General features: G+C 45.7%; 6 protein-coding genes, 1 non-coding gene and 3 pseudogenes across 10 annotated transcripts in view; 6 read left to right on the top strand and 4 right to left on the bottom strand.

Moving 5' to 3' along the window:
* The first annotated feature begins 11,718 nt into the window (after positions 1-11,718).
* Positions 11,719-27,329, top strand: NATD1 (N-acetyltransferase domain containing 1). The gene is made up of 3 exons (XM_037492705.2): positions 11,719-11,824; positions 18,482-18,600; positions 20,699-27,329. Exons 1-3 carry the CDS (start codon positions 11,719-11,721, stop codon positions 20,813-20,815), a joined length of 342 nt encoding a protein of 113 aa, XP_037348602.1. The 3' UTR covers positions 20,816-27,329.
* A 9,227-nt stretch (positions 27,330-36,556) lies between these two features.
* LOC119231527 (mortality factor 4-like protein 1) lies at positions 36,557-37,185 on the top strand (annotated as a pseudogene).
* Positions 37,186-44,318: 7,133 nt separating this feature from the next.
* Positions 44,319-56,305, top strand: TMEM11 (transmembrane protein 11). 2 transcript variants are annotated; one of them, XM_037493064.1, is made up of 2 exons: positions 44,319-44,593; positions 55,409-56,305. In XM_037493064.1, exons 1-2 carry the CDS (start codon positions 44,532-44,534, stop codon positions 55,923-55,925), a joined length of 579 nt encoding a protein of 192 aa, XP_037348961.1. In that variant the 5' UTR covers positions 44,319-44,531; the 3' UTR covers positions 55,926-56,305. The 2 variants fall into 2 exon arrangements, with proteins under 2 accessions (XP_037348961.1, XP_037348962.1); XM_037493065.2 differs by lacking the exon at positions 44,319-44,593 and adding an exon at positions 47,314-47,603.
* Positions 56,306-59,519: 3,214 nt separating this feature from the next.
* On the bottom strand, positions 59,520-95,035 carry DHRS7B (dehydrogenase/reductase 7B). Its single transcript, XM_037491701.2, has 7 exons — positions 94,966-95,035; positions 74,540-74,718; positions 69,373-69,482; positions 66,889-67,105; positions 66,192-66,284; positions 62,727-62,879; positions 59,520-60,606 (listed from the first exon to the last, which is right to left on the bottom strand). Exons 1-7 carry the CDS (start codon positions 94,983-94,985, stop codon positions 60,401-60,403), a joined length of 978 nt encoding a protein of 325 aa, XP_037347598.1. The 5' UTR covers positions 94,986-95,035; the 3' UTR covers positions 59,520-60,400.
* A 4,263-nt stretch (positions 95,036-99,298) lies between these two features.
* LOC119232106 (60S ribosomal protein L36-like) lies at positions 99,299-99,833 on the top strand (annotated as a pseudogene).
* A 27,765-nt stretch (positions 99,834-127,598) lies between these two features.
* Positions 127,599-131,290, bottom strand: LOC119231526 (ADP/ATP translocase 2-like; annotated as a pseudogene).
* Positions 131,262-159,774, top strand: USP22 (ubiquitin specific peptidase 22). 2 transcript variants are annotated; one of them, XM_037495306.2, is made up of 13 exons: positions 131,262-131,459; positions 140,781-140,913; positions 141,767-141,880; positions 143,072-143,173; positions 144,274-144,443; positions 145,759-145,906; positions 148,441-148,546; positions 150,667-150,825; positions 153,501-153,627; positions 154,470-154,561; positions 155,374-155,436; positions 155,992-156,141; positions 156,892-159,774. In XM_037495306.2, the coding sequence occupies exons 1-13, from the start codon at positions 131,289-131,291 to the stop codon at positions 156,932-156,934; spliced, it is 1,578 nt and encodes a 525-aa protein (XP_037351203.1). In that variant the 5' UTR covers positions 131,262-131,288; the 3' UTR covers positions 156,935-159,774. The 2 variants fall into 2 exon arrangements, with proteins under 2 accessions (XP_037351203.1, XP_054544557.1); XM_054688582.1 differs by having other exon boundaries at positions 155,368-155,436.
* Positions 159,775-168,137: 8,363 nt separating this feature from the next.
* Positions 168,138-264,986, bottom strand: TNFRSF13B (TNF receptor superfamily member 13B). The gene is made up of 5 exons (XM_037493248.1): positions 264,981-264,986; positions 179,533-179,662; positions 177,156-177,401; positions 168,937-169,122; positions 168,138-168,394 (listed from the first exon to the last, which is right to left on the bottom strand). The coding sequence occupies exons 1-5, from the start codon at positions 264,984-264,986 to the stop codon at positions 168,138-168,140; spliced, it is 825 nt and encodes a 274-aa protein (XP_037349145.1).
* LOC119233122 (U6 spliceosomal RNA) lies at positions 188,523-188,626 on the bottom strand. Its single transcript, XR_005122274.1, has one exon. It is a non-coding gene; the product is annotated as a U6 spliceosomal RNA (small nuclear RNA).
* Positions 264,987-268,539: 3,553 nt separating the features above from the next.
* Positions 268,540-288,358, top strand: part of MPRIP (myosin phosphatase Rho interacting protein) — a 127,381-nt gene continuing 107,562 nt past the window's right edge. For both annotated transcript variants that reach the window (XM_037495344.2, XM_037495343.2), the window contains exon 1: positions 268,540-268,696. In XM_037495344.2, coding sequence (XP_037351241.1) covers positions 268,574-268,696 — 123 coding nt within the window. In that variant the 5' untranslated portion in view covers positions 268,540-268,573. The remainder of the gene's footprint in view (positions 268,697-288,358) is intronic.

The following is a 288,358-nucleotide window of genomic DNA, read 5'->3' as shown; positions in this document are numbered from 1 at the left end:
ATAATGAGCTTGGCAGAGAACGTGTTGAGTTGAGGAGTTTGATGGCTGCTTCATCTTTCTAGATGGAAAGTTAGCCCCACCTTTCCTAGGAAGCCTTCCCTGCTGCTCTGTGGAATTGCTGCTCTCAACTATGAGCTCCCACAACTTCTGTGCTGCCCTCATCACACTGGCTTGGAGTCCACAGATCCAGGTCTGATGCATCTTTGAGACTCCAGCCTCATCCAGGGCAACAGAAAGTCACCTCCAGTTGAAGGGCCTCTTGGCAGGGTAGACAGACCACAAGGAGTCAATATCCCCCAGAGTGTTGCCAAGAGCCTCTGGGATGGAATTCCAGCTTCTCCATTTACTAGTGTTTGACCCAAAGCAAGTAATAGAATTTCTTAATTGCTTTGAGCCTCAGTTTTCTCTTCTGTAAAGTGGGGGTTTTAATGTAACCCCTTTAAAGATTTAGGATAAGGATTGGGATGTGCCAGCAAATTGTCAGAGGTCAACAAGTCTTAGCTTGAAATTAGCCTTAGCTTCTGAGGTCACGGAGTAGGAAGAGGCCTAAGGATCAAGACCAACTCAGTGACTCTCCAGGGTCTTGGGCTGGACCTGTGGGTTCCACAGAATGATAAGCCCCTTCCGGGCTTCCCCCAAGGTATCCAATCTGACCCAGAAAGATACAGGGGATGTTGGGCGGTGTCTCCCAAGAGCTGGTTGGGCAGCCAGATTTAGAAAAGGGATTTATCACCCCACTTCCAGGTTGCTCAAGACAACTCTTAGTTAGTGGATTCAAAGATGGTTTTCCAGAGGAGGAAGAAATTTCAGTTTGAAATTTAAAAGGTGACAAAGTATAAAGTGAAAAGTGTGTCCACCTCTGTCGTTGGGCCACCTCAGCCACTCCCAGGACACAGCCCCTTGCTTATTCTTGCAAGGAAAAGGCCCTGTCTGCTCTTTTGTTTCTGTCCTGAACATCGCTTTGTGCCTTCCTGTTCCCCTTAGATCCCGCAGTTCCTTTCATCTCAGCATGTGAAACGCATCCCTGTCCCTTTGCAGCTGCATGGTGTCCACTGAATGACTCTCCCACAATTCACTTAACCTGCTGGGAGGCATTTGGGAGACTTCCAGCCTTTTGCATTTACAATGAACATCCTTGTGCAAACACCTTTTCCCACACAAGTGAGTGTATCTGTGGAAGAGGGTCCTAAAGGGACAAGTCTGGGCCAAGAAGCATCTCCTTTGACACAGAAAGGTTTAGTCACACTATCTTCCACGTGCCAAGACCATTTGTGTTCATAGGGAAGATTTTCATGGATAAGGTGATGGTGGGTAAAGAAGGTTGTCTGAGAAACAGCACTACACGGATAAGGAGCGAGATGCAGAATCATAAAGAACTTGAAGGGAAAAAGGATGGGGGGTGTCTTGGGCAAAATGGGGATGGCATGACTGGCTTCCAAAGCATCTGGAGATACACATATGCCATGCCTGGGGGCCCCCAGAACTGCTGGCCAAACATAAAACTAGCCCTACTTAGGTACAGAGTCCACGAGTTCAGTCTGGTCCAGCAGTCAGGCACTGAGACTGAGGAGACAGCACGCCTGGGTTTAAATCCGGCTCTGCCTCTAATTTATTGTGTGAGTCACTTGGTCATCTAAGCCTCAGTTCCCGATCTGTAAAATGGAACAATAATAGTTACTCCCTTGAGTGAGATCATTCATCTGGAGCCTGGTTTTGGGACCTACTAGTGTCTCAATAAAGTCACTGTTTACCTCTATTTGTTCTCTGTTTCCCTCTGATACGTGCCAAGTTGGGGGAATGTTTGCTGAGTAAGCGGTGCGATACTGCCACCGTGTCTCAATGCCACTCCTCCCAGTCTGCCACATCTCTCCAAGCCTCAGTGTCTTATCTGGCAAACAGGAATCAGATGCTTGGTGTGGGGTAAGGCTGGAACAAAGGGACATGTTTGCTGGCACAGAGCAGGAGTCAGGGAATTGTGGCTGAGATGGGGAGGGATGTGGCTTTGCCCCTCCAGCAGGGTGGAAAGGGCGAGGCCATCTCAACACTCCTCTGGGCCCCCTCCCCTCCAGGAGCAGCCCAGCCATGCAGCCTGAGCCAGCTGTTTGGTTTAGATAAATGAATGTTATAAACAACAAACAACACAGAGAAGTCCTAGGCTCTGGAGAGGCTGTTTCCCACAAGGGTACAAGCCTAGAAAGACTCAAGGAGTGGGTTTGGGGCACTGAGGAGCCTCTGTTGTCATGTGCCAGTGGGCATTCTGAGTGAATGGTGAGGCATACGGAGAAGACCTTGTTCTATTCACAAGATAGGACACACATTCGCAAAATAGAACAGTAAAATAACAGCAGTAATAAGAATAACAATGATAAGCGCACCCACTTATTGAGCATTTATGATGTTATTTAATCCTCAAAATAACTCTGGAGAAAATGTTTGCAAAACACATCTCTGATAAAGGACTTGGACCCGGAATATACAAAGAATTCTTACAACTCAAACATAAGAAAACAAACAACCCAATAAAAAAATGTGCAAAAGATCTGAAGAGACACCTCACCAAAGAAAACACACAAAGGCCAGCAAGCACAGGGAAGGAAGCTCAGTGCCATTAGTCATGAAGGGAGTGCAAATTAAAACCACAGTGAGGTCCCATTAGAATGGCTAAAATTCAAGAAACTGACAAGTATTAGCCAGCACAGGCAGAAACGTGAGTTCTAACACATTGCTGGTGGGAATGCAAAATGGAATGCCCACCTGGAAAGTAGTTTGGCAATTTCTTTTAGAAGTAAATACACACCTACCTGTGACCTAGCCATTCCACTCCCAAGATAAATAAATCTCTGCTTTTACACACCGAAAACAACGTATATGCAAATATTACAGCTGTTTATTCATTATCACTAAAACAGGGGAAGAATACAATTTCCATGAACTTTCAAATGGATAGGCAAATGATGTATATGCATGGGTGCAATACTACTCAACCACAAAATGGGGAGAACTACAGACAGAGCCAAAAACAGAAGTCTGTGCATTATGTTGAGCCCAAGAAGTGAGGCTAAAAAGGCAACATTCACTATGATTCCATTTGCAGGTCATTCTGGAAAAGGCAAAACTATGGTGACACATAACAGATCAGTAATCGCCAGGGACTTGGGAGCTTAGAAGGGGTGGGGTTAGTTGCAAAGGGGCATAAAGGAAATCTGGGGATAAAGGAAATGTTCTATATGATGCTTGTGTGTATTCAGCTTGTGATGCTGTGCACATTTATCAGAAATCATCAAACGTACACTTAAATGGATAATTTTTAATGTAAATTATGCCTTATTAAACCTGGGGGAGAAGGAAGGAGGAAGCCCATTCAATGAAGGAAAAAGCTCCCTGACCAGTTGGGGCTGTCCCTGCCATGTTACAGATGAGGAAACTGAAGCTCAAAGGGTGACGTGATGGGTTGAAGGCTTGTGGTAAACGCTGAGAAGAGGGGGTCATACAGAGACCTTTGGTGAGGTTGGAGGGGAAGAGCCACTAGTCGGCGCTGGGGCTGGAGAAAGAGCAATGTTGGCCTGGACGGGCGCAAAAGCTGGAGACGCTGAGACGGCAGGGGCTGCGAGAGCAGAGGGCCGGTGGACAACACCAATCATGTGGAGTTCAGCAGGTCAGGAGCCTTCTCATGCATCATCTTATTAACTCCTCCCCCAGATTGTGACTTGGAGAGGTTAGGTGAGTTCCCCTGGTCACGCAGCAAAGCCTGTGGTGGAGCCAGAACTGTAGACTCCAAAGCTGGTATTCTTGCTGTGTGTAGTGGAAAGCAGGAGGTCCTCAAGCTTCCCTCCCCAACTTGGTATGCCACTCGGTCAAGTCACTTCTTCCCCTTGAGCCTCAGTTTCTACATTAGCAAAATGAAGATACAACAGAACCACCCTCACAGGGCTCTCTCTGGCTGGAGAGAGAAGACAAAGGGACAGAAGCACTGACCACGCCTCATCCCTACCAGCCCAAGCCCCATTCTCACATTGGGGGAGGAAAATGAATCAAGACTACCAGTAAATCAGTTGCAAAAAAGGAAAAAAAAAAAAAAAGGACACTCCCTCATTCTTTCTGGGCCTGTTCCCCATCAGTGGGTGTGAATTAGACTAAGTGACAGGTGAGCAATCTCTAAGCTCACAAACATTTGTTTTACTCCCATGGTGGCTCCCCACCCACCCACACACCCCTTTACCTTAAATTTTTAATTTGGAAAAAATTCAAGCATATGGGAAGGTAAAGCCTGGGATGGCCAGTGTCCACCATGGGCCTGTGTGCTTCCTTCCTGCCCCTTTCCCGCATGTAGGTATGTGTCATTTTCTGAACAATTTGAGGGTAAGTTACTGACAGCATAAACCTTTGCTCCTAATCCTTCAGCATGCACTGCCTGAAAACAAGGATATTCTGCTACGTTATGATGAGCCCATCTAAGAAAAAAATCTAAAATTCCAGACATCTAATACACAGTCCATATTTAAGTTACCCCATTGTGCCCAAAGTGGCTGAATTATTGTTGTTGTTGTTGTTTTTCCCAAAGCAGGATCCAACCAAGAGTCTCATATACTTTTTGGTTTTCTCTCTTTTTTTTTTTTTAATTTTGAAGAAGTTTACATCTCCAGAACAATGACCAAAATTGTGCAATGATATGCACATGACCTTCACCTTGTTAACAGTTTGTCAATTCCACTCTCTCTCCCCAAACCATTTAAGAATTAGCAGCAGACAGTGAAATAAGCCAGAGGTTAAAGAAAAATATCGGGTGGTTCCACTTACAGGAGGAATGTAGGGGAACCAAATAAGGGACCAGGAAAAAAATTTTAATAATTAAAAACAAAATTAACAGGCAACTATTAATCAGAGACACACTGCAAGGGAGGGGAATGGAGAGGGACCAAAACAGGGGAGGGAATGTGTCCTTACACAAGGGACTATGGCAATGGTTCACGGGTGAATTGGTGGTGGGAATTTTCCAGGAACTACACCTGAGAGGAGAAAGTACGTGATGTACAAAAAGGAAGAATGATAGAAAATATATATAAAATTAAATTAAATTTTTTAAAAATTAGCAGCAGACCCAAAGAATTGTGTTTTGTTTTTTTTTTTTTTAAGATTGATTTATTTATTTATAAATAAATAAAGCACTGGGTACAGTCAGAAGCGCGGGAGGGTGAGAGAATTCACCAGAGCCAGAGCGGGGAGTAGAGCAGGCAGAAGGACCTAAGTACACTGCTGAGGGGAGCAGCGAGCGGCAGGAGAGGTCTGCGCGCCATGTGGGACCCTCCTCTGGTGGCCGGGGAGCAGCCGGGTATCGAACCGGCACTGCAGAGGCTGCGGGCAGCTTCGCAACCCAGCGCTCAACCGCTGTACCACCGGGGAGGCCCAAGAATTGTTTTTAAATCAGTTGCCATCATTTAAACATTGAAGACCTCATTTTACTATATGATTTCTGGTGCCTATTGAAAAACCAGAAGACCTAGCACCGGTCTCCCACATGTGACAGAGAGTGGGCTGGGGTGAGCAGCAGCTGCACCTTTGCACAGAGCAGAGTCCTCTCTTTGCCACCCTCTACACCTTTCCCTTATGTCTGACTCTCACACTGTCTCCCTCAATCATGTGACTTTCCTGAGTCCTGCTGGGGACTGTGCTTCCAACCATCTACTCCTGATAACCTATGAGGGCAAGCAGGTGTTCTCAGGAGGGTGCCATCCCAGCCTTGGGGAGGCAGCTATTGGTCAGGCTGGTTCCAGTGGCTTGTCCTCTGCTGGGATGTTAGACTCTGCACTTGGGCTCACCTGGGTTCTAATCCCAGCTCCACCACCTCCCAATGAGGAGAACTTCTGACAGTCGTGTGGCTCTCAAAACCCAGTCCCCTCATTTGTACGACCCCTGTTTCTGAGGGAGGGTGTGAGGGTTACATGAAACTGCAGAGAGAAAACTTAGCACAGCACTTGGTCCATAAGGAGCACTTGATGGATTTTGCTGTTGGTATAAGTTTTCCGAAATCATTGCATGGTTCAGCAAAAATATCTATACACGCATATTCATCTCAATGCAATGACAAGTTGGAAATTGACCTAAATGTCCAACAACAGGGAGCTGGTGAGATTATTATTATATCCATAAGATGGAAGAATCAGCAGCTGGGACAAAGATGCTATATTTAGAAATGACCCAAATAGCCATCAATACAGAACTGTGTCAAAGAGAATGGTGAGGGTCTTGTCATGTGTTAATGACATCATGTATATTCATCAACGGAAGACGACGCAGCTGTACAGAAGAGTGAGGACACCGTGATGTGCTGACATAGACAGAGTTCCAGGACATTCTGCTGGGTGACACGCTGAACTTTTTGGGTTATATGCTGACTTTTGGGTTAATGGGGAGAAGAAAGAAAAAAATTGTATTTACTTGGGTTTATGTGCGGAAAATTCATAAGAAAGTGTTCCCAGATCTGGGTGTGGAGGGAGAAAAGGGGAGACAGAAGACAGAGGCGTGAAGGGGTTGGTTCAGTGATGCCTGAATATATTTTGTTTTCATATTTGAATATATTACCTAATCAATAATTAAATTTAAAAATATTCTGAAAGAATGATTATGTGGTTTTCTACATATTAACAAAGGAAATTGCTCACAGTATCTTGTTAAATGGGGGAAAAAAGACTACAAAACAGTGATTATGATTTGATTACATTTTTGTTAGGAAAAACCGTCAATGTTGTAGAGACAAGTTTTGTCTGTCCTATTCACTCACCACTGTGTTCCCACAACCAGAACACATGGTAGCTCTTCAACAAACATTAAACAAGTGACTGAATGAATGACAATAAAAACAAGATGTCTAGGAAGACACAGTGCCAAACTGTGGACAGCAGTGGACTTGAGAAGTAGACTTGGGAGAAACTTTTGACTTCTTGATATTTTCCTGTTTATTCTGAAATTTGTAAATGAGCACCCTCGTGCTTCTAAACAAGAAGGAAGAACAGCAAAGGCACTAAAGGAAAAGAGAGGGCTCTGTCTTGGGCACGGGGGGAGGGGGGTGGGGGACGAGGTCCAGATGGGGTAAGAGGATAGCAGCTCACCAGGAAGAATGTTGGGCTGGTGCTAGGACACATATGCACCCACCCCACTCACACTCATTCCACACAGGCCTGGCAGAGCAGGGGTCCCAGGGGCAGAGTAGGGGGAGGCTGGGGCTGCAGGAACCGAAGGGAGTGAGGGTGAGCTCAGAGGGGTGAGGTCACACAGCTGGCCCAGGATGGAGAAGCCAGGCCAGCTCAAGCCTCAGGCTCCAACATCATCATTTTTGAAATTATTCATACCCTTTACTCTGTTTCAGAGATGAGGAAAATACTGCCCAGAGATAAAGAGTTAGACTTACGAGAGAAGCTCTAGAATAGACTGGTTCAAATTCTAAATCTGTCATTTAACTCTCCTGGGAGCTTTCCCCCATGGAGCTTCAGTTCCCCCAGTCATCCCCAATGGGGTGGCAGTGGCAATGTCAAACCCACAAGCTAGGTGCACAGGGTGGGCTCCCCGGATGGTGGTGGAGATTGATGTTGGCCTTTCAGTTTCTGAGGTCGAGCTCAGCTGCCTTCCTGGAGTCAGAAGCCCCTTAAGCCTCAGGGTATGTCACAGCACCAGCAAATGTCCATATTACCCCTGGGTCTACCCTATGGGGACCCTCCTTCTCCTGGGGACAGAACAGAGAGGGACTGGGTTTGATTCTGATTCTGCCACTTGTCAGCTATGTGGCCCACGGAAGTTAACCTCAAGATGGCTGACAGCAGCACCTTGCACACAGCATCTCTGTGAGAACCCAGGTGCTCGGGGCAACAAACACAAAGGTCTCCTTGCCTCTCAACCTTCTGCTCCATGGTCCACCTCTGACTGAGGGATTCCACTTCATGGAATCTTCCAGAAGCATGGAAAGGGATAGTCAGCTGGAATGCAAGGCACTTGGGAGGGTGGAGAAGGTAAGGTTCAGACTGACGGAAGTAGACATGGAAAGACCACATGCTGCCCAATTCCACTGATGTGAAACGCTAGAAAAGGCAAAACAACAGGGACAGAAAACAGGTCAGAGGTGGGGGGGGAGGGCAGAGGGGATATGAGGAGTGATGAAAATTTTACTACCCGGTTGTGGTGGTAGCTATATGAGGGTATATAGATGTTGAGTCTATAGGGGCCATTTTTTTTCAATGTTTATTTATGCATACAAGAACTGAGTTACAGGCCAGAGGTGTGGGGGGTGGAGGTGGGGGATGAGAGGATTCACCAAAGACAGAGAGGGGAACAGAACAGGCAGACTGACTGAAATACGCTGCTGAGGGGAGCAGCAGGCAAGACAGGAGAGGTCTGGCACCATGTGAGTAGCTCCCTGGCCTGCTGGGGATCGAACTTGTACTGCAGAGGCTTTGGATAGCTTCACAGTGCTGTGCTTAACTCCTTGAGCCACCAGGGAGGACCCAAAAGGAGTCATTTTTATACATAAATACTATCTAAAAACTTTTAAAATAAACCAAAACAGAAACCTCAGTCAGGATGGGTACTCTGGGTTTCATTTTATTATTCTGTTTATGGATTTATTTGAAATTTTCCAACATAAAAAAAAAAAAATTAAGATCATGTCTGATCTACTCCCAAACCTCCCATTGCTCTTTCCTGGCACAGAGTAAAAACTAAACAACTCGCTGTGGCCTTCGAGGCTCCTCCATCTGGCCTGCATGTTCCTCAACCTCACCCCCTCTCCCCAGGCTCACTGTGCCCAGTCACACTGCTCTCAGTGTGGTCTTTAAACCTCAAGTCTTTCATTAAAAAAAACCCAATGCATTGAGATCTGTTCTGGCCACCCGGTTTGAAACCTCTCTAAAAACATATCCACACCCTTCCCAGTTTAATCTCTCTCTGGGCACTTGACTTCATATAGTTATTTCTTTCTTTGCATATTGTCTCTTCCTATGTTAGAACGTAAGTTCCTGAAGGGCAAGGAGCTGGTCTGGTTTTTATTTTTCACAGCTGTGTTTCCCTGGAAGAAAGCTTGGCACACAGTAGGTGTTCAATAAATATTTCTAAATGAATTAATGATTGATTGAAGAAGTGATGTCATATGTATGTACGTGTGTATATATATGCACGAGTTAACAAGACCTGTTCTCCATGTGGCTCCTGAGACCCCAGATTTGGAGACTTTCAGCACTCAGGGCCCACCTACCTAAGACTGTTGAACCCAGCTCTGCTTTCTAACTCTAAGGATTATATATTCATTAAGCAACCCCTCCCCAAAGTCTACTCCATGACCAAAGATATAGTAAATCCGTTCAACTTGGCAAACATTAATTGCTCATTTTATTCTTTTATTGATCCACTGCCTTCCTTGTTCCACAAAGAATTTCTGCAAAGTTTAAAGACCTCAACAAACCAATAGATATTTAAAACTAAAGGAGAAAGAAGGGAGTCAAAAACAGGCAGGATCTTGGTCTCCTAAGCTGGACCTAGAGTACACTGTGTCCTCCCAAGGGCTTACTCAGAGCAGAATCTACCCTGGACCCAAGTTAACAGGGGAGAATCAATGAGGGCTTCCTGGAGGAGGTGATATTTGAGCAACAACACATACAAAGGCCCAGCAGTGGGAAACATAATTATGTGGGCATGTTATTTCTAAAAAAATTGTTCTGACCTACCGATCCCACTCAAGTGCTTTTTAGAGAAATATGTTCCTGAGACATACACAAGATCACATCTTTCTTGCTCAGATTGTAGCCAGACCTGACTCAGTAGAGGTCAAGGCCCCTCTGACCTCAGGATCCCTTTCTGTCCCCTTGTATATAATGACTCACTCCTCAGCTTTGTTTTGTTTCCAAACTCCCTGACACAACACACACTTGTCTGAAAAAAAAAAAATACACTAGGATATTCTCAATAAATATATCTAACAAAAAACTAATAATCAAACCATAAAAATGACTCCAAAAAAAAAAAATGAGAACTTAAACAGGAACTTCACAAAAGTAGATATCCAAGTGGCAAAGAGGCATATGAAAAGGCCAACATCATTAGTCACCAAGCAAATGTAAATTAAAATGAGCTAAGAGATCACTTCACACTCACTGGAATGGCTAAATTTGAAAAGACTGAAAAAACTGACACTACCAAATGAAACTTTCAAAATTGTTGGTTGGAGTATGAAATGATTCAGAGCATATTGAGAAAAGGTCTGGCAATTTCTCATAATACTCAAGATACCTACTATAAGATCCAGCAATCCATTCTTGGTAGCTCCCCAAGAGCTATAATCAGACACCAAAAGATACATAACTTATTCGTAATAATCAAAAGCCAAAACCACCCAAATGCCCATCAACAGGTAAGTGGATAAACTGTGGCATATGCACAGATGGAATACTACTAGCTAATGAAAGAGATACGTCCAACAACCCGGAGGAGTCTCACAGATATTATGCAGAACAAAAGAACGAAACACTTAAAATCACTTTCTATATGATTCTGTTAGTGCGAAGTTCTAAAAAATAAATTAGTCAATGTTGCCGGAAGTCCATGACAGGGGTTATCTCCAGGGGTGGGACTCTAATTAGAAGGGGGCCTTAGGAATCACCAGTGTTCTGTATCTTGATTTTGGTGACGGTCATGCTTACACCTTAATTAACAAACAAGTGAAATGAATCTATAGACAGGTGATTCAACATTCAGCTATGGATGGGTGGGAACACAGCTTCAGGTATGAGCAAGATGGGGGAGAGGGAGGGCTGATAAAGATCCTTTTCAAAAAAGAGGCATGGGCCCTGAGAGTCCTGTGTGTCCTTAAGTAAGTCCCTGCCTCTCTTGAGACTCAGTTTCCCCATCTGTGGAGGTGGCTCCAAGGATCCCCAAGTCCTCTTCCTGCACTTCTACCTCTTTAGCGAAGAGGTGGCATTTCACACCTGTCCCAAATAAGGCTTTTGGGATAATCTCTCCTTAGCAGCCCCAGCTGCACTAGACAGGTCCCAGCAAACCTTCCCCTCAGTGTATGATCTCACGAAGGTCTCCGGCATACCAAGATTTGCAAGATTTTTCACTGAGCACTTCCTGTAGCTTACCAGGGTTCTTTTTGTTGTTGTTGGTTTTGGGTTTTTTGTTTTTTGTTTTTTGTTTTTTGTTTTTTTTGCTCTGCAAAGATTAGGGACACAGCAAGTGCAATGGTGGTTGCAAGGAGATTAATTAGCATCACCTTCCATGGTCATTACTTCTTTTTGAGAAGGGGTCGGTGCGGGTGCCCCACAGTTGCTCGGCACAAACACTAGAGGGAACAGTGGCCGGGGCCCAACTGCCCCGTGCGTTGTTTTGTTTTGTTTGGCGCTGCGAGCGGAGCGCAGCCGGGGAGGCGCGCGGCCCCTTTAAGAGCCGAATGGAATGTATCAAAACAAAAAGGCCGCGCGCCCAGTGGCTGCGCGGGGCACGTGACCTCACAGCTGATTTCCTGGCCCCCCCCCCTCCTTTTTTTTGTTGCTGCCGCCGCCGCGGCAGCCGCTGAGTGTCAGTTTCTGCGCCGCCGCCTGCGGTCTCCGGGGTGCGGGCTCCCGGCCGCCCCCCGCCCCGCCGCCTGCGCCGCCGCCGCCGCGGGCCCACCCCCTCCGCGCGCCCGGCCCCGCCGCGCGGGCGCCGGCCTCGGGGCCCCGGGGCCGCTGCCCGGCGCAGATGGCGCACTCGGCGGCCGCCGTGCCCCTGGGCGCGCTGGAGCAGGGCTGCCCCATCCGCGTGGAGCACGACCGGCGGCGCCGCCAGTTCACCGTCCGGCTCAACGGTAACGCGGTGCCCGGCCCGCCCCCGTCTTTTGTCTGCGCGCAAGCGGGGCCCGCCGCGGCCGCCCCCTAGCTGGGCGCGCGCCCCTGGCCCGCCACCCGGGGGGCGTCGCGAGCGCGCGCCGCGGAGTGGCCGCCCGCGGCTTCCGTGCGCCCGGCGCGCGGGTGCTGGGCGAGGGCTGCGCTCGCCGACGAGCTGGGGGCGCGTCCGACTTGCGGGCTGGGCCCGGACGGGCTGCCCGGAAGAGGCGCGCCCAGGCCGGCGGGCGGGCGGGCGGCGGGCTGGGGGCCCGCGGGGAGGCGGAGCAGGGGCTGCTCTGGTCCGCTGCCGCCAGCCCCCGTCTCGGCCCCAGGGGACTCGCACCTGCTCGGGCCCAGCCCTTATCTGGTGTGCGGCACCCGCCGAGGGCTGCTGTTCGGGACCCTAGAGAGTGGGTCAGCCTTGACTTTCCCGGGGTTAAATGGCTTCTTGTTGCCCTTGGGAATCTTAGATTTCTGCACCGTGGCGGTTGGAAGAATCCTCTGGGCAGACCTAACCTAGGGCTGGCAGGGAGAGTTCTGTCCCTTTGGGAGAGTGGAGGGGGTTGGTGTCACCATCGGACCCCAGTGGCTCGCAGAGTTTGGTCAAGTTGCCTCATCTCTGGTGGCCTCAGAGTTTCCCCACCTCTACAATGGGAATGACGCCCGCACGTACCCCTTAGCTGTTTGTAAGGACGAGATGCTTCAACAAGAGTAAATAAAGGCTTAGAACACTGCCTGTAGTGAGCCCTGATAAACGTGCACTGGCCTTTTTTTAAACCTAAAAGCAAAGTCAAGGCTTCAGTTTCTGTTAAGAAAGTTTCCACCATTCTTAGTGGTTCAGTAACTGTTGACTATAGTTATTGAAATAGAATGAAATAGAAAATAGAATTTTAAAAATCGAGGACTATGCTCTCTTGTATCTTACCCGTTCTGCATGAATAAGTTTTTTCTTCCCACCTGGGTACCTGTGGAAGTGTCCCGTGCGAAAGGGCCCTGGGAGGCCACTGTGCCCATCTCTGAGAAAGGAAGGTGGGAAAAGGGAGAGGCCCACCTTACGTCAGGCAGTGAGTTGGGGCCAAGTTGGGATAGGATCCTGCCTGGTCTGACTCCCAAAGGTGGGCTTGTCCAACCTGCACTTGGCCACAGCCTGGAGGGCCCAGGACCTGGGGCATTGGTATTTCTAAGACTCTTATTTGGACTGTGCTGGGCATTGAGCCAGGCCCCACCACATCTTTGATAGAGCATCCCTGTGATGTGGGCATCGCCACCCCATATGACAGATGAGTATACTAAGGCTTGGACCACAAGGAAGGAGTGACTTACTCATTATGACCAAGTGTCAAACCTAGAACTCAAACATGCACCAGCTAACCCTCCACCAAGTTTCCTCTGTGTGGAAGCAAGTCCTGCCACTAATGTGCTCACAGACTAGGTCCAGTTGGCGATGACACTCAGACCATGGCCATACTCAGAGGCAGTGGCCTTGTGGCTTTTCAAATCCACTCTTCTAAAGTTCCAGAGAGGATGCTGCTTCCTTTTAGTGCTCAGGAGGCCCTTTAACCTGACAGAGAGAGAAAAAAAAAGGGAATGTCTGGGGTTTCCCTTCTGTTGCTCCCAAATGAGTATAGCCAAAGTACACCCTCTAGAGCTGACAGTGGTCAGTCATATTGCTATCATGCCCCCTTCCAGAACATACTGCCCAGATGACTGAAGTGAATGGGGATCCCCCAACCAAGTCCAAGGAGCAGCGGGTGGCCTCTAACTTCTCTCCACAGTAAGGGGGAGCTGTGCAGCCCAGGAGGCTGGTCTAGGTATGTTATGGTGGGCAAGAGGAATCCTCTGTGTCTGAGCTCAGCCCTGCCTCAATTCAGGACAGACATAGCCTGTCATGGCATTTCCTGAACTGCAAGGCCAACCCCAGAGACTGGCTCACTGTGCCCATTAAGGTGGCATTTAAATGAATACTGAACATGGGCTGAGAGGCCAAGTGGCCCCATAGATCCCATGCGGGAGTGTCCAGGACCAACCTATGACAGAGCTGGAATTGCAGCTGGGCTCATGAGCTGCTGGCAAACTCTGGTTCTAGGTAAGGAGAGAGGTTGTAGCAGCTGCTTTTGTTAAGTCCTTGTGTTCTAGGCAGGTCCAGTACACGTGAGGCTCTTTATCCTTATGGCATAAGGATGGGAGGGGGTAGGGTGAAACCATACTCCCCATTTTACCATTAAGGAAACTAAGGCACAGAGGAGTGACTGGCTCACCTTAGAGGTAGAAGAACTGGGATTCACCCCCCACAAGTCCTTAGTGAGCAACTACTATGTGCCAAGCATATTCTAGGCACTGGGGATCATGGAACTGATGCTCTGGAGCAGTATTGTGAAGTGTCCTAGAAAACAAGAGCCTGGTGAGAAATAAAGCAGAGCAGGGGACAGTGTCTGGAAAGAAGTGCTGCTTAGAATCAGACGTCACAGAGGGCCACCCAGAGAAGGTGGTGTTTAAGTGAATACTGAAAGGAGGCAAGAGAGCAGCTACCTTCCATGTGGAAGAAGCAGCGAGAGCCAAGGCCCTGTGATACGAATATCTCTGGAGCAGCAGGAAATAGGAGAAGGAAGGGAGGAGGATCACAGCATGAGGCCAACATGTGACTGGGGGGCAGGTGTTGCAGGATCCTGGGAGCCATTGTTAGGACTTCACTTGAATCTGAGTGAGGTAGGTACCTGGGAGGACCCTGAGCAGAGAATGGGTAGAATGTCCCAGACGCTCTTGGTGACTCATAGCACTGCCCTTGCCTTCTGCTGACCCTCAAAGGAGGTCCCTAGGGAAGAGACACTTGGACTTACCTTGAATATGAAGGAAGAGCCAACTCGGGTGAGAGAGGTACCCCGGTAAAAAGCCAGGGAGTTGAGTGAGTATCTGTGAAGAATGGTGAGGCCAGTGTGACCAGGCCAGGACCCTGACAGGACAGATGGAATTTGACTCACCTTCCATGCATGGCTGCAGAGATGTGGGCAGTGACCAGATTCTAGGCACATATGGAAGGTTAGGCCCCTGAATCTGCTGAAGGATCAGGTCAGCGTGTGAGGGAAAGATAAGATAGTGAGGACCCAATGGCTTGAGCTACAGGGGGTGGCCAATTTCTGGGGCTCTCCAGGCAGGTTTAGGGAGGGGAGAGGAGTTAGCACTAGGTGACGTCTGTGGGCCCCATGGGTGCTAGGTCATAGGCCAACATTCCAATATTGTCCACCTGCGGAGTCTCATTCCTCCTCAGGCCCTTATGGTGTGGCCTGACCAGTGAGGGGGGAGGGGTCCACTAATGTGCTCTTTCCCTCACACATAGACCACATCCCCCCTAGAAGATCCTCTCAAGTAAACTCCTCCTGTCTCCCACCCAGTCTACACACAGCCAAGCTGAGCACTTGTTTCTTGGAGTCTCCATCTCCCCACTGCTAATATGGCTCTGTCACAGGATTGTGTTGAGTATGGTGTGTGGAGAGCTCTGGCACAGTGACCCCACACGGCATGAATGGCAGCTGTTCTGTTCACCACCTCCTGCAGGTATCAGGCTGGCTCTGGAAAGGTCCGGTGCGAGGTACATCAGTAGCCCACAAGTCAGTCTTAAGCCCCTAGAATGTGTGTGACAAAGAAAATATAATAGTTGTTTTTTGGGACAGTTATTTCTTGGGTGCCTGCCTTGATTGGACACAGGAATATAGTAGTGACCGAGCCTGAGTACTCTAGGAGCTGATGAGGGGCAGAGTCCCCCAGGCCTTTCTAGGGTCTGCCTCATCCTTGGCCCACATGGCCGCTCCAGGAACATTGAATGAGGAAGCAGTTGACGATAGGAACACTAGCCAGCTCTGGGGGACTCAGGGCTCCCCCACCTCCCTGCTCTATAGGAATGGTGACAGAGCAAACACAAGTCTTTTTAGTGGCCTCAACGCCCTGTGTTATCTGGCTTCAGGAGCCCCTGATTGGCGTCCTACTGCTCTCTCCAACAGCCTCCTTGCAGTTCCTTGAAAATTCTGTCTCCGGGCCTTTGCACATGCTATACTGACTACCTAGACTCATCCCCTACATCTCTTTTTGGATCCTTACCTCCTTCAGCTCTTTCCTCCAGAGAGGTCCTCCCTCTGCACTCTCCTTTAAATGGCAGCCTGTGAACACTCTTCTCTCCACCCACATTGTTCTCCAAGTCATTGCCTTCCAATGCTACATTGTATATAATGATATTACAGTCATGCATCCATCAGTGACAGACTGCATCTACAGCGGTGGTCCCTACCTATAGTCTAGGTGGTGATCTATACTAGGTTTGTGTGATTGCACTATGATGTTCCTATCATCTCTCTCCCTCCTTGAGGGAGCATTTTATCCATTTTGTTCACTACTGCAGACCCAGCACCCAAAACTCTGCTGCATTGTTGGGCCCTCAGTGAGTGGGGGGAATTAAATGGCCAGGGCAGGCAGGCAGCGCCTTCAGTAACTGGTATCCAGGTCAGTCCCAAAATAGTCTCTGCTCTCCTGCTGCGGGTGAGCTGAATTAACCCAGCAGGTGCAGAAGCTGGGGAGCAGAGTCTCATGTGCTGCAGTTGGGGCAGGCAGCAGTGGAGGCCATAGCTGGGTGTGACGAAGGCAGTGAGTACAGTGGGCAGAGACTAGGATCAGGAGGAGGAGGTGCTAGAGGGCTTAGAGATAGTGCTGGGGGGCACCCTCAGCTGGGCCTGAAAAGAAATGGGCATGCCCAGCAGAGGGAAAAGGTAAGTAAGTGCCCAGGCAAAGGCTCAGGCAGGAGACAGGGCATGCTCAGGTGACGTAGGAAGCAAGACCTGAATTCTGGGTCTACCCCAGACTCCCTGTGTGACTTGGACCTCTGGATCTTAGTTTCCTTGTGTGGAAATGGGGAGATGAGTTGTAGCCCCCATCCTGGAGCTTCAGGGAGAATCAGAAAACCTCATGAGATTGGACTCTGTCACAGTGTGAGGTTTGCCATGAGACCCTGGCCTGTCAGTCTTCCCCTTGTGACCTGCACCGCAGGCCAGGAGCCCAGCAACATACAGAAGTAAATTATTAATGGTGCTTTAAAGTTAAAACACATGATACGTAATTTTCTTTTAGCTTTAAAGCTAAAACATGTGACATAAAAATTGCTTTTAATAATTAGGAAAAAACACTTAGCATTGACATGTCTTCTTTCAGTCTTTGCCCTCTGTCAGCTCTTCCCCTACTTTTACCTCAGCTGCCTCCTACTCCTTGATCACCCCTCAGTTTTCCTTCTTGGAGGAGTCTCTCCCCTTACTACCCCTGGCCAAATGACCCTATCTCTCCCCCCAACCCAGCTTATATATTTCCTTATTTATTTCACGTACAACTCCCTGAAATGATAAGCTTTGGGGTAGTCCTCAACCCCAAGTGGCTCCTCTCACTATGACTGAACCATCAGCAAATCCTGTTACACCTTCAGAACACCTTTGAGTCTGATGCCTTCTCATACCCCCACTGCGTCCACCCTGCACTGAGCCCCCGTTCTCACTCCCGCAGCAGCCCTGCTGGTTTCCTGCTGCTGACCCAGTCTGTGCTCATAGGAGGGGGTCCCATGAAATTATGAATCACATCTGTCCCTGTTCTGGCAACGACCCACCTGTGTCCCCCAGCTTGCAACTTAAAGGCTCTGCAGGACCTGCCCTGTCACCTCGCTACCATCATTTCTCTCACCCTCCTCCTTGCCCACTCCTGCCTCTGAACCTTTGCACTGGCTATTCCTCTGCTTGAGGCAGTTCCTCCAGATATCACTTGGCGAGCTCCCTCTCCTCCTTCCTGTCTCCATCTCTGCCCAGCACGCCCCGCTCCTCTCCCACCCGCTGCTGTGCATGTATACGTGCCTCTGTATCTTTTGTTTATTCTGCCTCCTCTCTAGTCAGTTCCACAAGGGCAGGTCTTTTTGGCTTGCTCGTTGCTCTGTTCCCAGCACAGAAACAGTGGCTAGGTCTCAGTAAACCTTTGTTGAATGGAACGGATGGACATGCGGTTGGACAGATGGATGAATGAAATGACTGTTTAGATGGACAGACAGATGAACAGACGGAGGGAGGGAGAACTAAACTGGTTGCAGGAACTTCAGGTAAATGTTTTTTCCGATGGGGAGTTTGGAGTGAACTGGGTGGCAGGTCTGAGGACATGACAACAATGACCAGTTTGGCCCTGCTTCCTGTGCCAAGTGTCAACGATGGACACTGGGCCACACCCTGGGAACTACTGTGTGGTGGCTCTGCTGGGTCCAGCAGCTGGGCTGCCCTTCATGCCTCTTCAGGCTTTGGTATAGTTGGGGACTTGCTGAGCCCTGCTCTGCACCCAGCACTCCCAGAAACGTACTCAGGTGGGGATGGACTGATAGTAACTGTGTGTTCTAGTGCTGCTCCAAGCCTCTTACAGAAATCACTTTATTTAATCCTCCAAGCACCCTTATAAGGTATGGTTGATCATAGTCCCACTTTTTGGATGAGGAAACAGGCACAGAGCTTTTATTCAGTTTCCACTTCCAGCAGCCCAGCTCCAAATGCCTGCCCTCATGTGGCCGGCCCTCTGCCTGGGTCAGGCTGCTAGAGTCTCCATGGCCTCACCTGTCCACCTCCCTCCCCACACAGGCTGTCACGACCGGGCTGTCCTGTTGTACGAGTACGTGGGCAAGCGGATTGTGGACCTGCAGCACACCGAGGTCCCCGACGCCTACCGCGGGCGCGGCATCGCCAAGCATCTCGCCAAGGTAGGGTGGGGAGGGGTGTGCCCTCCCACTCAGGAGACGTGGACCCTGAGGGCCCACCCTGGCCTTTTCTTGGCTAAAGTGCAGATGGGTGCCTGCCTGGAAAACACCTTGCTACTAGGCCCAAGTGGTTGCCCAGCAGCAAGGCTTCCTCCTTGGCTCCTCTCAGGCTGGTGCCGCATCCTGGCCCTGGGTTCTGCAGAGCTAAACCTCTAGGGCTCTCTGCACCTGCTGTGTGTCAGGACTTCTGGTAGCCAGGGCCTTGTGCCCACCTCACACATAGATATACTCAGTAAATCCTCACTGAATGAACGGATAAAATAATTGGTCTGTGCCCCAACCCCCATCCCCAGAGCATTTTAAATCCCTGGCTGCTTGGAGAGCAGGTTTGGGTTTAATGAGGGGAGTGACAGCCTACAGCAGAGAATGATCTGAGCAGAGAATTCCCCTGAGGCTGCCCTCTGTCTGTTATTCCTGCCCACCCCCACCCTGGCCTGTGTACTTTCTCTGCCCTCCCCTCTGGTTCCCTTGGTGCTTCCCTGGACCAGGGCAGGGGTTTGTGCCTGCCTGTGGGGAAGACCCTGTCTTGAAATAGCAGCTGCCCTCTTCTCCTGAGTGGGACCAGCCTGAGGGCTGGTCTGAGGCTGCCTGTGTTACTGGTGAGGAAATCCCGATAGTTACTGACTTGGGTAAACTGGGAGGTGGGCTGCTCCTTCCTCAACAGTGGTGTCTCCTGAGCCCCTGCTTCCCTAACCCCTACCTCCCCAGGGCATGAGGGTGCTCACTGTCTGGCCTTCGAACCAGTACCTTCTTGGCTTTTCAGTTTCTTTATCTGCAAAATGGGAGAATAGACTAGAACTTATCACAAGAAGTTCTCAGGTCATGAACCTTGGGCTTGATGGGGCCTCGGGTTGTTGAGGGACCCCGGAGATTCTTGACTTATGCCTAGGAGAAAATTTGTGTGGGAGTCAGAGTAGGTGAGTGAGAAATGACTCTCTCGTTGGGTACGCACACACTCCAGAAAAAGTGTAGGCAGATTCAAGAATCAGCCTTGATCTTAAGGTTACTGATAAAAATACTTGCTTAGCTTGAGGGGGCAGGAGCTCATAGTTGGGGTCTGGAACAGATTTTGACCAGTTTTGTTTAACAAGACCAACTGGGACCTAACATCCCATTGGTAAAGTAAGATAGAAGTTTTACAATCAAGGCGCCAGCATGAGATAAAGGATCTAAACTAGTAGGGTTTAGGTCATCTTGTTCTGGAATGTGCATAGGGTTTTTTTTTTTCCCCAGAGTTACTACATGGGGGTGGGGGGTTGCTGCAACCTCTGTGCTGAATTCCTGTTCAGTTGTGGACAATGAGGTAACAAAGCCAGGCTCAGGCATGCTGGAACATCAGAGGGGCTACCATGTCATGCATCAGATTGGCTGACCCCACGGAAAGTGTCCTCCACCAGGTGTCAGCAAACAGTAAACTCCAACTGCAAACAGCAACTCCAACAGGAAGTTCCCCAAACGACCCCCAGCTCTCTGGCTGCAGAGCTCCTTAGAGACAGTGAGAGTGCAGAAAGCCCTGGGGGGATTGCGGCAGCCCCAGAGTGAGCCTACAGGAGAAGGTTCCAGGAGAAGCCATCAAATGAGGTGTGGCATGAAAGATGGGTGGTTGAGAAAGAGAAGTTAAAGGTGGGCATCCTGTGGGCACTGTGAATGTGATTGGAAGGTAAGATAGGGTGGGAGTGTGGGAGAGGTAGGCCACGTGATAAGAGCAGGCTTCTCCCTACTTAGTCCTTTCCTAGTGCTCTCCCAGAACATCATGGCTTGCTCTTCTCAGCCACCTTTATGTGGTTTTGTGCAAGGAGGGACTCTGTAGCCAATCCTAACTAGCTCTCTTCCGTGTTCTATGGCCTAAGGCAATTTACCAAAGCTTTCTGCCTCCATTTCCCCAACTGAAATATGGGAGCGGTGAGAGCACCTCCCTCCATTGCAGACTGGGTAGAACATGAGGCAGCCAGCTCCTGTTGTCAGATGAAACAGCCCCAGAGGCATGGGGGAACCCCAGAGTGCTGGCACTAACTCCTCTTCTCTCTGCCCCTGCTGTCAGGCTGCGCTGGACTTTGTGGTAGAAGAAGACTTGAAGGCCCATCTCACGTGCTGGTATATCCAGAAGTACGTCAAGGAGAACCCCCTGCCACAGTACCTGGAGCGCCTTCAGCCGTAGCCCTGGCCTGCAGGGCGGTAGCCCTAGTCCAGACCTTTCCTCACGGCCGTGGCCCGGCCCTCTGCGTGCTCTCAGGAAACCTGGTCCCCACCGGGTATGGACTCAGAGTTATTTTTGTAAGAACGCTCATCTGTGGCCCCTGGAGGCAGCTGGCCAAGTATGGCCGGTGTCCAGCTACAGTGGTGAAGGCAACGCCAGGCGGCTACAGTCACAGCAGCTCCTGCTCTACTGAGAATGGCCCTGAGAGGGCCTTCAGCCAGGAGCAGAATGTGGTCTGGGTCCCACCTACTGTTCCCTGCTCTGTGAGTGGCAGGAGGGCTAATTTGGGGCCTGCTGGCCCCACCTCCTAGGTCTGCGTCTTTTCTGTGGATGAGGAGGTGTTCCTGAGCCGAGAGGAGCAATAAGAAACCTTGTGTGCCAACTTCCCAGGGGCATAGCGCCCAGTTGTGGCTGCCACCAGCACTGCCCCTTCTCTTCCTCCGACTCAAGGGCCCTGGCATGGGGGACCGGCTTTGAGAAGGGCAGCCCTCCTGACTTGCGAAACTGGGGTGGGACCCCTGCACACTGCATGAGCTCAGCTGCACACACAAGCACACACCACATGCACGCACAGGACACCAAGTGCAGGGCTGTGCACTGTCAAGAGGCTGATGGGGGAGCGCTGGGTGTTCTCTCCTTGTATCTGTTCCCTTAGCTCCTTGCCCCCTTGTCTTTCAGCTCTACAGGAAAACAAGGTCCCCATCCTTCATGGCTGTGCTTCCTCCCATTTGCCACCTTTGGCCCCCACTCACCCCCATCTGTCACAAGCCAGCTCCAGATCCCCCACTTCATAGTGACCTCCTGGCTGCCCTATGGGTGGGTTTTCTCAGCACCCTTTGGAGCTGGGATGGGAGGGATGCAAATGATCCTTAAAAACTCACCACCTGAGAGGGGGAAATATTTCTGCCAGGGGATTTCCTTTGCTGCCACAGAGCATTTTTCTCTTTGGTGGTGAGCTTGTGCTAGGCGCACCAGTTGCCTGCCTGCCTTCCCAGGGACACTCCCACCACAGCCTTCCTGGTAATGACCTGGGAGGGGTACTGACCACCCTTTGTTCTCTGGGGCTGACCTTTCTGGAGGCCCTTAGGGCTTCCTTTTGGGGGCTGGTTAGAGCTCAGGGTCCTGACCTGTACCCCTACCCTCTCCCCTCCATAGGGTCAAGTTCATTCTCCTCTTCCATGGGGCTGAATTGTTAGTTAACATCAAATTCCTGGGTGACGTGTCCCCTCCAGGCCTCTGACTGGGCTCAGGGACGTATGGGTGCTAGGGGCGCTGGTTGCCATGGTGACTCCTCCATTAACTGCTGTGCCCTGGCAGGCATTGGCCTGTGGATGCCTTTTCTACTCACCTCTTTGTTCCTGTCTCCATATTGAGGCCCTCCACCCCCCAGCCAACTGCTGCTCAGGGGCCCACCCCATACATTTCACAGATGCTGTCCCACTCTGTAGCAGGAACAAGATGCACACATGCAGGAGGCCTGGCAGTCTGCCCACTAGGGGTCCTTGAGCCCCCGTGTCACTGTCATTAGCATCCCTCACTCCCTTGTCCCAGCCCCACTCTTGCCTCCGGGAGTTCCTGAGACATCCAAAGGCACCCTTCCCCTCCTACCTTGCTCAGTTCTGATTGTGGAGGGCTAAAGAGGCCCCCTAGGCCTCCATTGTGCTGGGAATTATGGGCCAGGGAGAAATTGCTTGCAGGAAGTGGGTTCAATTGCTGGGTCCCCTCTGAGGCTGGAGGTGTACCATTCCTGGCACAGTTTTAAGAGTGGGTTGTAGGCCTGAGAGTGGACAGAAGGGCCAGCTCAGGGTCTGGGCCAGTCTTCCCCTCTACTGTCCAGGGCATCTGGGCTAGAACCCCCCATCTTCCTCCCTCTAGGACCACCCTGCCTCCCACATACAGGCTTCTCCACGGCCCAGCATAGACTCTGTCTTGAAAACTCAGTAGCTCAGTGAGCTGGTGCTATTCCCCTGAGGCCTACAGGGCAAATAACCAGGCTGAAGGAGGGCACTATCCTGCAGTGGCAACACACAGGACCCTAGGAGAGGCCTTCCAGGGCAAACAGGGCATTGAGGAGCAGAGAGCCAGGTTGCACCTGAAGGGAACGGGCCATCCCCACTGTCCCAGCCTAAACCTAAGATCCCATGAGCTGTATTCTACCAACTGGTGACCCCACACTCAGCCCAGCATACACATAAAACAGTACTTGAACCAAAAGATGTGCGGGATCTTGGGGGCCCCGTGTCACCCTAGGTCCAGGAACAACTAGTCCCAGTTCCTGCAGGTACGACCTGGACCGCCTCACCTCAGGTGGCCTTAAAATGCCACTGCACCCACTACAGGGGACTGGGCTGCTGTGTCTGGCCTGGCCCTCAGGCACAAGCAGAGCCTCATGGCAATAGTAGCCTCCTCTCCCAGACCAGGGCCCTGGGTTGGCTATAGATGCCCACCCTGGAGCTCCCAAATCACCTTGGGCCAGCCAACATGACTGACCTTCCGCCTGGTGCTAACCAGTCTGGTGTCGCAGCCTCACAGCCCTCCTTAGTCCTGGAATCCCCACCAGGCCTCCCCTCCCCGAGGATCACCCTAAAGGCCCATGCCCTCTTGCCACACCCACCCTGTGAGTTTCTCTCCTTGCTCAGTCACAATAGGTGGTCACTCGTGCCTTTCCTACTCAGGACCTGTTACAGATGGGGTCTGGGCCAGAACTGGTCTCTAGACCTGCTCCCTTTGTTACTTTTCAAACTCCAAAATACCGCATGACGTACATTTCAATAAAAGGTGTGACCTCAAGCACTAGCTGGACTGCCAGGGGAAGGGGCCAGTAGGCTGGTGCTGTCCCTGCACCGTCCCACCCCATAGCAATCTGATTGTTGGTGCCATTTTTTTAACTGATAAGGAAACTGAGGCACAGTGAGGTTCAGAGTCCACAGGTGTGAGGAACAAGGGAGGAGGCAAGTGTGGCAGGCACCCTCCTTTGTCCCTGGTATGCAGCCTGTTATTTACCATTAGCACAATCCAGTTTCAGGTAGAGAAAGTGAGACTCTGAGAGGGACCCGGGCTGGGCCGAGGTCTCAGAGTAAGACCGCTGTAGCCTCAGGATCTAGGGATTTTTCTGTTTGTGTCCATCCACATCTCCCCACACCATGGCTCCAGTAGGCTGCAGCCACGCTCCTTACACAGCTTCCCTCACCTTTGACGCGGCTGGATAGGCTACCAGGAAGCGGCTGTGATAGCATGTCATGTTGCGGAGGCAGCTGCCCTCAGACAAGCTCTCCCCTGTGAAAAGCCACTTCTTGGGATTTAGGGTCCAGGAGGAGGGAGGAAGGTGGGCCAATCTCTCCTGCTGTCCACGCAGGCCCAGGTGGTACCTGGCAGACAGGAGTGAGGGTGGCTTGCTCCTCAGCTGCACAGGGACTGGGAACTCCCGGGGATTTCTTTCTGCTGGAACCCTCTCCAGTGATTACAATACCCTGAACAAAGAGGAGGAGGTCATTGCTGTCACCAGGCCATTGATGGTCTAGTCCAGCCTGTCATCACAGCAGTCCCACGAGACCCCAGTTCTTAGGATTGTTTTACTGATCAAGACATAGGTTCAGTCAGGGAGTCACTGGACTACAGCCCATGTGGCTAGAAGACAAGGGCCGGGGCCCAGGCCCCACTCCTGCCCCTACCCTTGCCCTTTATGAGATGATGCCATGCTGTGTGCCATGAGGCCTTCTATCCTCTTGAGGGGACAGGTGGCCTCAGGGACCAAATCACAGATAACGCTTCACAACTCCCCTGCTCATTCGGAAGCCTGAAGTGGCTTCTGTCACTACGAGGTGTCTGGCAGACACAGATACACCAGCTGGATCATGATGGAAATGTTAACAGAGCACCTGACCCTATGCTCACGTCGTTCCTTCCTCAGTTCAGGATTCCACGCAGATGTCCCCTTTGCTATTCTCAGGGTCCTCCTCCTTCCAAATCAACACCCTAACTTTCATATCAGAAGTCCGGTGAGACTGTGAATTCATTTTGTAACTGCAACCTGCAAGGTCAAATTTAGGGTTACATTTTCAGTTGTACCAGTGGTCTCCTGGCTACAGAATATTAAAGAGATTCTGGCTGTCAAAGATGCTCTCTGGTTTTGTGCTTGCACCCCGGGCTCTGTCTATAGTTTTCTTTCTGCTGACTGCAGGGCTATTAGAGCAGCCAGCCCACATCTGTGTAACTATTTCTGCATCGCTGTGACCATGGGCAAAAGTTGATCAGTCCCCCAAGCTTTACCTTCAAGAGGCAACTCACCTCTGGCACTTAAAATAAGTGAGAGTTTAAGTTGTAGTTTTGCCACTGAGGGCCATGAACTCCCAGGCCCTCAGGTTCCCCCTAGCAAGGAGGTCGTTTCTGTGTCCCAGACCAGCTATGTCAAATAATCAGATTTCCAGGCTTGACCATTCCTGGGAGGCTACTTCTGCCAAGACTAGTCAGTGTAGAGTCAGGAAAATTTAAATTGTCCAGCATCTTCAAGTAGAGGGGATGTAATACAAGGGACTGATCACAAAACTGCTGGAAGGACAGAAAGAACAAAAGATTGGATGACCCAAATGTTAGTAACGTAGAAAGCTGCTATTAAACTAAGCTGGAGGAGCAGCAGAAAGTCGCCTAAGCCCTGGGGTGCTATTAGGACCTTGCTGCCTGAACCAAACCCAGGTGCGCATGCCCACTGGCTGGTGCTGCTGCCACCACTAAAAACACCCCCAAATTCACAAACTCCTTTACTGCCTCCTGGTCTCCTATCAATATCGGCATTGGCAGAAATTAATGGACAACTCACTAGTAAGGCCCTGGAAAATGGGCTGTGTGCTTGCAGGCATCTAGCTCCCTTGTGGCCTCAAGGTAGGGGCCAGGGATTAGGGGTGGGACCTGAATGCCAGCAGACAAATAGTTGGGATAAACTAATAAGGAACATTCTTGCCTTCTAGTTAGGGCCATTTGACGTGATACCAGTCCCTCTATACCAAATCCATTTTTGCCAAAGGCTGAGACATCAGAATGGCAGGTCCCCACTCCAAGGCAGTTAGAAATGGCAACTCATATTGGGGGTACTTTGTTATCGCCGATGCTGGTGTGTCATGGGCTGATTCCTTGCCTTGGGAGAAGCTTGTAGAAGGGTCAATGGGACACTTGCAGCCATGAATGGGAGTCCAGTGGCAGGTGTGACTGGGCAAGATTCAACAATCTTCTGGGTCAGGGAGCGGGCAGAGTTTTGTCAGAGGTCAGAGAATGACCCTCAAGAGTCTTATTTCTGACAGTTGTTCCAAGTTAGGAGGAGATACAGTGACAAAGTCCCGCGTTAGATGAGGAAAGGTGCTGGGACAGGACAAAACACCCCACACACACCTCCAGTCTTTCTGAAAAAGGAGTCAGGAGAAGGAATTTATTGGTGTTTTATCTACTCTCTCAGACAGAAAGATCAACAGACTAGGTCAGAAAACCAGGTCATCTGTTTAAATTTCCCAACAAGCTTATGAGAGAAGAATCCTCCTCCTTTCACACCTGTGAAAAGTGGTTTAGAAAGTCAGTGCTGGGTCTCCTTGGTGGCACAAGGGGTTAAGCACTGCACTATGAAGCAATCCGCAGCCTCTGCAGCAGGAGTTTGATCCCCCGCCAGCCAGGGAGCTACCCACAGGGCACAGCAGACCTCTCCTGTCTCGCTCGCTGCTCCCCTCAGCAGTGTATTTCAGTCGATCTGCCTGTTGTGCTCCCCACTCTGTCTCTGGTGAATCCTCTCACCCCCCACATCTCTGGCCTGTGCCCCAGCTCTTGTATGCATAAATAAATAAATCTTTTAAAAAAAAAGAAAGAAAGGCAGTGCCATTCTCATGTGGAGCACTCATTGTGTATGTGTTCAGTGAGGACACAAGAGTGATAAGGCAGGTGAGGCCATATCTTGATGTGATCCACAGTCCAGGGGTGGGGGAGAGCACACACACAGTAAGAAAGCTCTGTGCTCAGGCCACTGTCACACCCAAGCAACGTGCCAAACCTGGCACAAAGCCCCTGAAGCCTCTCTTAAAGCAGGGAATCTAGGCTGGAGCCCAAAGATGGGTGGGTTTTGTGAGAGGAGCAGCCTCAGGTCCTGAACAACCAGTCTTCATGGTCTCTGAACTCATATTATACTCCAGCCCCATACACTTTCCATACACTTCATACCTATGGAGCCACTTGCACGTCAGGGCCTTTGCACATGCTGTTCCCTTAACCAAAATACTCTCCTTCCTTCCCAACTCCAGACAGCCTTGGGGCTCCCTCCCTCACCACCTTTAGGTCTGTGCCCAATTTCTTAGAGAGGCCTTCTATCCCAGATCCCACCCTACTGTAAATTGCTTTTCCCATTCCTGAGTCCCTTACTTTGCTTTATGGTTTCCAATCTTTGCTTCCTTGTTATATTACATGTTTATCTTGCTTGTTATTTGTTGTCTGCATCTCTCTGCTAAAGTACAAGCTCCATGAAGAGTTTATTTTCTGGCTTGTTTGTTACAATATCCCTAGCATATCAGTCAGTACCTGGAATATCGATAATGTTCAGAATGTTTGTCAGATGGAAGGATGGAAGGATGGATGGATGGATGGATGGATGGATGGACATATGGGTGGATGAATGAATAGTGGTTGGATGGATGGATGGATAGATGGAAGGAACAGTGATGGTAAAAAGGGCTCCAGATAGACTAAACAATACAAGTAAATTCCTACCAGTGAGATAGCTAAAGGCTTCTTTTGAAGTTGCATTTGACTGGGAGAGCAAGAGTCAAGAAATGTACCTGGAGATGGTTGGGGTCAGACAATAGAAAACCTTGAGACGTGGTAGAAGTTGCCAGCAACTCAGTCCATTTCTACTTGTGGACACATAGCTGCACTTCCCAGCATCCTTTGTAGTGGTTGTGACCCTGGGTGTGAGTTCACACTGGTGAAATGTGTGTGTAAATGATGTGGGCTCCCTCCAGTTTCTCTCTTCTCCATTCCACTGCAGAATTCAGCCAATGGCAATGCTTTAGGGGTGCAAATCTTTCTATGGCCATAAAGAACATGGGTCCCTAAATCACTACCTGAAGAAAAGGCACCTACTAATAACATTTTGAACTATAAATGAGGAGAAAGTGGTTGGAAAGAGCTAGGTATTGAGTTGGTGTTCTCAGTTTATAGTGAGGTGTGATAAGAAAGAGACATATGCAAGCAACATAGAGTTTGCAAACAGAAGAAAGGTGTAGGGCCTCCCCTGGTGGCGCGGTGGTTGAGCGCTGGGTTGCAAAGCTGCCCGCAGGCTCTGCAGCGCCAGTTCGATCCCCGGCTGCTGGTGAGGGTCCCACAAAAAAAAAAAAAAACAGAAGAAAGTTGTAGTAAGATTTGAGACCTCAGTGTATGAAAGACCAAGTGCTCTGGCCCCCAAGTATCAAGAAATAAAACTGGAACAGCTTCTAGGTGACAAAGGCCCATAACTCTTTCTCAGTTTTACAGACAAAGGTCTCAGCCTGGTGGTGAAGATCAAAAGCTTGTTGCCTGGAATCAAAGCGAATTGTCTGAAATGCTTTGAAAATTAATGTCAGTAAATTTGTAACAGGAACCCCATGGTGCGAGCCACAGGCCATGACCAGCTTTACCATGGCCCTGGTACAAGTCCCGGAGCACGGCAGCCTCTCTGAGGTACTGCCTCGGCAGCTGCACACAGCAACTGACCGCAGGCCAGAGCCCCAAGGACTCTGGCAGCATAAACCTGGGCTGCACTGCAGCAGATGCCATGCTGCTCTGTAGGTGGCGGGGCATGGTGGCTGTTGGCACTGAGACACACTGCCTCAGTCCATCACCCAAGTTCGCTTCCTGCAGGAAGTTGCCAGGCTTCTCCTACTGGGGCTCTGGCAACTGTCACCCTGCTCCAGTGCAGACTAGCCCTGGGGCTTCAGAAGTGGAAGCAACCCCCAAGCACCACAGCTCCTGGTTCAAGGCTACTGGGAGAAGCAGTGGGAACCCCGGGGCAACTCCTGAGCTACAGCTCTCCAAAGCCACAGGGACAGAGGTCCTCAGAGCACCAGGCCAATGTGCTAGGCTGCCCTGCAGCTTCTAGGACCTGTGTCCCAGTGCTGCTGCAAGGTCCCCTGCACTGTTACACCCAGCTCTGGTGCAGTGTGCCTCCAGTCCCCTAAGGCCAGGTCCAAATGTGGCTCCTTAGAGCCCACCAGCCTACAAGTTTGCCCTGACCTCAGTGCAGGTCGGGTCTAAGGAGGCACCAGAGTTTTCCCTTCCGAATCTGGAGCCAGGATCATGAATGAACCAATCAGGTTCTAACTCAATGGAATAATCACTTTCAAGCTCTCGAGCTGCCATTCAAGACTTTGAGTTCATTATGCCAATCAAAATTGGAGCAAGTTGTTTGGTGCTTGACTGGCACCGAACAAGAAGATTGAAAAGCAGTCCAATAAGTCTTGTAAGGCAGGCCCTGAAGAGGATATAAGGCAGAGCAGGAGTCAGCTTTACTGATTCAGCAGCACACCTCCAAAGAAGATTCAGCAGATGACCTCCAAAGAGCAGGATTGAGCAGACAGCCTCTCAAGCATTTCAGCAGATGGCCTCTGAAGAAGCATTCAGCAGACTACCTCGCAGACTATGCAGACCTTCACAGATTTCACAGAACTTCACTGACTGTGAGACCTTTGCAGACTTCCAGACTTGTATAGATTCTAGACCTCAAAAACCTTTGTAGAGAGCCAACCACTACACTTTCCTCCGACCCTGCCTCCAACACTGTCTGCAAAGAGTACTGTTGGCTTAAGCCCAGTGACTCATAAGAAGAGCTGTTTGCTATTGGCTTATGTCAAGCTCACAAAGAGCTGTAACACTGATGTCTCTGACACTGCTCCTGGTGACCAGAGCTAAGCAGCACTATTGACCAATACAGATCAGTACTGCTAACCAGTGACCAGCACTCTGTGTCCAACCACCTTTGAGAGTGCTGTACTACTGATCATCCAGCACCACCTCCTTGTGCTGTTGAGTCTACCACTGTTCAGTCTGGCATCTGGTGTTGTTCAGCAGGCCTTCAGACAGTTAGTGCAGGTGTGCAGTGTCACCTCAGTGGCCCAACTGTGAGCACCTCTAGTTGCCACTGTGAGTCGGATCCTAGCCCAATGCTTACCTTGGGCCACCAAGTCCAGGCCCTCAGAACAGTGCCATCTTGCATGAGTAGTCTTTGTTTTAAACTACTGAACACTGTGGAAACCATCTGGGGTGAGACAACAGGCCACTTGTGGCCTTAGAAATGCTTCACTTTTCCCCAATCTCCAGTTTGTTAATAAACTCCACCATTACACAGTGAGCCTAAGTCTTGCAATTGTCAGCATACAGCAACAGAGAGGTGGGAATGAGGAAGCAAAGAAATAAAGCTAAAGAAATAAAAGCTATGTGAAAATGAACCTCGGGAGCGGTCACATGGGCCTTACCGAAGGATAACACCCTAAATTTTGGAGGCAATCACATGCTGAAGAAGCCATGAGCCTTTGGCCAGCCTACCATTGAGGAGGTAGGCTCCCCAAACCAGGCCTGTGGACAGGAAAGGGGCCCTCAGATGTGGCCACAGAGGAAACTGGGTGAAGAAGCCATGCCAGGGCAGGGACCTCTAGACCCTTCCCCTCATTTTTGGCCCTGTGCCCTCCCTGTTCTCTCCTGCCTGCTAAGAGCCACCGCTTGCCCCCCCACCCCCCAATTTATCCTGTCACCATTCCTCTGTTTCATTCAGGCTCACAAGGAAGCAGTACAGATTTTTACTTCCAGCTCATAGGCTGTTGCTGGTAGAGAACATGGTGCATCTCCAAAAGATCTCACAAGGAAATAGGGTTGGACTTGGGGGCTTGAGTGAAGAAAGGGGAACCACCACCTCTGTGTGATTATCAGAGGACAGACTATTACAGAGATTAGGTAATTCACTAAAAATCCATTTCCCGTCCTTCCTAAACACACAGCTGCACTTCCTAGCTTCCATTGTAGTTAATTACTGGCAGCAAAAGTGGATGGAAGCTTTGAGAGGTGGTCACCCCTTCCTGAGGCATTCATATGTTGTTGAGAGTTATGGGAAGCCATTGACAGGCTTTTAAGCAGGAAAACAGTATGCACATTTTTGTAGTTTTAAACAAATGATTATGGTTGGAGTGTGCAGAAAGGGTTAAAGGGTGAAGGCTGGGGCAGAAAGGAAGGTTAGGAGGTCATCCCAGATCCTAGGTGAGAGAAAATGGTGTCCTGGACAGTAAGGAAAGTGAAATGAGTAGGTTTAAGTCGTTTAAGTAACTTGTCCCAGAGTCCCACAGCTGACAAGTGGCAGGGTCAAGATTTGTACTCGGGTCCTTTAGGTGGTAGAAGAGCCTATGTGTTGAGATATATGTGTGTACTGTACACATGGCCCCTCAGGCTCCATCTCTACCACTGCCAGCCTGGGCCATGGTCCCCTCAATCATCACCTGACCTGGCCTCCCAACGGTTTTCTTGCCCTGTGAGCTACTCTCTACACACAGAAAGATTTTTCTAAAATTACATTCAGATCTTGTCTCTCTCCTACTCCAAACACCCCAATATCTTTCCCTTGTGCTAAGGATAAAAATCCAAGGGACCTGATGCAGCCCCTGATCAACCTGTGTCCCTCTAGTTCATCAGACTTCAAATGCATGGCCTTTGTTTTTCTTCTTCAAGTCTTTCAAACTTTAAGCTTCCTGCCTCAGGGCCTTTGAACATGCTGTTTCCTCTATCTGAAATCTTCCTTCTCCAGAAATTACCATAGTTCATTCTTCCTTGTCATTTAGGTCTGTTTTAGCTAGATACATGTTCACCTGCTAGAAAAACCCAACTTGCAGTAACATTTCATTTATCTTATGTATCATGAAGTCTGCCTGTTGCCAGGACTTAAACCCAGACCTCTTGTCTCAGAAGCCTGGATATTTCCCAGATGTCTGGGGCCTTCCTGGACCTTCTCTGTAAGGATTCCAGGAAGTTGTGAGCTGCAGCCAAACACATCAGCAAGTTCTAGGCATACAAACAAGGAGCCTGTGTTTTGAAGCTGGGACAGAGAGAAGAAAAACACCCCCTACACACACACACACACACACACACACACACACACACACACTGGGATTTATGGACTACTCCTTACTTAAAGTGTAAGGGAGTACCTCCTCAAAGGTAGGCTGGCCAATACGATGTTCCTGGTGGTGAAGAGTTTAAGGTTCAATGGCAGCTCCTCACCCAGTGGGGGTTGCCCTCTTTCTGAGAATCTTCTGGCCTTTGTGTGAGTGAACCAGCATGTCTTGTAACTCCTCTCACACACACAGGGCCTGGCACTGAGAATTAGAGGATCAATGATATTTAAGAAGAATTCAATAACCTTTTTGTTTTCATTGTATTTACTTTTTGCAGCTCTCTACATGTGACCAGATATAGTCATACAGAGTTTCCTTTTTAAATAAATATATTTCATGTTCAGAGAGTGGACCTATTTAAAGAGCAATATTGATAGTGGACTAAGGATCTGGCACAAATGGCAGGTTTAGGGGCAGCCATCCCAAGGCCACTGTAAGCTTCTTGTTTCCTGGGGGCCAGAGACTGGATCATGTACTCCCTGTCCAGGGCTCACCCTAAAACCAAGAGGTGCAGCCCCATAACCAGGGATGCCTGAGCCAGATGATCATGTGGCTAACTCTTCCCAAGGCATGTGTTTTTTGTGGACAGGTCACCCAGAAGAAACCCTGTTGGGCAAGCGTTCTGCTGAGGACACAGTTGTTTCCATGAATTAAGGGTGCTGAAACAGGTTCCCAAGTCTTCCCCTGCTAGAATTCTTCAAACATCGAAGAGACCAGCGACAGAACAAATAGCCCAAGACTGGGAAATAGGACACTATGCATTTCCCAGAGGGGCCAATGGAGGATGGTGCCCTGTGGACCAGGGGGCCAGCAGCTCACTCATGGGCATGCTCCCTCTGCAATGCCTACAGTCCTATACAAACTTTACTCTTACAGGTTATTGCACAAACAAGGCCGGCAGAGAGCAGGTGCTCGTAAGTGTTCACTGGAGGGAAAGCTATTGAATGATTAAATGATGGAGAAAACTACACTGTTTTTTCTTAATTAGAAAAAAGTTTTTAGGTACCAGATCAGATTCCTCCTAAACTCATTTTGATCTCTACATCCTTGGTTCTAGTTTTCCTGAATATGCACATCTACACACATACACACATGCATGTATGCATGCACGCACACAAGCAAATCGCCTTCTCATCTAGCCCCAGAATTGGGTGGAAAATCAATTTTGGATTGTACTTAGAACACTCCAGAACCAATGAGGAAGAGCATTTGCAAGATGTGGGGAGGGAAATATGGTTAATTAATTAGTATGGCCTCATCTCTAAACAGGAGTGTTACAATCAGTCCTCCCAAGCTTTTCCTGGGCTAGGGTTTCCCTCACCTGGCTCCATCTGCCCCTCTTGACTGCATTCCCCAGTCCCAGACTCCTCAGAAGACCCTCACTCTAGACATTTCTCTTTAGACCCCTCCCATCAACACTGGATGGTCAGGCCCTGGGTGGCCTCCACCTGCCCACTCCTGGCCCCCAATTCAGGCTACCGTGTATCCAAACTACAACATCAGGATGACCTTGCTCCTTGTCCTCCCCAGCATCTAAGGCAAACTTCCAGGGCATTTGGCCAGAGAGCTTTGAAGTGGGTGAGGAAGTCAGTCATCCCCAGATAGCAGCTGCAGAGGTGCAGAATTTATCTCCACACTGAGTCAAGCCTCTCTGAAGTTTTAGTTTATATTCCCCATCAGGAGACCTGCCTTGCAGACTCGATTGGTCCATTTTCAAAACCTATCTCTTTTCACTTTTAAAATTGTGGCTACTGGAAAATGCAAGTACATATGTGGGTCACATGATGTCTTCATCACCAGCGCTCAGCTAGCCTGGGGACTCTGAGGTGGTCAGCCTTCACTTCTGGGTCACCGCAGTGGACAGCTGGCAAGCTGTTTACAGACATGAGTGAGACTGGCTTGTGATTCTCTGTGACCTGCCATTTCCGTGGACAGGGCTGGAGAGAGGGACGAGTGAGAGGCCTGGAGCTCTACCTGACAGCAAGCAGGTGAGACCTGGTGGTTTCCTTGGCCAAGGCAGACGTTTCTAGGATTTCACTCTCATGGTCACTTTTTTTTAATTGAGGCAAAATTCACATAACAGAAAAATAACCATTTTAAAGAATTCACCTCAGTGGCAATCATTTGACCATTACCTCTTCCTAGTTCCAAACATTTTCCTCATCTCCAAAAGAACCCCAGTGCCTATTAGCTGTCACTGTCCCCCTCTCTCCTCAAGACCATTGGCAACTACTAATTTATTTTCTGTCTATGGATTTGCCAACTGTGGACATATAAATGGAATCATATATTATTTGTCCTTGTGTGACCAACTACTTTACTCAGCATAATGTTCTCAGGCTTCACGCCCACTGCGGTTTGTGTCAGAACCTACTTCCTTTTTAAGGACAAATGATATTCTGTTGTGCGGATGGATCATTGCAGGCACGCACGGATGGACATCTGGGCTGCTCCATCTTTTGGTGGGCATGAATGATGCCACTACGAATGCTGGTATAGGAGTGTTTGATTGAACACTATGGCCACATTTATGCCTTCTGCAAAGACCCCCATCATGAGGCACTTTTAATTCCATACTCTTCGATAGGTATACCTATTGATGGGGTTGCCTTGTCCTCCAAGCATCCAGCAGGGCAGAATTTAATATAGTGTCAGGCCTCACTCCCATGTCCTCCTGCCCAATCGAGAAATGGAACCAGCCCTAGCAGGGCCCATTCCTCTCTTTCCTGCTCCCTCAGTTGCCAGTACACCCTCTTCCCTTTGACTCCTTCACCTCTGATTGTCCACCAGCCTGCTACACCTCAACTCAGGGAACCCTGAATCAGTGTCCTGGTCCTAAGTCAATCTTCTCTCTGATCTTCAACTTCTTTTAGGCTGGTGATGATTATCACCGCAAGGCATGGGTGATGTAGTTTCACTTCATTTCATCGTCTCCTTCCAAACTGGGAAAGTGTCCCCACAAAATTCTTTTGTTGAAGTGCTGGGCTCCACTACCTCAAAATATGACTGTGTTTGGACATGGAACCTTTCAGAAGGTCCTAATCCACTCTGACATGTGTCCTCATAAGAATGGGATGGAGATATCAGGGATACACATACACAGGGGTACAACTATGTGGGGACACAGCAAGAAGGGGGGCACCTGCAAGCCAAGGAGAGAAATCTCAGGAGAAACCAGACCTGCTGACACCTGGTCTTGGACTTCCAGAACTATGAGAGAACACATTTCTGTTCTCTCTGCCCCTGAGTCTGTGGTGTTTTGTTATGGCAGCCCCAGCAAATGAATACAGAGCAAATATGTTTTCATGTCCTGTAAGTATTCTAAATCTCTCCATTTCTCTGGCCACCCTCCCCCTAGCAATTTGTCTGGTCGACAGCAGCAGCCCCCAGGGCTTGCCCTCCTGTGAGAGTTGCTCACTGTGCCCACAGTTTTGTCACTACTGCCACCACCACACACACACAGCACCACATAGCTCACCCCAAATATATCCAGCCTTCTCCTGGGACTTCCTGTTTCTCCAGCCTGTCCCCACTCAGACTTTGCACTGACTGTCACCTCCGCAAGCAACATCCCACCCTCATCCTCCCATACTAGCTCTGGTCATTCAGATATCAACTGAACTGTCATCTCCTGCTGTGGACAAATGGTGCCCCCACCCAGTTCAGAAACCCTAACTCCCAATGTGACACTATTTGGAGATTGGGCATTTAGGAAGTAACGGGGCAAAAGAGGCCATAAGGTCAGGGCTACGTAGAAAAGAAAGACATCTTCATTTCTTCTCTCTCTCTCCCTTTCTCCTTCCATCCTCCTCCCCCTCTCCCTGCATCCCCTCCCCCACTCAAGTGTCCCTGGAGGAAAGGCAGGAAGATGCCTTCTATGATTCAGTATTAGTACTCTCACCAGGAGCCAAGTCAGCTGACACTCTGATCTTGGACTGAAGGCCTCCAGAACTAAGAGAAATAAATGTCTGTGTTTATGCCACCCTCCACCCCCAGTCTGTGGCAGCCCAAGCTGACTAAGATACCTCCTCAGAGAAACCTGCCCTAAAGTAGTCCCTTCCCCACCATACTCCTAATTACTTGGCTGCATGGTCTGTTTGGCACTTATCTCAAATGATGGAATTTACACACCACCCTTTGACTAGACATCAGTTTCTGACAGCCCCTTCACTGGATCCCAGCACACCCCCTACCTGGGAGAGGGCTGGAAGGAAAAACTAGCAGGGCGTCCACTGTTGCCTGGTGAGGGGCCCCTAAAATGTTGTTAGAGAGGGACCTTGGAGGGGGAGCTAGACAGGACTGCAGCCATCCAGATGCACCCTCATTCCCCCCATCCGAGGTGCTCCCCCAGAACCATCTGTCCCCAGGGAAGGAGCGGGCGGTGAATTCACCTGCTTGGCTGAGGAAGCAGACCCAGGAGGGGGTCTCATTCTGGATACTGTTACACATTAAATCGATATGACTTCCCAGACACCTCCTGGCTATGGCCCTTTCTCAGATGTTCCCCATTTTGATGACGTGACAGAAACAGGGAGATCAGAAACAGCGAGAACTTCAAAAGCTAATCAGGAGCAATATGCAGAAGGGAAGATGAGAGGGGCCACCCCAGGAAAGAAGGTGTCTGCTCTGCAACAGAAAAATGTTGAACTGAAAATAAAAAAAGAACAAACGGACAACTCTTGCAAATGGAGATGATGGCAGTACCAGGGGCAACTCGGCCTCCTCAGCAGCAAAGGACCCTGAGCAGCTCCTACTGTTGAAAAATAAGGAAACATTCATGAGCAAAGTTGAAGTTAAAGTGAAAAACTCCTGAAGAACTAAAACCATAGCTTGCAAATGACTGGGACTTAATTACTCAGCCAAAGCAGCTCTTTTCTCTTCCTGCTGAGAAGGTGGATTCTATTCTAGAGGATTATGTAAATTACAAGAGCGAGAGATCTCCAGAAACACAGAAAATCTTGCAGCTCACCCGGGTGAGCCCATGTCCCAGGTATGTGAAGAGCCACAGCTGCTCAGGTTGTTTGGATAAGCTGGAGCCCCATGACCTGTACACTGCTGGTTGAGCAGAGCCTTGCTTTATTATGGAACTATCTTCCTGAGTTCCTCAAATACCAGGCAAGGAATTCTGAACCTCTCTGTTTAGTCCCAGCGATTATAAGTGGCCCCTCCTGAATGACAGGGGAAAGGGGTGTGACACAGCACTCACTCGTGCTGGGATCTCTGTAAACACAGTTTTGCTTTTAGTCCTTCCCGTATACTAATTATGTGCTTTGGAAATGTGTTTAACAGAATTGATGTTTTCTGTTAGATTTCAACAGAGAACATAAAAGAGGTCACAGATCCTTTTTTCTTTTTTGTTGTTTTCAAAGCTGTATTTAATGATGAGGAAGGGAGAGACATACTATAGTGGGTTGAAGCTGCTTTTGTATGCTGATGAGCTTATATGTTTGACACTATGCACTTGTATTTTTTTTAAGATTTATTTATTTATGCATACAAGAGCTGGGTACAGGCCAGAGATGTGGGGGTGAGAGGATTCACCAGAGACAGAGTGGGGAGCAGAACAGGCAGACTGACTGAAATGCACTGCTGAGGGGAGCAGCGGGCAAGACAGGAGAGGTCTACTGCACCATGTGGGTTGCTCCCTGGCCCACCGGGGATGGAACTAGAGCTGCAGAGGCTGCGGATTGCTTTAAAGTGCAGTGCTTAACCCCTTGCGCCACCAGGGAGGCCGCTATGCACTTTTATAATATGTATTAAGGCTATCTGATAAAATGCTCTGATTGCTGTGTAACTGAATTGAAACACTCACCCAGTTGTGCTCTCTTTTTTTTAATGGTGCTTAAAGCAAAGAGCCCCTTTGCAAGTCATCGATGCTGTTCCTTAGGCATTTCTCTTTGCTCACATTATTGAAGAATAGTGGCTCGTTATGGTTTTCTATTTGTGTTTAATGTGAGCTTTAACGTGATAGATGTACTGCATTGTACAATTATAATTTTCTGAAAATTCCATATTTAAGGAATTGTTTTTCAGAGGTTCAATAACGTTTTTCATGTTTAAAAAATAAATAAATAAAAGGGGACTTTGTCTGTGGAGGGGTGGATACCCAGGAGCTGTGGCTTCCAGCCAGCCCCACTATGAGCCCAGGTGGGGGACTTTGTTTGAATTTCTCCATTTGTGAAATCAAAATACAAATAGATGTCTCATCTACCTTGAGGGGGAGGACAGCAAGTGCTGTGAAGTGAGCCATGAAAAGGAGGTACTATTACTAGCCAACCACTGTTGCCTTGTTCGCCAGGCCCAAGCTTGGCCCCACTTGCCCAGAACCCTCATGATATTAAACTGAGATTCCTGTACCCTGGGAACACTAGTCACCCCTCCGCACCCTGCTGTGTCTGCTCCCAGCCCTGAATTAGGGACTGGCCAAGTGGGGCCTTGGCCAGGCAGGGGCCTTGGCCTTTTATTTCCCAGGGTTCTTTCTGAACTTGGCACGGAGTAGGTGCTCAGCAAGGTCTGGTGACAAGCAACACATCTGCACAAATCTCTGTGACTTCCAACTGGCTCGCTGAACTTACTGACTGCTGTCGCCCCTCTGAGGGGGAACACAAAGATAAATTAGGGGCCACCTGCCTTACCCGGACACATGCTGTACAACTGCAGACACCTTTCTGTCTTTCAGGTAACAGGTCTGTGCTTTGGGTGCCTGGAGGCAACCCCTGGCCTTTCCCATGTCTGAGGTGGGACAGTGATCACCTGGAGAATGATTTGAGGCTCCCCAGGGACATCCTGCTGAGACACAGCTACTTATAGTTTGGCTAATGACCAGGCTTTTGCATCACTGAGCCAGCTTTTGTCTCAGCAAGTGGACAACATCTGCTGATAGGGTTTAGGATGGGCTGATTTCAGCTACCTATGGCTGTGTAACAAGCCACATGAAAATACAGTGGCATAATATAACAGCCATTTTATCTGCTTCTGAGATCTGTGGTTCAGATGGGCACAGCAAGGAAAGCCTGTCTCTCCTGTCTCTGCTCCTTGACGCTGGGGCTGCAGCTGGAACACTTGGAAATCACACTGGCGAGGCTGTGGGCACTGGCACCTATGGCTGGTGGGAGTGGAGGGTGGTTCAGTAGTTTTCAAAAAGACAAGAGCTCACACCCTTTGACCCAGCAAGTTCTCTCCAGGTAATGGGGCCACAGTTTATGTGCACACGGGCTCTAGGAAGTTGTGCAAGCCTATTTATTGCAGCGTGCTTTGAAATAGTGTAAGCTTATTGGGAGAGCAGTTATTTATGGCAGATCCAAACACGGAATGCCATGTAGTGGTAAAACAAATCAGATGTGTGTTGACAGAGATCGCCAAAGTACAACTAAGTGAAAAACACACAGAGCAGTGTGTGCGGTTTGCACCCTTTGGGTAAAAGAAAACAGCTGTTTTAATACCCGTGTATGGGTTCTCTGTTAGCATACATAAGGAACGTTCCAGTGCCACCTCTGGAGGGTGCTGAGAACTAAGTAATGAAAAGACAGGGTAAGATAAACTTATTTTTACTGCATAGTTTTGTAAGTTGATGCAACTATACTACATATTCTGATTTAAAATTCAACTTTTAAAATGCTCATCTTTGAAGCTTTTAATAATAATTTCAAAGTTTCATCAGAAATAGTGTCCCAAAGATAAGTTTGGGGAAGATTTGCCTGTCTTGAATGCCTGCTATGTGTTATGAGGCATGAGAATGGGCTTGGTTTATTGAGCACATACTCAGCTAGGTCAGCCCTTCAAGGAAGCCCATGCATGCCCGGTATGTGCCTCCTTTATCCCACACTTGCCTTTCTAGACTCTTCTCTGTGGTCAAGATTAGAAGTCAGTCAACTGCATTTCCTAGACTCCCTGATTCTGCCCCTGGGGAGCCCTGGCAAGGGTTCAAGAGATGGAGAGAGGCAAGAACCATTCAAGTCCCTGGCTTCTGGTGGCACTTCAGGCTAGAGTGGCGGTAGCAGCTATGTACAGTAGTATCCCCAATCAATGTGGCTCCAGGCTCCTGCTTAAGTAGTAGGAATCTGAGTTTTTCTGGGAAATACTATTTTGCCTGTTGTTCCTCCAGCCTCAGGGACCAGAGCTCCCCCCTCCTAATACTAGTCTGTGGGTGTCCTATTGCCTGTCTGCTTCCCCTGCCCTTCCAACATCTCTGCAAAAGAAGGCCCTGTATTAAATTCCTTCTCTTTAAAATACCTCAGATGGTCTGCTTTTCCTAATTAGACACTGACTAATATAGGTAAAATGATTTCCATTTTAACAGTTGAGAAAACTGAAACTCAAGTAGAGGAAGTGACTTAACTAAGGCAAACCCAGCCCCTCTATTCAGCACCATGCCCCACCCACCCTGGTCCTGGCACTGGAACACACCGGCTCATTTAAACCCCAGAGTCTTCACATGCGTTATCTCTGTGCAGGGCTTTCTTTCTCTAGTTCTTCACATGCTCACTCTTTCTCTTCAAATGTCCTTCTCTTTCAAAGATGACCTCTTGAAAGAGCTTCTCTGACCACCTGTAATAACCAAGTCACTCATTACATCATCCTGTTTACCTTCTTCTTAGTGTTTACCACTCTCTGAAAATATTTACTGAGTTTTTTATCCCACTGGACTATAAAGCCCACAGGACCAGGCACAATGTTTGTCTTGCTAACTGCTGTGTCTCTGGCTTTTGAGACTGTCTGAAAGAATGATCAGAAAGTGTGGTAAAAGAAGTGGTAGGTTATTTTTGAGTACACGCTAACACCTGCTTTTCCCACTGGCTGCTTCTCTGCCAGTTCAGAAGTCTCAACAGAAGACTTTGTTTATTTTGCCTCTTAAAATCATGGGTATGGGACAGTCAGCTAAAAGCTCTTAGAGTGGTCGCCACTCTCACTGCATGGGGACACGCAGACATCCAAGGAATTCTAATCTCCACCATCAGGTTGTGCTGTCAGTAGGTGCTCAGTGACCACATGCTGAGTAAGTCAACTACCAAGGAATCTTCTAGGAGATGTCTGTGCACAGTGGTCAAGAGGTAACATTCTGTGGGGCTAGCTCAAGTCTGCAGATTGAAAGCAGTAGAGTCTGCTGAATTCATTCTCAGAGGAATCAAGAACCCCATTCACCTAATCCTAACATCTGTTGACCACAAAGGGAAGTTTATGGCACCGGTAAGATCTCTCTCTCTCTTCTTCCATTATCCAGGGAAGTGCAGCCATCAATGCTACCATCCATTTTCTAGGGAGGGCTTGGAGTCTGTGACGTGGCTGCTCTCCACGAATTGACAGACTATGGGCAAGATTACTCTTCAGCGGGTCCTAAAGAATGGGTGGGGGGACAACCTTTCAGTTGTCCTCAGCCCAAAAGAGCGAACACCCAGCTCCTCTGGCTTCTCCTTCCTCAATTTCCCTTCCTACTCTTTGGTCATAGCCACCATATTGTCTCTCTTTACTTGAAGCTCTGGTGTTCAGGCTCCATTGAGATTCGCCTCCCACAAATCGACGGACCCTGGCTGTGGCTACCCTACTGTGAGTTGTGAAGCACAGGAGTGATCTCTCAGATGCCCGTGGCCCAGAAGTGCACACACCTAGCTTTCTCTCTAGGCTCACTTATCTCTCTATAGAAGCCCCACTCCCTTTTCCCTTACCCTTGGAAAAGACACTAGCTCCCAATCCGATTCTTTTGTGTTCAAACCAGGTTTATTTAGGCTCTTAAAATCATGGGTATGGGACAGACAGCTGAAAGCCGTTAGAGTGGCTGCCAGTCTAGAAGGCTCCTGTGACAGGAAAAGCTGGTTTGCATCCCAGGTTACTTCTAGTCCCACCAGTTGGAAGACAAAGGGTGTGATACTATAGGAACTCATCTTAAGCATTTTAGCAGGAAACCTTGCTCTTTTGTCTCTTTTCTCTGTGTGGTGAACTGTCCACTTTTTTGGTTTCTCTGTGACCCTCATTCCTTGGTTTCCTCCACTGCTACAACCTCTGCCATCAGCCTAGAACCCTGAGGTGCGATTTCATTTGTTCCAGTTCCAGGAGAAATTAAAGCTGTAACTGAGGTCATTAAACTCCAATTTCTTCTCTGAGCAATAGTGGGACCAAACTTCCCACCCCTTGGAGTCTCCAGGAAACACTATCTATACCTACCTCCAGAACCAGCAGCATTAGCAAGTTGAGAGGCTAGCATTAGGGAGACCATATCCTAGGCCTCTTGGTAAAGAAAATTCTATACCCTGCTCTAGCCTGAAGCAGTTACAAAACATGAACTGCCTCCCTTCAGCTCCCACAAATGATTTTGGGCTGAATATGGCCAGGGGTGGGGGAGTGGAGTTGATGGAAGCTTAAGAGTAGAAAATTTAGGATGGACGTTTTCACAAGAGCAAAAACTAGAGATGGGAGTAGGGGCAATTAATTAGTCATTAAACTGGCTATGGAAGTTTCCAGGAATCAGAGGTGAGGTCAGAAAGGATTATCTGTCATTACAGAAAACCAATCCAACCTGACCTCAAAGCAATAAAATTCCACAAAGGAATGAATCCCCCCAAAGTACACTGTATGAGGATGCCCTTTGCTCTGGCAAAATGCAGACCTTGTTTTTAAGACCACCTGCCTGTGTCTATGCAGGTATCTCTTTTTTCTCTTTCCTCACCATGTGCTGCTGAAAAAAAAAAAAAAATTATCACTTTCTTAGGGTTGTTTTGACGATAAGGTGCAATCACTTTAAACATTTAAGTCAGAGCTTGCATGTCATAACTAACAGTTGTTGTATAAGCAGCCCCAGATCCAGAAGTGTGGGGCTATTCTAGAATATCTAGAAATCCTTAGTCACCACACTGGTCCAGAGAAAACAGACCTATCTATAGGTAGCAACTGGGAAACAAGATCATTGCTCAGAGGTCTCTAACATGTGTGTACATTGGCAATTGTAAGCAGGGTGGTATGACCCAATGGGAAAAGTAGATAATTTTAAGGGATCAGAGCGATCCAAGGTTTTGAACCATCAAAGGTGGTCTGGAGAGAAAGGCATTTTAGACAAAGCACAGACCGTCTAGAGACCCACAGTCCTTGGAATTTGCTAGCCTGGCAAGTTCCGAGCAAGAAAGGGAGGCAGGTGAAACTGGGAAGGTAGGCAACCTCCCAGCTATGGAGGGGCTTCTAGATTGTGTTAAGGAGTTTAAACTGCCTCCTGTAGGTAATAAGTGCCTATAGGAATGTTGAAGTATTTGAAACTTCTGGAGAATGAGCTGGCAGAAAATCTGAGGACTCAAGGAGTTACTTCTACACCTACCAGCTCTCCTCTGGTTTGAGAGTTCCCATTTCAATCATCAGGCTCGTTTCCGCCCTGTGCTTCTTTCCATCTCTGAATCTGGAGATTTTTGGCATGCGTTGCTTAAGTATTCATGCATCCAACTACTACGTCTAGCAACATCGTTTGTGGAAAGCATGTGCAGGACTAGAAGTTCAAAAACTGAAAATGACCCCCACAAATAACCCATAGGTCTGTGGGAGAAGTGTCTAGGCATGACAGTGTTGCCGCATCCATTGACTCTTCAAGGTGCATCGAGGCTGGGAAGCGGCAAGGCTCCCATCAGGTTGGAGGGTGCTCAAATATAACCTCAAAGACACTAACATATGAGACTGTGCACATCAGCGCTGCCAGGACAGGAGTGGGGTGTTTGGCAGGGTCTGAAGGGGGCCTAGTGGACCTATCTTTCTCTCTATCGCAGAACCCTACTCCCTTTATAGCAATGATCACATGCTGTAGTTCTTTGTTGCTTTCAGGCTCTCTCCTCCAACAGTCTGCAAGCAGGAACCTCAGCGTCGGGAACCGTATGTCTGGCGTCCCAAGTATTCTGGAGTCCAGAGAATTTTGGGGAATGGAGCGGGAGTAGCAATCGCCTCTAAGAAAGGCCCGACAGCGCCTCCCGCTCCCCCCCCCCCCACCCCGTGACCTTATTGGGCCGAGGCTGTGAAGGGCAGGTGGGGCCGCCTTCGCGGAGGGCTATGCCTCAGGGCCGGGTGAGAGGGCAACTGAGCTACCAGCGTGAGCAGGCCCGGAAAGCGACGTGCAGGAGGCTCAGAAAGCGTGGCAACCCCTCGGCGGCGGCGGGACGCCTTCGCGCGGCGCTCTGGGAGTTGTAGGCACTTTACTTTTCCCGCTCCTTCAGCTCCTTACTCTCGAACCCAAGGTCTTACAAGAGGATGGGAAAGACTGTAATTCTATGTTGGAACTTCGGAGATTTTCATTTCTAAAAAGTGTCCAGAATAAGACTCTTCCCCGGGTGTCCCCTTTACGCTCGGCCCCGTGTGAGGACTACATTTCCCAGGCGAGTCCGAGGAGGCGGGCTTCCGGAGCGCGATGCATTATGGGCATTGTAGTCCTTTAGGGCTCGATTACCTGTCACAGAGCTTTCCCGGGAGGCGAATTGGACTACATTTCCCTTCAGCCCGCCGGCTATCCCGAGGCCGCCTTGGCGCGAGACATTTGCGAGCAGAGTGTCTCCAAGATGGCCGCTTGGGGAAGGAGGCGTCTTGGCCCGGGCAGCAGTGGCGGCAGCGCCCGAGAGAGGTGAGATCCAGGGACTTGCTGCCGCACCAGGGCGGGTGACTCAGAAGTCGGGAAGCCTCTGGGCTTCCTGGGGCTGCAGCGCTCTCCCTAACTTAGGCCCCGGGCTCTCTCTATCCGCCCGCCCTCTCCGTCCCCCTGCCGGGCACGAGGGATTCCAGTCCGGGCTGATCCGGGGTCCCGGTGGGAGCCGGCGTCTGCTCTAGTCCGGCCGAAGCGGCCTCTGCCGAGGGCTCTGGGAAGGAGGTGATGGCGGGGCCGGGCGAGTCCCTTCCGGACTGGCGGAGTCCTAGTCCGGACTTGGCCACTTGGAGGGGACCGGGGCCCGCAGGCCTAAGGGACCTGGTTAGCTCTCGGTGGTCCCAAGGGTGTCCGAAGCTCCAGCCTGCTTGGCCAAGCGCGTGGAGTCTTGGCTGCGGCCCCTTGGCGTGGCGAGGAATGGCTCCTGGGAGGGAGAAGGAAGGGGCAGCTTGCACAGAGCGGGCCAGCTTCGGGAAGGGCAGTGAGGTCTACTCGTTTATCAGGGGGAGCTTTTACTCTCTCCAGTGTGTCTATCAGGCCGAGAGTAGACCGCTTCCTTGAGAGGTGGATTTTGCTACCTTTTGAGGAATCGCTGCGAGCTCCCCTGCCGTGGAAGTCCTTTAAAGTGACCTTTCCTAATGAATGGTTTGTGGGTAGAAGCTCGGAGCTTTTTTTTCCCGAAGGTGGATCTCGATTTGGAGAACTGATTTCTAAAAGATGAGTTTGGAGTAGTTTTCGTATTGAATGTACAGTTTTGGAAAACAGTGTCACCTAGTAGAAGCTGTTCAGCCACTAGAAGTTTAGAAAAGGATGTGTGTTGGTGGAATCACCCTTATTAAACTGTCCTGTCCATTCTGTTACTGCTTGGTTGCTACAGCAAAGGTCAGCAAGAAAGGAAAGTCTTATGTTTGCTTTTTTCGTCTTCTTTTGGATGAGGATGGTTAAGCAGAAACAAAAAAATTGTTTTTCTCTCAACTACTCTGCATTATTCCCTTTCTTTGATTCCATCACATACTCGTTTCTGTTGCTTGTAGATGGTTTTTCTAGCCCAGAAGATTCTTTCTGTTTGGCAGTTGTGATAGGCCCATTTAGCCTGCATTTTATTCTTGAGCAGAGTTAATCTAACATTGTCCATTCTGCACGTTCTCTTCAGAAAAGCATTGAATAGCAAACAGATATTTTTGTTTTTCCAACTCCCACCTGATGTTTCTTAAACAGATCAGACTCTAGAAAGAAGTGAGCTTTGATGTTTACAAAAGGCCTTAAAAACTAGCAAGCACTTTAAAGATCTTTAATGCAAGCATAAATCCTTTGCTAATTGGAGAGAACCTGTTTAGAAAATTGTAAAGTATCAAAGAGAGTCATTCCTCTATTGGTTAAAACAACCGAAAGGGCCAAGTGCGGATGCTCTAGACAGTATAAAGGGGACATGCCAGCAAAAATTAAGCTTTTGCTGATCTAAGATCTAACTTAGATGTTGGGTTTTTTTATCTCCTTGGTTTGAGAGAAATGTTCAAAACTGAATTTACAGACCAGCATATTATAGGCCAAATGCAGTCCTTGCCTCAATTTAGAGAGGAATTTAATGTAATTGCCAACACTGTAAATGGAGAGATTTCACATAAAACTCTCCTTTAACAACTGAGAAGTGACCAGCTCATTTTGATCAGGGCCAGTGCTCTCTAGTTCGTTCTTCCTCACCTAACAACTTGACTCATCAAAGCTATGGTTTCCTTAGGTTGCCTGGAACTGAAGGTTTCCCTAGAGGTGCAGATGATGTTTGTCATCTGAGAGTGGGGCATCTGGTTCTGTGATGTAGGTGGCACCAGCAATCTTCCTTCCGTATAAAGGGTGGTCCGCCTGTCAGACCACCGCCTTAGCCAACGCTGTCAGAGGAGTCATTTGCCCGAACTTAGTTTTCCTAAGATCCTCCCACTGAGCAGGGAGGGAATGGAAACATAACCAGGGCCAGCCAGCAACTTCTGGGCACACCTCCATTCCTGCTCAGTTGGTGGGACGACTGTTTGGGTGGGGCAGGTTGGATTAAACCATAAGTTATGAGGCACAGGAGTATTACTGGCTCTTATGACTGAAATAGGCTATTTGTGACTCTCTTAAATGACTGTTTTATGTCACCTTTGTGCTGACCCCAATGTCAGCACCTCTTTATAAGACCACTTTCCCCAGTTGTTTGGACATCATGGTTGGAATCTGCTTTGCGCTGATTCTGAAGGACAACATTGTCTGTGTTGGGGCAGAGACTGGCATAGAGCAAGGTTTTGGGCAAACTTTGCAGGTTTGCTAGTGACTGCAAACTCCAGAAGCACTCCTTAGATTTAAAGACTCTACCTGCTGCTAGATTGGCCATGGGAATTACTGTTGTCATCTGTGTATTAATGATGGTCCTGCTTAGGGCTTCATTACCTGTTCTCGAATCTACAGCTGTGTTAATTCAGTAGCCACTAGCCACATGGTGCAATTGTATTTAAATGAAGTGAAATGAAAAATCAGCACCTGTGTCATACTAACCACATTTCAAGTGCTTGTAGCCACATATAACTCACAGTTATAGGACATTTTCACCATTGTAGAAAGTTATATGACAGCACGTTGCTGGTCTAGACTGAAATAGGAGAGGGATGGAAGTAGCAAAATGATAGCTGCTTGCATGTTGATTTTTCTCTCCACTCCATTAAATCTAGGGAATCAACAGTGTTTGTAATGAAGAACATCAGACTCTGAGCTGTAACCTGAATTCTTGTCCAAAATTCAGCACACTGGCAGCAAGCACACGAAACAGATTGCCACTTGTCCTGTCGGCGTCTTTGAGACAGACTTGCCCATCTAGGAAGGCACAGTGCAGGTATCTGTGTGTTTTGCCACTTGGGTGCCAACCCGGACCGGCTCACAGACAGTCCTCCTGTCCCACTTGGGCTGCTGTCTTCACTCTCTTGGGGCCCCTGAGCGTCTGAGTCTCCATGGTTGTTGGAATGTGAGTACAGCTGTGTGAGCTCGGCTCCTGTTTTTCCCCTCATGTGAAGATGTACCTGATCTACTTCTGGTCCTGATGCCAGGCAACAGCACTGTTTAGAGGCCTGGGGCACTCAGAGGGCCAGTGCACTGGACTAAATGCTTGGGTATTAGGGTGAAATTACTTTTTGTGGCTTTCCATCCCTAGCTTGGGCAGCTGTCTGCTCTAGCACATTTAGACACTTGGTTCCGTGTGGTTACTTCCACATCATTCTGTGCCATGCTTTGTTCTCCAGGATTTGCTCCTCCTCTCGGACAGCTTTGCTTTAATCTGTGACTTGGACAGCCGTGGTCCTGGAAGCCAGTGGAGGATTTAGTTCCCACTCCAGCTCAACAGATGACCCACAAGCCATGTAGGCAGGTTGGCTCATATTCCTGGGGTGATAGCAGCGCACATTCTCAGCTGTCCTTTCTTTTTAGAGCTAAGGAACCTTTTTAGAGGCTTGGGGCATTTTCTTTCTTTTGAGAGGCACCCTTTCTGACTCTCCCACCTCATGGGCAACACAAGTACAGTATGTGCACCCCAAACTGTAGGTATGTAGCCCTACGGCATGTAGGGTTCTGCTCAGCAGCTCCTGGAAAATGAAGTCCTACAGTTGGAGCACACGTTTGATCCCAGAAGTTGCATATTGTAGGTTAGAGTCTGCTGGAATTCAACCCTTTTGGCATGAACCTGCCCTAACCTTATGGGATGAATTTCCATCATCCTGATTGACACTAGCAATCTGGATTCTAGCAACAATAACCTGTGCCACAGTGGTTTTGTCCTTCAGGTTACACCCCAACTTTCTGAAGAAGGGAGGGAAGAGCTTGTGTCCAGGAAAGTGGTAAGGGGTCAGGGGCCACACCTGTGGGTGTACATGGCTCCTGTGAGTGAGGGCAGTGGGAAAAGGTAGTTGTCTCTCTGATTTGCAGACAAACCCCATTCTGCCACCACTGCAGCACTAGGAGAGCTGGACCTTTGTCCCACTGGACACAGGAGACGCTGGCTCAGGGCAGCAAGGAGTTGTGCCCTTGAACACAAAGCCAGTGAGTAACTGAGAGGGAATTTGAATCCAGGCTTCCCGACTCCCACATTTGGTGCACTGTGTTCTTGTTCCAAAGCAGAAGAGCTGCTGGGTTAGCAGAATACCGAGGACAGTATCTGGTGCACAGCTCTCTGATACAGATGAGGATGCCAGGGCGCCCCCGGGAAGTGCCTCGGCCTACCTGGAATTTCCTCGATATTTGGGACTACGTGCCTGTGCCTTTCTGTCCTCACTGGCCTTCCAGTCAACAGAATAGACTTGTACCGCTTAATCTTTTGACTTTTCTTTGGTTCCCAAGGGAGCAATTTTTGGTTAGCCAAAAGTGGATTTTCGTAGACCTGGAAGTGGGGGTAGACACAGGGTCTGGCACCTCACACATAATAGATGAGCAAGTGACCACATTTAGCCACTGGTGCTCTTAGTTGCTAGAATTGTTTCTCTCCCCCTGGTTGCACCCCAACCTTCTGAAGAGGACAGGGTTCCTTACAAACCTATTTCCACTAACGTCTTTTGGGAACCACATGCAGATACAGTGTAGGCAGTTCTCTGCCTTCAAGGACCATGGCATCCATCTCCTTTTGTATTTCAGAAGGGAGCACACATTTCAGTCCTGCCAGTGAGCCCGGGGCCACTCAAAATGTGGGCTTGAGGCAAGTGCTGCGCCTCTACTGTTAGATTTGGTTCTTGTGGTTCTGGCCTGACCAGAAAACTACGGTGGCTTGCATGCAGGACATTTTGGCCTGTGTGGACTTGAGTCATCCAGAGGATGGACGTGTCCTCCTCCTTACTGTCCTGACTGCAGAGGTGAGAGGCCCTTCATCCTCTAGACATTGCCAGCGTCTGGATTTGCTGTGGCCATGGGCTTGGTCCCTAGGAGTGTGGGTTGCTCCTTGGGCTTCAGGAATCTGCTGGAGCTGCCCTACACCACAGCCTGCATTCCCAAGGGATTCAGGCTCCTTGAAGGAGGGCTTTTTTGGTTTTGTTTTTTAAACAAAAAGGCACATGTCTATTTATTTAAATATAGAAAAATATGAAGAAAAATTAAATTTAAAAGTCACCTGTTAGGCCACCATCCAAAACTCCTGTTAATCTTTTTCATATTTCTCCCCAGCTATTTTGTCTTGGATTTTAAAAAATGATATATTGAGCACATCAAAAGTATATTTCGAACATGTTGAGAAGTCATAAATTTACCATATGTCTGTCCCTCGAAAACATGGTAGACAAAAGCAGCCAGCCACAAACGAGCACGTGTCTTATGATTGCATTTCTATGACGAGTCCAAAATAGTCAAGTCCATGTTCAGGAAGTAGGTTGGTGGTTGCCAGGGACTGCTTCAGGCAGGGGGAGACGGTGATGAGGTTTCTTTTTGGTGTGATGAAAATGTCCTCCATTCTAGTGTGTTCATTGCCAGCCGGGTGAAATTGCTGAGCCATTGAACTGTTCACTCTAAATGGGCAGACTGTGTGGTATCTTAGTTCATGAAAGCTATTTATTTTTTAAAAGTACAAATCAAAACCACAATGAGATACCACTACTTCTCACCCATTTGGATGACTGCTGTCAAAAACAAAAGAGAAAATAAAATAGTGTTGGTGAGGATGTGGAGAACTTGGAGCCCCGTGCGCTGGGGTGGAGATGTGAAGTGGTGGGGCTGCTGTGGAAGGCAGCATGGCAGTTGACTGAGAACTTAAAAATAGAAGACCCTGTGACCTAACAATTCCACTTCTAGGTTTTTGTCCAAAAGAATTAAAAACAGACTCAAACAGGTCTGTTTACAACAGTGTTTGTAGCAGCGTTATTCACAATAGCTAGAGAGTAGCTTCTAGCAACAAGGACACTGAGCAACACCAGTGTCCATCACTGGGTGAGTGGAAAAAACAAAGTGCTCTGTCCACACGTTGGAATATTACTCATCCTTAAAAAGGTAGGAGCTTATGATTTATGCATGGTTTATACATGGATGAACCTTGGGGACATAATGGTGAATGAAATAAGTCAGTCCAAAAAAGGACAGATACCACACGATTCCATGGTATGCAGATCTGAAGTTGTCAGATTCATTGAGACAAAGTAGGATGGAAGGGTGGGAGTACTTAAATGGGCTCAGAGCTTTTAGTTTTGCCAGATGAACAGGTTACAGAGGTTGACTGCACAATATTGTGAATGTATTTAACACTGCTGAACTTCAAGATGGTTAAGATGGTAAATTTTATGTGTACTTTACCATAATTAAAAAAAAAATTAACAGTCCTGTATGCTCAGTGCTCCCCTTAAGTGGGAAACTAGCAGGACCAGGCTTGCAATCCTGGCCCGTCCCCACCGTCGGAGGCCAGCTTGCTCCTTGGTGGTCAGGTGCATTTCCTTGCTTATCTTCATCGTGCACAGAAAAACATCCCGAAAAACGTCCTTTGGCACTGTGTGCTTTTGGCTGGGTTGGGGCGGGAGGGTTCCTGTTCTGCTCTCCAGCTGTGCAGTATGCAGCTATGACACTGTTGCTGGTAGGGGATGCCACATGGATGTAATCTGTAGTCAGTAATCTTGTTGCTGCTGTGGACATTCTTGTGCAGCTTTGACTTTTGGGGAGGTATTTCCAGACTTTGAGGAGTCTCACATTTGAGACTATTGCTGTCATCCCAGATTCTTGGAGACACACTTTGTGATGGTGCAGGGAACCCCAGGGACAGATGCTGGACAGGCCGCCTGGCGTGCGCACAGGGCGCCCAGATCCATGAAGTGGCCTTCTAACTAGAAAGCCGGTTCTACCTTATTCCTTTGACTGCTCCCCAGAGCCTCTTCAGTTCGCTTCAGACCTGGAGAGACGAGGGCCTCTGGTGACTCTGGGTGAAGGCACAGGGGGAAGTGAATACTGCACCTCCAAGTACATGTGACCCTGAGGTGTGTCATCATAGTCATTCAGTCTAGCTCAGACAGGTCGATGCTCCGCTTCACGGGCTAGTTAAGGACCCAACATGTGAAGTGATCTCAGTACTTTCAGCGGGTATTTAGGAGAGAACGCTCTTCCATCAGTTCCAGAGAACATGCCAGATTCAAAAGGTTCAGAAGTCATTTAGTGAAATGAGAATCTCCTTTCTTTCCAGAGCCATTCCATTCCCCTCTCCAGTGACAACGATCATTCTCAGGTCTTTGCAAATCCTTCCAGAAAAGCCTAACAGGCTTTTCCCTTAGTTGGGTTACCTTTGACTCAGAAACAAAAACCCAGGAATACTTGGGGCCAGTGGATTAACTAGGACTTGGCTGCAAGGTTTCTGCAGTAAAGGAAGTCCAGCAGTGCATATCACCTGCACCGAACTGAATGAGCCTTCCCAGTGGCTTATAAAACCTAAGGTTGTGGGGCATATGGCCCCCTGCCCCAGTCAATGGAGAGTGTGGGTGCTGACTGCTGGGTGGAGTGGCTCCATCACAAGGTACCTCCTGCTTGGGTGTGTCCTTCCTTGTTCGTCCGTCTGGGGTCCTGGGAATCTGCTCCCTTGCCTAGACTTCGGTTTTGTCCTTTCCAGTAAAAACTAAGAACCCTACTCCTCATTTGGGTGTAGTTTGTTTGCAGCATCTCCTGCTGAGCAACCTCAGAGGTTTCCATCTTTGAAGGGCCCCTGGGAAGCTCCTGAATTGTGACTTTGTGCTTTCGGAGTGTTGGTTCAACAAGGATAGATAGGCATGGGTTTACATCAAGGCGGGAGCTCTAGGAAATGATGCATACACTTCAGCAGGCTTGGGGGGTGTGTGTGGGGGGGGCTGAGCACACCTATGTCTATACACAGTCCTCACCCTGTGTTGGTCACAACTGCCTGAAGCCCAGGGCAGGGGGTGGAAGCTGTAGATCAGGTTTTTGACTCCTGTGCAGTTGGGGTGACACCAGCAGTCAGAGGTGCAGAGGGTGCTGGCCTCTCCTTCCAGGCCTGGTGGGCATGGAACACAGCTACTCATCTGTGTTAACAAACCACACCTTGCCCACGAATGCCTGCCTGAGGAACCAGAGGGAGCCGCCCAGGATGGGATGGGGAAGGTGGGGGTGGAAGGTATGTGTGCTGCTAGGTGGGGCAGCAAGGAGCTGGGGTGGGGAGGGGATGGGGTGAGGCAAGGTGAGTCCCCTGATGGTTCTGAGAGTTGCCTAATTTGGGTGCTGGGGTTCAGCTGGCATCTCCCTATTCAGCATAACTATTGTTTTCACTTGCCCCTGATGCTGACAAGGTGTCCTCTGGCCTGGTTTTGATAGTCAGCAGAACACACTACTGACTCGGAGGTGACTCCTTCAGTTCACAAGTGGGTGCAGGACTGGGCCCTTCCTCACTCTCCCTCCCTCCGCCCCTCTTGGCTAATGAGCCTCAGAACACAAAGGAGACTTTGGACCAGGAATGTGCCAACCTTGGATGCCCCTTCCCCGTCCTTGCACACTTGGGACAGTCAGCCATTACCAGGGATGTGGGCTTCTCACGACCACATAGAAACAGCCCTCCGTTTACTCAGGTAGAGAGAAACCCTGCCTCTATGATTTGTTTTGTTTGCTAAAAGTGCCTTTTATGTGATGCATCCGCCTGGGAGTAGTAACTCAGTGACCTCCCTCTCACCCCTCTGAATTAAAACCAAATGGAGAAACTCCATGGAGCCCTTCAAAGGGAAAAAATCTAGCTTTTCTTGTCTCATAAACTTCCGGTGGGTTCTTACAGAAACAGCCTGTTCACTTGTCCCGGATACAGCCCTGACTGCAGTCCCGGGAGCAGCTCCTTTGGCAGTGTCCTGTGTGGAGGAGGCTCTTGTCTGACCCTGGGGAGTGATTTCTCCCGGTGTACAGTTTAATTAGGGCTTGTGATTTAATTAGGAGGCTCCCCTGCACCCAGCTGAATTACAGTTACTTTCTCAGGATAGAGTCCCTTTGTCTGAGTCCCAGCCCAACATCTTGTTACATTGGCTTCCACCTGGGAGCAGAGGCCCTGGGGGCCCTTCCCTGGGGATACTCCTCCCATACACTTTGGTTCTAAATTGACCACAGGAGAGCCATAATCAGTCACTTATTCCCCACTGAAACCGGCCTCTTAGCTTTCTTTGTTTGCTAAGGTAGCTTTTACAGCTCGTGGCAGGCTGGAGAGCAGGGCAACCTTAATGTTGAATCAGAGGTTCTGGGTTCACCTTGTTTTAAAGTCTTCCCTGGTCACTAATGTTTGGTCGTTGACTGGGTAGTTGAGCCTTGCTCCCCTGTGACTCCCCAGAATGGCCACCTGGGTGGGTGGGTGGGGGGGTGTGTGTGTGTATGTCGAAGACAGGAGGAGACAAGGGCTTTTATGTCTGAGCGCTTAGGGCCCTGCTTCTTGGTGGCTGTCAAAGGAGCCTGGTTTCTGTTAAGGACAGTCAATAGCTCAGGACCTGAGTCAGACCAGCTAGAGATGGGGTGGGGGGCTGCTAAATAGAAGGCCCTGCCTTTCAGAGGTGTGTGACAGAAGGAGCCTCTCACAGCACCTTCTGGAGTTGTGTTGGTACTGTGGTTACGAACTAGATCCAGCCTCAAGGGCTGAGTCACCCAGGGTCCCTGTCAGGTGGGATAAATCAAACTTTGTCATCAAATGAATCGACAAAGCAAAACTGGGAGAAACAGCGTGGAGGTACAAGACGACCTGCACAGGCTGAAACAGGCCAGGTGGAAAGGGCGCGCATGTACACGTCTGCATTTAGCTTTGTCTGTTGGGGATGTGAGAAGCATCTGCTCTGGGTGGAAAGTTTGTGCCAGAATGCCACAAACTGAGCTGCTGAAAATGCCCTCTTGCCTGTAGTCACTGCTGGGGCTGTGGGCCTTCTGCTGGGGAGGCTTGTGTCACTCTATCCGGGGGACCGGTGGAGCAGCTCAGCCTTTTGAGGCGGGTCTTTGTGAACAGTATTTCCTGTGTGAGTGAGAGAAGCATTTACTAGCATTAAGTAGAGTTCTGGAGAACGGGTGGGGCTGGGAACCTTCTGCGGGTACCTGCAGCCATGTACATGCTCACATTTTGTGAGCCTCACCGTCACTGCTGTTTTCCAGGTGCTGTCTTTTCTTGGTTAAATCAAAGAACTTTTTCTAAGTTCTGGTGGTGTTCGGGGCTGGTGTTCCTGGGGCTCTTGAGCTCCTTGCTCTGGCCCTTTTCAAGCCCCTGAAAGAGCCCTGGGGGCTGCCCTGCTGACCTGGGAAGACCTTGGGGGCTTTGTGTGACTTGTCCTCCCATGAGGCCCAGAGGAATTTTGTTCTTGGGCACCCAAGGCAGAGGGCCTGGGGTGGGTACTTGTGAATGTTGCAAAGGGCAGGTGATTAGCAATCTCTCTCTCGGTGATCTGCTGGTTTCCAGTGAAAAATCCTCCTGTACTTACCCTGATTAACAAGAGCAGATTTCATCCTGTCAGCCTTGGGCTTCTGTTTGTGTTCACACTGCTCAGGGCTGGGGCTGTTGTCATTTTTTTTCTTTGCACTCTTTTGGTAACTCACAGGTCTGAGTTGGGCCCGGCTGAAAATCCTGTAGATTTTCAGCATCTTAAAGATTGGGGTACTCCTTTTCCTTTGTCTTTTTCTATTTCATTCTTTCATTCACTCAGAAAAAAAAGTCTTTTCTGATTATCGGGTGTGTTGGGGCCTAAGGCAGATAATCACCTAAGTTAAAGTTGCCCTCAAGCCCATCTCTGCCTTACCTTCGGCGTCTCAGCAGAAAAACAGTAACTGCCCGGGCCTAACTGTTCTCTCCCTGCCCTCCGTCACCAGGGTGAGCTTATCGGCCACAGACTGTTACATCGTGCACGAGATCTACAATGGGGAGAACGCCCAGGACCAGTTTGAATATGAGCTGGAGCAGGCCCTGGAAGCCCAGTACAAGTACATCGTCATCGAGCCCACCCGCATCGGCGACGAAACTGCCCGCTGGATCACCGTGGGCAATTGCCTGCACAAGACCACCGTGCTGGCAGGCACCGCCTGCCTCTTCACCCCATTGGCACTGCCCTTAGATTATTCCCACTACATCTCCCTGCCTGCTGGCGTGCTGAGCCTGGCCTGCTGCACCCTCTATGGCATCTCCTGGCAGTTCGACCCTTGCTGCAAGTATCAGGTGGAGTACGACGCCTATAAACTGTCCCGCCTGCCCCTGCACACACTCACTTCCTCCACCCCAGTGGTGCTGGTCCGGAAGGACGACTTGCACAGAAAGAGACTGCACAACACGATAGCACTGGCCGCCCTGGTGTACTGTGTAAAGAAGATTTACGAACTCTACTCCGTATGATTTCAGTAGAACAGGGAGAGAAGCAAACAACCCAGCCATGAGAGACAACAGAGTATTCAGATTGCCACAGTAACATTTTTCTCCGTGAGTCAGCGGAGCCTGGGAAGGTGTTTGGTTTAATACTTGTTATTTTAAAAAAATAACACAGATCACAAGTGTACCGAGGGTTTTTTTCAACTCATTACACTAAGATGTGGGTTTCTGTAACCCACGGGGGTCTGAGGCTGTGGAAGTCTGACTGGGCAGTGGAACCTGGACGGAAGCAGCGCTACTGAGGGGGTGTGGACGTGCTTGGGAGGGGGGTCTTTAAATATATTGTTTAACTGTACCATTCAGAGCCAACCAGAAGCTGTTGACCATTAAAATTATGAGAATTTCAACTCCAGGTGTCGTCTTGTTCCATGACTGCCTGCAGCTGCTGCCGCAGAGTCTGCCCTGGCTGGCAGCATGCACAGGGAAGCCTGGCACCGTGGGAGTCACCATGCACAGCGAGAACAGGCCTTTGGATGGCACGCGTGGCCCTGGGGTCAGACTAGAGCAGTCTCGTTTCTCACCTGGGCCTTGTTTCCAAGGCCAGCACTGCTCAGTGTTGCTTGAGGGACTTGGTGGGGTAAGGTGACGAGGATTTTAGGTCCCTGGGTTTCCACACGTGGAGGACTCTTGGGACCTGGGATCTCCTCTCCAGAGAGTCCAATTTAGGACACAAACTTTTTTCTTGAGCACCGAAACTGTCTGATGGGCCCAGATTTCTTTTCTTTTTTTTATTTAATTCATCCATTTATGCATATAAGAGCTGCAGCAAAGGCCAGAGGCTGGGAGATGAGAGGACCCACCAGAGACAGAGGTGGGAACAGAGCAGGCAGAGCGATGGAAATAAACGGCTGCGGCGAGGCAGGAGAGGTCTGCTGCACCATGTGGGTTGTTCCATGGCCAGCTGGGGTATCGAACTCGTGCTGCGGAGCCTACGGACAATCTCATAGGTTGTGTCCCAACCCCCTGCGCCTCCAGGAAGGCCCAGGCCCTGTTTTCAACCTATTGCTATAGGCCAAGGGAAGCGCCCTCATAGCCCCCTCTGATCTCTCCAGAGTCTGCCCTTCCCTAACTGCAGTCTTCTAGACCCTTGCGCTCAGTCATCCCTGGAGAGCTATACAGACTTCTGATTGGCCCTCTGAAGAGGTACCCAGACTGATTTCTCATCTAATTAGAGCCTCCATTGGGGAAATCTGGTACTGGAGAGTAATGAAGGGGTGCAGAGAAAGGCATTCGGGGGTGACTAAGCCATTTTTTATAGGGAGATGATCCAGAGCTTTTAAAAAATTTCAGAAAGGACCTGTGGTCCACAAGGAGTTTGAGAAACTTTAATTCCAAGGGCCCTAGAGGGACTACTAATGACTGATTTGAGTGCAGGGTGGCCAAGTGGTGCTGGGTGCACGCTACTGTTTGTTTACACGGCAGCCCGGCCATCTGGAACAGGGGTAAGTTGGTAGTGATCCCAGACAAACAAACCTCCCTTCTGCTGCCATGCCCACAACCCCATCAGGCTGTTGAGCCCGTGGGGTGAGATTGATAGGTGTTTTTATACCATCCAGGATTTGTAAAGGGTGCCTCAAGCTCTACTTGCTTGCAAATCAGGTTTCATGGGGAGGTGACTGGAAACAGACAAGCAGTGGCCCTCTCAGATCAGCTGAGAATCCCTCACCCGAAATAGAAGCCAGGTGCCTTCAGCTGTCCAGAGCAAAATGCTTCTTGTTGGGTGGACTAGCCTTGATCCTGAAATGCCATCTTGGTTACATGTCCCAAGGACAGGACTGATGTGGCTGTGGGCCGCAGGGTAGGGCTTCTGGATTCCAGATCTCTATGTGAGCACCGCCCAAGTGAGCCAGAGAGCAGTAGCCACACCTCCATGTCTGGAGGGCCTCCCTTCTGTTGGACTAGTTTATTTCTGCCACCTTCCCACTTAGCATTGCATAAGTGGGTTCTGTTCATCTGTGGCGTGCCACGGCGTCCTTAAAGAAGCAGCATTAAGTAACTGCCAACTGAGAAAGCAAAGGCCAAGTTAGCTGGACTCACCTCTGCAAAATCTACATGAGCCCTGTGTGTGCCATTTCAGGGAGTGGATCATGCCGTTAACCACCTATTACTACCCCAATTTCAGTGGAGAACAAAAAGCCTTTTTGTTAAAGATGTAGAGGAGCAGACCCTGGCCAACATGCGCTGCCCTTGTTATGGTCTGTCAGTTCCCTCCAGAGTGTTCACATCTGGTGCAGCAGCTTTGAGTCTCTGACAAGGGGGATTAGGGAGCTCAGAGCATAGTCTGGGAGCAGCAGTGCCCAGAGGCTGTACATTCACTCTTCAGCTTCTCGCGAGGCGCAGCGCCACTCTGCACAGATGAGCAGTGCTGCTGTCTGGAGAAACCTAGTGGGTCTTACTTTGCAGTCTCAGATTCTGGCATAAAGCAAAAGAGCCTGTTCCTGCCCTAAAACTAGGAAAAGACTCGAGGCTTGAAGAGCAGTGTGGAAAATGTGTTTGAACTTTATCTGAAGGCAAAGCCAATTCTGTTCATGCATTTTGAGCCTCCCCAGCAGATTTCAAGGGTGACAGGAGAAAACAACACCTTTTGAGGACAGAAAAGGGAAAGTGGAGCAACAGCAGCAACACCAGCCCTGGGGGCAAGGGTTCATAGCATGAGCCTGCTGTGGGAAAACCAGGCTAGGAAAGTGCAGTGGTCTCTGTTCAACCACCAGCCGGCAGGCTCCACCAGCTCCTCCTTGAGCCAAACCACTGTTCTCAGGATCACCTCAGGCACAACAAGGACATTAGAGAACATTGAATTGCAGCCCCTCATTTGCCTTCCTAGCCTCCAAGGCCACAAAGAGCAAGTGTCAGCAGTGTGAGTGCATCACTAACACCTCTGACTGTCCGCTTCACGATTCGTGTACCAGCCCACACCAGCATGAGGGATTGTGTGTCACAGCCACTGTCACAGTGGCTTCTAAACCCGCTACCTCAATGACATAGGTGATGCCATCTTTTGATGACAGGATGTGGCTGCTATGTTGAATCCCTCAGGATAGTGTTATCAGCAGGCCAGTTGCTGACCATTTAAGGTAACAGGAAGGCAAGGGCTGCACCTAGGTGTGGCCCCCACTGAAAGGGCTAATCAACAGGGCGCTGAGGCAAGATGTTCTCTCGCTCCCAGCTTCCTCTATTGCTGCCATGTACTGAGGACCTGCTGCACACTTGGCAATCTAATTTGACTTCGGACTTGGGCGAGGCTCTCGAGTGGCTGCCCCGCTGTCTTGGCTCTAGCTCGTCCCCAGCTCTAACATGAACACCAAGATCGTTCTTTTCATGCCAGGGAGGTAGATGTTTATATGGAAAGTAAAGCGCCACCTGTTATGTCTGAATCCACCTGTCAGCCACTGGTATGGTTGAGTGTTTGGAGCTGGGAGGTCTCTAGGTGTAACCATCCACTTGTCCTATTCCCAGGACACTCAACAGCCTCAAACACCCTGAACATGGGCTGGCTATGGCCATTTTTAACTCCAGGGTGGTGTTTCAAATACAAGCACCATAACGCAAAGTCAGGATATAGTGTAAGATGACAATATGATGTTAGGTTTTTATTCCAACCTGGATAAGCCTGTACAATGGCCCCACAGTTTCCACTGTCAATTTCAATGATGGTTAAGTTTTGTCCTAAACTTCAAATAGGAAGTTAACTCAATGAACCACAACCATGTATTTTAAATAAACCAGAAAGATGGAAGCAGGTATTTCTGGCTATGCTTCAAAGTCACAGCTAATAAACAGACTGGTTCCACCAGGGGAGCAGGTACTGCTTTAGAGTCCCTCCCCACCTGTGTTGAGTGTTTTCTAGATACATGGGATCATGTGAGTCTGCAACCTGCCTTTGGGCTGCCATCTACTTAGTAAGTTCATCTGCTTGAGGCGATGCCTGGTTCTACAGGGTAAGAATCACCAGGGAGCCCGGGGACTCCTTTCAGATGGTGAAGCTGGGGTCAGTTGGGCTGCCAAATGATTGATCACAGTCCATTTGTGGTACTGAATGAGATACTGCTGGAGCCTAGAGATAGACTCCACCCACGTAAGTGGTCTTGGATAAGCCAGATATGAGAAGAGGGGCCCGTTGATGTCCGGATGGCTTCTGATAACAAGACTGAAACACTTTCTAGATGGAAGCTATAGTTCAAAGGAGGTATTTCTGGAGGATTACGGACTTACTGTTACATTCATTTATTTCATTTTGAAATAAAACCCAGCTCCACAGTTACTCCTTCACCCTCACCCATGGGAAGAAGCTGGTGGTCTTTTTGGTCCCATTCTCTTCTTTTGGGGGCCATACCAGAGGTCTGCAGAAGTGTATCTTTTTATCTTTCCCACCCGCGACAACTATCCAGTCAAGCCTCAGAGCAGCAGTGTCAGCAGGTGCTGCTCCCCTACCCGGCTGGGCACTAGGAGTTCTTGGATTTCTGCTCCTTTCTGGCCCGAGAGGCCATGAGGCTGAAGAAGATCTCAGGAGCCAGAGTTCGAAGATAAATGGCCAAGCAAGGAACCAGATCAGCCAGGATCACGTCTTTCTGTTTCTTCCCCACAGCGGTGAGAACATCTTGAGCTACCTCTTCAGCGCTACGGCCCTGGGCCGTGGTCTTGTCCATAACTAAAATAAACAAAAGAAACACGTGAATGTGGAAGCAGAATTCCCTCTCTCTTGAGGACTTAAGCTGCTGTAGGCTGCTGGGTAGGCTTGTTGGGGTTTCCCCATGAAGCCTAACAGGAGGCAGGTAGTGTGCCGCCATCCCTGACTGCTGTACTCTAAGGCAACAAGGGATCAGCTGCAGGCCTGTGAGTGGAAAGGGATATAGGAAATGTAGGTAGGACAGGGCAACAAGGGAGAGTGGACCCGTTTCAGTGCTCAGAACCCACGTCAGTCCATCTGCATGGTGGTCTATGACAAAGGCAGAGGCCAGTTCAGATGAGTCTCCGAGAGTGAGCCCCTCACCATACCTGAGGAGGTCCTTCCTGCCTGTTGAAATAAGTGGTGACTAAGGATGCTGACCAATCAGCCTACTTTGTCTGAAGTAGCTAGGCTTCAGGGTTGCCAGCTAGGGGACATAAGACTGTAACCTCATATGCACTAGGAACTCAATGAGGTGAAAGTGAAGAGGTGAAAGAAATAGATGTCACAGTTCCCAGCAGCTCCGATTCACTGAATAGGAATAGAAAGAAATCCTTGGTTTGTTTTAGCATTAAAGGAGACAGCTGTGGGGAGTTTAGGAGGCATTAGATTGGTTAACAACAACTGATGTTCCTTCTTTCCTAATCTGACAAGTCTGCTGACAACAGGACCAGCTGACAAGCACAGAACGGAAATCACAAACCCAGACCACTTGAAACCATTCGTAAACTATCCAAACTGCCTGAGCTTCCTCACCAGTACCTGTTCTGGCGTTTTTGTTAAAAAAATATGTGGTTCCTGTCACTTATTTTTAAATGCCACAGAGGGAATAAAAGAGGTTTCGTCTAGGTAAAAATAGGGGTGGGGCCCTCTGGCCCTGTGCCTCTGCATGGTTTCTGTTGACTTGCTGAGTGACAGAGCAGCTGCCACACAAGGCATAGGCAGTCTAACTCAGGTTTAGCTGGGGTGGGTGCAGGGCCAGGAGGCTCCTGGTAGACGCCACAGCACAGCCCCAGAGATCATATCTGGGAGGCATAAGTGACAGGGTAAATGCTCCACCGTGGACAAACCCCATCAGAGTGTGGGGAAGCAAAGTCATTTCCTCGGTGCCTATACACGTAGGTCAAGTGACCCAAAAGGCAGAGCCCACCTTGTCTGCATGACTGGGGCCCATATGCTGGGACCAAGCCTTCAGCCCAAGTAAGGGCTGCAGGTCAACTCAGGACCATCTGAAGCCCGTTGGCAATTCTGAGACTGGTGTCCCCAACCACATTCCCAATGACTGGGCTGTTTGCTTTGATGACCCTGGAATCAGTCATTTCTCAAGCATACTGGATGAGGAACTGTAGGATAGGTAAAATGTATCAGGCTTTTCTGCCCTCCCACCATTAGGACAGATGAGGGAACCCTGTGGTCCTGAATGCATGCCTGATGGCGGGCACCTGAAGTGGGTACACCTGGGCTGAAAGACTGGGCTTTTAAGGGCGGCGTCATGGGGACGCCAGCAGAAGCCAAGAAGAAGCCAAGAACGAACGGAAGCCGAGAAAAGAAGAAGAGACCCCCAGAGAATGCCAGAGAGCCCAATAGAGTGAGGATTTGCTGGTGACTGGGAGGCCTGCCAGCCTCCCGGCCCCCCAACACCCTTGCCTGCCGTGTACCTGGTAAATCCCAGTAAAAGCCTGCAAAAGCCACTGAGGACTCTAGAACTCTCCTCCTTTACCCCATCTGCTGGATCATAGAAAACCTGCACTGTGTCCTGTCCAGTCTCTACAGGAACCTCTTGGTTTAAGTAACCCATCTTTGCATGAGGTTAATTGACCGAGACTGGGTAGCTGGAGTCTGGCAGCATTTCAGCTTGGGAACTTCCTTTCCTGCCTCATAGAGAATCTGTTCTGAGAGCTACAGTGGTGATGCTTGGGCTAAGGATGGTTCATGGTCAATGAAGACTAATCAATGTTCTAGAAATCTCTTAACACCCATGTTAAGTTTTTGGTTTTAAGAACTATATTCCAAATCAAAAGGATCAAAGAATCATACAAGCAAGAGCAGCACGTCTCACCGGCTGTCCCACAGCTTCCCACAGAAGAGAACCGCAGTCTTACCTCCATATTTGGACCCGTCAGCAGTGATGGCATTTAGAGAGAGGTTGGTGCGGATATAGCCAGGACTGATCACAGTCACCTCAATTTCATACTGTTTCATCTCAGCACGAAGACAGTCAAAGAATGCCTGGGCTGCATGTTTGGAGGCTGAGTCTGCAAAGGTAGGTGGCCAGAGGCAGGTGAGTGAGCTGGGACATGGCCTGGCGCAAGCCCACACATTCATTCCCATTCACTCTCTTTTGTTTAAAAATCTGATTTTGTAATTTAAGATTACAGTATTAAAGCAATGTTCACTTCCTATTTATTTATTTATTTATTTTTAATATGTAGTTCACTTCCTATTTAGAGAAGGGCAGTGTGTCACTGTTCTTAGGAAACACTGAAGTATCTAGGAAGAAAGAAGCATCATGCTCTCAACTTTCTTTCAAATGGTTCAGGGGAAAAATTATACATTTATAATGTACCTATATGTGCATTTATACACACAGACACAGAACATGCTAAAGCAAATGTAAAACATGATCAATTGGGGAATCTCTGTGAAGAAGGACACATGGGCGTTCTCTGTACTACTCCTGCAACCCTTCTTTAAATCTGAAATTATTCCAACTTAAAAGAACAAAAACAAGCACACAATACTTAGTGAGTAAAACAATGACTACAGAAGGATATAAAGTGAAAGTCCTCCTCCCCCTTTCCATTGCCATCCCCAGAGGTGACCAATACCAACAGCCTCCAGGATTTGTTTTCACATATCCATATATATATATATATGATCTTACACATAATTAACTTGCATAGAAATGAGCTCAGAAATACTGTTCATACTATTCCCACCAGTAGCTTTCATCACCTAGTGAGACTGGACCACCTCTATGCTGCCTGCAGACCCACCATATTCTTCCTCCATGGGTCACCAGAGTTAGAGAAGTGGCCCCATCAGTGGACCTTCAGAGTTGTCCAGTTCTTGGCCTTGCAGAGTATGTTCTCCAGCACTCATGGGAACGTGTGTATAAAATTGGCTCCTGGTTTTCTTAGGAATTTCATTTCCCTTTCCAAGGTGGCTTTTCACCTGGAAGAGCTATGGAGCTTGAAACAGAGCTGCCTCTGCTCTGCACCAATGGTGCCACACAATGGTGCAGTTCGCTTTAATTCCCGAGAATGGCTAAGTCTCAGGGAAGCACAGTGGCCCTACAGGGACATTCGTGGGAAACACATGGTCTCTCCACTGAAACCCAGTTTCCTCCAATTCAGAATTCTAAATGTTTTAGCCCTGGGGGGAAAAAGGGCATCCATCAGTCAAAAAAGCAGGAAGGGGAAAAGCTAGGAAGTGAAAAGGCTAAGAAATATCACCAGCAAGTCACATGACGCAACTCCAGTGTCTGACGTGCTGAGTGCCTTTCTGGGCCAGCTGCCCTGATTTGAGAAGGTTGAATGAATAAGACTCTAGGTAGCTGGGTACGGAGATCTGCTCCTATCAATGGTGATTCTGGGGTGCAGCCCAGAAGCAACAACTGAGAAGAGTGAGTCATGCTGGGAGTCCCCAGAATAGAAGGTTGCACTCTGACAATGTATCTCCTAAGGCTACAGGGTTGTGGTCCTCCACCAGGCTATGCCACTACTAACAGCACTTGGCCCTTCTCTCACCACCTGAGCATGTTGCTCCCTCATGATGGCCAGCAAGGGAGAGAAAGCTGCCCTCCTATTTTACAGATAAGAAGGTCGCTGCTTGTCAGAGTTAACTGCCAGGCCCAGGAGGCACGGCCACACTCACCCTGGTTGTTATAAAGTGTCCAGACCAAGGGTGTGTGACCAGCTACAGTCACAGGCAAAGTGAAAACAAAAACCAGTGAGATTAAATCAAAGTAAAACTTGGAAATAATTTAGTACAAAGAATATTTCACTTACTTTTACCTTTATCCTGATTATCTATTATAACATTTCACCTCATTTTCTTTATCACCCGTGATTACATAATTACATATATATTATATATAATTACATATCTATATATCTATTAGCTATATAAAATACACACACACACACATTCCTGAGCCATTCAAGCAGTCTGAGATGGCATCCTATGATGCTATCGGAGTTGACACAGGATGCTGGCACACAAGGCAACAACCACCACAGAAACAAATAGGATACAGCCCTTTACAATTGAAAAAAGACTTGCCATCTCCAGTTTTCTCATATTTTAAAAATAGATTTGTGAACATGTATCGTGATCATAAGTCTCATTTTATAAGTAAGGAAACTGAGGTCCAACAAGTTAAACAACTTTTTCAAGGACATACAACCAGAACCAAAAGGTACAGCCAGGATTCATGTCTTGAGACAAAGATACGTTTTGGTTTCATTTCCAGCCCAGCTAGTTGGCTACACTATATCCTCCAATTGGGTATTTGTTACTGTATGTCCTTCCAAAATGCTAGCAGGACTGTGCTATCCTTCCTGCCCTGCCAGGCCTGCAGGTGGGTGAGAGCAGGTGAGTCTGATACAAGTCAGTACTTCCTGCCAGAAGATGCACAAAGAGTTACTAAGATAGTTTGTGAAATCACCTTAGAAACTTTCAAAAGCAAAACAAAACCAGATTGTTTGCTTTTGCTTGATGGTACATGATGCAGGCAGACAAATGAAATAATACCTCAAAATGTGGGCAAAGCCCTCTCATTCATAGAGGTGATGATGTGAACTGGAAGTCAGGCTGGCAGTTTTAATGTTTGAGTTCTAATATTTCCACTTTCTGGGATTTATGTTACTGAAACCCTCCATGAGTGCCCAGAGATCAAATTGCTCAAAGATGTTCTAGGAAGTACATCACCACTAATGGTCAAAGACTGAAAGAAAAAATCCTCAAGGACAACAGCTAATGGATGTCATATCATTCAATGAGTTAACTATAGGGCCACTTAAAATAATTAGATAAATCCATAAATGCTGATATAATCTCAAATAGAATAAACGACATAAAATAGTCTGCACAATATGATCCTGCTTTTGTATGTTTGATTATATGCAGAAAACAGTTTGCCGGCATATGTGGCCAAGTGACAAAGAAGCAGTGTCCGTGGGCTGATAACATAATGCGTGTCTGGGGCTGCTCTAGCACTTTGGTCACAGCACTCAGAGTAACTCAATCTTCCTAGCAGACCTCCAGGCTGAGAATGCCCTCCATTTTGCTCCAATGTCTCCATTTTGTGGTTGAGGATTTAGGGTACAGGGCTCTGGGGTAAGGATTGGAGCTTGGCTCTGAACATGGGCTGTCTGCTCAGAACACATTCTGATGAAGTTCCTTCCCACTCTGCAGTATTTCTCTACTGTCTGAATTCTGGGTAGTAAATGTGTTCTCCTTAAAATCAGGAAGAAAAGACAAATAAATAAATAAACAAACAAACAAATAAATAAATAAATAAAATCAGGAAGAAAAAAACGTTTGGAGGAGGGAGAAGTACTTACATGCTGATCGAAAAGGAATGCTGATTTTGCCCTGGATGCTGCTGATGGCAACGATATGGCCTTTTCGCCTTTTGATCATGGAGGGCAAGAGAGCTAAGGAAAGAAGGCAGAGGTTTTAGAAGGCTTTTCTTTGGGTCCCTACACCTAACGCTGGAAGACAGCCACCTCGCCTACTGTATTCAATTAGACCGAGGGAGGGGAATAATGTAGGACTCTCAGACCATGGTTTGCTGGAACTCTCAGGCCTCCTATGCAGCAGACAGCTAGCAGGCCAGCAGAAGGAAGGAGGAAAAAGGCAGGGTGGGAGGCAGATAGAAGCCCAGTCACCACTAACACTCAGCTTAGTTCCTTTCCTAGGGAGAGCTTTTCTCTGGAGTGAAATCCATGGCTGGACATAAAAATATTCCCATCCCCATCAATACAAAATGTTGTATGGTTTGCAAACATGATGAAAAAGAAATGGAGATAATGCTGTACAAATGAAGTGTTAGTGAGAAGAAAATCTTGATTTGAGGTTATAAGCAGATATAGAAAATGAAATAAAAGGCTGGGAAAAACAAACACCCAAGCTGTAATGACAATACCCAAGCCAGATAAACAGAGAATGGAAAACAGGCAACAATGAGGAAACAGGCAACTGATGAAAAAGAATGCTGACATATCGTGCTCTTTTTTCCCTTTAGTCCAAGATGGTTACCTTTTGTCAAAGCAACTGGGCCAAAGTAGTTTGTCTCCATCACTGTTTTGTCCACATCAATGGTGGTATCCATGATAGTGCCACGGTAGCTGATGCCAGCATTGTTGATAAGCACGTCCACATGGCCAAAGCACTGCAGGATCTCATCTGCTGCTGCAACTATGGCCTTAGTGTCTACGAGGTTGAAGGTCACCATGTAAGGCTTGTGTGTCTGCACCTGGACAGGGTGACAAACCATGTGAACCACATGTCCTGCTTTTCAGAGTCCTGGGAGTGGCCCCCTAGCCACAAAGTGACAAAGCCTGCAGCAACTCTTTTCTGAAGAGATGTGGCCTGCAGGATATTGCCTAACATACCCACACCTGGCCTGGGCAACTTTTCATTGAACAGGGCAGGGATCATGTATGGTATAGATTAATGCAGCTAATTAATCACAGTTCTCTCTGCTTCCAGCGCTATACACTGTCATTACATTAAACAATGCCCCAGTTGAGAGCAGGTAGACTTCTCAGGTTAAGTCACTTTTATTCATTTATTCATGAAACATTTTTTATATATCCCCAAAGAGCCAGGTGACACAGCAGAAAGCAAGACACTAGACTGTCTTGAAGCATACAGTCTGGTGGGAAGACAAATGAATTTTAAAATTAAAAGAATGCCCTAAAGAAGTATAAGATGCTAGACAAATGAACAACTGAGCGATCTAACCTAGAAGGCTTCTCAAAGGAGCATATTTAATAAAAAATAAAAGATGAGGGATGGATGTGAAGTCAGGGAAGATGGCAGAGTAGAAAGTGTAAGGAATCAGTCTCTGCACCTAGGCAACTATACTAGCAGAAACTCTGTGCAGTGACTATTTGGAACTTTGTAGTCTATCTAAATGCTGGTAGCTTGCAGGGGAGTGACTGGTTGGCAAATGATAGATAATTTTGTTCAATTTCAGTTATTAGCTTGGTGGTAGCTATCAAACCGCAGGCACCCCTCCCTCCAAGCACCATGGCAGGCAGTTGTGGGAAAGTCAGCCCCACATTTCTGTTGCAACTGAGCCAAGGTAGGCAACAATGACCTTATCTTCTAAATATTAGAGTTGTGTTTGGAAGATGGATTGCTGCTCTGATTACCAAGGTACAGCATGGGGGCAGGTTAGTATTATTCAATCACCACTATCTAAAGGGGCTTCCAGTAGATTTAAAGGAATTATACCTATTTTTTCTGATACTCAAAAATATAAGTAAATCCCTGAGGAAATCCAGATGATGGACTTACTAGACAGACTATTTTAAAAATGTTCAAAGTATTATGGGAAGACAGACAGAAAATTTATGTATAAAAAAGAATATTAATAAAGAAAACATAAAAAACCCTAGCACTCAAAAGTACAATAACTGAAATAAAAAAAATACACTGAAAGGGTTCAAAAGCAGATTTGAAAGAGTAGAAGAGTGACTCAGTAAACTTAAATCTGAGAATAAAAGGGAGAAAAGTAAAGATAAGTAAACAGAGCTGAGGGACTTGTAGGACATCATTAAGTAGACCAACGAGGGGAAAGCAAAATAATTGAATAAACAATTAATGAAAACTTCCCAAACTTAATGAAATACATGAATCTACACATCAAAAAGCTCAAAACCCAGCAGGATAAACTCAAAACACCCACACTAAGACATAATCAAACTGTCCAAAAGACAAAATCCTGAGTAGCAAAAGCTATTCCTTACATAAAAGAGATCCTCAATAAGATTTTCAACTGATTTCTCATTAACAGTCTTTGGAAGCCAGAAGACAATGAGGGTAAATATATTTATAATGCTGGGGAAAAAAATGTAAGCCAAGTGTTCTGTATCTGCCGCAACTACTTTATGCTTAGTGAAATAAGCCAGACACAGAAAGACAAATACTATATTTTCCCATTTACATTGAGATATCTAGAATAGACAAATCCAGAGACAGAAAGTAAAATAGCCTTTATTCAGGAATTGGGGGAAAAGGGGTAAAATAAATTTTTGTTTAATGGATACAGATTTTTATTGGAAACAAGAGTTTTGGGTATAGATAATGGTGATGGCTAAACTATGCATATATTTAATACCACTGAGTTATACACTTATGAATGGTTAAAATGATCAGTGTTAAGTATATTTTCCCACAATTAAAAAATTAAAAGTTATCATCCCCAGTCCCCTAAGATGCACTGGAATTAGTGAGGTAAAAGAGGGAGGGGAAGGCATTCAGAGAGTGAATTTGCTAAACTTGCAGTGCTAGTGGGTAGCACTAGTAAGTAGTGGAGTGGGGACTTGAACACATGATAATTCTTCCTTTTGAAGCCTCGAGCTGAGTTTACACAGAGACCTGCTACTTCCCTGGCATAAGGCGACCATGTGGATGCGCTCCACAGTCAGTGGCCCAGGAGTGAGCTACCATCTCCTTAGCTGCCTGGAGAAGATGGACTGTACCCCTTCCCCATGGAATACCCCCTGGACTCACCTTGGTGACCTGAGAAGCAGTGAGTTCTTTGGTGAGCTCTTCGAGGGCCTCCTTATCCCGGCCACAGAGCACCAGCTTAGCACCCGCAGCATAGAAGATCTTCGCACACTCTAAGGGAAAAGAAAGAGTCTTGACAGCTGAGGAAATTCAATGTCTTCCTTCCCCACTGTAATTCAGTTCAATCTTATCCAGTGTTTCAGACTATGTATTTGTTTCTTCACACACTCAACACACATACATTAGCTGCTACTGTGGCCGAGCATGGAGCTAGGAGTCAGGACCCCATTGATAGAGCTCTGCTGTTGCTCTTAGCTCAGTCAGAGGAATAAAGACACCCACTAGGCAAGACAAAGGCAGGGAGTGATGGCTAGATTGGTTAGGTCCTATGCTCAGATCATTCCGTAAATGATCTTCAACTCTGAACCACCCTGTGAGTACTGTCCCCATTTTCACCACTGAGGAAGCTCAGTGAGCTTAAATGATGTCCCTAGTGAACAGGCAGTACCAACTATGGTGATGCTGTGGTCTGCTAAGGTTTGTGTTTGAGCAAAACTCAGGTTGTTTACCAAGTCACTTCAATGCACATGTCTATTCAGGGTATTTGCATAGTTCTACAGAAACACAGGGCTATGGGACTCTGGAGAAGACGTGGGGAGGCCCTCCCACAGTCTCAAAGTCTGAGGCCTGTTTCCCCAGAGTATTCAGGGCGAAGGGAGCAAAGTAAAGTACCCAAGGGGCCATGGCCAGATGCTGCCAGGACAGAAAGTGGAAAAATCTAACAGAAATGACACAGTTGGAGTTTAAAGAGGTAAGGCAGGGGTTGCAACTGTATGGGGAATATAAAAATAAAATTTATTTAAAAATAAATAAATAAAGAGGTAAGGCACGCTGAGTGTTTCCTATAACAGCAAAGGATCAAGGTAGCTGCATTTTAAAAGCTCCCCTCCAGCTGGGTAGGAAGAGGAAAGGAGGAGACCAGACTCTGCTAAGCCACTACATCTCAGGTGACACCAAATGGGCACTTCATTAAGACCGGGGGGGGGGGGGGGGGGTGCGCAAGGGGAGAGGAGAAAAGCTCCTTGGGAATCTGTATCACCCAAAATTCTTCTGGTGGCAGAAAAGAGACTCGACTTACACTGGGACAAAATACAAAGAGGATTTATCAGAAGTCTTCTGGGAAAGCTCAAGAATGAAGAGAAAGGTCAAATGGCTAACACTTGGGAAGGACAGGAATGGCAGTGCCCAGAGTCCTGGCAGCAGGAACCGGATCTCTGTGTTGACAGGTCCTTTCTCAGCTTTGTTATCTCGGCCTGGCTTCTCCATAAGATGGGAACAGGCTGTGGGTGGCTTTGGGCTCACATCAACATAATTCACCTGCTAGACAAGAAAGGAGCCTCTAATTTGTCTCACACTCTGGTGGCAAAATCCCAGAGAGGGACCGTGATCAGTCTGGTGGGAGCAGCATCAATAGGATTAGCCCAGGGTCAGACATGAGATAAGGGGGGGCCAAGGAGGGGAGCAGAACCTGGGGCTAACCTGGCAGGGTGAGGGGGGAGGTAGCGGGTCAGGTACTCCTGTTTCATGCTCACCAATATATGACCTAACTAAATGACCAGTGCCTTGAGAACGTATAGCTTATGAAGAGCAGTAAGCCCAGTAGTCAAGAGAATGGACTTGAGCTAGCTTCCTGTGTTCAACTCTGACTTCCGACACTGGTTCTGTTATTCTTGGGTAAGTTATAATCTCTTTGTTTCTTACTTTCCTGTTCTGTAAGATAAAAGTAGCACTGTATTGAATGAGTTAAAGTAGATAAAAAGCACTATGAAAGTATGAATTGTTTTGTATTTCCATATCGCCACTGTAACTTAGAAAACTGACTGAAAACGGACTATTGGTGAAAATTGATATACGAGTGTTTAGAGGCCCTGCCTGCCTCACTAAGGTCTATATAAACCCCGCAACCTCTAGAAGACTACTTAGTCAGTGAGCTGCCCATTGGGTTCCAGACTGAAGCTCTGAGGTCCAGACAGTCAAGTGGTACCTAAGCAAACTTGGCTCATACAAGGGACAGGACTGCCCCAGAGAGCTGCAGCAAGGGGCCGAGGGGTAAAGGCTGTCAATGTCACTCCCTTCCCTGGAAGGGGATTGGGTAAGGTATATTGCTCTGACAAGCCTTCCCCACAAAGTGTCCAAATTTCTTAGAGCCAAAAGGGTTCAAAAATAAGAGGGGAGAAGAAATTCCAGCGACCTTCAGGAAACAAGAAAGCTCTTAAACTCTTCATTCCACAGCTTCTCCTTTAGCTTCTCTTATAGCTTTTACTTGCCTCCCTGCACGTCTCCAGATGCAGTTTTCTGAACATAAGTGCTAAGTAGACTAAATCAATACATTTTCAGGCATGCTATATCATCTTTGAAAATCTGGTTGGTTTGTTCACTGGCTTACCTGACAAAAAGCACAGTCAGTAGCAGGTCCTCTGTGCCTGGGCAGTCCAGTAAGGGCCACAACCCGTGACCCTTTCTGCTGTGCCTTCTCAGCAAAGCAGCAAAGCCCTCCCAGGGCTGCTCTCAAAGCCAGATGCCTGCATTCCTGAGGCTAGAACTGCTCACCCAGTGTACTAACCATTCCCCAAGAATGGGGCTATTGGCTTCCTCACTCTATTTTGTCTTCCCCTGACCAATAATACAATGGACATTTTGTGAGATGCCACCAAAAGGTGCCAACATACAGAACCAAAGGTGGGAGAAGGCATACTGGTGTATAAACACCTTCTAGAAAATGCTGCCTATATTCTACTAAAGCTTTGCTTCCTGGCAAAGCCAAAAAGGGAGGACATTAGTTTGTGTGGGGAGTGACAGAAATGAAAACAATAGATTGAAAGGTTTCCACTTTCATTTCTTGAAAAGGCTGATATAGGGAGCCTGGAGGGTCAAAGGAAAACAGTCCCAAGGTGCCATCTATCTAGGGCTACCAGATGATTTTCCAGAACTTCTGGTTTGTAAATCAAGATAGCTATTCATGACCTCAGGCTTAGGCTGGCTAATGTGGACATCCAGAACATTCTGTTCTGTCAGTCAGTAGTCCCACTGTTATACAAGAACAAACTCATGTGGTTTAAATATACAAAACAGGAGAAATATAGAAGGCTGTGAAGACTCACGACATAAACCAAATCTTCAGGATAGCTGACATGGCAGGCAGAGCCACTGGGGCAACTTGGAATTTCCCTCCTCTTAGAAGCTAAAGAACAGTAACCCATCCTTGGTACTCACCAACCAGGGGTGTCTGTACTTGAAATGGTCTACTTTATTGCTGGATGGGAAAGAGAGATACAACTCTTGTCTCTAAGGTGTTAAACGGAGCAGAATGATTTGGAATTCAGGAAGTGGCCTATACTCACGTGCACACGTGTACACACACACACACACACACATATGTGTGTGTGTATATATATATATATATATATATATGTGTATATATGTTTTATTTTTGTTTCAATCACATTTTCTATTCCCCTCACAGTCCTAGTGTCTGGAAGAGGTAACGTGGAATGATGGAGAGGACAGTGTCCTTTTCAAACATCCACATATTGGAGTACCTGTAACTCACCTTTGTGTCTCAGTCAATTCTCAAATATATTTCAAGGTCTTTTTAAAAAAAAAAAAAAAAAAAAAAAAAAGCTCTCCCTGAGGTCAAAAGAAGTGGCTGCTGACTCCCCTATATATAGTAGTTGACTAAGGTCAGAGGACTGACAGTGGCAAAGGGCCTGGAGGCAGCTGACCCCATGTAGGTCTGGATATCTAATGACAGACCCAGGGTTAGCTCCCAAAACCTCACCTAAACATTGCAGTGGTGTACAAACAAGTCCATGCTACCTAAAGCCTTACCAGGCTTCACTGGCCAACCATAGGCCACATACCCTGCAGACAAGCCCCATTGGTTCTCTGTGCTTCTGTTAATACTCAAGTGCTTACCAGTCTCTGCACAACCATGCTTCTCCTAACTTTGGCCTATGTGCACTGGCCTCTCTGCTGACTCACATCTGCCTTTTCCAGGCCATCTCCTCAAGAAAGATAAGACTGAGTTCTAGAGTCTGAGGTGTATGTTTTATCTTGGCTTCACGCTTTGTGACTAAAAGTCCAAGAGCAAGTCAAACTTCTGAACGTGAGCGATGAGGATTCAGTGAGATGAAGCACAACCCTACACTTAGGAACATGCCTTACCTACTAGTGGAATACCCAGTACTAAAATGGCAGTCTATTGAGCTAAGTCCTGCTTCTCTCCCCTATTCGACCATGTACTACATGAGGGAAAGGACTGTCTTTCATTTGTCTGTCCCAGCTGTGTTGGCTGTATTGTCACCATCTGAAGACAAAGCAGTGGGCTTACCACAATGCAGGGTGCCTGTTGGCCTCCTCTCCTGACTACGAGCAAGTATGGATGATGTATGGTGTGGTATGGAGCATGTGTGCATGCTGAGAAAGATGGAAGAAAGCTCTACATGTTTGCATTTGCTCTCCACACACTCTGCCAAAGTCATTTTACCTCTGTGGAAGGGATGGTGGAGGCACCAAAGCTCATTTGGGCGGCTTTGACTGACTCTAGGCCTAGGCTAACAAGTAATTCCTGGGAACTGGAAGTTCAATGTGTCACCAAATTAAAAGGGAACTAAACTGGAAAACCTGGTTAAGGAATAGCTGAGGCAATACCTGTTCTTTGTTCAACCTTGCCAAGACCAAAAACTGGGGATGCTGCCTAGATCCAGGAAAAGGCATGTTTTGTGTGGAGAAATAAGGACAGAGATTAAAAACACTTTTTAAACTAGCTGTCATTACTTGAAAATGTGGAGCCTTCATATACAAACCCCTATTTCAACAACTAGTGGGAGATGAGGCAGGCAGGGTAGAACAGGCGGTCTCCAGTTTGCCATTGTCTTTCTCACTAGCTTCTGTCTCCCAGTACTGAGGCTATCAGGGGACACTAAGAAGATTATTCTTGAGCTCTTAGTCTTTCCCAGTGGACCAGGGACAGCGACAGACTCTTATCCCTGAGTCATGCAGCCACTTTCCTTATTGCACCTGCGCTGGGGGTCCCTGTGCATCTGAGCTGCTCCTCATGCTCAGGCCAACTAACTACCCTCCCCCTGCCAGCACTACTCCCAGCACCCACCTAGCCCCAGTCCCGAGGTGGAGCCTGTAATGACCACCACTACATTCTGGAAATAAGTCTTAATGCGCATGTGCTGCAGCAGCTTGAAGAGGCTGAAGATTCCCACACAGCCAAACAGCAGGGGCAGGATGGCCGTTGATGTGGCAAAGTCCATGACCCTCATCTTCAGCAGACCCTTCCTATAAGAATCAAAACCAAATAAATTAGTGACAAAATGGAAGAACTCAAAGAGTCTTGTCTTGCCAACCCTTCCCCCAAGTCTGATACGAATCCAGCTCTCTCTTGCATAGACTTCAAGTCTAGACACAAGTATCTTTCCAGGCCCCATGTTCTCAGCTGACTGCTCAGCATTGGGAACTTGTTTTCTCTCACTGGATACCGAGCCTGAGCAGATAACAGAGCCACCAAGCAAACAATGCCTCTCAGAGACGCACAGAGCCCAGAACAATTGAGAAAGTCATTAGGACCTAGCTACCCAGAGAGAGTTACAAATTCTCCTTCAGAAACTTGTTTTGGAGAACTTAAGTAATACTAACATTTTCAGTCTCTGAAAATTTTACAAATTGAAATGAAACTAGAAACATTTTTTAAAAAGAAAATCATACCAATCCATATACTCCTCCCTGAGCAAACAGGTATTTCTGGGTGATGGTCTTAGTGAGGGCCCACAAGTATAGCCTTGGCCTCAGACCTCACAGATGCCCAAAGGGGATTCCACAGGACAGAGTTGCCCTTTGCCAAGCATGGGCTCAGACCCAAACTGCTGAGTGAGTGACTGCCCTGCGTGCACTGTGGCCAGTTCTCCTTAGCAGGCATTGGAGAGCCACGTTCAGTCAGAAGCCACGTCAATATTTGTGCAACAGCCAGTCATCAATTCTTAGGAAATATATGTTTCTTCTACAACTTCCTCTAATTTCTTTATTTCTCCAAGTCGCCCCCATGCCGTGTCACTCACCCATGACCTCTGCCCAAAGCAAGAGTTAAGAGGAAAGACATAGGGTTAAAGGAAAGTCAAGGGCCATCTAGTGAGGAGTAACACCATGCCTGTCACTTTGGAAGATTTGTTGTATAAAATCATGTGACAAGTGGGCCAGAGCCTATCACACAAATGTCCACCCACAGTCCACCTCTAGGACTGACTGATACTGTGAGCACAGTAATCCTCTTCAGGAAGGAAGAGGCTGAAAACCAAACGCAGAGTTCCTGTGAACCAACTTGGAGCTTCCACATACTCATCAGATGGGAAATAACTATGTAAAATCCTCACCCACCATTGGTATGTCCCATCTCAACTCCACGTGTTAAAAAATATCTCTTCCTTTTTCCAAGACAGTATCAACTCTGTGCATGCCACAGAGCTAGGAACCTACTGACTCTAACACAGAACTACCTACGCACTGAGCTGCTTTGCTCCTCAGGTTGAGGTTCAGGTCTGCTTTCTATGGGAAGAGCACACATCTTCATTCAGTCTGGCGAATTCTTACAGAATTAGAATATAAATTAAATCCAGGCCTCCCCAGTGGCGCAGCGGTTGAGCGCTGGGTTGCGAAGCTGCCCACAGCCTCTGCAGTGCCAGTTTCGATCCCCGGCTGCTCCCCAGCCACTGGAGGAGGGTCCCACATGGCGCGCAGACCTCTCCTGCCGCCCGCTGCTCCCCTCAGCAGTGTACTTCGTCAGTCTGCCTGCTCTGCTCCCGGCTCTGGTGAATTATCTCACCCTCCCGCGCTTCTGACTGTACCCAGTGCTTGTATAAATAAATAAATAAATCTTTAAAAAAAAAAAAAAAGAGTATAAAGTAAATCCAAAATCAGTGCCAACTTTCACAACTAAATCAGAATGATAATGATGATAGAAAAAGACACTTCAAAGCAAGCTATTCATTTGGGAGAAGCAGGTACCTTTTCAGGATAATTTTCCTGATCAGGTGAAGTTTGTCATACTGTCAACCCTGACCCTATCTGGGAGTTTTTCCAATTCTTTTTTTTTTTTTAAAGATTTATTTATTCATTTACACAAGATCCGGGGTACAGGTCAGATGTGCGGGAGGGTGAGAGAATTCACCAGAGACAGAGCAGGGAACAGAACAGGCAGACTGACGAAATACACTGCTGCGGGGAGCAGCAGGCAAGATAGGAGAGGTCTGCTGCGCCATGTGGGACCCTCGCCAGCCGGATGGGAACAAACCAGCGCTGCAGAGGCTGTGGGCAGTTTCACAGCATGGCGCTCAACTGCCTGCGCCACCAGGGGAGGCCCTAGTTTTTCCAATTCTTAAAGCCCTTCCAACTTTTGTTCCACTCTGCATCGGCCACACCATGGGTCCCTGAGCCTCCCCAGGCTCTTAGAGATACTGTACCAACTTCTTCTTGTCTCACACTTAAAAGTCAGGATGGCATAAACAACTACACAGAGATGACTCAGCCCCATTACTGTGGGGTCTGGGAACTGTCTCTGAGCAAAAGGAACAGCACATAAGTGGAGGAAAGGAGTTGTGTCCCGACTGCCGCATATCATGCTTAAAAAATAACTTTATGTAAAAAAAGTTCAAAGAGGGTCTGTTTCCTTTGAAAACAGCAAGTACTGTAATATGTTTATAGAAGTTGCATATTACACCAAAATGCTTCATAACTACTAATTTCAGATATAACTAGGGAGACAAGATTGAGGGCATAAAAAAAGGAGAGGGGGGAACCTTGTTTACGATATGCAGCATTTGGAGATCAGCTTGTGTGCAGAAAGAAGAGACGGTCCCAGCATCACTGAGTCATAGCAGAAAGCAGGAAAGGGGTATGGAGAGGTTAGAAATAGAAACCACAGTTCCCACGGCGTCTGGAAGTACCCAGTATACTGCCTAAACAGCAATGTGTGCGCTCACACTGGTCATCCACCCTCTTCACTGACAGGGAAAAGACTTGAAACGCAGCCTTACACTAAACAGCCTCATTAGCAATGTGCGGAAGTTACAGTTCAGGTGTTAACACGCTGGGCCATTCTACTTGTATTTTCATGTACCACAGCCCACTGAGCTCTAGACCTGAGTTAAGAGTGTCTAGGTATAAAGTCCCATTACCGGTGAGCGTTACCTGGGCTTAGGCAATCATAAAGTTCATGTTTTCTCGCTGCAGCTCTGGAATTCAGCTGCCCCATTACTTTTCATTGAGAGGTTCTTTAAAGGGGTTTTTGAAAACTCAAACTAGAAACAAGACTATCACCAAGAAATCAATTCTGAGCAGATATGTCACTCTTTATACCCCCCATTCCATCTCCTCCTTTAGTCAAAATCACATGGTACATTTCACAGATGGAATCTGACCTCAGATTCCTTTCACCTTTGAAGCAATTTAAAAAAAAAAATAAATTGAGCCATCTATAAAAACAAGTGTTGAAATCTACTCAGAACCACACATAGACATTAAACCAATGACAGCCACATCTGAAAATCAAAGGAGGGGATCTGAAAATCCTCCCAAAGTTAAAAAAATAACAATGATTTCAGGTCTGTATGGATTAGTCATGAAATAATTTACCATGTTATGCACAGGAAAATCAGGCTAGAGGGCAGAGAGGGATTCCAACTGGAAGGAAGGACACTGAAATCATGCGGCAAGGGGTGGCTTGCTATCACCAAAAGCGGTGATCCGTTCCCACAACCAATACCCACTCATTTTTCATAAGTGATAACCAGCTCTCAACAGCTGGTCTAGTAAAAGCGACATAAGTTACAGGCCATGCTTATGACCATATCTGAAAACGCATCTTTTTTTTTTTTTTTTCCAGAAAGGAAAGCAGAGTAAAACTGCTCTATTTGTTGGTCTCAAGCATATGAAAGGCTTCTTCAACTGGAAAGAAAGAATATCCTAACTTAAATGGTAGTTACCTTGCCAGTGGCAGGCCCTGGCACTAGTGTCTTCTCTGGTCTTTTGTCCTGTGGCAGAGTAACTTAGACTAGACCTTCAGGTTCGTAGGCCTTCCCTGCAATGCTGGAACAAGCCAGACATATGACCTGTAGCATGTGTATTGGGATGCCAGCCTTAGAGCCCCCAGATTAAAGGCATGCAGGCTGGCATTAAAACCAAACACAAAGTCACAAGGAAGACCTGAAAATGTTTCAGAGCAGACTAAGTGTCCAGTCCTGGGAAGAACATGAAAAAGTAAGTGTTACTCTCCAGTAAGACACTGATCACCAACTCCACAGCAGCCCATCCAGGGCAGGCAGGAAGAGGTGCCAAGAATGTTCCAGAGCCTGCACTGTGACTACAACTGACTCCTGAATATTTCAATTATTTGTTGGAGGTACAACAGTTATGAAGGGCCAAAGTCTTCAGTTTTTAAAAACAGCATTTATGATGGCTTCCTAGACATCTAGATACAAAAAGAGCAATTTTGGTTTTTAATGTTCTTTATAAAATGAATTTAATACTGGGGCCTCCCTAGTGGTGCAAGGGGTTAAGACTCAACCTATGAAGCTAGTTGCAGCCACTGCAGCATAAGTTTGATCCCCAGCCAGGGAGCTACCCACATGGTGCAGCAGGCTTCTCCTGTCTCGCCCACTGCTCCCCTCAGCAGTGTATTTCAGTACATCTGCCTGTTCTGCTCCCCACTCAGTCTCTGCAATGCTGGAACAAGCCAGACATATGACCTGTAGCATGTGTATTGGGATGCCAGCCTTAGAGCCCCCAGATTAAAGGCATGCAGGCTGGCATTAAAACCAAACACAAAGTCACAAGGAAGACCTGAAAGGGGAAGACCTCTTACCCCCTGCATCTCTGGCCTGCACCTCAGCTCTAGTATGCATAAATAAATATTTTTAAAAGATTTATTTATTTATGAATATAAGAACTGGGATACAGGCCAGAGGTGTGGCTGATGAGAGGATTCACCAGAGACAGAGTGGGGAACATAACAGGCAGATTGACTGAAATACACAGCTGAGGGGAGCAGTAGACCAGTCAGAAGAGGTCTGCTGAGTCATGTGGGTAGCTCCCTGGCCAGGGATAGAACTCATACTGCACTGGCTGCGACTAGCTTAATAGGTTGCGTCTTAACCCCCTGCACCACCAGGGAGGCCCAATAAATAAATCTTTATAAAAAAAAAAAATTCCTTCTTCTTAAAAAAAATTAACAACCACCTCTATCTCTCTATACCTTTCCAATCTTTAAAAAATAAATAAATAAAATAAAATGAATTTAGTACTACTGGAGGATGCTACAGTGACCTCACCCTCTTTCCTAGAAAAGACACAAGAGGCCTGGACTCCTGGACAGAAACAGGACAAGGCATTCATTGTGGGGGGGGGGGGTAGCAGAAAAGCACCAAGTTAGTGATTGGAAGCTGGATTCAAGTTCACCTTGTTGTGTCCTGGCAGGGTGACACAAGAAAATTCACTTTCTGCAACTGTGTCCAAATTTCAAAGTGGAATAATGATTACAATGAGAAAATACATAGGAATCACTTTGTAAATGCCACATCCTAAACACAATGATGACTCATAAACCGAAAAATGGCAAATTCCCAGACAGAATTTCAGAAATTAATTGAGCAAAGGCAGACAAGTGGGCAACTTTAAGGGCTATTCATGTTTAAGTAAGTTTGGTATTTTAAAAGACCAAACTTAATAGTTTATATGTATACTTCATACACTGTGGATCATCTATCCTAGATGTCACTTGCTCATTCATTCAACTATTATCAGGTGCCAGCTAGTACCAGGCACTGGCTAGAACTGGAGTGAAGGTGGTAAATGAAGCAGAAATGGTTTCTGAGCTCACAGCCCAGACAGGGAGACTGACAATAAACAAAGAAACACAAAAATTAGATAATTATAATTGTGATAATGAAAGAAACAATCACTATGAAACTACAGAGTAGTGGCCTGTCTAAAGGACAAGCATTGCCTGAAGCTTTAATTCAAAGTCAAAACAATTCAAGCTACTATATTGTCCAAACAACAAGCAATCTGGCCTAGGGACAGCTATTAGTTTGTGACTCCCGAATTTAAATGATTACCTTAAAAACTTACATATACAGCATCACTAACACAAAATGGTGCCCCTATAAATATGAAGTCAGGACTCCAGTGAGTGAAAATGAAGATGCTAGAGCATCTAATAGGAACTGTGCACAGACATCAGCTCTACACACTGAAGAATAAAATCATGTTACTCATGACATTTGTATTCAAGATTGAGCACAATTACCCACTGTATCTGCCACAATATAGATTTACTTGACAAATATTTACTGAGCACCTACTGTATATCAATTTTTCCAGGTTCTGGGGTACAGTGAACAGCAGAAAATAAATCAGTGTCCTCATGGAGATGATAAACCATAAAAAAGATAAGCATATAGGGCCTCCCCGGTGGCGCAGCGGTTGAGCGCTGGGTTGCGAAGCTGCGCGCGGCCTCTGCGGCGCCGGTTCGATCCCCGGCTGCTCCCCAGCCACCGGAGGAGGGTCCCACATGGCGCGCAGACCTCTCCTGCCGCCCGCTGCTCCCCTCCCCAGTGTACTTCGGTCCTTCTGCCTGCTCTGCTCCCCGCTCTGGCTCTGGTGAATTCTCTCGCCCTCCCGCGCTTCTGACTGTACCCAGTGCATGTATAAACAAAACAAACAAAGAAACCAGCAAACAAATAAATAAAGCATGCCTCTATAAAAAAAAAAAAAAAAAAAAAAAAAAAAAAAAAAAGATTTTAAAAAAAGATAAGCATATAAACATTTGAAGGATCCTAGGAAAATGGCGGAATAGAAAACATCAGGAATCTGTCTCTCCACCTATTGAATTATTACAATGGCAGAATCAATCTGATATAACTATTTTGGAATTGTAGAGTCTATTGAAGGCTTGCAAATTACAGGAAAAGGCTTCAAGAGTAAATTGAGGTTAATTTCAGTTAACTTCAGCTCTAAGCCCAGTCCCTCCATTAGAGGGATAGGCAGCTGTGCATCTGGATCCTGGCACACAGTTGAGAATAAGGGTGGGCAAAAAGAACTCTGTCTTTCAAATTGGGGATCTGTGATCTGATCACTGATTACTGCTCCTGATCACAGAGGTACAGACAAAAAGGCAGGCAGTCATTATTACAGCAACTCCCCCAACGATAGTAAGCCTCCACCTCTGGAAGAGATCACTTCCAAGGTATACAAAGGACCAGCATCATTTTAGCCTCTCTTTATTTTTTCCTTTTTCCCCTTTTGGGAGCTAGTAATTAAACAGTAGGACATTCAAAAGCAACTTAATATACATAGGGGTAATTATAAAGTAAGCACATATCCTTGGGTCTCCCTAGTGGTACAGGAGTTATCAAGCACTGCAGGAGTTATCAAGTGGTACAGCACTATCATGCTATCGCCAGTCACTGCAGCTTGAGTTCGATCCCCAGCCAGGGAGCTAACCCACATGGTGCAGCAGACCTCTCCTATTTCGCCCACTGCTCCCCTCAGCAGTGTATTTCAGTACATCTGCCTGTTCTGCTCCCCACTCAGTCTCTGATGAATCCTCTCACCCCCTGCATCTCTGGCCTACACCCCAGTTCTTGTATGCATAAATAAAAGTCAATCTAAAAAAAAAAAGATCAGATCTTAATATTTAAAAAAAAAAAGTGAGCACATATCCAGATACAGGCACAAGTTCAGAAAAGACTTGAGGAGGTCTTAAGTTTGTAAATCAGGATGATCCTTGGCACAGAGACAGCCTAAAACTACCCCCCACCCCTCGCCCCCGGCCCCAAATAAAACAGCAAATCCTAGGGAATGAAGAAAATCTGATTTCCAGAATTATGGAAATGCATGTCTATTTTCAACAAATCAAAAGAATCAGGAAAGTATGACCCATTTAAAGGAAAACTAAATCAACAGAAACCAGCTCTAACAGAGATCTAAATATCAGACAAAGATTAAAACATCTAAAGATACTCAAAAAAACTAAAGGAACAAATAGAGAAAGTCAAAATGATATCTATATATAAAAGAAAGTATCAATAATGGGACAGAAAATCTAAAAAAGAAATAATGGAGCTGAAAACTGTAATAATCACAATGAGAAATTTAAGAGCAGATTTGAGCAGGCAAAAGAGTTGAGAACTTGAAGAAGATAGAACAATGTAAATTACTGCCTCTGAGCAACAGGGGAAAAAAAGATTGAAGAAAAGTGAAGAAAGCATAAGGGATTTGTGGGACACATCCAGCAGACCAAGGTATGCACTGTTGAGTCTCAAAAGGAGGAAAGAGAGGAAAAGGGGCTGAGAGAATATTTGAAGAAATATTAGCTAAAATAGTTAAAAACTCTCAAACTCTGATGAAAGACATGAATACAGATGGTCCCTGACTTATGATTATTCAACTTTATGATGGTGCTAAAGTGATTTACATTGAGTAGAAACCATACCTTGAATTTTGAATTATGATTTTTTCTAATAATGGTGATGTGAGGCATCAGCAGTGACCTGCAGTTCCCAGTCACATAACCCCCCAAGGTGAACAACCAATGCCTTACAGTGTACTGTGTTACCAGCATTTTTTGAATATTGTATTTTGTGTTTTCACATCCCATTATGTATACAATACACCCAGTGAGACTCCTGCTTCTGAGATATTCAATACTTTATTATAAAATAGGATTTGTGTAGGATGATTTTGTCCAACTGTAAGCTAATGTAAGTGTTCTGAGCATGTTTAAGGTAGGCAAAGCTAGGTCATAATATTCAGAAGTTTAGGTTTATTAAATGCATCTTTACTCATTATATTTTCAACTTATGATGGGTTTATTGGGACACAATTCCATTATAAGTGAAGAAAGATCTATATAGTCATCTAAGAAACGCAACAAATTCTAGGTAACGAAACCTATAACAATACACATTACAATCAAATTTTATAATAACAAAGAATCTTGAAAGCTGCAACAAACAAGTGACTCATCACATAGAAGGGATCCTCAATAAGGTTATAGATTTGGAGAATAGAAGGCAATGGGCCTGTTCAAAATGCTGAGAAAAAAACTGCCAACTAACAATCCTATGTCTGACAAAACTGTCCTTCAAATTAAGGGAGACATTAAGACATTTCCAGATAAAAGCTGAGTGGGTGGGAATCTAAAATGGAAGATAACTGCTATAAAAACACTATACAGAGTCCTCAAAAAAATTAGAAATAGAATTACAATATGATTCAGCTATTCCACTGCCGGGTACATACTTAAAAGAACTGAAAGCAGGGTCTTGAAAAGGTAGCTGTACATCCATGTTCACAGCAGCACTATCCACAATAGACAAAATATGGAAGCAATGCAAGTATCCATCAACCAATGAAATGAATAAGTAAAATACAGTATATACATATAGTGGAATATTTTTCATCCCCAAAAAGGAAGAAAATTCTGCAAAATGCTACTACATGGATAAACCTTGAAGACATTACGCTATGTGAAATAAGTCAGTCACAAAACAAGTCAGTCACATAAGTATGACTGATTCCACTTGTATGAGATACTTAGAGTAGTTAAATCCATAGATACGGAAAGTGGAATGTGGTTGCCAGGGGTTGGAGAGGGGAGAGGGGAAGGGGAATTTTTGTAAATATTTATTTTATTTATTTATGCATAAAAGAGCTGGGGTGTAGGCCAGAGGTGAGAGAATTCACCAGAGACAGAGTGGGGAGCAGAACAGGCAAATCCACTGAAATACACTGCTAAGGGGAGCAGCGGATGAAACAGGAGAGGTCTGCTACACCGTGTGGGTCAGCTCCGTTGCCAGGGATCGAATTTGTGCTGCAGTGGCTGCCGATAGCTTCATAGTGCTGAGGCTCAATCCTTTGTGCCACCAGGGAGGCCCTGGGGAATTATTTTTTAATGGATACATAGTTTCAGTTTGTGAATGAGAAGAGTTCTGGAGATGAATGGTGGTACAATATTATGAATGTATTTAACACCACTGAACTGTTCATTTAAAAATGATTAAGTTGGTAAATTTTGTTCTGTGTATTTTAGCACAATAAAAAATGAAGTATATTATGGATTAAACCTTGAATGCTGTCTAATTGCAAGTAAGCTAATGGCTGAAATCAGGTTATTTCAAATTTTAACAAATTACTGTCTTAATTTCCTTCTGGATTTAATAAATCATCTCCCTATGTCCACTGCCTCTCCCTTAGACAATCCGACTTACTGTAATTTATTTAGGATTGTTCATCCTGAATGCCAGGTTATTTTTACAACTGAGAACATTATTGTGAAATTTAACTACAAATGTCCTTTACTTTGAAGCAGTTTTAAAGATTCCACTTTTAATGCACTGACTTTAATGCCAGTGAACATACAGGAAGGAATTTCACATTCTGCAAGGACTAAGGGAGAAGGAAAGCATAATAATCTGAGAGGGTTTTTCCACTGCCAACTTCTAAGCTTTCATTTAAAAATAGCCTAGCAAGTGCCTTATCACTTTATTTTCCCAGTGTCCTAGCAAATATCTCACTGAGGACATGGCTAGGTCTCATCCAGACAGGTCTACAGTAAGCAATCTATTTATTTCACCCACTGTTAGCAGATTTCCCACTTCTCCCTATATAAATCTTCCCCCTTATTTCTCTCTGAAAGACTTTTCAGAATTAAAAAAAAAAAAAGGCAAATTCAAAAGTCTACATTAATAGCCTCCCTGGTGGCTCAGGCAGTTGAGCGCCGCACTGTGACGCTGTCCACAGCCTCTGCAGCGATCCCAGCCTGCCGGTGAGAATCCCACTTGGCAGGCAGACCTCTCCTATCTTGTCCACTGCTCCCCTCAGCAGTGTATTTCCTCAGTCTGCCTGTTCTGCTCCCCGCTCTGTCTCTGGTGAATCCTCTCACCCTCCCGGGCATCTGTCCTGAACTCTGGTTCTTGTATAAATAAATAAATCTTTAAAAAAAAAAGTCTACATTAAAAAAAAAAAACACCTTAAAATGAAAATGTCTTTTACACATTCACCATATATATTGTTAGAGGGTGTAACAGCACAGGACTATCTTTTTAAACTGCATTCAAACTAGAAAGTTAAGTAACAAAATTTTGTCTGGTCATAAAAGCATTAATGAGCTTAAGCACAGAATAGGGTGAAAGCCAGCATATTTTAACATCAAATTTATGGGTCAGGAAATGAAAGAATGAAGTTTCTTTCCTCCTGTATAGCAAAATGCCAATAGTTATCGAGTTAGGCAATGGATATATGAGGACTCACAGCACTATTCTACTTTTTTATCTTTGAGCATTTCTATAATTCCTCCTTCATGCTCAACTTTACTAAGATGAGGTTCAAAAAGTGAATAATTAGCTACTCTACAAGTATCAACCTCATAAAATAAAATTAACTAATAATTACCAACTAGAACAGCCCAAGGAACAAACTGACCAATGTAAAGGTATGGTAGCATCTGCATGGGGCAGCACGGTAGGTGAGGTCTTGATCTGGACTCTGTTGGACCTGAGACCAGGTGACTGCAGAATAAGTCACCAGACATTTCCCAGGTCTTGTTTCCTGACAGATTTTATGAACAAGCTGGCTCACAGCCATATTATTCAGAGTAGTCTAATCACTACTTCCATTAGAAGCACCTGTTAAATGCAGCTCCAGGGCCCCACCCAGTGCAGACCTTTGAAACAGATAATACCAGAAAGGGTGAGACCTAGGAATCTGTACCTTTAGTACCTTCTACTGATCATTTTAATCAGTACTAAAGTTTGAAGGCCCTGAAGATCTTTGTAGTTGTCTGCCAAGAGAAATATGCCATCCTGAGAGTGACAAGGCTTCCTGCCAAACTCCACACACAAGGAGAGAGATAAATGCCTATCCTTCTGCCTCTATCAGGAGTCCACTGGAAGCTCCCAGCAAGGTCCTCCCACCTCTACCCCAATGGTCAACCTCACCACTTCTATCTACCTGGAAATCACTGGAACCAATCTTATTCTGCCCTTTTGTTTCTGTTTGTCAGCCACCACAGCAAGTCTAGATCTCCTGAGCCACTCCCTGGCTCCCAAACCCAAAACCACTCTGTGTGCTTTCCTAATTCCACCTTCTACCCCTCCACATATTTTGGTGGTCTTCTTGGTCTATCATCAGCAAAATCTCCTGTAACTTCAGTCTCACTCTGAATGGTCTGCACATAAAAGGTCTGTACCTTCCTGCCCCAACAATGCCTGACTCCTCTTAAGGACACATATTTCCAGGCAGAAGTCTGCAGTGCTGGTATTTTCTCTCCCACACCCCTCATATACATGCTCAAAGGTGCAACAGGGCAATCTTTACTCTTTACTATTCTCCCCACCCCTCCCTAAAACCTCACAGCTGGGACTCTCCTTGCTCCTGTCAGACTACATCACCCACTGTCCTTCCTTGTAATTATCTTCATTTATGAAGAATAATTTTAGATATAGAATTTAATATACAATTCTAGGCTGACAGATTCTTTTAATATATAATTGCGCTATTTTTGTGGACACCAGTCTTCATTTAATTATTTAATTAATAAACTATTTTTCAGAACAATTTTAGGCTCACAGCAAAAGTAAGTAGAGTACAGAATTCCAATAGATACCTCCCCACCCCCGCATGTGCACAATCTCCCCCACTACCAACTATGCTATGATTATATCTAAATTCTTTTGGTAAACCTGTGCTGCTGGCCTAGAATGTCACTAGTGTGTCTCAGTTTTTCTCCTCTTTACGTGGGACAGTATGACTACAGAGGACTAAAATAGGTATTTCCCTTTTCCCATGTAGAAGGCTAGCGGGAACAGGAGTTGGCTATCTCCCTTTCCCTGGGTATGTAAGAACCACAATCTGTGTATCGTAATTTGTAAATCTCCGAGTTAAGACAAAAGAAAAAAAAGCTCACCCTCTATAAAGAGTGACAAGAAAAAAAACTATGCTGCTTTCAGATTTTTTTTATATATTACAGAATGTTACAAAACCTAATATCACAATCACAATCCTTCCTTCCTCTGAAAACGTGGTAGAAAGCATTATATATGCCAACTTCTTAACTCAGAAGTACATTTTTATTTCTAATATAATTAATCTTTTGCCTGTTTTGTGACTGACAACTTTGAGTGAAATGATAATAATATACAGATGTCCAAATCATACTTAATTTTATTTGATTTTTTTAAAAGATTTATTTATTTATACAAGAACTGGGGTACAGGCCAGATGCACGGGAGGGTGAGAGGATTCACCAGAGACAGAGCAGGGAACAGAACAGGCAGACTGGCTGAAACACACTGCTGAGGGGAGCCGCGGGCGAGACAGGAGGTGTCTGCTGTGCCATGTGGGGTTCTCGCCAGCCAGCCAGGATTGAACCTGCACTGCAGAGGCTGTGGGCTCAACCACCTGCGCCACCAGGGAGGCCCAAAGTAATTTTAGCTTGCTATCATATATGGTTAATGTGGAAAGAAAAAATATTAACAACAATTACTAACATTTTTAGTGTTTGTAATGTACCAGACACTGGAAAGCATACTTCATATTCATGATCTCATTTCATCTTCATAGCAACCTTATGAGACAGGTATGAAAGTTATTTCTATTTGCTTATAACTAAGAAAAGCAGCTGACATCACATAGCTAGCAAATGGCAGAATAGAGATTTGAACCAAGTATTCAGACTTGAAAGTGCATTCTTTTTTTTTTTTTTGGCAGGGGGAATCTTTATTAAATCTCTGCCAGGGACTAGGAGTGGGGGTCATGACCCACCAGCCCCAGTTTGTCCCAGACTTGCTATGTTAGAGGAAGGAGGCAGGGAGCCAGCTCTCCTCTGAGAACAGCTTGGGAAGCTAGGCCAGCTCTGGGGTAGGGGACAGCAGAGCTGAGACGCCCCCAACCGAGCTATACTTCACACTGATGGGAGGGGCCGACTGTCCTGGCCAAAGCCTCCCACACGCAGCCTCGCTGCTCCATTCAGTGCCCTGAACTATTCATGATCTCTGCTCCCACAATTCATGTTGGCACTCCAAAAGCTAGCCCCATGCTCAGCCCTGCCAGGCCTTCAGTCCTGGGGAGGGCAAAAGTGGACAAGTTCATCAGGACAGAGGGCTCCTGTCTGGGCAGCTTCAAGAGCCTCTCCTTTCTGCCACCTACGCATACGCAGGTGCCTCCCTAGAGAGGAAAGGGGTGGCACCTTCAGACAGCACTCCCTTTCCTCTTACTGGCATCCCACTTTCCCCGCATAGCAGCCAAGAGCAAAAAGCGTGGTGATTATGGGGCTGGTGGGCAAGGAATCCTCACTGGCATCAGGCCAGACTGCCTGCAGCCATGGGTGGGGGCCTGCTCCCTTCCCTAGAAGCCGACAGAGGGGCACAAAAAGCAGAAGGGGCAAGTGGGTGTGCAGCCCCTGCAAGAGCAGGAGGGGATGCAAGCCTGGGCCCTACTATCATGCAGGCAGCTCCAAGCCGCTCCAGGCCCCTCTTCTCTTAGTCCCCAGGACTCCAGAGCTGCCAGACCTCCGCAAAGGGAGATGAGAAGAGGATGGGTGGTCCTGGAGGAGGGGAAGGGTGTGCAGAGACCTTCCTGGACACCTGGTATTACCTCACTTTTCCCCCAAGGCTTGTAGGCCCCAAACTCCTGGCCCCACCCACCCTGCACTCTGGGTGAGGAAGGGCCCTGAAAGTGCACATTTTTAACTCTTAGTTGCATCATATAGGGGGCCATGTAAAAAAAAAAATAATCCTTTAGTTGGAACCTTAAACAGAAAGAATTCCAATACTGTCTAGTAGGTGACTAGATCCCTAAAGTCAGCCCCAATCACTCAAACAGAATACAAAGGCATTTATGCTTAACAGTTTCATTATTTTAAGTGAACCTGGATTATAACACCACACAGAGAACTTTGAAACAGTACTAGTTTCCTAATAATGTAAACTAAGTACTACTCATATAAGCTTGGAAATATTTACATCTCCCTTTAAAACTTACATGTTCCTGGTACAGACATGATCTTACTTAGTAAGCTCCTCAAACTACTGGTAAGCAATATTTAATCAATTCAACTGTCATCGGCATACCTCTCCCTTCCACTAAGCACTTTAGGAGCCAAATCTCAGGCAGTGCTGAACATAAGATGAGAGGGAGAGCTAGCTAGAATCCAAAGGTATTTGTTGAATTATTGACATTGGTTCCAAACTAAATTTTCATGCCATTCATCCCTATGCAAATGGTCTTCCAAGAACAGATTAATGAAAAGTTCGTTTCTGCAAAAATTATAACATTACCAAAGGTCTCCGGTGTGTTTTTACTGGACTGGAGTGAGAAATGACATTGCTGACACTAAATAGGTAAGTCCTGGAAGGGTTAACTACCAAAGACAAGAGTTTTGGCTAGAAAGCTGTAGTATATGGATCCACTGGTAACATTTTTCTTTAAATCAAATATACAAGAAATTATGTGTATCCTAACCATGCACAACCACACAGAACTCACTTAAAAATCATCGCCAGAATAATCCCCATATTGTGTACACTAGCACAACGTTTTACTGCACGTGTCAGTAAATTTTTAAAAACTGAAATTTCTCTGTCACCAAAAGGAAAGCAATCTTTTTTCTCCCTCCTTTGTGACCATACTGTAAATGCTCTGGGATCAACCCTCCCTGGCCTAGAAGGCAAGAGAAAAAAACATTCTGCACAGACTTTTAAGTCAAAACTGGCTCATTTCCTGTTCTATGAAGGGATCAAAACAGGGATAGAAAGAGCACAAGGGACCATGGTGATGGTTCACAGGTGATGTGGTGGTGGGATATTTACAGGGACTACACCGGAGGGGAAAAATCAAATACTGTACAAAAATGAACAACAAGGTAAGAAAATTAAAAAAAAAAAAAAAGTTATCTCAGATGTCCAAGCCAGAAAATGAAGAATCAGCCCTGACACCTCTCTCCCCCTTCCTACCCGAGTGAACCTATTACCAAGCCCCCCTGATTCTAACCTCCTCAATAGCCCTCAAATTCATGGACTTCTGTCTTCACTGAGAAGCCAGAGTTATCTTTTATACACACAGCCCTATTGGTGCTACACCTGGCTGAAATTCTACAATGGCTTTTCACCATTCTTAGGATAAGCTCCAAATCCTTGGCATGACCTATAAGGCCTACATGGTCTGACTTCTGCCTACCTCTCCAACTTCATCTCCCTCATTTCTGTCCTCTAGTCCCAAAGGAGAGCTTACATTCCATGAGTTCTGAGACGCATGCCTACTTGCTCATGAAGTATGTCTAGCAGCACCTAACACAAAGTAGATTCTAGATAAATGTTAAAGAATAAGATTGACAAGACTACTGTAGCATATAAATAGAAGGCAAAGGAAAACATTAACTGTGCATGGTGGGGGTGCATTTATACTTGCTTGTATCCCAGGTGGCTAGCACAGGGCTTAGAAACAGTGAGGCTAAAACATGTTTGTTAAATCCGTTTACATACCAGAGACAAATATGATAAAATACAAATATTGGTGCTCTATGTCTATTTAAGCTTTGCAGTGCTGATTACCCATGCCACTTTAGTATCCCATTTAGGTATTTATTTCTCCTCTCTTCCTCAACCCCCAACTTGTGGGTAACCAAAGATATAACCCCATGTTTGAAGAAGGGTGGACTGCAAAACAGAGCTGGAAAATGGATATGATTTATAGAGTTGACTATCTATTCTGAGAAGCAAATACATCAAGACTTGGGAGAAATAATGCTCTCAGAATAAGATCTCCATCTATATTTTGTGTCTGACTTTGCAACATTCTTTGTCCACATGGGTCTTCCAGTGACAAGACACAACCTCCTCCTATTCTCAAGGCTTCACACATGTCCTTCCCTCTCCCTGGTAGCTCTTCACCCTTCTCTTCATTCAATTTAAGTCTAATTCAGGCCTGAAGATCTCAGATAAATATTACTTCTTCAGGAAAGGTTTCCCTGTCTTTCACCCCGCCCTCCCCTATCAAATGACCCCATTATATATTCTCATAGCACCCTCTACAGTCCTTCCTAGCATGTACCACAACTGTAATTATTATTTTTTTATTTATGCATACAAGAGCTGAGGTGTAAGCCAGAGATGGGGGAGGGGGTGAGAGGATTCATCAGAGACAGAGTAGGGAGCAGAATAGGTGGATCCACTGAAATACACTGCTGAGGGGAGCAGCACATGAGACAGGAGAGGTCTGCTGCACCATGTGGGTTAGCTCCCTGGCCCGGGATTGAACTCGTGCAGTGGCTGCCGATAGATAGCTCCATGGTGCTGAGACTTAACCCCTTGCACCACCAAGAAGGCCCCTTCACAACCATAATTAATAGTAGTTCTCTATTTGCTTTCTACCTCCTTTGTTGGATTTAAAAGCAATTTGTGGACAAGGATGTCCATTTTAGCCACACTTGTATCCCCAACACTTAGCACATTGCTGGTACAGAATATATGTTCAATAAATATCTGCTAAATGAAGGAATGAATGAAATACGTAAATAAGCACTACAAAGAACTGGCTCTGCCCTTACTAGCTCTGTGCCTTTGGATAAATTTCTTACCATTGCTGAGACTATTTCTTCCTCTATAAATGAAGATAATTGTTCCTACTTTACACAGTTATTATGAGGATTGAATAATCCAGTAAGTGCTTAGCATAGTGCCTGGCACATAAAAATGACTGTTGACTCTTATTATAATTCTTAGAGAATGGAGAGAAAGAGCAGTGTGTATGGTAGGAAAGACGTTCCATGTTCTTGGCTAGGGCACAAACAAAGCTCCCATTATGCAAACATACAGTTGCAAATCTGAATAAAGCGAGTATTTTAAGTATTCTATTGGAATGTATTATCTAAAAGAACTCTGAAACAAATCTGTTTCTAAAGTCAAGAATCTTTTTTTGAATATGAAGTGATCATGCATTTACATGGCTTGCATACTCTTATGTACAATGTTAGGTTCTTTCGAAGCAAGACATGTCCAGAATCCATTATGTCAGGGCAGCAAGGCTCCAAACCTGGGTTTCAAAACTTACAGGACCTTAGTCGAACTATGCTGACCTTCACCCAGGACACTGAGCTAAAGCAACAGGCTTTTGCACTTAACACAACTCTCCTTCTTTCCATGTAGAAAATTCCATGCCTCAATGAGAAATTGTCCCTTCACTCTGGTGTTCTCCAGCATCACAGTGCCACCTCCCAACTCTTCCTGGTACATTCTGCATTCCCCAATACATTCCCTTTAACTTTGGGTCCTTTCTTAGATTTTCCAACTTTGAACAAATCTTTTAACTTGTCTACGCCTCCATTTCTTCACCTGTAAAAATGGAACTAAAACAGTACCAAAGATAGTTCCCTCTTGGCTAAAAAATGACATAGCACATACATGTGCATTAGCACATGGGAATTATTGTCTTACTGTTTCAATCAGATCTCTAATCAATCTACAATCCAGAAAAAATTTACAATAAAGACCCTTTCCAGTAGTGTATTTTTTTTTTTTTTTTTTTTAGTTTGTGTCTTCTACAATCAAAGAAACCCCCACCTACCCTATTAAACAACACTGGCATAAAAAGTATAACCCCAAAGAAGCTCCAAATGTTACAACAGAAAAAAAATTTAACAAGTTAAGTAATTCTCTTATAAAAAAGATTAATTCAGCAAAACACAACTTACATATATGACTTTATAATGCATTCCTTTAAAGATGATGTAAACGTCAGGCAAGTGTTTATCTGGAAGACTCACTACATCATTTTGGGGAGTATCAGAGTACCATCCCAGGGAATCCCATCAAGGAGAAGCATTTGGTCATAGTAATCACCCCTGACCAAGGTCCAGTTATGACCCTACTCCCTCATTCTTTCTCCATTCCCTCCCATAAGCCTCAAGAGAAACAGAAAGCATCCTGACCTTAGGAAAAGTTGAGAGAGCTCTGTATGTTGATAAACTATGCTATTAAAAGGCTCCACATTACCCTTTGAATATAAATTCTTTAACAAGGGCGTCTTCAAAGGCAGCCCCTGTATGAGAATGAGCACAGGATTTACATAGAGGCCTGTCTCTATTAGGTTACCTCCCCCACTTACTTGCTATGGGTAATTTCAACTTCTATTACTCTGCTGAAAACATTTGGTGATACCACCCAATTTACTCTGTGGTGGTAAGGAGTAGGAGATAGCTACAACAGCCATTTTGATGGGTCCTCAAAAAGCTAAATTCTGCTCCTTAGCCTTCCAAAAAAACAAAACAACAACAACAAAAAAACCCCTGAATCATTTTTGCTAATTCTAACTTGGTATCACCAAGTCAAGGATCTCTTTGTCCAGCTGCCACTTTCCTAGCAAGCAACTTTATCTTTGCCTGTTTTAGGTATCTTACTCCTTAAATCCCTGACCTTCCACTTCTAGTGTGTAACTTTGGACAAACGTCTTAAACTTCTTAGCACTTGAGTCCTCAGGTGAGGCTTCCCAGGTTAACAGTTGACCAAAGTTTATAGAGTCCTTAGAGGGCTTGTTTTAAAGGAAGGCATTCTAAAAATATATACATAAATTGTGTTTTGCGGAATTCATCTTTTAGTATGACCACCTTTTTTGTTAATTTTTTTCTATTTTCCATCTGCCAGGATGGAAGATGTGAAGAGCACTTCCTCTCAATTCCCTAAGAGAAGCAAGAATTATGCTAATGGGTGTCTACGAAAACCAGAAGTTACTTCAAAAGTAACTGTTCAACTCTCAGATTACTCTACCAATAGCTAAAGGACTGAAAAGAGAATTCTACGGGTACCGTTTGAGTAACTACTCTCCTCCAGACACTGGCGGAGTACCTTATTCTTGCCAACAATCTTATTAGTGGTGATATTATTCACAAACTTACACCTAAGGACACAAGAAGTACAAGATAATTGCCTAAAATCGCACAATCAAGAAGCGAAGAGCGAGGACTGACAGCTATCTCCAACGGGTAGGTATCTCGCGGGGGCTCTAATCTGCACTCTCCCCTGCCTTCTGAAAAATGCTATTTCCCTTACAAATCTAGACTCTAAACAGGAGAGTAAGGTGCCCCCGGTCTCCAGGGTTGGAGCCTTGGTCACGCCCCCTGCACTCGGCGGGGCTCCGTGCTTCAGGCCGGGGCCGATCCACACGTCTCGCCCCCGCGAATGCCAGGGCCGCCTCCCTGACCCCATTTCCAGGGCAAGCCCAGACTCCCAGCCCTCAGCGCAGGCGCGGCATCGCCAAGGAGAAACGCCAGAGTCAAGGCTCTAAGTCCTGAACCGAACCCTCCTGAGTTGTGACGCCGGGGCAACCGGCAGCCGCCCCTCAGGGTCAGGGCCTCCGCTCGGCCTCCACAGCGGTGTCCCTCCCCGGGCCAAGAAGTCCCTCGAGTCGGGACACGCCCCCGCGCCTCGGATCTAGGCGGGATCCTAAACCCCTCGCCACACAGGTTTCTACCTTCCCAGCCCCTACCTGACTGTCGCAGAGAACATGGTCAATCAACTCCATCCTCCCGCCTCGGAAGTGACGTACCTCCGACCGCGCGTGGCTCTGTCCAATCCCGGTCTTCAGGCTGCGCGTGCGCGTCGGGTGGGCGGCCCTCGACGTACAGGTAAGAGGGGCGGGTCGCTGAGGTCTAAATGGCGTCTCCTAGCTACGTGCCACCTTCAGTCTTCTGGAGGCGAAGTCGGAAGGCTCTGCTTTGGGTTCTGAGTTTTAGCGGTGGCGGGGGTGAGGAGGGTGGTAGTGGGGGACAAAATAGACCCTAACGCTATAGTTATCAAGAATTATTATAAAACCACGATAATTAAAACTAATTTAAGGACAAAGAAAAATTAAAAATCAATGAAGAATAATAGAGATGCCAGAAACAAGGCCACAGGTAGGTAGTCACTTGCCCCCCGCCCCAAAGAAGCCACTATAATGCAATAGGAAAATTCTTTTCTATAGTGCCAGCAATTGAAGGTCAATTGAGGGAGGAAATGAACCTCGATCACTACATCATACAAAAAAAAAAAAAGTAACTTCAACATGGATTATAGACCTAAGTGTGAAAGGTAAAGCTCTGGAAAAGAAAGAACAGCAGAATATTGTGATCATGAAATGGGAAAAGAATTAAAAGGACATAAAAAGCATCCATCATGAAGGAAAAGTTGATAATTGGATATCATTACATTTGAGACCTGGAAAGACACCATTAAAAGCGTAAGATGGAAGATGGGGGGGAAAGCAAACATAGTTTAAAAATGAACAATGATGTAAAATATGTATAAATAAAAAAATTAAAAATTTTAAAAAGTAAGAGCACAAGCAACTGAATAGAAAAGATATCTATAGTACATATATCTGACAGTGGCCCTTATTAAGAAATACAATTCTTACAAATATATTTTTGTTACATAAATTAACCCATTTATTACCAGCATTTCAAATGGTGGAACAGTATTTCAAATCCTTCCTCTTTTGATGGCAGACTTGACTGTGACAGCAGAAATGATGTAGGTCTAGGTACCACCAGGTACTCTTTCCATATAGGAAAAGGTCTTCACAGCTCATCTCTTCATCTTGGTTTTGGCTCAAAAGGAGCAATACTTGGGGTGCTGGCTGATTTCAGTTTTCTTCACTATTTTCCTAAGGAAGCCACCATAAATTCTAACCTTGATACATTTGGCCATCACACCACAAACTATGTCCCAAACCCCAAGAGAATGAGGAAATACATTTTTTTCAAAGACCTGAAGTGGCAGAAGAGGAAGTATGGAAAGAGGGTGTTGAGAAAATAATGGGTGAATGCTCATAGTTCAAAACCTAAAAGACGGTAAAAATATAAAAATTGAAATATCTCCCTGTACTCCAGGTACCCACTTTCATGCCCCCTAGGTATGCTCTTAGTTATATTTGTCCTTACAGATTTATCTTATGCATAACAATTATGCATATATTCAGCAGTATCCCTTGTTATGCAAGCACTATAGTGTCACATTCTGTGTGTTGCTTTTATTCACTTTAGTCCATTGATATATCATGGAAATCCTCACCAGTTATCCAGAAATTCTAGAAACAGGAAATTTTATTTTTAATTAATTGTTAATTAACTTTCAAATAATATATTCATGTTTTCTATTAATATCTTCAGTTTATGTACTCTCCAGTCCCTCTTCACTGTTCTGGAAACGTTAGACTTCTGCTTGCCAATTTGCAGAGTGTGGGTATCCCAGTAATAAACCGAAGATGATCCTTAGTCCTTTCTGCAAGACTGAGCCAGTTTCCTGGGAAACATTTTCCAGACCTACTATCCCATTAGCCAACGCACACTTCACTCCTACTTGGAGTTGTTCTGGAAACAAGACAAAACATTTCAATGTTTTTGTAGCCAGTTTGAGTTGGATCTTATTCAAATGCAAGTGTAAGAACTCTAATTTCCTGGCCAGGATATTATACAAATAATCCCACTAGTTAACATAGTACCATGACCTTCCATGAAAATAGGACAAGGAATTTCTGTTCCCATGACGATAGCATAGACACAGTGTTCCCTAATCCTCTTGCTTAGTATAACTAAAAGCCCTGGACATTATATATAAACAAGCATAAGAAAACTATGAAAAGTGGAGAGAGGATAGACTGGCTAGGGACTTTGGGACCCAAAGAATAACACAGTGGTAAGTTCCCTGGATTTTTGTTTTGTATGATTATCCCAAATCAGGTCATGGAGGAGTAGGTAAGCTGAAATGCCAACAGGTAAAGACAAAACCCCCAAAAAAGCCTGTTCTTTCTAACCAAAGGATCAGGAAAGAGGAAGCCTACGAAGACAGAAAACCTTTACCCAATAATGACTCCCTGCTACCAAAACTAGATTAAGGTACCTCCCTTGTGGCACAAGGGTTAAAAATAGTGCTATCAAGCTATTGCCAGCTACTGCAGCACGATTTCGATTCCCTGGCTGGCCAGGGAGGTGACCCACATGGTGCAGCAGACTTTACCTGTCTTGCTCACTGCTGCCTTCAGCAGTGTATTTCAGTAGATCTGCCTGTTCTGCTCCACACTCTGTCTCTGGTGAATATTCTCACCCTCCCCGCAACATCTCTGGCCTACACCTGTTCTTGTATGCATAAATTAATAAATCATTTTTTTAAAAAAAAAAAACTAGATTTAAAAACCAAACAAACAAAAAAATTAAGCCCCACAACTTTCCCTTCCAGCAAAACTTGAGTAGAAGGCCTAGACTTTCACCCAAGATAGGCTATAAAGAGTTGTCACTACCTCTTTCCTACTCTGTGGTTATGATGCCAGAGGAGGCCAGGTAGAGAGCTGGAACTTTCATTCCCATTGGCAATAAGGAGGCTGTCATCCAGCATGGTATTAGTGGAAACCACCTGGAGAACCTGGACTTCATCTCCACTTGATGGTAAGGAGGCACTCCCCCTACTTTTGGGGGGTGATATCAGAGGGAGCCAAATATAGAGTCAAGACCTTGGGCCTCCCCGGTGGCACAGCGGTTGAGCGCTGGGTTGCGAAGCTGCCCGCAGCCTCTGCAGCGCCGGTTCGATCCCCGGCTGCTCCCCGGTCACCGCAGGAGGGTCCCACATGGCGCGCAGACCTCTCCTGCCGCCCGCTGCTCCCCTCAGCAGTGTACTTCGGTCCTTCTGCCTGTTCTGCTCCCCTCTCTGGCTCTGGTGAATTCTCTCACCCTCCCGCGCTTCTGACTGTACCCAGTGCTTGTATGCATGTATGTATAAATCAATCAATAAAATAAATAAATAAATAAATCTTTAAAAAAAAAAAAAAAAGACCTTAACCACTGATCAGCAGCATCAAAGCCACCTCCCACCCCACAGATTAATGGAAACCATGAAGGAAGCAATAACTCAGTACCCTATCCTCTCCCAGCCAGGATAGTATCAGTGGGGTCCTACTGGGAAGCCAGATCTCCCAAGTGCACCTAACAATGATAAGTCCCGCCAAGTGTTGATGAAGGTCAAGTGGGAAACCTGAACTTCCTTACCACATGGCAATAATGAAGAGGAACCTCCCTTCCCTGCCAAAGTGGTAAGAGAAGTGTACTAAAACACAAGATTTAAATAAAATCCAGAATTTTTGATTCCCCCCAAAAGCCCAGTTTTCATCAAAAAAAACTCCCATCACAAGCAACAGTTGCCAATACAAAGATGACACAGTGTTTAAAATAACTGAAAAGGATTTTAAAGCAGCCACCATAAAAATGTTCCAATAAGAAATCACAATAATGTTTGAAACAAATAAAAAAAGAATGTCTCAGCAAAGAAATGTGAAGGACAGGGAAGAACCAAATATGAATTTTACAACTAAAAAATACAGTAACTAACATTAAAAACTTAATGGATGGCTCAACAAAAGCATGAAGAGAACAGAACACAGGAAAGATATTTTGAGGTTATCACAATAGAAATTATACAATCTGAACAACAAAAATAAATTAGATTGATGGATCCTCAATACATGGAACTAAAAAGATCTAGCATTTGTGTCTTTAGAGTCCTAGAAGAAGAGGAGAAAGAGAGTAAAACTGAGAAAGTATTGAAAGAAATGATAGCTGAAAATATTCCTAAATTTGGCAGTAGACAATCCTACAAATTCAAGAAGCTGATGAAACCCCAACCCAGTAAGCCCAAAGAACCCATGCCAAGACACATCATAATCAAATTTATCAAAACTAAAGACAAAGAAACAATCTCAGAAGCATCCAGAGAGAAACTACATTAATTATAGGAGAAAAACTATTCTACTGACATCAGTCTTCTCATTAGAAATACAGAAGGCCAGAAGAAAATGGCATATTTCTCAAGTGCTAAAGGAAAAGAACTATCAACCCCAAATCTTATATCCAACAAAATTATCCTTCAGCTTCCACCAGGGACCAGGGCAACCACTGTTGGTCAGAAGCCATGGTTCTGCACTAACCCCATGGCTGTGGGCCTCAGCAGGAGCCACAAGGTGACCAAGAACATGAGCTGAGACACAGCCACCACCATGGGCACCCAGAAAATTCATGCAGGATATAATCCAACAGCTGTGCCCACTATGGGCAGTGCATGATTGATCTGCTCAAGGTCACCAAGGACAAGCACGTCCTCAAGTTGATCAGGGAAAGGGTGGGAACACACATGCAGGCCAAAAGGAAGAGAGAGGAGCTGAGAAATGTGTTGGCTGCTGTGAGGAAGGTGGGTGCCAAGAAAGACTGAGCCCTCTACCCCAAATGCATAAATAAAATTTTCCAAGGCAAAAAACATCTTTCAGGAATGAGAGGAGTATAAAGACATGAAAGGAAACTATGAGAATTTGTTGCCAGTAGACCTACTCAACAAAAATGGCTGAAGAAAATGTTCAAAATAGAAAAAAATAAAGATATTCTTAGGACATCAGATTCTAGCATGTAAAAGAACAGAGTAAAAACATGGATAAACAAAATAGGCTTTTCTTTCAAATTTTCTAAATTATATTAAATTGTTAAAGCAAAAATTATTGCCCTTTCTTGAATGGTTCCCAATCTATGTAAAAGAAATATTTAAAACAATTATAAGTGGGAGACAATAAAAAGAAATAAACTTTCTGCACTTCACCCAAATGAGTAAAATGTAGATTTTACAGTATGTATCACAGATATATACTGAGGACCCTAGAGCAACCACTTAAAAGACTATATGCAGTGATAATATTTTAAAAAATACTACAGATAAATTCAAATGAAAATTTAAAAATGTTCAAATTACCCACTGGAAGACAAGAATAAAATACCAAACAAAACAATCATAAAAATAAAGAAGACAGACTTAATAATTACATCAAATGAAAGAGGTCTAAATACAAAAACTTAATGTTTTTCACTTATGGACGTAATACTAGAAGTTCTAGACAGTGTAATAAGGCAAGGAAATGAAATAAAGACTATACCAATTAGAAAAGAAGAGATTTAACTCTCCCTGTTTTGCAGATGACATGATTGTCTACATAGATAATCCCAAGGAATCAGTAAGGAAAAAGTCCTGCAACTATATGAATTCACTAAGTGAAACCCTCAGTATACAAAAATTAATCATATTTCCATATATAAGCAAAAAGCATGTGAAAATCAAAAAACATAATACCACTTATTCACAAAATGAAAATATATAGTTGTAAATATAACAAAATCAAGTACAGGACTTACATGTTGAAAACTACAAAACATTAATGAAAAAAGATTAAATGGAGAAACATACCAGGTTCATAGACTGTAAGACTCAACATAGAAAAGATGTAAGTTCTCTCCTAATTTTATGTTTAATACAATTTCATGAAAATACATCAAGATATTTTGAGGATATAGAAAAGATTATTTTATTTTTCTTTATTTTTTCTTTCTTTATTTTTCTTTATTTTCTTATTTTCTTTTTCTTTTATTTTTCTTTACCTTTTGCCCCCTTCACCCATTTCCTGCACCCTTCCTCTCCGCCCCCCTCGTCTCTGGCAACTACCAATCTGTTTTTTGTATTTATGATCATGTTTTTAGTTTTTTTGATTTAAGATTTTACATATAAGAGAGATCATACACTATTTGTCTTTCACTAGATAAAGATATAGAAAAGATTGTTTTTAAGGGTATATTGAAAGGCAAGGGAACTAGAATAACTAAAAAAATTGAAAAATAATAATGGAAGGAATCACTCTACCTGATTTAAAATTTTATTAAATAGCTCGAGACTTGGTGGTGATGTCTGAGGTTAGAAAATCCATAGGTCCTCCCCGGTGGCACAGCGGTTGAGCGCTGGACTGCGAAGCTGCCTGCAGCTTCTGCAGCGCCGTTTTGATCCCCGCCACCGGCGAGGGTCCCACATGGCGGGCAGACCTCTCCTGCCGCCCACTGCTCCCCTCAGCAGTGTACCTCGGTCCTTCTGCCTGTTCTGCTCCCCGCTCTGGCTCTGGTGAATTCTCTCACCCTTCCAAGCTTCTGACTGTACCCAGTGCTTGTATAAATAAATAAATAAATCTTAAAAAAAGAAAAAGAAAAAGAAAATCCATAAACAGGATAAAGAACCCAGAAATAGCTACAGACAATTATGTGAACAATTAGAACTATTAGAGAAGCTAAAATAAAAATGGTAAAAATACCAAATGCTGAAAGAATGCAGAGAAAGTTGATTTTTCATACACTACCAATCAAAATGTAAAATGGTACAGCCCCTCTGGAAAAGTTTGATGGCTGTAAAAATAAAACTAAAGAAAAATTAATTACAACCCAGTAAGTACATTTATCCCAAAGAACAGAAAACCTGTTGTTGTAGAGTCTCCCCCTAGACACAGACCCGAGTCTGAATCAGATTTTTAAAAAGTCTTTATTAGCCAACCAGTGACTGTCTCTCTAGTAGGGAGCAGCCCCGAGCAGGGGGTGATAAGAGTTTTTAAAGCCAAAAACCGCACCTGGGAGTTTGTGGTTGCCACAGCAAGCGGGAGCACAGAAGCGAAACTGTGCTGTTACAAGCAGCAGAGCATTTCACCACATCCCATGTTTCAGGTACAAAGGGTACATACATCTTATTTTTGACAGGAACCCGGCCTCTATTGTTTTGGCCTGAAATTTTCCCACAGCCCTAACTTGTCCTCCCGAGATAGCTCAAGCTTAGGCCTTGTGTGGTAAGCTACATTTCACATTGCCCCCATTTCACACAATGAACAGACCAAAAGCTGAACATAATTGTTCAGAGAAGTTTTATTTGTAATAATGAACTGGAACCAACCAAACTGCCCCTCATGTTTAAGTAAACTATGGCACATCCATACCAAGGAATACAACTCAGCAAGGAAAAGGAATGGACTATTGATATACGCAATAGTTTGTATGTTTTTTTTTTTTAAGATTTATTTATTTATGCATACAAGAACTGGGGAATAAGCCAGAGGTGCAGGGGGGCTGGTGAGAGGATTCCCCAGAGAGGGTGGGAAGCAGAACAGGCAGATCTACTGAAATACACTGCTGAGGGGAGCAGCAGGTGAGACAGGAGAGGTCTGCTGCACCATATGGGTTGCTCCCTGGCGGGCCAGGGAACAAACTCATACTGGCTGGCGATAATTTGCTAGCTCTGTCTTTAACCTCTGAGCCACCAGGGAGGCCCGACATATGCAATAATTTGAATGAATCTCAGGAACATTATGCAGAGGCAGGAAAAAAGACTATCTTTGAACTCACCTCCCCCGGGATGATGATTTAATCAATTGAACCAATGTAATGAGCCCTTCATAAGAACCTATAAAGGATAGGGTTCAGAGAGCTTCCACAGTGGTGAATGTGGGACCTACGTGTGTGGGGGGCAGTATTTTTTTAGAGTTAGGCATTCCACTGTTCAGCCATTTTGTGTGTAGCTGCCATTTTAGAGTTTTAGGTACCGCTGATCTGCTGTCCTGAGGATGACGACTGCATTCCAGAGATAGCTAACTCCTTGACTCATCCTCACCCCATCTCTAGTGACCAGTAGTGACCAACTTGGACAGTTCCAGCCATCAATGGGGGCAAACTAACTATAATTGGAGCTGCATCTCAGCCCGACCAATCAGCTTAGAATTATAGCCGCGGGCATGCCAGAGTTAGTAAATGCACCCTTGTAGCCAATAAGTGATTGCCAACATGATTTAATTTTTTAACCTGCTTCTAACCTTATAAAAGATCTCTGTTTCCTTTGTTCGGGGCTCTCGATATCTGACGCTGTGTCGGTGCGTGTCATGAGCCAGGACTCGAGCCCGTAATAAACTCCCTTTTGTTCTTGCATCGGCCGTTATCAACTTCTTGGGGGATGCGCTGCTCGATCTTTGGGCACTATAGAGAACACATCCGAGTGTTGGGAAACCTGTGTGTGTGGAGAGAGCACAGAAGCTCCATGCCCTTTCCCACATACCTTTCCCCATGCATTTTTCCACCTGGCTCTTTCTAAGTTATATCCTTTTACAATAAACCAATAATCTAGTGAGAAAAAGCCAATCTCAATAGGTTACATACTTAAGATTCCTTTTATACAACATTCTTGAAATAGATTAGTGGTTGCCAGGGGCTAAGTAAAGGGGCGGGGGTGAGGGAAGGATGGAAATGTGACTATAAAGGGCAGTAGTAGGGAGATCACTATGGTGATTGTATCTGATTGCATTGGTGGCTATAGAAATCCACACATGTGATGTGGAAATGAACAGACATTTGCATGCACACTTAGATCATATTTTGATATCATACTGGAATCATCTTCACTGCTCTGTACTACCTTTGCAACTCTTCATGAATCTATAACTCATTCAAAATAAAGTTTAATCTAATAAGGACAGATATTGGGGCCTCCCTGGTGGTGCAGGGGTTTAAGTCTCAGCGCTATCGAACTATCACCAGCCACTGCAGCATGAGTTTGATCCCAGCCTGAGAGCTAACCCACATGGCTCAGCAGACCTCTCATGTCTCCCCTCAGCAGTGTATTTCAGTGGATTTGCCTGTTCTGCTCCCCACTCTGTCTCTGGTGAATCTTCTTACCCCTCACACCTCTGGCCTACACCCCAATTCTTGTATGCATAAATAAAATAAATCTTTAAAAAATAAATAAAAACAAAAAGGACAGATATTGACTTTCTTAACACAACTACACTTCAGCCTTTTCATTCTTAAAGTGAAGATAATTAAGTATGAGACCAGTGGTGATAGCACTTATACACTGCCACATAAATTAGTGCTCACTAAACTGGAACTGTGGTTTTTATTGCTAGTGGTGGAATTGTTGTACTACTATTAGGACACGTAACCGCATTTTCCTCTGATGAGGGCAGAAAAAGCAACATGTTTCAGTGGTAACTACACAGGTTACTTATAGCTCTAAGAACTTTCCTACTAGTGACAGAACACTAACATCCACCCCAGGGATCTTTTAATAGAATCTGTTTACTTCTGGTATGTGCTTTGTTTGATGCTGCTTGGAGACTGGGAGATGGGGTGGGGGTGGGGGGGGTGGAAATTCCTCCTAATTGAGCTGCAAGGAAAGATCGCCACCTTCCCTCAGCATCTGGAAACGAATCAGAGTTTGGTGTGCAACCTCTATTTGCATATGTTATATCATCTTCCTTTCAAAGATGCTTTGGTGAGCATAAATGTTATGGCAGAGTACTAACTGGTCAGAAGAAAAGCTGGGAAGTGAAAACAGAAGAAAATGAAATTTTTTAGAACATTTGTTGGTATAAGACCAGAGAGCACAAAGCTGAGACACAGACAAAATGTTCTGTTATTTGTGGTTACTAGAAAATGCTCAGCTTCCTGGCAGGATGGGAATTTTATTGCTACTGAAACTTAAGAGAAATGCCAGTGATGGTGTCTGCCTCCAGAAATTATAACTCTCAGAAATCAGAAAGCCCATAGTTCTTTCCTTGGAAGAAGGATTTATAAAATGTTTTTATTAAAATGTTCTTTAGAATCTTGTTGCCTAGTCTAACAAATAATTCAGACATATTGCTTCAAATCCTTAATTGGATATTTTCAGGAAGAATATTCATAAAGGCTGAGTGTTACAAAAAGCATTCTATTGATAATAAAATTAACTTTTTCACAAGAAGTTGGTACCATTTGATACTAGAATTGTGCTGTCCAATATAGTTGCCATTAGCTACATGGGGTTATTTAAATTTATTTTAATTATATAAATTTAACATAAATGCAGTTCTTATTCACATCCATCACATTTCAACCACTCAGTACAGATGTAGATTATTTCTATCATCTCACTTCTACATGACAGTGCTGGATGAGTCACAGCAAAGATACATTAATCTTGAAAATCAGTCCTTCTGCACGCTGTTATTTCCACCATTTATTCTGCTGAAAACATCTCTATAACAGATAAGGACCTGATGAAAAATGAAAAAAATTATCCCTCAGACACTGGGATTCAAACATGGGGAGTCTGGGGTCTGAATGCACCTTTGGAAGAGTTACATGCCTGGCTTTTCTGGTGAGAGAGCACAACTCTGCAGAAGGACATGGCTGTCTATGCTTCTAATTAGAGAGGAAAGTTTCTGATGCCCAAACAGCACCCCCCCCCCCCACACACACACATGCATCCAGCCTCAGATATGTGCAAAAATTATAGGAGACCGCCTAAGAAACCAACTCCATTTACCTGAAACTGGGTTTTGTTTGAATTAAAATATGTCAATTTTATGCTTACTATGTCTTAATTGTGCCTTGATGAGAGATGGTCTTATTTTCTTTTTTGTAGTCAATCCTAGGGCTTCCACTTTCTGAGGCTCCTGGTGAATTTAATAAATGAAAAAAATCCCAAAATTGTTTTTACAAGTCAATGATTTTAACACACAAATGCAATGTAACATATATGTGGTGTTTACAAGACAATCCAAGAATTCATGGGAAAATTTATTGTGAACATATTGTGGATGTTCTGGAACACTTCTTCCTCCCCCACCTAGCTGACAAGAGAGCAAAGCCATCTGCATAGACTTAAAGTCCAGATAGGCTCTGTCTGTTCTGTGACACAGCCATACAGAAATCTGCTGCATGCAACTAAACCAACCTTTCAATCCCCATTAATGACCAAGGAGTCAGATAAAAATTTAAAGAATAGGTACCTAGCTTTTGTATCTCCACAGTGCATTCTTTAGAAATCAGAAAAGTGATTAAACCCCAGCATTTGCCTTCCTTAGCGCACAGCATGAAGATTTCTCTAAGTCAAGAAAACTGAGGAAATCCAAAGATTTAAACCTATAGACAAAAACCAAAAATTCCCTGTCATGAATAATTCCACTTTTGACATCAATGACTCCCTATCCTATTTCTTCAGCATGAGGTACATAAACTGAATTCAAACTTGTGACTGTTAGAGCTGTTTTCACAGAGTAAAATCAGTAGGATTTTGCTTCCCTGGTTCAAACCCTCAATTTGATTATTTAGTAATCTCTTTGTCTAGCTGTCATTGAGACTTTTATTTCCGCCAACACTACTAATTGACAGTTGCCCCAACTTTGGTGCATGAGCATAGGGTGACTGACATTTTTCTTCTCTCTCTGGTCAGTGTCTCTCTGTGATGTTGTGACCTCGCATGACAGTAAAGTTATAAGTCTAAGGTTAAGGACCCTTTTGAATTGAAGCTGGGGACAAATGTCTTGCCACCTTCACTCAGCAGGATTTCTGCCTTTCATGCAGGGAAAGTAGTACTTGCAGAAAAGTATGTTCCAAATACTTCCAGCAGATGGCGCCTGGGATTGGAGCGCTGCCTCCAGAGGCGACATCTTGAGCTGGCTCTTCCAGCTTCCATTTTCTCCCTCGTTCATTAGGAGGCATCTGTACTGATATTTCCAAGAGGAGTGACTTCGTTTGTCTCTTTCCTCCCTTCTTGCCAACTATCCTACCTCTTAAGCTCCTCTTTTTAGCTTGTGAATAAATAATTATGGCTAAGAGTACATTTCTTTGCATTCTTTTTATTTCCTTCAGGAAACAGCTTGATAAAGCAATTCCATTTCCCCTACATTATAATGTAATAAATAGACATTTAAGGGAATAGACAATTTAATAAAAGTCATTTAAGGGAAGAGAGAGAGAGAGAGAGAGAGAGAGAGGAAGCGAGAGAGCTTGTACAACAATTCAACATTTCTCTATTCCTATAGCACAGATTCATCCAAAAGAGAAGCCATGAGTTTCTGAATATCTTTGTATTGCTGAGGAGGTCACATCCTTCTTGAAGCAAGGAAATTCTGCCTCTGGAACAAATTAGCTTTGATCTCAAGGTTTCTCTCAGGAAGGAAGTGAACTGTCAGAGCTCAAAAAAACACATCATCTTCATCTTCCATTTAGTACCTTAGAGACTTTAGACCATCAAGAAGGCCTTTTGGGTTTTGGAAAACACATAGGATTCTCAATATTCTGCTTGAGGATCCATAAAAAACCATCCATACCCCTACTGCCCACATACAACCCCCTAAGTCATGGAACAGCAGAGTCCATGACATTTCTGTATTAATACAGAAATTATAATATCAACCATCTGATCTGGAAGACAAAATGGGAGATGAGGTCTCCCACTGCTGCCTACCCAAGAGGGTGTGGAAAATCCTACAGTGAGAGTCTGAAAGCCTGTGGGTTCAGCTACTTGGAATGCAGGAATTCAGCCCTAGGCTTGGTATATTGTAGGCACTCCAGGGTGGTCCCCAGGGAAGGGGGAGGTTCCCTGCCCCACCCAACGGAGGGTGGAGCTGAGCAGGAAGAGGAGAAGCTGAAGAAGAGACTGAGGAAGGAAGCAGGATGGAGCCAGGAGACCTGGAGGAGGCACATGGAGCCTAGAGACACGTGAAGAAACTGCGCTTGTCTTTTGGTCGTGGACTAGGTGACACAGATGTGGGTGAGACCCGTGGGGAGGTGACCATGGCAGCTTTTATCTTGATGTTGATTTTGCTCTTTTCCTTCCAGGCTTGTCCAGTTGTTTGTGACCCTTTTCTGTGGGTCCCCACTGGAAGATGCTTTAGACTTGTAGCAGGCTTTGGGGCCTTGCTCTGGGCCAATCCCATTTGGATGGACTTTTACCCACGAGGGGACGGGTAACTCTGGATGCTTCATTTAGAAACTAGACTCTTTGCCTTACCTGTATTGTTTCCTAGTTTTATTAAAGTTCCTTCCCATTAAAGTCTCATATGTTTTGTGTTGATGCGGCGGATGGCAGAACCCATTTAGAATAGGCAGGTTTGGAGGTTTTGGGCTGCCCCTCTCCCTGTCCTATAACACTCAGAAGAGTACTGATAAGCCATTCTCCTGGTTCTGTGGTCAAGGTGTCTTTTGGAGAGAAATGCACCACACTGTTTTACTTCCCACTTCCTTTCTATTCATTCAGCAGATGCTTGTGGAGCACTTATTAGTGCAATGGACTGTAGGAGCACATGGATAAAGTGAGACAGCTCCAGCCCACAAGAAACTGGCAATCTGGGAGAGAGAGGAAACATGCACAAAATGAGCTTGTCACAGAAGGAAATGTGGTATGGAAGAATTTCAGTCACACTGCGGTGGAAATTTAGGAAAAATAGAGTAAGGAGGGGCATCCAGAAAAGGTGATGTAAGAGTAGGCATTTATGTGGGAACTTGAAAGACGAGGTTGAATTTAGACATGTCCATTTCTCCCTTAGTGACATTAACAAGAGCACAGTGGAACAAAAGCTAATCATTTGATTTGGTTGCTGTGCGGAATGGGTGAAGATGAGCATTGAGAAAATAGAATGGGTCATAAGGGGCGGAGGCACGGATGGACTCAATTCACTTGACAGTGAGGAGCTGCATTTAACTTTTATAGCAGGGAACTGGCCAGCTCTGTATATGGTTTCATAAAGATTTCCACAGCTGCTCTCTGAAAGATAGAAGAGGACTGAGAATAGAGACAGAGAGTCTAATTAAGGAACTGGGGTAATACTATTCGCAAGTGTAGCCCCAGCCCCAAATTTATTGCAAGTTCACAAAAATCTTGTGGAAATATGGGGAGATTCATTCATTCATTTAATAAATGTTCCTTGAATTCCTTCTATGTGCCAGGTTTGGGAAAAATAAAGGGAATGAATTTCAAAATTAGGGACTTCAGGGCAGAAATGGAGATGGAAAGACGAGAATTAAGAGGTGTGTAAACATAGACTCAGTGTGATTTGGTAATGGACTGGATGGGAGGGAAGGAAACAGGGGAGGCAAGTATGATTTGGGCAGGATCCAGGGTGATATTGGGTATCACAGAAGAAGCTGGCTTGGGTAGGAGATGAGATGAGCTCAATTTTGGATGTGTTGTGGCGAGGAAGCCCATTAGAACAACCAAGCAGACTTAAATTTTTCAATTTCTCGGACCTGGAGAGAGAGCAGAGACAGGATTTCATGAGTTCACTCTGAGGCTCCAGGTCTACATGATGGGGTAAGGAGAGAATAGGACTGTGGTGGATTGAATTATAATTCACACACAAGTGGTAACATACCTTGCAGAAGAATTAAGCATCCCTGCCCAATAAATCTCAGAACTGGTCTTGAGATTTGCATAACCAATGAAATGTGGGCAGAAGTGACATGTATCACTTCCGAGCTGAAGCTTTAGGAATCGTATGTTTTACCATGTCTCCTTTATATTGTCTTAAGCCAGAAATGCCCCTAAAGGAGGTTTCTTCAACAGCCTGAGTCCTGAAACTGTAACAGGGTGGTCCCCAGGAAAGGGGGAGGTTCCCTGCCCCACCCAAGGGAGGGTGGAGCTGAACAGGAAGAGGAGAAGCGGCAGAAGAAACTGAGGAAGGAAGCAGGATGGAGCCAGGAGACCTGGAGGAGGCGCATGGAGCCTAGAGACACGTAAAGAAACTGCGCTTGTCTTGTGGTCGTGGACTGGGTGACACAGATGTGGGTGAGACCCGTGGGGAGGTGACAATGGCAGCTTTTATCTTGATGTTGATTTTGCTCTTTTCCTTCCGGGCTTGTCTGGTAGTTTCTGACCCTTTTCTGTGGGTCCCCACTGGAAGATGCTTTAGACTTGTGGCAGGCTTTGGGGCCTTGCTCTGGGCCAATCCCATATGGATGGACTTTTACCCACGAGGGGACGGGTAACTGTGGGTGCTTCATTTAGAAACTAGACTCTTTGCCTTACCTGTATTGTTTCCTAGTTTTATTAAAGTTCCTTCCCATTAAAGTCTCCTATGTTTTGTGTTGATGCGGCGGATGGCAGAACCCATTTAGAACAGGCAGGTTTGCGGGGCTTGGGCTGCCCCTCTCCCTGTCCTATAACAAAACAAAGAAAGGATAAGAGTGTAGCAAAACCCAAAATGGACATGTAATATGAACAAGGAACAAACTCTTGTTGTCATAAGCCTCTGAGATACAAGGGTCATTTTTTACACAGCATAATTTAGCCTTTTCTGACTCAAGAGAGAATTTAGGGGACTAGTAGGAGAAGAAAAGCTGTCAAAGGAAACCCTCAGAGAAGGAGAAAGAGAACAGGGATACATGTGATACCAAAATTAAAGTATTGTCCTCATCTCACCCAGTTTTGATGATAAACTTCTCCTAAGTAAGGGAAATGAGCAATATTTTTCAATATTTCAAATTCCATATTTCCTCCATCCCAGCAACTCCATAATTCTATACATCTCTTTGCGCATATGCAAAATGATATAGGTATAAGACTATGTAATGAATCTTTATTTGTGATAGCAAAAGACTGGACCAACTCAAACACCCATTAATGAAAGGCTGATTGTTTTACACTGGGGCACAGCCATATGTTGGTATATCGTGAGACTCAAAGAAAATTTATGAACCAATATGGGAAGTCACTATATATCTTGTCACTGATTATCCTTTCATACTTTCTGTTTGTTGAGTCCTAGTAATACAATAAGTTAATGCCTTTGAACCATGTGAACAAAATTTAAGTAACTCAGAAAAAAAATCCACTGTGCATTATACCTTGATTGTGTACTCCTAGAGGTCAAGGGCTATATCTTCCTGGTTTCTTTAGAGTAATGTACTATTCATACAGGCATTGAATGCATGCAATATATAAATGCTGATGATTGATGCCATTTTTTCATACACCACCCCAGTGAAACCTGTCCAACTCTATACTCCCACCCCAGGTTGAAAAAATTTCCCCATTCTCAAGAGCTATTCCCATAGCTCCAATCATATGGAATTTTAGGGTACAAGTTAGCCTAACCAACTTGTTATCTTAATTATCCATACTACACTTTATCTTGCCCTACCTCAACTATCAGTTTCTTGAAAATAGAAATTGTATTTCTCCTATCTCATCCTTTTTTTTTCCTTTTCTTTCTTTCCTTTTTTTTTAAGCACAGATTAGGTGTTAATAGACTTTTTTTTTTAAAGATAATTTTTTACAGGAATTTTTGATTTACAATAAAATTGAGAGGAAGGTAGAGATTTCCCTGCCCTCAACACATGCATAGCCTCCCCAATTACCAACATCACTTGGTACATTTTTTACCAAGGATGAAGCAACATTGACACATAATAATCACCCAAATCCGGTCCTCCCAGGTGGCACAGCGGTTGAACGCTGGGTTGCGAAGCTGCCCGCAGCCTCTGCAGCGCCGGTTCGATCCCTGGCTGCTCCCCGGCCACCGAAGGAGGGTCCCACATGGCGCACAGACCTCTTCTGCCACCCGTTGCTCCCCTCAGCAGTGTACTTCGGTCTTTCTGCCTGCTCTGCTCCCTGCTCTGGCTCTGGTGAATTCTCTCACCCTCCCGCGCTTCTGACTGTACCCTGTGCTTGTATAAATAAATAAATAAATGAATAAATAAATAAATCTTAAAAAAAAATAAAATAAAATAATCACCCAAATCCACAGTTTGCATTAGGCTTCACTCTTGATCTTGTAGACGGGTTTGGACGAAAGTATAATGACATTTTATATCCTTTAATATCATGCAAAGTGTTTATGCTGCCCTAAAAATCATCTGTGCGCCACCCAGTCATTTTTCCTTCCCCTCACCCATTAATAACATTTTGTTGAGGAAGGTTTGAGACATGAAACTTTAGAGCATCTTAGTGTAATTTGTTTATGAATACTAAACTTAGGTACTGATCTTTGAAGTCATAGGAGTACTTATCTATAAGGTGAATTTGGATGATATTAATCAAAGTTATTTTGGGGTTATAAAGTGTTATGGGACCCAAATGTCAACTAGTGTTTTATGTAATGAGGGCAGATGGTGGCAAGCCTCTTAACTGAGTAACAGGAAAAATACTTACTGTCTGGAATTCTTTTAAATTCTCATTTCTTTCCTCTCTCTAGGTTTCTCTCTATGTGTGAAATGGATACTGTCCTTTTGGTAACTTGGTGGAATGAGAGGTCACATTTGGATCTCCATGGGTTATTTTTTTTCTCCTTTTTCACCTTAAATTGAAAGAGAAGAGATGCAAAGTCTCCTACCTCCGAGGCAGCTCCTTCCGTCTCCAGCTCCACAGCTAGTCAGGGTCCTCCAAAAGTGCCTCGCAGATCTTCCTGAAGTGTCTTGCAGGAGAGGAAACAATGGTTTACGTTTGGGTTTGGGCCTGGTTTGTGTTTTTCCCCTGCATCCAGAGATTGGCAAGGCTGTCAATCAAGAGGTCTTAATCAAAGGATGGGGTAATCAAAGTTCTTAATCAAATCAAAGGATGTGGTTACTGGGTCAATCCATCTCTGCCTCTGGGGGCTTTTGGGTGGAGAGTTCAAGTTCCAAAAATAAAAGTGGTGTAGGTTGTCAAGGCATTCTAGCAGTTCGTCCTGGAAGGTCCTCCATTAACTGCTATTTGAAGCCCTGCTCTTCCCCACTTATAAAATCCCTTTTGTCACTGTAACAGGAATAAATCGTAGCCCTTTAGATCAACAGTGGTATAAAGGACCCTGCTTTTCAGTTGGTCACACAGCTCCCAACAAAAGACTACATTTCCCAGCACCCTTTGCAGATGGGAGACAGGAAAGCGATATCTGTGACGGAGTCTGGACGACTTCAGGTCATGTGCAGGGCACCTTCCAGGGGTCTTTGGCCTACTGGGGTTCCCCTTTACGAAATACTGATACTGAGGGGAGCTTACATTTAGCAAGTAAGGCACTTGGGCCTCCCTGGTGGCATAAGGGGTTAAGCACCACACTATGAAGCAATCCACAGCCTCTGCAGCACGAGTTCGATCCCTGGCCGGCTGGCGAGAATCCCACATGGTGAAGCGGACCTCTCCTGACTTACCCGCTGCTCCCCTCAGCAGTGTGTTTCGGTCAGTCTGCCTGTTCTGTTCCTCGCTCTGTCTCTGGTGAATCCTCTCACCGTCCCCCCTCATCTCTGGCCTGTACCCCAGCTCTTATATGCATAAATAAATAAATCTTTAAAAATTGAAACGTAAGCCACTTTTGGGGGATTGGACCGGGACTTGCCTTTGGAAAAAGCAGAAATGAGTAAGTGAAGGTGTAGCCCACCCTGTGACCTAGTTACTCTACTCCAAGGTGTAGTGCCAATATTGTACCAGAACTCGGTACCACTTTACTCCTAATTGCAGGAAACCACCCAAACCATTCATCAGTAGACGCTCTGTGCTATCAACATAGGATGGGCTGTTAACAACGCAGTGGGAAAGAAAGAATCGAAGCTACCAGTGACATCATGGAATGGTGTCAGACATCTAATCAGACATCACCATCTCAGGAAGTCCAGCAATAAGTGAGGCCAGAATAGTGGTTACATGGGCCTGGGCAGAGTGACTGGGAATTTTGTGGTATGGGAATTAGTCTATATCGTGAGCTGACTAGTAATTGTATAGTGTACACATAGGTAACAATTCTTAAAATTGTACATTTAAGTGCACTCTATTGTGTATATATCATACCTCAGAAATAAAAAGTGAATGGTGTAATATTTCATTCTTGAATTTGTATTTTCCAGAGAATTCAAAATAAGACCAGATGAGTGGAAATTCTCATCTTTTGGTTTAATAAAATTTTATTTTTTAATAAATCACTCCTTATCATCTTCAGGTTGAAGTATAAATCTTGGTGAGAAACATAACACTGTGGTTAAAGGGGCAGGTTTGGGGGCCAGACTTCTTAGGCTTAAATCACATTTCTGCCTCCTCGCTTGTAAGCTTGAAGAAATTATATAACTAGTTTTCCTCATTTGTAAATTTTTTTTTATTAGATAATAAATTTTATTGTTATATTCCCCATACAATTGCAGCGCCCCCATTCTGACCCCAATCCCTCCCCTCCCGCCCCTGCCCCCCTAAAAGTGTCTCTGGTTCATAGTTTTTTGTTGATTTTGATTTTCACTTTCTTATAGTTATTCATTTTCCTGGTCCCTTATTTAAGTTTTCTAGATTCCTGCTATGAGTGAGACCATCCGGTATTTTTCTTTTTCTTTTTGGCTTATTTCGCTGAGCACCTCATTTGTAAAATTAAATAATCACAGTATTTACCCAGAGGATTGTTGGGTGATTAAATGGGTTTATATATGTGCAATATTGTGGTTTGTAAGAAATGTTTTGGTCATTCTGATGATAGTGTGTGTGTGTGTGTGTGTGTGGCATGGGGAAGGCAGATAGTCAGGCACGGGACTGTGGGAGTCTGGGTGCAGAGCGCCTCACCCAGCCTAGAGGTCAGAGAAGGCTTCCCAGAGGTGGGATACTAGAGCCATGTTTGGGAAAACAAGCACAGTCCAGATGTGGAAATGGAGGGAGGGAGCAGCCCATGAGAACTGTTCCATATTTCATCTTCTACCATAGTTCCTACCTCATAGCTCTCAAAAACCTTGGAATTTCCTAAGTGTTGAAAGTGACAAAGGTATCTCTTGTGGTGACTTTTGGAAGCATGGAAGGATGGGACTGGCCAGAATAATCCGTCAAGTGACTTGACGGTTTGGAACTTCTAGTCACACCCCCTGACCCTGGGTGCTGGAGACTAAGTTCAATTACCAATAGCCAATGATTTACTCAATCATACCTGTGTGATGAAGTCACCATAAAAAATAAGAGAGAAGTGTCTTCAGGGAGCATCTATGCATCTCTTCCAATTGGATAATTGAAGACAATTATTCTTGAATAATATCCTTTGAAATAAATCAGTGAATAAATGAATTTCCTGAGTTTCCAACCACTCTCGCAGATTAATCAAAACTGAGTTAGTGCTGGTAGGAACTTCTTGTAAAGGACGAAGCCAGGTCTTTCATTTGCCCCAGAAAATCAAACTAAACCATGAGAATGTAGTTGCACAAAGGAGTTTATAGTTCTAGGCAGCCACCAAGGGAGTTTGCAGGATTAATACCATAAAAGAGCAGGGGTGCTATGATTATATCCAAGGGAAGTGAGGAAGTGCAGGACCTGAAAGAGTGAAGGACTTTGCATTCCCAGCTCCAACGAGGTATGGAACATGTTTATCTTTAGCAGAACATGTTCCTTTGGGGCTGATAACCCATAAAGACCAGCAGATGCTTGCCCTTGTGTGATCAACCTTGGAGGGGCACAGAGAGTTTTGTTAGAGATGTAACATAGTTCTCAAGGTTTCCTGGGAATAAATCCTGGGGAAGGAAGGGGGAGAAGGAAGAACAAAGGATGCTTAGATTTAATTCTGCTTAGTTCTGCTGGAACAGTTTTCATGGACTACTCCCTCCCTCCATTTCCACATCTGGACAATACTTGTTTTCTAAGACATGGCTCTGGTATCCTAACTCCGGTAAGGTTTCTCTGACCTCTATGCTGGGTGAGATGCCCTGCACCCAGACACCACAGTCCTATGTGCCTGCCTCTGTCATGTCTTCCCCATTCTCTGTAGTCACTGTCTGTCTGATGCCCCTGCATAAAAATTTGAACTGAAATGGACAGTGGCTGCATTTTTAATTTTTAATTCTCTCTATTCCCAGTGGCTAGGACAGAACCAGAAACAAAATGTAGGAGCTATTAAATTGTGTTGAAAAAACAAGTTCTTGGGCCTCCCCGGTGGCGCAGCGGTTGAGCGCTGGGTTGCCAAGCTGCCCGCAGCCTCTGCAGCGCAGGTTCGATCCCCTGGCTGCTGGGCAAGGGTCCCACATGGCGCGCAGATCTCTCCTGCCGCCTGCTGCTCCCCTCATTAGTGTACCTCGATCCTTCTGCCTGTTGCGCTCCCCGCTCTGGCTCTGGTGAATTCTCTCACCCTCTTGCGCTTCTGACTGTACCCAGTGCTTGTATAAAATAATAAATAAATCTTGGGGGGGGGGAAAAGAAAAGAAAAAACAAGTTCTTCAGTAGAGGGGTCTTACAAATCAGTAATAGTGGGGCACTCTGAATGAACTTAGGGACAGAAGGCCTGCTTCCCCATCCCAGCTGAGTAAACTTGCACAATATGCCACTTCCCTCTGACTCAGTTTCTGGAATACAGTGATGGCAAAAATCACATGTATGAGTTTTGTTTCCCTGGGTTCTATGAACTCCTCTAGCAAATTAATAGAACCAGAGGAGGGGGCCATGGAACCGTCCAATTTGTAGCCATATTGGACATAGTTGTGGAGAACCTGAGGACCTCCTCCTCATGATTGTCTTCTGAAGTGATGGCAGTCTTGTGGGACTAAGCCCATAAGATACTGATACTATCTCCATGTAGAGAGACTCAGAATTGAGTTAAATTGTAGGACACCCAGTTGATGTTGCAGAAAGTTGCTGGGGTGGGAGTAGGTGGGGGGAGAAGAGAGCCCCCACACACTTGGTGACTTAAGTCTGCAAGTAGTAAAGGAGATTCAAAAAGCAAGAAGCACACAGCAAGGAAATCCCCACTGTTTTCTACACAGAAAGAGGAAAGCTGAGATTTTCCTTCATAGTAAGTATTCAATAAATGTTATCACTATTGTTTTCACCACCGTCATGACAGCAGAAAAGCCAGGTTTCCAGTCCTTACTCTGCCACCAAAGCTGTGTGAGTTTACACCTCTGATCCCCAGGTCCTTCATGAGCAAAATGGAAGGTTGTGGCTGCTTCACTGTGCTGTTGTGATAGTTACACAGAAATATAGATGGACTCGTGGTTGTTTCAAAAAGCATGAGTGAATTGATGTCTTAAATGCTTATCCCAAGACAGCTAAGATAGCCTCATTAGTTTCAGAGAAGAAGTCTATACTCTCTTCATTTCCTTTCACTGTTAAGTAAAATTATATTCAATCTTTTCTCCATTTCCACCAGCAAAAGGGCACTTTGCATATGACACTGAGTAAAGCCATTTCAGAGACAGCCCTTAAAAATTTAAACCTTAATAGCCAACAAAGGGAGTCTCAAAAAGAGCAGAAAATGTCAGGGTAGAGAGAGTGTTCTGCATCACAAACTATTCCAAAACAGTTTGACTATTTAAAATCATCCATTTTAAATAACTATTTAAAATCCCCAAGACTATTTTAAACAATCTATTATAATCATAAGCAAATTTAAATAATCTGATTTGCTGAGATAGTGAATTGAGAGTGCTTACAAGAGCCTATGAAATGGGAAGTGGTGTGACTACATATTACCAGCTTGTGTTTAAAAAATCAGTCTTTCCTTGCAAGTGTTATTTCAACACAGAAGACTGGAAATTGTTGCCTTGTTCTGCAAAGCCAAACCAAACCAAAAAAACCTACAAAGAGAACAATTTCTACATATTTCTATCTTAGCTGATAGTTTATTGCTCTGAGAATAGTATTAAACCTTTAGAACTGACATCTCTATTCTAGCAGTTACGTAAAGATTTATCTGCCGCATCTGAAGATGGCTCCTGTTCTCAGCCTTGACTATGCCATTGAACTTACCAGTACTGGAACAAGTAGATCATGTAGTTGAGGTAAATGCAGGGGTCATTGATGACAACAATATCCACTTTGCCAGGGATAAAAGTAGCCCCAGTAAGCCAGGCCCCCAATCCAGCCATGTCCCTTCATTCTGATCTTCACCATCATGTCTCAGGGACATGACTTGCATGAGAAGAGGCTGCATCCATCAAACGTGGAGGAGCAGAGAGCCAAACAAACCTATTTAAAAATGGACAAAGGACTTGAAAAGACATTTCTCCGAAGAAGACATGTGAATGGCCAATAAACCAACGAAAAAATGTTCAACATCAGTAGTTATTAGGGAAATGCAAGTCAAAACCACAATGAGATCACTTCATATACATTAGGATGACCATAATTTAAAAGACAAAAAGAAAACTAAGATGTGGAGAAATTGGAACCCATATGCATTATTGGTAGAATGAACAATGGATCAGCAGCTGTGGAAAACATTTTGGCAGTTCATCAAAAGGTGAAACAGAATTTGTACATGATTAATACGTTACCTCCTTGGTATATGAGCCAATGGATTAAAAACAAAACTTCTAGGGCCTCCTCGGTGGCGCAGCGGTTGAGCGCTGGGTTGCAAAGCTGCCCGCAGCCTCTGGAGCACCAGTTCGATGCCCGGCTGCTCCCCGGCCACCGGAGGAGGGTCCCACATGGCGCACAGACCTCTCCTGCTGCCCGCTGCTCCCCTCAGCAGTGTACTTCAGTCCTTCTGCCTGCTCTGCTCCCCGCTCTGGCTCTGGTGAATTCTCTCACCCTCCCGCGCTTCTGACTGTACCCAGTGCATGTATAAATAAACAAATTAATTTAAAAAAAAAAAAAAAAGAAAACTTCTAACAGATCCTTCTGTAGCAGTGTTCACAGCAGCATCACTCACAATAACCAGAGGTGGAAACAGCCCATGTCCATCGACAGATGAATGGCTAAGCAATGTGTACACATACACATGTTATTCAGCCACAGAAGGGAAGTGCCGGCACCTGCTACAACATGGGTGAAGCTTGAAGTCATGCTGAGTGAAAGAAGCTGGGCACAAAAGGACAAATACTCTAAGATTCTACATATTGTAGAGTAAACATATTGTGTTTATTGGCCATTCACATGTCTTCTTTGGAGAAATGTCTTTTCAAGTCTTTTACCTATTTTTAAATTGGATTGTTTGATTTTCTGCTCCTCGACGCCTCTTCCCGTACAAATCATGTCCCTACATATTTGAAATGTGTAGCAAGAAATCTGGACCCTGGTTGAAAACCCTTGTTTGACTCTTCAGAATTGACACAGGTTATAGCAGAGTCTTTCTCAGCCTCAAGAGTCCTCCCTGCACCAGGCTTGGGGCTCCTGCAGGTACTGCAGGCTCTGAGGGGAGTTGCAAGGACCAGGGTCCTGGCCAGCCATACTCCCTGCTTATTTGCATTTCTAGCCCTGTGTCTCCATCCCTAGGTCTCTTCATCTGAGACCCTGTATAGGTGTATTCTGCACATACCTCTGAGAGTCCTCCTGTGCAGGGATGAGGGGAAAACATCAAAGACATGTTCCCTCTCTGACTCAGTACCCAGGACTTTCCCCTTCATGTGCACCCTCCTCACACCCACCCCTCACCCTTGGGTCCATAAGACTGCCCAAGCCTTTTGTTGGGATTCTCTCTTCAATAACATAACCCCTTCACCAGTGCTACCACCCCACAGAAAAAATAGAATGGTGGAGTAAGTGCTTTCTGTGATGAAAACTTATCTTCTTTTTGACTTGTTACTTTGACTACTCTAACACCTGACTCCAAAGCTCGCTCTCTTCCAGCTCAGCTGAGCACCTATTGTCTAGAATAGGGAAATTCTTAAAGACAGAAAGTAGATTAGAGGTACTGGGACAGGAAGAAGTGAGGAGTTGTTGCTTCATAGGTATAGAATTTGGGGTGATAAAAACTTATCTTACAAAAACTTATAAAAATTTATCAAGATTGAGAATACTACCATAACCCCAGGAAGTATCCTCTGCACCTTTTCTATTCAACCTCCATCAACAATCTCCCCAAGGTATCTGCTGTTCTGATTTTTTCCCAACATAGATTTGTTTTGCTTCTTCTAGAACTGCCCACCGGTTGAGGCTAAGCACAACTGAAAATTGAGCTGTGTCCTGAAGTGTTCTTTGAAACGTCTCTCCTGTGACCCCTCCTAACCACAGCCTGACCTGCTTTTCCTGCACCAACCACTCACCGCCCACATGAGCTGGCCAGGTAAATGACATTTGCATCCCTGGGCATTTGCTGTCCTTCTGCCAATGCATATTGCTCCCCAACTCCTTCCAGGGACCAGCCCATGGGCTGTTTGTATCCCCAGGACTTATTCCAGGGTCTTATCATAAAGCATTGCCCACTCGCGGTCTGCCAGATTCATTCTGTGTGTTTCACTGCGTCTCTTGCAGTTTGCCACTTGTAAAGAAATAGAATGATGAAGAGTTCATTGGCAGGTGTGCAGATTCTTTTATTCTCAACTTCGTAACCATCCCACAAGATTCTCCAGCAGTTTATCTTGGAGAAATCTCACTTGGCATATGTGATATTGCAATTTATAAGAAATATATATATTTTGGGGAGGAATGAGCAGGATTTGGTGATAAACAGAAAAAAGAAGCTCTAGAAGGCCCAGGAAGAGCTCCTCAGAACTAGAACAGCCAGGCAGAGACCTGAAGAGCTGGGAACTGCAGCTTTGGAAAGAAGAGGCCCACAAGGGGGCAAGGTGGACTCTTCAGCAGGCAGCAAATCCACTGATCCATTCACAGGTATTTACTGAGTGTTGGGCATAGATTTGGTCCTGAATACACATCAGTTTTTTAAAATTTTACCCATGAGAAATTTACGTTCTAGTGCAAGGAGAGAGAAAGTGAACACAGTTATAAAAAATAATAATGTGTTGGGCCTCCCTGGTGGCGAAGGGGGTTGAGACGCAGCCTGAGAAGCTGTCCGCAGCCTCTGCGGCTGGGGTTTTATCCCCTGCTGGCCAGAGAGCAGCTACCCACATGGTGCAGCAGACCTCTCCTGGCTCGCCCGCTGCTCCCCTCAGCACTGTATTTCAGTCAGTCTGCCTGTTCTGTTCCCCACTCTGTCTCTGGTGAGTCATCTCACCACCCCCACGCCTCTGGCCTGTGCCCCAGCTCTTGTATGTGTAGATGGATAAATCTTTAAAAAAAAAAATGTGTTGGGCCTCCCCTGGTGGCGCAGCGGTTGAGCTCTGGGCTGCGAGGCTGCCTGCAACTTCTGCAGCGCCGGTTCGATCCCCGGCCACTGGTGAGGGTCCCACATGGCGCAACAGACCTCTCTTGTCATGCCCACTGCTCCCCTCAGCAGTGTATTTCGTCACTCTGCCTGTTCTGCTCCTCGCTCTGGCTCTGGTGGATCCTCTCACCCTCCCGCGCTTCTGACTGTAACCAGTGCTTGTATAAATAAATAAATAAATCTTAAAAAAAAAATTATAAGCTCATAACATTTAAAAAAAATGTGTTATGAAAAGACACAAAGCAGGCTAAGGAGGATCTGAAATGCTGAGTGATGAGAGGTTTGTAATTTTAGACAGAATGGTTGAGTAGAATTTACTAAGAATGTGGCATGTGCACAATACTTTGTGAGGGAGCAAGTTATGTTTGTAGTAAAGTCTTCTAGGCCCTGAATAGTAGGTGCAAAGGTCCTGAGGTGGAAGTATTCTTCATGTGTTGTTGGAAGGAGCTGAGTGTTATTGGCATGGAAGAGCTAGGGGAGAGTAGGAAGAGATGGCCAGGGCCTATTGTAGGGACTTACCTTGTTTTATGTGTGTGGTAAACTGCATCATATATGATAATATTTGCTACTTTAACAATTTTTATTATTTTAATGCAATGTATAAAATGTATAATTCTGCAATATTAAGTACATTCACAATGGACAACTACCACCTCCGTGGAGTTCCAGAATGTTTTTGATCAATCTCAATGGAAACATTTAAGCAGTTTCCATTAAGGAGAAACTCCCCATTCATCCTCTCCCTGACCCACCCCCTGCACCCCTCCAGCCCCTGGCAGCCACTAATCTATTTTCTAATCCTGTGGAGTTGCCTGTTCTGGGCATTTCATAGGCATGGGATTATACAATATATGGTCTTTTTGTCTGACATTTTTCAGTTCAATATTCTTGCTTAAAAGTGTGTCAATTCTTCCTGCCTATTTATTTATATTGATACTTATTTATTTTCTTACAAAAAATGTTCATTTTTGTATTTTGTTTAGCCCCTCAGGTGTAGTCCTTGTAGTTCTCCCGCCACCACAGCACCCATGACCCATCACCACAGTCCCTTGTGTTCTTCCCTCCCCTGTTCTAACTCCTCCTCCTCCCTTGCTGTGTGCCTCAGATCTATGATCTGCTTGAAGTTTTGTCTTTTTTCTTGAACTTTTTTCCATTTCTCTATAGTCCACATCTCAGTGAAACCATTCGATATTTATCTCTTTCTTCTGACTTCCTGCCTTTTTACAGATGAAAAATACGCCATCCTGTGGACAAGCTACATGTGCTGACTACACATTCCTCTGTTGATGGACTTTGGGTCGTCTCAGGGACTTGCTTGGACTCCGGGTAAGGTCGGGGATGTGGCAGGCACTGATATGCGTTTGACAGAATGCCTCTGACTGCTACAAAACAGATAAGGAGGACGTCTCTTGGGCTTTAGAGCACTCGTCCAGGTAAGTGATAGCAGCTTAGCCCAGGGAGCTACTCCGCAGTGGAGGAGCTGGCCTTCCTCTGTGGCCACTCTGGCCACCTCGGTCAGGAAGCCACAGAGGTGGTGGGGGAGGGAAGGGCTGACATCCTGCAGACTAGCACTCTGTCTTGCTGGGGTGCTGGCTGGGTGCAGAGAGGGTTTCCTTGTACAGCGGGAGCACTGGAGGACAGATGGAAAACAGCCCTTTCTCGCCTGAACAGGAAAAATCCATAAACTAGGAAGCACATCCCATGGATAAACATGAGGGTTTCTGCCTCCAACCGTGGGTCAGCAGTGCTTGGCTTGATTGGGCAGTGGTGGCCTCATTCTTCCCAAGCCCAGCAAAGACTTAACAGCTCCTCAGCTGAAATTTGACTGAGTTGAGCCTGAAAGCTCTTGGGTAGCCATCTCAGGGCACACATTTGCATTCTGCTCAGCACTTATTATCCTTGGCCCTCCCATGTCTTGAGGGCATTCCACTTAGGGTTCTACCTTTACGGCTCCCTGGCACAAGGGAGCTGTCTACCCATCCTTTTGGCACAGCCTAGGTGACTGGTCCCTTTGAAATTCCGATGACACTGCGCAGCACGCAAAGCTGTCACACAATGGCTGGCCCCCCCTCCATGCTAAGTAAGACTTTTTGGTGTTCAGCTATCCAAGTGTCAAGGGCACCCTGAGAATGATTTCAGGGTGGGGCTGGAATTTTCGGGGGAACTGACTTCCTACTCAGTTTGGACCTCATGGTGTGGACAGCTCTTTGGTGCTAACACCCAGGAAAGTGTGAATTTTTGTGGTTTTGGCTTTGAAAGTGTTGCCCTCAAATAAATAAGCAGCCAGCTATTTCACCAGCAAAATGGGTTTACTCAGAAAGGACAACAAAACGCAGTTTGAGAAGTGCAGTTTCATGGCACACCACACACATATATTTCCTTGGAACAAAAGGAGGAACACTCTGACAGGGGCTGTTATAAACAAAATCTGCTGGAGGAGAATGGGAGTCAGTGTGGAGTGGCTTCTCATTTGCTGGCTATGGAAAATCTCACTGGCTGAGCTGTTGCTGGGCAAGGAGACGCCTCCTCCTTCCTCCTGCTGGGTCAGCAAAGCAGCATCACTTTCCCTAGGAGATGCAGGGCTTGTCTCTTCCAGTTGGATTCTGTAGTGTGCACTGATTGTGTGTGAGAACTTTCTTCTAGCCTCCAGGCCTCATTTGAATAAGGGTTCTGTATAAATTTCACAATAAAAACCATCTTCCTGAATTTTTACTCCCTATTCCTGGGTCGGAGAAGCAACTCTCTCCTTCTCACTGTCTTGCCAGAGGCTTGGGGGTTAGCTTGCATTAAGACAATCTAATTTGTTTTATTGTAAAACAATAATGACATTAATAGGAAGTATGAAAATCAAGGGGAGTCTACTTCATGGGTGGAGCAGCAGGATACAATGGGTAGAACTTGGTCTGGAGCTTAGAAATCATGTAATCTTGGACAAGCTGTTAGTTCAAATCCCCTTATTTGTAAGGGAAGATAACATCACTGCAGGAGGGTGGGTCTCATACATCCAACATGATCTCCAGCACACAGTAGGCATTCAGTCTCTGCTCCACTGGCAGTGATGGTGTTCATCACCGTCTGATCTGTGTCCTCGTACCTCTAAATGGTGCAGCACATATGATGATTGGGTCAAATGCAGGATTCAAGTTTATCACATGCTGGAATAGTCCTAAATTCTTTATTCGTGGTAACTCATGTATCTAATCCTTGTGACAGGGCCCTGAGGTGGATACTCCCAGGTTACAAATAAGGAAAGTGAGGTGCTGAGTGATGAATTAGCTGGCTGGAAGTCACATCCCATAAATATCAGAGTTCGGATTGAAGCCAGGCAGTCTGGTCCCAGACCTATGCTTTTCACAGTGCTCTGCTGCTTCTGCTCAGCAGGGAAAAGGAAGTGGGAACAGTAGAAGGGGAAGGACAGGGATTGTCTGGTTCGAGCCTTTGGTACCTTGATGGACTTGAACACGCACACACCCCTTTCTTTTGCAAGAGGAAGAAGGGGAGCCTTTTGGATGATCTGGCAGCTCCTTCACTTAGGGAAACATACTTGGCCAGCCCATAGCCAAGCCATCTTGTCCCTGGCTTCACGTCTCATCAGTCTTCAAAATGCCGGTCATCTCCCTACACACCAAAGACAGACAAAAAGGACTTGTCAGTGACCACAGATATGTGGAAAAAGGAATACATATTTAGAAAAAGAAAAGAATGATGGCCTTATAAAGGAAGGGCCGCTGTCCCTCTCCCACCCTTCAGAGGTGGATGTGGTTGCTAGGATACAGGGCGCCTCCAACCCTACCACAGTGAGCTCAGCTTACTATTGGGGCTACCCTCCTCAGAACACAGGGGCCTCCTTGAGTCTCCAGAGCCATGGGCTAGAATTGCTTTCTGGAGTCCCTGGCAGGCTATGCGTAGCAGAGCCTAGTTGTTTAAAAAGTATTTCTCACTGAGGAGATTAAACATTTGATGAATTCCAAATAGGTCATTGAAATTTCTGACTTTAATGCTAAGGATGCCATATTTTGTCACCTTTAGAGATGGGGGGAAAGCTGTCTTTTGTGGTTTCTTTTATATAGAGGACACTTTTAATAGCTATGTTATTTGAAGAGACCCCTAGGTGAGAGCCACATTCCCAATGACTAATTTCAGGCAGTCATTCAGGTTGCATTCTGTGTGAATGACACCTGCACATGCACTGTGACCCTGAGTGGGTGATTTAAATTTCCTGGGGCTCAGTTTACTTCTCCCCCCAACTCGGTGAAACTACATACCTCATAGGGTTATGACTGGTCAAATGAGATAATGAGTGTAAAATTTCTTTAAAGTCTATCAAGTGGGTAATACATGGACTAGTAATATTATTTGTCTTCCTCCCCTCCCCCACCTTTTTTGTCTTCTTAGTTGAAAATAGTATACAAGGTGATACGTGGTGATCTCTACTGAGACACTCTAGATGACTCACTGAAAAATAAATCAGCTAACATTACATGTGCGTAGTAAGCACCACTCTTAAAAAAAATCCAATACCTAGAAATAAGGTAAAAGAGATGCCAAGACTTTACTGTCATGCTAGACATTGTAGTTCATCTGCTTTCTAAGGGAATGTAGCTCTGCTTAACCTATGATTTACTCTTGATTAGGACAAAGTCATTTCACAATACTTTAAACTTAAAGGTTAACGGATAGATGACTAATAAGGTGCAATGATTTTCTTGTGACCAGCAGAAAACACCACCCCCATGTTTATGTTTGCATTTCCTTGGGAAATAGCGCTTGCCCAAGAAGCATGTGATTCTAGCAGCAGCACCACCTAGGAATGCATATGAAATGCAGATTTTTAGGCTCCACTTTGGACCTATGAAATGGCAAACTCTGAGAATGCAGCCCAGCACCCTAAGTCTCCTCTGTTGTATGCTCAAGTATGAGAAGTATGAGAAGCATGGTTGTAGGACAGAACTAAATGTTCTCATTGGCACACCTTACAGCACCTTATCTCATTTTTCCAGTATGATATTTTGACCTATCTATGTCTTCCTGCTGGCTTCCATTATATATCTCACATCTTTATTCATTTACTCATGGATGGACACTTACGTAGTTTCTATATTTTGGGCATTATAAATAATGCTGCAATGAAAATGGGTTTGCATGTATCTTTTCAAGTTAGTGTTTTTGGCTTAGGAGAAAAACCCAGAAGGTAGAATTGCTGGATCAGAAAGTAGTCTTTATTTTTAAAAGAACTTCCATGCTGTTTGCCATAGTGGCTGCACCAGTTGACATTCCTAACAGTGTGCAAAGATTCCCTTTTCTCCACATCTCTGCTGTCTTCACATATTTGTATTTTATTCAGAGTTCACTGTTGTTGTATGAAGGATTATTGACCTAGGACATTATTTGACTATCTTAGAATCATTTCCATGGGTGTTCTAAACTTTTTCAAAATATGAAAACAAAAATAAAAATTAATAATATTTTAGGCTATATTAGTCCCATGGATCATGGAAAATGCCTACCGTGCATCTTCACCATGTCAATTATTTTTAAAGGCTGGTCAACAACTATTCAACCTTCTTTTTTTTTAAGACTTATTTATTTAGGGGCCTCCCCGGTGGCGCAGCGGTTGAGCGCTGGGTTGCGAGGCTGCCCGCGGCCTCTGCAGCGCCGGTTCGATCCCCGGCTGCTCCCGGCCACCAGAGGAGGGTCCCACATGGCGCACAGACCTCTCCTGCCGCCCACTGCTCCCCTCAGCAGTGTACTTCGGTCCTTCTGCCTGCTCTGCTCCCTGCTCTGGCTCTGGTGAATTTTCTCACCCTCCCGCGCTTCTGACTGTACCCAGTGCATGTATAAACAAACAAACAAACAAACAAACAAATAAATAAATAAAACATGCCTCTATAAAAAAAAAAGACTTATTTATTTATGCATACAAGAACTGGGGTACAGGCCAGAGGTGTGGGGTGTGTGTGTGCATGAGAGGATTCACCAGAGACAGAGTGGGGAGCAGAACAGGTGGACTGACTGAAACACACTGCTGAGGGGAGCAGCGGGCGAGACAGGAGAGGTCTGCTGCTCCATGTGGGTCAGCTCCCTGGCTGGGAATTGAACTTGTCCTGCTGAGGCTGTGGATAGCTTCACAGTGCTGTGCTTAACCCCTTGCACCACCAGGGAGGCCCTCACCTTCAGATATTCCTTTCTCTAATGTGTCCATAGCATGCCTTCCTTAACCAATGTTTTATTCTGAGAATGGTCTTAATAGAGCCCTCTATAAATGTTTCTTTGGGTTAATTTATTAATACAACTTTTTTTTTGTATTTCAGATACTTTTTTATTTATTCAAATTTGTTATTAATCAGGAGTAACTGAAATAAAAAATATAATTAAGTCCCATCATCATCATTATCATCATCATCAAGGAAATGGCTTTAAGAGAAAACTGGTCAGATGAATATTATTGCTTCCCATTTCAACCAGTAAATAGTTGCCACTGATAGACAACTAACAGTTTTTTAAGAATTCTCAAAATATAAATACAACTTATCTACTCACAGAGAAGGGAGGGAAGAACTAGGAAATAACTTTCGTGAACTTCATGATTTCATACAAGACAAGCACAAAAGCAGCACCCACACCTCTGAGCACACTGGACCATGCACCCTTGAAAAAAGCACTTTTTCCATCATCACATGTAATCTTCCTCCGGCAGCCAATTGTGCCCATGTATATAATATCAGTTCCTTTGTGCCCCAACTGCATCATCATGTGGCAACACACAGTTGTTAAACAGGTAAGAATTCAACCTGGCCACAGCCATGACCCACTGCAGTCATCCAGGTGATAGGGATGTGAGTGTGAGTGTTCTTGCAGTGTCACAGATAGTAGGCAGCTAAGTAGCTAATACTACCCTGCAGAGACACATTAAATCCTTGTTATATGCCCTTAAGCCCACCAGATTTGGAGATATCAATCAGGCAGTCACCAGGGCCTTTGAATACCCTTTCAGCTCCAGCTTTACCCACATGAGCTGCTAGATGGGTCCAGGCAAAATCAAGAGGGTACACAAAACACAAGGATGTTATCCCAGTAGCACTGCTGGGTCTTGGGGACAGCTTCTGCCACTCTACTTGCTAGGAAGTCTTTGGTGAAGGACACAGCAGCATCTGTCATGTTGAAAACAAAGAGGAAGTTGGCAACTACAAACTGGACAAGGAACTGGCCTGGGCTGGGGGCTTGAGACAACTGTTGTTTTTTGTTTGTTTGTTTTTTAAAACAACCTGCTGTAGCCAAAACTATTCTGGGCACTGGGAGATATGGAAATAAATAAAACACAAAAATCACCACCCAGATGGAGTATCCATGCTACTGAGAGAATAACTAATAAAAAGTAAACACTTAAATAAGTTCTTTGGGAAAACTTAAAGCCAGGTAAGGGGATGGAGAATTGGGAAGAGGTTGCAATTTTCACAGGGTGGCAGGGGAAGGTCTCGCCCAAAAGAAAATGTGATTAAGGCCTACAGGAGGTAGGGAGTATGAACTATGGAACATGGGGGAGGGGGACTGCAAGCACAAAGATCTGAAGCAAAAGTGTATTTGGCAATTTGTTTTAACCACAAATGCTTTATTCCAGTCCCTAGCCCATTAATGCAGCATCTGCAACTGCAATGAGATTATCTTTATTTATTGTTAAACCTGTGGGAACAGCCTTTCTGGGAATGCAGCACAGCAGTTAGCAGTGTAATAAGCAGAGTTGGGTAACACACTGGATGTCACTTGTTTATCAGTTAGACCAGCATGGTCCAAATGGTAGTCACTAGCTCTTTGACTATGACTAGTATCAACTGAATGTGTTGTTAGTGTGTTTGCTTCGGCAGCACATATACTAAAATTGAATGTGTTGTTAGTGTAAAATACCAGATTTAGAAGAATTCACACAAAACCAAAATATTTCACTTAATTTTACAGTATTCCTTACATGTTAAAATGATATATTAGATAGGATTAATTAAGGTATGTTATAAATTTCAGTTGTTTTTAATTTTTTTTAAATATTTATTTATTTATTTATACAAGCCCTGGGTACAGTCAGAAGCGCGGGAGGGTGAGAGAATTCACCAGAGCCAGAGCTGGGAACAGAACAGCCAGAGTGACGAAATACACTGCTGAGGGGAGCAGCGGGCGGCAGGAGCGGTCTGTCGCGCCATGTGGGACCCTCGCCGGTGGCCGGGGGTCGAAACGGCGCTGCAGAGGCTGCGGGCACCTTTGCAGCCCAGCGCTCAACCGCTGCGCCACCAGGGGAGGCCCTGTTTTTAATTTTTGTAGCTAACAGAAAATTGAAAATGGAAGGTGACTCGCACACCATTTCTTTAGATAGGCAGGGAGGAACCCCAGCCTACTTCCTTGAAGCAATGTCCAGCACGCAGTGGCAGTTTCAGTACCTGGAGCTAGACTGTAGTGTCTAGGATAGGCTACAAAAATGAAAGAGCCCTGCAGTCTCAGATGAGGGACTTCCGTGGCCAATGGAACTGACAGTTGTAGACATACTGTAAAATGACCCCACCTTGCTCTAGCAGACAAGCAAGTAAACAGCTATTGAAGTGAAAATATATTATTGAGCAAATGAATATAATAAAGATTCTAGCAGAACTTCCAGCCCAGGTTCAATGAACATTCCACTGCAGGCATAATTAACACGTTTGCTTACTTACAGCTCCTTCCCTTTCAGGATTCATGCCCAGGGCTTCAGCACTCTTATCTACAAGGTCGGACATGCAACTAGCTGGGCTCTCTCTCCAAGGCCATCCCGGAATGCCTGCATTCTTTCCGCCCTTGCCTTGTCCACCTTGTCTGGGGACTTTGCCACAAATGGTTGTGCCTGCTGAAAAACAATGTTATGAATGTAACAGATATGGACACAGTTGTATAGAAAATGAACCCTTGGTCTATAAACTGGTGCTTAGGCCTTAGGGACTACCCTCGTCTGGGACCTTGTGCATGAGTAATAAAGCTTCTCCTGACCTGTAATAAAGCTTCTCCTGACCTCACCACTCCTGAAGTACCGCTTGTTCTTCCTCTGCCTGGGTAAAAGGCTAGAATTTATTTCTACAACACTATACAAAATCTGCCATCTGTAGGTAACGTCAGCCTTTCTACCTGCACTCATGACCAAAGAGCCTGATAACAAAGATTTAGACAATTAATACCCAGTCTTTACATCTCCACAGTGCAGGCTTTAGAAAGGGTGAGTTTAAACCCAAAATTGCCTCCTTCTGTGCATAGACATTCATCAACACATCTTTAGGTCAAATTAACTCAGAACCACAACTCCTCCCCTCCCCCCAAGAATAATTACATTCCTAGTGTCAATGACTTGCTATATAAACTAAATTCAAACTTGTGATTTGGGGGGCAATTCTCACAGGGTAAAAGCTATTGGCCTGCTTCCCAGGTTCGAATCTTCACTTTGATATTAGCTCATAAACTCTTTGTCTATGATTCCAGTTGAAACACAGTGAACCAAGGGAGTGCTGCCTCCAGTGGGAAATCACAGGCTGCGGCTTCAAGAACCAAAGCTGAACGAGCCAGCTGCCATTAGCACAGCCCAGGCCGTGGCTCCGCCTCTTTGCGGCAAAACTCAGACCGGTGCAAACCAGTTCAGGGTCCTGACGGACATCCCGCATCACCCAATCCTCCGCAAGCCCCGGCCTCCCCAGCTCTCCGTGGAAGATCGGGAAGGCCCGGTGACCGGCGTGCCAGGAGGCGGCTCTGAATCTGTTGGACAGCCAATGACCGGGCTGCTGAGGCCCGAGGGCGGGGCAGCGACCAATGGTGAGGGCGCGGGGGCGGGCCCTCACTAGCCCCACCCCTCAGGGCCGGGGAGTGGGCGGGCGGGGCGAGGAGGCGGGGCCTCGGGCAGCGGGAGGCGCGTGCGCAGTACGGCGCCCGCAGGAGGCGGGGGATGACGTCGCCGCCGCCGCCGGCTGCTGCGCCCCGCCCCGCGCCGCCCTCAGCACTGAGGTAGCTCGGCGCGGGCGGCGCCTGCCTGCCGCCGCCTCCACTGCGCGTCGGTGCAACACCAACCATCTTTGTCTGCCGGCCCCGCGGCCGCCGAGCTTTGTTGCCGGCGCCCGTCCCGCCGGGGCGCGCCGCCGAGCAGCCCTCTCAGCGCGCTGGCGTCGTCCTCGTCCCCCTCGCCGCCCCCGCCGCCCTCCGCGCGCGGCCGGGCCCTGCCCCCCATGGTCTCGCGGCCCGAGCCGGAGGGCGAGGCCATGGACGCGGAGCTGGTGGTGACGCCGCCGGGCTGCTCGCACCTGAGCAGCTTCAAGGTGGACAACTGGAAGCAGAACCTGCGCGCCATCTACCAGTGCTTCGTGTGGAGCGGCACGGCCGAGGCCCGCAAGCGCAAGGTGCGCCGCGCCCCTCCCCCGACACGGTGCGGGCGGCGGAGGGCCGGAGGAGCCCCCTCCTGCAGCCCGGGGCGGCCCCGCTGGCGGGGGGTTTCTCGGCCCCGCGCAGCGGGAGGAGGGGGGAGGGGATAGTGTCAGGCCCTGCGGACCCTCCTGACTTCCCGAGCCGGCGGTGGGGGCGGGGGGCGCGCCGGGCTCGTCACGCCTCGTCCCCTCCCCCACCCTTTCGCTGTACTCCCCCGTCTCCATCCTCCCCCCGCCCCCCATCTTCCTCAGTCAGTCCTCTGGGACGCGTGGAAGGGGCCGGGGCAGGGGCGGGGTTTCGGTGGGCACCCGAATTGGGCCGGGGACGGCTTTGTCTTGCAGGGTTGCTTGGAACCTTGGTGCTGCGAAGGGAGGTCCCGACGTTCCAGCGCTAGGCCTTGCCTAGGAACCCTCCGGGGTGCCAGGGCTCGGGGGTCGCGATCGGTGCGCTGAGTTAAAAATAAGGCAAAAAAAACTAAAGAGACAAAGGCTATCCGGGGCTCGTCCGGTGGTCTGCTGTGGGTCAGGCCCCCGCCTCCATCTTGAATGTGTATTTATGTTGGGGTATCTGGGCCAAGGAAATGGTGCCGAATGTCTGCACATGGGGGGTTTAGGGTGCAGTTGTAACTGCAGTGCTTGGACAGAATACTTCACGGGGTCCAGAGTCTTAGGGAACAAATTTAGGGAGATGACATCCCCCACCCCTATTTCAGATTTGTGCCCGGTGGAAGGGGTGTGTGGGGACGGCGAATCATTCCTCCGTTTAGAGTCAAACCTAAGAAAGCTTTGTCGTTATCCAGCGCGTTTAAGTTTTGGAATCACTTGGAGTTACCCGGGAGTGGATTTAAAAGAAGAAAGCACTCAGATGGGGAAGGTGGAAATTGGCTTGCCTTCTGCCACTAAGAAAGATCTCCATGAGACAGTGAGGATTGTAACAGTTTGAGTGTTGCGTTATTTTTTAGGTACACACCCCATCTAAGCCTTAGGCTTATTAATGGTTTGGAAATCAGAAAATTCCTCTCTATACTGTTACCAAAAGAAACCTCGTTTTTACAGTGTAATGTGATTTTGCAATTTACAGTCTAACTTTGGGAGTTAGGCAATTTCACCTTGAGTAGTACTTTTATAGGAAAATTAACATCCGCTAAGATTGTAGGGGATGTTAGGCATTAGTTTTCTTTTTTATCATTAATGGTGTTGGGAAGCATTGTTCTTGGGGATGAACTAAAATCAGAGCTGAAGCATTTTTATATTCGGGTCAGAGTGAGATTCTTGCCAGTGGAATAGTGTGCTCTTAAATAGCTTGACATTGGGTAAGCAGTGGGCAGTTACCTTGTTATTGCTATACATCCTTAGTTTCTTGGTTAAGTTTATGTGATGTATGTGAGATTCACCTCTAAATTGGATTAAGTAGGGAATTTCTTGTCTTTCCCCACCCAGCAGTCTCTCCTTTCCCCCTCCTTGCTCCCCTGTAATTTTTAACAAAGCTGGAGCCAGGCTTAACCCATCATTAACTAATTTCCTAAAAGGAGGGAATTTGGGGGAGGGAGGGGCTATATGTGGCTTGGATTAATCTTAATGTCACTAGCTTAGTTTGAATGCTGTTAAACCACATCTCTGTTTTTCAGGGGTAGGAATTTGAGCTATAGACAGAGGTGGTGATACCTGTTTCTTTCAAAATTAAAGTGTGTCAGTATTGCAGTACCTTTTGGTAGGGCACCAACAATTTCCTTTCTCTTTTACTCTATAAATTTTTGAAGGATCGTTTGCTACTATCAGTTCGGGTTCTTTGTGACTGTGTTTCTAGCACACTCTAGTGGCCAGCCAAGAAAGAGTTAGTGTGAGAAATAGTTTAAACCCTTTAACAGTACTTCTTTGGTTTTAACAATATGAAGTTCTTATAATAATACTTCAACTTAAGATACAGTTAACAACTTTGTAAACAAATAATGGTGCCTCTTGGAGTTGATACTCTATAGTATAGCTACAGTAACGAATTCCTGGATGAACAGAGTTTTCTCATAAGTAGAAGTGGATTATGGTTTTTATATCCAAAGTTTGATTATCTTAGCACTTTAAGATTTGTGTATGAAAATAGAAATTGGCAATAAGACATCAGAAATTTTCAGTTTCACTAGCTCTTAGGACTTAATAGTTTGCACTATATGTTGAAATTACAGACACATGTAGTGTCAGGACTCTGTATATGTATGTGTATAGGGACAGGTAATTGTTTTTAAATAATCATTTCTCTTTGAACTGTAACTCCAACATTCTGCAGTAGCTTATCTGAAAAACACAGAGCCCTTTTAGTAGCTATAGTAAATATGTTTACCAAAAAATACTTTTTACCACAGTGATTGAGTTTTTAAACACTGTTAGTAATTTTGGACCATTAATGATTATGGTTTAATTTAAGCAATAAGCTGGAGGATTGGAAACTGCTTTCAAAGATTTCTAAGGCACAGCCTTAAAGTAGAATAATTTCATCCTTTTGAACGTTACATTCAGTCCAGGATCAACTCTTACTCCTTAGTTTCTGTCTCTAGTAATTGAAATCTTAATTGTCAGAGGGCCATTTGAATAGCAGGTGTCAAGATAATAGCTGCCTTAAAATTCAGAGTATTTGTAGATAATCTGTAGAAATCCCTACATAGGATATATCCCTATGTAGGGTAAGCACATGTAAAGGAATACATAAGTAATTTAGGGGCTGAAATTGGTAAGTTTTACTGGATAAAGCTTGAGATTTGTGAATCCATATAGTTTTCAAAAATAATTACAGAAGTGATAATATGAGTATGTTCTCTGTGTGTAAAAATGGAACACCTTAAAGGTTTAGGGAACAGACAAGTGAACTTTCCCTGGTCTCAGGTAATCACTGTTAAGATCTTTTTGCTACCTGGGTCTTCTAGATTTTTTTAAAGTTGAAATGCATGTATACATATAAATCAAAGTTAAATATTTTTGTTTCTGTCTATGTACATGTTCTTGCTATTTATATTGTTTTCACTTGTTGCCTACTCATATGGATTTCATCTCTTAGCTCTGCAATTAATAGTCCACTGAATAGAAATAGCAGTTTGTATTTTCCTTTTTAACAAGGTTTCAATTTGGAGGACTTAATTTAGAATTTGTAAAATTTAAACTTGGTAATAGTTTAAAAGATGAATAATCTTAGGCAAGATAGTTTTCACTGTACATCTGTTTGGTTTGCTGAAGGATTGAAATGTGATTTATGTATTTGACATCAAACCTGTGGTACATTTAGAAAGTGCGATTTTATGTACAGGAGGTTGCTGAAAGAAGAAAAGTTTAAAAACTGAATGTAAATTATAAAAATTTAAAGTAATAACACCCTAACTTCCATTTTGTTTATTTTGGGGATATGTCCTTTTTTAAAGTAAACTTATTTCTTTTCCAAAATTTTTTTCCTTTGAGGGGTTAATATTTTGTTTCATTTAATTGAGGAATCTTTCAAATAATTAAAACAAAATACTACATCATTCATACAAAGTAAGGAACAGTCCTAACAGGCCTTTTCAAATGAAAGGTTTAAAATGGGAAAAGTTTTTAATTGTAAAGTTTCAATTTTAAAATAACTATAGGTTGATATGCAGTTATAAAATATAATACAAAGAGAACCAGGGTACATTCCATCTTTGATGCAATCCACCTGTCTTATTCAGATTTCTTGTTTTACTTGTACTCGTGCATGTGTGTGTTTAGTTCTATGCAAATTTATATTAAAATAGCTTTAGACATAAAAACTTGTAAGAATAATACTCTCTTACCCCTTTTGAAAACATCTATGGTGTAATCATCAATATTGATACTATGAACTATGAACTTTAAATCAAAGTAGCCATTATTTTACGAGTAGAATGAATTTATTCTGAGTTTATTGGGGAATCACCAGAGGAATTGCAATTAGGGAAATGAACGCTGTGGTGAACCATAGGCAAATTCAGAATACAAGCTAGAGGGGGTTGCTTTTATAGAGGAAAGTAGGGAATTGGGAGAGAGTTTACCCCAAAATAATCCTTTGTACTTTGCTCACCTCTACCCTAACCAAACCCTTGGATCCAATGAGCTCTACTCCATTTTCAGAATATCTTATTTACTTAAAAATAATGGTCACCAGGACCTCCCCTGGTGGCGCAGTGGTTGAGCACTGGGCTGCAAAGCTGCCAGAAGCCTCTGCAGCACCGGTTTGATCCCCAGCCACCGGTGAGGGTCCCACATGGCACAACAGACATCTCCTGCCGCGCCCACTGCTCCCCTCAGCGGTGTGTTTCATCGGTCTGCCTGTTCCGTTCCCCACTCTGGCTCTGGTGAATTCTCTCGCCTTCCTCCGCTTCTGACTGTGCCCAGTGCTTGTACAAATAAATAAATAAATAAATAAATAAATAAATAAATAAATAAATAAATAAATAAAAATAATGGTCACCACTGTAAGAAGAAAATGAGTATCATATACTGCTATCTAAATTCATCAGTTTTTCCATTTGGGTATGCTTGGCTAAGCTGTTCTTGATCAGAGTTCTCTGCCGTAAAAGTTACCTTTTCACTTTTTAAAAAAAAAATATTTATTTATGCATACAAGAGCTGGGATGCAGGCCAGAGATGCGGGGTAGATGGGAAGTGGTGTGAAAGGATTCACCATAGACAGAGTGGGGAACAGAACAGGCAGACTGACTGAAATACACTGCTGAGGGAGCAGCGGGAGAGCCAGGAGAGGTCTGCTGCGTCATGTGGGTTGCTCCCTGGGATTGAAGGGGATTGAACTCATCCTGCAGAGGCTGCGGATTGCCTCATGGTGCGGTGCTTAACCCCTTGCGCCACCAGGGAGGCCTACCTTTTTCACTTATGATTTAAAAAAGTAGTCTCAGGCTATTTTAACATTAAATATCCAGTTTATTTAAAATTGTGTTATTGAGGTGAAATTCACTTAACATAAAATTAACCACTCTAGACAATTTTGACTATACAGTTAATATCCCACCTCTATGGCCTCTCTTGGTGGCGCAGCAGTTGAGTGCTGGGCTGCGAGGCTGTCCGCAGCCTCTGCAGCGCTGGTTCGGGAGGGTCCCATGAAAAAAAAAAAAATCCCACCTCTATCAAATTTCAAGTAATTTTCATCTGCTCTCCATTGTCTTTCTCTTCAGTCCCTGGCAACTTCTTCGATTTGTATTATCTGTAGATATACCTATAATGAATATTTCATATTAGAATATTTCATAATATTCACTAAATCTTGGTGTGCAGCTTCTCCCAGCATGTTTTCAAGGTTCATCTGTGCTGTAGTCTGTGTCAGTACTTGATTCCTTTTATAACAGCATGATATTCCATGGCCGATACACCACACTTGCGTATCTGGTTCATTCGTTGGTGGATATTTGGATTGTTTCCATTTTTTCATTGTTATATATTACTCAGGGTTTTTTTGTTTGTTTGTTTGTTTGTTTTTTTGGCCCATGGTTTTAGTATCCATGGGTGATTCTTGCCTGAATAAATTGTCACTATAATGATTTTGAAATTATTTGGGCTTTTCCTTACATTTAAAAGATGAACTTCTTTTGTGAAGAAGACTAGTGAGTATGTGTATGTTCTTTTATCTGATGTATAGTAGCCTACTCTTTTTTTAAAAAAAAGATTTATTTATGCATATAAGAACTGGGGTGTAGGCCAGAAGTGCAGATACAGAGTGGGAAACAGAACAGGCAGATTTACTGAAATACACTGCTGAGGGGAGCAGCTGGCAAGACCTGAGAGGTGTGCTGTGCCATGTGGGTTAGCTCCCTGCCTGGGGATTAAACTCATGCTGAGCAGTGGCTTGGGATAGCTTGATAGCCCTGAGATTTTAACCCTTGCACCACCAGGGATGCCCAGTAATCTACTCTTATACATTTTCATGCCCAAATTGAGCTAGAATGGCCCAGAATTGTTCATGCCTGGGATATGTGGCAAATCACTGATGTTTATGTATGTATGTCACTTTTGTGACATATACATCACTGGGGTGCTTGAGACTGCATGTTGGGGAGCCCCAGTTATGAAATCTGATTCACTGCCTTAAAATAAATACTGAGCATGGAGTTTAGAGATGCAGTTGAATAGTGAATATGTGTGTGCATGTACTTGTATTTGAGACTTTCTTCTCAACCTGATAGTATCAGGAAGTGGTAAATTTCTGTGATTGTAATTGTAGCTGTCCTGCCTCTACTTAATTGTTACAGTTCCTTTTTCTGCATCAGAATCCTTGAGACATTTTTCTTTAGGCAGAATATTTTTCTTACATCAAGTTCTATAAAAGAACAGGTGATAGTTTCAGATTTAAATTACAGGGCTTACTTTTAATGATTTTTAAACATTTGTGTATTGTACAGGGGGAAAAACCATATTAAGTGCTGAAATTTTGTACTTACCCTGATCACTTTATATTTTCAGAGTATTGTTTGTCTTGATAGTTTCTTGTTACATAAATGTAATTAGATTAATTGTTTAGTAAGCTCAACAGGATTTTTTTTTTTAAGATTTATTTATTTATTTATCTATTTATTTATACAAGCACTGGGTAGTGTCAGAAGCGCGGGAGGGTGAGAGAATTCACCAGAGCCAGAGCAGGGAGCAGAACAGGCTGAGTGATGAAATACACTGCTGAGGGGAGCAGTGGGCGGCAGGAGAGGTCTGCGCGCCATGTGGGACCCTCGCCCGGTGGCCGAGGATCGAACCAGTGCTGCAGAGGCTGTGGGCAGATTCGCAGCCCAGCGCTCAACCTCTGCGCCACCGGGGAAGCCCTCAACAGGATTTTTTTTTTTGAAAATCATAATCATGCCTTTAAAATATTTGAGTGGTAAAAGAAAGAACATCTCTTAAACTTTTCCATTCTTTACATCTGTATATGTGATGAACAGTAAATAGATTCTAGCTTGTGGTTGTAACTAAGAATCTTCAGAAATCTGTAGCTAGGGAAATTTTCCATGATACTTGAAAGTGTCATTTATTAGGCCTCCCGGGTAGTGCAAGGGGTTAAAGCACCGCACTATGAAGCAATCCACCGCCTCAGCAGCGTGAGTTCGATCCCCAGCCGGCCAAGGAGCAACCCACATGGCGAGGCAGACATCTTCTGTCTCGTCCACTGCTTCCCTCAGCAGTGTATTTCAGTCAGTTTGCCTGTTCTCTTCCCACTCTGTCACTGGTGAATCCTCTCAGCCCCCGCATCTCTGGCCTGCACCCCAGCTTTTGTATGCATAAATAAATAAATCTTTTTTTTAAGTGTCATTTATTATACATCAGCTATATCTACATGTGTAACGTAAATTTCCCCTGTATTACTGAGAGCAATTATAGTTAATTCTTGGTTTATCATTGGGAGACTAGATAGTACAACTATTTTAGAAAAGTCTGTAAAATAAGCCTCTGCCTCCTGTGCCGTTGCCTGAGAGCGGTGATTCTCAACTGGGAGGGGGTTCTGGTAGGGAGAGGAGGGGTGCTGCTCAACATTCTGCAATGTACAGAAAGCCAGTGCCCTTGTTGGTTCTCTCTGTCTCTCTCCCTCTCCGCTCTGCCCCCCACACACACACAGAGACAGACACACATACAGAATTATCAGTCCCAGATGACCATTGTGCTACTGTTGAAAATCCCTCCATTGGGATTAAAATAAACGCTTCAAATTGCTTTTTTTTTTTTTTAAAGTAGTCTAACCATTGGGAATAATTGTTTAATCAGGAAGAAAACATTTTTAAAGGTCTGATTGGAATTTTGAGTAGAGATAAAATTGTACATGGAATTGAAAGATGACCAACCTCAGTGTGCAGGTTCTTGTAAGGCTGTGATTCTGGAACCAGAGCCCTGGGATCTGCAGGACTGCTTAAACCCTTTGTCACTGGGGAGTTTGCAAATTCTCATAGGTGCCAGCTTGGGCCTGCACATGAGAGCCCGCTGTCACAGAGCATCTGTAATCTCCTCACAGAATGTGTATGGTTCTAGATTGCCTAATTTTCTCCTGTCCTAGTTCTTCAGCCACAGGCTTTCATCTTCATGCCCAACTCATCTTTTGTCAACTCTGCCTCTTCTAAAGTGGCTGAAGATGTTACTCACATCCCCATGCAGCGTTCCTTAAAGTAGCTACCATCTCAGTAAAGTCCATGATTGATGTTTATGTATTAATAAATAGAGTTTCAAGGCCAGTCTCAGGCCCTGCCCTCCCTGTACCCTCCCTTCTACGTGGATATTCAACGGTCCCAGCCAGGCTTGGCACTTGCCCTGATATTGTGACATGTGCAGAGTTCAGAAGGGGCTGCTTCTGATAAAAGTGGGAGATGTGGGCCTTTGGGGTCCATAGGACCCCTTCTAGCTGTGTCCTTCCTGGCTGTGGGGTCACAATTGTCTGTACTCTTTCTTCATACATCAGAAGAGCGCGAAACCTTCATGGGATGAGTGTAAGGACTGAATGTGATAAATTGGTTGAAAGCCCCAGTACCAGTGTCCAGTATACATTCAGCACATTCATAGTACATAATATTCGTGTTGCCAGCCTTTGTTTTTTGAGACTTTTTCTGTTGTAACCCCTGTACTCTTATTTTCCACCATCTCCCCCATCTGCCTCCCTCCCCATCAAAAAAAGCAAATTACATACTGTGGTATCATCCCAGAGAGTCCAGTCTGATTGCCTGAGGGACTTAACACAAGAGTGAATGGCATACTGTGCTGGAACACAGTAGGTTATCGCTTGGGTTGGGTGTGTGAATACTACATCCCGCTGTGCTGCATTTACAATTGTAGGTTTCTGTTCTTGGTCATAAATGTTCTTGTAGGTTCTGGTTCTTGGCCATAAATGTTCATTTTTCTTATTCTTGTATATTGCTTTGAGTCGTTCCACTTATTTATTGCTTCTGAGTTTACTTGAAGTGATGCCTTGTTAAGGGTGCCAAGGTTGTGAGTTGCTGGCTTGGACTGGGGCAGGAGCTGGGAGTTGGGACATCTACTGGAACTCTGACGAGAACCAGAGTAAACATCACAGCAGTTCATGGATTTTATTTTATTAACTTAATTTGTGGTTGTAGATAGAGTTTTCCTCTATGGAGCTAGCTTTGAGCCAGGTGAAGTCAGTATCTTTTGGGATGATTGAAAGCATTAACAAAATGACCTTTTGGTATGGTAAGACTTAGAGACAAAATCCATGCTTCCCTTTTCTCATAACGGTAACCATCGTGGAACTCCACTGGAACAGTTTTCTCTGAGCACTGGCAAAACATGTGCTGCTGTTTAATTTTCTTCTTTGAATTGCAGGCAAAATCCTGCGTCTGTCATGTTTGTGGCGTCCACCTGAACAGGCTCCACTCTTGCCTCCACTGTGTTTTCTTTGGCTGTTTCACAAAGAAACATATTCACGAACATGCGAAGTCGAAACGGCACAATCTGGGTAAGGCACCCTCCTGAGCTGTCCTGCTGGATATTAGGAAGTCATTGCCCCCACTTTCTGCTCTTTGAATTTTGATTTGCAGTTCCACTCTTCAAAAAAATCCACTTCTTTTATCTAAAATAATATGTGACCTCCTTATAAAACTCCACAGGGAAAACAAGCAATAAACTGAGCTGTGAAATACCAGTGTAGCACTGCTTTCTAGGTTCCTCGACCCTTGGTGGGAGCTTTCAAAAAAAAAAAAAATACACCTATCTCATCTGCTTTGGATAAACTATCTGCAGTGGAAAGAAATCCCTTTGTAATAGTGGTGCTCTGTGATTTCAGAGTGGGACATGGTGCAAACAATCTCATTTCTCAAAACCTTTTATTTACATCTTCAATTGTGTTAAGTTCTATTTTAAGGTGATGTAACTTTTTGAAAAATATTTATTTTGTGGGAGAACTGGACAGTAGGCCAGAGGTGCGGGGGTTGAACGGATTCACCAGAGACAGTGTGGGGAGAAGAACAGGTGGATTTACTGAAGTACATTGTTAAGGAGAGCAGTGGGCGAGACAGGAGAGATCTGCTGCGCCATATGTGGGTTAGCTCCCCGGCTGGCCTCAAACTCAGGCCATAGTGGTGATAGCGCTGAGACTTAACCCCTAGGCCACTAGGGAGGCCCAACACCTTTTCTTTCTTTCTTTTTTTTTTTTTTTTTGTGGGACCCTCGCCGGCAGCTGGGGAACGAACCAGCGCTGCAGAGGCTACAGGCAGCCTCGCAGCCCAGCGCTCAACCGCTGTGCCACCAGGGGAGGCCCAACATCTTCCCATTTTTAATTAAATTTTGACTGCCTTCCTTTCTCTCTTCAGCCATAGAGCTTATGTATGGAGGTATCTACTGCTTTTTGTGTCAGGACTATATATATGACAAAGACATAGAGATAATTGCCAAAGAAGAACAGCGGAAAGCTTGGAAAATGCAAGGTTTGTTTTTACCTACTTTTACACACGTGATTGCTCTCTCACTTCCCTCTAGTCTGTCAAGGACAAAATTCACCAAGAGAAAGAAAATATCCAGGGAGATAGCAGCTGGGTTTTTGCAGATTGGGTTCCAGTTGGTAGAAGGTGCCCCCATACCTCCTCCATCCCTCCTGTGGTCTAGTGGAGCCAGGTGAGGTGACTGGCTGCCACTAGCATGTCCACAGCATCCTGAGTGACTCTGCCCAGGCTACCATATGAGCTCCAGGGAACCCCATATGTCTGCAGGTACTATGAAGGGCTCTGCCAAGCTAACAGAATCACTGTTTTCAAAGAAATGTAAACCCAGCATGTTTTATACATTCTTGCCTGAAGTACTGCTTTAAAAACCACTCATTGTTTGAGAATGAAGTAATAGAAATAAGGACTCTCTAATCAGAATGATTTTATATTTAATAAACCTTCTCCCAGAGAACAGTCTCTTTAGCTTTTTATTCTTTCTCTCAAAAATCTAATAACATTGTAACTAAGTCATTATTTCTTGGTGCAAAATACTTAAGCCACAGGGCTAAGTGATGCATGTCATGGAATAAAATGGAACTCTCCTAAGGTCATTTCAGAAAGTCTGTCTATTGGTGATATGCTCTCTTTTAAGTGTATTGAATTATGCAGAAATTTTAGGTGGCGTAAAACCAGTGCCTCTGAGTGAGTAGGGTGTGTATTGGGATAAAAGGTAATTCTTAGTATTTACACCTTTACTGTCTTTCTTTTAAATCTTTTGTGGGTGCAGATGTTCAAGAAGATATATATTTAAAAATATTTATCTTCTCTCAGTTTCACTCACTTATTGGAGGTACTTCCCATTGGCGCTGAGGTTACTGTCTCTCTATATTCAAGGCAAGAGTCTCTGAAAAACAACCTAATATGATAAGACTATCATTAGTATTAGCATAGCTTTAATTAGAGGTATTGCTTTCCTTGCAGGAAGCATAGCTCATGCACAGAACATTCTCCAAAAGAAAACCCTTTATGTGTTCTCTTAGCCCTCCCTGGTCTTGTTGGGTTTTAGAAGACTTCATGTTTAATGTTCTCTTTGAAATATAACCTCACAAATAGTGTATCACTATCAGTTTTTACTTAACAATACTCTTGATAAAAATGTAGCTAATGGTACCTGACTGTCCTTCATCTGCTTAGGTGTTGGAGAGAAGTTTTCAACTTGGGAACCAACCAAACGGGAGCTTGAACTGCTGAAACACAACCCAAAAAGGCGAAAGATCACCTCTAACTGCACCATCGGTAGGTGGAGGCCATGCTTGAATGTTCGTCTGATTAGACTAACTTATTTCTCACTTACTACTTATTTCTTATGTGGGTTTCATAACACAATTCTCTTTAAGCACTGAATGTCTGTCCTTCATCAATTTGCTCACCACCCACTTCTTGAGTACCTGTTTTCTGCAGCAGGCTTGGGGGCAGTGATTGGGAGAATGGCCATGGCCCTGCCTCATGATCCTCAGAGTCTACTCTTGTAAAAAGATTCAAGTGTACTCTGGCCAGGTTAAGGCGGCATGCAGCCATTCAGGGAGAAAAGTGTGTTAGTGTTTTCTGACTTGACTACATTTATATATTTTAGAAATGTGTAAAACGGAGAGGCTCCATTTTGACCTGGCCAGTTGTAGAATACCTTTGAATGAGTCTGTGAAAGCATGTAATGGCTGGAGAGAGAGAGAGAGAGAAAGAGGGTGGTGACAGTTACTCTGTAAGGTTCATATGACAATGGCAGAGGGGGCCTCCCTGGTGGTGCAAGGGGTTAAGAAGCAACCTATGAGGGTGTCCTCAGTCACTGCAGCACGAGTTCAATACCCGGCCAGGGTGCAACCCACATGGCACAGCAGACCTCTCCTGACTTGCCCGCTGCTTCCCTCAGCAGTGTATTTCAGTCAGTCTGCCTGTTCTGTTCCCCACTCTGTCTCTAGTGGGTCCTTTTATCCCCCACACCTCCCTGGTCGCACAAGGGGAATTCAATCCCCGGCCACCCAGGGAGCTACCCACATGTGCAGCAGACCTCTCCTGTCTCACCTGCTGCTCCCCTCAGCAGTGTATTTCAGTCAGTTTGCCTGCTCCCCACTCTGTCTCTGGTGAATCCTCTCACCTCCCGCACCTCTGGCCTATACCCCAGTTCTTGTATGCATAAATAAATAATTCTTTTTAAAAAAACGAACAGTGGCAGAAAGGTCAGACAGCTATTACCATTACGTTTCTTGCTCTTCTTGAATGAATGAGTAAAAAAAATGAACAAAGTAGATATAAAGAAGCCTGCAGTGCCTTTGGTTTCAGAGTTGCTCAGGTGCTAGTGTGCCAGCCATGCCCACTCTCCTGTCTGCTTCCTGTCCCAGGTCTGCGTGGGCTGATCAACCTGGGAAACACATGCTTCATGAACTGTATCGTGCAGGCTCTGACCCATACACCTCTGCTGCGGGACTTCTTCCTCTCGGACAGGCACAGGTGTGAGATGCAGAGCCCCAGCTCCTGTCTGGTCTGTGAGATGTCCTCGCTGTTCCAGGAGGTGAGTTGGTTGACTTTTGTTATGACTTCTTCCTCCACGTCCTACCCTCATAAAAAAAAAAAAAAAAGATTGACCATAATAAAGGAGGGCACATTTCTAAAATCTTCTATGTAAATATTTAGTGTGTGCATTTATTATGGAAGAGACACATTTTTTTCCCCCAAAAGGAATTGTTAGGTAACCACATCAGTTTTAGAGGCACACTGCTGGCTTAAGGGGTGAGAAGGAACCCTTTGAGGGGTGTAACAGGTGGGTGGCATTTGTCTCTGTATTATACACTTGGTGATTTCACCTTCACCTCCATGTCTGCCTTCCTGATCCTAGTAAGGCATGTAGGGGTGCATGTGCCCCTTCCTGCTCTGTTCTCAAGCAGAGTGAGGTCTTCTATGGCCACACCTTCTCATGTGCTTCACTGGAAGGGCTCTGTCTTTCTGAACCTCTGCCTTAAATATCAGGTCTGTTCCTCTGAGGGACCATAGGGTATACTCAGGTTGTGCCTGTCCTTATGTGTCCCCCAACAGTGCTTCCCTCATTGCTCAGGCCTGGGCCCAAGGTGCTTTCAGATCAGTGACTTCAGAAAGGCTCTCAGCTAAAGTGGCTTGGACTCCCAACTAAAAACCAGGGTTGTTCCTGCCCTTAGGCTGCTGACAGGATCTGGGTTCCCTTTACGTGTCAATGTACCAACAGACCTGGCCTCCTGTTTCTGTCATAACCTTTGCTGTAACATAGGCTCACCACTCACCTGTGTGTTGGGCCCAACAGTGGCAGAGGGGTGTCACAGTATATTTCAGAAAAAGTGTGCCAACGTCTTTTTGGTCTAGCCTAACCCGTTTCCTAAGTACCTATACCCTGCCAATAACTGCTAAGTTACAGCAGCAAGTGCACCAAAATGGGAAATGGATAGACCAAAATAGGAAGGTAGGTGTGCACACACACATGTATTTTCCCGGCTCTATTGGGAGATAAATGCTTTTAGGCTCAAGTTTGTTAATGTATAATTTAGAAACAGTAAATTCACCTTTGAGTGTATACATTTGTTTTGGCAAACTTGCATGTCATGATTCATCAATCAGGCATAATCTGTAGCAACTAAATGGCAGGAAGGGAGAAAATTACGCGCAGCCTCAATAAGTGCAGCGAGTGCAAATAAAAATATTGCTTGCCCACAAAAATTGAGTAAAATTGAGTTATTCTGGTCAAACTACCCATAAGAAATTCTTGGTAGCTGTTCAGTATCTGTGTGTGCGTGTGCTTTGTGTTCAGAGTGTAGTATTTATTGCTGATGGGCATTTTCCTTTCCCTTCTCTCTGAACAGTTTTACTCTGGGCACCGGTCCCCCCACATTCCGTACAAGCTGCTACACCTGGTGTGGACACATGCCCGTCACCTGGCGGGGTACGAGCAGCAGGACGCCCACGAGTTCCTCATCGCTGCATTGGATGTGTTGCACCGGCACTGCAAAGGTGCGGCCGCACCTTTGTTCCTCCCGAGGGTGTGGGGTCAGGGCAATGCGTGTTCTTGCCAATAGAGTGGGTGTGACCTGTTAGATTTCATCAGTGTATCATATTTTCCCCCAATAAGGAAAACACCATAAGTACCTCAAAGAGGTTCTTTGTATTTTGCTTTTCAACCAGGAGGAAACATTGCTGGGTGTCCTGACCTTGCGAGGTGGCATGGCGTGGCACTGGCTCTTCTGTAGCTCAGAGCAGGAACCGTTAGTTCTTAGTTCTTGACAAGCCTTCACCTTGAGTCCTATCCTCCTGGGTTCTTCTTGGTTTGACCTATGAGGGAGCTAATTTGATGTCCCACTGTGTTGTCATGGCTTGTGGAGCCCAGAAGCTTCTGGACACATACAACTTAACCATCGAACCATCTTTTTTCCCTTGTGGAGCCCCCGAAAGGGCCACTGAAGTAAAGCAGCCAAAGAGCTAAGAGTGCAAAACTCAACTTGTACACTTGCTGCTCCTTCCCAGGTTCATTTCTGGCTGCAGCTTCATTTTAAAATGTAAGATTCTCACTGCAACTTGGCTCTTCTGTAGTGTGGTCTTGCATCCTGGTGCCCTCACCAGGGTTCTCAGATGTGTGATAGTTTTGGGGTTTGGGGGGGAGGTGTGGAGCGCATGCAGCAGCTCTGAGGGTTAGAAATGGGAGATTGGGCCTGAAAAAAAGTTTTGGTGGGTTCTTCCCCTGTCTCCCCCCTGCAAGCCCCCCAGTTTGAAGGCCCTATGCTGAAGTAACATATACAGGTTGTCAGCTAAGGGGTGTCCCTCAAACTTCGGGTCAGTCACCCTCGGGGCTTCTTAAGTCCATTGCTAGTGTTTCTGTCCTGTGGGTCTGGGATGAAGTCTAGCAGGCTTCATTCCTGCCAGGCTTGGTGATGCTGCTGCTGCTGGTTTAGGAGTGCTGGTCAGTGTGACTCAAGTGTGCCAGGGTGGCAAGTCCCCCCCTCACCTCTGACTTCTGTGCTGATGTCCTTCTGGCTGATTTTCTCTTCAGGGAACATTATCTTTCCAGGTGACTAGCCTTTAGCTCCTTCTCAGCCTCTTGGGTAGTTGGGCTGCTTTCAGAGGTACCCTGTGGAATCTGGAATTACATCTCAGGCATGAGCCAAACTTGAAATTAGGCAGCTTGTTCTGATCAACGTCATGGCTTTAGGTTCTAGCTTTTTTTTTGTACTTAGATTATTTTTGCTGGAAACATAGATGATCCTATGAATATCCTAAGAATCAAATCAGAGTAGCTTAACAGCTTAGGTAAAGTTTGGTTTCCCAGCATAAAGCATAACATACAAACAGAAATGAGCCACTGTGAGAGATTATTAAATTATTCTGAGCATTTGAGAATTAGGAGACTTCTGTAACCAGAAGCTGAAAATGGATTACTGTTAAACTTAAGTTCATACCAAAATTGAAACCACTTTGGTCTACTTTTCTGACATCATTCCATTTGAAACATAAGCCTCTTATTAGAAACAAGTTCAATATAATTCTGAAATTATAATTTAAATACATAAATAAGCAAGTAAATAAATAAAAGAGGAGGAAAGACAATCATTAAAATTCTCTAGATTCATCAGCAAATAGTTCAGGCACTGTGGGAGATGGGTCAGCCAGGCCCAGGGTGTGCTTGATTGAGTGTTGCTTTTTTATGTGGTGGTGACCTTCAGGTATCTTTTGGGTTTCCTGTATATTCCCATATACTAACATTTTGTTCCATGAATTTGAGCTCACTCTGGGTAGTGTTTTTTCCCCCTAATTTCTAGGGCAACTGCTGTCAAAATCTAACAGCCATCTTTTATTTCACTGTAATGTTTTAATTTATGCAAGAAGGATACACACTATCCCCATTGACTAGTTCAATGAAAGTTACTAAGAATGTAAATAGAACATTACATTCCATCCCGTAAGTTTTATGTTTATGTGCCCACACTCTTATATAACTAAGATTTGTATTGAAATAGGGAGGTGGGCAGTGGCACTTCTCTAGTTACAACTGACTGGAAGATATAATGTTCCTGAAGTTCCAGAACTAGGGGCTGATGAGGTAAACAGGCTGAGTTGAGAGTCCTGCAGTGACCTTTCTGAAGAGAGGACTCGTGTTTGCAACCAGCTTAGGGAATAGGGGCTCCCCTAAGAGGATTTGATCTACAGTATGTTGGGCCACTACCTCTCTGGAAAAATTCACTTTGTACATGAAAAGGAAATCAATAACTTGCCCCAGTTATTGGGCTTTTGATACATTTTGGTGCCAAGATAGAAGCTAAGGAGAGCTTAAGAAATGGAGAAAAAGAAGAAAATTAAAAACAGCTATCTGAGTCATGCCCCGTTTGCCCAGCTCATCTCTGAATAAGTGTTTTCGTGTGCCCTTGGAAATAATTGGCACATCTGCCTTGGTTGTGGCTCTGGCATGGACGGCCACATTCCTGAGTCTCTGGCTCTTGGAAACCTGCTGACTTGGGGCTGCAGATGTTAGTCACAGACCTGTGCTCTTTCTCCAGGTGATGATAATGGGAAGAAGGCCAACAACCCCAATCACTGCAACTGCATCATAGACCAGATATTCACGGGTGGGCTGCAGTCTGATGTCACCTGCCAAGTCTGCCAGTAAGTGCCAGGTGCCCGCCTGGCACCCCAGTATTCTTTTGGGATCTGTGCTGACCAGGACCTAGTTCCTATCAGAATGACTTCACTTTGGGTGCTGCTTATTGACCAGCATAGTTCATTTTCAGTTAGCAAAACGCTTGTATTCTGGCAAGTTTACATCTTTCACATTTTTTTTTTTTAAAGATTTATTTACACATAAAAGAACTGGGGTACAGGCCAGAGGTGCGAGTGGTAGGAGGATTCACCAGAGACAGAGTGGGGAACAGAACAGGCAGATCAACTGCAATACACTGCTGAAGGGAGCAGCGGGCGAGACTGGAGAGGTCTGCTGCGCCATGTGGGTCAGCTCCCTGGCCAGGGATCGAACTTGTGCTGCAGTGGCTACAGATAGCTTCATAGTGCAGTGACTTAACCCTTGGCACCATGTGGGAGGCCCAGCCTTAAGATTCTTTATTCTAATGTTTACTTGGTACCTCCCCAGTTGTGCCCTTAGTTATGTGTCAGCAGGATATTTGGCTGCTGCTGTGGATCCTTTGCCACAGCAACTAGATGAGAAGCAGAAATGCTGTTTGAAGCCTTGGCATATATTGAGATAAAATAGTGCATGTAGGAAAGACAATGGAAAAACTGCAGATCCCCTGTGTGCTGAAGGTTGTCAGGACGGTGTCCCACAGGCTTGCAGCCCTTCATGTGAGGCTTCCTTGTTACTGCCCATGCCCAGGAGTGTGTGCTTTGAAGCTTTCCTCCCATCGCTCTGCTTTCCTTAGGGTGCTTGACACCGGGAATCACATAGAAGAGTCCTCCTAGGAGAAGGAATGGATCTCAGATGGCAGATTTTCGACATGTGCTCCAAAATGTCTTAATTTTAATTATTTCATGTTTTCTTTTTATATGCCTCTGAGCTAGTGTCCTTAACTATTTACAGGTATAGTTTCTCAGCTTGGCGCACAAAGCTTTCAGCTCCAGGAGGGAGAAGCACTGATGGTGAAGTTAGCTGAGCCCTCCCAGTCTACCTCGTGCACACTGATGTTTTCTGTGGTTTCATTTTTTTTTTTTTGAACCCAGTCATGATCCACAAAGATGATCTCATAAACTATGGTGAATTACCACTTGCATTTGTGTAGGATAGATCACACATTTGAAAAAGTTTTGCCTGTGAATGTTAAAAATAAAAGCAAATCCTGTTAAGTAATATAGACCATCATGGGCTATGTGGTGGTGTCCTTCTGGGCAGCTCAGACTCATAATTATGGCCTTACAGACTGAATTCCATCCACAGGATATTATCTGGGGCTTATGTCCTATTTCATATCTGGTAGATTTTCCAACCTGCATTTTCTTTTTTTTTTTTTTTTTAATAGAGGCATGTTTTATTTATTTACTTGTTTGTTTGTTTATACATGCACTGGGTACAGTCAGAAGCGCGGGAGGGTGAGAGAATTCACCAGAGCCAGAGCGGGGAGCAGAGCAGGCAGAAGGACCGAAGTACACTGCTGAGGGGAGCAGCGGGCGGCAGGAGAGGTCTGCGCGCCATGTGGGACCCTCCTCTGGTGGCCGGGGAACAGCCGGGGATCAAACCGGCGCTGCAGAGGCTGCGGGAAGCTTTGCAACCCAGCGCTCAACCACTGCGCCACCGGGGAGGCCCTGCATTTTCTTTTTGTGTATTTTAAAATAAATCTCTAGGAGGGAACTGGCTTTGTCAGCTAGAGCACAAACTGCAGCAGCTATGGCTGGGAGGTGCCTTGCAACTACAGCTGTTACCTAGGGTAGCAGTTCCCAGGCTGACAGTCTGTAGTTCAAGATGCTGCCGAAATGGATACTTCAATTCAGAACCTCTGGACATGGGGCCAGGAATTTAAATTTTTCCAAATACCCTAAAATGATCATGATGATCTTTAGGTCTGGGCATTCATTGTTTTACAAAAACCTTGGCTGTGAGTGGTTCACACACTGTCCTCCATGGGACCATGAAGGGCGTGAGCTCAGCTTTTCCTGACCTGAGATGTCATTTGGACAAAGTACAGAGCTGTGAAAGATGCTGAGAAGCACCCTACCGGTGGTGCCTGTAGCCCTGTCTGTGGATGTCTATTCTCAGGTGTGTTTCTGTCTTTTTCTTTTAGTGGTGTCTCCACCACAATAGACCCCTTTTGGGATATCAGTTTGGATCTGCCTGGCTCTTCCACCCCTTTCTGGCCCCTGAGCCCAGGGAGCGAGAGCAGCGTGGTGAACGGGGAAAGCCATATGTCGGGAACCACCACACTCACGGACTGCTTGCGAAGGTAAGAAACCTGTCTGGGAAAAAGGCCCTTCCTTGTAGGCATTTACTCTCTTTGCCTTGAGATTGTTCAGAGAAGTATTTGGTTAGAGTAAAGCCCCAATAAATTTAGGTCCACCCACGGGCCCAGCAACATTTCCTTTCACATGTCCAGTGTAGAGTATGAGAAAAGATAGGGAAAGATGGCCATACTGGTGCCCAGTTGCTCATACTGATTTGTCAGTTTTGTGAGACAGCTGGCTATTTCTCTTCTGCACCCAACCCCCCATAAACCAGCAGAGACCCAGAAAGCAAAACTTAGAAATTGCTCACCTTTTGTGGCTATACGTACAATAGAGTATGCCCTGAGGACTGCCTTTCCCATGGGGCATGGCCTTTTCTGTGGGTGATGTGAAAATCTGGAGTTTTGCACTTTTAGCTGTCCAACTACAGGATCAATTTAACAAGTAATGAGGTTTGGGTGTAAGTGCTACAAGACGCATTTGAGTAGCTATTACATACCACTATGGAGCAACCAGAGACCCTTCCTAAATTTGATTTTAATTAAGCTTAGTGTTTTTGCCACCTTTGTTTTCTTTCATTCATACTAAATAGAGGTCACTGCAGGTAAGTCCTTGTTGGCTGGAAGTGTAGTCCATCTTTTTATCTTAATGTGGTCAGCAGGCTCAAAAGTTCATGTTTAGAATTTTAAAATACAGGAATTTTATTACACTGATAGCTCCAGATAGTGTGGTGAGAGGCAGCTCATAGGTGCAGTGTGTGTTTACCTGCATTTACCAGATCAGAGTTCCTGCAAGGTTCTAAACAACAGAAACTGACTCTGGTTAACTTATTCAGGTGGGGGTATTGCGTAACCCATTTGCTTTCAGGAATTCTCCAAATGTGGTGGGAGGGGAGGTAGATACAGTAGATGCTTGAGGAGGGATGAGTCAGCCTCTATTTTCCTTCCTTAATTCCTTTACTTATAAGTCTGTCTTGTAATCTCTTGGTCTTGTAATCTCCTTCAAATCCATAGGCTTTCGCCACCTCGTTTTCTTTCCTTGACATTTCTGTGGTGAAAAAACAAGGCCGTTGGTCCAGAGAATTCCTCACACTTGGGTTTTGCATCCATGGGTTCATTCTTGCATATTGTGTGAATTTGCTCAGATAACCTTGCTCGGCCTTCCTCCTCCTCCAGGTGCTCACTGGGTCCTTACACTCCCACTTTTGGGCTTCTCACAGGTCAGGCAGTGTCAGCTTTGCTCAGAAGGGGGTTCATTTTGCCTGAGGCAAAAGGACAAAATTTCCAAAGGATAAACAAAGATTTTCAGACCCATGTGTGAAAAGATTGAATTTTTGGTTTTTTAGCCTTAAAACCTTAAAATTTTGCATATATTACAGTGGAATTTTTGTGTTAGGAATTTTTATCTTTGGTAGCTACCATCTATACCAAAGATATTTACTAATTTACCTGGGCATCTTTCTGACTATATTGCGATACACCTTACCATTAGAAAATTACCTTTTCCGTTTTTTTTTAATTGAGCTTTTAATTTGAGATAGTTGTCATTTCCCATGTCATTGTGAGAAATAAACCCAGTTTCCCCCAAAGTTGATATCTTGTAAAATTATGAATCAGTATCACATCCAGGATATTGATGTCCATGCAGTCAGGATATGGGGCACATCCATCCCCACAAGGCCCATCGCCCCACACCTGCCTCCCACCACCACTGACTCCGTCACCTCTGGCAACTGAGAGCTGTTCTCCATTTCTGTAAATCCCACATTTCAAGAATGTACTGTGAGTGGAGTCATCTGTGGAGTACTGTGAGTGGAGTCATCTGTAACTTGGGGATGTACTGTGAGTGGAGTCATCTGTAACTTGGGGATTCGCTTTTGTCACTCATAAATTCTTGGGAGATTCAGCCAGGTTGTGTGTGTCAATCATATAGCCTTGTTAGTGCTGAGTAGTATTCCATGAGTCCATGCACCACAGTGTGTTCAGCCATTGGCCCATCCGTGAGGACACCTGGGCTGCCTCCAGGTTGACATTTCTGTTATAAGTAAAAGTAATAACAGTACTGCTCTGCCCTTTGTGTGTGAATGTATGCTTTCATTTTTCTGGGGCAAATTTGATTGATGGGTCTTATAGTATGTAGAAAATTAATACTATTTTACCAGACTTGCCATTAAAAATTTTAAGATAGGGGGCCTCTGTGGTGGCCTAGGGGTTAACGTTCAGTGCTACCGCCTCGAAGGCCTACCTTGACATCCTTAGTTCAATTTCCAGTCAGGGAGCCAACCCACATGGCACAGCAGACCTCTCCTGTCTCGCCCGCTGTTCCCTTAACAGTATATTTCAGTAGATCTGCCTGTTCTGTACCCTACTCTGTCTCTGGTGAATCTTCTTACCCCCTACACCTCTGGCCTACATTCCACTTTTATGCAGATTAAATAAAAAAATCTTTAAAAAAGAATAATTTTTTAAAAAAATTAACATAAGTGTTTTGAAAGTGATAGGGAGGAAAAAAAGAAAATATTTCTTTCATTATGAAATTACAAACATCCCTAACTGTATTATGTGCTTTTTAGTAGGGAAATTAACCCTTAGAAAGTAATAAAGTGTTTCTTTTTCTCTCCTTACCTTTTACCTCTTCCATTTTTTTTCCCTAAACGTACTTTTTGAATACCTTGTAGATTTACCAGACCAGAGCACTTAGGAAGCAGTGCCAAGATCAAATGTAGTGGTTGTCATAGCTACCAGGAGTCCACTAAACAGCTCACCATGAAGAAGCTGCCCATTGTGGCCTGTTTTCATCTCAAAGTAAGTTTTCCAGAAAATAGACTCCAGTTATGACTCGATTTTGCATCTCTAATACAGGTTAGAGCCTATTGATTTGGGTAGAGTGCTTTTATAATTGCAGTGGGCTCAGTACCAAGCACTGAAGAGACAAGAGGCTAATCAGCTATAAACCCTTTTCCTGTCTATTTCCTATAGAGGATTGTTGTAAATAAAAGGTAATTTCCAAATGAAATAGGATGTGAGTTACATACTGCACTGGGAAGGAAGATTTTTAATACGGTTTCACGACTCCTCCTACCTCCTTCCTCCTCTCCAAGCTTTCTCTTTCTCTTTTACTTTTAAAAGCAGTGACCCTCAGCATTATGATCTAGTCAGGGGTCAGCAGGCAGGTTTTTCCTGTAAGGGTTCAGATAGCATATATTTTGAACTTTGCAGCCACATATGATCTGTTTCATAGTCTTCTGTGTTTTATTGTATAATCCTTTAAAAATGTAAAAACAAAAAAAGGCATTCCTAGCTCAGCAGCTGGATTTGGTGGGCCCTGATCAAGTCAAAGGAATGCACCGTCTGGTCAGAGGAACCACGTTTACTTTTGCTAGTGCCACGTTTACTTTTTTTGTACCCCTGATGATTATTACTTTGAACATTCATCTCATTTCAAGACATGACTCGAACCCCATATGTTAGAATTACGTGGATTAATAGTATGTTATTTAATTTATAAGATCTAGTGTGGCCAAAGGCAATTCAGAAAACAAATGAAAAGTCCAGTTTGGGGACTGCACAGAGAAGCACTAGGGGGAGTCCTTTACAGCTTCCATTTTTCCCTCTCCCTTTTGTCTCCATCTTTCCCATTTCTGTAGCGATTTGAACACTCAGCCAAACTGAGGCGGAAGATCACCACCTATGTGTCCTTCCCCCTGGAACTGGACATGACCCCCTTCATGGCATCCAGGTATGTACAGGCTTGTCAGCTGGGTCTGGTGAGGGATGTGGCTCCATTAGGTATATGATTGCCACGGGGCCCTGAGGAGGTGGTGATAATGTTAATGTAACCCGACCTGTCTAAAACTTTTCTGGAAAGTGAAGGCACACTTTAGTTTAATGAATTGCTTTTCTCCAGATATATTTCAACTTTGCATTTTCCTTAGTAATCATTTGTCAACTTTCAGGCTGTCAAGATAGGATCACGGTGAGAGAGCAGCATTTTTAGCTGATGAAATTGATTATAGATACAGATAAACTGAATTGATTTTGTAGTGGAAGATTCCATTTCTCTTTTTCAAATCTTTGTGCCATAGACCACTTGTAATGTACCCTCCCACAAAACCATGGGACTCCCATATGGAGTAGAAACACAGGATTCCCTAGGGCTGCTGTGACATTACCATAGGCTTGGTGACTTTGAGTAGCAGGTGTTTCTCATAGTTCCAGAAGTCAGGAGCCTGAAGTCAAGGTGTTGGCAGGGCCATGCTTCCTTGGAAGGGTCTGGGGATGGTCACACCTCAAGAGTGGCAGCAGATAGAACTAGGGGCCGGGCTTCATGCCAAGGCAGTTCACTTAGCCAGCCTGATCTCAGTTTCCCCGCTTCAACTCAGGGATAACCTATCTTAAAAGGAGAGTCTTTGGAAGAGCTGGAAATCATATCTAAACCATCTCTAGCACAGGTCTGATATAGTAGACCCCCAATGATATTGATGTTAATTTTCAAGTCCTGTGTTTCTGACTCATTTTAAATGATACTGAGTTTGCTGTTTTGAGTTACAGCAAAGAGAGCAGAATGAATGGACAGTACCAGCAGCCAACGGATAGTCTCAATAATGACAACAAGTAAGTGGCATCTGCAGGTGTGAGCTGAGGGAGCATACTTTCGGGGAGCCCCCAATAGCCTTTCTCAGAGACACAGCTATGTTTATGAGTGACAGTGATGGAGCTCTTACTTCTTTGGATTACTGACTGACTTCCGGTCTGGCTGTCCATTGACCTATGTTAAAAGTACTTAGCCCACATTAGGAGAGGACCTTCACATCTGCATCATAAAGATTCCCTCCTCTTGTGGGGTGTGATCCCTCCTCCGCTGGCTACATTTTGCCCTCCCTCACTATCCTTCCCCCATCATCATGACAGGGAGGATGAAAGGGTAAAGGTACCACAGTCCCTGCCAACTCCATTTGCCATTACCACTCTACTTACTACAGCGATGCAGCTCAAAACAGAGTAGTGGGCAGGCCTTTTTGCCCTCTGTGTGTCGGCTTTAACTCCTAGGGTGCTATATCTGGGGTCAGCGGTGCTACTCCTCGCTGTGCAAGCTCTGACTGCATGGTTTCTGATGGTGAAAAAGTTGAGCTTTCTGCTTTTCTCCCCACTCTTTTCCTCCCAAACTAGGTATTCCTTGTTTGCAGTCGTTAACCACCAAGGGACTCTGGAGAGCGGCCACTACACCAGCTTCATCCGGCAGCACAAGGACCAGTGGTTCAAATGTGATGATGCCATTATCACCAAGGCCAGCATCGAGGACGTGCTGGACAGTGAAGGGTATGTCCAAGTGGCACTTGTCTCCTGCTTTTACAGCCTCATCCAGTGGCACACTTTTTCAGTGTACCATTTGGAGATGTTGCCCTCTAGTTGCTGAAGTAATGAGTTAATGAGGCCTGTCTGCACAGCACACCAACCTCCATCAGTTGTCAGGTAGGAAGGAGACCAGGGTGCTCTGGATAAGATAGTGGGTTTGCATTAACCACAGAACCCCTCTCTTCTGTGAAAGCTCTTCTCTCCTTTACCCATTCTGTTCCTTCCTGGCTTTCTTCCTTAGCCTTGCCAAGTCCTTGTTCTTGAGTTCCAGGATGAGCTGCCATGAGCTTTGAGGCATCTGGACTTTGTATTTAATGGGGCCACCCCTTTAACATTATGCATAGTGGTATTTGAGAGGACAGACTTGGCAGTAAGGAAGCCAGAGTGGGGCTGGGTTTAGACTGGACCCCACTGTGGGAGTCCTACAAAAAAACAGTCCCGCCCCCAAAGGCAGTGGCAGTAACACATAAGAAGCCAGGCTCCAGAACCATATGGGAGGCAGGGCCCTGGGGCAGACAGAATGGAGTGGCATAGGCATTAAGTGGAGTGCTTTACCACACGTTTTGGGAACTAAAATCCAAAGCCATCCCACCAAGAAATCTGACTACACACCTGTGTAGAGGCCACGGTACCTGTGTTCTCAGTTGGGGAAGGGTGGTTCTCTTGTAACTCAGGAATTTGAATGTAAGTATGCTTCTCTCTTCACCTTTGCAGATACTTACTGTTCTATCACAAACAGTTCCTGGAATATGAGTAGCCTTACCCACAGCTGGTCAGAAAAATGAAGGCGATGAGTTGGCAAGTCTCAAAATGATCCCCAACCTCCCCAACAACGTGATTCTGCCATACACAGAAGCACCCTCGAGAGCATGGGGGTCCTCTGTAGCCTGGGTCCCAAGGAATCATCACGGTGGATGCCCAGGATTGTGGTATTGAATGGACAAACCCCATGCTTGGAGAACAGCTCCAGGAAACACACAACAGAACAAATAAATGAAGGGTGTGCCCTGAGTGGGAGGAGCAGAGTAGATCTGCACTAGCACATCTCCTGTGCTCCTCAAAGAGATGGGGGGCACAGCAGAGCACCTGGCCCCTCTGCTTCCATTCAGCCCACCGTACAGTATAGACTTTAAAAGGCACCAGTTCATTTTAAAGCTATGGGTCCATTAAGGCAGCAGGTAGGGGAGACAACGATAGTGTGTAAGGACAAAATATCTTTCTCTTGTGAGTTTAGTATTAAATATATATAGTAATGGAACTCTTAGCCTCCATACTGTCAGCAGATACAAACAACCCACCCTACCCCAAGCCTGTGGGACTGAAGACACTGGGGTTTCCAAGCACGTCTGTTCTGCAGGTAACTTAGCATCAAATTGCATGTGGCCACATCAGCCCTGGTGGTCTTTCAGTTTTCTAGAAATAGGCCTTTTCTTACCTCCTCCCCTTTTCTCTCCATTTCCACAATGATGAATTTCATAAATGTAATGATAGTAATGTGAAAGGATTATTGAGTTTATACTGAAATTTAGATTGTTTCTCCTTTATACTCGAGTGAATTTTGCTTTCTAATTGGTGCTGGTTGCCTCCTCCCCCTTTCCCTGCCTTACCTTCTGGAAGCATCCGTGTCCAGGTTACAGCTGGCGGGCGCAACAGAAGGATCAGGCTGCAGCTATAAATGTGTCATATTAATTAATTTTTTGAGTATATGAAGCATTTTTCAATGGTTTTATTGTTTCCCTTCCTCATATTTTCTTGCTGGCTACCTGTGCCACCACCATGGTGGCCTGTGTGTTAAGCTGAAGCTGTAGTGGCTTCCAGCAGAGACTGGATTACATTGCTGAGTGAATCTGATTCACATTTAGTGTCGTTTCAATTATAGGGGGAGAATAAACGGCTGTGACACCTTGTTGGCAAGCTGATGAAGGAGATGGAACAACACGAATTGTTCCTTGTAAGATATCTTGCATGCTTCTATCTGTTCAAACGCAAACTTAAGATTGTTTGTACCTTTCTGAGAAATTACAGCCCAGACATGAGGGAGGAATAGTTTGCTGTTTTTTTGTGAAAAACCCACTTGCAAGCTGTGTCTGTCCTGGGGGCCCAGCTGCATATGAAGGGGGGTCAGCACATTGTTTTCATCAAAAGCCAGGTCGTAAATATTTTAGGCTTTGTGGGGTCTCTACCATAGATAATACAAAAACAAACGATCATGGCTATGTTCCAGTAAAACTTTTGGACACTGAAATCTTAATTTCATATGATTTTGATGTGGCACAAAATAATCATTTTTCTCCCCCCTCTTAAAAAATGTGTAAACTATTCTTAGCTGACGAGCCATAGGAAAGCAGGCAGTGAACAGGATTCTACTCAGCTGGTTAGGTTAGGAAGGGATAATAATAGCAGGAGTGGAGTCTCTGGAAAGTACTGGAACATGTGAAACAACAGTCATATGCAGCAAAATCCTTAGTGATAAAGATTCTTAAGCACTTGCTCATTTCATTATTAGTTATGTTTCTGCACTTTTGGAATATTAAGTTTTAAAGCATTATGAAACAGCCAGCATTATTAGAGAAACAGGAGTGGGCCTCCGGTGCCCAACTTGGTTGTGTGTGACACGGCCATGAAGACTTCTTGCGGAGAGGGGTTCTCTCTTAATAGGATCACATCTAAGAGAAGGAAAATTGACTGACATTGGCTTGCAGCATTGTGAGCCACAAAGTCTCTTCCTTTGTTTTGCTTATGGTCTCCCTTTATCAGAGTGTCCAGTGCAGAGTGGGGGCAGGGCAGCCATGTGGGCCTTGGGTTTCCTGGCAGGTTGCCTGTGGTATGGTGTTCTGCCCTGCTTCTCACACCTCTCCACACCCATCCTCCTCCCAACTCCTGTTCAGGGACTCAGCAGCTCCCAGGCGTGAGCATAAGATAGCAAGGCTACATTAAGTTTTTGTAGGCATTATAGTGAAACTTCATACCCAAATTCATTGTATTTGTTCCTTTTGACATTGGCATTCTAAGCACTTACTTGTGTTCCGATCACACAGAGCATTTCTCAACACTAAGGAGACAGACTAGGGGACTTCCCTCCTACCAGTGTATTTGAAATAACTTGTATTCCCAAGATGGCTGTCTTCACAGCAGTTGGCGCTGAAACAAGAGGACTTTCCCTCCTGAGATGTCTGAAGAGAGGTGGGTGCGGGTCCGGGTAGCCTGTAGTCCTTCCAGCCTGAGTGGGCGCTCCTGTGGGCACCAGCAGCACCCCAGAACTCCTCTGCAGCAGTCCCCTGCAACATACAGTCCCATGCTCTTGTACCTCGGCTTGCTGTGTATGCTTTTCTTTGTGTAAACTTGCAGTTCTTTTGACAGTTCCAAGTGACTGTTTTGTTTACTATAACTTCGAAGACAAAAATTGTAAAAAGACGATTCCAATGATTGTGCTGTGGATTTTATTACCAAGATGTTTACACCTCCCTTTGACCTGCCTTTTGAGGAACTGTTTGACTCTAATCCCTTCCCTTAATGGCTTGTAGTATTTCCTATGTCATAATAAAGCTACATTTTATTCTGAAACCGGCCAACTCTCCCCTTACTAATATGGCAGCCAAAGAGGGGCCCTTGGCTGAAGGACCCTGCCTGGGGGCTCCTGCCACCCCCTCTGGCCCCAGCTGCATGGAAATCAGCACAGAGCTGCAGATTTGCTCTGGCTAGCCATAACCATAACCACTCTGGGTGTTGCCATCTGGTCACCCCGTGTTCCCTTGTTTCTATGTTTCCTCCTTTTGAGGGCAGAATGGTGGGGTATCGTGGGGTATCTAGGATTCAGGACGGTTATGGCCTTCAGACTGGTGCACATGAAAGTCCCCTGAGAGTCTTCTTGCAGGAGTCCTGGGCCAAGTTTGAGTACAGGAACTGGGATGGGGCGCAGGGAGATGAATTTTGTTATCAGGTGCCCACAAGTGAGGAGAAAAAGCATACAAACAATAAATAAGCAAGGAGAAAAATACAGTTCTGGTGCTGTCCTTGGTTCAACATTGGTCATGGGGCCACAGGTGATGCCCTCCTGCCACTGCCCATTCCATGTTTCCCTTGCCCTCTGCTGGTTTGGATTGACCCAAACCTTCATTTCTGAAGAGTGAGTCCTTGTTTGGCTCCCTTATTGCAAGTTTCTTTACAGTGTTCCTTGCATGGGTGTAGCAGGAACACCAGAAGCTCCCCTGGCTTCCAGACAGTCCTGTCCCCATATTTTGGCAGTCCCCTGGGGAAAGCCTTTGGGGTTTAAGTCCTTTAAACTAGCAAAGCCCATTTTCCAGTACAGAGATTTGCGATTTGATCATTAGGTGTAATACCTCAAGGCTCCAGTCCCCCTCCCACCCTGGGGAACCGCATATCTGGCTGTGGGGCAATCAAGACAGAAGAAGGAACCTCATCCTTTCACATAACTGACCCTTCAGGAAGCCCAGTGTTTTCAGGTGGCGGCTGATGTAGTGACGATAGTTCTGCGGATGTGTGCCTGTTGCTGCTTGGCCTTTGCTGTGACTTAGATACCCTGTTCAGAAGCATCACTGCATAGAATGTGGTGACGGTGGACGGCATGCTTGCAGGCAGGGGCAGGCAGTCTTTATTGCAGAATGCAAGTTTATCCAGTGAATATACATCTCTACTCCCCACGATGAAGAGGCCTTGTGTGGCCAACGTTCAAGAGCTAACTGGGCCTCCTGGGAAATGATACCATCCTAGATTCAGTGCTCAGCGGTAGTTAGCCTGGTGGGCCTTGGCCAGGCTAAGTGTTGATGCTGTGCATTCCAGTCTCTGCCTTTATGGCTACTTTGTTAATAGTTCAAGCAAACCTGGGGTCTGGAAAGGAAGCTGATTGCATCCACAGAGCATGCCAAACCTGAAGCGCATCTCTGAGGATTCTCTGGCAGGCACTTGTGAATACAGCTGTCTCCAGAATCTGATTTGAGAGTTCTGTCCCACCTGGATCTTCCTGCCACTAGCCTTCCCTGTCTTTGCCCATCAGGCCAGACTTAACACCCCATGATTTGGTGAGGATTAATTATTTTTGACCTTAAATACATTCCGGACAAGGTGGGTGACCCAGATGCATTACTGCTCAAAGTTTACTCACGGGGAGATTTTCCTTTATCGCTGCCCTGCAGGACCATCCCGTCATCTGATCAAAGGAACACCTGAGGGGGCTGTACAGTAGGTATTGGAAAGAATCTGAGCCACCTGGTCATACAACTTAGCGTACCTTCTGGACCTGCCCAAGCTCAGGCTCTTACATGCCATTTCCAGTAGATAAAGCTGCTGCACACACTCACCCCTCAGACTAAGCAAACTGCTTTAGGTGGTCATTAAAAGTTGGTATAGAGAAAAAAGCATTAGCTCACTGGTGCATACATAGGTCTAGGCACCATATTGATCTGATGCAGTGAAGATACCTTCTGTGGCAGCAGTTGCAACTTGAATGCACCTTACGAGGCTTGTGGTGTGCAGTCATTTCCTAAGACCCATCACACTTTTGCTCAGGCCAAAATATGAGTTAAATATCATTTACAAATACCAATAGCAGGCATTATCACTGCCGCTGCTTTCAGATATTTGGCAAGGACCTGAATCCTTGAAATCCCCTCCGTAATACACTATTGTTTGTTTTTTGCTACCTTGGTGGGGGGGTGAAGTTCCAGCAGGTTCCACATGGCTCTTCCAACCATAGTAGCCCTCACCCTTCCAGCTTGCAGGACCTGCCAAGTTCCAAGTATGCCCATTCTATACTCAGGAAAAGGGGAAATGACCACAGAACGTATCAAATAAGAAATTATCGTTTCCGGACAGAACAAGAGCTGGTTCACACTTGTTTGTGCTCTTTTCCCCTCTGCTGCTCTGCTGGCTATGTTCGGCTAGTGGTGTGTTTACCAACCAGGATATCCTGGGTAGGTAGGAGAACTGTAGATGACTGAGGAGACATGTTACATGAGCCAGAAATAAAAGTTCTGTTGCTAAAAGAATACTATCAATCTCGGGCTTTATCAGTAAAAGAATGATAAATTAGGGGCAGATCTACTCTTACCCACAGCACTTAGCATACTGCCTGTCCATGGAAATATTCATAGAATAAACGACTCTCTCAGCTTGTGACTCCATAAACAAAAGCCCCAAGTGGAATAGAATGGTGGACAAAAAGGGTCATGCCGTGCCCCTCACAGAATGTGCAGATTAGAAGGGAAGGGGAATGAGTGTTCAGCTCCTAAGACTGAGACGTGGTCGAAGGACAGGTGGGTGCACTCAGCGTCTCATAGAAGAGTTGAGGGCCCATGAGGAAGTGATTGGGCTCAGAGCAGAGAGGGGCAGCACAGGTGAATGCCTCAGGGCATGAGGGTCCTGGTGAATTCTGTGAGGATATCACAGCAGCAGGCAAGTCATCACTACACACGGTTATGTCAGGAATGGTGGAGGAACAAAGAGCCTCCACTTCCTCAATTTGCAATCACTTCCTACAGTTCAAGGACTGGCTCATGGATAAAGACTAGAATGTGACTCTTAAGTGCTTCTAAGAAGTAGAGCCAATTGGAAAAAGGTGCAAGGAAGAACCTCAACCTAAAAGACACTGTTCTCCCAGGGGAGCTGTCTAAACATGGGGTAAGCCCCACGAAGTGTTAAGTGTAGCATGTTGGTTTCCTTGGAAGGACTGTAGACTCACATGCGGGAGGTTTTCTGGGGAGTGCTTGAAGGATCAACAGCCAGGAGGGCAGGCAGAAGGTGTGCAAAATTGAGGGCAGTGGAATTGGGAGTGCAGTGCTGCCAACCCTGCAGGGAGCTCTGGCACCGGGCTGGCCCTGCACAGTGCCTTGGGTGAAGTAGCTGTGTTGATTACAGGATAGTTGCTAGAGAAGGACTTGACTGTGAGGAAAGGAGGGTTGAGCCTCAGACCAGAGGTGGGTGGACCTGGTGTGCACCCCAGTATCCACCACAGTAGCAACTCTTGATTCCTGGAATTCCCAGACCTCTCACTAGTCCAGGCTAAAGTGCCGTTTGCAACAGGCAGAGCCTGGAGGTTCAGTTGAATCCCAAGCTGGACCCAGTTCATGGTCGGGACTGTTTCTGCCCTAGTTTGTCCTGGGTCCACAGCTCCCTGTTTGCATCCACGGCTCTGCCACCTTTTCGTGGGGAGAAGTCTGCTCACTTAAAATCTTACATTTTCCCAGCAGGGAAGCGCATTTAGGCTTCAGACAATACTCTTCATGTGGAGAACTTGTGAAGGCTAAAGCAGAATGACAAGAGAGCCACAGGCCCTCCCAGCTGCCTTGTCAGAAGACAAGCTGGCCCTTGCAAGAAGTCATTTGCTATAGTGGGAAATATACCTGCTGTGATGAGTGTCCTCATGGGGGCACCATGCACACCAGCCAGGCTCCTGGGTGGCCAGTCCCCTCTGACACCCTAATCCCTCATCTCTAAGATGGAAGTTGGTTAACATGGAAGATCTGGCAATTGCTTCAAGCCCTGACGCTGGGTGAGTCTAAGGACATTTTTCTCCCTGCTTCTCCTGGTGATACCAAAAAACCAACTTTGATGTTTACATCTTACATCTTATAGATGTTTCCTCATCTGTAAGACAGGGACACTAACAGTACCTCCCTTACAGGAGTATTACATAGAAAAAATTAAGTCATGTAAAGTGCTTAGAACAATGGTTGGCACATAGTAAGAACTGTGTACATTTTTTTTTTAAAGATTTATTTATTTGTGCATAAAGGAGCTGGGGTATAGGCCAGAGATGCGGGGTGGTGGGGGGTGGTGAGAGGACTCACCAGAGACAGAGTGGGAAATAGAATGGGCATATTGACCTAAGTACATTGCTGAGGGAAGCAGCAGGCAAGTCAGGAGAAGTCTGTTGCGCCATGTGGGTAGCTCCCTGGCCAGCCGGGGATCAAACTTGTGCTGCTGCGGATTGCTTCATAGTGTGGTGCTTAACCCCTTGTGCCACCAGGGAGGCCCTGTATAAATGGTTTTTTTTTTTAAATCCATTTGAGATGTATGAAAGGCTGGAGCTCTTTGGGATCTGCTTTTGTCTTCTAACTGGCAAGGGGGAAATGCAGCAACAAGTAAGTGTATGGGTTTCCTCAGAGACACAATTTTTTCCTGTGATAAGTCTACAAGTGAAAAAGAATCCAAAATAATTAAGAAGGGGAAAACAAGGTTGCAGGGTAAGTAAATGATGTCAGGCTTTTCTGCCCTCCCGCCATCAGGATTGATGAGGGATCCCCACGGTCCCGAATGCATGCCTGATGGCGGGCACCTGGAATAGGGTGTGGGAATGTGTAAGTGGGTACACCTGGGCTGAGAGACTGAACTTAGAAGGGTGGCGTCATGGGACGCCAGCAGAACAAGAAGCAGAACCACGAGAGCAGAACCACGAGAAGCAGAAGCAGAACCACAAGAGAAGCAGACAGAACGCCGGAGAGCCCAGAGTGAAGACTTGCCTCACAGCCCCCCAGCACCCCTGCCTGCTGTGTACCTGGTAAATCCCAATAAAAGCCTGCAAAAGCCACCGAGGGCTCCAGGACTCCTCCTTTACCCCGTCTGCTGGATCAGAGATCCTGCTCCGTGTCCGTCCTGCCATTACAAAGGTATTTTTCTAAGCAGATCTGGGACCTTTCGTGTTCTGTTGGAAGCTAATCAGATGTCAGGCTGATGGGGTCAGGGCCAGCTCTAGGCCCAGACCAAGTGGCTCTCAAGCCTGGCTGCCCACGGGAACCACCTAGGGCCTAAAACGCCTCCGTGTATGCCCCGGCCCCCACCCTTGGAGAACCTGATTTAATTGAGCTGTGGCCCTAGCATTGGGACTTTTCCAAGAGTTCCCCAGGCTTCTTATGTTCAGATAAGGTTGAGAACTGAAGGCCAGCAGGGCCCAAGTAAATCAAGAGTCAAAAGGACACAGCTGGAGGAAATCTCACCCTTCCTTGTCTCCTTTGTTCCAAAAATAACTTGAGACACTTCCAAAACCATATCTAATGCAACGGAATTTTTGAAATTGTAAGAAATCAGAGAGATGGAAAACTTCACATGGAGAAAGTGTTTCTGAGAGGTGTCATTTGAACTGAGGCCGACATAACAGACCTATCCCTCCGACCCGAATGAAAACGGAGAGAAAATCATCTCTGGAAGAGGGAGCAGCAAAGCTCAAGGCCTTGGGGCAGGAGTAAGAAGGGGAACAATTCCGGTAACAAGGGAGGTAGTGGCACCACGGAGAGGAACCAGAGCTGACACAGAGGGAGCCAGGGGTACCACCATTTGGGGCTCAAAGGCCCTTGTAAGAGATTGAGATTCTATCCTGTGTCAAGGACTCATGGAGCACTTTAAGCAATGATATGATCTGATTGATGTTTTAAAAAGATGACTTTGGATTCCAGGGGCCACCTAAGAAGTAAAAAGAGAAATAGAAAGTTCCTTCCCTTGTGATAAAAGTCCAGATCATCTACAGGTGCCTGAAAGGACAGAGAATGAGAGCCCTGCCCGCATGTGCCCCAGGGCAGGGGAGAAGCAGAGCCACCTTGTTGCAAGTGGGAGCAGTCCACCCAGCTAACACCTGAAAGAACTGCTAGCAGCTGCCGTGGATTAGCATGGGAGAGAGTAACTTCTGGGAATGGCAAACAAGAACCACTTACAGGTTCTTCTCCAGACTGCCACTCAATCACCATGGGAACAGTATGGGGCACAGAGCGGAAGGCAGGAGGGTGCCTCCCCAGGTGATGCGGGCCTGGGGGAAGGGAGAGCATATGACCAGCACAGACTCTTCTCCCCCTAACTACAGCCTTACGCTGCTTGGCAAAGGGCAGCAAAGCCGGCTGCCTCAGGGAATAGGTGAACCCCCTCTGAGAAAGGTAAGAAAGTACCCTCCCCTGCACCTGGGCAGTAATCATTTTGTAATCTATAAATATATCAAATATTAGTGTTGTATATCATAAACTTACAGGATGTTCTATGCCAATTATATCTCAATAAGCTGGTGAGGGGGTGGGGAACTAGTGTTACCAGGAGGTGGAGGAGGGTTGGCAAGTTATGGCCCATCATTCAAATCGTTTTTTTTTTTTTTAAGATTTTTTTTTTTTAATTTATTTATACAAGAACTGGGTACAGTCAGGAGCGCGGGAGGGTGAGAGAATTCACCAGAGCCAGGGCGGGGAACAGAACAGGCAGAAGGACCGAAGTACACTGCTGAGGGGAGCAGCGGGCGGCGGGAGAGGTCTGCGCGCCATGCGGGACCCTCCTCCGGTGGCCGGGGAGCAGCCGGGGATCAAACCGGCGCCACAGAGGCTGCGGGCAGCTTGGCAACCCAGCGCTCAACCACTGCGCCACCGGGGAGGCCCCTCAAATCGGTTTTTAAAAGTAGTTTCATTTGAATCCTGCCACCCCATTTGTTCATGTCTTGCCTATGGCTGCACTGGAGCTACAATGGCAGTTACGGGGTCCTTGTAAAAAGGGATAATTTGGACACAGACAAATAAGGAGGAGACCTTAGGCCAAGGAGAAGAACCTGGAACAGATCCTTCCCTTGAGGCCTCCGAAGTACCCGCCTGCTAAAAAACTTCTAGAACTGTGAGATCTAAGCTGTTTCTGCTAAGCGCCTGGTGTGTGGTGTTTTGTTCCAAGAACCTGAGGAAACTGATGCAGCCTGTTAGTTAGCCTGTGGATGGCGAAAGGATGGGCACCCGGCTTCTTGTCTCTACCTCCCAAGGTGTCTTATGTGAACCTTTGGTGCCTGTAGGTGTGCAAGATAATTTTGGGTGTTGCAGGTTGAATAATTTTAATTTATATAATCAGATATTTCATACCCAGTGAATGGTTGTCGGAATAATTATGCATGCTCAGGTTTAAATACTAGTAAAATAGGGGTTTCAAAGCTATAAAAATATAGGTAACATCTGAATTGTGTGAGTGCTCAGTAATTAGTGTATCAGTCAAAATCCATAAAATTTCACAAGAGTAAAGTAAGTCTAGAAGAAAAGGAAAGTTTACATAAAGGAAAATATTAAGCAAGCACTAGTGCAGGTTGGTGCCTCATGTGGTAAAGGTGGCTGCAACTGAGGACACTTCTCCTGTGATCCAGGAGACAGTTGTGTGCTTAAGGAGTCTCTGGTGCGCCGGGTTCAGCCTGCCCCTTCCAGTCTACCTCACACCCACAACACACATGCACACACTGAAACACTTGCATGCACACATAGGTATGCACACAGTGCACAAGTACACACACTGTGTGAAGTGTTTTTTTTTTTAAGATTTATTTATACAAGCACTGGGGTACAGGCCAGAGGTGTGAGGGGTAAGAGGATTCACCAGAGACAGCAGGGAACAGAACAGGCAGACTGATGAACTGCCGAGGGGAGCAGCAGGCGAGGCAGGAGAGGTCTGCCGCACCATGTGGGTATCGCCCTGGGTGACCGGGAATCGAACCCAAGCTGCAGAGGCCGCGGATAGCTTCACAGCGCTGCAACCACCCGGCTGCGCCACCGGGGAGGCCCAGGGGGCTTCTTTTTGTAAAGGAAGGTAGGCCATTGCTGCCCAGGCTGCAGCGGCCCACACGCATGCATGCGCTCAAGGCCTCCTTCTTCTTCTCCCACCTTTCCTGGTGTTCCCTCTTCAATGGAAGTCTAGCAGATGACCCGCTTCCCACCCGACCCAGCCCAGCAGGCTCTCTGGAGCCTGTCAAAGTAGGTCTTCAAACCCAGGCACTCAGCCTGGGCCCGGGGAGGTCGTGTGAGAAAGCTGATGAGCCATCCGAGGGGAAAACACGACCAAAACCAGCAACAGGAGGCGCAGGCAGGCGGCGGGGAAGGTTTTATTTCTACGGGAGAAAGGTTCCCAGAGGGTGACTGAAGGCCTCTCTCCAGGCAGTTATCCTCTCTCCCCAGGCCCTTGCGCCCCTCCGCTCTCTCTGTCCACCCCTCTCCCGCCCCCCGCCAGTGTCACACCGTGGGGCCCGCGTCCTGGACGGGCGCGCACACGACCTCGAGGCCGCCGTCGGGGGCGCGCGCACAGGGCTGTCCGGCCAGCGTCCCGCCGCGGCGCCACCACCTTCCTGCGCGCGCGGGGCCCGGCGTTCCCGGTCCCGGCGCGCCCGCGCTCTCCTGGGTGGGCTCCCTGCGCTCGGGGAAGCAGAAGCTGCACGTCTCCACCGGCTCCGGCGGCCCGCCCGCGGCGCTCCCCGCTTCCATCCAGTGATCTGCCGGAGGGGAAGAGGGTGTGGGACTTGGCAGGACTCCTCCGCCACCCTGTGCCCGGTGGACAGCCGGCCCGCCAGGGGGTTGTCAGAAGGAAACGCTACCCTTAGGTAGTAAAGTGGCCCCCAGGTCCCCACACTCACTGCCCATCCACCTAGCCACAGCCTCCCTTCTGCTTGGGGTGCCTGAGCAGGAATAAGCTTAGCTGACACTCTAGCAGCCCCCCTTAACTCCCCAGGATGATCACCTCCTCCTGGTTTTAGCCCTTAAAGTCCCCTGGAAACCCCACAACCACCCACCCAAGCCCCTGCTACCCAGACCACAGTGGGTCACCTCTACACCCACCCTGTCTCAGGAAACCATCTTCCTTCTTGCCATGATGTTGGCACCTGACTTCACCCAGACAGAAACAGTACTGCAGAGGCTTGCCCCAGACCACCCCAGGAAGGGCTCTGCGTTGGTTGCAGGGGCAGTGCCAGGGCAGAGGGATGTCAGGTTTGTCCCACCAGCAGTGAGAGGGTAAGAACCCTAGTTTCAGGCTCACCCTTGGAGGACTTGGCTCGGGTCTGACAAGGCCCTGGAGAGGGCTGGCAGGAGAACTGGTCCCCTCTCCTCTTGAGAAAGCAGGCCACGGCCAGGAGGAAGCAGCAGATGATGGCGCAGAGGCAGAGCCCTAGGGTGCTGTAGACCAGGGCCAGCTGATCCGTGCTCAGCTTCAGCCCTGGGGCAGCTGCAAGACAGCAAAGAGACCCTAAAGTCAGGATGGGTCCCTCACTGCCTAGCCCCCTTCTCTGAAGTGTCTTCTCCTCATGCTAGCAGCTCCCCTCTTAAGGCCCAAGCAAACCAATAGGCCACCTCCCCTCTCTTGGAAAGCCATGCCCCCTTGGAAGGGGACCCCAGCCCCCTACTCCCCAGTAGATCTGACTGCTGGGAGGGTAGGGGTGGGATGGGGCAGAAATGTTTCCCTTTCTCATAAGGAGGCTTGGCTGCCCTGTTCGCTGGACGCTGCAGGAATCCAGGCTCCCCCCACACCCCCCGTCCCCCTCAGCTACCCCAGAGTAGTGGCAACTTCTTCCAAGTCCTCAGAGCAGGACATCTCTCGAGCTGGCCCTTTCGCTGTGGGATGTAGCCTGGGACAGTACCAGAGGTGGGACAGATGTATAGATGATAGTCCAGGGAGGGTGCCTCTGTTTGGTCCTGAACCTTCACCAAGAAGGAGCTTTCCTGGGGTGCATGTATTTGAGGGTGAGACCACTGTAATTGCTGATGAGTCTGGTGCACAGGTATAAACTTGGGAGGGGGGTTGCAAAAGGGGGTCACTGATCACTCTACCTCTCAGGGCCTTGTGCCTCTGGTTTGGATGCCAGAGTCTCAGCCCACGACCAAACCCCTCCCCCTGAAGTTTCTCCCCACCCCAACCCCGCTAATTTCTCTGGCCCCTTGAGCTGGGGCATTCCCTAAGCCCTAAGAGGAAGGATGAGCTAGAGTTATTATATGTGTACATGCCTGTAATATTCTCAAGACGCTCACTGTCCCTGCTCACTTACCAAGTGCAGACTGTGGGGTCTCCCTTCATCCTCCTGCTCCTCCAAAGGAGCCCCTGCAAATGACCCCTTTTTAAAAGCTGAGATGTCATTCATACCCCACCACATTCACCATTTCAAGTGCACAGCTCAGTGGGTTTCAGTGTCTACACAAGGTCCCGCTACCATCTATTTCGAGGACATTCCAGGTACCCATGGTCTCCTGTGTGTACCCAAAGCCTCGCCCTGCCCCCTGCCTGAGCCTGGACAACCTCGCCTCCACCCTCTGTCTCTGTGGATCTGCCTGTGCTGGACATTTCCCGTGAGGGGGACTATGCTGTAGGGCTTCTGTCGCTTAGCGTGTTTTCAGGCTCATCCGTGCTGCAGCTCTTCCCTTCTACGGCTGAAGAATGTTCTGATGCCCTGCCACGAGTTTCTGTATGACTGTATGTTTTTGACTTTCTTGGATTGCTAGAAGAGTTGCTGGGTCAGATGGTTATGTCTATGCTTAGCTTTTTAAGGGCCTGTCAGGCTGTTTCCACAGTGGCTGCATTTTACACTCCATTTTGCTGAGTCTCAAGGTCTCCCTCTTTCCAGTCTTGGAGCTGCAGCTGAGAGCAATGGGATGGATGCCAGACCAATGCTTGGCCCACAAGGAGGCCGTGAGCGGATGTGGCCCCTCTTCCTTAAGCTCCTTAAGGTCATGGTTTTATAACTTGACGGGGAGAGAGAGAGAGAGAGACAGCAGGCTTGATGGGCTGGAGTCACCGCCATCGGTGCTATGCTTTGTATCCCACACCAGACCCAGACACGCTGTGTGCAAGGGAAGCACGGTGGCATCACCCCATGCAGGTGCCCCAGAACTGGATACTGAGACCCAGAGAGGGGCGAGGGTCCAAGGAGAGGTCACAGGGCACAGAGCGTGGAGATGTCTGTGCATCCAACTCCGTGGTCCCTCCATCTGCTCACCTGCTCCCACCTGCCTCTGGAATAAAGCACCACACTGTCTGGGGCCAGAGAGGCTGGTAGCCTTCATGGGGAGACGGGCAGCCCAGCTGCCAGACTGCAGCTGAGAGCAAAAGAACTGTCATGACGACTCAAGACAAAAGAAGAAACATTTGCATTTGTCAAATGTTTTCAGGGTGAATTTTAACACCCAGACCAACCCTGAGACTGTGGCAGCAAGTGTTCAGAGAATGTCCCCAAATGACTGCCACCCCACATCCTGGCCTGGGCCTCACTCTACCAGCAGAATGCAGCTGTGCCGTCTGGCCTGCACCCAAAGAAGGCTTGCCAGCCTGTTTTTCTCTCTTGGGAGCCCTGGGCCCCCCCCGTGAGAAATGAAGCTGGAAAGACCACAGGGAGGGGCAGGGCTTCGGAGCAGACAGAGAGGTGAGGCTTCTAGATGACTCCATCCCCAGAACCATCTGCCTGCGTGGCAGGGGGACCCCAAGAAACACCAGCAGAAGAGCTGGCCAGCTGAGCCCAGTGCCCCCACACAACCATACAAGATAATAAAATAGTTGTTATTGGTTGACCAACTTCCAGATACCACGATAGACAACCAGAGCACAGTCTGCTCCTGAGGGAAGGAAGGATTTGTCCCAGCTTCTCTCTGTCCCCTCCTCCCAGAGCAGTCATTTGAGGTTTCTTATAAGGAAGGAAAACTAGGTTTCTGCCTGGGGACCTGTCCTTGAGACATGCTTTGCAAAGCCCCTGCACTGAGAAGCAAAATGCAAATTAAAGCTACAAGGCTCAGGGAGTCGGGCACCCACACCTTGATGGGAGCGGCCTCTTTTGAGGACTGTCTCCCCACACTGAAAGCACTTTCACCTTCCTGGTTCCTGTGGCCTCCTCACCTTTCCTGCTTAGGGACACATCTGACCCACACAGACACAGGTCTTAGAAAGAAAATAAAAGTCCCCAAATGAAGGCACTTGGGCTAAGCCCACCCAGACTCAATAACTGATCTAACTGGTTTCAATCTCCCGGAGACTCTTCCCATGGCCCGAAGGAAGATGAGCTAATCTGTCACAAGGCCTATTTCTATTCCCCATAGGTAGGTTACCAAAGCCTGAAATAATCCCCTCATCCCCTCTTGCCCCTCTCTGCCTTTGGAAACCTTTCATTTTGTATGGCTGTTCAGAGCACCTTTCTCCTTGCTAGGTGGCATTCAGCCTGATCTGCGAGTGGTTTAATAAAGGCCAGTAGGTGGTTAAAATGGACTCAGTTGGATTTTTGGTATTTGACACAAGCATTCACTGGAGTTTTGTCGGTAACATCAAAAGTCCAGGGCAGCCTGGCTGCCCACCAGTAGATACGGCCTCCACGGGGAAGACTCCCCGTCGGTTAAGATGAAGGAGGCACATCTGGTGTCCTAAGATGGACTGACCCCAAGAGACATGAAGTGCAAACGGTGAGGGTGCACTTCAGATGCTCCCCATTGGTATGAAACAGAGGAATGTAAATAGGACTCAAATAAGAATATCTAGAAAGACAAACAAAAAACTGCCAGCAGCTGTTGCTTCTGAGGAAATGTTTGGATAGCGATTCCGCCCCTGCCCCCCGCACCCGCTCGTTTAAAAAATGATATGTGTGTATCATCTATTCCAAACAGAAAATCAGTTCAAAGAGGGTCTGGTGGGCCACGCTTCCAGAAAACAGCGTGAAAGGCCAGTGGGGAGGGCTGGGAGGCCACCGCGCTCCAAGCAGCTTTCAGGGCCTCAGGAGACATGCCCCAAGCTGCTTCTGCCTGGTAGGAAGTGCACTGGGTCCAGAAACAGTCAGCAACACTGTTCTGGGGGTGGGAGACGGTTGGCCCTCTGGGACAGAGGGTCTCATTCCATGGTTCACTGTCTGCTCAGCCCTGGAGCAAAGGGGCACAGTTACCAAGTTTTCCTCTGTTCTAATCTGAAAATCCAGTCCTGGGGAGACGGCCCCTGGAGGTGCAGTTCTAAGAGCCACCACCAGAGGGCACCATGCAAGTGTGTGACTGTGGGAGCCTGGCTGGCCCAAGAGCACGCAGTTCATTTCCTAGTTGTTTGGTATTTCTTTTCTTTTTTCCTTCTTTACAAATGTTTTCAAAGCCATCTCTCACCTAAAAATTAAAGGTTTGGGCTGACCAGTGGGGCGTGTTATAACTTGTTGCTTAGGCTGAACAGAGGGCCTTTGTGGTCCTGGCAGGGTGGACCAAGAACCCCTGGCAGCACCGTGAGCAGGCAAAGTGTAAAACAGGGCATGGCATTCCTGTCTCTGGGCATTGCTGTTGGCATGAGGTCATGCATGTAAATGTGATGGGGAAGCTATGCTTTGTGGAAAGTTCCAGCAAGTCACCCAGTACCTTGTGCTGCCACAGCTCAGCCAGCAGGAGTTTGTCCCTGGAAAAGGAGGGAGGGGTGCCTCTGTGGGGTGTGCTGCTCCTCCTCCCTCGGGGAGCACTCTAGTGCACCACCATGGACCATGTCCACGTGGCCAACAGGCCCACATCCTGGAGCACCGGTCCCTTGGCCCATCTACGCTTCCCCCACGCCCTGTCTTTCACATGCCTTGGTCAACGTCTGCACTGAAGGGGGGCTTCTTGTAGGGAGTTTGAGCCTGACTAGTGGGTAACTGGGGTCTCAATGCCCATCTCCACAGGACCCCCACCTCCCGTGTGTGTGTGTGTATGTGTGTGTGTGTGTGTGTGTGTGTGTGTGAGTGTGACAGCAACACTCAGACCATAGCAGGATGAGAAGGTGGGGACACAGGCTCCCACACAGACCTTCAACCTGCCCCTGTCTCAGCCCCCCACTGCCTGCCGCCTGGGGGCTGTGCCCACTGGAGTTAACATCTGCTCCAGGTTCTAACTGGACCTACATCCTCACTTGACCTACATCCTCACTTCTCTTCACAATTGATTTCCCCAGCTCCCTCCTTTGCGGCCCTCTACACCCTTCGACCACCCTCTTCTCTCTGGCTTCAGCCCCCTTATCAAGTCAGTCTCGCTGAGGGTGTGGGTCCCTCTGGGGTCTTTGGTATCAGCTCTGGGGAGGCAGCTGAGGACATGGGTCGGCCTCCACCAGGACATTGACATCAGAGAGAGACATTCCACTCCCTGAGATAAACAAAAGGCGAGTGCTAAGTAAGACAAGCTACTGGGAATCCCGAAAGAAAGGAAACAACTCCTGGAACAAAGGGGTGTTGTCCATGACCGGGAAATGTTGATGGCTCATGTCTGAGCAACAGCCACTTTATGGAAGTGCCCCCTCACTGCCCCCTCCCCCCCACTTCTCTCCTCCCCTCACACAGACCATTTGCTCTTCTCAGAGTCCTGCCTGTGCTCAGGCTGGTGAGCCAGGCCTCCTGCTCTGACTGAGCCCTCATGCCCCTCTCTCCCAGGGTGCTCCTGCCCCACGTCCAGTGCTCTCCCACCATGCTGGGCAAAGCCGAGCGCAGGCTCCCCACAACTTCATAGCCTTGGGCTTCAGCAGCATAGCCTGGATCCTTTGCTGGATAGGGCCTAGACCTGGAAGGCATGGCTGTCTCCCTGCTGCTCCCACACTGCTATCTGGCAGAAAGTGGTTATGGACCTGAGGACCTGAAGGGACTGAATACCAACTAGGCTAAAGAGGGAAAGGGGAGGAAGAGGCCTGGCTTGTTGGCTTCAGGGACTGAGAGAGAGGCCCCTGCCTTGCCCCTGGCCATTTCTTCAGGACAGGGTTTGCCTCCACGTGGGATACCTGAAAATGGCCCCTTATGGGTCTCTTACCCTTCTTGAGGCCAGAGCTGGTGGGCATTTCTACCTTTCTCTGTGGTATAACTTATTCCTTCTAGAACTTTCCTGCTTGTTTGCCTTGGTGGACATACAACCCTTCCCAGCATCTCTGTGAGACCTTCTACTGGTCCCTTAAAGGCACACACCCCTGCCCCCCATATAGTGTTTCCTCCTCAGTCCTTTTATGTCCTCACACCTCCTAGAGCCTGGATGACTTTCTCCATTCCTGTGGCCTCAACTGCCATCTTGTAGGCCACTGAAATCCAGGTTTTTCAGGTGAGATGCTCCCTAGAGCTCAGGATTCATATGCAGGTTCTGGTTGCCCCCAAAACTTACTTACCCTCCCATGGGTGCACCCAAATCAGGCTCTTTGACCCTCTGGCGTTCCCTCCCCTAACTCTGTGTAGAGTTGAATGGTGCCCTCCCCCAAAAGATATGGCCTCCTCACCTGCAAATTGACCTTATTTGAGAAAAATATAACCTTATTTGGTAGACAGAGCATTTGCACCTATAATTAAGGATCAGCAGATGAGATCATTCTGGGTTAGGGTGGGTCCTAAAGCCAATGATAAGTATCCTTATGAGAAAAGAGAGGACAGAACCAGACCCACATGAGATGCCACATAAAGATGCACTAGAGATGGGAGGAACGTGGACACAGGCTCCCTGCCAGGAGTCAGGGCAGGACAAGGGAGGGGGTGTCTGTGTCTCTGGGAGAAGACTGCATGGGAAGGGGCTGCACCCCAGAGCAGGGCGCTGGGAGGCCTCGAATGAAGGAATGACAGTTCTGAGAGGGATTCATGACAGACCTGGAGGGTGACTGAGTAGGGCCAGGCAGGGGTGGGGAATGTCTAGGGGCTGGCAGGATTTGGGGGTCCCACAAGTTGGACAGAGGACACATCGACCCCACCACTGGTGCAGCTAGACACAGGCTGGCTGCATTCTCTGTCCTCAGACAGGTCTACACCCACTCTCTCCCCAGGCAAGTGGCCAGGTATTTCCTGTTTATAATCCACACCAAGCCCAGCTCCTGCCCCACTGGTACACCCAGGCATCAGAGAGAACAGGACACTTAACCCCAGACCTCTGGAGACACAGGGAAGGGGCAGGACTCAGCAGGACAGTCCCTATGCCTGAAGCCTAGAGGGTCCCCATGCTGTGCCATGGTGCCCGTGGGACAGTGATATGACAGGTCAAGCTGTCCTGCAGGCCCCAGTGGTTCCCCACGTACATACATATCCCACACACCACGTACCACAGCAATCCCATGGACACACTTTGCTCTTGGTGGACACACTTTGAAATCACAGACCAGGCCCAAGTCCCAGTTGTGCTAGGCACTTGCTGTGCAACTGTCAGTCACCCCAAGTTTTGAATCTCAGCATTTCCATCTATAAAGTGGGTAGGATGGAAGACTAGTGCATTGGAGGTGGGAGAGTTTCCAGGTTTGCAAGAATTAAACCTATCACCTGCCACAGGACAGGCACAGGGGTCACCAGACACTGGAGGAGCAGGTGTGACCACTCTCTTCACCTTGGCGTTTCCTCACCAGCTCTGTCACTATGCCCCAGGCAGTCCCTCTCTTTGCTAAATTAAACTCAGCCACAAACACCCTCCTTGAGCCTGGCTGGCTTTGTGGTCTGAGTCACAGTGGCAGTGCAGTCTACAAGTTCCCAGGCCTGGCATCAAAAGGCTGTATGCACCTCTCTCTGACACCCTGGCCATCATCACGAGAAGGCCGTGCCTTGTCAGCCTGCAGGTCCCAGGAAGCAGGTGAGAGACACAGCAGAGCCAAGCACAGCTGACCCCAGCTACCCCATACTCGCCGCAGGGCTGACTGTTACAAAGCAAGAGCTCACTGGTGAGAGAGCAGACAAGAGCAGTGACAGTCTAACTGAGAAGTGACAGCAGATGACAGTCTAACCAAGCAGAACTTGGGGCTGGCAACCTGGGTCAGCAGGCGTGCCAGCTCTGGCCGTGAATCTTGGCACCACGGCCAGGCCTCATGGCAATGATATAACCACAAGGGCGTGACAGCAAAGGGAAAAACCAGTCTGCCCACTGGAAGCTTCAGGCCTCCTGTCTTTCCGCTAATGGGCTGGCAACAGTGTCAAGTGATGTAGACACCCATGGCCTCTCTCGCCCATCCTTTCTGACACCACATAACAGGGGAGGTGAGCCAAGAGGTGTCTGCTGGGAGAATCAGCTCATTTCCAATGCTCAGCACTCAGCAGATGCTTAGTTTGGAGGAACCCTTCTCATCACATCCAGCGTGACCAGCCCCCACCTGAGCTTTCTTTGTAATACCTTTTCCTTCTCATTTTGAGGAAGTCTCCACCGTAGAGAGCTAGCCAGGGCAGCTCGCAGGCTAATTGCTGCCCTGTGTTTTAAGAACTCCTTCGGCCCCATTACAAGACTCTCAGTGGTCAGTCCCCTCCACCCACACCGGCCCCCAGACCCCAGGCAGGTCACCCACAAGTGGCTTACCTGGTGCTGCCTCAGGGCCTCTGTGCTCTGATCCCTGGTACTGTCTCATGTTGTCCGGCCTGGTTCCAGCTTCCCCTGTCTGCTGCCTCCTGTGCTCTGGTGGTGGGGTCACTGTGTCCCTCAATTTGTTCTCGCAGAAATACTTGCATTGTGGGGGGTGACGTCCGCAGATAGAGGCACAACTGATGCAGTCCCTCAGAAGCTGGTCATAGTACCTGCCTTGCTCCTTGTGGCAGCTGAGGGACTCTGGGAGACAGAAATGGGTGGCATGACTGGGTGACAGAGACCAGCAGAAGCCATGGGTCTGGCGTCAATGGGCATACAAGTTAAAAGACAAATCACATTCCAATCCTCTAAAAATAATTCCAAGGTAATCCTAGTCTTTCTCCGACATGTAAATGTAATTCTATACATTATCATTGTCCTACTTAGCCGTATTAGCTGCATTTTGATATGTAGTATTTGAGACCCAGTTTACAATGTTTTTACTTTTTATCATTTCTTCTTTGACCTATCTTATTATTTAAAGGTGCATTTCTTAGTTTCTAAACATGTAAGGATTTCCTAGTTATTTTTTTAAAGTTGGCATCAAATTGTTGCATTGTCACATCAAAGTCTTTATTTTTCGTTTCTTATAAAAGAGAAACATATTGCATATTAATATGAGGATCAGAAGGGAAAGCCAGAATTCGCCTTGATACGTTGGGGAAGGGAGCTGGAAGGAAGAAGGGGAAGTTCAAGATAATAGTGTTCCTTCTGGCTTAAAAATTAATGAGAATTGCAGGAGCTTAAACAGACGTCAGGGCCAGGAAATAGAAGCCAAGCAAACCAAAGGCCTGTCACACTTACCTTGAGGAGTAACTTTAAGAGCCTAACAGAAATCCTTCCTTTCACAGGGCAAGTTTCTCATTTTTAAAACAAGATTCTATTTATAGAAAAATGTGACTCCATGCAAATTTTAAGGGCACATTTCAAAGAGGGTGCATGATGGAGGAAAAGAACGTAAAAGGACTGGGTGCATCCCTAGCACTATCACTCGCAGCTTGTGGGGTCTTACCCTCTCTGTGCCTCAGTTTCCTCGTTTCCAAAAGAGGAATGACTATACTGACTTCTTAAGTCTGTGATGAGGATTCGATGGACCAGTGCAGTGTCTAACACATAATTTCAAAATTCATTTTTACCTCTCAGCCATGCAAACTCCCCAACCCTTATGTCCTTGACAGAGTAAAGGAAAAAGACCACAAAAAGCGGGTGGGATTGGGACCTCAGCAAAGATCCCTGGATGGGACTGGAGGCCACATCCTAGCCCTGCCCCACCCCAGGGCTCCACATAGGATGACTAACACCACCACTCTGGAAACAGCCTGATGGCACGGCATGCCCTGGGTTTTCTGTGACCTTGTCCCCTCCTTCGGATGCCCTGTAATTCTTTCCCCACCTCCACGCCTTTGCTCACACTGTTTTCCCTTCCCACAGTGTCCTTCCATCTGACTTGCACATCTAAGAACTCAACTATCCATCCCAGGTGGCATTCCTCCAAGAATCCTTCCCTGCTCCTCAACCCATCCATCAGGGTGGTCTCTTCCAATTTTGGCATTTTATGGTACTTAACCTTTCTACCTTGAAATATAGTAATATTCCCTGTGAGATAATAACCTCCTTGAAGGGTCATGTCAGATTCCTATTTTCAAGACATTCGAAGGTTCCATGAATATTTGTGGGACAATACAATGAATGTTTACTTCATTAATGGATGATGGGTCAAAGGCAGAGAGACCTGGCTTCAAATCCTAACTTGTCCATGATTAAGCTGTGCAATCTTGGACAAGTCACTCAGTTTAACTGAGCTCCACTCAACAAGTATTTATGAAGCGCTTACTATGTGTGAGGCATCATATTAAATGCAAGTCAGGCAAGGATTTCAGAGTCTGGTGGTGGAGACAGAAATGAAACAGATATACAAGAGAAAACAATATAAATTGGGATAAGTTCTGTCAAGGAAAACAATAAGTTAATGAAAAAGACCAGAAAGCAAAAGATATTTTTCAAAATAATCAGGAAAAATTGGAAATGACCTGAGTATCACATGATAATATTTCTGGGGGTGATAAGATATTGACATGGTATTTTAAAGGACCTGTGTATTAGGGGTTCATGATCTAGTATTTACAGGTAAAATGATACGACTTCTTGGGTTTGTAGAGTGTACAACATGTGCAAAGTTCCTAAGGTAATTTAGGAGGCATCCAGGGCCACCACACTGTACATCTTCCACCACCCCCTCCTCAGCACCCAAGTGCAGTGTGGCCAGAAGGAGCTCTGGGAGGGAAGAGAAGGGTGATCCAGTTGTCCCCTGGACTCAAGCCTCAGAACTCACTGCAGAAGGCTGCACAGGTGCGTGGAATCTGATAGTTGCAGATGGATTTGCAGGAGAAGCAGACATTCAGCAGGGGATCCCAGTACTGCTCTTGAGTACAGAGCTCCATGATCACTCCTTTCCACAGGCCCTGTGGAGCTGAGAGGCAGGGAGTGTGAGAGCAGCTGGCATTTGCTGGAAGTTGGAACCCAGTGATCTCTCTGGCTCATATCCCCACTCTCTGTCTCAGCAAGTAATGGGGGAACCTGGCAAATCTGGCTTCCACTCCAAGACTTAGTTGCTGGTTGACCTCGGGTAGTTACCTGAGCTTCCTAAGCCTTAGTTTCCCCATCTATAAAATAGTCCCCTCTCTTTCATATCACATATGCCTTGCTTATGCCCTGGTTTCTGCTACATCTCTTCCTACCACAGGATCTTTGCATGTGCTATTCTCTTTGCATAATATGCTCTACTTCCCCCTCCTTAGCTGGTTATTGGCCCCTCATCCGGTAGCTCTCTCTTTTGCCTTCCTTTCCTCAGGGAACATTTTCTGCCTGAACCCCCAGATGAGCACACATCCCTTCTTCAGCACACTGACATGTGTTGTTGTCATTGTTGTTGCTGCATTTTATGAGTATGATTTTTTAATATCGTCCCCCCTTAGTTGTGAGCATCATGCAGGCAGAGATTCTGCCTAACTTTTTGTCCACTGTTAGGTCCTCAGAACTTAGGGCATAGTAGGTGCTCATTAAATGAATGAAAAACAAAAAAAGCTGATATAACCTGTGCTTAACATATAGCAAGTAGTCAATAAATATTCGTTTCCTTCCCTTTTTCCTTTTTACTGAGGTACAAGGCACAATGACATGTATCAAGATCCTCGGTATACCGCACAGATCCTAAGTATATTGCTTGATTAATTTTTCCATATGAACACACCTGTGTCACTACCACCCACATCAAGGTATAGAACATGTGTTGCACCTGAAGACTCCCTTGGCATCTCTCCCCACTAATACCCAGTCACACAAGTAACTTCTCTACTGGCTTTTATCACAGTGGGTTGTTAATATTGCCCATTCTTGATCTTTTGTGTCTGATTTCATTGGCTCCGCAAGACATTTCCACATAAGCAAAAATTGAGGGCGTTCATTACCAGTAGCCCTGCCCTACAAAAATGCTAAGTGTGTTTTTCATGCTGAAATGGACACATACCAGACATTAAAGTCAAAAGAAAGGATAAGAAACACTGGTAAATGTAACTACATGGGCAAATATAAACACCATAATTATTGTATTTTCATATGGTCTGTAACCCTTCCTTTCCTCCTTCATAATTTAATAGATTAATGCACAAAACTATGATTGTAAACCTATGTTGATGGACATACATTGTATTAAAAAAGTAAATAATCTGTGACAAACTTAATGATATAAATGAGAAGGGACAGAGTTGTAAGAACAGAGATATACGGTTGAAACTAAGTTGTAATTATTCAAACCAAGGCATATATAAGATCAGGATATTAATTGTTATCCCCAAGGTAACTACTAAGAAAATAACTAAAAATATGCAGAAAAAGAAATAAAAAGGGAATCCAAATGGTGCCTACAAATCAACTAAAAACAAAAAGAGCAGTAATAGAGGAATTGAGGAACAAGATACATTGAGACAGAGAAAACAAATAGATACTTGACAAAAGTAAATTCTTCTTTATCAGTAATCACATTATGTAAGTGGGGCTAACCCCCTCTATTAAAAGGCAAAGATTGGATTTTTAAAAAACAGGATCCATCTATCTGTTGGGTACAAGAGATTTATTTTAAACAAAATGACACAAAGAAATTGAAAGTAGAAAAACAGAAAAAGATATTCCATGCAAATTGTAATCCATAAAGAGCTTGGGTGGCAATATTATTGTCATAACAACAATAAAGCAGACTTTAAATTAAAAGGTTGGAAGAGACAAAGAAAAGTATATATTGATAAAAGTTTGATACAGCAAGAAGTTATAACATACAAGCATGAACAACAGAGACCCAAAATCTGGAAATAAAAATTGAAAGAACTGAAGACAGATAGTTCTATAATAATATTTGGATACTTCTATACCCCTCTTTCAGAGAAGATCAATAAGGAAATAGAAAACTTGAACAATACTGTAATCAATTAGATCTAACAGACATATATGAAAGCTCCATCCCAAACCAACAGAATACTTTTTCCTCTCCAGGACCCAAGGAATATTCTTCAGGACAGACTACACTTTTGGTCACAAAAGGAGTCTTTGTAAATTTTTAAAGATTTAAATCATCAAGATATCTCTTCTGATAACAATGGAAGGAAACTAGAAATCAATAAAAGCAAGAAAACTGAAAAATTCCCAAACGTGTGGAAATTAAACAACATATTCTTAACCAATGAGCCCAAGAAAAAAAAAATCACAAGAAAAATTAGAAAATATCTTGAGATAAAGGAAAGTAAAAACACTACATACTAAAATTCATGGGAAGCGATAGAAGCAATGATAAGAGGGAAATGTATGTCTGTAAACACATACACTAAAGAAGAGATTTTCAAGTTATAACCTAATTGCACACTTAGAAGAGCTAGAAAAAGAAGAGCAAACAAAATTCAAAGCTAGAAGGAAAAAAATAATTAAGATTAGAGCAGAGATAAATAAAATAGAGAAAACAAACAAAACCACATGTTGGTTATTTGAAAAGATTAAGAAAATTCACAAACCTTTAGCTACATTAAGAAAAAGAAAAAAGTCCCAAATTGCTAAAATCAGAAAACAAAGGGGAGGCAATATCATCAATTCTATAGAAATAAAAAGGATTATAAGACACACACTATGAACAACTATACACCTAAAGGTTGGATAAAATGGACACATTTCTACAATCTACTAGACCTAACAATTGAAGAAAAGAATATCTGAACAAATCTACAACTAGTAAGGAGATGACTCAGCAATCAGAAACCTTCCAAGGAAAACCCCAGGACCAGATGACTTCATCAGTGAATTCTACCAACATTAAAAGAAGAATTATCACTTATCTCTGTACACTCTTCCACAAAATAGAAGGGAGGAAGATTTTTGGGTGTGTGTAGAAGAACTGGGGTGTAGGCCAGAGGTGCAGGGGGTGAGAGGATTCACCAAAGACAGAGTGGGGAGCAGAACAGGCAGATCTACTGAAATACACTGCTGAGGGGAGCAGCGGGCAAGACAGAAGAGGTTTGCTGCATCACGTGGGTAGCTCCCTGGCCTGTATTTCTATGAGATCAGCATTACGTTGATTGCTGGCCTAATGAAGATAGTGTAAAAAAAGAAAATTGCAGACCAACATACTCTACAAATATAGATGTAAAAGTCCTCAACAACATATTAACAAAGCAAATCCAATAGTATATCAAAAGGATTATATACCTAACCAAAAAGGATTTATTCCCAAAATGCAAAGATAGTTCAACATATAAAAATCAATCAACATAATTTTCCCCAGAAATTGTGATGTAATTGATATTTAACATTCATAGACTTAGGATGTAAAATGTGATTATTTGATACACAAGTATATTATGAAATGATTACCAATAAAGTTAGTGAATACACTCACAAAAAAAAAAAAAATAAATAAAAATCAGTCAACATAAGGAAAAACCATATGATCATCTCAACTGATGCAGAAAAAGTACCTGAAAAATATCAACATCTTTCATGATAAAAATGCTCAAAAATTAACAATAGAAGGTAACCTACACAACATGATAAAGGCCATATGACACACCAACAGCTAACATTATATTCCATGATTAAAGACTGAAAACTCTTCCCTTAAAATTAAGAACAAGACTAAGATGATTACTTTTACCTCTTCTGACTAGAAGAGTCCAGAGTACTGGAAGTTATAACAAGAGCAAGAAAAAGAAAGAAAGGAGTTCGGAAATAGCAAAGGAAAAAGTAAAATGATCTTTGTTTACCAATGACATGACCTTATATGTAGAAAACCCTAAAAATTTCACACATATACAGCTGTTATAGCTAATAACTCAGCAAAGGTGTGGCTACAAAATCAGTCACATTTATATATACTTGAACAATTCTAAAAGAAAGTTAAGAAAATAATTCCATTTAAAATGACACAAAAATAATAAAATACTTGGGAATAATTTTAACCAAGGAGGTAAAAGGAGTATGCACTGAAAACTACTAAACATAGATGAGAGCAATTAAGATGTAAACACATGTGTTCACAGATTTGAAGACTTAATATTGTTAGAATGTCAATAGCACCCAGAATGATGTACAGATTCAATAAAGCTCTAATAAAATCCCCAATGATTTTTTTACACAAATAGAAAAACCCATCCTAAAAATTTGTATGAAATTGCAAGGGGCCTCAAATAGCCAAAACAATCTTGAAAAGAAGTTGGACGACTCACACGTCCTGATTTTGAGAATTACTGGAAAGCTAAACAATATGGAATTGGCATAAAGTCAAACATATAGACCAATGGAATAAAATAGAGACCCAGAAATAAATTCCTGCATAATATGGTCAATTGATTTTTGACAGGAGGACAAAGAACTTTCAGTGGAGAAAAGATAGTCTTTTCAACAAAACTGGATATCCATATGCAAAATAATGAAGTTGGGCCCTTACTTCACAACAAATGCAAAAATTAACTCAAAATGCATCAACTAAAACATTTACAAGGAAACATAGGGGGAATCTTCTTGCATTGAATTTGGCAACACATTGCTTATAACGCCAACACAAACCGAAGGAAAAACAGATATATGGGGCTTCATCAAAATTGAAAACTTTCGTGCATCAAAGGACAAGATCAAGAGACTGAAAAGGCAGCTTAGAGAATGGGAACAAGTATTTGCAAATTATATCTCTGATAAGGGATTAATATTCAGATTATAGAAAGAATTTTTAAAACTCAACAACAAAAAATGATCAATCAAGTCAAAACTAGACAAAAGACTTGAATTGACATTTCTCCAAATAAGATACACAAATGGCCAGTAAGCACATGAAACATGCTCAACATGTTTTCAATGCAAATCAAAACCACAATGAGACACCACTTTACACCTATTAGGATGGCTATTATCAAAAAAGTGGAGAAAAGTGTTGGAGACATTATAGTCTTCATGCATTGACCCTGGGAATGAAAAACGGTGTAGCCACTGTAGGAAACAATTTGGTCAGTTCTCAAATTGGTCAGTGATTCCATTCTTAGGTATATAGTCAAAAGAATTAAAGCAATGGTCCAAACTGATACTTGTACACCAATATTCATAGTAGTATTTTTCACAACAGCTAAGAGGTAGAAATAACCAAAGTGCTCAATAACAGTTAAAAATAAAACGTGCAACCCGCAGTGGAATATTACTCAGATATCAAAATGAATAGAATATGGACATATGCTCCAACAAGGATGAAACTTGAAGACATTAAGTCAAATCAACCAGCCATAAAGAACAAGTATATGATGCCACTTAGAAGAAGTTACTGGAATAGTCAAATTCATGGTGTTAGAAAGTAGATTAGAGGTTATCAAGGACTGAGGGGAGGGGAGAAGTAGGTGTTACTGCTTAATGACACAGAATTTCTGTTTGGGATAATAAAAAGGTTTTAGTTATAGACAGTAGTGATAGTTGCAAAATATTTTTCATGTGCTTAATGCCACTAAATTGTCAACTTAGGAATGACTGCAATGGTAAATTTTGCTATATATGTTACCACCAAAAAGCAAAATAAGAAGAAAGTGGAACAATGCCTTCAAATTCCTGATAGAAAATTATTTTCAGTCTACCATACTCTATGCTATCAATCAAGCATAGGGTTGAATAAGGGCATATGAGACATACAAAATCGCAAAAGTTTTATCTTCTACCCTTGCACTATTTCTTGGAGAGCTCCTGAGGATGTGCACCATCAAATATAGGGAATAAACAAAAAAATGAGAAGGGTGTAAAACAGGCCTCTGTTCCCCTCAGCAAAGAGGGAAAATAGGAATTCTCAGACTGGAGGTGAAGGAAATCTCCAGGGACAATTGCTTGACAGTCTAGAGAGATCCCAGCTAAACAGAAGAGAGGAAATGGTGTCTCCAGTGAAAACATAATAACAAGAGATAAGCCAGTATTTTTGCCCAATTGACAGGCTGGATCTGTCCAAGAGTATTACTGATACTGGCATAGAAAACTGAGGAGTTATGAACTTCAGGAAAATTAGTAAATATATATGGTGCAGCTATGAACAATATTTATATCATAAACATGTGAACAACTGTGAATGAATAACTCAGAGACTTTGAATTATGTCAGCTATAAAACAGTTTACTCGAATGTGTGAGGGGAAACAGTCCTTTAGACTACAGTCTAAATAAAGTAAATAAAGGCAAAGGCAGGACTTCCAAGAGGCAGGAGAGGGGCAGGAATGAATGATATAGGCCTTTGCATTTTGAAGGCAAACTAATTAGCTGACAGCCAGCAAAGAGGTCAGTTTCAGGCTGTCATCTACCCTGGAGCATCCAGGTCAATTGTTCATGGATTCCCTGGAAAACCCTGAGGGCATCATCATGGGCTGAAGCTCCAGGCTGCCTGGGTTTAACGCCTGCTGGTGCTACCACACATGCTTCCCCCACCCACTTGGGTCTGCCCATTCCTTGCGTGGGAACTGCTCACACTCTGCATGGATCTAACTAAACCTGCTAAGGGAAGCCAGGTGGAGGGGCGTGGTATGTATACAGATAGTGATGTTAGAGTTAAGTTCTCATCTTAGAAAGCAAGAAATCCAATCAGAATGTCTAAAATTGAAAAGTCAAGAACTAGCAGTATAAGCAAATTCTGTCCCGAGACTCTTTGAATGTGAGCCTCATAAAGTCACTGGGCAACAATGCTTAGAACTACTGGACTTCGTATCCTGGGTCCAGCATTTCCCAGCTGTGTGACCATGGACACAGCTTCACCCCTTTGACACACAGTGTCTTTACCTGTTAAATGGGGATGCCATTGCTTACTTCATAAGGCCACTGCGAATATTAAATACATGGCAAATACTTTGTTCACCATGGCAACGAGCACGTTAGTAAAGGCTTAACCTCCTGAACTATTGCCCTTTTAATATTGCCACTCTTTACTATATGGAGTGCTGTGCTGGTCAAGACCTGGACGTGGGTCAAGGAAATAAAAGGGCCAGTTCCTGCCACAAAGGCCTAACTAAGCCAAAGTCCTCTCTTTCTCTATACTGAAAGGAAGGGTCTGTCCCCTGGAGAAAGGAATAGGATGGAGGCAAGTACTAGCTTCTCATTTTTGCTCTCTAAAATTTTGGCAAGAAAATCTGTTGATGTGACTTGAAAAGAAAGAACAATAAAAGCTTCATAGACAGGAGAAATTTTCATCCAATCTTTGAGCAAACACTGCTTGCAATGTGAGTTGGGGCTATGAGGCAGGTTGTCTGGGGAGGGTAGGAGGGAATTTCAATGTAAAGAGATGGGGTATGGGCCTGGAGGAACCATGGCCTGAAATCTGGGCGACATGTGGGAGAATTGACAGAGACCTCGATTGTATTAATCATGAAGGGAAAAGGAGGAGGAGGAAAGGAGAGAGATGGTAAGGGGAGGGAGAGAAGGAGAAAGAAAAGGAAGAGAAAAGGATGGTTTTTTTAGTTCAGTTACTGTATACAATTTCCCACCAGGTTTTTTTGGAAGTTGAAAATAACTGTAGACCTACCCCTGCCAGCCCCCAAGGTAACCTTCAGAGATTCTCAGGCAGTGAGACTGCCATTTCCAGCTGGATCTAAAATCAGAATTAAATGCAGTTCTGGGAGAACTAGTCAAGTCACTCTATTTTCTGTTTATAAGAGAGAAGTAGCCACTTCTCCCCATTGTAATGTTTGTTCCTGTTATCACATTTTGGAAACTCATTTGCCACGGTTCAGTGACTGAACGCATGCGGGGCCAGCGGTCAGGGTGGGTAGAGCACAGCGCTCAGTCAGTCCTGCGTCACGCTGGGGAAGGACCTGGGCAGGACAAAACCTCAGTTTTCCTTATCTGTCAAATGGAATTTATGGGCTTTCCTTTGCAGAGAGAGTTTTCTCAAGGATGTGAACTTGATAAGCAAGTGACTGGCCCAAGACATGGTGCCAAGTGGGTAGTTCTTCGCTGTAAGTAGTATAACATATAATGGATTAATTATATAACCATCTTATAACAAAATAATTATATTAATTATTATTAATAATAAACGTATCTTCAAGTTAACACTCCAGGCCTGGAGACTACTCCCAGAACTCAGACCGTAGTTCAAACATTGTAAGTTTTAGAGACATTTTTTCCCATAGCTGCCTGTCACCAATACTTGGTGATGTCCCTTTCCTCTGAGGTGTGTCATTGGCAGGTCAAAAGCAAAGTAGCCCTCTTGTTCATTATGGAAGGAAAGAAAATAAGGATAACCTTTCCGGAGGGCAATTTGGCAACATCTGTCAAAACTACTGTTGTTTTCACTCTTGTAATAGCTATTTATATATTGTTATGGAAAGAACTCAGAGATATAGTAAGTTGAAAAGCAAAAATAAAAACAAACGAAGGTACATAATAGCCCGACTCACAGACTTTCTTCCTTTCTTCCTCTGTCTCAAAGTAGATCATAAACCTAAATCAAAGAAGTAAAGCTAGACAACTTTTTTTTTTTTAAGATTTTTGTTTATGTTTTCACAATGTAAGATCTCTCCCCTTGGGTGTGGTCACCATAATTTTCCTGCCACCAAAGCCTCCACCATTTACCACAGTCCAAATTGCTCTCCTCTCCTCCTGTTTTCTACTCCCCTCCCTCCCTGAGTGTCTCAGATCTACCGTCTGGCTTCAAGGGTCGGTCTTACAGTTTGTCTTTGTCTGATCCTTTGTTCGGTTTCTCTAGATTCCACATATAAGTGAAACCATTAGGTATTTATCTTTCTCCTCTGACTCACTTCCTTTAGAATAACTCCTTTAAAATATGGAACAGTCACTAATTTGTGTGTCGTCTTAGCAGGGGTCATGCTAATCTCTGCATTATTCTAATTTTAGTACATGTGACACATTTTAGAAGGAAACAGGAGAAATCATTATGATTTGACACCAACTTCACCAATGACTAACAATTGAGATACCAGACTTCACCAAAATGAAAAAATTTTGTGTTTCTCAAAACACCACCAAAAAAGTAAAAAGACAATCCACAGACCTGGAGAAAATATTTACAAATCATGTATCTGATAAGGCATTTCTATGGGAATATATAAAGACTGAATAACTGAAAAATAAAAAAGACAAATAACCCATTTTAAAAATAAGTTAAGGAGTTGAATAGACATTTTTACAAAGAAGATGTATAAGTGGCCAAAAACATATGAAAATATTCTCAATATCATTTGTCATTAGGGAAATGGATGTCAAAACCACAGTGGGATATCCACTGTGATGGCTATAATGAAAAAAGATGGACAATTGTAAGTATTGGTGAGGGTGTGGAGAAATTAGAACCCCATTGCTGGATTAAGCAGGATTATAAAATGGCTGAGACACTTTGGACATTTTCTCAAAATGTTAAATACAGAATTGCCATATGACCCAGCAATTCCACTCCCAAGACAACTGAAAACATGTCCATACAAATACTTGTATATGAATGTCCTATAATAGCATTATTCATAATGGCTCAAAAGTAGCAACAATGAAAATATCCACCAATTGACAATAGATAAATGAAGAGTGGTATAGTCCATAAGGTGGAATATTATATGGCCATAAAAAGAACGAAGTACAATACATCCTACAACATGGATGAATCTCAAAAACATTAGGTGGAAGAAGCCAGTCACCAAACACAATATTCTATTTCTATAAAATGTCCAAAAGTGGCAAATCTATAGAGACAGAAAGTAGATTAGTGGTAGTCTTAGGTTGGGGTGGGGGTTGGGGACAGTGAAGATATAAATCTCGAACATTATAGTGATGTTTACACAACTCTGAATATACTAAAAACATTGAATTGTACAATTGAAACTTTATGGAACATAAATTACACCCAGTAAAACTACTGATTCTAGGGAAGGCAAGAACTGGGTAGATGGAGGACATGGAAGGCAAGAGACTTTCTATTGTAGCTTCTTTTGTGATTTCTGGACCTCCAGTCATTGGCTTAACTATTCAAAAGACAAACTTAATGCTAAGAAAGTAGATCTTTAATGTTCTCATCACAAGAATAACTTGACTTATTGTGGTGATCATTTTGCCATGTATATATATATTTAATCATTATGTTGTACACCTGAAACTAATAGAGACAGAAAGTAGATTAGTGGTAGCCTTGGGTTAGGGTTGGGGTTGGGGCTATGTCAATCATTCCTCAATTAAAAAAAATAAACTAAAAATGTGTAAAACAAACACCAAACAACCCTAGCTTCTAGAACCCTTCATGGGCAGCAAACTGCTACATCCGATGGGAGTGATATTGTCCCCACTGACCATCGGTACCATCCCTTCTCCCACCTCCTCCACCACCATCTGTCTTAGGTAAAACCCCAGAACCATTATCCAGTGCCAAAGGGGCAGGAAATTCCAAGATTCGCATGGGCCAGCAGACGGGGAGACTGGGAAAGAAGCTTGTTGACATAAAGTGAAGAATGGAAGCACTCCTCTTGTACGCCTGGGTCTGTGGGTCTGGCTGATACCCCATGTTCTCCTGTACCCCAAAACCAAAGATCAGCCAGAAAAGGTGATTTGTGGACCCTTCTATCTATGCTTCCTCATGGGCTTAGCTTGTTAGTAGGTGTTGTATCAAGAAAGTCCACTGTGGTTCGATTAGTTTGGAAAATGCTGGATTATAGAAAGTCAGTGGGGTTTTTTTTGTTTTGTTTTATTTTTCTAACAGCAGTCCTTCTTAGTTTGTATTCAAGAGGGACTCTGGCAGGTTCAAGGCCCTTTAACGCTTTTGAGGGACTTTTGGTGGGACAGAAGTGCTTAATTTTACAGAGAAAGAAACCGGTCCCCAGAGAGGGACGCACCCCAGGTCTCACAGCAAGCCTGGGAGAAACACACTGGGGGTTGGGGAGAAGAAGAATACCTGACTCCTGTCCAGGGCAGCCCCGCTAGGTGTCAGGCCACAATTCTGGATGATTCCTGACTTGTTGGACCCCCTACCCCCAGCTGTTTTGTACTCCGTTCTCCGTACTCTGCTTGTCCAACTCAAATTGTATACATTTGAGGTCTTACCTGGGGACCTGGTTGCTGGACACAAAAAGGAGTCAGAAGCTAAGCTCCCTCCCTGGGGACAGAGCAGAAGAGAGCAGGTCCTGATGTCCCTCGCCTGCCTTGGGACACTTTTGGGTGGGGGTTGTGCCCGGGACAGATTGGGATTCCTTCATCTGCCTCAGCAACATATGCCTCCAGGCTGCTGCCTTTGAGCAAACCTTTAAAGCTGCCACTCATAAAAATTCTACAGGATAGACAATGCAGTTTCTTCAACAAATTAACACAGATAAATAATGAGACAGAATGGACTGCTCTACAGGAAAACACATAACCAAAAGTATAATATGAATTAAGTTCGAATCCTGGTTTGAACAAATCAACTGGAAAAGCCTGAACACCATCTGCAATTTGGTGATCCCAAGAAATCTTTCTCTTCAGAAGTAGACCTGGCAGGGGGTTAGCTATTTGGCTTTTGTTTTCCTAAGAATTTTTTTTGTGTTTTCAAAGAAGTTTTGTGTTTTGGGCCTCTCTGGTGGCGCAAGGGGTTAAGACACAACCTATGAAGCTATCTGCAGCCACTGCAGCATGAGTTTGATCCCCAACCAGAGAGCTGACCCACATGGCGCAGCAGACTGCTCCTGACTCACCCGCTGCTCCCCTCAGCAGTGTATTTCAGTGAGTCTGCCTGTTCCGTTCCCCACTCTGTCTCTGGTGAATCCTCTCATCGCCTCCATCTTTGGCCTGTACCCCAGTTCTCGTATGCACAAATAAATAAATCTTTTAAAAAGAAAGAAGTTTTGTGCTTTGTTTTCAACAAACAATATGATGTTTGCAATTGCTTTCTGAATGGTCCAGTAGGACTGGAATTGGAGAAGGTGGCATGGATGCAGTAATATTGGTCATGTATCAATATTGTTGAATTTGGGTAACATGCAGGATGGGTCTTCAAATTCTTTCTACTTTTGCATATGTGCCAATTCCAAAACACAATATGTTAAATGCCAAAGCAGTATTTTTTTAAAAAAAATCTGTGTTCTTTTTTGGTAAACATAAGGACCTTAACCCTTCTTGACTCTGTGACTCTCTGCATTTCCTACACATTACTACCAGTCCAAAATTAGTGTTCAAGCACCACTTTCTGTTATTTGTGTTATGAAATAATATATCCTTGTTTTCTAAATAAAATATATTGTAAATATATGTGTATATATATATACACACAACATATGATGTTATAAATATATATATGTGTATTATTTTTTAAATGTCCTGGCCATTGGCCATGGGTTCAGGGGGCAGCTTGTGGTGTGGATCATGGAGGAATTCCTGACAAACCCCCCAGTCTTGGTAGCTCTACCCCCAGAGTGCAAGACACAAACTCCCAAAGCCCCCAGACTCCACTTGCATGGGATTAGGGCAACTCCGGATAGACCAAACTTGTCCTCTACTGCAGCTCACCCACGAAACCCCACGAAACCCCACTGAGCCCACATGGGGTGCCCCTGATCGAGCCCTCCTCACTTCCACTCACCAGCCTTGCCTGCTCCCTTGGCTACTCACTCTGTTCCTTCTGGCTGGTTCGGCTCCGGCCTCCTCGCCTGCTCCGGGCCAAGCCACTCATTACTCAGGACGTTTATTATTAACCTTAGATTTGATTAGTGCCTGGCTGCACTTCCTGGGTTTTCCCCCAAACCTGGAGAATGTAAATCAGCGCCACCCCTTGCACCCCTGCGCCTGCGCACACTGTCTCAGGAACCAAGGCTGATGCTCAGGAACCAACCCCAGAGCTGGCTTGATGCTCTAGGAGTCCCCTTGGGTCTGTTTGCTGAGTCCCCACCACACCTTGCCCACTGGCACAGAGCAGAGGAAGGACTGGCCTGGCCTTCGGATGAGGTACAAACTCAGGGATGACCTACACCTTTTCCAGATCTGACCATGTCTCACTTGGGCCTGGTCTCTTGCCCTGCCACACAAGCCCCAGGATACAGCCAGGGTGAACCAGTTCTTTAGTGTCCAAGAATTGATCAGGCCCTTGCCTTTACCTAGGCCTCACCCTTGCATTTCCTATTTTATTGACTGGTCATCTCCTCTTATTCCTTCTTTAGACTCAGTTGAGGTGTCACCTCCTCTGGGAAGCCATCCCTGATTGCACCCTGGCAATCAGGTGCCCATTCACTGCACTACTTCAGCCCTATCTACCCCTATCAAAGTCCTTGGGAGACTGATACTAGAATGGACAGCTTGGGTTTGAATCTTGCCTCTACCACTTCCCGACAGGAAATTTTGTTGGTAATTTACTCCTCTATGCCTTCATTATCTCTTCTGTAAAAAGTGTATGATAATAGTACCTGCCTCACAGGTTGTTATAAGGGTGAAGTGAGTTAACACCATTAAATTCTTAGAGCAATTTCTTAACACATAGTAATTCACTATATAAATTCACTATAACCTTTATCATACTATTGTAACCTTATTTCTGTGTCTTTGCAATGCCTCTAAAACTCCCCTGGGGATAGGAAGCACATCAGCTAAAGATTGGAGTAAGAGGAATTTAGAAGTTGCAAAAAGGTCATGGCATTTAGAAAGGGGTGGGGAGGATGGAATCAGGTGGGTGGAGGGAAGGCATCCCAGGAAGCAGTTACCGCAGGAGGGAGGGTGAGAGGGAAGAAAGCAAAAGGCTGACTAGGATGAGAGGGAGCACAAGAGGAGAGGAAATTCAAACAGTTGGTAAGTCTCTAAAATGCTCAATCTCATCAACAGTCAAGAGAATACAAGTTAAATCCACTAAAAATCTAATGATCATCTATAAGGTTGGCAGAGTCTTCAAGTTTGATAATGCTGGGTGCTGAAGATCTAGGGAGTGTGAATCTGCAAGGGGCCATTAAATGTAGGACATACAACCAACCCATGACCTAGAAATTCCCCATAGGTGCACAGGGGTGCTCACTGGAGCATAGCTAATAGTAGCAAGTGACTAGAAATACGTAAATGCCCATTCAGAAGAGGACAGCTGAATAAAAATGTACACAGGTCATAACCAGGAATACTACGCAACAGTTAAAAAGAATGAGGTCTGTAAGCAGTCACATGAAATGATTGTCAACACAGGCCACTGAGTAAAAAAAAGGGCAGCTTACGGCATGATATTTTTAGAAAAGCCATAGTAAGGTACCTTTTAGTAAAACAAAGATGAAAACAAATCACACTCTGTGATCATGCGTATATGAATGTGGTGCACAAGTCTGAAAGGAGATGTGTGATGACTGGGGTTACTTCCAGGTAGGATAAAAAGAGATCAAGATTGGGAGTGATGGTCAAAGAGAACTTTATCCCTATTTGTAATTTTTTTAAAGATTTATTTATTTATGTATACAAGAGCTGGGATACAGGCCAGAGAAGCTGGGGGTGAAAGGATTCACCAGAGACAGAGAGGGGAACAGAGCGGGCAGATTGACCGAAGCACACTGCTGAGGGGAGCAGAGGGCGAGTCAGGAGAGGTCTGCTGTGCCATGTGGGTTGCTCCCTGGCCGGGGATCAAACTCGTGCTGCGGAGTCTATGGATTGGTTCATAGCATGGTGCTTAACCCCTTGTGCCACCAGGGAGGCCCCTATTTGTAATGTTTAAATTTGTACACAGAGAAGATGCTTTCTGTCAATGAAAAGTAACAAAACCACAGTTGAACTGGTGGGATGGCTCTGTGAGCATCATAGAGTCTATTCCCAGGAACTTTCTACCTGTTGAAATGGGTAAGCCCAGAGTCAGGGTCAGGTGCTCTCTTTGTATCCCCTCCTCACCTTTTCTTTGCACACCCCCAGAGCTGGAGCCCTTGCCACCTCACTGAACAGCTGGCTCCCAGGGGGTTAGCTCTGCCATCTAGAAAGCTGTCTCATCTAATGAGCAGACTATGCCTTCGAGAACCAGAGCTAGCACCCTGGAGTTGTAAAGCCAGCATAGGTGAGGCATGAACTGAAAACAAACAAAATCCAAGCTGACTTTGGGGTGGCTAAGAATTGAATGATACAGTCCTCTAATGTCCATCTCTTGCTGATCGCACCTTGTTAATGCTTTTGGTCAAATAGGTTTACAAATAATAGGCTGTTTTTGCTTTCTATTTTTCTTTCATTAGAGATGTCATTTACCTGCAGTGAAATGCATGCATTTTAAGTGGGCAGGTCAAGGGATGTTTACAAACGCGCACACCTAGACAAAGCTACCCAGATGCAGACTAAGAACAGTTGCAGTGCCCTCCCCCTTCGACATGCCCCCCGCCCCAGGCAGTGTACCTCAAAATAACTAGTCTGCTGACTTCTGTCACCATAGGTTCATTTTACCTGTTTCTGAGCTTTGTGCAAATAGAAACATCCACTTCTTTCTTCTGGTTTTTTTTTCACTTGATAGGACATTTTATGAAACCAGGCAGAACAAAGCTGTGGGTCTTTTGTGGGGAAGTTGTTTAATCTCTGTGGACCTCGTTTCTCCTGATCTGTTGAACTGGTGACCATGAAGCACTGCACGTGTGACTCCTCCTGCTGAAAGCCACACAGCTACAAGGAATTATTTTTGTTGGCCACGTTTGGATATCGTGACCCATGAAAATAGATTCCCCCTCTGCCCGGGCTTCCTCAGAACAGGTGCTGGAGGTTTCTGAACCTTCTAAACCTCATTCGGAAACCAGCCCTTCTGAGCTGTCTCCCAGGGGGGTGCAGGATTCTAATTTTAAGCTCCACAGTCAAAGTAACAGAAAGATACCTGGTATCTTTACCAGAGTAAAGATATCATACCACAGGGTTTGTGTGCTGGTTCATTTATTTTTACATGTAGTTGAACCTTTAAAATGAGGACCTGGGAAAGAAAATATTCAAAGAGCACAAAAAGAGAATATAGTAAAAAAGAACATTTCTCTCCCATCTAGATACACAAGGCTGCCTTCCCCATTAACACATCTTGTTCACATAGCCTTCCAGTAAAGCCCAGCATTTACACGAATATGTGTGCCACTGGTAATAGATATTGCCTTGTTCTCCCCACCCCCCGACCCCACACACACATACACCTTTTTTTTTTTTTTAACCAATTACTGGTTTATGCAGAGGAAATATGTAATTTCAGAGTCTACTTTTTTCACTTAAGATATCTTCTCAATCAGTCCTTATCTTTTTAAATGAGCTCTTAATGGGCTCTTACTACATTCCATGCACCACTCCAAGACCATTTCATAGATGTCTTCCTCACACCTCATCACATGGCTCGGATTCCTTAAGCAGAATCATTTGATCAAAGGGACATTTTCATGTGGATCAGTATTTGCCAGTGAGACTGTTCCACTCTACACGAGTGTGCCTGCCATATTTTGGCCCCAAGGGCCCTGGTCCACTCTGGACATGTGGTCTCTTTGAAGCAGCAATGGCTTGTCTTCAAGTGTTTGAAGCACCCTCGTGTCTGCAACTCAGTGGCCTCTTTGAGACCCTGCTATTAAACCTTCTCTGAGAGTCCCAGTGGCAAGACAAAAGCAAGAGTTTCCAGAAAAGGATGTTTCTTAGAAATGCAGTGAAAGCCCTTGATTTTCATGAATGCAATTTACATATACAACTCAGATGTGCTGAATGACCTGCATCGCTAATGTGTCAATTCCCGCCATTGCTACTCATTTCTCAGAAATGCTAAATACCATCTCTTTAGCAAAACTTACTTTGAAGAAGCAAACAGCAGTCTCTTTACAGTAAGAGTTCCCACATTTTATTAGGAACAATGTTCCTAGCTTCTTTCTCTATTTTGATGACTTTAGCATTCATTCATGGTCCTTGGCTGAAACAAGTATTCCACTCACAAGATGGTGACTTTCTAAACCTTTCATTCCTTCTATGTTTCTTAGTCAATGTATTCTGTAAAGGAGAACTTTTTTTTAATTTCCCTTTTTGAAAAAATATACAGAAAATAATAATGCATAATATAACAAAGTTCATATTTTCACCATCCAGAATTACAGCTTCAAAAGTTGGCATATTCACCTGCAAATTTTGCTTTTTAGAATTTCTCCTACCTTATAGGGAAAGCCCTAAAATCACTTCACCCCCCCCCCCATACCTTATCTCTTCCCTTCTCTATAAGGAACCACCATCATAAACATGACTCTGTCTCCTGGGGTCATTTTTATACCTTCATAAATATGTGTTTATCTAAGAACAATACAGGATGTAGAACTAGTTTGCATGAGTTAATTTTAATTTTTACATAAATAGTGGTCTGTATATAACATGATGTATCTTCCTGTTTTCTCCCAACATTATTTTTTTTAAGATATATTTATTTATGCACACAAGAGCTTAGGTACAGGCCAGAGGTGGTGGGTGGGAGGTAAGAGGATTCACCAGAGACAGAGTAGGGAGCAGACAAGATGGATCGACTGAAATACATGCTAAGTGGAGCAGTGGGCGAGATAGGAGAGGTCTGCTGTGACATGTGGGTAGTTCCCTGGCCCAGGTATCGAACTAGTGCTGCAGTGGCTACGGATTGTTTCATAGTGCTGATGCTTAACCCCTTACGCCACCAGGGAGGGTCTCTCCCAACATTATTAAGATCAACTCATATGAATTTATACACAGCTCACTCATTCCTCCCACCTGCTGTGCATGATATTCCAGTTACTTTCTTGTCCTTACTCTATGGGGAACATTTAGGTTGTTTCAGATTCCTCACTGCTCTGGGCAGACCTGTGTGTGTCTTTCACAAACATATGAAAGTCTTTCTTGGGTGGATGCTCTCAAAAGGACCTCTAAATTGTGGGATCAGAATTTCCCTAATTCCATAAATGTTACCAAGCTGGCCACACTTATAGTCACTCCCACTAGCAAAGAGCGACTATGTTCTTTTCCCAAATCCGACCACATAAGATAATATCAGACCACAGGCTACATTTAGTATCAGATTTTTTGGCCATCTAACAGGTCAGAAATGACATCATGTTGCTTCAACTTTAATTTGCACTTTGAAAATAAGGAAATATTTTATGAAGAAAAAAACAAAACAAAAAGCAAAAATGAATAATTTGCATGTGAAGCTACGCACGGATGTGTATCTGCACTGGGAAAAAGAGCTGGTACCTGAAGGAGAACTTTCTTTTTATTTCCCTTTTTTGAAAAAATATACAGAAAATAATAATGTATAGTATAACAAAATTACATTATGGTGAATATTCACTTTCCTCAAGGGGTGCCTAGTGCCCCGAAGGCCTCCCTAAGCCGGTAGAGGAGCTACATTAGCGAACAATCAAGTGGATATCATGTCGGGAAAGTAATTATTTTCAATTCACAATGTCCCTATATTTATATTAATAATAAAACCTGTCACCTATTACTGGCTTACTGTGTGCCAAGCCCTTTACAGACCTTATTTAGGCTACTTGAGAATTCATTTATTATGATTCCTACTTGCTGAAGAGGAGAGTGAGGGCCAGGGAAGTACAGTGGCTGCCTAAGGCCCCTGTGGAGTTAGTAAGTGATCTGACTGCAGCACAGAGACCCTTCCCTCTGGGTGGCATCACTCTCCATACTCCTCCCACATGTCCAGAGAGCTCCCAGAGAGAATAAAAGAGGATTTCTCACTGAAAGAAGAAATCAGCTTCTGGTTTTCTTGCCCCTAACTTTGGCTATGAGCAGAGATAATATTTATTCAACAAAAAGTGCAGCCTTATCAATGGCTCCCAACCCTCAAGCCTGTTCTTAAGACTGGAGACAGAGAAGGCAGGTTGAAGGACTTCTCCCTCTCTGCAGCTGAGGAAGGAGTGGTGAGTCCGTGATCTCCATGTCTCACAGCTTTGGGGTCGGTCGTAGATTGAGTAAATGGGAAACAGAGGTGGGGGGGGGGCAGTCAACAGCTGAAAACCTTTATATTTCAAGTTCTAGAGCAAAAAGAAACCTCTCTGTCTTCACCTCCCCTGTCCTTTTCTCTTCCCTTCTCCTCCCTTCTCCCTTTCTCTCCCACCCCTCTCCCTATGTTGCACATGAAATGTTGGGCAGAGGTATTTGCAGGCTTCTCTGCCATCACCAATTCTCTAAAAGTGTCTCATAGTCTCCAAGCCCAGCCTGCCCATTGTATAGATGGCAAAGCGAAGCCCCTGGGCTCTGGGTTGTTGCCCAAGGGCCCAGAGTGTCTGACTTGTCCTCAGAGCCCAGAAAAGTTACAAATATTTGTTGAAGGAATAAATGAATGGACGAGAAAGTTGGAAATTAAACACCAACCAACCAAGCCCTCAAACTTTTGGTTCCTTTGGGTTCTACTGGGTAGAGATGACAAATTCAGGAAGGAGAATCAATGAACTGGGTGGTTCGTGAGAAGATGGGCTGGCCTGGGTTGACATGGTCTGACTCATATCCACAGCCCACTGACTCACACGTGTCCTGTGGGGGGAGAAATACAGAGCCACGAACAGAACCTGGACAAATATCAGGCCACCTGGACCCACTGCCTCTCTGTCCTCTATTCCCACTCCCTTACCCTGAGACTCATGTCATACACGTTCCCACCTCAGGGCCTTTGCTTATGCTATTCCCCTGTCGGAAGGCTCAGACAGGTCTAAATGCGCCTGAGTCTTAGCAACAACAATGCCTTCTCAGGGAGGCCTTGCTGACCCCTTGGTAGAGTCCCCACCGCTCCCTCCCTGCCACATTGATCTGGTATATTTCCTTCCACATACTATTGCTTAAAATAAGCTGGCCTTTTTGTCTATAAGGGTAATTTATCTGCTTCTCCACTAATGTAAGTTCCAGGAGGCCAGAAGTTTCATCTTGGTGTCATCTTGTCCTTGCTCCTTGGAGCTGTGCCCAGTGTGTGAAAGCCACCCTATAGATAATTGCTGCATGAATGAGGGAAAGAAGGGGTGAGAGGCTGATTTCTATGCCAAGGCCTCTAGTATTCCTTATCTGAAAGCAATAGGGGCCCTCGTCAGAAAAGGGGATTGGGACCCACAGTGAAACTGTGAGCCCTAGACCACATTTAGTTGAACATTTACTATGTGCCAGTCATGAACTTTTTAAAAATCACTTCATCCTCAAAGTAAAGTAGATGTCATCACTCCCATTTTATAAGAAAGGGAGTCAAGGCTTAGGGAGACTGAACATCTTGCCCCTAGCCTAGAGAGTAGTAGAGTCACAATTTCCTCCATCTCTCATTCTAGAACCCATGCTTTTATTAGTGGGTACTGAACAGGTGGTGCTGAGGGTTTCCATCAGGACCCAAACATGATCCAAGCTCCTCCCTGACCCTGTTGTTCTCCTGCCCAGAGACCTTCAACCCTCTCAGAGAGGACATTCAGGCCCAGAAGCAGGAGTGCTCACTCAGTCAGTCCACAGGAGTGAACGGAAAATTTACTGTGTTCAGGAGTGCCAGGGGCACACTCATAGAGCTCTTAGCCCAAGGTGGGGGAGAGAAATGTCAACAAAAGTAGACAACAGAAAGTCAGACACTGCAGTAGGGTAAAGTGATATGGCAGGGTGGGGCGCCCACACAGGTGAACAGGCAGCTTTCAAAGGTCTAGGTGAAGGGCAGCCCAAGCAGTTGGTGTACTTAGGAGGGAGTGAAATTGACATATCAATTGAATAGAAAAAAAGTTTATTGGGGTTAGGAAGGAAGATCAGGGAGAAATGTTTACCAAATGAAGGACAGATTGAATTAACATTTGGGGGTCCCACAGCACTTGGCACAGGGAAGACTATCCACATCTAAATTGAGTTGAACTGGGTCAGATCAATGCCTTGCTTGGGAAAAACAAAAACTTTAAAAGTTTCTGGTACAGCCTGTCTCACAGGAAAATTCTCTCCAAGAGAGTGAGAGTGAATATGAATCTCTCCTGGTGGTTATCAAACCAAAACAATATATGCAAATGGAATAAGGCAGATTAGCAATCATCAGGTTGCAGAAACAGAATTTTAAGGTCTGGATAAAGGAGAAAAAAATTTAAGATCTTTTGTGTTGCAGTATTTGAGTTTAATCTCCTGCTACTATTGAAGGCTAATCTATTTTCCTGTTTTCCCTGATAAGTGGGAAGTTGGCTTTAATACAAGAGGCAAAACCAGCTTTGAGGCCCCTAAACCCTATAACTGGGCTGGCATGCTTATTTCAGCTTTCATGCTAGAGTATTAAAGAATCCAGGGCCCCAGGGTAGAAGTGGTAAGATCCTGTTTCCAGCTCTCAACTTGGATGTTTTCAGTAATAACAGCTAATAAAACTAGTAGGGGATACACCCTACTTTAGTGTTGAGAAAAATGAAGCTCTGAGAGAGTAAATCACCTACAAAGATTACCATATCCAAAACCATTTCCTCTTCTAGTTTTTTCCATTTCAGTAAATGACAACTCCATTTATTGAATTCTTCAAGCCAGAAATCTGGAGAGGAACTTTGATTCTTTCCTTTTCTCATTTCCACATCTTACCCATCTCAGAGTTGTCTATTCTATCTCTAAGATACAGAACATTCTCAACATGCCTATTTTTCTCCTATCTTCACTCCTGTCATGCCTGTTGCGCCCACCCACTCTCAACTGAACCACTAACTCATCTCCTGCCACACATTCTCTTCCAGCAATTTCAGATGAGCTTTTCGAAACTTAATTAGATATTATGTCAGTCCATCATTGAAAGTACTCTGTCTTCTCATGCCTTATTTTTAATCTGCCCATTTCTAAGCTTTTGTTCTTTGTGTTTGATTTCCAGTAGTGTTATGTGTTGTGCCTAGATGTGGTTTTCTTTGTATTTATTCTGCTAAGAGTTCATAGTCCTTCTCAAATCTGTAACTTGACATCCTTCATTCACTCAAAAATATTCTTAGTCATTATCTCTTAAGCTATTACTACTGCACAATACTTTCTTCTCTTATTCTGGGACTCCACTTACACTCTTATGCTCTTTTGTCTCTTCAGTCTGTATATTTTCCTCTGCTCTATCTTCCAATTCCCTACCTCTCTCTTCAATTGTATCTCATCAGCTATTAAATTTATCTTTTGAGTTCTTTTCTTTTTTTTTTTTTTTTTTTTTTTTGTGGGACCCTCGCTGGTGGCCAGGGAACGAACCAGCTCTGCAGAGGCTGGCAGGCAGCCTCGCAGCCCAACGCTCAACCCCTGCGCCACCAGGGGAGGCCCTATCTTTTGAGTTCTTATTGATAATTTCAGTTACTGAATTTTTCAGGTGCACAGTTTATGTTTGATTGCCCTATTTCTTTTCTGTTGGTTTATTTTCTTCAAGTCTTCTTTTAAAAATAGATTTTTTTAAAAAGCAGGCTTAAGTTCATAGCAAAATTGAGCAGAAAGTAAAGAGATTTCCCATAAATTTCCTACTGCCCTCAGACATAGATTCCCCCACCACCAACATCCCATATCAAATTGTGAATTTGTTACAATTAATAAACCTACAGTGAAATATCATCATTACCCAAAATTCATAGTTTATGTTAAGGTTCACTATTGTGTTGTATTTTCTCTGGGATTTGACATGTGTAATGTTGTGGATCCAAAGATAGTATCACACAGAATAGTCTCACTGTCCTAAAAACTATTCATCCTTCCCTCTGCCCTAACTTCTGGAAAACACAGATCTTTTTATTGTTTCCATAGTTCTGCTTTTTTCAGAATGTCACACAGTTGGAATCATATAGTATGTAACCTTTTGAGATTGACTTCTCTTAGTTACTAATATGTATTTAGGGTTCCTTCCTGCAGCTTTGTTGCTTGATAATTCATTTCTTTTTAGCACTGAATAATATTCCATGTTCTGGGTCACTATAGTTTATTTACTATAGTTTATTTATTCATCCATTTACCTACTGAAGGATCTCTCAGTTTCTTCCAAGTTTTGACCAAAGTTGTTATAAACATCCATATGCAGGTTTTTGCAAATAACCTTTCAAGTCTTTTGGGCAAATACCAAAGATCATGATTGCCGTATCATCTGGTAGCAATATCGTTCATCTATTGGTCTCTCTTATAGAGTCCATTCATTGCCAAAACTCTCCATCTTGTCATTTAATTCACTGAACACAAGTCATAGCTATTTTAAAGTCTGGGTCAGATAATACCATTATCTGGATCCCAATGGGTCTGTTTCATTGTTGTGTTTCCTCCTGATTTTTCATCAAGTTTTGTATTCTTATAAGCTTGAACATTCTGTATGAAAAAATAATAGAGATAATTTGATATCATCATTTTCCTTACTTTTGCTTCTGACAGGAAATCTGGAATCACTAACAGTCCTAGATCACCTTAATCCCAGCAAGGAATTGAAATGGTTTGAAGCCAGGGTTCAATCCCTGTGAGGAATGGTCTATTTCTTTCTTTCTTACTTTTTTTTTTTTTTTTAAATGTATAGAGATGATTTCAAGCTAGCTCATTTTTTTTTTTTTTTTTTTAAGACTTACTTATTTGTCTTTGTGAGCCTGGCTAGAGGTTTGTCTTGTTTATTTTTTCAAAGAACTAACTTTTGGTTTCATTGAACTTTTTGATTGTTTTTTTTATTTCCATTTCATTTATTTCTTCTTTGATTTTTATTATTTCCTTTCTTTTACTGGCTTTAGGGTTTTTGTTGTTCTTTTTCTAGCTCTTTGAAATGTGAGATTAGGTTGTTTCTTTGAGTTCTTTCTTGTTTCTTGTTTCTTGATATATAGCCTGTATTGCTATATTTTTTTCTCTTATTACTGCTTTTGCTGCATCCCATACATTCTGGAAAGTGGTGTCCTCCTTTTCGTTCAAGTCAAAGTATTTTTTAATTTCTTCTTTGATCTCCTCATTAGTCCAGTGGTCTTCCAGTAGTGTGGATTTCAATCTCCATGAAGTGGGAGGGTTCCTTGTTTTCTTCTAATTTGATGCCTTTATGATCAGAGGGGATAGTTGGAATAATTTTGATCTTCATGTATCTGTTGATGTTTGTCTTGTGGCCCAGTATGCGATCAATTCTGGAGAATGATCCGTGCGCACTTGAGAAAAAAGGTGTACTCGGATTTTTTTGGGTGCCATATCCTATTGATGTCTGTTAAGTCCATGAGTTCTATGTCTTTATTTAGGGCTCTAGTGGATAAGAGAACTGGACATAAGACATGAAATCATAAAATATATAGAAGAAACTATAGGTAAAACACAACAAGACATACATAGCAATAATATCTTTAAAGACTCATCACCCAAAGCAAAGATAGTCAAAGAAAAGATAAACACCTGGGATTACATCAAACTGAAAAGCTTCTGTACAGCAAAAGAGACATTAACCAAAACAGAGAGACACCCCACTGATTGGGAAAAAATCTTTGCACTCCATTCAACTGATAAGGGACTGATCACAAAGATATACAAAGAACTCACATGACTCAACAAAAACAAAATAAACAATCCAGTCAAGAAATGGGCAGAAGCATTTAAAAGACATTTCTCCAAAGAGGAAATGCAAATGGATAACAGGCATATGAAAAAATGTTCAACATCCCTTATAATCAGGGAAAAACGAATCAAAACCACATTGAGATACCACCTTACACCAGTAAGAATGGCACATATCAAAAAAAAACAAGCAACAACAAATGTTGGTGAGGATGTGGTAAAAAAGTTCCTTTCCTACATCTGGTAAGAGTGCAAACTCGTCCAACCACTATGGAAAACTGTCTGGAGTTTCCTCAGTCTACTAAAAATGGAGCTACCAAATGGCCCAGCAATTCCACTCCTAGGGATCTACCCAAAGGACACCTGTACACCTATGTTTATTGCAGCACTATTTACAATAGGTAAAACCTGGAAACAACCCAAATGCCCCAAAACAGATGACTGGATCAAGAAGATGTGGTATATATACACAACGGAATATTATTCAGCAATCAAAAAAGATAAAATCATGCCATTCAAAGCAACATGGTTGGAGCTAGAAAGCCCCTGCTCAGTGAAATAAGCCAGAAGGAAAAAGAAAAATATAGGACAGTTTCACTTATAGCAGGAGTATAGGGGAATTAAATAAGACATCAGTGTAAAAAAATAATAACAGTACAAAACACAACATAGCAAAACAGACAATTATAAATCAGAGACATACTGCAGGGAATGAGGTAGGAGAGGGATCAGAGGGAGGGAGGGAGGAGCACAGGAGACTGAGGTGATGGTGCACGGGTGCATTAGTGAAGGAAACTCTATGGAGACTATACCTGAGGGTATAGTGGGGGGAAGTAAATATTGTTTAAAAATGAACAATGATGTAAAAAATTAGAAGAAAAATAAATAAGAATTTATTTATGCATATAAGAACTGGGGTGCACTGAGTCTCTCCTGCACCAGAGGTGAGAGGATTTACCAGAGGTGAGGTCAGAGGTAAGAGTATTCACTGGAGATAGAGTGAGGAACAGAGTAGGTAGACTGATGGAAATACACTGCTGAGGTGAGCAGTGGGCGAGACAGGAGAGGTCTGCTGCACCATGTGGGTATCTCCCTAGCCGGGGATCGAACTTGTGCTGCAGAGGCTGCAGATAGCTTCACAGTGCTGTGCTTAACACCTATCCCTTGCACCACCAGGGAGGCCCCTGGTCTATTTTTTGTTCACCTTTATTCTTAACAGAAAGCCCTTAAGGATCCCAACCTAAAACCCTGGGTGTTTAATAAACCCTCCTTCTTGTCAGGTTTTTAAACTCCAAAATCCACGAGTCTAATGAAAACTCTGCCCAGTTTCTAAGACTCACAGATGTTGTTTTCAAGTTAGGAATCACCTTGAGGGGTATTACCCCTCTGGGCATCCATCTTCTCCCAGATTTCAGCTCCATAATCCCCACAATTTCTTACTGCTTTGATGGTACCTTCAAAGAGATGTGTTTTTCTTTTTAATTTAGTCCAGCTTTTCTAATGTTCTCAGTAGGAAGAATAGTCTGAAATAATGTAGTCCCCCATTCCTGTAAGCTCCCCCATTATCTTCAAAGAAAAGTGAAAACTGCTTGTCCTAACAGGCAATACATGATTTAGATAGTGCCACCTACCCTGTAGCTACCTGTCATACCACTCTCCCTTGATCACTATATTATAGTGAGAAGTTGGTGTTTTCCTGTAACTTGAATGTGCTAAGGACATGCCTCCAGGACCTTTGCACATGCTCTCCCCTCAGTCTAGAATGTTGTTTCTTTTAACTATTCCTCTAGGTCTCTATTTCAAGGTCACTTTCCCTGGGAGACCTTTCCTGACCTTGCATCCTAACACATTCAAGCTGCGTACGCACACTTCTCTCTACCCGCCCTCTCTCATATGTATCCTGAGCTTTCCTTACCGAAATTTTTTATTATGTATTTATTTATTATGGCTTATTTATTAGCTTTCTTCTCACTAGATGGAAGGGCCAGGCCTGTCCTAGTTTGGACTCTATCATAAGCAGACCCTGAGAGATGAATATTAAGTATAGGGGTTGTTTATTTGGGGATTTCAGATAAGGGATAGGAGAATGCCACAGGAAGTTAGGCAGTTAAGCAAAGACTATTATGCCAGCTACTATGGTGGGTAACTGGTGCTCAATCCCACGGAGAAACCCTAGTATATGGTGTAAAACTCATGTCCAAGGGCAGGGGGCTAGGGTATTTATGCAATAATTCCTACCAGTCCTATTGGTCTGCTCCTGGGGCTCATTTATTTATTGGCATGTCTTCCCAGTCCTGCAGCAAGCATAACAGCTCCACAAAATTCTAGAGAAAACCCTCAGACTCAGACTTATGAACCAACCTCTGGAAGTTGTCTGGGACAGAGTGATACAGTAAGACCTTGGGGTGATTCACCAGGGGTGCTGATAGGATTGTGTTTGTTTTGGTGACCATTTCACTCTCAACTCCTAACACAGGGCCTGGGGTGCAGTAGAAAGTTGGTAAATATTTGTTGAGTTAATGAACTTTTGGAACTCTGTACCAGATCTTTGAGTGGGTTTACCATATTATTAAAAACAATTATTGAGAGCCTGTAGTTGACTGGGCCCCATTCCAGACCCTGTGGAGGAGGGGAAGAAATTCTCCATAGGGACATAATCAGAGGAGACCACCCAGCAGCCTGGAGCCCATTCCTCACTACTTCAGAGTAAGACAAATGGCTACATTTATTTGTGCTGATATTAAGGATCAGTAAAGTAGATTAAGTATAAAATAAAGATGCATGACAGAATTTACAATACGTTCCCACTGTAGTTTACAGGAAGGCGTATTTATATATTCTTGTAAGCACAAAAATTCTGGAGTTTTATGGAATATAATCTGTTCCCAGCAGTTGCCTTTAGGGAATAAGCTTCAAAAGGAGACTTACTTTTTCCATTCGACCCTGTCATTTTCATACAATGTGCATTTTTTATTGTGACACAATGTACTTCTTCAATAAACACAATATTTTTAAGTGATTATTTGAATTCCAAAGAGCACAATGCCAAGAAGTCAGCTGTCTTAGGAAATGCAAGAGCTATAAAAGAATAAAAGAGCTATACTGGTAAATCTGGCAACCAAAACATACAAAATGTCCAAGTAGAGACTGAATAATTCAGTTCATCATTCAGATGTTTTCTCTTCATAAAGCTACAACCAGGACATTGTCAAACCTGGACATCTGCCTGCTTTGGCAAATGTAGTCTTAAACCAAGATCAGTAACTTTTTTAAACATTAAAAATGTATCATGAAATATTTACTGCCTTCAAAAAGATGTGAAGAATAATATCACAAACACAAACTTTAAAAACCACATCAAAGATAGATGTGTTTGAATAGACCGTTGCCAATATAACTAGTTTCCCCAAACTTACCCTATAATTGCTCATAGATAGAATCTCCATCCTAAAGTTTCTCCTTCCCTTTCTTTGTGTTTTTAACACACACACACACACACACACACACACACACACACACCCCTTACTATACTAATCTTCGCTTTTGCTACTTTTTGACATATACCTAAGGGATTGCTTTTTATTAAACTTTAGTATTAAGTCTCAGTATTATTAGCTTGTGATAGTTATTCATGAGCTATAAGCAGCACTCATTTTCACTCCATCGTTGTAACAGCTTCTACTATATTCCCTTTCAAAACTGAATTACCTTTCACTTGAAAAATAAATGTTTGTGTTGTTTTAAGAGTTCTTGCTACTAAAAAAATAGTTCAATTGTTGGGGAGGCAGGAGAGAATCAGTTCACTTTGAGTCAAGCAGATGGCCCTCCACAGTGTGGGTAGGCTTCATCCACAACTTCAGCTGAAGTCTAAAGAGGAAAAGACTAAGTCCACTGAAGAAGAGGCAGTTATGCCTTCACACACACTTTGGACTAGAACTGCAACATCAGCCTTACTCTGGGTCGACAACCTGCAGATCTCACACATGCTAGCACCCACCATTGTGTGAACATGTAAAATAAATAGCTCTCTCTTTACATGTCACAGTCACCTACATATATATATATACCGCTGCCCTATGCTGTACAGCAGTGGGCAATGATGCCCCTGGGTAATGACCCGTCCTCCCCTGTCCCTAGAGAAGCATTTCCTATGCACTGAGGGTTTCTTGGAGCACAGGTATACCATGGCCCCCTCATGGGGAGAGGGGATAGGCCACTCATCTGTCATCCCAGTCTGGATAGGAACCTCCCAGGACCCTGGGACAGCCAGTACCTGTGTCCCCTGCACCTGGTAGAGGCCTCCTGAGTCCAGAGTGTCAGCTGTTTGGCTCCTGGGGCCTCTGCCTGTTCCCAATCAACTTTCTGCTGTCTGTGTGACCCACAGACACACACCTCTATATGGTGGCTGAGTTGGAAATGAAAACGAAGTTAAAGACATAGCTATCAATTCATTGATCTTCAAATAAAAATGAATATGAATCTGGGGCCTCCCCGGTGGCACAGTGGTTGAGCGCTGGGTTGCGAAGCTGCCCGCGGCCTCTGCGGCGCCGGTTCGATCCCCGGCTGCTCCCCGGCCACCGGAGGAGGGTCCCACATGGCGCGCAGACCTCTCCTGCCGCCCGCTGCTCCCCTCAGCAGTGTACCTCGGTCCTTCTGCCTGCTCTGCTCCCCGCTCTGGCTCTGGTGAATTCTCTCACCCTCCCGCGCTTCTGACTGTACACAGTGCATGTACAAACAAACAAACAAACAAACAAATAAAAATACATGCCTCTTTAAAATAAATAAATAATAAAAATGAATCTGCAATTTGGTAAGATAACTAACATACTGTTATGAGAAATTCACTGTTATTGAAGAAAAATAGTGGAAAGAGCAGCACTGCTGTCAGTTTTCACAAATCTTTTTTTGTGTGGATGTGATATTTTAGTGATTTTATAGATTACAAGTTTTCACATGAATTTTAATACTAAAAGAAGCAGCAATATGTTTCTCACTGTGCAAAAAGTATATATAAAAGTCATATATAAAAGTATATATAAAAGTATATATAAAAGTATAAAATATAATTTTATATATATAAAAGTATATATAAAAAGTCAAAAGTATATAGTTCCAAAATTTGGTAGAGAATGAAGATGAAAAACAGAATTTAAGGTTTCTAGCACTTATTCATTCAACACATAATTTTAAATCCTTACTATTATTAAATTCATAGAAAGTAGAAAGAAGAGAAAATTTAGAAGGGATTAACATGTATTGATAGTTTCATTAAACTTTTTTTCACCTAAGGGAGATTTTGTTGAATACCTGGATCAGGAGTTAAACTGAGAACCATATTATTTCAAAGACGGGCTCCTCCTAACACCAAATTATTTCATGAATCTCTTTAAAATTTGGCCTTGGGCCTCCCCAGTGGTGCAGCAGTTGAGCGCTGGGTTGTGAAGCTGTCCACAGCCTCTGCAGCGCCAGTTCGATCCCCGGCCGCCAGGTGAGGGTCCCACATGGCATGCAGACCTCTCCTGCCGCCCGCTGCTCCCCTCAGCAGTGTACTTCGGTCCTTCTGCCTGCTCTGCTCCCCTCTGGGGCTCTGGTGAATTCTCTCACCTCCCGTGCTTCTGACTGTGCCCAGTGCTTGTATAAATAAATAAATAAATCTTTAAAAATAATATAAAATAAAATAAAATTTGGCCTTGAGACAAGGCCGCCAGTCCCTCACACCACCAGTCCCTCACACCTGCCCTACTCCCTAGTGCAAGTGTGGAAGAAAGCCCAGTTCACACAGATCTGTGGCTGCCAAGGCTAATGTAGCAGCTTCCTGGGAAAGGCCCACTGGGGTCCCCAGAGCATACTTTGGGGATGGGGGTGGGGGGGCATCTATGGTGGGGAGGGCCTGCCTGCCCAGGTTTGTCCACGGGGCTCCCAGAGGGACCTTAAAGAGAGCCTGGAGGCCCTTGTTCCCCACCAGAAAGAACACTCTTTCTCTGAGGCTTAGTCTATCCTTCTTTAAAATGGAGTCACTGACAATATCTGATTCTGGAGCTGCTATGGGAAGGACCTGACCGCCATAGCATATGAAATGCAGCCTGTGCACACCTGTAGCCATCGCCCTCAACTGCATTGTCTCTGGGTGTGTCAGTCTAGGGGAAGGCCCATCCTTCTCCCCTGCTTCATCTGCATGCCACAGTGCAGGGGCAGGGAGCAGGCAAGCGGTGAAGAGGAAGGCACAGAGTCTAGAGAGTGAAGATTCCAACTTCCCCCTGGGGTTTTCCTGCAAAAAGTGTTTAAGATGGGGGAAGGGAAGAGAGATCCCCTGGTGAAGTCAGGCCACAGCTGCAACTGCTGTGGGGCCAAGCATGTTAATCACCGAGCTGAGACCTTTTCCTACCTAAGGTATCTGAGGCCACTTCACGATCAGAAAGTGACCAGAAATGACATGAGCTACCCAAGTGTGCACCCAGGGGTGGGGCAAGAGTTCACTCACCAAATACAGTCAAGGGACAGAGGGAGACATAAGTGAAGTTGTATCAGCCTGGTTCTACACGCCCATGATGGGCTTTCTGGAAAGTTTCACACACTGTCAGCCATTCAGTCTCTTCTGCTGCTGCTTGTTGACCCTGTGGTACCTGGTCACTACCTTGGGGTTCCTTCTCCCCACGTCCTGCACCCTAGGTCTGTGGTGTGAGAAGCTGGAGGAGCAGGAGAGAGTAACTAAGCCATCAGCAACTCACCCTGGGCCCAGGGCTCTTTTTCCTATGACCTGTTTGAACCTCCCAGACCAGTTGAAGCAATGGGATAGAGTGAGCAGCACAGGTGGTTTTCTTTTTTATCAAGGGTGATTGAAATATAGTAGAATGCAGAATTTTTTTTTTAAGATTTATTTATTTATTTATACAAGCACTGGGCACAGTCAGAAGCGCGGGAGGGCGAGAGAATTCACCAGAGCCAGAGCGGGGAGAGAGCAGGCAGAAGGACCGAAGTACACTGCTGAGGGGAGCAGCGGGCAGCAGGAGAGGTCTGTGCGCCATGTGGGACCCTCGCCTGGCAACCGAGGATTGAACCGGCGCTGCAGAGGCTGTGGGCAGCTTCACAACCCAGCGCTCAACCACTGTGCCACTGGGGAGGCCCTAGAATGCAGAATTATTAAGTATTCAGCCCAATGGACTTTTACATGTGACTATATCCATATAACCAGCAGCTAGATGAAAATAAGTACCTCCTGCCAGGGAACCTCTGTCGCTCAACATTAGTTTTCTTTGATCTTGAACTTCATATAAATGGAAACAGAGTGTCTATTCTGTGGGCCTAACTAACTTCTTTCATTCAACATTATGTCTCAGATTCATTCCCATTGTATTAGCCATAATGCATCCATATTCATTGCCATATGGTACTCCTTTCTATTAATACACCACCATTCTTTCATGCACTCTCATGTTGAAGGACATTTGGGAAATGGCTAGCTTGGAGTTATTACAAATAAAACTTTCTGTGAACGGTCTTTTACTTGAAAAAATCGACACACTCTTGTTGGGCATAAACCCACAGGTGAGATTGCTCACTCATGGGAGGCACATGTTAACTTTACTGAATCTGCCAAATCATTTAGCTGCCACCCTAGTGCAGCTTGGACTGTGTCACACAGACTGGAGCCAGTCCCACTCTGCCACTCACTAGCCGTGACACTTTGGGAAAACCACACAACTTCAGTTTCCAAACCTCGATTTCCTCCTCTGTAAAATGGGCTGATGGCTGTCTTTACCTCACAAGGCTGTTGTGAGACCTGGCTCTTTCCCTGCACTGATTATCATGAATGATATGATTATCCCTTCCTCTCAATCAACGGGTACAGCCTCCATTGCTCACATGAAGGCCTTGGGGAGGACACAGATTCCAGGTCTTGCCCGTCCCATGAGGATGCTTCCTGGATCTTTCTTCCAGGATGGCTCTGAATTCCCCAGAACTTGTTCTCCTTCTCCACCACAGTGGAGAGTGGTCTTTGCCAGCCTCTCGTCTAGTACCAGCTTCCATATCACAAGGATCGCAATTTGCCCCAGAGCAGCTGAGACCCTGCCCCTTAAGTCAGTGGCACTAACCCCTTTCAGGGAAGGCCTGGTGACCTAGGCCAGCATATAGTTCTTTCACCCCTGTTTTCTGCCCTTCGTTGGTCTGTGTTAATAGGAGTATGAACCTATATTGAACAACTTTGGGGACAAAAAAAAAAAATACACATTTCCCACATGTATGTGATGACTACCACCCACACTTCTGCCATAGCCACCACCCCACCTTTAGCACAACAATCTCCCACACCTGTGTCAGTCACCTCCCACACCTGTGCCACAATCACCTCCCACACCTGTGCCACAATCACCTGCCATACCTGTGCCATAATCACCTCCCACACCAGTGTCACTACCACCTCCCATACCTTGGTCACAACCACCAACTACACCTGGGTGACAACTACTTCCCACACGTGGGTCACAGTCACCTCCCACAATCACCTCACATACCTGTGCCACAACTACCACCCACACCTGGGTCACAACCACTGCCACACTTGTGTCACAACAAATCCCTCTCTCCAGATAGCATGTTTCTGCTTGTCAACTTCTTTTGATACCTTCATCAATACTCACAAACACTCTTCTTTCAGTTCCTCACATGTCACACCCTGTCCCACCTCAGAGCACTTGCACATGCTGTTCCTTCTGCTAGAAACACTCTTCCCTCCAGTACTCCTCCCGCCTGTGCTTCCTCTTACTTTGTTGCTCAGCACCAACATTCCCCTAGGGGAGTGTCTCAAGGCACTGAGCAGAAGAGTGTAGAAGCCCAGTTACTGTTTGTCCAGTGGCTGTACGCATCTAGCAAAAATTAAGACAGACTTGGAGATGAGACTTGTTTGAGGTCTCAGTGAATGATCACTGATGTTATCATTATCCAAGGTGGTATTTCCAGAGGACCTGCCATGCTGGGTGGAGAGCCAGGTGCTGAGGTGACATTAGACTGACACAACATAGAGCCTTGGGCTGCCATCAGTCTCAGGCATCTCAGCCAGGACAGTCACCCTATAACCTATTGGCAGAACCAAATTGCAGCCAGTGGTGTGGCCCCCACACTGCTCACAGAGCTGGTGGGCCTGCTTCCACTGTCCCCTCCACACCTTCCTCCCAGCCAACCCACACCAGTGGATCAGAAGTGCCACCTCCAAAATTATTTTGAGATGGCCTCACTCACCACCTCCCCACTCCCACCTAGTTGGAGCCACCTCCATCACTTACCTGTGCTAGCCAGGTAGCCTCCTCATGAGCCTCCTCCCTGCCTGCCTGTGCCTGTGCTCTGTGTGCTGCCCACGCAGGACTGCTAAAATGGAAGAAGAACCTAGTGCTTCTCTGCTCAGAACCCGCTGCTGGTGCTCAGTTAACTCTGAATGGGGACCTGAATCATGATAATGATAATTAGTAAGCACTAATTGGGCCTTTTTTATTTTCCTCTCTGAGCCATCTGCTGCTCTTCCCCTGCAATACCACTCCAGACATGGGGGCTCCTGTGCAGAATTCAAGCCCTGGCTTCAGGGCCTTTGCACTTGCTTCTCCTTCCCAGAGTGCTCTTTGTTCAGATAACTGCTTGGGTAATCCATCTCTTCTACAAATCTCTGCTCAAATCTCACCTTGTCAATGAGGACAACCCTGATCACACCTAGAACAGTGTCTGGCACATGGTACATGCTCAGCAAGAATGGCAAAGGGAGGGAGAGAAAGGAAAGAAAGGAATGACACAGTCATTTTTATTCTAGTGAAATCGGTTACAATGAACACCAAAGAACAACCCAAATGGCACAAAAAGCAAGATCACTAGGCAAGAGGCTGGCACACAAAGCCCACTCCCCACTGCTGAGGATCACCCCTGGTTGAATATGGGTGGGAGAGGGAGGGATGTGCGTTTGGAGACTTCAGATGTGGGCAGCTCCCACACCCCCACAGTGCTTTTCTTTCCCACCACTCATCCATGCCCATAATCAGGGGCTCCAGAGGATACCAGGAGGCAAAGACCCAGGGAACGGCCAGGGGTGAGGGATGGTGCTCGGCCGCTCTCAAACTCACTGCTGCTCCACACAGGCAATCCTGCCACTCCCTGAGAAGGGCGTCTGTACATTGGGTTCTGTCCCAAGTTCTGTGTGACCTCAGGCTAGACCTCCTGGGCCTCAGTTTCCCCTTCTATCAAAATCAGGGAGAGCAGACATTGTCTCCTAACAGACTCACCCTATCTATAAATACAGTATACACAGTGTTTATCTGCCAGGAAGCCTGTCATGCCAGAAGCGTCCTCACCTTCTCAAGTTTCACTCTGAAACTATAACACTGCACCTGGGCAGGCAGTCCCACAGACTAGGGGCGATGTCACCTGCCCCCCACCTTTCTACCACTCTTTCCTCTCAGGAGGGACTGAGGTTTCACACAGAGCAGCCGAGGCCCAGAAATAGCAGCCAGCCACGCACAGGCCAACTCTCCTAGGCCCCAAGAAGGAAGTGAGAGAGAGGCGGGCACTTTTGTTCTCTTTTCAGAAGAGAACAGTTTCTGCAGTGGCCCCCCCACCCAGGCACTCCCCAGGGCCCAGGGCAGACCTGACCCCCAGCACCTACCACTGGTTCTCTCTGTGGGGATGGCTAGGCGGGGTTTCAGCTGCTCTGCGGCCGAGAATGAAGACACAGAGCACAAAGTCACACCTAGCAAGGAAGGGGCATGAGGCTAAACATAGGACTCTGTTCTGTGATATACAATTTGTTTAGTAAGGTCATGCTTTAAGAGCAAAGCTTTATACCTTCACAAAGAAAAACACAGAGCAAACTTGACCCATTGTAAACAAGGCCCACTGGGTGTTGTGATGATTTCAATCACTGATTCATTTGTTCTATTGCTGGATTTCAGTGTACAGTTTGCTGAATCCAGCATGCAGGATACACAACACTAATAAAACAGAGGAAGTATTCTTTTTTAAAAAAATATTTATTTATGCATACAAGAGCTGGGGTGCAGGCCAGAGATGTAGCAAATGAGAGGATTCATCAGACACACAGTAGAGAACAGAACAGGCAGACTGACTGAAATACACTGCTGAGGGGAGCAGCGGGCGAGTCAGGAGAGGTCTGCTGCGCCACGTAGGTCACCTCCCTGGCCTGGGACGGAACTTGTGCTGCGGAGAGCTTCATAGTGCTGAGACTTAGCCCCTTGTGCCACCAGCGAGGCCCTCAGAGGAAGTATTCTTGCCCTCGAGGAGATTAGGCAGGGAAGGAAGACAGGAAAGGAATACACAGCTTTACTTTAAATCACACTATAATTTAAAGTAAAGCTGTGTATTCCTTTCCTACCGTTATCATGGTAAAGTACCGCTAGCTTGGTGTCTCAGATACACACATTTATTCCTGCCCACTTTTGAAGTTCCAAAGTCCATAGTTTCACTGGGCTAAAATCAGCCTCAGCTGAACAGCCCCTTCTGGAGGAGCCTCGGGGAGAGCAAGTACTTGCCTCTTTCAGGTGCTAGAACTGAATTCCTGGTGACCCTTGGCTCCTGACCCTTCCCTCCCTCTCAAAGTTAGTGCTCCTCTGTCAAACCTCCCTGCCTCCTGCTCAGCAGAACACTTAGATTACACTGACCCCCACCCGGACACTCCAGCATGGGTGCATCCCCAGATCCTGAGCTTAGTCACATCTGCAAAGTCCCTTTGTCAATAAGGGAGTGTTCACAGGCTCCACGTATTAACACCTGCAGGTCTTTGGAGCCAGGAGCTTGTCTACCATAGTGCTAATGTTGCTCTAGTGACAAAGGGGTATTTGAATAACAACCTGAGGGTGAAGAAAGAGAGCTGTTCAGTTCACTGTGGAAGAACACTCCAAACAGAGGGAACAGCAAGGGCAAAGAGAAAGATCCTGACAAATAAGAAACAGCAGGGAGGCGCGTGTGGCTAGAGCAGAGTAAGTAAGGAGAAGAGCAGGAGGTGGCCTGGCAGAAGAGGGAGTGGCGTCCCAGGACAGAGGCCTTGTCACTGAGAGAAAAGCAGTTTTTCCTGAGGGGGAGCCATGGGAGGTCTGGGGAACTGACTGTCTCTAAAAGCTGTCTCAGCTGTGGGCCTCCCTGGTGGCGCAGCGGTTGAGTGCTGGGTTGCGAAGCTGCCCGCAGCCTCTGCAGCACTGGTTTGCTCCCCGGCCACAGGAGGAGGGTCCCACACGGCGCTCCTGTGGCCAGCTGCTCCCCTCAGCAGTGTACTTCGTTCTTCTGCCTGGCTCTGGTGAATTCTCTCACCCTCCTACACTTCTGACTGTACCCAGTGCTTGTATAAATAAATAAAAATAAATCTTTAAATAAATCTTTAAAAAAATAAATAAAAGCTGTCTCAGCTGACCCAGCCCCAGGCCACGGGGTCCTTAGGTCACATTTCCTCCAAGACATACGCTTTTCTGCTCAGTCATACTCCATCAGATGGATCCATTCATGAACCTGGGGATGCACGTCCTGATGGTTTCCTGATTTGGTGATTACCAATAAGTTGCTGTAAACATTCACAGACATACTTGCATGGACATATTAATTCCCTTGGGTGAATGTGGATGGAGTTGCTGGATCATTTTGCAAGTATAGGTTGAAACTTTCAAGAACCTGCAAAATAATTGTCAAAATGGATATGGTCTACACTCTGATGAGCAGGAATGAGACTTCTAGTTGCACCACAGCCTCATCAGCACTTGGTGTGATCTGTCCACTTTTAGCTCTAAAAGGTGTATATGTCATTCTGGATTGAATTTCATTCCCCTGAGAACTAATGATGCAGAGTATCTTTTCACATGTTTAATTGCCATCCAGATAGCTCTTCTGATCAGGTGGCCATTCAAATCAGTTGCCTCTTTTTAAAATTTGGATTGTTTCCTTATTACTGAGTTTTGAAATTTCTTTATGTAGTCTGAATACAAGTCCCTTTTTCAGATAGATAGTTTGCCATTTTCTCCTAGTCTGTGTCTTGTCTTTTCATTCTCTTAATAGGATCTTAAAGAGCAGAAGTGCTTATTTTGAATGAAACCAATTTGTCAATTTTTTCTTTTATGGAATGTGTTTTCATTGTCACATCTAAGAAATCTTATCCTCACCCAGATTTTCTTATATATTTTCTTTTAGAACTTTAATACTTTGAGATTTACATTTGGGTCTGTCATCAATTTAGGTTAATTTTTACATGTAGCATATTAACAATATTTTATATTAATTTTTTAATATGGGACCAAGCTTATTTCTTTGCATATGGATTTCAAATTGTTCCTGTACCATTTGTTGAAAGACGGTCCCTTATTTTTTAATGTTATATTATCTGCACCATTTTGGCACTTTTTTAAAAATTGAAGTAACATTACATTATAACATTATATAAGTATCAAGTGTTCATCATTGAGAATCAACATGTATATAGATTCACCACTAAAATTCCAAATTTATCCTTCACCTCACTGTTGTCTCTTTCCCCCTATTTACTCGCTCTCCATCCCCCTTCCTTTCTGGTAACCACTAATTGGCCTTACAGTCCAAAAGTTTATTTTTGTTTTATTTAGTTCATCTGAGGCCTACCCCTTCTTTACTAACTTGCCTTTGCACCTTTGTGAAAGTCACTTGTCCAGACATGTGGTTCTGTTTCCAGAGCCCCCAGCCTGTTCCATTATCCTATTTGTCTATCTTGACACCAATGCCACACTCTCTTGATTAGTGTGGCTTTAACACTAGCTTTAAGTCAGCTGCAGTTAGCTTCCCAGCTTTGTTCTTTTTCAAATTTGTTTTGGAGATCTCAGGTTCTTTGTATTTCCATGGAAATAGGATAGATATATAGATACTGTCTATGACTAACTTTTATTTTATTTTACATGATGAGAAAGTGACACATGTTCAGTAGAAACTGCTCTTCAATCTTGAATTAGGACATTCTGGTTTTCATTTTCAGTAGAGTATTCAAAAAGGGACATGAGCCATTAAACACTTTATAATAAACTAAGCTTTGTGTGAGATGACTTTGCCCAACTGCAGGTTCTGAGCATGTTTAAGGCATGGTAGGCTAAGTTATGATATTTAGTGGGTTAGTTGTATTAAATGTATTTTCAACTTAATGATGTTTTCAACTACAATGGGTTTATCAAGGCACAAACTCTATTGTGAGTTGAAGCAGATCTGTATCTATCTTCTAGCAGCTCTGTTTCTCTGGAGAACTCCAACTAAAATGCCAGGTGCCTAGAACAGTGCCTGGCAGGTTGTAAGCAATAGCTGTATTGAATGAATTAATAAGTTTGTTTATTCATCAACACATCTGACACTGAGAATAATAAATGTGTAAGAAACAATGAACAAAGAGTGCTGGAATGAATCCCTCACAGAATATACTCCCGTTTAAGACCCAGACACCCACAGGAAATGCTATCTAATAAAATGCTCGCTTGCTGAGGGTCCAGAGTCTCTGCACTTTGAAATTCTGGGATGGGTGACTTTGGAGGACTTAAACATTCCTCTCTCCTCATCAAGTTCCAGCAATGTTGTCTCCAGGGAACACATGGCAATGTCTTGAGATATTTTCAGTTGTCTAGTTGGGAGCACAGGGACAAAGCAGGGGAGACAATGACATCTAGTAGGTGTTAGCCAGGGATGCTGCCAAGTGTCCTACAATGCACAGGGACACTCCACACCATAGAATTATCTGGCTCAAAATGTCAATAGTGCTGATGTCAAGAAATCTGATGTACACTCACCACTGGTCTAACTGCTCACATCCAATCCCCTCCACATTCAGTGTGTGCTGGCCTTCCTTCAAAACTGCACATCTCCTACATGGGATGATCATGAAACTTCATAAAACCACAAGCAAAATGGATTTATTTTACAAGGAACATGCTGGAGACCACAAACATTCTAAGAACTTTGCATATGAAGAGTTTTGCTTTTGAAAACTGAAATTACAGAATAAGTACCCAAAGAAAAAAAGAGTAAGAAATTCACTATTTGGGTTCAAAATAGCAACCTGAATATTCTTGGCTCCTGATAGAAAATGTGGGTGTTAATCTCAGACAGGGACATCTGCTATGGCTGTGGGGTTTCGTTTTGACCTGCTCCTTTCCACTTTAATCACAAGAGGAGCAGATGTTTGGAAGACCAAGATTCATGTGTAAACAGAAAATAGTGTTTTAGTAGGATGGAAAAAGCTGCTGGCTGGTAGCTCAGGATGAGACATCATAATGAGCTGACCTTGAGGGTTTCAATGTGACCCAGACTGAACAGCTGGTCAGAGGTCAGCTGGGGAAGAGGTCAGCAAGGCAAGGTTCTGTTTGCTTATCATCCACTTGAATTCTAGTTGGATGATGACTGAAGAAGGAAGCTACCAGGTGGGATCCATTTATGCTGTGCACGCAAGCAATGAGCCTCGAGACTTGCTCTAACGTGGGGATTACAACTCCCTTGTGGCAATTTAAATTTAGATTCAGTAAAATTTAAAGCTCAGTTTCTTGGTCCCACCAGGCCCATTTCAAGTGCTGAATAGCCATAGTGGCTAGTGGCTACAGTCCTGGGCAGTGTAGACATAGACCATCTCCAATCATCACAGCAAGTTCTAGCGGCATCTTATCTTGTTAATGCACGCCTGCTATGGCTGGTTGCCAGCAAGGGGACAGGACTTCCAGGAGCTCTATGCTCACAGGCAGCCTCTGCCCTGGGGCTGAGGAGGCCAGGCCTCCAGCTTATCAGTGCTCCTTCCACATCCCTGCTCTTTCATCGGCCCTATCACAAGCCTGGAGTGATCTTTCCTTCTAAACACCCATAATCTCTCACACATACTTATGAATTTATCATTTTGAGATGATTACTCAGAATCTAAGCTACTGTTCCTATTTTGGCCTCGAGGCCCTACTTCATCTGCTCCTCAGCCTCTCTGAATCCATCACCTACCTCCCCCCTTCCTCTCCCCAACCCAGCAACATCCCAGCTACTTGTGGTTCCTCCAATGCCCCAGTCAGATCTTGCTTCTGAGCCTTTGCAAGTGCTGTTCCCTCTGACCCAGACACTCCCTTAAGTGGTTTTTCAGCAACTTCTGAGACATGGCGCCTCCTTGTGGGTGGCTTCCCTAGTGCACCACAGGGTGGATTCCAGCAAGCCCTACAGGTAGCTGCCTCCGTGGCTCCCCATCATGCAGCAGGCACAGCCATGCCCTCCCCAGGGAGATCTGTCTCTCAAGTCTGGCTCCAGAGGAGAGGGTGGTGGGTTCTCCTTTGGGTGGTCTATCTCAGCCCTAGCTATAAGGCTGCTCCTTAGATCGACTGTTTCTTTGTTCTCTAATTACCTTTATTTCTCTTTAGTACATCCTTCATGACACTATCCTTTGTGAGTAAGTCTTTTTATAAATATTCCCTATTCTGGTAATAGGGTGGTTTCTGTTTCCTAATTGGACTTGATGAATGCAGAGTGACTTGCTCCAGTTCTGATCGTCCACAGGGTCCAGTGTGTTTGATAAATGTTGGTGAATTAATTAATGAACCACAGCTGTTTTTTGGTGGTGGCCATGGCTCAGCTGAGGACCTCAGCGGAGAGCTTTGATTAGTTTTTGAGAGTTGAGTAGCCTTCACACTGGACTGCCAGCCCTGTGTGCTGGCTTCTCAAGCTGTGGAAAGCAATGAGGCACAAGGGACAAATCAGGATTCAGGATTAGAGGAATTGGGCTCTCACTTAGACTGACTAGATACTGGCTGTGTGTCCCCAGGCAATTCAGTTAACATCTCTGAATCTCAATTTCCTCCTTTGAAATGAGAAAGTCAATGTGCTAACCAGGTTGGGGAAAAACATCTCTTGCCTAGATCCTGAGTATTGGTGCTTTTTCCTTTCCAAGCTGATAACTGACAAACTTTCCTTTGGAAGGTAACTGGGTAATAGGAATCAAGAATGTCAGAGTGACCAGGGGCTGGATTGATGATAGAGTGAGCCCCTTTAATACAAAGGCAGTGCTGATATTTTTTAATTATGAAGGTAAAATTCACATAATATAAAATTCACCATTTTAATCCTTTTAAAGTGTGTGATTCCGTGGCATTTGTACATTCATGATGTTGTGCTATGATCGTCACTACCTAGCTCCTGAGCTTTATCATCACCTCAAAAGGAAACACTTAGCCATTAGCAGTCACTTCCCATTTCCTCCTCCCTTTAAACCCCCAAACCACTAAAATGCTTTCTGTATCTGTAACCTAGTGTGGATATTTACAAAACTGAAGTCGTACAATATTTGTATGATCTTCTGTGTTTAGCTATTTAGCATAATTTTTTTTCATTTATGGTTTATTCATAGTATAGAATACATCAGAACTTCATTCCATTCTGTGGCTGAATAAAATTCCAGTGCAAGAATATGCCACATTTTGTGTATCCATCATTAGTTTTGAAATCAGAAAGTGTGAAACCTCTAATTTTGTTCTTTTTCAAGACTGTTTTGGCTATTTAGTGACCCTCGAATTTCATATGAATTTTAGGATCAGCTTTTCCATTTCTTAAAAAAAAATAACTGGGATTTTGATAAAGATTGTATTGAATCTGCATATTGCATTGGATAAGATTACATCTAAACAGTGTTAAGTCTCCTGATTCATAGACAGGAGCTATATTTGTAAGTATTTAGGTCTTTAATTTCTTTCAACAATGTTTTGTAGTTCTTAGTTTAGAAATCTTTCACCCCTTTGGTTAAATTTATTTCTAAGTATTTTATTCTTTTGAATCCCATTATAAATGGAATCAACTTTGCAATTTCCTTTTTGGATTGTTTATTGTTGGTATATAGAATACAACTGAATTTTGCGTATTTATCTTATGAAGATAAGACAACTGTACTTGACAACTTTGCCAAATTCATCTATTAGCACTATTAGTTATTCAGTGGATTCTTTGGATTTTCCATGTATAAGATCATGTCATCTGTGAGTAAAGATAATTTTACTTTTTCCTTTCCAAGTTGAATGCCTTTTGTTTCCTTTTCTTGCCTAATTGCATTGGCTAGAATTCCAGCAGTAAGTTGAATAGAGGTGGTGAAAGCTGGCACCTTAGAGGGGAAGCTTTCAGTCTTTCACCATTGAGTATGATGTCAGCTTAGGTTTTTCATAGGTACCCTTTACCATGTTGAGGAAGTTTCCTCTGTTCCCAGTTCGTTGAGTTTTTTATCATAAAGAGTTTTGGCTTTAATCAAATGTCTTTTCTGTATCAATTGAAATGATCATGTGGCTATGTGGGATGGATGAAAGTAAGCCTTCATTCCATGAATGTAGTGCATTACATTGATTGATTGGGCAGCTCTAATTTTCCAAAATAAGCAGGAAATCTAGATTCTAATGGGAATTCTTACTTTCAAATACTGACATGCATTAAAAAAAAAATTGCATGGGCCAAATCAAACTCAGTTAGGAGCCAAAGTGGCTCTGGGGCTACCGGTTTGCAATCTCCTGATCAAGAAACTTAAAAACCATTCTTTCCTTCGACTTAGGAATTCCATGTCTAGGGAGCCATTAAGAAAAGTTAATCCAAAGTGTGAGCAAAGTTTTAAATCTACACTTGAATTTCATTTTTAAAGCCCAAAGCTGGAAACTCCCAGAATACCCAACAATGGAGGTTGCTTGAGGGTGTATTCACCTAGGTGGGGAGAATGTTTGCAGTCCTTAGAATGGTTTTAATGAAGACTGGAATGTCACCAACAGATAGAGGTTATTTAATATTACTGATTGTCATTCAATAAAACCATAAATATTGTCTACTATGAAAATGTTCTTATTTTCTTAGAACAAGAAACCCAGGGGACACCCACAGCCTCCCTACTACCTGGGATGGTTCTATAATAGGACATGCTCCTGCCTCTACTTTCCAAATTTGGCATCATATGCTGGTGTAACTTTTTTTTTTCTTTTGGTACTTTCCACATTTGATTGGGATTTAAAAAATTTTCAACTCAAAAGAACATTTCTTTATGCCACTTACTCATTTGCTGCTTACATGGTCCACAGGCAACTGCCCTGTCTGTCATAATATTCACTGAAACAATACAGAAACAGAGCCTAGGGATGGTGCCAAAAGACAGTGACCAGGTCACTGTGAGTTGGTTCTCACTGATGCACACAGTTGCAAGACCACTCAATTGCTCTTGTGCTCAGGGCCCAACAACAACAGGGTTTACTTAAAAACAGGAGATTGGGGAAAAGGAGAGTTTTTGAGGTGACAAGTGGCGGGCTATTTCACCCAGATAGTGTCCGCAGTGTCCAGAAGTCCCAAACAAAAGCCACTTGTGGAAGATGAGATGACAGTGCAGCAGAACATGCAGCAATCTGAAGGCTGGAATCTGGACCAGACAGAAATGGTCTCAACAGTGAAGGACTCAACAGCACTGGTGCCAGAGAACCAGAGGCAGCTGTGGTCAGCTATTTAGATGTGGATCAAGTCCAGTGGTGCTCCTCACAGGTAATGTCAGAGGCAGGGCTATAGGGAGGTACAGCAGCCGTGTCTCTGCAAAGGTCTATGGAGGTATGGAGTCTAGAAGCCTATGAAAGTCTGTGAAGGTCTGGTGACTCCCACAGAAGTCAACTGCTCTACATGTCTATCTTTTCAGAGAGTGGGAGCAGAATCCTTCTTCAAAGGTGGTTCAATGAATCCCCCTTCTCTCTTCAGAGGCTGGCTGCACACTGCTTCTAGCTGTGGCTCTTGCTCTGCCTTATATCCCCTTCAGGGTCCCCACTCTACAAGCCTGACTGGACCATTTCAAACCTCAGCACCTGGTTGGACTGTTTAGCACCAGTTTTCCATTTTTCAGTCTGATTAATTAACTAATAAAGTGATGTTGAACCATTTAGCCCACAGCTGACTGGTCCATTTAACTTACACCTGATTGGTTCATTTTTGAATCCTAGAGCCACCTATAAAAGAGGGGAAAGCCCAGCTCAGCCTGCACTCGGATCAGGGCAGGCTCGTAGGCCTATTGGCTCCAGGAATCTATGGACAGAGCTAGCCTTGCTGGGGCTAGGGGCAGAGGAAAGTTCAGAGGTGGTGGGTTGAAGCCTGCAAGCCTCAGTCCCAACAAAGCAGCCTTGCCCCCTGGCCTGGGGTAGGGAGGTGGGTGTTGCAGGTATCCAGTTACAGAACTACTTTGAGAAGAAATCCATTTCCTCCATCAACCATCTGTATTCTCTATAGCACTTGAGTCAAGACCACCTTGAATGGCATTTTTGGCATTACTCGCTGGCAGAGACCCATACCTCCTCAAGAATCCAACATCATGAACAACAGCATTCACTGTACTGCTGTTTAAGCCATTTTGAAGCCCTTTCACTAGCAAGCTGGTGAAAAGCAAGCCTTCTTGAGATTCATTTAATGGAAAAGATGCTGTGCCCTGGAAATCTGATTTCCATTGCAGGCTTAGGTGTTAATGACTGACTTGATAAGTGGGATGGAAGTGGAGGGAAGCCCTGCTGCCATTTGAATACTAGGGACCATCCCACCTGGACTGCCCATGATGGGGGCAGGACAGGGGCTGGGGGTACAGATTCACTTGACCATGGAGGTGCTGCCTCAGCCAGGTATTGCGAGAAGAAAATGCTACACAGCCAACATACCTACTGCAGCATTCTGTGAACCCCCTCCAGCAGCCCACATGCCTTGCTGAGACTCAGAGGACAGGAGCAGTACCCGTGGACAGGGCAAAGCTGCCTGGAGGAGGCGCCATTTGAGCAGGCCCTCCATTTGCTCTAAATTCATGTCCATCAGAACCTATGAATGTGACCTTCCTTGAAAATAGGGTCTTTGCAGATGCAATCAAGTTAAGGTGAGGTGCTAATGGGTTAGAACAGGCCTGAATCTAATGACTGGTATCTTACAGGAAGAGAGATGTTTGCACAGACAGACACAGCGAGGAAGGCCGTGTAAAGATAGAGACAGATTGGCGTGGTATGTCTACAAGCAGAGGAGTGGCCAGGAATGTTGGCCGCACCAGAACTGGGGAAGAGGCAAGGAAGGCTCCTCCTCTGACTTCAGAGTGAATGTGGCCTGACACCCTGATTTCAGATTCTGATCTCCAGAACTGTGAGAATAAAATTCTGTTGTGTTAAGTTCCCAGTCTGTGCTACTGTGTGAGGGCACCCCTAGCAGACCACAGCAGGCTTGAGGGAAACCTTCTCATGGAAGCACCTCATTCCTCCCAGTGACCCCACATCTACCTCCAAAGGGGCGCCAGCTCTCCTGCTTGTGGCCAGCAGATGGCGCAGCGGGTTTACTCTCCACTCCTCTCTCCACCCTGATTTCAGGTCAGGCTGAGGGGAGCCTAGGTTGAGCTGACTGAGAGTCAGGGGAGGGCCAACGTTACTGGGTGATTGCTGGTGGTCTCTGCCTTCCTGACAAGCCCTCGAGTGTGGGACTGAGCTGCCCTACTCTTGCTTGGGACTCCATCCCCAGGGCAGGCAGGATGGAATGTGTCCTCTTTCCCTCCCAAGGCATGGCCCCAAAGAGTTCATGTTGTCATGGAGGGCACTGCCCAGGGACAGGAGGGCTTTGGGCCAGCCACACTCACCTGTCAGTGGCCCTGCTTACAAATCCCTAGCGTGCGAGAGAATGTGCGACCACGAGGGAAATGGTCGCTTGTGGTTCTTGGGTATGTGAACAACCAAACTCCCTGGCTTCTTGGAGGTTCCACCTGCGGCTGACCCCCTGAAAAGTGCCCCCACCTGGCCCACATGCAGAGAATGAATTCTGCTCCCATGGAGGCCAGGGGTCTGGGTGCTGGGCAGGCAGAGCTGCCCACCCACCTAAAGAATCTGTCGCTGGTATCAGGCCTCCTCCTCCTTCCTGGCAGACCCCAGCTGGCTTGTAAATGTAGGTTCCTTAAAGGACCATGCATTCTGAGTCCTTGTGGGGGTGGTAGAAAGAGCACAATCAAAGTCACCCCAAAACCCAGCCCCACCTCTGCTTCTAGCCATTGTCCCACCCACCACTAGGCCTTGGCTTCTGAGTTATCAAATGGGCTTGAATCAGTGCTCCTGACTTTTACGAGGTTGTGTGAACTGACCAAGATGTGCCACGTGAAAGCCTTTGTCCACATTCTGGGCTTATAGCAGGGAAGCTTCCGGTGTTTGGGGTTTTGTTTGTTGGGGTTTTTGTGTGTGTGGTAAAATACGTATCAAATGAAAATTACCCTTTTAATAAACTCTTTTCATCTTGAAAAACTGAAATTCTGTCCCTGTAAACACTAACTCCCCAGCTCCCCACCCCTCTCCTAGCAACCACCATTCTACTTTCCATTTCTATGAATTTGATGAGTCTAGTTTCCTCATATAAGTGGAATTAGTCTGGCCTTTTGTGACTGACTCACTTCATTTTTCATGCCTTTAAGATTCATCCACCTTATACCATTTCAGAATTTGCTTCCTGTTTAAGGCTGAATAATGTTCCACTGTATGCATAGGCCACATTTTGTTCATCATCATCTATCAGACACATGAGTTGCTTCCACCTCTTAGCCACTATGATTAATGCCACTATGAACCTTTTTGATATACACTCAGAAGTGGGATTGCTGGGTCATCTAACAATGCTATTTTCAGTTTTGAAGAAACTGCCAAGCTGCTTTCCACAGGGGCAACCCCAGTTTACCTCCCACCCACAGGCCTGCAGACTTCCAGTTTCTCTACATCCTTGCCAACACTTGTTATCTTCTGGCTGTTTTGACTGCAGCCATCTTAATGGGTGTGAGGTGGTGGCTCTGGGTGTTTGATACACACTACATTTGATGCAGCCATGGGGACTTACACAAGCCCTCCTCTGGGAGGGGACTGGAGGACACCACTGAAGCACATCTCCCCAGCATGCACAGTTGTTGAGTGAAGAAGCCAGGCCCCAAAGAGTGCATCCCAGATGCTCCCATTCATAAGAAACTCAAAAAGAAGCAAAATTAATCCATGGCAAAAGGACTGAGAAATGTGGTTTCAGGAGGTGGGCGGGGGGGGGATGGATTTTCCTAGAAGGGGGCACAGGGAACTTTCTCAGGGCCAGAAATGTTCTGTCTTGGTCAGCGTGGTTGTGAGGGTATATGTGTCAGTTAAGTTCATCAAGGTATGGATGTAAAATTTATGCACTTCTGTACAATAAAAAGGTAAAAAGAAACAAATTTATTTCTCTGAGCAGACTTTTCCCAAACTAAAACCAATGCCCCCATTATGAAGCATCAGCTCTGCACAGGCCTCCTTCAGGAATTTGGCTGCCACTGTGATGGCACATCTGCTCCTGGACAGAGAACTCCGTGGGGAGGCCTCACTGGCTTTCCAGAGTCTCTTTTTTAAGGACCCCCTTGTTCCACCCACTGCCATAGAACAAGCCTACTCTCTGGCACCAGTAACGCTGGCTTGTGCTTGCAACATGAGTTCTAAACCCAGAGCTGGGAGAATAAAATGAGATTTGCAAGTGATTAATCCTGCAGCCATCCACCTGAGCCAAGAAGCCAGGGAAGGCGGGTTTGCAAAACAGAACCACCTACGCCTGTCACTCTTCTTCCTAAAAATGTCCCATGCTCAAATATCTCCACCACCCCCTAAAAAAAGACAAAGAATCTTTTCACCTAAAAACCTCAGCATTAATGATCCTTAAAATCATGCACACGCAATATTTATGTAACTGTACTCAAGTGACACATTAACACTGCAGAGATGCCTGGTGCATTTGGGGGAAGAGAAGGTGAGTATGTGAGTTCTGAGGGAGGAGGATGAAGAAGAAGCAATGCAGAATTGATGTGCTTGGTCTCTCTACAGCATAGAAGTTCACAAAGAACTGAGGGAAACAGTGACAACTCAGGAGTCACTATGCCTGGGCCTCCTCTTCTGTGCCAAGAGGATTGTCACTGCCTCCTAGGTGGCAAAGCCAGGCCAGAGGAGAGCTAAATGTTGGCTCAGTAAAGAGACAAGCTTTCAAATGATTAGAAAAGTGATTTTTGATGAGCCTCCCATCCCCAGAAGTATTCAAGTGGATTCTATACCACCACTGGCAAGGGATACTGTGAAACAGGCAAAGGATGGAGCAGTGGTTGCTAGAAGGAAGGCCTCTGGGAGGTCCTCAGAGGCTTGGGAATCTTTTGCCTATGTCCCTTTGAATCTGTTTCCACTGAGGGGATGATAGACTATGTGAGGTCTTGGACAGCAACTCCAGGACAACAACAAAACAAAGTACACAAACAGCTGCCATTTGTGGCACTGTTCTTGGGTGCCAGGCATCATAGGGTGAGCTGCACACCTACTTTCTCTCAATTGGAGGGATCCAGAGAGCTGTGCTCAAGAATATGGTCTGGCACTATGGAAAGCTGTGTGGAGATTCCTCAACCTGCTAAAGATGGAGCTTCCATATGATCCAGCAATTCCATTCCTAGGTATTTACCCAAAGGACACAGAAACATTAATTCAAAAGGGCACCTGCACCCCTATGTTTATAACAGCACTGTTTACAATAGCTAAGCTTTGGAAACAATCCAAATGCCCAAAAATAGATGACTGGATCAAGAAGATGTGGTACATATACACCATGGAATATTACTCAGCATTCAAAAAAGATAAACTCATGCAATTTGCAGCAACATGGATGGAGCTGGAAGGGATCATGCTCAGCAAAATAAGCCAGAAAGAAAAAGAAAAATAGGGCCTTCCTGGTGCACAGGCGGTTGATCGCCACACTGTGAAGCTGTCCACAGCCTCTGTGGCTTGGGTTTGATCCCGGCTGGCCGGCGAGAATCCCACATGGCGCAGCAGACCTCTCCTGTCTCACCTGCTGCTCCCCTCAGCAGTATATTTCATCAGTCTGCCTATTCTGTTCCCCGCTCTGTCTCTGGTGGATCCTCTCACCCTCCCGCACATCTGGTCTATACCCCGGTTCTTGTATAAAAATAAAATAAATCTTAAAAAAAAAAGAAAAATACCAGATGGTCTCACTCATAACAGGAATTTAGAGAACCTAAATAAGGGACCAGGAAAAAGACAATTATAATAAAGTAAAAATCAAAATCAACAAGCAGCTATAAACCAGAGACATACTACAGGATGGGGAGGAGGGAGTAGGATCAAAACAAGGGGGTGGGAATTGTATGGGGACTATAACTAAGATGAAAATGCATACATTGTGCAAAAATGAAAAATGATGTGAAAAATATATAAAATGGAAAAAAAAAAATATGGTCTGGGTCCAGTTCCTGAACTGGAAGGGTGAGGTTATCAGAGTCAGACACCAGAACAAGGATTCAAGGGCGAGTATTTGATTTGGGAGGTACTGTTGGGGAAGTAGCGAGCAGAGGAACCAATAAGGGTGTGTTATCAAGGGCATTACCACTGGGTCCCTGCTGTGGAGCATGTCCCAGTGTTTGCCACAGAGAGCAGGAGCTGGGGTGTTCATCCTCCAACTCTGCACCCCTGAGAATTGCTTAGCTGAAAATTGCTTCCAGAGTCTCTCTGCAGACCCTCAGCTGTTTTAGCCTGCTTGCAGATAGAAAAAGCCCCGAGACACAGTCACAAGTGTCCCCAGGCTTTGGCGTGAAAAGATAGTCTTCAGTATTGACAACATCCTCTAGGGTCACTTAGTGGTTGTGTGATCCCGGACAGTGACTCTGCCTCTGAGTGTCTGTGTCCTCAGAGGAAGCCTGTCTGAGTTCTGAGAAGAGGCTTGTCAAACGTACAGGAATCTAAGAACTCGGTGAGGGAGGCCCATTTCACAGAGGAGGAAGCTGAAGTCAGAGTGGCTTTACTGCAAGTGCACCGCACGGAGCAAATGAGGGCAGAGATGAGCCCATCAGACCTGGACCCCACACTCACAGGTCTCCCTGCCAGGTGTTCACCTGGGGGTGGACCAAGGCAGCTGCTGGCATACAGAAGCACCTCCATCACACATCAAGCAGGTGACCCCTCCATCTCACATCAAGCAGTGACTATCGCCCTGGCCTCCATCGTTGGTGGGGCCTCTTGTGTCCCTCCAGCAGCCCTCTTCCCCATTATGCAGAGCCAGTGCTGGGCCCATGGAGCACTGCTGGCTGGGGCAGCTCTGGTCTGGGCCTGGTAGCACCCAGCAGGCAGGCAGCCAGAAGAGGCAGAAGCCTCCAGCATCCCTCTCCTAGCCCCATCTTGACGAACACCTCACCCACCCTGACTCTGAGACCCCTTGTGCCCTGTCTCCACCTGTTTCAGTGCCAAGCTACAATTTACCTCCTGTCTGGCTGGACCTGCTCAAAACCAACCCCCAAGAATAGCTTGTCACTTGGCATGGAGAAGGCCCTGGCCTCCTGCAGAGCAGCGTATTCACTTTCACTTTGGTTCATTCAGTCACTACTTTGCTCAACAATTTTTTTCAGCCTTTACTATATGCTGGACTCAGGACTTGGTGCTAGGGTGGGGCCCCCAGCTGTGTATTTCCCGTGCCCTCCCAACAACATGCAATATGGAGTGCACAGGCCATGCAAGTTTTCTCTGTACCACTGACCTGAGATGGGTGGGGGGAGAGTACAGCTAAGCAATGTGGTTGGGGTGGAGAAAAATCCATAGAAATGTTTTTTCACCCAGTATTCAGCCCATCATAAGCCCTTAAGCAATGTTACCTAATGATTTGATTTTCTTTAATAATATGCAGGGAGGCCAAGGTCATCTGCCACATGCATTGGTGTGGATGGGTGTGGTGGCCATGTGAGCAGGAGAGCAAAGCTTTGAGGAAATGGGACCCAGATCAGGGATGCTTTGGTGGAGGTAATTGTGAGCCTTACCCAAGGCCAGGAAGGAAGGAAGATCCCTCTACTTCCCTATAGTTCTGTCAACCACTTGAACAATCACCATTCCTGTGGCGTTCATATCATGTGGTAGGAACCATTTCAAAAACTCAGTGAATACTCCCACTCCTTCTACAGTGCCTCTTCTTGTTTTGTAGGTAGAAAACAGAGACCCAGAGATGTTTATCAACTTGCCCAAGTTTGCACAGCCAGTAAGTGGTAAAATCCCAGCAAAGTTAAGATTTACGAGGACCCTGAGTCCTCTGCCCGTGTGCAAACAATGGCCCCCATGAGTGCCCACCTCTGCTGTGACAGGACCCACAGTTCCCTGGACCTCTGCCTGTGGCACCAGGCAGGCTACGTCAGTACATGACTCACTTCCTGCAGTGCAAGGAGAAGATAGTCCAGGGCAGGTTAATGCCCTGGTCAAACCACAGATGGCTCCAGTCCATCTACTCCCAGATCTCCTTCAGTGGGGCGCTCATCACCTGCCATCCTATCAACCCACTCCTCAGGAAGCCCTGAGTTTATACCTCAAGTCAAGTTGTCCCATCTTAGGTTGCATGTTTTCTGGTGATGTCATCAGAATGACTGGATGAATCCAAAGCTCCCCCTGGGAGATGATGATGCCAAGAGCCCCCAGGATAGGCAGCCTCCCCATCTGGAGAGTTAGGTCTTTGCACAAAGTAGGCATTTAGCAAATGCCCGCCATTTATGGAATAAGCCAAGGAGGAATGTAAGCTTTAGCTATGACCTGGGTCTTTGTTGACAGGTTAGCTCTGGGTTAGTCCCAGCTCTGATACTTCAACAGGTGATTTTCTTCCTTGAACCTCAGCTTCTCCATCTGACCTCTCAGGGGTGCCGGTGCATAAATGAGGTGCATAATTCAGTGAACCAGTTCATGCTCAGCCCATATCCCACTGGGTTCCTTTAATGAGTTCTGTGTACCCAGCCCCCACTATAAGAGCTAGCCTCCCCGCATTCATCCCCAGAGGAAAATCCTAAAATCCCCTGCCTCAGTGGCCCTCAACTAATAACTAGCAAGTGCTAAAGTCTGAAAGCCCTGTTCCTGAGCCTGGAAGTCACTATCTATGAGATGGAATTTATATCCCTGCGCTTCCTACAGTGTCAGGCTGACGCTGGGGCTTCTGAAAAAACCACTCACACACAAATACTTGTCTCAGGGCCTGCTCCCAGAAATAGTCTAAGACTCATGCATGAATCTCACATGCGCGCACACACACAGAGCTTGAGCCCACCTGACATTACCTTGTAATATAACCTCTTCTTATCTCAGAGAGCATTTGTGGCTCATAGGCTATAATGTTTACCTGTTGTTCTTAACGAAAGGCTGTGCACCCCTTCCCAAGGGCACACTGCATGTTTCTAACAAAGGAGGAGAACAGATCACCTCAGCAAAGCTATTTAGAACATTTTATTTCAGAAATCAAGCTTACCTGCTTTTAGCAATTGCTACCATGATAGCGTTCCTTGTCCCTTAATATTCCAAATAAGGTAAAGGAAAACCGGGATTAGATGTTGAGCAAGAGCCTGTTCATTGCCTGCCCAATAACAAATCTTCCCTTTCAAGGTGCCAAGATAAGGAGCTAAAGACTTTATTTCTCACCTCCCTAGCAAATACGGATAAGTAATGAAATACAGGCAGAAGCTGTCGGCTGGACTTGCAGCTGTACCCCTTTATCTTCTTCCTTCTTCCTACTTGGAATGTATGCATGATGGCTGGCACTTATGGGGCCACTTTGCAACCCTGAGGATGGAGTTCAATTCTAAGTATGACAGAGCAGAAAGACAGAAGAATTGTCTGTCTCCTGACAGGTCTAGAACTATGTTTCTCCTCAGGAGTCTCTGACTTCTTTGACCTGAAAAAGCAACCTATACTTGACAAGTCATGATTTTGTATGTCTCTGTTCCCTGAACCTGTATGTAATTCCTGACTAATATAGATGTCACATCTCAGGTCTACAGTTTCGGTCCTAAGTAAAACAACAAGATCCTCTCTTCCCAGACTCTCCCTCAACAGGGCCACCTGGTCCTGTTCACAAACACTTGACTGCAAGGAGTAGGTGACTCCTTTATATCCTGAGGAAGCCACCTCGGTGCTGGGGCCCAGCCTACTGAAGACTACTGGCACAGAACCAGTAGTCCTGTGCTGCACAGAATAGGGAGTAGAGAGAGAAAACCTGAGTCCCGTCCCTCCTTCTGTGGATGCTACAATCCCTCTCAAATGACAATAACAAAGAATCAAAGTGACAAACTAGCAATTTCATAATAGTGAAGTAGATAAATAAATTGTTCTGCATTCATTGATGGAATACTACGCAGCACTGTAAATAGATCATCTACTGCTGCATACAGTAACAGAGAGAGCCCCAGGCACCGGGTTGAACAGAAGTCAGGTGCAAGAGTATTTACTGTATGGTTACGTTTGAACATAAAATTCAAAATCTGGCAAAACTTGTCTGTGAGTCAGAAGTTAGGTCAGCTGTCCCTTGGGGAAGGCAGCAGATGGGGTGAAAGGGACTGCCAACAAGGTTTCTTATCTGGAATGTAACCATACAAATGTTTTCACTTTGTGAGATTTATCAAACTGTATAATTAGAAACTGTGTTCACTTCTCTAAGTCTTGAACTTCGATAAAATTTGCATTAAAGAGAATGAGTGGAGGTGGCACCCACAGGAGGGAGGGGTTCCTGTCTTTGGCAGATCACAGAACGAAGTAGCTGGCAGGGCTCAGCACAGGGTGGGGCCTCGAGAAGTGGTATTCTGATCCATGGAAAGGGCCGGATGCTCCCCGGCATCTGGGTCAGCTTTGAAAAGAGGACTGGACTCAAAAGACTGTTCATTGTTATGGGAATTTGAGGTGCAGACAGGTGTGGGATGGTGGGGAGCATGTATGCAATCTGCCTAGCGAGGCCACGGAAACCACGTCAGAAACCATGTCAGCAGAATTTCTAGCCACCCACTTGCGAGGCTTGGCTTGTCTGTGTCACAGGGAAGGAGTGGAGGAGGAAGAAGAAAAGGATGAGAAAGAGATGGGGGAGGAGAGAGATTGAGTTGTGGTTCAGTATCTTAGTTTAGGTTCCCCCCAAAATCTCATATTTGGGGGGGTGGTCCCAGAAAGCGCTATGGATGCTGGAAGACAAGAAAGGGATAGCAGGGGCCAATGCAGAGGGTAACCACTTGGCGGGGGGGGGGAACCTCCAGCAGACCCTGTAGAAAGTGTCTCAGGATAGCACCTCAACACCAAGGAAGCATTCAACAACTCCTGTCCCTCACTGGCTGAGGGTCACCCTGGGGTGCTAAATCTCTGATGTTTCTGACCTGCCTCCCACATATTTAGCTTCTGCCATTGAGTCCTGCAGGTGACCTCTGGGCAGGCCAAGGGGATACGGGCAAGGACCAGGTCACAGAAAAGCAGGCCATGACTGACTCAGGTCCCCGCTAATGTCACTGGCCATTCTGTCTCCCAGCCTGGCTCATATTTCCTATGCAAACAAGATCCCCCTTTCCACTTCAGCTCCCCACAACCCCATGAAAAGAGAGCTGCTCTTGCTGTTCCAGGCAGTCACAGTTGCTGTCAAGGGGAGGAGATGCAGTGGGAACTTAGGGTCCAAATGTGGTCACCTAGCTTGAACCAGTTACAGAGGCCTGGGGGTGTTACCTGCTCATGGAGGCCTGGGGTCACGTGCTCATATCTGAAAGATGGATCCAGCGCCCTCAAATAGTACTGAAAGGGCAGTGCAGGAGTGCAGGCACAGAAGTTTCCAGAGCATCCTTGGGTACACTGTCAGCCAAGTGGGAAAAAATGCAAGTGCTACTCTGCCCCATGTAACAGAGGAGACACGGGCTCCCTGAGGGAGTGTGGCTTGTCCCCAGCCGCACAGCTAGTCAACAAGGGAACCAGAGTTCAGACTCAAGTATGTCAAATTCCAGTGCCCACACCTAAAAAGTATTTGGAATATGTGTATGTGTCTGCCTGTATGTCTCTTTGTGTGTGTGTCTCTGTGTATGTGATGATAAAAGTGCTTCCTAAATATTTTCCTTGTTAATTTTTTTTTTCAAATATTACCAAACCTCTCTCTCCAACATTCCTGAATCCCAAGTCTAGATCATTTTCCCAGGACAGATAGTTGCCCATATACCAACTTTGGGAGAATAAGAAAAAGACTCCCCCTCTGCATGAACTTAGCTCTATAGCCACCCGATCTGGGCATGGGCAAACACATGTCCCCCTGGGTTGGGAAACTTTGTGCAGGGCACCACCAGGCCAACTGTATGTGGAGGCCCTGCATCTCCTCCCCTCAACTGCCACTGGCATTCTGGCATGTACCCTTGCTCATTTACCACTCACATACTTACCACTGTGTTACCCCATTAAAAATATAGGGCTGTTTTGTGTTCTTAAATACATAAATTGCATCATGTTTACAGATCATGCTGTGACTTGCCTTTTTTTAATCCAAATGCCTCTTTCTGTAAAGGCCACCTAGATCGAGCCCGTTGTTTGTGACTGCCATGCAGTTTCCCATTGGGCAAATATAACTATTGAAATTATTCTCCTTTTGAAAAAGGAACTCTCCTGCACTGTTGGTGGGAGTGCAAACTGGTCCAACCACTATGGAGAGCTGTGTGGAGATTTCTTGACCTACTAAACATAGAGCTTCCATATGATCCAGCAATTCCACTCCTAGGTATTTACCCAAAGGACACAGAAACATCAATTCCAAAGAGCACCTGCACCCCTATGTTTATAGCAGCACTGTTTACAATAGCTAAGCTTTGGAAACAACCCAAATGCCCAAAAATAGATGACTGGATCAAGAAGATGTGGTACATATACACCATGGAATATTACTCAGCATTCAAAAAAGATAAACACATGCAATTTGCAGCAACATGGATGGCGTTGGAAGGGATCATGCTCAGCGAAATAAGCCAAAAAGAAAAAGAAAAATTCCGGATGGTCTCACTCATAGCAGGAATCCAGAAAACTTAAATAAGGGACCAGGAAAATGAATAACTATAAGAAAGTGAAAATCAAAATCAACAAAAAACTATGAACCAGAGACACTTTTTGGGGGGTGGGGGGCGGGAGGGGAGGGATTGGGGTCAGAATGGGGGGGTTGCAATTGTATGGGGAATATAAAAATAAAATTTATTATAAATAAATAAATAAATAAAATTAAAAAAAAAAAGAAATTATTCTCCTTTCGAGAAAAATTTGAATTGCTACCACCTTCTCCATATTATGCACAATGCTGGGGTGAAAAGCTACATGCATACATTTCACACCTGAGCAAATAGTCCTCCAGAAATATTCCTTGTAATGGGATTCTTGTATCAAAGGGAAATTGCATGTGACAAGTCACAAGTTGATTGATTTCACCTGCCTAAACAATTGCACTGATTTACACCCTCACACTCAGGGTTCTTGCTACACATCCTTCGCAATATTGGGTGTTTGATTTTAAATCCTTGCCAACCTGATGGGCAGAGCAGCATCTTCTCAGTTAGTTTCCTACCTGCCTTTTTGATCCAGGATTATGTGGATCACAGCTGGTGGCAAGTCTGCCCGTTGCCTCTTTGTGTCCTTTTCCAAGTTGCTATTTTTTTTTCTGATTGATTTTTAAGGGCTTTTAACGGCATAGAATTTAACCCTCTGTCCTTCATGCTTTATAGGTTACAAATATTATCTCAGCTGGCCATTTTGCTTTCAACCCTAGCGGATGGGGTTTGTATATTTGTTCCTTTTTGTGTTTGGTGTTTGGGGGCTTTTTGTATTAATGTGAGCAGATCTGTCATTCTTTTCCTTTGTCATTTCTGGTTTCTGTGTTAGGAATTCTCCACTTGTAAGAGCCATTTCTTGACCTCCTTCTTCATTCGCTCTGGATATGACTCTCCTCTGACCTTTCATGTGAAGGCAGGTGACCACCCTCTTCCCCCTAACCCCCACAGAGCTAGCTCCATGCTTAGGACACATCCTGGACCCTTCTCTTCTCTGTCCCGACCCACTATCCTGACAAGCCTGAGGCCCTCTGCTCACTTTCCTCTCTGAGCCACAGGTCTGGAGCCTGGTCTGACAGCAAAGCCCTTCTTTAGCGTGATCAACACACCTGTTTATCATCTCCCTGGGGCAGGCCAGGGCACATGCCCAACCCCGTCCCTGGGGTCAGCACACAAGTTCATTATTTCATCCAGTTAGGCAGCTGAGCAGGAATCAACTTTGGCATTCTTCAGCAGTCCCCCAAGTCTGCTCTTGTGTGTGCCTCCTTCTTGCCTTCTCTGACCAAACTCCTCCAAGTCCCAATTGTGTGGACTGAGTGCCTCCTAGCTCCTCCCTGACCCATCCACTGCCTAGTTCCAAGCAGCGCCTTGTCACATGCCATCACAGCACTCATGGACCAGGAGTCCAGGGGAGCATGCAATGTCAGCTCCCATAACGGCCTCTGTTATTCTTTTATAAATAAACGGGCTGTTAGGAAGCGGCTTTCCTTGCCTTCTGGCCAGCAGGGAAGTAGTGGGCATGAGCAGTCTTGAAAATGTCTCCACAGATGGAGCTGCTGTAGGGAAAACAGGGTCACGGTCAACAAATCCCATCCAGCCCAATCGGCTTCCTGGGCAGGAAACTAGGGAGGCCTGTTCTGCCCTAGGCCCAGGTCCTGGGGCGCCAGCCCTGGCAACCTCCTTGTTATTCCTGGCTCCAGGGACCGGGACTCACAGGGTGCCCATGCCAGTGGGGCCTGCATGCCCGGGAGCAGATGTTTCCCTCTGTGCCCTTTATGGGCTCAGGAAGACCCCACCCTGCAGGTGGCAGGAAGGGGGCCCCTGCAGCTAGAGCAGGTCTGGTCCTAACTTTCCATTCCTGTTTCCACTGGCAAAGCGCTCCAGCTAACATGACGGGGAAGCCCATTCTCAGGTGAACTGGCTACTGTTTCGGTCAGCAAACGCTTATTGAGTACTTTATACATTCCTTGATTCACTTGGGGGAGAATTGATTGAGTACCTACTATGTGCTAGGCACTCTTCTACACTCTGGAGATGCATCCTTGAGCAAAGGTGTCAATTCAGGTACTCTAGGAAGTCAACAACAAGGAGTTAGAAATACATGGGATTGTTGAGGAACCAGCTATTATAAGCAGAAAGAAAGGCAGAGCTGACAGGAGAGGCCTCAGTCCACAAAGACAGAGGCAGGGTGCTGGGAGCCTCTACCCTCTCAGTAGGTGCCCATTGTGGAGGTTACTGCAGCTGGAGACTGGAGGCTGAACCATACTTCTTATGACAGCTTCTCTCTGGAAGGGTAATCTGGGCTGCATAGTGCCATGGCTGCCCCAGCAAGATGGAATGCAGTTGACAGCCTAACAGAGGTTCGGTGGACAGACAATACTCCAAGTGGCAACTGCACTCCCTATGTATCTGTGCTAAAGGAAAGGAAGGAGGCGTGCCCCTTCTTCCCTCAGTTGTCCCCCTGCTGCTAAGGACAAGGACGTGGTGGCAAGCCATCTTGAACCACAGGGAAACAGAAACACCGTAGGTGTGGCAGAGTCCAAGGGGATGGCCTGGGTCCCTGAGTGACTGTTAGAGCAGTCACCCTGTTAGCCCTGCAACACCCACCTCCAGAATGTTTGCCGGAGAAATGGATTTACACTGGCTAAAGCCACAATTGTGAAATACAGCTAAACCTCTATCCTAAATACAGGGTCCCATTCTTTATGTCCGTAACAGTTTTCTGGCCAACAAATGGAGGAAGATTTAGTGAGCCTGCATCCCCAGCATATAGAACAGAAGCTTAGTTGGGAGAATAGGGGGATGGAGCAGGGGGAGGAACTCCTGTGGGGCACCCAATGACTTTTTTATTGATGATAAAATATATACAAAATTTACCATTTAAATAATTTTAAGTGACTTTAAGTACATGCACGTTGCTGTATAACCATCACCACACTGTCTCCAGAATTTTTTTGTCTTACTAAACTGAAACCCCTGCATCCTACTCTATAAGATATAATCTTCTTTTTAGATTTATTTATTTATTTATGCATACAAGAGCTGGGGTGCAGGCCAGAGGTACAGGAGTGTGAGAGGATTCACCAGAGACAGAGTAGGGAACAGAACAGGCAGATCTACTGAAATGCACTGCTGAGGGAAGCAGTGGGTGAGGCAGGAAAGGTCTGCTGCGCCATGTGGGTCACTCCCTGGCCTGGGATGGAACTCATGCTGCAGTGGCTACCAACAGCTTCATACTGATGACACTTAACCCCTTGCGCCACCAGGGAGGCCCCTGTATCCACTTTCCCTATCGATTTAACAACTCTGCATACCTCATATAAGTGGAATCACACTTTTGTGTGATTCCTTAAGTGTGATTCCTTTTGTGGAATGTCCTTTTGTGTCTGACTTTGTTCACTTTGCATAATGTTCTCAAGGTTCCCCCTGTTGTAGCCTGTATCAGGATTTGCTTCCTTTTTAAGATTGAAAATTATTCCAGTTATGATTCCAATAATATTGAATGAAAGGACCACATCTTGTTTATCCATTTATGCATCTAGCTGGTTGAGTTGCTTCCACCTTTTGGCTATTGTGAATTTTGCTGGTAAGAACATGGGTGTACAAATACCGATCCAAGTCCCTGTTTTCACTTCTTCTGGGTGTATACCAAGAAGTGGAATTGCTGGATCATGTGTTAATGCTACACAATGACTTTTTAACTAGTTAATATTGCATGTCAGCATGATGACTATAAGGTTACATTGAAAAGACACCAGTGCTGGGTAAGCACTGTGAGAACAAGGCTATTAAACCTGTAGAGAAGGTAATCAAGGGTAGCTTCTTTGTAATGTACCAGTATGTGCGGGCCCTCCCCATCCCTACCTGGTCCTGCCCCCAAATTTTCTCCTCACATTAACCCCAGCTGCCCTGAGCCTTATCCCATCTCCCTGGTTCCAGCAGGTTACAGGACAGGGCTAAGGTCTCTGTCCAGGTTTGTCATCCAGTGTGACATTCAGTGCACAAGGGTGATGTCATCTGGTACCCAGCAACTGAAATAAAATCCACCACAGCCCTATTGTCACTGAGCTGGGCTCCCCTCTACCTGTCACAGGCATTTATGGGGTTGTCACAGATAAATGATGACAGATGATTTGCTTCACTTCCTCACTTGGGAACGTAAACCCCCAGAGGGCATGTGTGTGGGCATTTTTCCGGAGGATTCATGACCTTCCTCCTGTTTTCAAGTTTGATCACTCAAAAGAAAACCCCCCAAGCAGAAGCCAAATGCTCTCTCCATCCACCTGACTTGCCTCTCTCCTTGCTTCTGCTCATGCTGGTTTCCTTCCCTGGAGACCCAGCTCCTCTTTACTTAGCATTTTCAGATCTTATTTACACTTTCAGGGTGTCTCCTCCCTGAATTTGCCTAGATCAATTATTCCCAAATGGGAGAAGCCCCATGGCACTGCTGAAGCACACATTCACTTCTGCCATCTGTCTTAAGGCATACACCAGGATTTCCAGAGGAGCTTCCTCCAGTAGCCTAAGGATCCCTGTGGACTGATGGAGGGTTGGAAATGCAAATTCCCAGGCCTCACCCCAGATCTCTGGACTCAGAAACTCTGGGGGTGGAGTGTTTTACTGGAAGGGACAGTTTTAGCTCTAACCTCAGTAGGCTACCAGGAGAACTGAATGTACAGAAATGGATTCTAACAGGTGTTTCCAGGCCACCTGCTTCCTTTCTCTTCCTTTTTAAAATTGAGGTGTAATTTACAAAAAAGTGCATAGACTAAGGTGAGCAACTCAATGCCTTTTACAAATATGTACACCGCTGTAGTCACACCTTAGATAGATATAGAGAACTTTTCTGGCACCGTAGAAGACTCCTTTATGACTCCTTCCAGTCGATAACCCCTCCTCCCAAGGAAACTACTACCCTGATTTCTATATCCTCTGATTAGCTGTGATTGTTTTTGAACATCAAGTAAATGGAATCGTGCTGCATATGCTTGTTCTGTGTCTAGATTCTCTTGGCCAGCTTTGTGAGATTCATCTAAGTTGTTGTAGGTGGAGGAGTTTGTTCTTTTACTTTGCTGTGTAATACTCCACAGCATGAACACAACATACAATTGAGGCAGCTGTTGGAGGACATTTGTTTCCAGTTTGTCTAGAATACAATACTATTTTTGCATAGACATAAATACTTACTTCTCTTGGGTGCCTGATCCCTGCCACTGTGTTCTCTAAGGCTAGGAATTTTCCTCTGTAACTCTGTGGCCTACTTTGAAGCACTTACTTGGAACCCAAGTCCCAACAGGACCAGGTAACTTTCAATGGAGGGAGTTGTTCTTTAGCTCAGCCTGGAGTGGGTCAGTCTTATCCTCAGCAGTCAAGGCAAGTGAGAGCCCTGGGTGCTGTGACCCAGAAGACCAGAGGTATGTGGTTTTGCCAGTCTGACCAATGCTGATGTCTTTCTTTTGGTTTGTGGGAGCCAGGAAATGTGCACACAGCAGCACTATAAGAGGTGCTTTAACCCGTAGTGGTGTGATGTACTCGCCAGCATGGTTTTCAGACACAGGGAAGGCTACTAAAACAACACACTGCCAGCTGAGTTTCAAGCAGGGGTGCAGAGGCATGTATGAAGCAGGTGGAGTTGTCTACATGCCAGCAGGAGGATCACCCTGGATATCGGGAGACCCAGAGCACAGAGGCTAGGCTGAGATACAGCTGCAAACCCCAGGCAACTCTCCAGAGTCTAGGTGGTGAATGACTCAGTCACCCCAGCTCGGACACCCTCTTATGGCTCAAGTCGCCCTCCTCCACATACACCAGGGGGATTCCAGTAGACCATCAGGAATCCAGGATGAGGGGCAGGCTGAGAAGATGGGTAAGTGGCACCAGGCCCTTCCCCTACTGACTCACAGGAAGGGAATGAAATGGGGCGTAGGCTGCAGCTCAAAGGGCCGGCCTCACCCTCTTGGGGCCTCACCTGGCTCTGAGGTGAGTCCACCTGCCAAACCCTGGGCAGACTCTCTTCTTTGGGGGTAAAGTCCCTTCCCTCTCCACCTAAGGAGGGTGGAGAGAGGCTGTGAGAGCAGGGAGGGATTAGGTTAGCCCTCAAATAGGACTCCCAACCCCAGCTTGAGATGCTGGGAGGCATCTCTCAAAGGAAATTGCGAAATCTTCCTTGGGACTCATTTGAGTTTTGGTTTGGGGCCAGCTAGGCCTATCTCTCTGGCTCTGAGAATGTTTTCAAGTGGTAGACATTCCTTCCTCGACATTGCTCAGTGAGCACTAAACTCCTTGCCTCCTCATCCCCGCCCATGGGATGTCTGCTCTGTTAGCTACACCCCAAAGCTTTCGGATCAGGAAGGAAATGATTGGCAACAAAGAGGACAAAGAGCTGATTTCCTTAATATACAAATAATAGTAACAGTAGTTGAGTGCTTAGTATGTGCCGGGCATGGTCTGAGCACTTCACAGCATTAAGTCCCACAGGCCTCACATCAACCCCTTTCACAAGGAGGAAACCGAGGCACACAGCGGGTGAGTAGCCCAGCCAAGGGGGCATAGCCAGCAAGGAGCAGACCCCAAACCTGACCAGGCCGTGGCGTGACTAGCAGGTACTGAATGCTTTCCCATGCTGCTCCTCTTCTTCACAAGGATTAACTCATGTTAATCCTCGCGGGTCAGGGAGTTTTTCAACAATTTGCGGTGGTCAATTTGCGGTGGCTGTGAGGATTAACATGAATTAATGCCACCACACATTGACGTGAAAAACTCCCTGACAGACCAAGAGATAGGCTGCAAACACACAATGCACAGGGTGGGGAAATGAATATATTGGTAATCAAAGAAAGTAATGAAATCCTTTAAGGATGCCTTGACTTGGCAAATGATTTGATGATTTATCATAATTTTGGCCTTGCCAGGGAACCATGGGGCAGGTACCCTGCCTCTGGTGGGCGTGTCCAGTGCTACAACTTTCTGGAATGCTGGAACGCCACTTGGCAGGACCTACCAAATGCCTGCAGGAGTCAGCAATCTTTCCTCCAACCTCCCTCCTCAGAATGCTCCAGAAAAGGTCAGAGGGGAGGAAGAGATGAGCACATAAAGCTGTTCACCACTGTCTTGTGCACAGTGGTGGAAAGGCAGAGAAATACACAAATTCCAACAAAGGGGACTCACCAAAGAGATCATGGAGAGAGCACTAAAATGATATTTTTAGGAAATTTTACAAACAGGAAAGGTGCTTATGATATTATGTTGCACAAAAAAGGCAGGACAGTGAGCTTCATATTTTGGAAAAGAGATTACATGATTGCCCGTGAGCCCTGCAACAGGGTTGCCTACCCAGAGGACCGTGCTGGGTCATGGGTAGGGACTTGCATATGCCTTGTAAACAGCTGTCATCTGCATGTGTTAATTTTAAATGTTCTATTCTGAAATCACTTCAGACCTATGGAAAATTTACAAGAGTAAAAAAAAAGGAATTTCCAAATACCCTTCATCTACAGTCATCTACTATTAATATTTTATCACATTTATTTTCTCCCTCACTCTTTGTGGTTTCATTCATGTGTATCTATATGTATATAGTAGCACTATATTACATATAATAAGTTATAATATAACATATTATGCTATATTACATCTACATGCATATAAAATTGTTCTTCTGAGCCATTTGTAGGCAGAGAACAGCCCTCATGTCCTCCACCCCTAATTACTTCAGTGTGACCTCCTAGGATTGAGGGCATTCTCCCAGTCAAAGTAGAGTGATCCAAGTCAGAAGATGGCATCCACCTACCTGTTGTAGGGTCTCGATGTTGTCCTATACAGCACCCTCACCCGTGATCCAGTGAGGGTCACGCTTCACCTTTGTTCATTGCTTCAATTCCACCCCCTTTGATGTGGATCAGTTCTCCAGCCTTTGTTTTTTATGATCTTGATTTTTTTAGAATATAGACTGTTGCTTTGTATGATATACCGCTCTTCGGGTTTATCTGTTGTTCTCATGATTAGCTTCAAGCTGTGCATGTTTGGAAAATCACCAAAGTGACCTGGTGTCCTTCCTCAATCACATCAGTCACACAAAGTCAGCTGATCTCATGGCTGCTGATGCTCAGCCAGATACATTGGTGAAGGTGGTGTCTGCCAGTCTGTGGGTAAAGGTGAGTGTCCCCTTTGTAATTGACAAGTATTTTGATGTGACTATCCCATCCCCCACAAAGCTTTTACTCATAGTCTGGCATCCATCAGTTACCACCATGATGGATGCAAGTAGGCATTACCTTTACCATTTAAAACAAAATTTACTTTCAGAAAATGAGTGACTTTTCACTTTAAAAAAAGGTGTGGAGGACATGAAATAAGATTGGAAAAATGTGAACAGTTAGTGAGGCTGGCTGATGGCTGTTCTGATATAGTATGCTATTCTCTCCACTTCCGTGTATGTGAAATTTTCCATAATAAAAGTTTTAAAACATTTATTGCACTCTAATAATATTCATGCTAAAGTGTTTAGAGACTGTGCGTACGATTGTTTTTTACTTCATTTGAAACACATTAAAAATTAAGATGAATCAAAGAATGAAGAGTAACCTGGACAGAAAGAACTTTGAGCAAACAAGTGGAGGAAATGTGATTGTAGGATCTTGGTGAACACACCGTGGTTCTTGTCATTCTCCACTGAAAGTTACCATCATAAAATGTTGGGGGAAGTAGTTATTTCTGGGAGATGGGTTATTTTCTTCCTTCGTACTTTCTTGTGTTTTTTACCCTCTATAAAGAACACAAGTTCCTGCGTTATTTACTTTTATGTTTGATGTTCAGGAATCCAGTGGCTCACAGAGGTGGCTGCCAAGAGATCTGCTCCATGGGAGGGCGCTGCACCTGCACGTTTGGGAACAGTCTGAAGACAGCCGGAACCCCCACCCCCTACCCCACCAGGGAAGGGTGCCTCTGCAGAGGAATGGCTCCTTCCTTCCTCCCTCAGCCCTTCCCCGGATGCACGCATCACTTCTTGGCTGGAGGACACTCGACCTGCAGCTCTACACGTGGGACCCTGTTCCCTCTGCTCGCTGGTCTGGGCCTCTCTGCTCTGCACTCCCAGGAAGAACCCTGGTCCAAGAGAGGAAAAGGGGGCAGAGCCTGGGTATAGCAGAACCTGAGAGACAGGCCCCTACCCAGCCCAGAGCCCTCCTAGCAGGGCTCCTGAAGCCAGAATCAGGAAGCACCCCCTTCCTGCTATCATTTGACAGATGGGTTCAAATCCCAGCCTTGCTGCTTCCTTGTGACACTGCATAAGCCTGTTCTCCTTTCTGAATCTTTATTTACTCATTTGGAAAAGGAGCCTGTCCTGAGAACTGATCACAAACCATCACTGTCCTTCATCCATTTGAAGTGGCTTATGTGTCAGCCATGCCCCCCAACAAGAAATAGCAGGAATACGCAATATCTGCTCCTTTGTGCTCATGGTCCAGTGAGATTTAGTATCTGTCACTGTGGTCACCTGCATAACCCTGACTACACCTAGGTTCTAGAGACAAACAGGACCCTGGATGTAGAAAGCAGTGCAATAGGGGAAAGTTTAAGAGACATCTGTTCAGATCCTACCAGGGTATGGGGCCCAGCTAGTTGTAAGTGGCAGCTCAGAGTTGCTCAGGACAGGAAGAACCCCAGTTCTTCTTAAGAGCCACACAGCTGGGTCTCCTGAAGAGCAGGAGGGTATCCTGTATCCCCTCATCCTCAGGGGCTGACATCCCTCCAGGGCACCCTACCAACACATCTACGTTATTCTCAATTTATCAGCACCTCCCTCGGCATCCTCTGAGCTGGTCTTTCCAGACCATCTTTGGTAGGACTCCAACTTAAGCCCTGCCCTGGAGAGAGAAAGAGGCCAAGTAGCAGTTCGTCCAATGTGTATATGTGGGTTCCCCTGATCATGGCTCTCAGACCAGAGCACCTCCTCAGGGCTGGTGGCCCCTGGCTAGTTTTTCATGTGGACTGCACACTGGCCTGGGCACACACTGTGTAAAACTTGGCACAAAGAAGATATTTAACCACAAGGGCCAAGACCACAGTCTCTGGTCTGTCCTCCCTGACATCCTTCCCAGTATGGAGTGGTGTCGGAGGGGCCACAGACATCTGAAGACCTATCAACATGAGGGGATGTGAGCAAGGTTGTTTCCTTCGGGCTGGGTGAGCTGTATTTGTGTTCACAGCTACTTTCTTGTGTAGTTAAGTTGCTTTAGCCCTCTTGGTATAGGATTGGCTTCCAGGAATCTGCCTTCCTGGGCTGACTCACCCACCTTATGTCAGGACACTGAATTTTAGGGTCTGCAGGGCCAGGTGTCACATGGATTGGGGAGGGTTGAGATGCATAGTCTCATGAGCATACGATGTAAAAGTGCCACCAGTCTGTCCAGACCCCGCATCCTGCCAGGGGTGCCTGCGAAATTGGAAGGCCATAGCTTGCTTCCGCGGGCTAGGGGCACCTATCCTGATGGCAGGCTCCCTTCCTACTTCTGCAAGTGTGGCCACTCCCAGGAGCTTTTCCTACATTAAATGTCTCATTTTTCATCTTAGGATTTGCTTCTAAGAATGTATTTATGAAGGGAAGACTGCAAAGTAGTGTATCCTTTGGAAAAGTAAATGAACTTCCCTCTGCCTGCTTTGAAAAATGCAGATTTTCCTTGCACACCGAGCTTTCATACTGGCCACATCATGCTGTTTTCCATATAATAGTGGTTATGAGTTTGGCCTTGGAGTCAGACTTCAAAATAAAGGCTTCAAAGCCGCTTGTCACCTAAGTGGGTCCTGGAGCAAGCCGCCAAGCTCTGGGGGCCTCAGTCCTTCACCTGTAAAATGGGAATGGTCATAATGCACGCATCATAAGGGGTGTTGTAGGGATTAGACAGGAAAGGGTAGGAATAATGTTCAGCCCAGTGCCTGCCATGTAGACACTGCTCAGGACATGTTAGCTGTTCTTGTTAATATTATTGTTACTAATATTATTGGTAATACCTCTGGGTAGAGATTCTTATCGCATTCTAAGCCTTCCAAACATGTAGGAAAGTAGAGCAGAGTAAGGAGAGGTGAAGAGAGGGACAGTCTTGCTCACATTCCCCAGAAGTGGCCCTGGCTTATATAGTGGTGATGTGTTCAGGAAGCAGAGCTGGGGGAACAGTAAGGAAATGGAGGGAACAGATGTAGAAGGGAAAAGCCCAGGCCAAAGCGAGGAGGGGAGCTCGACCCTACTCTGTAGGTGTCTAAGCCACCTTTCTGGGCTTGCCAGACTGAGCTAGGATGCTGGGCTTGCACATACCCTCACCTATCATTCACCAGCTAAAGGCCATCCTGTGGGAAGGTGACACTGCCAGCTCTCTGGAAGGAGTGACAAGTAGCTCCAGTACTTGTCACAATGGACAGCCCAAAGACTCTCAGGTACAGACAGTTGGAAAACCAAGAACACACTCAGGCCAGGGCAGGGGTGCACAGAAACACCTCTGGGATAGGACTTGGGCAAATGTGGGCAGGTGCTGCTATCAGACAAAAGGGGAGTGAGACAGAAGATTGAGGATTTAATACTCTGTCATTGAACCTTGTTCTTTCCATTTAATAATTTGTCTAGGAAAACATTCTAGATTACAGAGGATAAAGCTGCCTCATTGTTTATTTAACAGCTGTAGTGTTTATTGAGTGGCTATATTACTATGGAATTTATCATCCTTTCTTGGTGGGTATTTAAGTTATTATGATATTTTGCTATTGCAAAGAAAACCTGTAATAATTACCTTTACTATGGTCATTTGTGCAAATGCAAATATTCCTGTAGGATAAATTCCTAGGAGTGAGTTTTTTGGTCAAAAGTTATATGCATTTCAAAAATTGTGATAACAGCTATGCCACTTTACACTCTCACCCTTAAAGTGTGAGAGTACTTGTCTCCCACACCCATGTCAACATGGTATTATCAAAGTTTTGAATTGCTGCCAATCTGATAGGTGAAAAGTGGCATGGACTGTAGTTTCAATTTGCACTTTTATTTTGAATAAGGCTAAATATCTTTTCATAAGTTTAAGAGTCATTTGTATTTCCTGTTCTATAAACTGTATTCTTGCTCATTTTTCTACTGCAGTTTTATAGGTCTTATTGACTTACAGGAAGTATCTATATATTAAGGAAATTTAAATATTGAGCAGAATAACTACAGCTTCCCCTCCCCATCCTCACCCCTTAAGCCCCAGGTCCAAGTTGAGAAGTGAGCCTTCCCAGCATTTGAGGTCTCCCCTGGCCTAACCTCATGTCTTGGCCAGCAACCTCGCTTTCCTAATTTGGAAGGTGGTTGCACTGATTGGTCTAAGAGCTTGTTTGTGCTTCCAACTTGGGAATGTGAACACTGGGTCTCCCTTGATAATCAGAACCACAAAGGTCAGCGTCTGTACTACCTTGGGGAGCCTGGGGATGGGTAACCTCCATGACCAGAGGAGGCATAGAGCAGAGGAAATTCTCCCCCAAGGCTGTGCACTGACTTAGGGACACCCATGGATCTGGGACTGGTTCCTGACTCACTACTGAATGTTTGTTCATTCTTTCAGCAAACATTCCTGAAAGGCCAAAGTGTGCCATTCTGTGGGCAGTTGGGCCCCCAGCCCCCCCTAAAATACAGCCCTGATAAGGGGTCACAGGAAGAGTGTCCAATGTGGAGCACTTTGTCCCTGACCAAGACCAAGTGCATGCTAGGCAGTAGGAGCAAGTGATAAAGGCCTTGAAATTGGAAAGGGGCACTGATGTTCAGAGTTGTTGGAAGCCAGACTAGCTGGAGCAGAGCCTTGCACTTTGGAAGCACCTGGCTGATGTTGAGGGTGGTTCCCATAGAGGTGGCCTAGCAGCAGGAGGACCTGAGGCCCGGGAGAGGCTCAGCCAGATCTCTTGGGTCCAGCACTCTCAGGCCTTTCTGCAGGTAACTGGGGCGCAGGGATGAGGATGGGTTGTTCTGCAGGGCTGACTGCTGTCCACAGCAATCCTGCCAAACCGGCTGGGGAACCTGTCTGGCTGGGTACAAGGCCCCTGGGACACCTTCCACTGTCCACCAGTTCAGGGGCAGGTGACGGCAGACAAGAGCCAAGGGAGGCATTCCTGCTTCCTGGGCCCCTCCAGATCTGCCCTAATGCCACACCCTGGGATAGTCTTGGGCTCTTCTGGAAAAAAAAAATAGGATGAACTCCAGAATTCATGCGTCATCACTGAATATTTCCCGTGTGCTGGATGCAGTGCTAGGACGAAGGACATAGTGATGGGCAGTGAGATCTGCTGCCTGATTTTATGGAACTTCTGGCCCAGTAGGGGAGCCAGGCAGTGAGTAAATGTTCTAGTCCTCAAAGCCTTTGAATCCAAGGCAGGGAACGAGTGGGCAGCTCTGAAGATCAAGGACATAAGGGCCAATTTACAGTGTGGGCAGGGAAGGTGGCTCAGAGAAAGCAACAAGCAAAGACCAGTTCAGGTAGGGGGAACAGCAAGTGCAAAGGCCCTGGGGCAGGAGAGAGCCAACATTTTACAACCCCAAAAGGGAGGCCTGCAGGGGAGAGACACCAGGCAGGAGAGGGAAGACGGTCAAGCTGCAGGGCCAGGAAGCCACAGTGGCCATTGTGTGCGGCTCTGGGCATACTGAGAAGTCATTGGAGGGGAGGCTAAGAGGAAGGTGGCCAGAACTGGATTTGTGTTTTTGTAGACTCTTGTACACTCATGACTTGGCAGCCACAGCAGAGAAGGTGGATAAGTAGCCAGCTCTGATTATTCTCACCACAAGTGCCCTGGGGAGCTGTGGCCAAGAATCAGGCCATCAGACAGCTCTCCTTTGGGGACCTTGTTCACCACCCACCTCTACCCTCTGCCTATTTCACAATTTAAGTAACCTGAACTCAGGAGGAAAAGGACTGGTCTGAGTTGCCCTGGTGGCACCTGGGCTAGCACTGCTAGCCTCTGCTCCCTCCTCCCACTTCCACATACCTGGAGTGGCTGCCAGACACCTTTCATTGCAGTGAGAGTGTTTGGGTCTATTGGGAAGAAGTGTAGGGAGAGAATAGAGAGGAGAATATAGGGGGGAGTGGGTTCACCCCATCTTCTGGGTGGCCCGTGTCTCTGTGGCACATGTGGGCGCAGAACAGTGAAGCTTGGTGGCTTTGCCTGGCCCCTACATTCTCAGAGCTCTAGTCTGATATGTTCATCTCCCTGACCAGGAAGCAAGAACTCTTAAGGATGGCAAACCTGCTTTGGGCTGTTGTGGAATAAATAGGCAAATGAAAGAATAAAATTAGAGCACACCTTCCTCTGTTTATGGGCTTCCCATGGCCCCATGGCCTCAATTTCACGCCTGGGGCCCACTGTGACCTGACCTCAGATGTGACACCCACTGAACTGACCTCACCTCTTCCTGCTTCCTGTCACATTCTGCTTAACCCCTGGGTCTTCAGACTCCTGAGCTGGAATTAGAGGGTCCTTAGAGATCCTACTGGCATGTCTAGGTGAGCAGGGGCTATTGCCAGCCTGCTGGCCCTTTAGCCTTTGTCCCACCAAAACCCATTACCATGGTGTCTGCTGCAATGATGGGGCTTCTGAAGAGCCGAGACGCCTGATGTGGGACCTGTGGGGTCTGGTGCATTCTCTTTCCTAGGGAGAAGGTTGAAAGCAAGGTGCCTCTGTTACATCAAAATTGTCATGACTTCAGGAAAGTCCCTATACCTTCTGGACCTCAGTTTCCCCTTCAGAAAGGATGAGGATGAGGGCCCATCCAGTTTTGAAAGATGACAATTTGGGGAGGCAAAGACACACTCCCAGAGTCCCCAAGCATCCTAAGAACACCCACACCCTTTGTCCCAGCAATCCTGAGAAAGGCCAACACTGATAAGACTGTGGGTGGCCAGATGACAACATTCTTGGGCCTCAAATGAAGTGGGAGGGGCTGCCTGCTCAGCTGCACATCACAGCCATGGGGGCAAATGGCGCCTGCCCTTCCTGGCATTTCAGCGATGCCTCAGAGCGCCGGCTACAGCAGAGAGGCCACACAATCTTATTTTGCAAGATTTCGAGGAAAGAATGCCAATCTTGTGGGAGGGGAGACTGGGTCTGCCCTCCTTCCCACCCCCATCTTGGCTCCCTCTGAGGCTCATTCCTGACAAACACTATTGTACCTTCTCCCTGAAGGATGGAACCCACTGGGCAGTCTGGGGTGGCCCTTTCATTATACCCTTAAGAGCAAGACCACTCCCTCCTCTCCCCCAGCTTCCAGCCCACATGAAAATCTGAACTGGTCTCTCCTCTAGGCCAAGGGCTGCATTTCAGCCTGAAATTCCACCATCACAGCACAATTCTTGCCAGTTAAGGCATCACCCTGGGTGGAAAAATGTAGATTTCTCTGCTGTGAAATAGAAGCAGGATGAAATCCAAATGGGCTAGGGAAACAGCTTGATTTCAATGCTTGGCCACAAACACCCAGAAAAACTTTGAGAGTTGGCTTGGGAGGCCCAGAGCTGCCCAAGGTGGGTCTGTATACCGCTCCCATGGATTATAGGTATGGAGACCCTATGATTAGCTAAGCTAGGGAGTACCAGTCACACAGCACAGGGCTTTGGTCTGCTGCTGGTGCTTTATGTTCACCCAGGGAGTGTGGGGTATAGAATAAACTTGGTTCCTGACCAGGGAGTGTGGGGTCCCCTGAACCCCATCTTTCACACAGAGATAATTACAATTCTCCCAGAGTGACTGGGAAGCTGAAATGCAATATAAAGACCAGAGCGAAGTTCTGTGCTCAATAAGTGGTGGTGATGCAGTGGATCAAACCATGGTCCCCAAATATATTTGACCTCTGAGCTGTTTGACCTTTGGCACACCACCTTCCCAGCACTTTAGAGATGCCACATTGTGGGAGAGATCCTGGGGCACCATCCTGGTGGGTGGCAGTTGGATGAGTACCTGCAAGGGAGTGAGCTCACATGAGGCAGGTTACCAAAGGAAGAATGAGCTTGTGGGTGGAGAAAAGAAGGCTGCAGGGATTGGAGACCCTGGCAGGGCCAAGAGGGGCTGGTGGGCCCATTCTCGCAGTGACCAGACCCACTTTCTCTGAGCACTGACCCTAAGCCCAGCTCTGCTGGAAAAGCAGAAGTGGTCTTTGTCTTTGTGGGGCTTATGTCCAAGGCTGACATTGGGGTCATCAAGGAAACAGAAAGTTGGGAACCAAAGTTTAGGAATCCTTTTTTTCTCCTTAATATTAGCCTCTTCTCTTTTAATATGTCAGCAACTGTTAACTCCCTTCAATGACTGTGTACTCATTCTTGGTCTCCACTAATATACATTTTTTAAAAATTGATTAGCATTAAGAAAATGAAGAAACCAAAAAAATATATTGATTAGCATGGACAAAATGATGAAACTAGAAAAACATAGAGAAATATAACAAATATCCATATTCTCACCACTTAGATTTAACAACAGTGAACATTTGGCCATACTTCTGACACTCTTTAAAACAAAATTAGACTAGACACCAACAGGCAAGTGAATAAACTAAAAGTAATACATCCAACCAAGAGAATATTATTCCACCTTAAAAAAGAAAGGAAGTACCACTACATGCTACAATGTGGATGGACTTGAACACATTATGCTAAGTGAAAGAAGCTGGTCACAAAAGACCACATATTGTGTGATTCCATATATAAGAATTATCCAGAATAGACAAAAAAGACAGAAAGTAGGTTTAGTAGTTGAAGATATTAGCAGTATAAGGAATGTGGGGAGTGTGAAGAAGATGCAGTACACTTAGAGCATGGTGAAAGCCACAGAACTCTGTAACTAAATGAAAAGCACAGAACTGTGCTTTTAAATGAGTGATTTTGTCATATGTAAATTATATCTCCAAAAATGTATGTTAGTTTACTAGGGCTGCAGAACAGAGGACTACAAATTGGGCATCTTAAAAGAAAGAAACTTACTGTATCATAGTTCTAGAGGCTGGAAGTCCAATATCAATGTGTTTACAGAGTTGGCTCCTTCTGAACTCTGAGGGAAGGATCCATTCCAGGCCTCTCTCCTTGGCTTACAGAGGGTCACCTTCTCCTGGGGTGTTTTCACATCATCTTCCCTCTCTGTGTGTCTGTCCCTGTGTCCAGATTTCCCCTTCGACAAGACACTAGAAGTATTGGCTCAGGACTCCCCTCAATGATTTTACTCTGACTTGATCACTTTTGTGAAGCTCCCAGCCCCAGATAAGGAGACATTATTATTTTTCCCATGTCTGCGGTTATTGATGCAGTTTTGGAGGATTCACAGCAAGAAGATAGACTTGAAGCATCAGTGGCCCTTGCAGCCCTGGCCTGCAGAATCTTCCAAACACCTGATCAGAGACCTCCTCATGTCCTGTGGTCCCAGAACCAAACTCCAAAAGAGCAGCCTGCCCCACCCCACTCTACCCCCTGCCCCAATAAAGCCCCGGAGGCATAGAAACAGAGCACAGGCTGACAGAATGGGGACAGAGGAGGAAAATCAAGCCCAGCCTCAGAGACCATCAGGGAAGGCTACTTGGCCTTAGGGATTGTCAGCCAGCCAGGAGTAGGTCCAGAGTCCCCTGGGACCAGAGCTTCATGTGGGGGGTGCTCAGGGCCAGCAGGGCAGCAGTCACCAAGGCATCCTCTTTTCCAAGGGTACCCTAGATGCACCCTGCCCTGGAGGGTCCCTGGTTCCATCTCTGCAAGCCAGAGCCAAGCACCATTCTTGCTGAGAGCTCACCTTCTCTCCTAGTGGGACTCAGGACTAGGGAAAACTGCCAGATCACAGCCAAGGTCACAGCAAGAGTCTACATTCTCAGAATCTTCCTGAAAGAGAGCAGTCTTCATGGCTAGTTGTGCTGGAGCCTGTCTGGGTCAACATCCCCAGCCCATGGCTGTCCTTACTCCCCTGCATCCTCACCATGCGTGGCCAAAAGCCAGCTCTCTCAGGTGGGTTCCCTCAAAAGCAGTCTTTGAGAAAAGGATTTGAGGACAAATCCTTGGGAGGAGATGATCCCAGGAAGCACCAGTAGGAGGGAGAGGAAGTGGACAGGGGAGGAGAGAGCCAATACTATGTACATTAGTGAGCTTCTGTGCAAAATGAGGGCAGGGGGCTCACTCGTCGTTCCCGAGGACCCAAAAGAAACAGTGAGGATCTCCCTCAGCTCTCCCACTGTGAGGAAAGGAAGTTGGGGTTCACTCACTAATTCATGCCCTGCACTGGTTTTAAATCCCATGACTTCCATCTGCCTCTATTTTGATGACAGCCACAGAGGGCCACCAGATGGGGAGGAACTGACTGGAGGGACCGCCAGAATGGCCATGGGTGTTGGCTGAAGTGTTTATCAGCTGGGCAACTTCAGGCAAGGCACAGTCACGTTTGTTGACTGAGCAAAAGAACTAGAGTGTCAACATTTGAGGAAAGGGCTAGGTGTATGTTGTTCCCTGCTCTACTGGGCATCTGGCACAGGGAACACTTAGGGGATATTTGTGGAAGGGATGTTTTATGGCTTGGTGTAAAATCTTTTATTACTGATAATAGCTCCCAATTATTGATGACTTCCTCTGGGTCAGGCCCTGTGCTAAGTGCTCCATGCCCCATTTCGCCTCTGGAGAACCCCATTATTACAGCGGTGGTATTATGTCTATAGTGAGATTGTTTGGCAGAGAAGGTGCCTAACCAAGGCCACCCAGCTCGAAAGCAGTAGCAAGATGAAAGTCAGGCTCCAGAACCTGTATTTCTTTTTTCAGACTATTCATTAAAAAACAAAGGAAAAAGGGGCCTCCCCGGTGGCGCAGCGGTTGAGTGCTGGGTTGTGAAGCTGCCCGCAGCCTCTGCAGCGCCAGATCGATCCCCGGCTGCCAGCAAGGCTCCCACATGGCACGCAGACCTCTCCTGCTGCCCACTGCTCCCCTCAACAGTGTGTTTCATCAGTCTGTCTGTTCTGCTCCTTGCTTTGGCTCTGGTGAATTCTCTCATTCTCCCAAGCTTCTGACTGTACCAGTGCTTGTATAAATAAATAAATAAATCTTTAAAAAAAAAAAAAAAAAAAAGGAAAAAACAACTGTGTAACTTCCTACTATAAATTGCATAAATCTGAAGGGTACAACTTGATGAACACACACACACACACACACACACACACACACACACACCGCGGATCAAGAGCCAGAGGATGTCCAGCAACTCAGCAAGCTGCTTTCCTAGAGCACCCCCCCTCCAAAGGCAGCGAGTCTGACTTTTTTTTTTTTTTTTTTTTTTAGATTTTTTTTTTTTTTAATTTTTTTATTTATTTATACAAGCACTGGGTACAGTCAGAAGCGTGGGAGGGTGAGAGAATTCACCAGAGCCAGAGCGGGGAGCAGAGCAGGCAGAAAGACGGAAGTACACTGCTGAGGGGAGCAGCGGGCGGCAGGAGAGGTCTGCGTGCCATGTGGGACCCTCCTCAGGTGACCGGGGAGTAGCCGGGGATTGAACCAGCGCTGCAGAGGCTGCGGGCAGCTTTGCAATCCAGCGCTCAACCGCTGCGCCACCGGGGAGGCCCGAGTCTGACTTTTTAACACCACTGAGCTTGTCTTCTGCAATGTCTGTCAGTGGATTCTCATAGTACATTCCCTTTGGTGTCTAGCTTCTCGGACTCAACATTTTGTCTCTGAGCTGTGTTCATTGTTCCCATTATCAATCAGCAGTCTGTGATTAATAATCACAATCGTGATTTGCCATGGTTGTGTTAATATATGTGCGAGCATACTGTGGTGTGAATATATCCCACTTTTTTTTAAATTCCTTCCTGTTTCTAGTTCTTGACTATTACAAATAATCAAGCTTTGTGTGTCTCCTTTGGTGAATGTAACACCTGTCTCTGCTGGACTGAGGAGCAGGAGTGGAATGATTCAGCATGGGTGTTCATCTGATTAGTTTTCATAGGTTTTACCAAACAATTTCCCGAAGTGCTTGTACTGATCAGAGCCTGCACTACGCCATCACGATATGCTGTGTCATGTGGCTGACAAAGATTTTGGAGCGCAAATTCTGGGCCAGACCCCATGGGAGGGTAGGTGATTTTGAGGTGATCTGTCATGTGCAAGGAACTTGCAGTCACATAGGAGAGATGAGGATCATGCACCGATAACCACCATGCACAAGACAAGGTGCCTTCACCTGTGTACAGTCCTGTACAGTTTGCACCCAGGACTTTGTTTCATTCAGCCCACTGGAACATTGAGGGAGGGGATATCATGGTCCCTTTCTTTTACAAATGAGGAAACTGAGAATTAGTGACTTGTCCACAGTCACAAGCAAAAGTAGAACAGAGCTCACATCTTGCAGTCCTACCAAGTGGTCTTAGGCGAGATCTGGTGTTTGCCATGGTGCTGAGCACTGTGCCACAGGGCAGCAGTATTTGCAGCAGTGTTTGCCGCACTGTGGGAGAGCAAGGAGGACGTGGTACTGCATTGGTTATGAAACCTGTTCCCTGGCTCTTACTCTGTGAACTTGAGCTAGTCACTATTCCACTCCTTGAGCCTCAGTATCTCCCTCTGCAAAATGGGTAACACTTTCTCTTTAGGGAATTGTTGTGAGGATTAAATAAGTTAGTGGCTAGAATAGTCCTGGTGTGGATGTTATGGATGTGTTTTTAGAACATGTCTTTTCATGTTCTCACAGTAAAAGTCATGTGTGTCTTGTGGAAATATCAGTGATGGAGACCGGTCCTTATTCCTGCTCAGATCATCTGGGGAGGAGGGGCTGGCTTTCCTTCAGTAACCCCCCCAACCCTAGTTGGCCTCCCAGCCTGGACAGTCCCGCCTCTGGGTGGGGTCAGTTGGGAAGGAATCCTGGCTGATTGCTGACAATGAGCCACATTCTTCTTCAGAGTGGCTGCCCAAGTCCACCCAGCTGATGTAAGCCGAGGGCGTGGCCAAATGCACCCAGGAAGGCAGGTCTGCCTGACCTGTGACTGGTGGAGCCACAGGCGTGCCCAGGGCTTGATCTGACAGCAGGGCTTGCTGAGGCCACCAGGATGTGACTTTTAGGTGTGCCTCTTTATTTTGCTCTGTGATTGGGCTACAGGGCCACCACCGTGTGCCACAAGCAAGTACCCTCCAGTAGAGGTTGTACTTGAGAACTCTAGGCTGGTGGGGATTCCCCCAGGCAGGGCTTGGCAGAAAGCCAAGGCCTGCAGCCAAATGGACAGCCATCATGTGGAAAGGCTGCATGCTTGCAGCCTACCCCCATTTCTTTCCCTCCAAACCCCATTATTCTTCTAGAGGCCAGGTCCGCCAAGTACCACCTGTGCAACCTGGAGTGACTGACCTCATCTCTTCCAGACTCAGTTTCCAGATCCAGACCACAGAAGTGAGGATCTCTTCCTCTAGGGGACATTGAGGGAGGTACAATAGCACACAGTAGGTGTTATCAAACACGGTAGGCTCTGTATAAATGATGGCCACCTAACAATACTCTCCTGGGCCAGGCACTCATTCCAGAACCCTCATGGGCATCTGCCATGTGCCAGGTACAGTTTCAGATGAGGGAATACAGAAAAAAATAGGATGAAAGACATTTCTGTCCTACAGAGTATAGGGGACAAGACTTGGTGTGAGAATGTCAATTAGAATGGAGAAGGCGCCGTTCTTGAGGGGGCCGAAGGAAGAACATTCCAGTCAGACAGAAGAACAGATGCAAAGGGCTTGAGCTTTGTGTGCTTAAGGAACAGACAGCAGGCCCCTGCAGCACCATTCCAGGGTGCTATTCATTCTTAGGACCCTTGCAGGGGTTGCCTCCTCTGGGGACAAAAACTGTGCCATCAGCTTCTTTTAGAGAGCAAGTTTCTCCTAAGATCAAAACAAAATGCCCACCCCTCCCCATCACAGTTGAAGGCTGATCCTTCTCTTCTAGAGCCCCTGGATCCGGCGCAAACTGGTTTCTCCTGCCTTGTCCTCACCAGCTCCAGATAACCATCATGGGGAGGAAGTTAATGAAACACCAAATAACCTAAAGATCTTCCCATGAACCAAGGCAACAAGATGGGCTTATCTTATCGGCCCTGTGACATAGTGAGAGGGGCAAAATCCTGGAAAAAAAAACTGGATCAGGGCACAGTATGAAGCCTGGGGAACTGGTCTGAGTGCTCTGTACAGGGGCTGGAGGAATTTCAGGTAACATGAGGGTTTGGGGGGGCGTAGGTATGTGGTGTTAATGAGGGTGTTCCAGTCAGTGCCCACTAACCAAGTGGAGAGAAGGAGGGATCTTGGGAATGAAGTGAGCTTTAGCTACGGGTATGGCTTGATCCGGGACCCTGAGGTTTAGGATTTGATTGCTTTCACCCACCTCCCATCACCTTCCTCTCTATGATGCAATGGCATCCTCACTAGGTCCCCCTCCTTCCACTCTTGCCCCCACCCCCACCCCATGAATCCATTCTCTACATGTATTAGAAAACATATCACTTCCCTATTAAACCCCCTCCCAGGGCTGCCTAATACCTTAAAATAAAGCAGAAACTCCTTATCAAGGCCCCAGAGGCCCTTGCTGATCTTCTTAACCTCAGTTCACTCTCCTTCCCCTCACTGACTCTACTCCCTCTGTCCCTTGAACATACCACACTCATTCCTACCCCACTGACTGTGTACCTGCTATGTCCTCCTGGAGTAGCATTATCCAGACAGCTCCCCATCAGCACAGCTCAGATGTCACTATCCTTGAACATCCAACACCTTGGCCCCTCTATTCACTCTCCAGGCCATGGACATCCAAAAGGACTTTCCAAGAAGGCAGAAATGTTATCTCTGCGCTGCCTAGTTCAGCGCCCACACGCCTCAAGCCCACTAATGAGCACCTGAAATGTGGCTACTGGGATGAGCAACTTTCCATTTTACTTAAGTTTACTTAAATGTGACTAGAGGTTACCATATTGGACAGAGTGATTCTAATGTATCACAGATAAAATTTTATTTCCTAGTCCTCAGCATACATTTGACATCATCTTATTTCTTTGTTTATTGGTCTGTTTCTCTAACTACAGTATAGGTCTATGAGGATAAAGAGTGGGATTGAGTCCATTTGTCTATTGCTATATCCCCAGGGGTTAGAACTGGGCCTGGCATACAGTAGGTGCTCAATACATGTTTGTTGAGTGAGTGAATGAATGGCTGTAAATTCTGGTGTTACTGAGTTGCCTGAAAGGAAAGCTGATTCTACTGGGGACTTGCTTTGTGACCTCAGGTCAGATCTTGCGCTCTCTGGGCTCAGCAGGTTTTCAAGGGCCGTTCTGATTCTAAGGACTGAGGCTTCCTGCTTCTTTTACTCTACCCAAGAAGCCTCCCATTTCCCCATCTCCTTGATCCCCTCCCTATTCCACCCATTCTCCCAGTCTCCCTAGTTGTTTTTTGTAGGAAGGGCGATCAGACAGGTTTCCTGTACCTGGAACCTGTGTTTGGGAAATGATCAAATAAGTCTGGACTGTGCTCATCTCCTATAAACAAATGGCCTTCAGTCACTACTTGTGGAATGATTAAGTTGTTTTGCACTTGTGGGGGCTCTGTCCTGGATGAAAGACCACAATAGGCTAAGGTCAAAGGGCCTACAGCAGCCAGGTGGCTACAGTGTGTGTGTGTGTGTGTCTGTCTGTCTGTCTGTCTGTCCGTACCAAGAGTTATCTGTCTGTTTGTATCATGAGTTGACTACAGGGTCCTCCAAGCCTGGACCCTGAAGTTGCCCCACCAACTACCCCACTCTTTTCCTTCTCAACCTTTGGGTGGGACTCAGGGTCTCACAGAGGGTGCTTGGACCCTTCATGTTTCTTATAGGGACTTGCAGAAAGAACAGAGAATCTGATACTGATCATGTGTGACTTGAACACTGACCCTCAACCCCCAGCATCCAAAACACATACACATTGACATGGAGACACATATATATCCATTCAGCTAGACCCAAAACACAGCTACAGACACTGACATACACTCACAGAGGGGCATGGACACAACCAAGACACCATGCGTACAACACACATGTGAGCAACACACTCAGCCAGACAGAGCACAACACCTAGGCAATTCCACAGATACACAGGTATATAGGCATCGAGGCCAACCAAAGAGTGTAGCTGTCTGCAAAAACACATAAGCCCATGGCATTGTCTCACATACATACAACAAATACATAGATGCCTCCACACAACTCATATCACACTCACCCAGTCATGGACCCACAGATAAATATACCAATACACAAGCAGACATATAACATAGCCATGCTTACGTGTTCCCTCAAAGGTAGTCAGACCCCCACGTGGACATGTACAGATATGGACACCCAAGGAGATGCTATTTCCATAACTCACATGTACCCATGTGCACACACACGCACAGACACACACACACACACAACCTCCTAAGTGACCCAGGGTATAGACTCTGAGCCTCCACCCCCAAGTCAGGTTGCATGCAGGGCTGTAGGCCGGAAGAGCAGCAGTCTCATCCTGCCCTGGCCAGCTGGCCATCCTCCAGGCCCTGGTGCACATGGTGGGGCCAAGCCGGGGGCAGTCCAGCTGGCAGTCTGCGTGCCTACCTCTTTCAATCCCAGGCCCCTTCTCCTTGGTTGTGTGAACCTGACGGCCTTCCTCCCCTCAAATGAGTGAGCCCTGGAAATTTGTATGACAACCTAGGTGTTTTGTTTTGTTTTGTTTTATAAGTAGAAAATCTGTCAGGACTGATTCTAAGCCCCATAGAACAGCAACTGGTTGGGGCTATGAAGGTGCTGCCCATTTTAGGTCCATGCACCCTCTGGCTCATCAAAGGCACTGCAGTGGGTCCTCACCTGCCAAGGCCCTGACTGCAGTCCCAGAAATATATGCTTCCAGATTTTTGTTTTTCTGCATGTGTATGTACATGTGTGTGTATATCCATTCAAGTATATGTGCACGCCTTGTTAGTAACTTTTTTACAAAAATGGGTTCACTCAGCAAAAACTGTATGAGACCTTACATAAATTTCCCCATAATATACCATGAATAAAATTTCTCTGAGGATAAATAATTACATTCTAAATAATTTTTAAGTTTTTGAATGATTTTAGGTTTACAGTGAAGAGGAGAAAATGTCCTAATACAGAGTTCCCACAAACTCTTAACCCAGCTTCTGCTAATGTTAAATCTTATGGTACATTTGCCAAAACTAAAAAATAAACATTAGTAAAATATTATTAACTAAGCTACAGACTCTAATTAGCATTTTGCCAGTTCTTCCACAAATGTCCTTTTTCTGTTCCAGGACCCCATCTGGTTTCCCACGTGACTCTCAAAGCCAGTTCCTTTCATTCCTCTGGTCCATGACAGTCACTGAGTCTTTCCTTGTTCTCATGACCTTGACAGTTTTGAAAAGTGCTGCTCAGGTATTTTTGTAGAATGCCCCTCAGTCTGCATTTTCCTGATGTTTTTCTCAGGATGCAGCATGTTATGGCTTTGGGAAGAGATGACCACAGAGAAAAGGAACACTTTCACTTCTTCATATTAGGGGGTACCTGATATTTACACGATTTATCACAGGTAATGGAAAAGCTGTTCCCTTGGTAAGGGAGTATGTGCTGGATTTCTCAAATGTGAAAGTACTGTTTTCCCCCAATTCACGCAGTGAGGGATTGAACTCCACCTCTTGGAGGGGGAATGACTACATGTGTTCTCACAACCTGATCTGAAATGAGAGAAAGTAGAGTGGCATCCCACTCTACTTTATGGATCTGCCATCATTTGTTTAGCTGGTACCCTCGTGGCAAGTTTGATTATTTTGTTGCTTTTGATTTTTTTTAAAGATTTATTTATTTACACATACAAAAACTGGGGTACAGGCCAGAGGTGTGGTTGGTGAGAGGATTTACCAGAGACAGAGTGGGGAACGGAACAGGCAGATTGACGGAAATACACTGCTGAGGAGAGCAGCAGGCGAGGCAGGAGAGGTCTGCTGCGCCACGTGGGTTGCTCCCTGGCTGGGGATTGACCTTGTGCAGCAGTGGCTGTGGATAGCTTCAAAGGTTGCATCTTAACCCCATGTGCCACCAGGGAGGCCGCTCAGTTTTTTTCTTTTATAAACAAAGCTGCAAAGAATGGCACTGTAGCTCAACCTCAGATTCAACAAATATTTTTCAAGCAACTTCTCCATAACAGGCAATGCACACTCTGGTGAGCAGGCTCTGTGTATCTTTTTCATTTTGTTTTCTTGGAATAAATTCATGGGTTGGGATTGTTGGTCAAAAGATAAGCACATTTATAAGGTTTTTGATAAGTATCACTAAACAAACCTCCAGGAAAGCTGTACCAATTTACTCACTGGATTGACATTTTCCTTTTTCAATCCCCTCCCCTTTTTTTCTTATTACAAAAATAATTCATGTTTTTATGAGATAACTGGGAATTATTTACTGGACATTTGATGATATTAAAGGATATTTTTTTAGGTGTGATAATGGCATTGTGGCTACTTTAAAAAAATAGTCCTTATCTTTTAGAGGCACACATTGAAGTATTTATGGAAGAAATTATATGAATTGGGGATTTGCTTCAATGTAATAAGGGAGAGGAGAAGTAGGTGGGGATTTGACTGAAACAAGACTCATCATGAGCTGATGATTGTTGAAGGCAGGTGATAAGAACACCCACTTTCATCATACAATTTTCTCTATATTAGTAAAAAACAAAATTTGTCTGAAAATTTTTAAACACAATATAAATCCATAGGTGAGAGTCCTCATTTCTTTTTAAATCCTAGGATCAGTTATAATAGTTTGGTATATGTCAGTTCTTCTACAAATGTCCTTTTTTATTATTACAAAAATAAATAATGTTTTTATAAGACAACTGGAAGTTGTGCCTCTATATGTGCCTCTGGACCTTTTCTATGCAAATACTATGTATATTACAGAAACACATACTTAAAAGAGGAATGTGCTACCACTATATGTACAATTTTCCACTAGCTTTTAAACAGTATTTTGCAGATGGTTGGCTATTTCAACACTATCTCATTCTTTAATAGCTTCATGGCAATCCCCTGTATCAAAGAACCATAATTTATTTATCTGAGCTTCTAAAGGTAGACAGCTGGCATATCTCCAATTTTCTGTTCTGAAGAACAATGATGCAGTAAACATCCTTGAACATACTACACCTTTGCATATCTGAGGGAGTAATTTTACAAGTGGAGTCACTAGTCAGAGTATGTATATTCAAATTTTTAATAGAATGGCTAAATTGCTCTTCCGGTGGAATTAGTACATGCAAAGCACAACTTTCTCTTCTGATGCATATCTGCGGACTATTGTCATTTGGTGCCTGTTGTAGAAAGGCATCATGGGGACAGAGCTGGAAGAGGCCTCTGAGATCTTTGAATCTGGCTTCCAGGGCAGCCATCTGCGCCTCAGGGAAAGGCAGGGCCAGGCTTCCGATACTCAGGGCAGGGCTGCAGCAAGCTGAGATGGAGGTTGTGCAAAGTGGTTATGAACCTGAAGCCAATTTCTGAATCCGGTCTTACCATTTACTGGTTGTATGACCAGGAATAAGGTAGTTGACCTCACTGTACTCTGGTGTTACTGAGCTCCCTATCTGTAAGCCAGGAGTAATAGCAGTTCCAGGGAAGAGCTATCAGGGAAGGGCAAGGAGGTTTTTCCTGAAGATGTGTTTGTACCATTTCAATTGAAGTACATGTTCATTTGGGGAGGCTTTGGAGAGACTGTTGCAGGATGGGGGGAGGGTAATAAGGACTCCCATCATTCACCACATTGCACTACCAGAGCTGCCTTCAAATGGTCAGTTATTTTGTATAACTGAATGCCACCACCCAGCACACTGTCCAGCACACACCATCAGTGCTCAATGATCATGAATCACCCAAGAGGTGACACGATAACTGATGGGGACTAGACCAGGATCAGGAATACTGTCCTTTCTGAGAGACTAGCCAGAAGGGGGAGGCCCAAGCGACTGGAAAAGAGGAATGGACCAAATCTGGCCTACTATTTATTACTGTAAATAAAGTTTTATTGGAACACAGGCACACACATTCATATATATACTGGAACACAGGCACACACACACACATATATATATATTGCCTATGCATGCCTGTATGTGGTAACAATAGTTTGTCAAGTAGTTTCAACAGAGATTATGTGGTCTGCAAAGCTTAAAATGTTTATTAAATGGCTTTTTACAGAAAAAGAAAAATAGTCAATAGTCTGGCATAGGGATTATAGGTATAATAATAAATGCTGGTAGTTTTTGAGCACTTATTATGTTTCAGGTATCATCCTAAACACATTATATAAATTAATTTATTTAGTCTTCACAGTCACCCTATGAAGTAGATGCTATTTGAGGGAACTAGTCTCAAAAGGAGTTCCAGTACACTGTGTCTCCTGGGATCCACACCCTTCTGCATTCCCCTCCCACGACCAGTCTGGGTCAGCCAGGTGCTGACTAATAGAATGCAGAAGAGGTGACACTGCACCAGTCCAGACCCAGCCTGTAAGAGCACTAGTAGCTTCTTCCTTCTTCTCAGAGCACATTGGGACACTGAGATGGCATGAACAGTCAAGAGTTAAGGGGAGGGGGGTGGGGGGGGTGGGAGGGGAGGGATTGGGGTCATAATGGGGGGGTTGCAATTGTATGGGGAATATAAAAATAAAATTTATTATTAAAAAAAAAAGAGTTAAGGGGAGAGGCCACGGGGGAAGGAGAAGGAGGAACCCAGCCAGCTGGGTTTTGGGGACCCAGCCCAGTCTCACATGAAAGGCCTCCAGGAAAGACCAGCAAAACTGATTGGCCGACCCCAGTCAACTCAAAACTATGAAAGGCATACATCTGCACTTAGCCACTGTGTTTGGTAGAATGGGTAGTTTAATGCAGCAACAGCCAACTAAGGCATGACCTCTACTACGATAATCCCAGGTCTGTCAAAACATTTCCCTCTCTACTGTCCCTCAACCAGTGCACAGATCAGGACTTACCTGCATTGGGAGCCTACTTGGAGACCTTTGTTTCTTCTTTGTTAATTGCACCTTCTAGATACACATTTATACACTGAGATGCATACATGAAACTTACTTAAGGGTACAGTCTAATTAATCTTGACATATTCACTTTGAGTATTTGACCTCATACAAAATGCTGTTCTAGGTACCTGGAAATGAAACCCAAGGTTACAAAATGTAGACCCTGTTTGCGTGGGTTTTATAATCTGGTATGGGAGATACAGCACAAGACAGAACAGTACATTTTCATTCGATCACTTGCCGTGTGCTTTTTGAGCACCTACTATGAGCCAGGCACTGAAGTAGGAAAGAACAAGAATCACCTCTGCCTTCAAGGTGCTCATAGTCTAGTCCAGTCTTGCAGAGCAGCACAACAAATGGTTAAATACACCTACTCCTCCTCCTAAATATCTAAATTCTTTCCCCTCTTCTCCTGCTGACACTGTCCTAGTCAATCAAGTTACCAGACTGCGACCTCTGATTCATACTCCAGACCAACAGCCATATTTAAGTGCTCAATTTAAAAAATTCAGTTAATGGTTCCCCATTTTCCAGGCAGCTCTGGTGTCGGCATGTGTGGGCTTGAATCCTCACATAGAGGATCTATACTGTGATCACAGGTTACTTTTTTAAAAGCCCCAGCCTCGTGTATATTCTGTAAAATGGAGATAAAATCATCATGATGATCATGATCATGATAATGATCATCATCATCATCATTAACATCTATCTTCCTGAAGAGGTTGCACTTTAATCTGTCATAACAGGTATTTATACAGCATGTGTTAAACCTTTGCATGCACCATCCATTTAATCCTCCCAATTACTCATTTTTTCCTCCCACCTCTCTGTACTACCCAGTCCTATCAAGCTGCTTTGCTTTCAGTGTGCTGTGCCTCTACCAGTGGTGTTCCATCCCTCCTTCCACCTTCTCCTGGATGTGTCTTAATGAGCTCAGGATTCAGACTTGCACTGGCTCCTCCACAGAATCTTCACTGAATTTGCTTACAGAGCTAGGTGCCCTTGAATGGACCCCCACAATATCCCTGATTGAAGGTGTCTATTTGCCTCCTGTTTCTATTTGTTACCACTTGCTCCAGTGTGAGCTCCTTCCTCGCAGGCAACTTCAATTCTTCCTAGTAACCCCAGCCATGGATCCCTTCTATTTAGCAGGTGCTAGGTCTACCTACTGACTTGAGTAGAACATGCCAAGCATTTTCTTCAGGGAAGTGGCCTTTGAATTGATCTTGAAGCAAGAGTAGAGTAGGATCTTAAATTTTATTTTAAAACAAGTTGTACATGCACACATACCAGATCCAAAAGGAACAAAAGAGCTTACAGTGAAAATTAAAAGTAGGTCACTTCTCAACTATCTAGCTCCCTCCCCAGAGGTTACCATTGGTATCAGTTTCTGAGTATTCTATGCAGGCAAGAATTGTCTCTGTCCCTTAGCACACACATTTTTTGGTTTTGTAAAAATTTTAACTAACAGATAAGCCACAAAACCAGTACAAAGAACACCCTCTGCTTAGATTTACCAATTAACATTTTTCTATTTTATGCTTAATATTTTACAAGCATAATATCACATAATGCTCATAGGCACCAAACAATCATGCCAAAATTGTGTAGATGAGATAACTGAGGCAGCAGCCACAGAGCTAGCAAGCGGTGGAGCTGGGCTGCCCTCTCAGGCTGCTACAGGACTTCAGTCCACCTTCCTTCCATTTCCTTTGGAGGGAAGCAATTTCATACAATGAGTTGAAATTTACCTCCCTGGGATATTCACCAGATGATCAGTGGAAAAGTACACAGCTCTGGAAGCATTTGCTAATTCTCCTAGAACCTCCCCCATTCCAGAAGCAACAGATGCTGTCGCTGCTGCTAACACATGCTTCAATGTCACCTCCTCAGTGAAGGCTGAGTTAGCTCACCCGTATAAAGAGGTCTGTCTTCCTCATTGACTCCAGGCTGCCAACAGGATGACATTTACACGCCTGAACTTGAAATCCAAGAACCTGGAAGATCCGTTGTCATGAATACCTATAGCCTCCTCCATCCTGCTCCTTCTTCCTAACCCCACCTCTAGTAGCTCTTCCTAATTTTCTCAGAGATCATATCCCTCCTCTCAGTGCTCCTACAATCTTCTGCCTGCACAGAAGTTTCTTTTATAGTTTTCCCAGCTAATCTTTTGACCAGGAGACTAGACAATACAGGTTTGGAATGACGGCTCTGTCTCTCCTAAGCAGAGAGACCCTGCACAAACCACTTCAGGTGTCTGAGCCTTAATTTCCTGAAGTACGTAATGAGGGAAAGAATGCCTAGCTCAGTAACTGGCATGGAGTCAGCCTTCACTAATCTCCCATAATAGAAGTGACAGGTCTTCAAGGCTGACATCCTCTCTTAGTCATCCCTTGAAACCCTACCTCCTATTTCTTAACTACTTTGAGCCTGTTTCCGCCTGCGTGAAATAGGGATGATAATGGAGAGGCCGCGAAACTTTAATGAGCTAATGCCTGTCAAGCACTTGGAACAAAATGTGGCCCTTGTTAATAAAGCTGCCTGTGACTGCGACTAGGGGGGCATCGCACACAGTAGGTATTAAACTAATCCGCTCGGAACTGGGCTTGGGTGCCCAGGATGGGCACGGGCAGACGAGGTTGGAAGCGAGAGGTCTGCAGACGACTAGCGGGGAAGTCGGCTCCGCCCCTTCCCCCACAGGCCCCCGCCCAGCCCCTGCAGCTGTCAGGACCCGGCCGGCCTCGGCGCCAGTCCACCAAACCTGAACGTCCCAAGCCGGCGCCCCCACCTTCCGTCGCCCGCACAAGTTACCTTGAGCTGGGCGGCTCTTTGTCCCCGCCCCCAGCCCCCATTGGCCGAGAGGTTTCTTTGTTACCAAGTGCGCGCCGCTGTCATTGGGCCGCCGGGCCGCCGATCGAGTTGGGGGCGCGGCCCCGCCCCGCGCTCTGCCCCTATCGCTCCCTCCTCCCCCGCGCACCCGCCGCCCGCCCGCCCCGCCCCGGCCCGGGAGTGCGCGCGGAGCTCCGCTACCATTTGCTGCGGCCGCAGGGCACCGAGGGCAGCGGCGGCGGCGGGGACAGGCCCCGGGCACTGGCAGCGACCCGGCGCCGGGGAGGCGGGCCGGAGCGCGGAGAGGCGGCGGGCGCGGGAGGCCGCGTCCATGGGCCCGCGGCGGCCGGGCGGCGGCTGCGCGGGCGGGCGGCGGGGAGCGCGCGCTCTGTGAGGGCCCGGGCGCGGGGCCGGCCGAGGTGCCCGGGCTCGCCGCGCCGCGCCGCGCCGCCGCGCGAGGAGAGGCCCGTCCCGCACCCCGGCGCCCGCCAGCCCGCGCTGACCGCCGCGGGCGCGCTCCGGCGGCGGCGGGGCCTGCGTCGGCGGCGCGGCTGGGAGGCGGCGGGCGGCGGGGGCATGCCGCGGCGCCCGCGCTGAGCCCGGCCCGAGCCGCCCCCGCCGGCCGTGCATGGTGCCGCCGCCCCGCCGGCCGCCGTCCGCAGCCGAGCGCGCGCCGGGCCGGGCCGGGCCGCCGGGCCTGCGCCGCCGCCGCGACGACCATGTCGGCGGCCAAGGAGAACCCGTGCAGGAAATTCCAGGCCAACATCTTCAACAAGAGCAAGTGTCAGAACTGCTTCAAGCCCCGCGAGTCGCATTTGCTCAACGACGAGGACTTGACGCAGGTGAGCGAGGTGGAGACGCGGGCCCTGAGCCGCGCGCCTGCGGACCCGCGGCCGCTCTCCCGGGCTGGAAGTTCCCGGGCGCACGGGCGCCCCGCTAGGTGTTGCGGGGAGTCGGCTGGGGCGGGCCAGAGTGCCTCGCCGGGGGAGCTGGCCGCCTCCCCCAGTTCCGACGCCCGGGAGACCTCCGTTCTGCTGTGGGAAGGGGAGCAGACGTGGCCCAGTTACGAGGCGGGCAAGGGTGGGGGTGCAGCTGAAGGCTACCGGGGATGGGTGGGAATGGAGGGGGAAAAAGTGTGAATCTTGCGGGGTAAGATGGGAGAGGTGGAGGGGAGGGTATGGGAAATGTATTGATAGAGTCGGGACAAAAGGAATATCCTCAAGTATGCAGAAAAATAACATCCTTTCCCGTTCCCATAGCCCTGCCATGTGATTCATGCTTTTTGGGTGACTCAAAAATGCCTGGTTTTTCTTAGTAGGAACAAAACCTTTGGCGATTGCTTGCTGCTTCTCAGGACCCCCCCCCCCTCCCCGACTCTGTTTTGGGTCGGGTGCTAGACTTGTCCCTCAACAATGGCCAAGGGAGTAAGACTGTCTGAGCCGACTGTGGACTTCCCTCTTGTCAGACCCAGTCTGCTCTTTTTCGAAATCATTGCTGCTCTCAGTAACAGAAGAGAGGTGAGGGCCTTGAAGTCTGGGGAGGATGGTTTTGCTCTTGAACTTAAAAACCAGAGGACCTCCTGTTGATGGGAGAGCTGGGGGTTCCTCTCCCCACCCTGCCCTGCCAGCTCTCGGGTTACATGGCAAGGAATGAAGAGATCTGTGGGTCTTTGGGGAGATGGGTTTGTTTCTCCCAGCCTTATCTGTCAAATGAGGGCTTTGGACTAGTTTAGTAGGTCCCAAACCTGCATCAGAGTCAGTCTTTCAACATAGAATCGTGGGGGGGCTGACCCAGGAGTGATTTAAGAGAAGGGGAAATTTGTATTGGTAACAGCTCCCCAAGAAGTTTGATTGTAGTCTCAACTGGCCTTTGGGGACCCCTGCACTGATTTGCTCTCCGAGCTCCTACTGTTTCAGGATTCTCTGGAACGTTGGGAGGACTTTGGAACATGCAGATTCATTGGATTTCCTGACCAAGCCTTGTCTCCTTCCCGTGTGTCTGTGGCCCCTCCTCACCCGCTGCCCCAGTCTCCTTCCTCTTCAGAGCTTTCTCTCATCTCTCTGAATGAGACCAGTGGAGCTCTTTTCACATTCCAGTCCAGTGTGACCTAGTTGTAGCCACTCCTTTTGCAGAAGAACCCCTTAGATGGAAAACATTGCTTTGAAGTGGACCGGCCTAGCCTGGCTGTTTTGAATGCCGCTTAAGTGCTCCCAGGGTTTGACTTGTTTACGCGGCAGGCCAGAGTAGGATAGCAGGGTAGGGGTTATGGCCTGGGACTTGGTGCCTTCCTTGGAGGCTAGATTCCCAACAGTCAGGAAAAAAAACTCATCTAAAACCAAAAGATTAACCAAACACGCCAGCCCTTGAAGTCATACGATGTTAGGACCAAAGGACCGGGTCAGCTTGGAAAGCGTTTAACTAAGTTTCTTAGTTAGAAGGTGATCTGGTGTGTGGGGTGGACAGACACTTAAGGGAAATTCTTTCTTGGCTTGATGTCTTTTTCTAGGAAGCAGTTTATGTGGTAATGAGGGTTCTGTCATCAGAATCAAGAAACTTTGCTCCTAGGCTTGACTCATTTTTAACTCGGTGACCTTGAACAAGTCCCTTTGCCTCTTCTTTTTTCATAAAATGGGAGTAGAGGTCCCTGTCTGTCTTTCCTCACCAGGCTGTTGTGAAAGAAAGTCATTATCTTATTAAAACTTTTTTTCTCTTACAATTTAAAACACAAACAAAGTTTAGTTAATTTTGATTTAGGAATTCCTGAATTGTCAGAGGTTATTCTGAGGGGTGTACTGGTAATTCCAGGCAACTGCTAAAGTTGGTAAATTAGGTATTTACACCTCATAGGGCCTGTCTTCTGATTTTTAAGTGCAGATAAACTAGAGTGGATTCTGCATAGTTGAGTTGAATCTGTTAAAAAAAAATCTGTTGCTTATTAATTGAATTAAAGAGGGGGCTCACAAATTTAAAGCACTTTACTCTTTCACTGTATCCACAGTTGAATTGTGGGTTTTGAAACAGGCCTGAGTCCTCCAGGGCACAACTGAAATGGTAGTTTCTGAAATAATGAGTGGGGTTATTTGTGCTGGGAGAGTTTAGGCCAGCCTTTTACCTCCTGGGATCTTCCAGGAAGAAACTGCTCTAAAAGAAGAGGGAGACTCCACTGTTGCCAATAGCCTTAGCTGCTGCTCTGTGCATCCTGCCCTCCCCCAACCTCTTACACTCATCCTCATGGCTCCATTAGAAAACCTCAGCCAATCGGTTCCCATCAGTCTCCCTCAAGTCTTTGCTTCCTGCTGCCCCTCCCCACCCTGAGCTTATTTTAGACTATCAAGGCTGGAAGATAGATCAGCTATCCTGCAGGCCACCCCCTCCCTCTTTAATAGGCGAGGATGCTGAGACCAGGCAAGCAGTGAGTGGCGTTGACTGACTTTTGCTCTTGGGATGTCATTGTCCCAGGGATAAATATGCCTCTAAAACTTCTCTGATTTGAGCATATTCCTTTAGCTATGGGTTTTGGTGGTTGTTGGTTGTTTTTTTTTCCCCCCTGGAGAGATACAGAAACCTGTGAGGGACTGCAGCTGATTTTACCAATGAGAAGACTGAATCCCAGAGAAAGAAGCGACTTGCCCATTTGAGGGTTCACAGCCAGGGTTCTTAAGTCACTCTTCTTTCTCCTGTTCGTATTAAGGGTCTACAGTGGCTACCCCATGAACATACAAGGCCTAGGATGGTTGTGTTGTAGAAGGTGACTTGGAGGGCAGGCTTGGTGTTGCCCACCAGGGCTTGAGATTGCAGACTCTCCCTCACTGTTGGAATTTAGAGTGATCCAGGATAAGTAATACATGACAGTCCTTTATTACTTGTCATGCTTCCCTCCAGTCCCAGCCCCTGTTCACAAGGTGATGTTTATTCTTCAGTCCTTCTGTGCATTCTCCTCAGGCATGTATTCAAATACACAATTGAAACCTTTTTAAACTTAAACTGTATGGACATATTTGCTCTGCAACATTTTTTTTCCTGCTTGATAACATGTCTTGTGGCTCTTTTCATGGCATTACATAGAAATATACCCAAATTGTTCCTCATATTGTACCACTAGGGATGTATCATAGTTTCATCATTCCCTTATTGGTGGACATCAAGGTTGCTTCTGGGTTATGCTGTTACAAACAGTGAATGTTTCGGCAGGCATCTTTCTCCGTGCTTTTGGATTTGTGTGTGTGTGCTTGCACGAATTCAAGTATTTCTCTGGGGCAGACACCTAAAAATAGAATGACTGGGTTGACATAAAACGTATTCAGTTTTTTTACAGATATCACCAAATTGCCTTCCAAAAAAGGCTGTGTCATGCTATTACCAGGATTGAATATTATTAAATGACTTAATCATTTAATAATTTTCCTAATTACCAGAGATTAATTCTCTTTTTATAATATGTGGTGGGTATGTTTTGTTTCTATTGTGGATTGCCTATTTGTGGTGTTTACTTTTTTTCTATTTGATTACTTTCCCTCCTCCCCCTATTGATCTGTGGGAACTCTCTATGTATACTCTAGGTCAAGGGTCCACAAACTTTCTGTAAAAGGTCAGATAATAAATATTTTAGCCTTGTGGGCCTCAGTGCAGAGTTGACACCTTTATATATTACAGTATTATACATATAGTACTATATTTTATTTTCACTTGTCCTTTCATCTTACATATGGTCATTTTTCTTTTGCATATGATAGCTTTTAATATAAATGTAGCTTAATTTGCATGTTTTCCTTTATAGTTGTAGTTTAATCTCATGCTTAGACAAATCTTCTAAGATTATAAAATGGTCTCTAATATTTTCTTAGTTCTTTTATCATTATTTTTATGCTTATCTTTTAATTTACCAGATTTGTATTTTAGGAAAATAATTCTGGCCAAAGACAGAAGATCTAGTATAGGCCCTTGAAATAGTCCAGATAAATGACAATAACGGTCTTCTCCAGGTCAGTGCTATGAGGAGAAAAGGAATGTCAGTTATGAGGACAGGGTGCTCTGGGATTGAACCAGGGTGGTTAGAAGTACCTTTAACAGAGATTGAGATGAATCGATTTGGAGTAGATATGGGGATGGGGAGGAGTGAAAAATAATATGGTAATTTTGCCCTTGTGGAGGTTGTGGTCCACTTTGGGGTGGGTAGGAATTCTGAAGTCATGGGAGTAAAGTAAGTATCCTCACTCAGGAGGAGTGTAGAGTGAGATGAGAAGGTGGGGGAGAGTTGAGGGTTGGTGGTTAGTGGGAGAAGTAGGTCTGGAATTAAGGTTTCTTGGCTTCTAGGTCCTCCTCACAGCCTCCATGTGGTTTTCTGGGGTTGCTGGTAGGTATTCACCTGAGGTGATGTCTCATTCTCCTGCCAACCTTTGTGACTTTTGGCATTACCTTTTGTGGAAGGAGTCACTGCATCTGAACTTAAGTTTTCATCCAGGTCTACTACTATTATACTGTGAGGCTTTGGCTGGGTTATTTTCCCTCCTCAGGCCTCTTATTTCCCACCTGAAGACTGAGGAGGTTGCTCTAGATGTTTACCAGGGCACTTTTCGTCCTTCTGTGTCTCCTCTGTGTCCCCTTGCAGTCTCCCTGTCTACTTCTTCCCCTTACCATGTCCATCAGTACTCTATTGCAAGGGCTGCTGGGACTAAAGGATAGGAATACCAGGCATAGAGGTGAGGAGTCCAAGACTTGGTCTGTGTGCATTATTTCATCGACTTTACCTTTGTTCCTGTGGCATTCCTTTAAGTTCCAGGGTATGACTTAACATTTACCTCAGAAGCAATGGGAGATTTCATGCCCACCCTTTTTAGAAGATTTATATAACCTGTGTGCAAATTAGAAGGTTGTTTGGCACAGGTGTGTCAAAAATACTAGACTTAAAAATGGCCAACAAACTCATGAAAATGATGGTCAGCAACTTTAGTCTTAGGGAAAAGCAAAATGAAACCACAGTGAGACACTACTTTACACTCACTGGGATAGTTACAATAAAAAAAATGGAAAGTAATAAGTGTTGATGAGGCTGTGGATAAATTGAAACCCTAGTACATTGTTCATTAGAATATAAAAAGTGCAACTGCTGTGGAAAACAGTTCGCTAGTTCCTGAAAAGAATTATCATATGAACCAGTAATTCTGCTCCTAGTAAATACCTTAAAGTATTGAAAACAGGTATTCAGAAAAATACTTTTATAAAAATGTTCATGGCAGCATTATTCATAATGGCCAAAAGGTAAGGGCAACCCAGATTTCCATCAATGAATGAGTAGATAAACAAGTTGTGATATATTCACACAATGGAATATTACTCAGTTATAAATAAGAATGAAGTACTAAGACATGCTACAACATGATTAAAGCTCAAAAACATGATGCTAAATGAAGGATTCAGACATAAAAGATCACTTATTATATGATTACATTTATTTTAAATATCCAGAATAGGTAAATATGTAGAAACAGAAAACAGATTAGTGAATGCCAAGGGCTGTTCCTGGGGGGAACAGGAGTGCCTGCTAATGGGATCACGGCTCTATTTTGGGAGTGATGAAACGTTTTAGAACTAGATGAGATACTGGTTGTATAACATTGTGAATGTACTAAATGCCCCTGGGTTGTTCATTTTAAAAGGGTTAACTTTATGTAATGTGAACTTTACCTCAATAGAAAAAAATTGAGTTCGAGAATCATACAGATACAAATCCCAAACCTGCCTCTGCTCCTTGTGTCATTTGACATGAATATATGATTTTTTCTAGAGTCTAGATTGGCAGTTTTTGTCTTAAAGAGCCATATGGTAAATCTATTAGGCTCTGTAAGCCAGTGGGCAAAATTGAGGAATTTATAGGTATTCATGTAACCATTTAGAAATGCCAAACCCAATCTAGTTGTTGACCTTAAACAGCCAGCCGCTAGATTTGGACTACCAGGCATAGCTTGCCAGCCCCTGGATTCATCTAGTCCTGTCCAGTAGAACCATAATGGGAGCCACATATGTAATTTTCTATTTGCCACCTTAAAAAAATAAAGGTGAAATTAATTTCAACTATATTTTACTTAACATATCTAAAGTATTATTATTTCAACAAAGAAGTTACTGTGTAAGATTGAACCTTTGTAGTACCTTTCACTTTAGACTAGCCACTGTTGAGTGCTCCATAGCCACATGTGTTCCTGTGGCCCCATAGCGACAGTTCTTGAAATGTTTTCTCACTTCTGGGCTCTTGAGATCCTCAGGGGAAATAGCTGGTGGGAAGGCTGTGTCTGTGGGTTTCCTTCTCCCTGGGGGTATCCTGCAGATAGCATGCACCCCAAAGATTCCTGTTCCTGGAGTCCTCTCATTCCTGTTGTTCCTGTTTCTGTCCCCCGCTACCCCTTCTTGTCTTGGTTATCTTTTTGCTAACTTTGGGGACTTCTTTCTTTGGTGACTCCTTTTAGTGTATTTGAGTGCTCTGGGTCTCTGATCCCTGCTCCCTGATCAGGGACAGAAGGGAGGAGGGTGCCAGCCAGGGCCCAGCAGACCTGTTCTTGGAGAGAGAGAGCGAGCCAGGGGCAGCTTGATTTGTCTCCCTCCAGGTGAACTGCTGGTGACTGCATGTGGGCATCACCCTTTATATTCACGGAGTGTTTTGCAGCTGTATCCTGGCTGCTATTTCCTTGCATTCTGGCCTATTACTTGACCTTTGTCTCCAAGTTTTTTCCCTTGCCTCACAGAAGGAGTACAGTTAAACGCCTGTTTTACTCTTGGCACAAATGTGCAGGGTGACCCAGGAAGGTCACTAACATTCTGCATACCTCAGTTTCCTACCTATAAAGCCAGTGCCCTCATTCCATTTTCTGGGAGGGGTGTGCTAATGGAATGGATGGAGGGTGCTGGCCAGGCCTGTGGAGGTTCCTGAACCCCCATGTAGTGATTAATATTCCAGGAAGCATGCGTTGTGCCTTTCCTGTCCAGTGGGGAATAGCCTTTGTTTGGTCGATCTCCTGATGACTGGGACCCTGATGTTAATTAGATGAAATAAAGAAAAATGACTTGGGATGTTTATCTTTCATTTGTTCCCAAGCTGCCATTTAGTCTTGAAAGAGAGGAGAGAGAATTACAGTTAGGGAAAAGAGAGAAATGACATCATACTGCTGACATCCTAGTGCTGTGTAAGGAGGGAGGTGCAGTGAGAGGTGTAAAGAGCCCTGGATGCTAATTTGGAAGTATTTAATTAAAGAAAACAGATTTTTCTTTTTTCCTTTGAAACTTACTCTCCAAGACTCATTTTCCCATCTGAAATGACACAGCTGGACCAGGTCATTGGTTTTCAAACTTTCATTAAATTGTGGAAACTTTTACTCAAAGGAATCTCATGGGGAATGTCATGTATGAAACCCAAACGGCGACCTGGTCCTGGATGCTGGTGTCAGAGACTGAAGTTTAGTCTCTTGGCCACTTCTGCCTCTTATCTGGAGGCCTCCAGGTTATATCTGGGGGTGATGAGGGGCAGGTTTGAAAACTCTGCCCTAGATTTTGTGGTCCCTCCAGTCTTAACAGTTGAGGATTCTGTGAAATTGTCCATGGCAGTTTAACAATTGCCTTGGGATGGAGCCCCAAATACCCAACTCTGTCACTCCCCTTGTATTATTTCCTTTGGAGGAGAGAGAGCCAGTGGGTTGATTCACTGGCATTTTGTCCCTGGAGATGGAACTAGAATCCTCCAAACCACTTGGTGGTTTTCTTAGTCAGGGTCATCCTAGGGCATATGAAACCACAGTTGGGTTTTTCGCCTGGAGCTTATAACCCTTCCGACTCCTTCCTCCCTCCGTGCTTAGCTTGGCTTTTACACACTGTGCTAGACAATGGCCTACCTGGGCTTTGGGCAGCTCTTGCTGAGGGAGTGATGGGCCTGTGCATCCTCCTCAGCCTTCATTGTACTAAATCAGGAGTCATGTACCACAATCTCATTTCATTCTCAGCAGCTGGAGAGGCAAATAGGGCTGGTGGCAGCATGGCCACTGGTAGAGGAGGGGATGTGGCATTTCAGAGAAACCACTTGAAGCCATTGATCTGCTTAGCAGTGTGCTGTGATACAGACCTTGGTTCCATGAGGCTCCCACACCAGCCTTTGTGCAGCAGAAGCCTGTCCTCCCAGGAAGGCCACTTTGACTTGTAAATTTGGAACTGTGGCTGTCGGAGGCTAGGGTATTGCAGAGCTAATCAAAGCTGTTTAATGGCTTTCTAATTCCTAGCCCTCGGAGGAGGGGTGTGTGGGGCTGGGTGATTACCACCCCCACCTCTGCCATTCAGCAGATGAAGAATTGCCCCCAGTTGGCACATGGAGCATCTGAGACCCAGAGGTACAGTGACCTGCATAGGTCACAGGAAGGCCAGTGTGGGTTTTTCCAAAGTCCTGTTTGTCCTCCCTGTCTGATAACAAGTATTAACCTTTGCTATCAGAATCAGGGCCTTGCCCTGACTTGGATTCCTTAGTTGCTGGAGTGTAGGGTGTGTGTATGGGGAAAGTGCTACGCAGGGCATTTCATAGGTCCTAAAATCTCCTCAGCCTTAGGGTGTCCATGTCCCCCAGACAGGCTGTTGGCCTGTGGCAGTGACCACACCTTTGGCACAGTCCTGAACAGGAAGCCTTGTTTTTCCTACTGAAAGAGGAATTCAGAATCAGGAAATAGTTGTGTCCTTGATCTCTGTAGATCCTAAACACTGGTTTTAACACACAGAGCAGTGAGTCTCCATGGTGCACTTTCAGATAGTCTCTTACCTCCTGTATTCCTGGCCCACAGCTGAAAGGGTGGGGGAAGGGGGGCAGCTGCTGGGAGTCCCAATAGAACTAGAGAAAAGAGTCCACATCTCCTGGGTGTCCGGTGCCACACCTGGAGCTTCCCTACTCAGGCTGGTGAATGACTGGGGACTTTGGGAGCCGCGGGGCTCAGTGGAGTGGGGTGTTCATTTGGCTATCGCTTGGGGACCTGCTCTGACCTAGAAATCTGACACAGTCCCACTTTCGTTTAAACATACTCAGGTAAAGGAATGGAATGGTTGAGAGGCTTTCAGCACAGATTTGGGTTCACATCCTGGTTCTGTTTTCGACACCAAGTGAACAAATTAAGTGTGTCCTTGCTCTGAAAAGTAGGGTCTCTAATAAGAAACCTGTGAAGGTGGTAGGAAATGCAAAGCCCTCAGCCACTGCACCATGTAAAGCAAGTGCCAGTTTGTCAACTATTGGCTGTATAGTGAGTGCTCAGTAAGTGGGGTTTGTTTTGCAAGCACATTCAGAGAGGGGGACCTGCCTCCCTGATTTTGTGGGACAGTTCACCTTCAGACTTCTGTCTCCCTCTATACCCACAAGAACAAAAACCCAGCTGCCTCCTCTCCTACTGAGCTTCTAGTACCTTCTTCCCTAGGGATTAGAAGGACCACAGTCAGTTTGCTTGTGTGAGTTTGATTTTCAGAACATATTTAGTATAAAGATTAAACTGGCTTGAAGATTTTTACCTGGTAGAAAGTGAAGCGCTCAGGTGTCATTAGCCTAAGACTAAACATTAGAAGGCGTGGGCTGTTTTTTCTCCAGAGGGCAGTGGCCAGCCCAGCAGCTGTCCCCTACCCCCCACCACCAACCGGTCCCTGCCATCCCAGAGTAGTGCACAGGCCCCCTGAACTGGTAGTGTAGACCCTGTAGGCGGCAGCAGCTGATCCCAACTTCAGAAGTCACTCTGGATATCTGAGGTACTGTCAGCAAGATATGAGAGGCTGCACTTATCTTTCTTTTTTTTTTTTTTTTTTTTTTGATTTATTTATTTATGCATATAAGAACTGGGGTATAGGCCAGAGGTGCAGGGGGTTAGTGAGAGGATTCATCAGAGAAAGAGTGGATCTGTGAAATACACTGCTGAGGGGAGCAATGGGAGAGACAGGAGAGGTCTGCTGTGCCCTGTGGGTCAACTCTCTGGCCGGGGATCCAACTCCTGTTTTATTGGCTGCTGCTAGCTTCCTAGTGCTGAGACTTAACCCCTTGCGCCACCAGGGAGGCCCTGCACTTACCTTCCTGGTGTTCCTGGAAGCAATTTTCTGAGAATCAAAGTTCTGGTGTCCTGAAACCTAAGTGGAAGGGCTGGAGGAGGGTAGAGGGCAACTCAGAATTCAGTCAGTTGAGCCAGGTCTAGTCCCAGATCACTGGGTGGTTGGCCAGGGTGTGTCCTGACCCTTTGATCACTAGTGTTGACTCAGCCATCTTAGCTGGCAGGTAGGTCCTTCCGACTCCCTGCCCACTACCTTTACACATCACATATTCTTCAGGATGAGGAACCTCCAGCCCAGGGGTCCCCTTCTCTAGGGTCTAAACAAGTATAAGGCACTCCTTGCAGGAACCTGAGGACAAGCTCTTCCTACAGGCAGATGCCCTCCCAGCGCATGGCCCACTGATCTTCAGTCCTTATGTCTCCCTGCCTGGAAACCTCGGGAGCCTAGGGGTCCTCTTCTTGGGGTGCTGGGCCAGCTAGCTCAGTTATGCAGCCTTCTCCAGTACGGAGGTTTGCCTGTATTTACATCACAGGGCAGTTGATAATGTTCCGGAATTACTTAGTGTGCTGATGGTGGCATTCATAGCAGTAATTCCTGTGTGCCAGGCCACTATTAACTCATTTATATTCACAGCAGCCTTATGAGGTAGAGAGATAAGAAAACTGAGATGGAGAGAGATTATGTAACTTGCCCAAGGGCAATTCACTAAGTGGTAGAGTCAGGACGCAAACCCAGACAGTCTGACAGAAGGCGTCTTCCTTGCACTTTATCCCATGCTGATCCAGAGGGGATCAGGTGGACCTTCTACAATAGATGGTAGCTCTCTGGCCATGGGTCATCCTTGGCCTCGTGTAACCCTTGGCATCATGTGTCTAGGAGCCAGGGCTATTCTGCCAGAGAGGTGTGTATTTGTTGGGAAGGGTGGGGTTTGAGTGTGAGACTTGAGCTGACCTTATTTAGCTTTCCTGTCTCTTTTTTTCATTTTCCATCACATTTTCCCATCCTATCTGTTTCTTTCTTTAAAGATTTATTTATTTATGCATACAAGAACTGAGGTACAGGACAGAGATGGGGTGGGGGGTATTGGTTGTGGTAAGAGGATTCACCAGAGACAGAGTGGGGAACAGAACGGGCAGATTGACTGAAATACACTGCTGAGGGGAGCAGCGGGCGAGACAGGAGAGGTCTGCTACGTCATGTGGGTTGCTTCCCTGGTCCGCAGGGCAGGGGATCGAACTGGTGCTGCAGAGGCTGTGGATAGCTTCACAGTGCTGTGCTTAACCCCTGGCGCCACCAGGGAGGCCCCTCCTACCTGTATCTTTATAGGAAACACTGTTTCTTTTTTTTTTTAAATTTAAATTTTATTTTTATATTCCCCATACAATTGCAACCCCCTTATTTTGACCCCAATCCCTCCTTTCCCCGCCCCCCAGTTTCTTGATTTTGATATTTTATTTCTTATAGTTATTCTTTTTCCTGGTCCCTTATTTAAGTTTTCTAGATTCCTGCTATGAGTGAGACCATCCGGTATTTTTCTTTTTCTTTTTGGCTTATTTCGCTGAGCATGATCCCTTCCAGCGCCATCCATGTTGCTGCAAATTGCATGTGTTTGTCTTTTTTGAATGCTGAGTAATATTCCATGGTGTATATGTACCACATCTTCTTGATCCAGTCATCTATTTTTGGGCATTTGGATTGAGGAAACACCATTTCTTAAAGGACAGAGTATGACTTTAATACAAAACTGTTGCCCCAGAAATTTGTCTCCTTGCATTCCCTAACATTCCTCCCTTTGCCACGAGTGGTATCATATTCTCAAAATCTCAAGAATATGGGCTTGTCAATACCAAACAGGGACGGGACTTTTTTTTTTTTTTTTTTTTAATTTATTTATTTATACAAGCACTGGGTACAGTCAGAAGCAAGAGAGGGTGAGTGAATTCACCAAAGCCGAGCAGGAAACAGAACAGACAGACTGACGAAGTACACTGCTGAGGGGAGCAGCGGGCGGCAGGAGAGGTCTGCGCGCCATGTGGGACCCTCGCCTGCTGCCGGGGATCGAACCGGCGCTGCAGAGGCTGCAGGCAGCTTCGCAGCCCAGCGCTCAACCACTGCGCCACCAGGGGAGGCCCAGGGACGGGACTTTTTAAAAATATCACTTCCCCTTTCCTCAGTGCTGCAGTCCAAGGAAGATCATGGAGCATAGACTGGACTTGGGGCATGTGCATGGGGTGAATGAGCAGCTGGAGAGGAGGAGAGAAGGTATAATGGAGGGACAGGCCATCGGCTCCAAACCCTTGCCCTTTCTGTGCTTGAGATGCAGTGATCTCTCTCTTCTCTCTCTCTCTCTCTCTCTCTCTCTCTGTGTGTGTGTGTGTTTTGGTTTTGTTGTTTGGGAGGGGTTGAAATTCACATAACTTGAAATTAACCATTTTAAAGTATTCAATTCCATTGCATTTAGCATATTCACAGTATTGTGCAAATACTGCCATGCTGCACTTTCAAGCATTTCATATCCCCAAAAGAACATTCTGTAACTATTGAACTCCCCACCCCCAGTCCTCAGCAACCACCAATCTGCTTTCCGTCCCGAAGGGTTTATTTATTCTGGAAATTTCATCAAAATGGAGTCATAGAATATGTGACCTTTTTTCTGATTCCTTGCACTTCGAGTAATGTTTTCAAAGTTCATCCATGTGGTAGCATGAATCAATACCTCATTGCTTTTTATGACTAATAGTCCATTGTATGGATACGCCACTTTTTATTTACCTGTTCTGTGATGATATTTGGGCTATTTCCACCTTTTGGCTGTTGTGAATATTGTTGCTATGAGCATGCCTGTATGTATTTTTGTTAAACACCTACTTTCAGTTCTTCTGTGCGGAGACCCAGGAGTGGAATTGCTGGGCCCTGTGGTAATTTTGTTAATGAGTTGTGTTTGGAGTTGGTATATCAGGCCAGATGTCAGGTTTTGGGTGGGAGGATGGTGGATCATGGTGCTGGCAGTGGTAGGAGGTTTGGATGACACTGCCCAAGTCCAGCTTCTCCTCAGGATGGAGAGAAGTGGAGTCTCAGGCCACTAAGTGTGGCAAACACTGTGTGTCACTGTGACGTGGTGCCAGAGGGGTCATGCCGTGTTGAACTTTGATCTTACTTTTTTCCTTTTTTGTCTTAACTGCCAAACTGCCAAGGAGTAGATAAGATGGTGTCCTGCATACATATTGTTGGGAGGAAGACTGAGTGTATATAGGAATTGAAGGCAAGACCCGTGAGGAGATAGCAGTTGCACCCCATAGTGGTGAGGGGTTTGGGGAGGACCTGAGGTGGGGCCAAAAGAGGATCCTGGGTTGGAGGAATGGAAATGACTTTAATTGTTCTGTTTGCTAATCTAGTACCAGTTTTCAAACTTCATTCTTTAGCATTAAAACACAGAGCCCCTAAGCAGAAGGTGGAACTCATTATATGAAGGCAAGGAGAGACCCGTCCTCACTGCTCCCCAACCCTGAGTTCTGGGTGTTGTTGATCTGACCTTTTGTCTTGCATTGATAGTTTTAATAGAATGAGATGTTTTATGTATACAAACAACATAAGTAGCATATATATGCAGTATTCACGTAGTCTGAATCTAAATAACAAAATGAACATTACACATCTGCCATCCAACTTAGGACAGACCACTCCTCCCCCAACCTGCCCCCCAGGGTTAACCCAGAAGGTTTATAGGGCCAGGAGTGCAAATGCAGCTTAGAGCACTGGACATTGTTCTTAAAGATAGTGAAAGTTAAAAGCTGTTCCAGAGAATATGGCGCAAAGCCCATTTCTTTTTTTTTTTTTTAAAGATTTATTTTATTTATACAAGAACCGGGGTACAAGCCAGTTGCGCGGGAGGGTGAGAGGATTCACCGGAGACAGAGTGGGGAACAGAACAGGCAGATTGACTGAAATACACTGCTGAGGGGAGCAGCGGGCGAGACAAGAGAGGTCTGCCACGCCATGTGGGTTGCTCCGCGGCCCGCGGGGATGGAACTGGGACTGCAAAGGCTGCGGACAGCTTCACAGCGCTGCACTCAACTGACTGCGCCACCAGGGAGGCCCAAAGCCCATTTCTGTGAGAGTTTTTCCATCTCCCCAGCCCTTCAGAGGCTCGCGGGAAGAATTCCTGTGGCGGCACAGGGTGCTTGATGTTTCTGCCTCTGTTACTGGCTGGGATCCAGGGCAGGGGCCCACAGCAGGTGACAGCTTTGTGGCACCCAGTCCCTGTCCAGGGCCAGGGCTTCTCTCCATGCAGAGGTTGCACTGAGAGGAAGGTTTCCCTGCCCAGCTGTGTCAGGAGTCTGTTCCATTTCTAGATACACTATAAGGCAGTTCTGGGAGCAAGTCTGATGTAAGTCGCTTCCTTTTAAGGTAGTGGTGTTGAGGAGAAAGGACTCAGAGTAGAAACCAGGAGACAGACTTGAAGGATCCGGTGCATTGGGGTGGAGGTGTGCCAGAGAAGTGTAATCAGACTAGGGTGCCACAAGAGAAGCAGGGATGGTGTGGGGGCAGGAGGAGCCAGTCACAGAGTTGAGGACATGTTGGGAGAGTTTGATCAGTGGTTCTGAGATCCCTGTATGCTTTTGATTATTGAGGCCCTCAACAAGCTTTGGTATACCTGGGTTATGTCTATGGTATTTAATGCATTAGAAATTAAAACTGAGAGATCAAATATTTATTAATTCATTTAAAAATAAAATAAACCTGTCACATGGTCACATAACCTTTCCAAAATTTTGTTGAGGAGAGCTATATTATTTACCTTTTTGCAATCTCTAACATCTGTCATCATGAAAGACAGCTACTACATTCTACTTTCTTCTGCATCCAGTCTTTTGCGATATGTCATGCAGCCTCTAGGAAACGGTATTAGTGACAGAATGAGAGTGAAAAGGGCAAATGATGACTCAGTATTTTTATGAAAATAGTTTTGGCTCACAGACCTCCAGCAGAATCTCGGGGACTGCCACACTTTCATAACTATCGGTCCAGCCCAAGTTGGGCCATTTGCTTGAAGACCCCAAAAGCCTTGATAGAGAGACAGTGAGGACAGATGTCATGGAGCTGGTGCAGGTGCAGTATCTGGGCAGCAGTTGAGGTAGCACTGGGAATGAGACATGGGGTGGGCAGCAGGTCAAAGGGCTGCTGTGAGGAGTTCCTGCCTTCTTTCTGTAACTGGCATGTTTCCGAGCTGGCTCACCCTGACTTGCTGCCTCCAAGGGCTTTCTGAGGAACAAATGAAGTGTGGGTAAGGCAGTGCGTGGCACTTAGTAGTGACTTGACATGAAAACAGTGGGGTAGGTTTCATTCCCTTGACTCTACAGTCTGACACTTTGCTTTTACCATTCACCACTATATTCTGCAACTCTCTGAAGGGAGGAGGTCAAAGAGGACTGGAATGTTTTAGTGTGGAGACTAGAGTAGCTGCAGACAGGGCCAGTGGCTGGGAAGGTGTGGGAATCGAGAGGCAGCCAAGAACTAGCAGTCTGGAGGCAGGCAATTCTCCTTGAGGCTCTGTGCTCATTTGCTTTGCAGCTGGAAATCGAGACCTCTGTGTTTTCATTGAGTGGTATTTGATAATTTCCAAGACTCCATCCCACAGCCTATCCTGGAGCTTGGTGCTTGGACACTGAATTGGAGACCTGACAGTAGCCCTCTCCTTGGAGATACAGGGTTGGAACTTGACACGAGGTTGGAAGGCAGGGTGGAGAGAGCAATTGGGACTCCTCTGTCTAGGAGTGATGGTCAGGCTTGAGCCTGACCATCTCAGTGTAGCCTGCCTATACATCTCAGTGTATAGGCAGAAAGGGGGCCCAAGGGGATCTGGGAGATCCTCAGAGGTCTCAGGTGACACGATTGGGATGTTTTTTGGACTTGGATCAGCTCCAGAATCTCCCTCAGGAAAATTAATCTCTCAGATTAAAATGATTCTCTACCAGGTTCTGCCCCTTGGATTTGGTTATTGGACAGGAATTTTGATGTCTTTAATATTAAATGAGCGCGTTATCCCCATCAACTCAGATCTTTTAGTTATATCACAGTTTTTGTTAGGACATTTTTTTTTGTATGTATAGCATCTGTTAAGGAAAATATTTTCCCTGCTCCTTTCTCCTCTGCTCACCACTCCTCCCTCCCCAGCCCGTCTGTGTCCTCTTTGGTGGGAAATCTTTGTGGCAAGGTCTGTCTAGGTTTCCTTTGGGAGGTTTTCAGCTTGAGCTTGGTTTATATAACTGGAGTGACCCAACTCCCACTCTGCTTTCAGGGAGCCTCTCAGGAACCCTCTTCTAGCACCCACTTCAGCCCTTTTCCTTTTTTTTGACCTTTCAGGAGCTAATTGTCCAGACTTAACATTGATAGGTGGTTTCTACCTTTTTGGTTTCTCTTAAGAAGGTTATTTAAAAATAGTCATCAAACTTATACACAGATGTTCACAGCCATCAAAAGGTAAAAACAACCCCAGTGTCCAGCAGTGGAGAATGGATAAACAAATAGTCATGTTCATGCAGTGAGATGTTTGGCCACAGAATGAAAGAAGTACTAACACACTGCAACATAGAGAAACCTTGAAAATGTTAGGCTAAGTGAAAGAAGCCAGTCACAAAAGACCACACACTGATTCCATTTGTATGAAATATCCAGAGGAGGCAAATCTATAGAGCCTGGGGTTGCCAGGGGTTGGAGTATGATGGGGGACAGAGGCTTGGGGAGTGATAGCTAAGGAGTACAAGATTTCTTTTTGGGGTGACAGAAATGTTCTACAGTTGTGGGGATAGATGCCTGCAAATCATTGAATTACATACTGTAAATGAGTGAATTATGTGGTATATGGATTATGCTTCAAAAATGTTCTTACAGAAATACCTCCAGTTACTACCCCCACCTCATTTTTGGTTTGTGTCTTTTGATTTGTGTTGCAATTCACTTTTTGCCAAACCATTGTTTTCTTGTTTGACATTTTCTACCCATATGTGACTAGTGTGACTAATACCACCATTTCCACCTCTATTCTGCTTTCCTTCTTAGATATCCCAGTTCCTAAGAACTCACTGGACATGGTGCTGGCCTCTCCCTCACATCTGCCCACAAGTGCATGTGTATGCATACCTATGCACACAGCCTAGGGTCAGCTGTGGTCAGGTGTATGGTAGCAGTGTAGAACATGTTCTGTGCCAAAACCAACATTATTTTAGAACTCTGGGTCTTGTTTCACCAAATATTTATTGTCTTTGCTTCTATCTTGTGCCACTTCTGATTTGGCAGAAGGCTGGAACTGTTAGGTTGTCTCAATGTTTGGGGCCTCTGAGATAACTACTGAGGAGTGGGCCTTGAAGATGCCAGACCTCATGGAATTTTGGGATGTGCTCATGTTTTGGGAGATGTCTTGACCCACCCTGCCACCCATAACACGCTTCCAGCTGTCCAGCCACCTCCTCTGGGGGCAAGCATGAAGCTCTGCACTTGCTGTCTGCCTTACGCTGGTTCAGCTGTGCCAGCTTTTCTCAAACTGTTTCCTGACTTCAGTTTCTAAAGTTGATCTGTTCGTTCCTCTTAGAAGTTTTTCCTAGATCCCTCCTCTCTGTTCTTTGATACTGAGTTCTTTTCCCTTCTCGCCACTTTTTGTGCTTTGTCTCATTGTGGGAATTCTCAATGGCATCGTCATATTTGCACTGATGTCTTTGTGTCTGGTCTTTGGCAGCAAAGGTTGATAAATTGTATTTTTTTTGAGTTCTGGAGCCATGTGACCTGGTATACTTAATAGGGTCCTAATTTATTCCCCCAAATATCCCAGTTCGGATGATAAATTACAGGGTTACCTTACTTATGAAACTCTGCTTTCCCTGGGATGTGGAAGAGGGGAAAATCTGCACTCACACTATCTTTGCACAAGTAACAAAGACTCTTCCTTCTAGGGAAGAGCCCTGAGATTTCCATTAGCTCCCCGAATGCCTTAGCAATCATAGTAAGTTGCCTTGCTGGGTGGTGGATCTTTGGAAAGGTGATTTGTGGTTGGTCCCTCGTGTAGTGAGTGATGAACTCCTTACAGCTGTCATACTTTGGAGCCACATATAGACCATAGCACTGCCCACAGGGCTGTCTGGAGAATGGTGTGCAGTCAGGACCACCACCACCCCCCAGGATAGTACCCGCCTTGGGGAATACACTTCCTTCCAGGACAGTCAGCCTTTACTTTTGGGAGTGGCTCACTAACATGGAGAGGTGGTGTCAAGTGTTTAAGAACCAGAAATGAGGGCCTCCCCTGGTGGTGCAGGTGGTTGAGCACTGTGCTGTGAAACTGTCCACAGCCTCTTCAGCATGGGTTCGATCCCGGCTGGCCGGTGAGGGTCCCACATGGCACGGCAGACCTCTCCTGTCTCGCCCGCTGCTCCCCTCAGCAGTGTGTTTCGTCAGTCTGCCTGTTCTGTTCCCCGCTCTGTCTCCGGTGAATCCCTCTCACCCTTCCGTGCATCTGGTCTGTACCCTGGATCTTCTATATATAAATAAATAAATCTTTAAAAAAAAAAAAAAAAAAGAACCAGAAATGAGGCCAGGTGGCCTTGGTCAAGTCATGTTTCTGCCAATTGCCTGCTTGGTGGCCTTAGACAGGTCACTTAACCTCTGTGCACCTTGTTTCCTTGTGTATTAAATGGAGATAGTAATGGCACATACCTTGGAGATTTGTTGTGAAGATTGAGGAATAAGTGATGTGAAGTACCTCAAGCAGTGACCGACCTTGTAAGCTGTGGGTATTCATGGATCTGATGACAGTGGGAAGCAGGACAGATGCGACTCAGAGAGAAAACTGATAGGTATTTTATACAGACTCCCCAGAGTGCTCACTTGGATCGAGTATGTGTCCTCTAGATCAGCAGCCTTTCTCACTGGGACAGCCAGACTTTTGTTTCATATGGCCTGGGTCCTGATCATGTTGAATCTACAGTGGCTGAGAACAGTTGTGAGTATCTTTGTGGACTTTCAAAGGCATATGACAGGCCTTGGAGGCTCATGGTTTCTATACTGAGGACTATAGTTTGGGTCCAGAACTAAATGGCTACAAAGCAAAAGGACAGTATTCTGTGGGGCTTAAGACCCCAGACAAGTCATGGAGAAGAGCCCTGGCATGCTTTGCAGGGACAAGCTTGAATGTGGCCTCTTGAGGGGTCTGTGATGATGGTCAACAATAGTTGGTCCTGGCAGGTTTGTTCTAGAAGAGAAGTCCCACTTGCCTGGGACTCCTTGACCCTACCAGGCATGGTCACATGAGTGCTGACCTCTAATATAGGTCAAGAAGGTGGGCACATGGCTCTGCTAAAAGGCTTTCCCTACAGCATGCTTGGACTTAAAGTTGTCTGGTCCTCTGCTGTCCGTCTAGGTGGCCGCAGGACAGTGAGGCATGACATGGGTAAGGCCTGAGTCCAACTTGA

The sequence above is a fragment of the Talpa occidentalis genome, unplaced genomic scaffold (genome assembly GCF_014898055.3).
Source record: "Talpa occidentalis isolate TD23 unplaced genomic scaffold, MPIMG_talOcc4v2.1 talOcc4.7, whole genome shotgun sequence".
Taxonomy (NCBI): Eukaryota; Metazoa; Chordata; class Mammalia; order Eulipotyphla; family Talpidae; genus Talpa; species Talpa occidentalis.
Note: the sequence above shows the minus strand (reverse complement) of the source record. Positions and strands in the feature narration are given on the sequence as shown.

Excerpts from the sequence above, each read along its gene's own strand:
- NATD1 (XM_037492705.2), top strand. The coding sequence starts at position 11,719 with ATGGCGCACTCGGCGGCCGCCGTGCCCCTGGGCGCGCTGGAGCAGGGC. Across the intron at positions 11,825-18,481 it reads GTTCACCGTCCGGCTCAACG|GCTGTCACGACCGGGCTGTC; the intron begins GTAACGCGGTGC and ends CTCCCCACACAG. Across the intron at positions 18,601-20,698 it reads TCGCCAAGCATCTCGCCAAG|GCTGCGCTGGACTTTGTGGT; the intron begins GTAGGGTGGGGA and ends CCCTGCTGTCAG.
- TMEM11 (XM_037493064.1), top strand. The coding sequence starts at position 44,532 with ATGGCCGCTTGGGGAAGGAGGCGTCTTGGCCCGGGCAGCAGTGGCGGC. Across the intron at positions 44,594-55,408 it reads GGCGGCAGCGCCCGAGAGAG|GGTGAGCTTATCGGCCACAG; the intron begins GTGAGATCCAGG and ends CTCCGTCACCAG.
- DHRS7B (XM_037491701.2), bottom strand. The coding sequence starts at position 94,985 with ATGTTCTCTGCGACAGTCAG. Across the intron at positions 74,719-94,965 it reads ATGTTCTCTGCGACAGTCAG|GAAGGGTCTGCTGAAGATGA; the intron begins GTAGGGGCTGGG and ends TGATTCTTATAG. Across the intron at positions 60,607-62,726 it reads TGACGGGTCCAAATATGGAG|TTATGGACAAGACCACGGCC; the intron begins GTAAGACTGCGG and ends TGTTTATTTTAG.
- USP22 (XM_054688582.1), top strand. The coding sequence starts at position 131,289 with ATGGTCTCGCGGCCCGAGCCGGAGGGCGAGGCCATGGACGCGGAGCTG. Across the intron at positions 143,174-144,273 it reads CACCTCTAACTGCACCATCG|GTCTGCGTGGGCTGATCAAC; the intron begins GTAGGTGGAGGC and ends TTCCTGTCCCAG. Across the intron at positions 155,437-155,991 it reads AGTCTCAATAATGACAACAA|GTATTCCTTGTTTGCAGTCG; the intron begins GTAAGTGGCATC and ends CTCCCAAACTAG.
- TNFRSF13B (XM_037493248.1), bottom strand. Across the intron at positions 177,402-179,532 it reads CACCTGTGCAGCCTTCTGCA|AGTCCCTCAGCTGCCACAAG; the intron begins GTGAGTTCTGAG and ends TCTGTCTCCCAG. Across the intron at positions 169,123-177,155 it reads AGGCCCTGAGGCAGCACCAG|CTGCCCCAGGGCTGAAGCTG; the intron begins GTAAGCCACTTG and ends GCTGTCTTGCAG.